The sequence below is a fragment of the Schistocerca cancellata genome, chromosome 1 (genome assembly GCF_023864275.1).
Source record: "Schistocerca cancellata isolate TAMUIC-IGC-003103 chromosome 1, iqSchCanc2.1, whole genome shotgun sequence".
NCBI lineage: Eukaryota > Metazoa > Arthropoda > Insecta > Orthoptera > Acrididae > Schistocerca > Schistocerca cancellata.
In genome coordinates, this window is record NC_064626.1 from 982344399 (window position 1) to 982632756 (window position 288358).

Below are 288358 nucleotides of genomic sequence, written 5' to 3' on the forward strand. Positions count from 1 at the left end.
ACGATTTTCTTAAATCAGTTGAAGAGATCGGTGGGCTCGTTCTTTAGACAAGAAGAGAACCGACTTTTTTCTAAAGACCTGCAATTAACATTATTCACCAAACTTCCAGATATATTTAGTAGGTACAAAAACGGATGAGTATAGCCAGTGTAGTAATTATTTCATCGAGTAGAAACAACATATGTTGATGTTCTTGAGTCGTATTCACTCTATTTTTCATCTGCTGCATATATTCTAAGTTTGAATTCAATTACACATCAACATGCGAGACCAATTGTGTAAGTCTTTAGTCATCGTTCACCATTTGTCATTTGATTTCACTGTTCTCAAGACTAAGTCATTCTGAGTAATTTCGCAAGAGTTTCACAACACTTGGAAAGGTGCGGCTAATTTGCAGTTCCCGAAAAAAAAAAAAAAAAAACGCTAATGTCGTCGTCCTTTCGGGAAATCACTATGCACCTACGATTACGAAGTAAATCAATGAAGATGATGTCGCAGGTTCAAATCCTGTCTCGGGCATGGATGTGTGTGATGTCCTTAGGTTAGTTAGGTTTAAGTAGTTCTAAGTTCTCGGGGACTGATGACCTCAGCCGTTAAGTCCCATGGTGCTCAGAGCCATTTGAATGAAGATGATGTCATCGCTTCAGATTATGAATTGGAACCAGGAACGCAGAGACTAGCAGCTCTAGTGCCATCCTTATACTTTGGTGTAAATAACATATGATAACGGTGTGTACAACTTATGTTGTTGTTGTTGTGGTCTTCAGTCCTGAGACTGGTTTGATGCTGCTTTCCATGCTACTCTGTCCTGTGCAAGCTGCTTCATCTCCCAGTACCTACTGCAGCCTACATCCTTCTGAATTTGCTTAGTGTATTCATCTGTTGGTCTCCCTCTACAATTTTTACCCTCCACGCTGCCCTCCAATACTAAATTGGTGACCCCTCGATGTCTCAGAACATGTCCTATGTCTCAGAACATGTCCTACCAACCGATCCCTTCTTCTAATCAAGTTGTGCCACAAGCTCCACTTCTCCCCAGTTCTATTCAATACCTCCTCATTAGTTATGTGATCTACCCATCTAATCTTCAGCATTCTTCTGCAGCACCACATTTCGAAAGCTTCTATTCTCTTCTTGTCTAAACTATTTATCGTCCATGTTTCACTTCCATACATGGCTACACTCCATACAAATACTTTCAAGACGACTTCCTGATACTTAAATCAATACTCGATGTTAACAACTTTCTCTTTTTCTGAAACGCTTTCCTTGCCATTGCCAGTCTACATTTTATATCCTCTCTACTTCGACAATCATCAGTTATTTTGCTTCCCAAATAGCAAAACTCCTTTACTACTTTATGTGTCTCATTTCCTAATCTAATTCCCTCAGCATCACCCGACTTAATTCGACTACATTCCATTATCCTTGTTTTGCTTTTGTTGATGTTCATCTTATACCCTCATTTCAAGGCACTGTCCGTTCCGTTCAACTGCTATTCCAAGTCCTTTGCTGTCTCTGACAGAATTACAATGTCATCGGCGAACCTCAAAGATTTTATTTTTTCTCCATGGTTTTTAATACCTACTCCAAAATTTTCTTTTGTTTCCTTTATTGCTTGCTCAATATACAGATTGATTAACATCGGGGATAGGCTACAACCCTGTCTCATTTCCTTCCCAACCACTGCTTCCCTTTCATACCCCTCAACTTATAGTAATGCAGTTACATTTAACCTTCAAACATAACTATACTACTATTACTACCGCTGCTCCTGTCAATGGCAGATACCTCAGCATCAACGCTGCTTTTGCGTACTATAACACAACTCTGCGATCTTCCTGTCACGTGCTGTAAACGGTAAAAATCTGATCTCCTTGTGCCGAGAGGTCCTGTCCTCCGACGACTTTGAAATTCTGCTACCTGTTGTGTGCGACGCTGCTGTGAAAGTGCGGTCGTTGGTGGCTCTTTTCGCGACCTGTGGCGCGCCGCGCCCGGAGAGAAGATCTCCTCTCTCGTGACTGTGAATTGTGCAACACAGAACAAGCCGGCAGCATGAGGCGCTTCTAGCGGTGGTGATTATTTTCCTCGTTATGTCATGGAGGCGTGAAGTTGTTGTGACAGGTTCTCGATCGGCCGTTATAGAACCCAGTTGTATCGTGCCATTACTGAATCCAGTTGCATAATGTTTAGTGATCATTTAGTACCGGAAGCGCTTTGAGTATTTCCTTCAGTGCTTTCTCCTCGTTTGGTTACAAAGTGGCGAATTTATTGACATTGGTTCATGTTGCTACGTTCTACCAGCTGTAGTAAATATTTCATTTTGGAGTCTCCGGTATACTGACGCTTGCGCGGTTTCGCAGCTGGTTTAGTGTTGTGGGTTTAGCGTTCCTAGGCAGATATGTATCACGCATTCGGAAACTAGTTTTCTCTCCTCTGCGAGTGTTTCCCTGTTGTCGTGTAGTAGTGGATTAGTTAAAAGGTGTCTGTTTCGTACGGGAACCGCATACAGGCTTATAGTGGCAGTTACTGCTTACATTTGTCGGGCGAACGTTGTCCACCAGTCTTGCGCGTGTTTTTGTTAGCTTTGGCAGCACGATTTGAGAAATTGCTTTTGGTTCGTTTTGTAAGGTTTCCTAAATGACGTGTGGTTGCTAATGGAACAGCGGCTTTCTCTGGGGGTTGTAGGTTTGGGTCCCCATATTTATTTGCCGAGGACAAGTTGCCAAACGTTAGAGTAATGAAGTACTGCTTCCTGTCGTTGACTGCATGTTGCTTTAGTCAGCTTAGCGATGTACCAAGTAATCTGCTCGTAGTTGGCTATAAACGCTGTATGATTTTGGAAGGGAAAAAGGATATGTCTTGAATTTGGTCTCACTATTGTCACCATGGCCTGCTGACTTATGTATAGGTGCTTTGCCAGTGCTCTGTGTTAGAGTGAGATTCCACTAGCCTTACGCTATTAAATTGTCTTTCTCCTTAACTGTCACATTTTTCGACGAATGTGTGTGCGTCTACTTACATTGTCGTTTGTGCTCTACTGTCATGATATCAAACTATTACGGCGTTTTGATTTTCCTTGTGTACGGAACATACGGCTGTGTAGTTATCTTAAGTCGCCACCATGTGTTGATCAGTTTTCCTTGAGTTTCATATTATGTCTTCCGTCTTCCTTCTTGTAAGAAGCGAATTGTATATTGCCTGCGCTATTTGATTTTTCGTTCTTGGTTCCGTTTAATGTGTGCACGTCCCCGTATTTTATTAAGTTTCCTTGTGGTGTGAGTGCATCAGAGGACGTGCGTTCGTTGTCAATGTGTGTGCTGTCGTCACCCACTTTGCTCAGCTCTGATAGGAAAGCATTGTGTAAACTGTTTTAATTCTCTTAATGATGACTCACCTTAGGGCTTTGACTGTCATCAGGGGAAAAGCCGTATGCTTGCGGTATAATGCCAGTGTCCATGCTAGTGCCTATTTGGTGCTAAACAGCTTTACTTGCTGCTGCAATCTGGAAATGTAGAATAAGCTACGGCTAGCGTCGATTCGTATAAGGGAGCTACCAGCCAGTAGGTAACAGATACCTACTGGAGTAGTGTTAGTGACACCAAGTTATTAGTGAGCGCTGTAGTTAAATAGCTTGTTTTTAGCTTAGAGCGGCCGCTACTATTCATTAATGTGCAGCTAATTGTAGTACTAATTGGGAATGTCATATGTCCTCTATGTAAGTGACGTTCTTTCGTAATCGTAGTGGTTTCCCCATTTTATCGTGCACGAGAGCAGAGTTTTTGAAGTTTTGACCAAACGATTTCTCAGTGTATTTATTCAAGTTTACTATTTTTCTAAGGGTCGTTTATAGTCGATGATTTTTTGCATGTGCACAGCCTGAGCTATTCGTCGGCCTGAGATGACATCAGTTGTACCGAGCGAGGTGGCGCAGTGGTTAACACACTGGACTCGAATTCGGGATGACGACGGTTCAATCCCGCGTCCGGCAATCCTGATTTAGGTTCTCCATGATTTCCCTAAATCGCTTCAGGCAAATTCCGTAATGATTCCTTTGAAATGGGACAGCTGACTCCTTTCCCCATCCTTCCATAAGCCGATGGGACCGATGACCTAGCAGTATGGTCCCCTCCACCAAATCAATCAACCAACTGACATTGGTTGTACAGATGCCCGTTCCAGTATGTCCGCTTTATTATTCTCGGGCACTCTTAGTACATGGGGGGCGTTAGCGTTACCAGCTTCAGCCGGACCTGTCCAGCTTTTTACGGCTGTTTTCCGCCAAATATTTACAAGTCCGACATATCCGGCTTCTGTCATGGTTTTTAGAGATGAAGCAGGGAACGCACAAGCTAATGACATGAGTACGAGAAAGAAGTATAAGGAGGAAAATAGGAGAAAGAAGTATAAGGAGATATATGCCATAAGGATATATACTGGGTGTTTCAAAAATGACCGGTATATTTGAAACGGCAATACAAACTAAACGAGCAGCGATAGAAATACACCGTTTGTTGCAATATGCTTGGGACAACAGTACATTTTCAGGCAGACAAACTTTCGAAATTACAGTAGTTATAATTGTCAACAACAGATGGCGCTGCGGTCTGGGAAACTCTGTAGTACGATATTTTCCACATATCCACCATGCGTAGCAATATTATGGCGTAGTCTCTGAATGAAATTACCCGAAACCTTTGACAACGTGTCTGGCGGAATGGCTTCACATGCAGATGAGATGTACTGCTTCAGCTGTTCAATTGTTTCTGGATTCTGGCGGTACACCTGGTCTTTCAAGTGTCCCCACAGAAAGAAGTCACAGGGGTTCATGTCTGGCGATAGGGAGGCCAATCCACGCCGCCTCCTGTATGTTTCGGATAGCCCAAAGCAACCACACGATCATCGAAATGTTCATTCAGGAAATTAAAGACGTCGGCCGTGCGATGTGGCGGGGCACCATCTTGCATAAACCACGAGGTGTTCGCAGTGTCGTCTAAGGCAGTTTGTACAGCCACAAATTCACGAAGAATATCCAGATAGCGTGATGCAGTAATCGATTCGGATCTGAAAAATGGGCCAATGATTCCTTTGGAAGAAATGGCGGCCCAGACCAGTACTTTTTGTGGATGCATGGACGATGGGACTGCAACATGGGGCTTTTAGCACTCTCTGTACCAGGCCTATTTTATGCACCCGTCCCTAGAAACCGGGCAATTTTACCAATATTAAAAAAATTACTGCATCAAATCTACTGTTTGGATTGTGGCAAATTTGGTACCATCTTGAAGCTGCACATTTCTACTTTAATTCTGAGTGAAAGAAACTACTTTACAATGCACAGCTTTAAGGTACAGTTATAGAAATCACTTAGATGTTTTAAGAATTTAGAAAAAGTCATACGAATAAGGGAATACAATTGTGATTTATTTTTAACCAAAATTGTGGCACTACATTACATGTTTCTGATAGTATACAGTATTACATATAAATTTCACACAGAATCATATTGTTTTTTAGTGTGGAAAATTTTAAAGCAAGGTTCCAGGCAGAGTGCAACGCCACACTGTTCACATTCGTATCGTGTCTCTTTGCGAGAAGCCTTGCCACTCTGTTTCTTGCTCCTGGAACTGCACACGTGACACACACGAGCAGCATACTTCTTAGTAGTTGCAGGTATGTGCTGCAAAAAATGTCTCTTTGTTAGCCGACCTACAGTTCCTTCATTTCTTGGAATGAATTCAAGTGTGTCGTCTTCAACAAGCTGAACTGCAAGCACTGTTATAAAGTCTGTTATTGTAATTTTCTTCCTGTGCACTGCATTGTACAGCCAAAATGCATTTGATACTCCCATAAGCAGCAAATGGAAATATAATTTTCGCCACCATTTCACAGTTCTGTGCTGGAACGGATTGTACTGCAGGCGTTGGTCTCCAATATCCACTCCAATTTTATTGAGGTTGTAATCAAGTACCTGAAGTGGTTTCAATACTACAGACCCATTTCTCTTAGTATGCGTACCAAATGTTGCTTGATGCCTTGTAGACAATGTATACACATCTCTCTTATCTTTCCACTTCATTGCCAATACATTATCTTTACGCCGAAAAGACATTTCGCCCTTTTTCAGCTTAGCAGATACTAAATCTTTAGGCAATCCTTTCCTGGATTTGTTCACAGTACCAACAGCTCCAGTGCCTTTCTCTGCCAGTTGCTGAAATAGCTCTGGACTGGAATAAAATCGATCTAAATACACAGTGTGGCCTTTGTTCAGCAAGCTGCTGTCAGACAACAATCGCAAAATAACCGCAGACGAAGAATTGTCAACAATATGCTTACCAGCATAAACTTCAAAATTTACAACATAGCCACTACTGGCTTCAGCAACAGCATATACTTTCAGTCCATACTTATGAGGCTTATTTTGCATGTAAACACGGAAACTCACACGACCTCGAAATGGGCAAATTCCTTCATCAATTGTCACTTTTTCTGAGGGACGATATGCCTGGATACATCGCTCCTTCAAATTATTATAATATGGCAAAACTTTGTAAAGTGGATGAAATCCATCTTCGCCTGGTTTTTTCTGATTTGAATTGTCAACAAGATGCAAGCATGACAGTATCTGAGTGAAACGCAAACGGCTCATGACATGGGGACAAAAGTTACAACTAAGAACAGGATTAGTGCTCCAATGGTCCGCAATTTTGGGCTTTTTCGAAACACACATGTGGAAAATAATACCCAAGAAACGCCTCATCTCACTTATAGTCACTGGCTTCCACGAACTCAAAACTGAATGGGGCTTCAGATTATTTCCTCTTCTTTTCTTCTGTATTGTCTGTGATGCATACAAATTTGTCTGTCTCTTGAGTTCATTTACGTCACTGTCAGTAAGGAACACTTTACTGCAATCCAGTACAGAACTCGACTCATCAATATCCACTAGTATCTGCCTGGGTGTCGTGTTGACAGGCAGAGGTCGGTAGGTGTCAACTGCAGTCCACTCACTGTCTTTCGGATACGGCACAGCTGCTGGATTTGAAGCAACACCTTCAACATCATTCTCGTCTTCATCTGAAGACAAACTGTCATCAATCTCGTCTTCTAAAAAGAATATCACATTATGTGTAACTACATACATCGTTTACACATGTTCAACAGATATGTGCGTACTGCACAATTACGTGGAAAATTCGGAAATACGTACCTTCAAACACACCATTGCATTCAGAATCGTCTGAATCACTCTCTACATTATCCAGAGTGTCGCTATGATTGATCAAATCCGCAATTTCTGCGTCTGATAAACCGCGCCGAAACATGATGACAAACAACTGAATGATATACAGACTGAGAACGCAAAGATAAGTTTTAACATGAATTACAGCGCTGCCGTGACATCTATGGACGCATTTTGTTAATAAACATCTGAAAAACGTATAGCGCTGGCCAAACCCGTAGAAATAACGTTGCAGTGTTTTGAATGAAATTAAATGTAGCGGCCCGTAAATTTTACGGGCTTGGTGATTTTCGCGCGATCCCAGGCCCGTAAATTTTACGGGCTTGGCGCTTAGAGTGTTAGGTACCCCATATGCGCCAGTTCTGTTTATTGACGAATCCGTCCAGGTAAAAATAAGCTTCGTCAGTAAACCAAATGCTGCCCACATGTATATCGCCGTCATCAATCCTGTGCACTATATCGTTAGCGAATGTCTCTCGTGCAGCAATGGTAGCGGCGCTGAGGGGTTGCCGCGTTTGAATTTTGTATGGGTAGAGGTGTAAACTCTGGCGCATGACGTGGACGTTGGCGTCATTTGGACCGCAGCTGCAACACGGCGAACGGAAACCCGAGGCCGCTGTTGGATCACCTGCTGCACTAGTGCGCGTTGCCTTCTGTGGTTGCCGTACGCGGTCGCCCTACCTTTCCAGCACGTTCAACCGTCACGTTCCCAGTCCGTTGAAATTTTTCAAACAGGTCCTTTATTGTATCGCTTTTCGGTCCTTTGGTTACATTAAACCTCCGTTGAAAACTTCGTCTTGTTGCAACAACACTGTGTTCTAGGCGGTGGAATTCCAACACCAGAAAAACCCTCTGTTCTAAGGAATAAACCATGTTGTCCACAGCACACTTGCACGTTGTGAACAGCACACGCTTACAGCAGAAAGACGACGTACAGAATGGCGCACCCACAGACTGCTTTGTCTTCTATATCTTTCACATCACTTGCAGCGCCATCTGATGTTGAAAATTGTAACTACTGTAATTTCGAAAGTTTGTCCGCCTGAAAATGTACTGTCGTCCCAAGTATATTGCAACAAACAGTGTATTTCTATCGCTGCTCGTTTAGATTGTATTGCCGTTTCAAATATACCGGTCATTTTTGAAACACCCTGTAGATACAGTACCTATCAATCCTTTTCTTATGCCTGTTGGTTGGTTGGTTGGTTTGGGGAAGGAGACCAGACAGCGTGGTCATCGGTCTCATCGGATTAGGGAAGGATGGGGAAGGAAGTCGGCCGTGCCCTTTCATAGGAACCATCCCGGCATTTGCCTGGAGTGATTTAGGGAAATCACGGAAAACCTAAATCAGGATGGCCGGACGCGGGATTGAACCGTCGTCCTTTCGAATGCGAGTCCAGTGTTCTTATGCCAGTGTCCGACGTTTCCTTCATAGGTGGATTTCTTGGAGGGTTATTTATGTTTCTTGTGCTCTTTTAAAGCAAAGTAATAGAGCCGAATGAAACTCACTGACACTTCAGAAATTTATGTCAATGAATTAATCGAGCAGTGTTCACAAATTATTCATGATATAAGTGAAAGACTTCAGATACACTTTTTTTCCAGTCAGAGTTTAAGGTAGGTATAAGAGACACAACATCAGGAGAAATGATTTGGAGCAAACATTAATAATATGAAGGTGGATACCAAAGGCTACTTCTTTCGGTTTTATTGACTGTAGACCCATGACCATGCAACAATTTCAATAGTTACGTCAATTATGACGGTACGGATGTAAGAAGAACATAACAACTTACACACCTTACACGGACTGAGAGAATCTCCTATTAGACCGTCAATCAAACCAGGGTCACTTCTCTTACCAATCCACTGCGTTGATCGCGCAGCTACCGAGGCGGAAAAAGAGAACTCAAAGTCCTATACATGTAAATTCAGCACCTAATCAAAGAACTTTCAGTGCATAACATTAGCTGATGTTCAAATTTACGAACAACCGGCAGAAATCGAACATATTTTGTCTACGAAAATGAGAACAAACGTAATTCGGAGGGCAGTGAATTCTTTCATCAGTGGCAGAATTTCACGAAATTCGTGCATCAAAAATAATGGGTCTGCCGTTAAAAAGAGCTTATTTCAAGTCGTGGCATAATGAAGAATATTGTTCGGAATTAACTAAATTGGAAAGGTATTACTTTCTTACTGCAGTTCATAATGCCGACGTCGAAGTGATATTGTGTTTCATGGAAGAACAATGGACAAACGGACTAAATAATTTATAAAGCGGCACAGTCTCAAAGATGATGATGTTGTTGTTGTGTAAGATTAAATTTTCTTTCAAGAGCTCCACGAAATTATGTCAAAGGAAACTAATTTCTTGAGACCTACGACTCAAATGAGAAGTATTAATAGCTAATTATATTGTTTTCTTTGAACGCTAATAGAAATTTGCCAAGTTATTGAATATCTTTTCATTTTCCGTACCACAACAGTAAATAATTTTTAAATTTGTTAAACAGAACTTTTAATTTACTTTGAAGTAAGATTATCTTAGGAAAAAGACTGAGCAACTAAGAAAACTGAACACTTCGTTTGTAAAAGAATCCCGAAATGACAAGACTGTTTACCAACCTTTTTCTCATATTAAGCTCGTTTAAGGTAATTCTCGCCAAAAACTGAATGTAATTAATTACTAATGACTGAGACTACCCAACCGACACTATTTCCATTTAAAATAGTTAGTCTGGATTTTAGGAATAAATGCGCGGCGAAATATAACACTGAGTCCGGCTTCACTAAGTTTGGACGTACCTTAGTAGCTGTTGCTACTACCGATGCCGCACATCTAGTTCCTGGCTCACAACTACGTCGAGACTGGTATCGGATCGCAAGACTTGTCAATAACATTAGAGTCGAATTGGGTATTCCAGTACTCCACTCCCTAACCACTATATTCCTATAGATATATTGTGTATCCCACCGTGGAATTTATGCCAAATCGGAACCCACTTTTGTTAGTTTTTCATCGTACGATGTAGAAAGCCTCACGATCCTGTCAGCCAGCAAGCAGTTAAGATCGGTAGTATTACTATTTAAATGTTTATATACGCCTCCAACTAGAATGTCGATACTATCCAAACTTACAGCTCCTTAACTATAACTCTAAAATAAGTTGAAAATATTAATTTTTATTAAATGTAATCAGTCACTGGCCGATTTAACAGACCAAACGGAAATTCGCTCTGTGCGGAAAGGCGCAGCACTGTAGGCTAGGTAACAAGTAGTCTAGGACGAATTTTGAAGCAATGAAGAACTAACTTCCACCCCGACAACAAGTAGGATACTTCGTGTAATTCAAATTAATGAAAGTGTCAAGTAGCCGTGGGAAACGTTTACCATGCAGTCTTGCACTAGGTTCTGGAGAGGCAACAGGTATATGCTTTGGACTGATTGTATTTCCACATAAAAGTCAATTAGTGATTAACAGTACCTCGGAAAACATTTATATACAATCCCGCATTCTTACGTTTTCTTTTGGTCATTAAAGTCGTGTGGAGATTATTTTGTGATCTTGCAATGATGATCGGTACGTGAAGATTAGACTTCGCAAACTAAGACTCAGATATTGCCTTTAGACTGAAACAAGGGGAACGCGACATAGGTCGCCCTGTGACACAGCTGAAACTTGGAAGGGTGAAAGAAAGGCGAAAGCAAACAAGCATGTATTTTGGATTAGATTCCAACAATCAATAGTTTCCGAGTAAATTACAGTCAAAATTTGAGTTCCATTTCACCAGTACGCGTCCGTCACCTTAAACTAAGCAAGGTGATAGTGCAGTGGTTAATACCATAGTTTAGAGTTTTGTGCACCGAGTTCAAATACAGTACAATGTCATATTTCTTTTCCTTTTCTTGCGGAAGCATTTGCCACTAATACTAACAAAAGAAAATAAAAATTTCAAATATTATTAAAAACAATTTTTTTCGCCACCTGCATACATACTCCTCAAGTCTCGGTACGGTGCATGGCAGAGTGTATGCTGTATCACTACTACTCATTTACTTTCCTGTTCCACTATCAAACAGAATGATGAGAAAAGGCTGACTATATGCTTCAGTACGGACCCTAATTCCTCTTATCTATGTGGTCCTCACGCGCATTGTACTTCGGCAGCAGCAGAATTGTTCTGCAGTCAGTTTCAAACGCCGGTTCTCTAAATTTTCTCTGTAGTATTTCATAAAATAACGTAGCTTCCCTCCACGGATTCCCATTGAAGTTCACGAAATATCTCCATAACATCTGCATGTTGACCGAACGAAACGGTAACAAATTTAGCAGCGCGCCTTTGAATTACCACCACGTCTACCTTTAATTCGACGTGGTGGGGACCTAAACACTCGAGGCGTATTCAAGAATGGATCGTACTGTTGGTCTACACACGGTTTCCTTTTACATAGGAACCACACTTTACTAAAATTCACCCAATAAACCGAAGTCGACCATTCGCCTTCCCTACTAAGCTCCTTACGTGCTCGACCATTTCATATCGCTTTGCAACGTTAAGCCTAGATATTTAATCGACCTGACTACATCAAGCAGTGCACTAATAATGCTGTACTTCAATTCGTCCGCATTAACTCACATTTTTCTACATTTAGTGCAAGATGCCATTCATCACTCTTCACACTAACTAGCTGTTGGTTAAAAAAGTTCACCAATCAACAGAAATTTTCTTTCCAACCCGTATTATGTCAGTCAATGTAAAATGCATCAAAATAAAGAGGGCTAGAAGTACAATTGATGAGCTACTTATCTACATTAATGAATTGGTCATCCAACCCAGCTGACATCATCTGCCTCTACGAACATCATGTGACCACTGGTATACGTATGTTAAATGTAGCAAGATTTAGTTTAGCTTTTGACTTTTGTGAGGCAGAAATGGAGGACTGAGGAGCCGCCATATTCATCTGGAATTGCCATAATTTTAATAACATAGATATTCACAAGTTTTGCCTTGGGCAACGTGTGAAACAGAAGTACAATTTCATAATAGTAAGTGTATACCGACTACCAGCATTAATTTTAATTTGCTCATAAATCAATTTGATGCTGTTTTGGCCCACATAACAACAAAAAAGAAATAATTAGTGGTTGCTATTGATTTTAAGGTAGATTTTCTTGAAAAATCTTTCAGTAAGAACTTATTGCATTCAGTACCATTGTCATTCAATTTTATTCGTACTGTTAGTTAAAAATAAGAGTAGCTACACTATTTGAAAACTGGTTTCCCCCAAAACTAACACAGTTATACCAAAGTCAGTAGAACGCCGTGGATTACTCAAGGAAGACAAAAAGGAAACTATACTTGTCAGAAATAGCTCTGGTGTAAATGTTACAGATCACTACAAAACATGTTGCAAAATACTGAAGAGATTAAAAGGAACACGAAACAAATGTGTTACCAGCAAATGATAGTCACATCAGTCAACAAAATAAAGTCAGTATGGAATATAGTAAAGGAAGATATTGGTAGAACCAAAGATGAAGAGGAACACACACAGTATCTAGAATAAATGATACATAAGTAACAAACATGTGCAGTGTTGTTGAATCTTTCATAAAGCACTTCATAACTGTTATTGCAAAGATGGTGTTTTCATATTCAGTAGATGCTGCAACAGAATATCTCAAACCAGTCACTACAGATGACTACAATAATAAGACTATGACTTTCGCAACGCCAATAGAAGTAATGACCTCTGTAAAATCAAAAAATTGTGTCTACGATAATATACCAGCAAAGTTGATTAAACAGTATGCCTCTGAGTTTACTGACATTTTACGACATGTATGTAACCAGTCTTTTATGAGTGGAACATTTCCTGAGTGGCTGAAATATGCTCACGTAAAGCCTTTGTATAAGAAAGGAGATAAGTAAATAATATCAGACTTCGTCGAATTCAAAAATTTTAGAACAGATAATACATAGTCTTCTTCTTAATCATCTGACCAGAAATAAAATATTATCCAAGTCACACTTTGGATTTCTAAAGGGTTCAAATATTGAGAAGATTATCTACACATACATGAGAACGTACTTATTTCATTAGACAGCAAATTACAGGCTACTGGTATATTTTGTGATGTGTCAAAGGCATTTGTGTCTGTAAATCACAATATCTTTTTAACTAAATTAGAATAATACGGCGAAATAGTTTTAATCCAATATCTCTGACAGAAAACAAAGTGTGTCAGTAGGAAAGAGACGCGTATTAAGCTATCAGGCATCATCCAACTGGGAACCAATAGCATGTGGTGTCCCTCAAGGTTCCATCTTAGGGTATTTGCTTTTTCTTGTGTATATCAATGACCTTTCATCAATAACATTAGCAGATGCCTTGATTTTTCTTGCAGGTGATACAAAAAATGCAGTAAATAGTAAATCTAGCATAATATTACAAAGTTCGGCTAATGAAATTTTTAAGGACAGTAGTAACTGGTCCTTAGCGAGTTCTCTGTCACTAAACCTTGAAAAAACCTACTATACGCACTTCAGAACTTGTGAAAGATTTCCTGCCAGTATATGCCTAATATATGACTACAAGCAGATAGAAGTTGACAGTGTTAAGCTATTGGGATTACAGCTTGTAATAAATTTAGCTGGGAGAAGTGCTGAAGAGCCTAAACAAATCTCTGTTTGCTACGCGAATATTGTCAGACATGCTGGAGGTTGTATAAAAATTAAAAATCTAACGTACTATGCTTACTTTCATTCCATAATGTCCTCCTGGCTTATTTTCTGGGGTAACTTGCCAAGCCAAGCTAAAGTTTTCCAAGCCTAATAACGAACAATATCAATTATTTACGGTGCGACCCAACAACGTCCTGCAGAGGACTGTTTAAGTAACTGGTGTATACTAACTGCTGATTCCACATCCACAAGAGCAATTTCATTTGGGATATGCTGAAGGTACATTAGAATGTTTGCTCTTATTGCCGCCGGAGTGGCAGAGCGGTTCTAGGCGCTGCAGTCTGGAACCACGCGACCGCTACGGTCGCAGGTTCGAATCCTGCCTCGGGCATGGAAGTACCCAGAGCCATTTTTTGCTCTTATTTTGCAATTATTTGTTGCGTATTCTTGTTTTCTGACATGTTCCACATCCGAGAGGATTTCCTCGCTGTGGACGAACTGAAACGAGAAGCAGATCTAATCTAGAAGTTTATTCTAAGTTACCTTGTATCCTCGTACAGTCACTCAACGACGAGATATTTCCGTACACCGCAGCTTGATAAGCAAATGTCCGCAGCTCGTGGTCTGCTGGCTAGAGTTATTGTTTCTGGATCACGGGGTCCCGTGTTCGATACCAGGCCGTGTTGGAGATTTTTCTCTGTCTGGGGACAGGGTGTTTATGTTGTTCTCATCATTTCATCATAATTCGTGAAAGTGGCTAGATTAGACTGTGTAAAGATTGGGACTTTGTTTGCTAATGACCGCACCGTTGAGCTACCCACATACTAAATATCATCATCATCATCGTCATCTGCAAACAGCCACAGATTGCTTTCCACCCAGCTCTTCTTGTCAAAATTTTACATAATATTTTCTAGTTAACGGCAATTGAAAATGAAAAACTCATAAATTCTGCTACTACCGTTTTTAATTTATACTGTATTACTTCAGTAGAACCATTGCATTCCACATCAAAATTATTAAAAGGAGAAAAATTCCAAGCACTGTGCAAATATAAGTTTCCCAGAGTCATGTTTTTAGTGTGATAATTATTAGGAAAACAACCATGTTAACGTTGCTAGATACCTCGACAACCGGCTATAATTTCGCCGCCAAACTCATACATATCGAAATACTTCCTTCGAAGATCGAGCCTGCAATAGATTAAAGACCAAAACGTGTATTGCAGTTACTTCGCTTCTACTTGTGATTTTCTCTGGTTTGCGGTGTGGATGGGGCACTTCTGTGATCAGCGTATGTATTTCTTCATCTGCAGGTGTAAGTATACGTCGCAGAGATGACATACCGGCACAGACCTTTCCGGAATTGATTTTAATGAACACGCCGGTATTCCAGTTTCAACGAGAAAGAGGCCATCGTTTAAGGAAGGATCTCTTTGTCATCCCAAGAGTCAATATCGTCCAAAAACTGATGTTGGTATTGTTTCCCAGGTATTGTGGCTGTTGTGTACGGGTCCTGATGCCGTTCCGATAACTGGTATATGTCTTGTTGATTTAGAGAACCGGATTTGCCACTGAGTTCTTGGAGACAGTTATTTCAGTAATTTTCTCACGTCAAAAGGATAACGTTCTCTTACTACGGGTGTGATACTCACATCTTGTTTAGTCTGAACTTGAAAAGAAGTCATTGTGAATTCCAGAAAGTTTCAAGTTGAAACAGTCTTGCTGTATCCCGTAATTCATCAAACATACACTTTGGTGCTGATGTCTTTGGTGCCATGACGCTGCTGCAATCTGTATTTCTCCTTGAAAGAATCGCATAAGTCAAAACTTACCGACTGTGTACGCAACGGCGGCAGAATCTGGCAAGTTTTCAAAAAACATCTGTCATCAGTTTTTAAACAAACCTTTGTGACCTTACGGAAGAAAATGGTGCTGTTTCTGTACATTATTGACGAGTGGGAACAAAAGTAGCTCTCCTCACATAATGGCTTGTTCGTCGATAAAATCGGAATACCGACGCGTTCATTAAAAGTAATTCCGCCAGGATGCATACTGTTTTGTCAACACTGCGACGTGTACCTTTACTGATAATGAACAATTGACTTCACCTACGACAGAACTGCCCTGTTCGCGCGGTACATAGAAACGAAATCACAATTAGTAGCGAAGCAGTTAAATTACACGTCTTGATTCATAGTTAATTGCAGGCTCATCTTTCGAGAAAATGCTTCGATATGATCCGTCTCCTGATAAATTCTCAACAGATCGTGAAGTATTTAGCGACGTTAATAAGGTTGCTTTTCCTAATGATATTCGCACCAACAATGTGACTGTGTCAATTGTGCCTCCGCACGTTGCTCGTAGTGCTGCGAATGTTTTCATGATGTATTATTTCTGTTAAAGTATAAACGTAAAAATCAAAGCAACAGTTATTTTAGAATTTATATGTTTCTTATTTTCACTCGCTTTTAATTATACAAGAGTACATACGATTTGTGATAAAATCTATTTTAGTAAGATCTGATATGCTTATTTCTGTCGTCAATAAGTAAATTATATTTCTAGATGCCACCTTAACTATTTATGTGAGATACTTGTGGAAAAAGCGACTGAATTTGAACATGGGAACAAAAGTTCGAAAGAACGTTCTTAATCACTATGCTATCAGCTCTCTTAGTTTAAAGCCACGCGGGCGCTGATGAAGTGGAGCAAAACCTTTGATTGTAATTTTCTCGTGAACAACTGAGTGTTGTCACCTCGGCCAAAACTGTTGTCCCTTTACTTTTGCCCACCTTTCAAACTGCCAAGTTTCGACTGAGACAGGATGCCAACTGAGCAGGGTTGTCCTGGTAAGGTTATTTTACCCTAATTTTTGATACTGAGAATACAAAAATCAGGTGGAATCCTCTTGTTTCATACCTTTATTGTAGTAGTGTTGAAACATTCCCACTTGACATTCCATCGATACTGAGAGAATAAAAAGTCAAATGCCATCCTTTTGTTTTATGCCGTTCATTGTAGTAGTGTTGAAAATTTCCCAATTGCCGTAGCATATTTCACCGTTCATTGTACGCATGCTAGAACCTGCGACCTATTGAGAAGAAATTCAGTACGAACAACGGCACAGCTGTATAAGATAAGAGGTGAATATACCTCTCCCAACTCATAAGAGAAGGTGATTTGGGAAAAATGCCGGAGTTTTTTCTCACGAATTACTCAACATAGCCTTGCACTTACCACAGTTCGCAAAGATCATCTCGTGTTGTTAGTATGTCCGACGGAGTAATGTGTCATAGCAGAAACAGTCCATATCGCAACCTAATTAGTTAATTAGTTAGCAATAGGGAGGAATAGTTACAATATCCAGAACAGTTCTGAACAACTGTTCACTTTACTCCCATAATCTTCGTCAGTTCTGTATTTACACGGTGGCGTACCCCGGCATATGATACAGATGCGACAGAAATAATACTTGTGCGTAACTGATACAAAATAATCGTGTGGCACTGTGCAAGATCGCCGAGAGACTTCCATTTCTATCAGAACACAGCTGCTAGTGAAGTATTAAAAATCCTACAGAAACTGAAGACGGATGTAGCCTATAAAGTAATTCTCATAAAAATGAATATTTCCCTCAGAGAAATGTAACCCAGAACAAATGGGTTCCTTAAGTGAACAGAGCGCAGAAATTAAAATCAGATAACTCAGTTTCCATTTGGTAATGACCTGGCTAAGCTGTAACTCATTCCTCATTTCTCTGCACAGTTGGTAGCATAGCAGAAATTACTGAAGCTAATAATAACCCAGGAGTAATTCACTATTAACCGTTTTCTCATGTGACGCATGATTGCTGCAATATTGGCCAGTTTTCTCTCCTTGTTTAGCTTACTAGCTGCTAGAATCTATGATTTATTCCAGAGTATTATGTAATCTGTTGTATACGAGAGTTTCGACGATGCTGTAACGGCAGGCAAATCCACTGAAAGCATCTGAAAGCCTGATCCATATGCCTTTCTATGGTCAAACTTACTTCTACCGGTAGAAATGTGAAGCAGATTCGATGCTCGACTGATCAAGTGTTTCGCATGGCAGCAAGGGAATAGGTACAACATCACGAGTGTTACTCCACCATTTTGTGTTTTACGAAGACGGACGACTCAGAAATTTCCATTTTGTTAGTTAGATGGTACATGTATGTGTATATGTACAATGTGAAATCAGTAGAACCTCTCTGGGTACTCAATGGTAGTTTTGTTACATCGCTGATTTACCAAAATGTTAACTACCAATTTCAAACATATGATAGATACGATAGGCAATTACATCTCTATCATTAAATGTTTCGAGACCAGGTACACTAGATACTCCGCTACCACCTCTTACTATGGCAACGGTGAACCATCAATTTCAATGTGAGAAAGTATCGTTTATATCCAAGCTAAAATTCAGAGAACATCCACGAAATATACAAGGTCCATCGACGAGGGCGTGGGCTGCAACACTCTTCACTGGAATGCGATTTTTCTTGTCTCCTGATGTTGTTGTAAGTTCAATGTTTTCTATGGTTTTGTAGCCTGTTGTGCGGGTACGACGATACCTCCTGTAGGGCGTGTTGGCGGCGTTCAATGCAGTTGCCTGTGCATCAGCAAGACACAGACTGAGCGTAGCGCGAGGGCGCGCTCGCTTATATACGGTGCGAGAACGTTGACCTTAGATAAGGACTTAGAGTTTTCGCAGTGGCCAGCGGAACGTTATCCCGGACGCGCACACTAGTCGTTCTAGGTGTGCACGTCCCCGCTGGCGCGCCGTCAACGCCAAGCGATAAGAGTGTTTATTTTTTTTCTTTTTCTTTATTGTTAGTTTAAACCTGTACAACAGGCAGGCTGTCAGCAGCATTCTACGCTGCTCTTCAGCCATAGGAAACACAATGAGAAAAAACACTGAGAAGACACATAAGTTACAGAATGGTGGGCAATAAAACAGTAGACACATAAAGACAAACACGGAGCCGTTCACACTCGACGAGAATCCACACTGCAAACTGTTGATACGACGCACAAACACTGAAGAAGACGATGGCACTGGTGAACGATGGAGTGTGACGGTGAACACGGAACACTGAACATGACGGCACACGCGAGACACTGATGGCGGGGATCTCCGGCGCGCGAATGTCCACTTAGCGTGTGCGAGTCCGGGGACCTGCCAAGAGGTGAACAGGGGTGAGGTGGGGGAGAGTCCTTATCTAAGGTCAATGTCCTCGCACAGTATGAGGTGCATTCAAGTTCTAAGGCCTCCGAATTTTTTTCTCTGGACTGGAAAGAGATAGAAACATGTGCATTGTTTTAAAATGAGGCCGCGTTCATTGTCAATACGTCCCAGAGATGGCAGCACCGTACGGCAGATGGAATTTTACCGCCAGCGGCGAGAATGAGAACTGTTTTAAATACTTAAAATGGCGACGTTTTCCTTACTTGAACAGCGTGCAATCATTCATTTTCTGAATTTGAATGGAGATCAGGTCACAGTGGGCAGTCGAACGGGGAATATAAATTATAAATAAGGGAATTTATTATTGATTGATTCCAACCTATATACCTTGCTATGTTCCATAACATTCCAGTACGCCACTGAAGTAGCTCTAGAACCTCTGGAATAACATTCATTCTTTGATCGTTTGTGCCACTTAAAATTAAGAACTTCAGACACTTCTGATATTTCAGACGTTGGGTGTGTTAACCATTTAATCATCATTTCTTGAGGGTTCCAGCAACATCACATTAACTGCTGAAACGTATAATGCCTTTCCGTACAAGCTTAAATTGTCTTCCTGACAAAGAATGATAAGGAAGCTCTTAGATGTCAGATAATATTTATTTTATCTAGCAATTTTAAAATTTGGTCTCAGACATAGAGAGACGGTGCAGTCACTTTCTTACCTGTCAACGGAAACAGTGTTTACATCGTAAAGAATTGTGACCCTACAAAACTGTCTGCTAACGTTTTTATACAGGAGTAATGCAATTATTTTTTCTGTGTTGGAAATTGAGAAACTTATCCTTTTATACTAATAGTCGTGTAATTAATTATAGTAACATGTTTAATTATACGTTTAAAATATTCAATTTTTTTCTTATTAACTGATGGCTATAGAACCTACGCAAGCTGAAGGCCACATAAAACAGGTTCCACACGCGGTTGCACCAGAAATCCATTGACTCCTATATTTGCAAGGCACGTAAGACAAATATCGCGAAGTATTTCTCCGTGGATTTAATCTTAAATGTTATTGACAGACCCTCTTTAATTCTCTGCACTTCAACACTAATTATAACCACAAGATCCGTAAAATTAGGCTAAATATCTGGCAGCTTCGTTTTCACCTGCGATACGAGGTTAAACGTCTCACTGTTCTAATGTCAACAACTAAAAGATGTGCAACACAATCAGCTTAACAGTCGTGCATCAAGGTCGCTGAGAAGAATAATATTCAGAAGAATGGAGAACAAAATTGAGGATCTGTTAGATGACGATCAGTTTGGTTTTAGGAAAGATAAAGGCACCAGACAGGCAGTTCTGACGTTGGGGTTGATGATGACTGAAGAAAAGTCAAGGCACGTTCATAGGACCTGCCGACAAAAAGGCGTTCGACAGTGTCAAATGGTGCAAGATGTTCGAAATTCTGAGAAAAATAGGGCGTAAGCTACAAGGAAAGACAGTTAATTTAATATGTACAAGAACCAAGAGGTACCAATAAGACTGAAGGAACATGAACGAAGTGCTCGGGTTAAAAGTACGGAAGGTCTTAGTCTTTCACCCTTACTATTTAATTTATACATTGAGAAAGCAATGACAGATACAAAAGGAAGCTTCATCAAAGGGACTTAAATTCAAGGTGAATGGGTGTCAATGACAAGATTCGCTGAAGACATTACAATTGTCAGTGAAAGTGGGGAAGAATTATAGTACCTGTTGAATGGAATGAATAATCATATGAGGACAGAATATGGTTTTTAGACTAAACATAAGGAAGATGAGAGTAATATGTAGCAGAAATCAGAATAGGGACAAACTGAAATTTACAATTGTGGATCACGAAGCAGAAAATAACGCATGATGGACGGAGCAAGGACGACATAAAAGCAAACTAACAGTGGCAAAAAGGGAATAACTGGCTAAGATAAGTCTGTTGGTTAAAACATAGTCCTTAGTTTGAGGAAGAAATTTTTGAGAACGTGCGTTTTGAGCACAGCATTGTATTGCCGCGAATCATGGACTATGGGAAAACCGGGGCAGAAGAGGGCGGGAGCGTCTGAGTTGTGGTACTACAGACGAATGTTGAAAAATAGGTGGACCGAGAACGTGAGGAATCAGGAGGTTCTCTGCAGAATCGACGAGGAAAGAGATATATCGAAAACACTGACAATAGGAAGGGACATGATAAAAGGACATCTATTAAGACATCAGGGACTAACTTCCACAGTAGTAGAGGGAACTTGTAGAGGGTAAAAACAGTAGGGGAAAACATTGAAATAAATCGAGCAAAGAACTAAGGACGTGGGTTGCAAGTGCTACTCTGAGATAGAAAATGTAGCATAGGAGAGGAATTTGTGTTGGCCACTCAACAAACTACTCGGATGTTTAATCACTCAAAGCAACTGTTTGAAGATTGCGAGATCCGACCTCTAGACTGAGCTATGTACACCTCAAACAGTACATACACTGTCTCCAATTGATTACTAGCAAATTCCGACATTAATATCAGCAAAAGCAAAGCAATAATACAGTTTACAGTAAACAGGGAAAAAGTCACTCTAAAATACCACAAATATCTATGAAAAAAGTGAATTCATTGATTTCAGTTAAACTCGCTAAGTGTGTTGAGTGAACATTTCCATTCACTTGATACCACTTCCTACTGTCTACTGAATGCACAGTCTACTGACTCCGCAGTCTGGTGTCACGCGTCTGTGTATAGAGCACGTGCCTGGTCAGTGGGAGGTTGAATAACTGGACAATGGCTGAACAGAACTCCACGTCCACGCGCAGCAACGCGCGCTACAATTCTTTCAGTTTTCCGTGGTGGGTAATATAAGTTGGTTGACAACGATGCATTACTTACTCCAGACTTTAGAAAGTCGAATCCCTTAAAACGCCAACATCAGCCAATCAGAAACAGGCGAAGAACGAAGCCTTTTTATTGGCCGCTTCCTGCTCCCGCTCCTAGTGCCTCTGTAAGGCAATGCTTCCTTCCAGGACATTTAAATTTTTATATCAAAGATAGCACCGACCGTCGCGTCGTGGGAAAATTATTCGCCTTGTATCAGCCTAGCACACTCAGATCACTACCCATTGAGGTGAACTAGCTAAAGACTAGTCATCCCCAGGCTGAACAAAGTCCTTCCTTCGGGCTATTGGTAACTGACTCCAGCAATCACAGTAGCAACGAGGAGGAGCACACAAATGCGATGAGAAAATTATGTGCTACACAGCAACAGCAGCACCAGGAGCAGCAACAGTTACATCAGTCAACAAGCTGTTTTTCATGGCAGATTGGCAGATACGTCCCAGTGTGGTGTTTGCTCCATACTGTCTCGTAAAGATCCTGATGGCAACAAAAAAAATCAGTTAAATATGCAACAAATACATTTAAATAGGCTCAAAGTGTCTACTCTGAAACTGAGAGAAAGTTACGTTGACTGTTGTCTGTTGTGTAAGTTCATTATTTATCTCTAAGTGCAAAACGTCATTTTTAAACACATCACAAGCAGTAGCAGTCCTTGGGCTCCATAATAGCACCCCAAACAGAACAGTACAGTGCTTACAATAATAGATGCTATGTCTCAGAATCTGAAATTATCGGTTTCCTTATAAGCTGACGTCTGCACACGCAAATTCGCAAGCCATCTCGCTGTCCCTGGTGAGCCACATCACTGTTTCACGGAGGAATACTTTTACCAGCCAGAATTGGATACATCAGGAGGAGCAAATTTCTCCACTTGAGAACGTTACTGCATCGTATATGCCCAATAGCACGACTACAATGCGGTTATATAAGCACCAAACAAGTGCAAGGGAACAGTTAAACGTTCTTGTCTTTCCAAATGTAGAAAAGTGAACTATGGCAACTTAACCAAATAGCGTCCGTACAGGACAAATGTGCTGTCATTCTTTTCTTGGCTGCCGAAGGAGAAATACCTGTAGGTATCCATCGGAGGATAAAGAATGTCCATGGGGCAGCATGTCTGTGAAAACCAGCGTTACGGCAAGGGGTACTGCTGCTTCATGATAACAGTTGTTATAACCCAGAAGTTATGTCAACTCAAGTGGAAGGCACTCGAGCACCCCCGCCCTGTAGTCGTGATCTCTCCCCATGCGATTATCACGCCTTCGGTCCTTTTAAAAAGGCTTCGAAGGATCGACGATTACAATCGGACGAGGATGGTGCACCAAGCACTTCGGGCTTCTTCAGACACCAGGACATTGTGTGCTTGGTGGAAAGACTGCCTCAGTATTCACGGCGATTTAGCCTGGTTGGCATGCCGGTCCTGGACTGCACGGCCTTTGAACGGAAATTTTTTGATCGGCTCTTACAGAAACTGTTCTGCCAAATAAGATGTAAAGTCTCCGAACATGGTTTTCTCTTGGCAAAAATAGTAGAGTACATTCGTAGACAGTGGTCTAAATAGATGATCCTGCAAAACATAGATTCTTTACTCGATGGCACACAGTATCAATTATGCAAGCATATGGCACATGATGGTACAGGGCCACAACTGTAGCAATTATTTGGAATCAAATAACGGCACCAGTAGCACTTTTAAGTTTGTCATCAATACTGTTTTCGGTCACCAAGGCAATGTTCAAGTGATTATCAGCCTTGGGTCATGGAAGTACTCAGACAAAAAAATGGCTCTGAGCACTATGGGACTCAACATCTTAGGTCATAAGTCCCCTAAAACTTAGAACTACTTAAACCTAACTAAGCTAAGGACATCACACACACCCATGCCCGAGGCAGGATTCGAACCTGCGACCGTAGCAGTCCCGCGGTTCCGGACTGCAGCGCCAGAACCGCTAGACCACCGCGGCCGGCGAAGTACTCAGACAGATCGCACTGAATGACTATGTACTCCCATGATGCTAGGTTAATAACCACTTTCGAGGATGAAAACCGACGTGATGACCGCAAATATAAGTACAACTCATGCCGTTATTTGATGCCATGCATAAAGTATTTTTGCCCATAGACAGTTAAAAACTAGTAGTATCGGTCTTGCACAAAGGTAAGTGGGAGATGATGATCAGTGCTGTTCTTTATGCTGTATATTAGGTAGGCTTATTGTGTGATATTAAAAAGAAAAATTTATTTGACTGTACAAACTTTGTGCTGTAGACCATTCCGTGCTGTAGGTAGTCATCGCAATGTGGTCAATACCTACGCTATTGTGGGAGTGTATCTTCGTTGGTTATGCTAATGGTTTTCTAAAGCCTATGTATGTCGTCAAATTTCCTGTACGTCATTAACATAGAAGCTAACATGACCGCAGTATCAACCTTCAAAACATTATACAGTATTATGTACTTACCGCTGAAGGCTTATTGGAAAACACTCTTTCAGATGAGGAATACGCCCATGTCCAGTATTCCTACTGCTGCACAATTCTTTATCAGTGCACATTTAGTGCGTGACAATTCCACTCTGTGCGAATACTGCACGCAAATATATACTGCATCTTCGGTTGCTTGGGCTGACGTACCTACACGCGACGTATAGTATTACTAATCAAATCTAACCCGTCCTATCATCTTTGCAGTGCATAAAATACCTCCTGACTACTCAATTCCTAGAGTTACAGTAACTACTGATTATCACATTACAATGAAGGTTCCTGTGGTTGCAAGTGACGTCCACGACATTCGCGCTTGGGAAACATAAGGGACAGTTAACACTGTTGAAGCATAAATGGCTAAATTAAACGGATAATCTATATCGGATATGACTCTTGTATTGTTACTCAGCACTTAGAAAAGTACTACAGTGAACAGTATAGACCCGCCGAAAAACCTGTATGGCCAACAGTTGCGGACGCAGTTAGCCTAAAAGCTGCCGCCAAGTTTGCACAGAGGAAGCACCGTGTCACGCTCTTCATCCTGGCGCAGCTGTCTGTTTCAGCACAATACACGGGAACCTACAATGGTTGCAAACAACAGTGGAGGCATCACATGGCCGGGAAATGCACAAGGCGGCTGTGTGGCCCTGGTCATTGACCTTGAACGTTGACACATGCCATACACAGAAACTGGACAGGCATACTGCTGACTCAGTTTCGTCTGGACTTCTAGCAGCAGAAGCATGTGCTATACGTTTCTCCGTAAAGTCAAGGGTCCCAAGGTCTTAAGTCTAGTGAGTGTGCAGCCCGTTCTGTGTTTCCTGAATGCTCCGATAATGTGCAGTTATTCTCTCACAGAAGTACAATTCTCTGCAGAATGGGAGGGACCTCAGTAATGTTACCAAGTGTTGAGCTTATGTCGAGAGCTACCCCACTAATATACCCGTCAGTAAGTGTTATTAAGCACAGCGACCACTGAAGCGATTCATGAGAAGTCCGTACCACATACTGACAGACAGAAGTCGTAGTGTATCGTCTTCTCTTAGCCATGGAAGCTTTTCGGCTGTGCAATAGTGAATACTGTAGAAATTGATTTCCCCCTGGTCTGTAAATGATGATTTATCCATAAACAAAATCTTGTGCAGATATGCCGTATTACGTGCGAGGTGCCGCGCCTCAGAGGGGTCCATGTCGCCTAAATTCATTAAAGATACCCTAGTAACGTTAATACACTCAACCTTCTACTTGAACCACCACAGTTCCTATCACGAAACAGACAGTCTATGGAGATATTATGATATGGTCCTGTTTGTGATCACTTTAACAGTTACGTCTTCGACATAATTCTATTATGGTAATTTAATAGCTGAACACTTGTATCTGGCAAACAGCAATGATAATACAGGTGCATTCAGCTATTAAATACACTCCTGGAAATTGAAATAAGAACACCGTGAATTCATTGTCCCAGGAAGGGGAAACTTTATTGACACATTCCTGGGGTCAGATACATCACATGATCACACTGACAGAACCACAGGCACATAGACACAGGCAACAGAGCATGCACAATGTCGGCACTAGTACAGTGTATATCCACCTTTCGCAGCAATGCAGGCTGCTATTCTCCCATGGAGACGATCGTAGTGATGCTGGATGTAGTCCTGTGGAACGGCTTGCCATGCCATTTCCACCTGGCGCCTCAGTTGGACCAGCGTTCGTGCTGGACGTGCAGACCGCGTGAGACGACGCTTCATCCAGTCCCAAACATGCTCAATGGGGGACAGATCCGGAGATCTTGCTGGCCAGGGTAGTTGACTTACACCTTCTAGAGCACGTTGGGTGGCACGGCATACATGCGGACGTGCATTGTCCTGTTGGAACAGCAAGTTCCCTTGCCGGTCTAGGAATGGTAGAACGATGGGTTCGATGACGGTTTGGATGTACCGTGCACTATTCAGTGTCCCCTCGACGATCACCAGTGGTGTACGGCCAGTGTAGGAGATCGCTCCCCACACCATGATGCTGGGTGTTGGCCCTGTGTGCCTCGGTCGTATGCAGTCCTGATTGTGGCGCTCACCTGCACGGCGCCAAACACGCATACGACCATCATTGGCACCAAGGCAGAAGCGACTCTCATCGCTGAAGACGACACGTCTCCATTCGTCCCTCCATTCACGCCTGTCGCGACACCACTGGAGGCGGGCTGCACGATGTTGGGGCGTGAGCGGAAGACGGCCTAACGGTGTGCGGGACCGTAGCCCAGCTTCATGGAGACGGTTGCGAATGGTCCCCGCCGATACCCCAGGAGCAACAGTGTCCCTAATTTGCTGGGAAGTGGCGGTGCGGTCCCCTACGGCACTGCGTAGGATCCTACGGTCTTGGCGTGCATCCGTGCGTCGCTGCGGTCCGGTCCCAGGTCGACGGGCACGTGCACCTTCCGCCGACCACTGGCGACAACATCGATGTACTGTGGAGACCTCACGCCCCACGTGTTGAGCAATTCGGCGGTACGTCCACCCGGCCTCCCGCATGCCCACTATACGCCCTCGCTCAAAGTCCGTCAACTGCACATACGGTTCACGTCCACGCTGTCGCGGCATGCTACCAGTGTTAAAGACTGCGATGGAGCTCCGTATGCCACGGCAAACTGGCTGACACTGACGGCGGCGGTGCACAAATGCTGCGCAGCTAGCGCCATTCGACGGCCAACACTGCGGTTCCTGGTGTGTCCGCTGTGCCGTGCGTGTGATCATTGCTTGTACAGCCCTCTCGCAGTGTCCGGAGCAAGTACGGTGGGTCTGACACACCGGTGTCAATGTGTTCTTTTTTCCATTTCCAGGAGTGTAGTTCTAAGATTTTGCTATCACAATGTGATTTACTGTGAGAACTCCAAAAGTATTACTAGACAGAAATATTGAATGGAATGTAAATAAGAACAATGTATCTTAGGTAAGGAGATGCTGGCTGAATTCGCGTACAGGAATTAGTAGAGTCTCACAAATTTTGTGAATGAGAGGATCTTAACATGTTACCCCTGATTGTTACGAACAAAATCAATCGGGAATGCCAGCCCTTGTCACAGATCACACATACAAGCCGTGGCTGTGTATGACGACAAGACGACACCGTGAGCTAGGAGGGATCATATTAATTAGACTACTGCGCCGGGGCTTCGAATACATTACCAATGGGAGCGCGCCGACAGTTCGGAGCACAGGGATGATGTAGCAACTGCTGTCAGCGGCGATCCGCGCCGGTGGGTAAAGACCCGACCGAAATATTGCAAGCGCGAAACGACAAACAAATCCGACTGTTGTTACCAAGTGGTAAAAGACAGTTTCTGCCCGGACTATTCACTCTGACTGACCAGAAAAGAAGTACTCTGTAGTTTTGTTTGGAGATCCAGAAGCGAAACACGACCGATCTCCCCAGCCGTCCACAAGTGAATCGTTCAGCTCCTCAGTTCGCTTTCACGCCGAAAGATTAGCACCTTGTCCTCACCGGGCTGGAAAACCTACATTCGTGCGAGGACACAGAAACAGCTGTCAATCATTCTGTTAGATTGTACCCCTCCAGACCACTACAGCAAATTTTCCTCCTGTCACGGATCGTCCCGCCAAATTCGGAGCGCACTCATTTGCGTCAAAACACGTCATACCGGTCCGGTCCAACAATCAGATGGCGCTTTTCGGTCTATGCGCGGGGAAGTATAGACCTGAAACTGCCTCTGGCCGTAGGACGACCGTGGTTTACATGGGCACCATACTGTCGACCTCCGTGGAATCAGACGTTAAAATTCTCCTAACGGACGCTGACAATGCAGCCGCCCGGCGTCGTGTGGTGCGAGAGCGGCGGGCCCCAGTGCACTAAAACGATTTGCGAGGCCCCACCCTTGACGCTGCCCAAGTCCCGGACACCCTGCATGCCTTGCTGCAAAAGGCGTAAACGCAGGGCACCCACTGTGGTGCGACAAGTGGATCGCACTCTGATTTTGTCGCTTTGGTAGCCGTACCTCCACACATCGTCCCACGCCTAACAAAGTGCGACAGCCCCGTCACACAGTTACTATTTAAGAAATCATGTTCTCATTCCAGATTTCATCACTCCAGTGATCTTAATTGGCCGTCACTACACGGGAACTTACAAACGAAAAGTTGAATCGAGGCAAAAAAGAAAGGAAAGAATGGATGGGGAGAAACTACGTCTTTCACATTTTGCAATCTTCGTAAAGAACTGTAGCCGTGTTTGGAATTCACTGCCACATAGCTGTTCCTGGAGCGAAATGTGGTAATAAGTTAGAAAGATGTATTCACATAAATGGCTGGTTGCACACACAGACATCCTCGCTGCCTTGTAGAGACAAATGGATTGTGTCTTGCCATTGCTAAAATGTTACTTCAGTTTCGCGCATTATTTACCGCCCTTTTCCGTTATTGTATCACGTTACTCATACTTCCAGTTTCTGGGAACGTTTTTAAAAATTTGCAGAGGCAGTTCGTGAGGTCTTGCGTGATAAGACTGGCTTTGAGCATACAACCGAACCGCTGCTTAGCGTAAGTTCATAGTTTCGAGCAGTTTGTCGGCCTGAAGAGGACCACTGCAATTTCACTCGAAACGTTGGAACTGTAGTTGTTTTAATGTTTCATAATGACGTGGCCTAATAGCCAAAAAGATTTTTCTAAAATGGCTGCTAAGCAGTTTGACGACTTAGCCATATCCATTTTCGTCTGTCGTACAAATTTGTGGAAGTTTATGTAACTTCCCGACCAAGTAGTCTAATCACCACAACAGCAGAGCAGAAACTCGTGGGATTCAACCCCACAGACAAACACACGAATCTTACCTGAGTTACCGATTTGTTTACAGTGGATGCAGTAGCGCACACGTTTCGGAGAACTCATACTTCCACAGCGGTGCTATGGTCAACGGCACTTTTCTTTTATTACTTTTCACACATTTTTAAGCTACTTGAGTCCTTATCGAAGGCTCTCTCCAATACCAAATAGACATTACATAGTGTTGCCAAAAGAAGTCATAATTCAGCTGCTAGAAACCCTAAAAATTACTTGCGTGTAGCAGAAAATTCGTTTATTTTGTGGTACAACTTGTCATACAGTCTTGGTACATTTACTGTTTCAGGATACGTTTTGTGTGGCATGTCGTAGCTGCATCTCTTTGTATATTTACTTCCTCACTCGTTTCTCCTAGTATTTAAATTATGTTATTTGTGACCTTTCGCGTTTCATCCCTCTTTCTGAGTACCACATTTCACATACTCTATTTCTGCTACTTTCCTTACACACGTTGCCATGCTTAAGATTCTGTTGTAATTGTTATTGTTGTCTTAACCCCGATAACTGAGGCAGTCCTGTATATACTATTCTATTCTTTGCAAACCTCTTCGTCTCTGTGTAGCTATTGCAAGTGGTCAAGTGGTCCCTTTTGTTCTCAAGTTATGCCATAAATTTCTTCATTTCCCAATTCGATTCACTGCCTCTACATGACCTACTCGCCTAACTTTCAGCATTCATCTGAAGAACCATATTTGAAAATTTTCTGTTTCCTCCTGGTTTGAACATTCTGTACAAGGCTACACGTCAGACAGATACCGTCAGCAAATACTTTGTAACATTTAAATCTATATTAGAACTTAAAAGTAACGTGATCTATTTTGATGCCTTATACCAAGGACGGGCCCTGAGTGTCAAATCGTCTAAAGTTCCATGAATATTGAGTATTAGGCATGGTCTGTACCCTAAGGAGAAAGCTATGCAACGTAAAATCAGTGATTATACTTTACTAAACATTTAAATTAATTTTCTCTCACAGTGTAGCTGTGGTTGGAGATTACAGCAGGAGGAGAAGCATGGTGTAACGAACTAAGTAGCTGCTTTATGAAAATTTATTAACGCACGCAGCGTGACCATGAAACTGTATTAACATGGAATGCACATCAAAACGCTAATGTTGTGGTTCCCGACGAGCACACGATAATACAATACCAATGAACAATTGTCATCAATGATTGGCTTGATAAAGGAAACCTAACAGGGACGCAGGCACACACAAAGATTCAAACTCTAAAGGAGGAGGAGGAGATTAGTGTTTAACGTCCCGTCGACAACGAGGTCATTAGAGACGGAGCGCAAGCTCGGGTGAGGGAAGGATGGGGAAGGAAATCGGCCTTGCCCTTTCAAGGAACCATCCCGGCATTTGCCTGAAGCGATTTAGGGAAATCACGGAAAACCTAAATGAGGAGGGCCGGAGACGGGATTGAACCGTCGTCCTCCCGAATGCGAGTCCAGTGTACTAACCACTGCGCCACCTCGATCGGTTCAAACTCTAAAGCAATCGAAGGCAAAGTTAAGCACTTTCCATTAATAAACTAATCAGCAACGTCTGCTCGTGAGTCACAGAGAAAAGAATCGTGAAATTTGACTGGACACACGGTGTGTGAAGTGAACCTTGACTGTTTAACGACTTAATTCCACTCCATCTGAATGTACGAAAACGATACTGAAATCATCACTGCTCCCAACGGCAATGTTCATTCATTAGAAATAATCCTAACTCAAAATCGAACTAACTCCCATCCAAAAATGAGTGTTGTTGTGTGTACAGAAATATCGTATCATACATATTTGACTACGGAGTAGGAAGTACTTGCTGCGTCTCGCCTCGTCTGCGCACCGCAATGTTCTGATCAAAATCTAAACTGCCGCTGCCTGCTTGCAGAGGGCGATCATATTTGCTGCGAGGCACACTACCAACCACCAAGATGAGTTTACCCGTAAGAGAAGGCATCTCCTCCATTCACAAGACAGTAGAGACAACGCTTGGTTATTTCGACCTAAAATTTTTCCCTCCTTTTTAAGGTTGTAATTTTGAAAACGGCGTCCTAACTTTTGGATTCGGAAGGTCCAGGGCCGTGGCCGTACGTTCAGGAACACGCAGCTGTGTGTGGCGACTATGTGTCGCGACGGACTGACGCCACCACGGCTGGCTTCGAAGATTACATTCAGCTGCCATCCCAGGCTGTTACTGCGGAGATAAACCAAGAACTTCCATCGGCATTTGTCTGGTTGCATGCATTCATTCAAAACGATCAGTCATGCATGTTTGTGACGTGTGGTTATAAGTAAATGTCGTGCTGACTACCAGTTGCAATTAATATGTGAATAGAGGCACACAGTTTATGTTCCATGATGGAATGGAAAATACGAAAAAAACCGGAAGAGAAAAGATACTCTACCGAACTTGCGAAGCAAAACGAGGAAGTTATATGACAGGTGGATTGACTCACGCCTTTCAAGATTATCAAATTGCTCTTTTTGAGCAACGATTCTCTTACATCTTCGTATACCCTCCCTGCTTTGGACATTATAAATTAGTTTACTGCCCAAATAGCGTAACTCATGTACCACTTTTGTTGTCTCATTTCGTAAACTAATCCCTTTACTACCGCCCCATTTAATTCGTTTACAGCTGTATTGCAATCCCTTTACTTGTTTTACATGTATTAAGAAGAACAATTATTACCCTGTAATAATCGTAACATAGTTTAAACAACTTTCAAATGTGTACTAAGGGCAAACGCATTATATTTCCAGATAGATAGTACTTATCTTGGATCCTTGTTCTCACTGTCATGGTGGTTCCTCTGTTATACTATAGCCTTTTGAAAAGATTTCGTGCAGGGTCGTTTAAATGACAAGTCGATCGAACATTAGGTAACTTTTAATGTTTTTATTCTTTTATTTTCCCGTTCTTGAAACGTAATTTACCCTCACATATTTGATACTTTTGAAATATACATTGTGCGACTTTCTTGGGCCATGCAAAGAACATAATCGATCGGAGAACAGTATGTACCAAATTAAAGCCACTATTACGCTATCTTAAGTTTATCTGACGCACTTGGGGCCCAACATTTACAAATTACGAATCCAGTTTTCAGTACCTTCTAAAACAGGATATCGTCCAAATTAGTATTAACATGATTGTCCTAATTGAAACTGTCTTTCGGATTTAATTCATATATTATTTTCAAAAATAATTATTTAAGTAAAGATTTCCAGCCTTAATGGTTAATAACAAAGATTGAAAAGCAGTAACCTCCTGTTGTTTTGTAGAAAACTGTTTTACTACCGACAGTGAAATTAGATAAATTACAAATCATTATCATCATCATTTAAGACTGATTATGCCCTTCAGCGTTCAGTCTGGAGCATAGTCCCCCTATAAGATTCCCCTATGATTCCCTATTCAGTGCTAACATTGGTGCCTCTTCTGATGTTAAGCCTATTACTTCAAAATCATTCTTAACCGAATCCAGGTACCTTCTCCTTGGTCTACCCCGACTCCTCCTACCCTCTACTGCTGAACCCATGAGTCTCTTGGGTAACTTTGCTTCTCCCATGCGTGTAACATGACCCACCATCTAAGCCTGTTCGCCCTGACTGCTACATCTATAGAGTTCATTCCCAGTTTTTCTATGATTTCCTCATTGTGGACACCCTCCCGCCATTGTTCCCATCTACTAGTACCTGCAATCTAGCTAGTCACCTGAAAATTACAAAGGAAGAGAGAAATTTTGCTTGCATGAAAACTAAAGCATTGCAAAGTAATGTTTAGTGTAAATGTATTTTCGAATCATTTAGATCACTGATTTTCAATGTTCGAAGTCGATATTACGAAATGAATTGATATTTATAACAAAAATATTATCAGAAAAATAGCTTTTTGGCAATCAAATATGTTGGAAATATCGCCTGATTTAATTCGTTTGCAGTCCATTAGCTTTGTTTCACTTAGCGTCATGAAAATACGGCAGAAGAGATTACTAGTTGTGAGATACCGCGGCAGCTCGGCTGGAAACTGCGTGAAGACGTCTGCAGCAGGCGCGTCAGCTGTCCATCCGGGCAGCAGGTGGCAGGTGGCCCGCAGCAGGTAGCCGGCGGCCGCCGCGGCTGTGGTGCTGGCAGAGTGCTTTTCGGTGTCGGCGGGCAATGCTGCGCGCCGTCAGTCACGGCCGCCGCGCCTGCCGCAGCCGAGTGCTCTGCCGTGTGGGATCAGACGCGCTTCTTACCGCCGGCGCTCCTCTCCTGGCCTGGCTGCCTTGCGGTAGCTCTGCCCAACCAGTGGCGGCTTGTCACGTTACTCGCCGCTTATTAAGTCACCTATGGGCGAGTGGCAGCCGGCGGCTGATGTGGCAACACTGTAGCGGCAAGTGATGGACGTCAACTATCAAGTAATTTTAATCGGACCACAGATGTCAATTAGACGTTCGTTGCATGGCACGCCAGTGCTGTCGCAATTTTGTTGGTCGGGCTGATGGAATTAGAGTCTTAAGAAGGATGTTGTGAGCCACAGTGTGTTGCCACACTACAGTATTGCCACAACAGCTACCAGCTGCAGCTCTCCCATAAGTGACTTACACACACACACTTTATGTAAAGGAGTGATGGGGCTCCAACCTCAATTTTGATGCCAAATAAATAATGCAGATTAATGAAATTGATCAATTACTTACCCCCATCCCTGATGGAGTCATGAGTTTTCCCCAGGCTGCATGTCGGTCCCTTCCACCCTCTGCTCCCATCCCCTCCTTTCCCCTCCCCTTCCCTGCCAGAGAAATTGTGGGAAATAGAAATTTTGGCGGGAAATTCAAGAAATGATGAGAAATTCAAATTTATTGGCAGGAATATCAAATTTGTCCTCCTGGAGGTCTGGAGACCAACTGACCTCGGTCACAATGACACAATCAGAGGGTGCGTTTGGCCTTACTCCCTTCCCTCAACACCCTCTCCTGTTTGGAAAATTGTGGGAAAAGAACTCAGTATTTGCTGGGCTACTAGATAGAATGGATATAAGACCTCATTTTGTATGCATGGGCGGTATACTGTTTGTTTACGCAATGAGTTGCCATTGACTGAACAGTAGACAGTGGCTCCGTACCATTTCGTCAATAACTGCTGGACGTGGAGTGGATATTTTCGCTGTTTGTCTATCACTAGAGAGCTGCTCCAGCCAATGTAACCAACAGCCCCAAAAGGGAAGCACAGGGGGTTGTAATAACAGGACAGCAGTCTATCAGTGAAGTACAGGGCAGTAGCCTCCTACCAATCTATGAGCAATGGCTGCTGCTGCTGCTGAGTGGAACATAAGCATGGGTAATAACGGTTTTGAAACTGCAACCCCCTGTCCCACTGCCCTTGTTTCCTTTCCTTTATTCTCATTTCATTCCCCTGCCCCATGGTGGCAGGGGTGGTTTGGCATTGGCACAATTCTCTGCTCCTCAGCCAGGAGACTACATAAAATATGACAGGAGAACAGTACATATATAAAATACAAGGATAAAGGATGAAATTTATTCATGAGGAAGGGAAACAATTGGAGTTAAAATATACAAAAAAGGGGTAGTTTGATGAGGCATACTTACATAAAATCCACATACAGTTACAATTACACTTTATGAAGATTATCACATGAACACTGGCACAATTAAAAACGGCGTCCACAGTACGGGACAGTGACAGTGAACACACACTGCACTTACGCTTCATATATGGTGAGCATCAAAACGTGACAAAGTAACTGGATTAACATTTGAATTTTAAGCACCTGCCAAGGAGGGGGGTTCAGAGAGGAAGGAGAGAGGAAGGAGAGAGATGAGGGGTTGATGAGAGAGGGGGTCAAGAAGGAGTTGGTAGCACACAAAGGGTCAGAAGATAAGAAAATAGCGCAAGGACTGGGAAAGGAGAAGTGAGAAGGGCCAGGAGGACGAGGGAGGAGACAGCAGAGGGGTGAGGGGTAGCAGAGGGTGTCCAAGGTAGGAGGAAAGGGGAAGAGGAGGGTCAGAGTTGGAAGGAATGATAAATATAAGGGCGAAGCAAATTATTCGGGATGGAGAGATGTTGGGAGTTCCTCTGGGAGACAAGGAGGGTGTGGAGATGGAGAGAGGGTGGGACACATCTGTAAAGGCATGGCAGCAAGTGGGACAGTGGAGAGGAAAGGTGGGGGATTGAGATAGCGGTTGATGTAACGGATACAGATATGTTCAAGGATAAGGAGAAGGTCTTGGAAGGCGATTGGGTCATAGAGGATCCTCACAGGGCATGGGAGACAGATATGGAAAACGACGCAGAGCACATGGCGTTCGGCTTGGAGGACTTTATAGAATTTATGAGGAGTGGAGATCCAGGCAACACTGGCATAACAAAGAAAGGGTTGGATCAAGGTTTTGTAGGTATCCAGACAGGAGTTTCAGGCTGTGGAGTCTACTGTGTGGTTTGTGTTGGATGGTATGGAGATGGGGAGTCCAGGTCATGTGATGATCAAGGGTGAGTCCAAGGTATTGCATGGTGGGGGCAAACGGGAGAGGACAGTCATAGATGGTGAGGCAGAAATCATAGAGGTTTTAGGATGGTGTGGTACATCATATAATGATAGCCTGGGTTTTAGAAGATTTGATTCGAAGCAGCCACTGCTTGCACCAAGTGGCAAACTGGTTTAGGTAGGTTTGGAGGGAAGGCTGGTACCATTGAATGGCAGGATAGAGTAAATTTCCTTTTCTTTACGTCTATGGTCAAAAATTTTTTTGTCATTAGACTACTGGTTTCGGTATATAATGACTATATTCAGATCTGTTTTATAAAAACATGTCCTAATATATTGGATCCATAGCGGCATCATCAAATTCTAAACGAAAAATCAGGATAGAGGGCTAAAAATGCACTGTCATCAGCCTGTTGAAGGATATGGATGAGTGGGAGTGGTCTGAGCATATCAGTGGTGTACAGGAGACATAGGAGGGGGGGGGGAGGATGCAGCTCTGAGAACATCTGCAGTAGGGTAGAAGGTACAGGAATTGGTATTATGAATAGACATAAGAAGGACAGTGGGAGGGGAAGGAGGCAGTGAGATGGATTAAGGTGATAGGATGGGCATAGGCCTGGAGATTGGAAAGGAGCCCAGAATGCCATACACAATCATATGCATTCTGGAGGTCACACAAAACAAAAAAAGTGGAGTGGTTGGAGTTAAGATGGAGAGAGAGGAGGTAGGTGAGGTTAAGTAGCTGGTCATTAGTGGAGAAGGAGGGCTAGAAACTATACTGGGTAAGAGGGAGGAAGAGGTGATGAGTTAGGTGGTGATGGATATGGCAGGAGAGGATGGACTTGAATACCTTACTAGGCATATGAGGGCGATAGGGAAATGTGTTAGAAGGGGGTTTGTTAGGTTTAAGGAACAACAGGATGTGGGAAGTCTTCCACAGGTCAGGCTAATAGCCAGAGCAGAGGATGATGTACAGGGTGGCAAGGGTGTTGAGGAAGGAGAGAGGGTATTCTTTGACATGGCGGTAGGTAATGCAATTATGAGGTGTTGCGTTTGGTTTCGAGGATGAGTTTAAAGTCTTGTGATAGGAAAGTTCAATTCTGAGGGCATTAAATGATGCAAGAACTGGAAGCTTGGAGTAAACGGTAGGCAGTGCAATCAAGGACATCAGGAAAGAGGGAGCAATCAAAATGAGGGGCATCAGGTATGGAGAAAACTTTAGAAACGTGGTAAGCAAAGTGAATAGCGCTACTGAGGGGGTAAGGGAAGGGGCAGTTGTCGTGGAGGAGTGAGTAATATGGGGTGGGATGGCTACCACTAAGGAAGTGGAAGACAGGCCAGTACTTGGAGGAAGTGACAGGGAGGGCTACTTTGAGTTGTGTGCTTGTATGGCACTAGGCCTGGCGTTTCCTTGTTGTCAGAAGGTTTCGAATATGTATTTATAATTGACAGTGGCAGAGGATTGTGTCCCAGTCACAAGTGCGAATGAAGCAATAGTAGAGCCAGGAGGATTCTTGGAGAAGGTGTACGGCCTGTGGAGGAATGGGAGGACAAAGGGATATGTTTGGTGGGTATGTGGGCCTCCACAACGTCAGAGATGGTCTTCTGGGGGAAGGACAAGGGATGAGCGATGTCGTCATGGTGGTGGAAGGGTAGGGGTGATTTCTGACCCAGCTGCTGATGGATTACCAGTAGTCTGAATGACAAGAGTGATGAACGAATTTGGGAGGGGTGAAACGGCAGGCAGAAGGGGAAGGGCGAGGGGCAAAGGATATGGTGAGAAGGACTGGGAGGTGGTCACTGCCAATAGATCAAGAATCTCTGCAGTGATACAACCGAGGAGGTTGGGGGAAGTGAGGAGATGGGCGTGCTGAGGGAGGAGACAAGGTGAACTTGAAGAGTAGAAATTAGCTGATACCACCACTGGAGGGTGGCAAGGTCATGGCTATGAATGTTAAGTTCTGCAGCAATCACTTAGTTGGAGAAGTTGTGATTGATATAATAGAGGAAGTCGTAGGGGATGGGAACAAGAGGACAGATGTAGATTGTGACACAGATGATAGTGAGGGTAGGGGTGGGAAAAAGGATGCTGAGGTCATGGGTTTGGTAGAATCATTCAGCATGGGTTGTGGCCAGACAGGGACATGCATAAGGTGGCCAATAGCTATGGGGTGGGGACTGTCAGTACAGTGAAGGACATAGGAAGAGGTGGAGACAATGTCGTAGGGTTGGAGGAAGATTAACTGCACCTTTTTTCTTTCTTTATTGTGATTTCATTCCCCTGCCCCATATGAGAGGGAAGGGCTGGCAGTGGTACAATCTGCCGCTATTCAGCTGAGTCATACATTCAATAAAATGATTAAAACAATACATATAAAGGGCGATAGGGGTACATAAGAACATAATAAGAGGGGAAAGTGGGGGTTAAAATATACACATATATGGAGACGTTTATTGTGGAACAGTTAAAAAAAAGACCACATAAAATCAAAAAACACTGTTGGCGATTTGCGTTGCACGTAAAAAACACTGAAATCACATGCAAAAATTAAAGGTTGGCCACAGTATTAAAACACACCACAATAACGGCGCTTTAAAACCACAGTACGAGAGAGAGCACACATAATGAGGAGTAAAGACTGCTGGGAGGAACCTGCTGACGGAGGGAAGGCCTGAGAGGAGAATAAATAGGGGACAGGAGAGGGCTGAGAGGCTGGAGAGGGTAGGAGGAAAGGCAAGGGGGGCAGCGGACGCACCAAGGGACAGCTGATGGGCGGGGTGGGAGATGGAGAGGCAAGGCAAATCAGGAGGGAGCACAAAGATTCAGGAGCGGTGCACTGGAAAGAGAGTGGGCAGAAGAGGGCGGAAAAAGCCGCTCAGGAGACAAGAAGAGGAGGGGAGAGAGAGCACTGAAAAGGGTGAGGGGGAGGTTGATGTTACAGTTGGTAGGAGGGGTAGGTATCAGGCAGACAGTAATCAGAGATAAAATGTCATTAAATGTAACGCTGTACTCTGCTGCAAGTTGACTCACTCACCCAAAAAGCAGGGTGCTTCTGAAGAGAAAAACCCTACCATATCTGGAGTGATATTGGCATTATATCCTGGAGCACATCAATTGCCCAATGGTATCGTGAATCCACCTTGCATGCTATTCTGGGTCGGTTTTCCGAGATGGAAGTATGAGACTCAGGTGAAGCACTCAGTCAAATACCATACTTCGACATCCATATTCGTGTCTATTGAAAAGTCCCCTTTGAAAAATTATGAATGACTGTGCTGATAACTCTTACGTTATTTGATTTTCAAACAGATTATCTAACTCGGACATTTCCCTCTTTACTTATTCATCATAACTAAACTGACACAAAATATTTTTAGCGCAACGAAATCTGACCTTCAATAATCCCTAAAAAAGAATGGTCCTGACTAACAATAACCTATACCTTTCATGAATCACTTACCTCACAAAAATCTTCGTTATTCGAACTATTGCAGTGCAGTGAGCGCCAATACTGCCAGCTAAATAAAGAATTCTAACTACTGAAGGCACTAACTACTGATAAGCATAGTTAGGAAATGAAAGATTTTGATAGAGAACAAACCATGTATTTACCTTAATAGTGTTCAAATGTAATAATATGTATATAATTTTGTGACATTCAGTTAATCAAATTTCTAGATAGTCCGCTCAGATATCTGGCATCTCTCTCCCCACATCCACCACTGGTGGCGGTTCACCTCCAACTGCACAACGCTAAGCACCGTTCACATCCAACTGTCCAACACTACACAAGTGAATATTCCAGCAATGAGTCCAACCAGCCACAGACTGCACACAGTGCAGTCATCGATTTTCATACAGAGCACTATGTAGCGTTACCAACATGAAAACCTAAACAACCTACTTACACTATGATTCGTAAAATGGTGGGGGCTGGAGGGGGGGAGGGCAGTTACATCGAGTTCCCTGAGACTATTAATAACGAGCATGCTAGTACATACATCAAAACACTTTTTTCCTCACACCTGAAGATAGACATTGACTGTGAGTATTGTATCACAGACACAGTCCATTTAACTGCTCAGAGATGTCACTAACCCATCCAAAGATATAAACAACAATGCAAGAGCAGCGACTATTAGATGGAGGGGGTCCATCAGCCGACCAGTTCCAGTCATTCCACCAAGAAGGAGGTACATAGCTCGTGTTACCTGTAGTTCAGACATGTCTAGACGGTCAATACCGCGGTTCGATCGCATCTGCATTCTTACTTTGTGCCAGTAAGGGCTCTCAACAATGGAAGTGTCCAGGAGTCTCGGAGTGAACCAAAGCGATGTTGTTCCGACATGGAGGAGATTCAGAGAGACCGGAACTGTCGATGAAATGCCTCGCTAAGGCCATCCAAGGGCTACTACTGCAATGGATGACTGCTATGTACGGATTATGGCTCGGAAGACCACTGACAGTAACCACACCATGTTGAATAATGCTTTTCGTGCAGCCACAGCAAGTCGTGTTACGACTCAAACGGTGCGCAATAGGCTGCATGGCGCACAACTTCTCTCCCGACATCCATGGCGAGGTACATCTTTGTAACCACACCATGCAGCGTACTACAGATGGGCCCAACAACAGGCTGAATAGACCGCTCTGGACTGGCATCAAGTTCTCTTCACCGATGAGTGTGGCATATGCCTTCAGTCAGACAGTAGTCGGAGACATATTTGGAGGCAACCCAGTCTGGCTGAACGCTTTAGATACAATGTCGAGCCTGTGCAGCAAGGAGGAGGTTCCCTGCTGTTTTGGGGTGGCATTATGTGGGGCCGACGTACGCTGGTGGTGGTCATGGAAGGCGCCATAATGACTGTACGACACATGAATGCAATCCTCCAACCGATAGTGCAACCACATCGGCAGCATATTGGCAAAGCATTCGTCTTCATGGACGACCATTTATGCCCCCATCGTGCACATCTTGTGAACAACTTCCTTCAGGATAACGACATCTTTCGACTAGAGTGGCCAGCACGCTCTCCAGGTATGAACCCTATCGAACATGCCTGGAATGGATTGAAATATGCTGTGACGTGATTCAGTAACCGCTCTGAGGAATCTACGTCGAATCGCCGTTTATGAGTGGGACAATCTGGACCAACAGTGCGTTGATGTATTTGTGGCTAGTATGCCACGACGAATATAGGCATGCAACAGTGCAAGACGACGTGTTACTGGGTATTAAAGGTACCGATGTGTACAGCAATCTGGACCACCACCTCTGAAGATCTCGCTTTATGGTGATACAACATCCAATGTGTGGTTTCCATAAGCAATAAAAAGGGCGGAAATGATGTGTTTGTTTATTTCTGTTCAAATTCTCGGAACCTAGGTGATGTAAAACTTATTTTATGTGTGTATATTTATCTTCAAATGAAGGGGGACATCGCTTGTTTCGCATGGTGAATCCTGGCTTGCGAAAGAAGAAGTAAACAGAATCCAGAGCTCACATCTCTATACAGAATAGGTCTTAACATCGGTGTACGTTATCTACATCTACATCTACATGACAACTCTGCAATTCACATTTAAGTGCTTGGCAGAGGGTTCATCGAACCACAATCATACTATCTCTCTACCATTCCACCCCCGAACAACGCGCGGGAAAAACGAACACATGAACCTTTCTGCTCGAGCTCTGATTTCTCTTATTTTATTTTGATGATCATTCCTACCTATGTAGGTTGGGCTCAACAAAATATTTTCGCATTCGGAAGAGAAAGTTGGTGACTGAAATTTCTCTAGGCGCTCAGTCCGGAGTCGCGCGACTGCTACGGTCGCAGGTTCGAATCCTGCCTCGGGCATGGATGTGTGTGATGTCCTTAGGTTAGTTAGGTTTAAGTAGTTCTAAGTTCTAGGGGACTGACGACCATAGATGATAAGTCCCATAGTGATCAGAGCCATTTGAACCATTTTGAACTGAAATTTCGTAAATAGATCTCGCCGCGACGAAAAACGTCTTTGCTGTAATGACTTCCATCCCAATTCGCGTATCATATCTGCCACACTCTCTCCCCAATTACGTGATAATACAAAACGAGCTGCCCTCTTTTGCACCCTTTCGATGTCCTCCATCAATCCCACCTGGTAAGGATTCCACACCACCCAGCAATATTCTAACAGAGGACGAACGAGTGTAATGTAAGCTGTCTCTTTAGTGGACTTGTTGCATTTTCTAAGTGTCCTGCCAATGAAACGCAACCTTTGGCTGACCTTCCCCACAATATTATCTATGTGGTCTTTCCAACTGAAGTTGTTCGTAATTTTAACACCCAGGTATTTAGTAGAATTGACAGCCTTGAGAATTGTACTATTTATCGAGTAATCGGATTCCAACGGGTTTCTTTTGGAACTCATGTGGATCACCTCACACCTTTCTTTATTTAGCGTCAACTGCCACCTGTCACACCAAACAGCAATCTTTTCTAAATCGCTTTGCAACTGATTCTGGTCTTCGGATGACCTTACTAGACGGTAAATTACAGCATCATCTGCAAACAACCGAAGAGAACCGCTCAGATTGTCACCCAGGTCATTTATATAGATCAGGAACAGCAGAGGTCCCAGGACGCTTCCCTGGGGAACACCTGATATCACTTCAGTTTTACTCGATGATTTTCCGTCTATTACTACGAACTGCGACCTTCCTGACAGGAAATCACGAATCCAGTCGCACAACTGAGACGATACTCAATAGGCCCGCAGCTTGATTAGAAGTCGCTTGTGAGGAACGGTGTCAAAAGCTTTACGGAAATCTAGAAATCCGGAATCAAATTGAGATCCCCTGTCGATAGCGGCCATTACTTCGTGCGAATAAAGAACCAGCTGCGTTGCACAAGAACGATGTTTTCTGAAACCATGCTGATTACGTATCAATAGATCGTTCCCTTCGAGATGATTCATAACGTTTGAATACAGTATATGCTCCAAAACCCTACTGCAAACCGACGTCAATGATATAGGTCTGTAGTTAGATGGATTACTCCTACTATCCTTCTTAAACACTGGTGCGACCTGCGCAATTTTCCAGTCTGTAGGCACAGATCTATCGGTGAGCGAGCGGTTGTATATGATTGCTAAGTAGGGAGCTATTGTATCAGCGTAATCTGAAAGAAGCCTAATCGGTATACAATCTGGACCTGAAGACTTGCCTGTATCAAGCGATTTGAGTTGCTTAACAACCCCTAATGTATCTACTTCTAAGAAACTCATGCTAGCAGCTGTTCGTGTTTTGAAGTCTGGAATATTCCATTCGTCTTCCCTGGTGAAGGAATTTCTGGAAACTGCGTTCAATAATTCCGCTTTAGCGGCACAGTCGTCGGTAACAGTACCATCGGCACTGCGCAGCGAAGGTATTGACTGCGTCTTGCCGCTTGTGTACTTTACATACGAGCAGAATTTCTTCGGATTTTCTACCAAATTTTGAGACAATGTTTCGTTGTGGAACCTATTAAAGGCAAATTTCGCGTGTCTGTAAATTTTAGCCAATCTTCGGGATTTCTCGTTCTTCTGAACTTCGCATGCTTTTTCCGTTGCCTCTGCAACAGCGTTCGAACCTGTTTTGTGTACCACGGGGATCAGTTCCATCTCTTACCAATTTATGAGGTTTGAATCTCTCAATTGCTGTTGCTACTGTATCTTTGAATTTGAGCCACATCTCGTCTACATTTGCATAGTCAGTTCAGAAGGAATGGAGATTGTCTCTTAGGAAGGCTTCTAGTGACACTTTATCCGCTTTTTAAATAAAATTATTTTGCGTTTGTTTCTGGTGGATTTGGAATAAACGGTATTGAGCCTAGCTACAACGACCTTGTGATCACTAATTCCTGTATCAGTCATGATGCTCTCTATCATCTCTGGATTGTTTGTGGCTAAGAGGTCAAGTGTATTTTCGCAACCATTTACAATTCGCGTGGGTTCGTGGACTAACTGCTCGAAATAATTTTCGGAGAAAGCATATAGGACAATCTCGGAAGATGTTTTCTGCCTACCACCGGTTTTGAACAAGTATTTTTGCCAACATATCGAAGGAAGGTTGAAGTCCCCACCAACTATAACCGTATGAGTGGGGTATTTATTTGTTACGAGACTCAAATTTTCTCTGAACTGTTCAGCAACTATATCATCGGAGTCTGGGGGTCGGTAGAAGGAGCTAATTATTAACTTCGTTCGGCTGTTAAGTATAACCTCCACCCATACCAATTCGCACGGAGTATCTACTTCGACTTCACTACAAGATAAACCACTACTGACAGACACAAACACTCCACCACCAATTCTGCCTAATCTATCTATCCTGAACACCGTCTGAGACTTCGTAAAAATTTCTGCAGAACTTATTTCAGGCTTTAGCCAGCTTTCTGTACCTATAACGATTTCAGCTTCTGTGCTTTCTATTAGCGCTTGAAGCTCAGGGACTTTCCCAGCACAACTACAACAATTTACTACTACAATTCTGACTGTTCCTTGATCCAAGCACGTCCTGTATTTCTCATGCACTCTTTGAGAATGCAGCCCACTCCGTACTTTCCCGAGGCCTTCTAACCTAAAAAACCGCCCAGTCCACGCCACACAGCCTCCGCTACCCGTGTAGCCGCCAGCTGAGTGTAGTGAACTCCTGACCTATTCAGCGGAACCCGAAACCCCACCACCCTATGGCGCAAGTCAAGGAATCTGCAGCCAACACGGTCGCAAAACCGTCTGAGCCTCTGATTCAGACCCTCCACCCGGCTCTGCACCAAAGGTCCGCAGTCGGTTCCGTCAACGATGCTGCAGATGGTGAGCTCTGCTTTCATCTCGTAAGCAAGACCGGCAGCCTTCACCAAATCAGATAGCCGCTGGAATCCAGAGAGAATTTCCTCAGATCCAAAGCGACACACGTCATTAGTGCCGACATGTGACACCACCTGCAGCTGGCTGCACCCTGTGCTCTTCATGGCATCCGGAAGGACCCTTTCTACATCAGGAATGACTCCACCTGGAATGCACACGGAGTGCACACTGGATTTCTTCCTCTCCTTAGCCGCCATGTCCCTAAGGGGCCCCATTACGCACCTAACATTGGAGCTTCCAACTACCAATAAGCCCACACTCTGTGATTGCCCGGACCTTGAAGGCTGAGAATCATCCTCTGAAACAGGGTAGGCAGCTGCATCTGGCTCAGCCAGAGACAGTACCTGAAACCTGTTTGTCAGACGCACCGGGGAGGCTTTCTGATCAGCCTCCGGGGACGTCTTTCGCTGCGTGCCACGCCTTGGAATGACCTCCCAATCAACAGTATCGAGTTCCCTGTAAAGACTCAGGATATACTAAAATTTGAGGCACAAGATCCTAGAACATCGGTTCATGTTTATGGAACGGAGAAGAAAAACCAGTCACATGAGCAGGACAAGCATACTGTAGATGGACAACTCCACTTTTCGAAATATGCAAGTGTAAACGGCACATTTGCTTCAGGTGTATGAATACCTTGTCAGAAGAAAAGTATTAAAAAGGTATATAGAGGAAGAAAACAAGTTCATTAAATTCCAGAATGCTCACCATCAGGAGCTATGTCGATTTGTTGTATATGCTGATTTCGAATGTCTACTTAATCCTAATACACGCTTTTCAGGGAACTCCTTCGCATGAGATACCACCTCCAATTACAAACATGTATCTTATGCAGGAGTGCACCAACTTGTATGCTGGTACGATTCAAGTCTGAACCGTTATGAATTTCATGTCAAGGATAATCCTGCGGTTTCGGTGCTCACTGAGCTTGAAAAACTCTTATCGGTTCTTGACAGGCTTTACAGCACCAGGATCCACGTTAACGAATCGGAGGAAGACGAGAAATTATAGAATGATGTGGTTAACCATCGTACATGTGGGCTGCCGTTAGACAGAAAAGCTGGAAGTCCCCATAAAGACCATTGTCACCTTACGAGGAAGTTCCACGGTGCAGCTCACAACGCATGCAATTTGAAATTCACGTTACCACGATATATAAACGATTTCTTCCATAATTTTAGCGGGCGTAACGCTCACTTCGCTCACTTTCTAGTTGAGCAGTTGGCTACTTTCGGTATGAAGGAAGTTCAGGTCAGTGTGCTACCTGAGAACATCGAGAAACATATTTCATTCTCCAAACGAATTATGAAAAGAATTAAGCTCCGCTTCCTTCACCCGCTACGTTTTACACAGACACCAATCCAGAAACTTGCTGGCACTCTACCTCAGGAGGATATACACATCACCTGATCTTGCACACGCCGATGAGAAAAAGTTTCAAGTTGTGACTAGGATTGTAGTATTCCCTTATGAGTAGGCCTGTGTGGATAGTAACGCGGAACTCGACGAAACCAGCCTCCCAGCCATAACCGCTTTTAATAGTACTCTCACAGACGATGCGTTAATTAGTGCAGATTATGAACATGTTGTGGTTGTTTGGCGGGAATTCAACATTCTTGATTTGGGTGAATACGCAACGACGTGTTCGTTTCTTGAGGAAGCACTGTCCGTAAGTTGATGACCACTGTTGGACACAAGTAGAGATATATTATTCATTATCGAATCTGTAGCAGTAGCGCAGCTTAAGAGTGGAGTTAGGCAAAACTACCCAGCTGTCTCCTTCAAGCAATCCCCCTGGTTGAATGAGTGTATTGAATTAAGTCCGAAAAGATGGCGAGCGCGACTAGTGATTTTGAAAAAGATTTTTGTAAATTAATGAGTACTTTCATTTTCGGTAAACACCATGTAGAATGTAACAAATGAATGGGGTATTCTGATTAGGACCAAATGGGAGGTGCGTTGGGCATAAGAAATTGTATCCCCTGACCAATTTTTAATCACTATTTCCAATGAGAACTTTTTTGCTATGGAAATGTACAAGGTTTCAGTAGAGTTTATGAAAGGTGTCTTTTTTTGGGAAATGTACACTGGACATCTCCAAACTCCACATGTATCGCTCCCACTATGAGTTTCCTAAAACTCATTTCATGGAACCAACGTTAGCTTATACAGTTACATGTAGCTTTAGCTGTTGGGGGAAGAACTGCACTCCATACGAAGTAATGAGATGTCACAGTAATGAATTCGACACATCTGGATACGTAACCAATAATCCTTACAGTATTGTTTCACAGAACAAGACGGTTAATTGAAGATGAGACAATTGGATTGACAATTCTGGAGTTTGTGGATCTAAGATCCAAGAGTATGCATATCGTACGATAGGTGGGTCCACCCATAGGCGGGCTAAGGGTGTATGATGGCGGCATCACGTGTCCTCATGGTCGAAGACTACTTGGGAGTGCCTGTATGGTGATCCATCGTAACCTCGACAGATGGTACGATAAACTAGTATTCGATCACGATGTCACAAGTGTACACTATGCAGCAATATAAAGAATAAGAGAGTCATTTGTGATAACGGGGATCGAAATCTTACATACTTATACTATTTAACTGAAGCATAAGAAGGGGTGAGGACTCTGAAGGTGTGAATGAGAGAGAGAGAAAAATAGATAGAGTGAGTGACTGGCTCAGTGACACCTTGTGCCATATTAGTATGGCTCTTTTATAATAGTGTAAATATTACATGTGTGTGATGTATGGTGTGTTTGCACGTGTGATTGCTTATGTGCCCGTGCATGCATGCATGTGAGTGTATTAGAGTGTGAAAGCCCGTGTAAATATACAGGGTTATTACAAATGATTGAAGCGATTTCACAGCTCTACAATAACTTTATTATTTGAGATATTTTCACAATGCTTTGCACACACATACGAAAACTCAAAAAGTTTTTTTTAGGCATTCACAAATGTTCGATATGTGCCCCTTTAGTGATTCGGCAGACATCAAGCCGATAATCAAGTTCCTCCCACACTCGGCGCAGCATGTCCCCATCAATGAGTTCGAAAGCATCGTTCATGCGAGCTCGCAGTTCTGGCACGTTTCTTGGTAGAGGAGGTTTAAACATTGAATCTTTCACATAACCCCACAGAAAGAAATCGCACGGGGTTAAGTCGGGAGAGCGTGGAGGCCATGACATGAATTTCTGATCGTGATCTGCACCACGACCGATACATCGGTTTTCCAATCTCCTGTTTAAGAAATGCCGAACATCATGATGGAAGTGCGGTGGAGCACCATCCTGTTGAAAGATGGAGTCAGCACTGTCGGTCTCCAGTTGTGGCGTGAGCCAATTTTCCAGCATGTCCAGATACACGTGTCCTGTAATGTTTTTTTCGCAGAAGAAAAAGGGGCCGTAAACTTTAAACCGTGAGATTGCACAAAACACGTTAACTTTTGGTGAATTGCGAATTTGCTGCACGAATGCGTGAGGATTCTCTACCGCCCAGATTCTCACATTGTGTCTGTTCACTTCACCATTAAGAAAAAATGTTGCTTCATCACTGAAAACAAGTTTCGCACAGAACGCATCCTCTTCCACGAGCTGTTGCAACCGCGCCGAAAATTCAAAGCGTTTGACTTTTTCATCGGGTGACAGGGCTTGTAGCAATTGTAAATGGTAAGGCTTCTGCTTCAGCCTTTTCCGTAAGATTTTCCAAACCGTCGGCTGTGGTACGTTTAGTTCCCTGCTTGCTTTATTCGTCGACTTCCGCGGGCTACGCGTGAAACTTGCCCGCACGCGTTCAACCGTTTCTTCGCTCACTGCAGGCCGACCCGTCGATTTCCCCTTAAAGCATCCAGAAGCTTTAAACTGCGCATACCATCGCCGAATGGAGTTAGCAGTTGGTGGATCTTTGTTGAACTTCGTCCTGAAGTGTCGTTGCACTGTTATGACTGACTGATGTGAGTGCATTTCAAGCACGACATATGCTTTCACGGCTCCTGTTGCCATTTTGTCTCGCTGCGCTCTCGAGCGCTCTGGCGGCAGAAACCTGAAGTGCGGCTTCAGCCGAACAAAACTTTATGAGTTTTTCTACGTATCTGTAGTGTGTCGTGACCATATGTCAATGAATGGAGCTACAGTGAATTTATGAAATCGCTTCAATCATTTGCAATAGCCCTGTATATGTCTGTGTAAATACATTCAGTTTATTTTTTTCTTAATAGTAGCTTACTATGTATGCATGAATATGTACGGAAGCACCATGTGCTAGAAAAAGTTTTAAGAAGTTACAAAAATTGTAAAGGAAGTTTAAAGAAAAAATGTGTACTCTACGTACAAAAAAGTGTAAACATTGTAAGGAAATCATCAAAAAAGTTAAAAATATAGTATCAGGGGAAAAATTTAGTTTTACAGTATATTCCCTTCTGCACTTCTTGTGCATGTATCATTGTATATCACAATCTATTGGTTATAAACTGTAGATAAAAACTGAAGAAACTGTAAATAGGTGGGAATTTAAGGAGATGGGACCTGGATAAACTGAAAGAACCAGAGATTGCACAGAGTTTCAGGCAGAGCATAAGGGAGATATTGACAGGAATGAGGGAAAGAAATACAGTAGCAGAAGAATGGGTAGCTTTGAGGGATGAAATAGTGGAGGCAGCAGAGGATCAAACAGGTAAAAAGACGAAGGCTAGTAGAAACCCTTGGGTAACAGAATAAATATTGAATTTAATTGATGAAAGGAGAAAATATAAAAATGCAGTCAATGAAGCAGGCAAAAAGGAATACAAACGTCTCAAAAATGAGGCAGGAAGTGCAAAATGGCTAAGCAGGGATGGCTAGAGGACAAATGTAAGGATATTGAGGCTTATGTCACTAGGGGTAAGATAGATACTGCCTACAGAAAAATTAAAGAGACCTTTGGAGAAAGGAGAACCACTTGCATGAATATCAAGAGCATTGATGGGCATCCAGTTCTAAGCAAAGAAGGGAAAGCAGAAAGGTGGAAGGAGTATATAGAGGGTCTATACAAGGGCGATGTATTTTAGGACAATATTATGGAAATAGAATAGGATGTAGATGAAGATGAAATTGGAGATATGATACTGCGTGAAGAGTTTGACAGAGCACTGAAAGACCTGAGTCGAAACAAGGCCCCCGAAGTAGACAACATTCCATTAGAACTACTGACAGCCTTGGGAGAGCCAGTCCTGACAAAACTCTACAATCTGGGGATCAAGATGTATGAGACAGGCGAAATACCCTCAGACTTCAAGAATAATATAATAATTCCAGTCCCAAAGAAAGCAGGTGTTGACAGATGTGAAAATTACCGAACTATCAGTTTAATAAGTCACAGCTGCAAAATACTAACGCGAATTCTTTACAGACGAATGGCAAAACGGATAGAAGCTGACCTCGGGGAAGATCAGTTTGGATTCCGTAGAAATGATGGAACACGTGAGACAATACTGACCCGACGACTTATCTTAGAAGAAAGATTAAGGAAAGAATTTGTAGACTTAGAGAAACCTTTGGACAATGTTGTTTGGAATACTCTCTTTCAAATTCTGAAGGTGGCAGGGGCAAAACACAGGGATCGAAAGGCTATTTACAATTTGTATAGAACGCAGATGGCAGTTATAAGAGTCGAGGGGTATGAAAGACAAGCAGAGTTTGGGAAGGGAGTGAGACAGGATTGTAGCCTATCCCCGATGTTGTTCAATCTGTATATTGAGCAAGCAATAAAGGAAACAAAAGAAAAGTTCGGAGTAGGTATTAAAATCAATGGTGAAGAAATAAAAAATTTGAAGTTCGCCGATGGCATTGTAATTCTGTCAGAGACAGTAAAGGACTTGGAAGAGCAGTTGAATGGAATGGACAGTGTCTTGAAAGGAGGGTATTAGATGAACGTCAACAAAAGCAAAACGAGGATAATGGAATGTAGTCGAATTAAGTCGGGTGATGCTGAGGGAATTAGATCAGGAAATGAGACACTTAAAGTAGTAAAGGAGTTTTGCTATTTGGGGAGCAAAATAACTGATGATGGTCGAAGTAGAGAGGATATAAAATGTAGACTGGCAATGGCAAGGAAAGCGTTTCTGAAGAAGAGAAATTTGTTAACTTCGAGTATAGATATAAGTGTCAGGAAGTCGTTTCTGAAAGTATTTGTATGGAGTGTAGCCATGTATGGAAGTGAAACGTGGACGATAAATAGTTTAGACAAGAAGAGTGAAAGGGTCCTGTAGCCACCTTTCATTAGTCCGGTAGCCCAATTTCACAAGTATTTCTCTTTCTTTTCCTTGTTTCTCTTGTCTCTTTACTCTCATAGTGGCGTGATTGAATGAATGTGGTTGTGTGTCACGTTGCTAGACGGTGGCGTAGTCTGCTGCAGAAAATCTGCGATAGTCGTACAGATTCAGCAGCACTGGTACAGAATAGCCAACTCTCGTAGTGGTCAAGTAGGCAAAGATGTTTGCGCTACTTGTGAGAAATACACCTGCGTTAGGTTGGTGGCGGAAATGGCATCTTTGGGCTTGCCGGTCCACGCGGAGCGTGGAGGAGGCTGGAGAGGAAAAAGGGGGCAGTCTGCCGCCGGTACGGGAAGCGTCCACAGCTGTGCTCCAGTCGAAGAAGGGTGAGTTAGACTGACCGCGTGGCGCGTTGTTACTTGGCGAGGGGAGAGCTGTTAGCTTTTGGTCTCGCTTTTCAAATCTGGAAGATTGCTTTGCCTTGTCGCAGCAAGGAATGCTAAACTTTGGCAGATTTTTCTTTTAGCAAATTTCTGTAGCAGACTTGGATCCGCCGGAAGACCGCCACACAAAGGTGTCGATAAGAAGTGAGCACTCGCTTCTGTATGAATGTCTGTTTTCCTACAGCTGTGCCTGCATAAGCTTTCATTTTTCTAAATATTTAGAGCCTTGCCTTCTCGTAAATTTTCCTTGCTTTATGTGTCTTTCGTCCGTGGGGAGCCAACCACGTGGTAGAACATTATAGTTGTTGGGCTACCGGCATCACTAACTGTCCGATCGCATATTTGTTTTAAATAATGTTAACATGATTGTGTGATGTGATATTGTTGCAATTTGGGCACTATACCTAGAAATTGCGTCTCCACAAACCACGTGTTATCAGGAATCGTGTATATGCCTCACATCCTTATCTTAGGAATAAATGATTTTACCTACAATTCCTAGATTACGTTTTTGCACCTAAGCCACTCACCTCGTAGCTTTCCCGTTAGCACATCCAATGCGTTTCCTTATGCACAGGTCCAGTGATTAGTCTCCTCTTGTATTTTATAACAAATGCTTTAGATTAAGTCATATTTTCAGGTGTGTTGCTGGGAGCTGATCTTATGCAGTGTTCATGCATTTTCTATTTTATTTTAAATGTTTGATTCTCGTGAACAGTGCACAGGCAATACTATTAATTACATCGTATCCGCTGTGAGCGACCTCACAATGTATGCATTTTTGTGAGTTTTTGGTTAGTGATCAAATTAATTTATTTTCCGACTCGACCAAACCTTCGATTAGTTGTACGGTTAGAGTCGGTGGCGACCCTAATCTTCTCAAGTTAATTTGAATAGAATTGGGGATTAGAGGAGTTTGTGGCTCAACTTGACAAGAAGAAGGTACCGGTTGGTAGGACATGTTCTGAGGCATCCGGGTATCACTAATTTAGCATTGGAGGGCAGCGTGGAGGGTAAAAATCGTAGAGGGAGACCAAGAGATGAATACACTAAGCAGATTGAGAAGGATGTAGGCTGCAGTAGGTACTGGGAGCTGAAGAAGCTTGCACAGGATGGAGTAGCATGGAGAGCTGCATCAAACCAGTCTCAGGGCTGAATACCACAACAAAAACATCATCATTGTGTAAGAGCACGTGTAAATATTTGTTTTAAGTTTCACCTACCACTAGCTGTCCAAGTCATACTAGTTTTATGTGTGAAGTCCACCCATTTCATTTTATTGCAGTTGTTTGGAATAGATGTTTTAGAGCCACTCATTCCATTGTGTTACTAAATTATTTAAGCTGCTTGAAGTGGAAAATGTTTATAACCACCTACTTCAATCTATAAATAAAGTATTCTGTATGGGTGAAATTTCATCTAGCGACAGTAACAGTAATAGTGACCTTCCAGGTTAGCTGACAGCACTAATGCGCTGCTTCCTGGGCATGGGTATGCGCACCAGCCCTATGCCGAATCCGCCCAGTGGATTAACGACGAATGCCGGTGTGCCGACCAGCCTGGATGTGGTTTTCAGGTGGTTTTCCACATCTCACTAGGTGAATACCAGGTTGGCCCCATGTCCTACTTCAGTTACACGACTCGCAAACATTTGAAACCCATTCACACTCTTGCATGGTTTGGAGTGGATGCAGAGAGCTGGTGCACGCTGATTCCATTTCAGGCAGTACAGGGTGGCAGCAGGAAGGGCATCCGACCACCCCTTCAATTAACCATGCCAAATCCTATCATAACAACGCTGACCCAGCGCAAACTGTGGGAGAAAGACACAAGCAAAAGAAGATGAGGGAGAAGAAGTCATAGTAAGATTATTAGTGTGAGAGAAATTACCTCTGTAATAGCTGTAATCAATACTGCAATGTAACACTGAAATTTCCACACAGTACTAATTCTGATATAGGAGTATTCAGTCAGTATTGCAACATAAAGTAAACAAAATTATTTTCAACTAGTACTATTATTTGTAAACGAACAGTGAATGTGTGTTTGTGCGTCTGTGTCTGTGTGTGTGCGTGTAAAAAGATTTCAAACAGTAACGGGAATTGTGAATTTAAGAGCAGTATTAATTCGTATATTGTAAAAACAACAAGATTTGTGAATGTAAAACAGTCTAATTACCATGAATATTTATGTCTGAATAAAAACAAAATTGTTATTCGCCACGATACGTCTTCGTTGCTGTTTCACAAATCCCGAGCCTCACAAATGTACACATAGGGTGTGCAAGATGCATAAGGCGCTAGTTGGAAGCATGAGGGAGGTGACGTTTAAGACGGAGAAAAACAAAATACATGACATGGTGACATGGGACTTTGGCTATCGTGCTGGGCATACTGGGTTATGGGAGCAGATAACATGTGATCGTGTATGCTTCCAAAGACATGTAGCAAACATGTCTAAAATCTTATGTCCAGTGCTTGAAGAAAGTTGAAGGCGCAGTATCTGCTCTAAATTACACGCATCAGGGAGAAACCATTTTAAAAGAAAAGTACGCAGATCTTAAGACGTAAAAATTCTTTTATTTCTCATCCAAGCTAAAAGTAATTTTACATTTTCATAAGCAGACACAGCAACACTGTTTTCAATCATTTTCTTCTTGAGGCGACGGAAAGCAGGAGACCCATAGAATTCACGAACTTGAAATTTCAGAGCTTCAAACGCTCCTGATCAGATGCACAGATGTGAGGCATTTCCAATATTATCTTGGTAATTGTTATTATATTGTTGTCTTGGGCTCCTTGGACATGAGTTATTATCCGCCACACTCTGGACCAGAATGAGTTCCTGTTTAGCAATCATAACGATCTCCTTCATGTCCTCAAAGTGGCCGATAAGAATTTTTAGAGGTTTGCATGTAGTAAATTGTTTGTACTCTGCAACTGTTCTGTCCTCTAAATCGTCTATGAACCATCCTGCATTTTTTAAACGCAATCCGTCTATTTTATTCTCCAAATCATCTATGAACCATCCTGCATTTTTTAAACCCAATCCATGGGTGATGCAGCGACGTATTTTTAAGGGTTGACGTTATTTCTTGTGTACTGTCAACCTCAACCTGAGTTCATAGCGTGTCTCTAGAAACAGAAATGCCAAAGTATTACATGTAAGGTTGGGTCCCAATGTAGCGCTGCCGACGGTTTTCTTCAATGATCCCCCCAAATACCTGGAGCTTTTGCATGGAAGGGCCAGCGCGCCCTGGTCCTGGATGACAATCCTAGTTTCATCTTTGTTGTTAATTGACGCTGCAGCATAAGCTTTATGCGAGAAGTCAGCAGCTCGTGGTCTAGTGGATAGCGTTGCTGCCTCTGGATCCCAGAGTCCCGGGTTCGATTCCCGGCCGACTTGAGGATTTTCTCCGCCCGGTGAATGTGTCATTGTGTTGTCCATATTATTTCATCATTATCATCATTCTTGACAGTGGCTACATTGGACTGTGAAGAAAAATTGGACTGTGAAAAAAACTGGGAATTTGTACGGGCGCTGATGACCACGCAGTAGAGCGCTCCACAAACCAAACATCATCATCATTTATACGAGAAGTGTTCCTGTCGTATAATTCGCTGGCCATACCATACAGGACTGTTTATATTGAGTGAGGACGTCATTGCGAGATTAAAAGGCAACTGATTTAAAAAACTCATAGTTCGCATGTATTATCACTTTGCGTTTCGGCAGCGAGTGTCGTGCTGTGGATTGCGTACACTGATTTTATGCCGTATGCCCATCCCGTCTTAGATGTAATCGTACACTGATACCGTGAAAGTTAACAAGTTGATTATTCTGGTCCACAATACGCAACTCTATATAGTCAAATGTTTAAACTGTCACTGGAAGGTGTTCTGCATAGTTGATTTGTAAAATTTACAAGGATTCTTCTTCAAAACCGGTACTTTTGTGATAACCAGTAAGCTCCCCACTGAACCTTTCTGGTTAAAGTCAATCGTTACATTCATCGTTTAAATATTCAGGATCGTTTTCACGATTAATACCGCGATGCAAACTGTTGTTAGCCTCGGTTATGTTTGGGATGCTGTTGTACGTCTCCAGTCCAATCAATGCAATACTCCATCCACCAGTTTTCACATCAATTGGCGGGAAGTATTTTGCACTTAATACACATGATCGTTCTTTTAAAGTCAAGGTGCATAACGCTGCATCTAAATCTCAGTTGATGAAGGAATGTTTAAAGTTATTCCTTTTATATTTTTCTTCTTCTTAAATGTCAAGATAAACATGATACATCGAGAACCGGAGAGGTGTGTATTAAATTCTGGGTAACGCCGAAAATTGTAGATCACACGTCTCCTGCGGGTGAAGTATCGTTGTAATTCTTCTGGCGGTTGCAGGCCACCAAAGTAGTTGAAACAGTGTACTTTACTTGCACTTTTCATATGGTATAGCACCCAGTGTGTGCCAGGACCTCCAGCAACGTCTAAATTCCTGATACCACATTCTCCAGTTTTCCACAAAGTCTTCGGTAAGGCATCCCATATAAACACTCCAAAGAATCTCGGAATGTTTCACTATTCCCAACAAAAATTAAGTAGATCAGTATTTGTCAGTGCCCGATCTGGCAGGATTCCTTAACGGACATTTTCTTTATTTATAAATAGACCAAACCCTTTCAAGCACTATTTCAAGTATAGTCTTTTTCTGATGGCTATGCCTTCCGTCATGCGATTATGTCTTCTTGCTTCTTCTAACTGCGATGTGAATTTTGCGCATTCTTGACTGTTCGGTCAATAGTTGCAGCACCACCAGCGAGGGAACTTACCACCAAGGGGGTGGAGAGGTCTGGGATGAAGAAAGGAAGACCACCACCAGACGTCTTGGATACTGGTAGAGCTCGAGATACTTTAATCGAAACTCTTCTACTTCCCGCTCCCATTTGTTTCAGAGCTTTTTTATCTGCATACATCGATGGTAGGACGCTGTTCTTCAGACGACCTTGCTTCTATTCTTCTTCTCTATAGTGCACAAGTGCAGCATTAATAACTCGATTGAAATTCATCACTCCGAAACCCAACTTAATTTTTCCACGCGCGGTTCTATCAACTGCAAATGCTGCAATGCGTTGGCCTATACCAATTTCCTTTCTTATGCGTATCGTCTTAGCCTTATCAGCTAAAATCCAGTCTGCAGTGTGACGACTTCGGAGATCTTCATGTACACTGTATGCAATGTCGTGTTCTATACACACTTCGCCGAGCAGATTAATCCCCGGAATGTGTGATTGCACTGGGAGTTTGTCAATAATATCCACCACCTCCTCTCATGCGTCTATTAGCACGCTTGTTACGCTACTGCGCTGGTTTTGGACTGCGCACCTCATTATACAGCAAATCGTTAGCGTCAGTCCTTCTCTTTTACGCTGCAAGAAAAACCAAACCATTTGACTAGCGTACTATTTCCTCGACGTCTTATGATTCTCTCCGTGAAAAACAAATCCGGTTCCGAGCTTTCCTGCAAGTCTTCGGTGTAGAAGCAAGCTGATATTCCTTGACCTTTACTATCCTTCAAGATACAAGTTCTAGGATTTGTTCTTTGCACTTTCGAAACTGTAAATATTTCTGTTTACCGGCTTGGTACGTATTATTTCTCAAATGACGTCTTGTTTTTTGTTATATGTACCAAATCACCTAAATTAATTCTATGTGTACGAGGATCCAGCATTTTAATACGATAGTACACCATATCCATGTGTCGATTATCATGAACACCGATTGGCCTCATTTTTTTGTGCTATGCTTGGTTCTATTATATGGAGCAATTATTTCTGGGAGGATATCTCCATTTTTATGAACTACAAAGATTAAAACCCATCTACATTTGAGATTTTGTTGTTCTGTTCAGACGTTTCATGAAACTCGCCTTCAGGTGGGTGAATGTTGAGTAGTGATTATTCCATATCACTGCATCACGGTCTTCAAATACCTATTGAAAAACTCTCCACTGTGAACGGTCTGGAGGTTGTTCGTGCATCGATTAGTACCTGTCTGCCACAAACGCTCAAACACATCCGCTGCTTTCCTCAATGCAAATATGGAGTGTGTATCAATAACCATTAAAATATATTTGAATGCAATATTTTCATGTGAGTATTTTCTCATATCTACAAGATCAAGCTGTCATAAGTAATACAAACCTTTAATCATATCGTGCCTATGATGGTATGTTATGCGTGCTGGTTTGTGCAGTTCTCTAACTACTGTGTCCCTGCTTATCCGATGATACCTCTCTCAGTAATCTCGGAGATTACGGAAGCCACCTCACTTTATTAACTACAGGAGCTGATGCTATGACCAGACATATTCGATCCCTAGCTTGTTGGGGTCATCATAGTATATATTTTGCGGGACTTAGTTGTTCACTGATTTACGCTCAATGTCAGTACCATCACCGCTACTGCTGTAGTTGTTTTCATCTTCGAGTATTTGTTTTATAATGGTCTTAAAACAAACATTTCATTATGATAGTAGCGTAATTATAAAAATTTGTGAGAAATGTGAATAACTTACATTCTGTCAGAATATAACACTATCTGACACGAGTACATATCGTCGTCAAAAATGGAGTCTTTTGCCTGCGAGAGTCCCACGAGATCCGATGAGTACACTTATTATATCCTAAAATGTTGTGAAATATGTGCTGCTTTGTCAGTGTTAGCATCGTTCTAATAATCTATCAGAAATAAAAGCACAGGTGCACTGACAACATGTGGAGCTAAGTCTGTTGGCGCGAAAATACATTTACAAAGATACTGGCTGTGCACGTAGCAATGATACTGCACACCAAGAATACATCTTATAAGCTTTATATCGTAAAGTGTTTTCGTCTGTCGACATCATACAGGTTTCTAAATAGTGCTATGATTGTAAGGGGCAGTAGGACAGGATGGGAATATTTATTTATAACATAATAGATGATAATACATGTGTTATCTGTTAAAACGCTCTCACATTGATTTAAGTGCTCGTAAACTACATGAAGACAGAGCTCTGATATTTAATACTTTGTGTGCGTATATATTCTTTAAATATGAATGGCGTAAAACGTTCGCCAGCAGCCCAATTCATTATGCAGCACCGCAAATAGGGGCAAAACATCACAATGCCTCCGCGCAAATACAGGATGCATGCTTGAACCAGGCTCTGATATATTAAAGAAGACTAAGTAAATATTTATACTATTCCGTTGAAATTGCTTAAAAAGTTTTGGATAAGTGTCCAAAACTAACTGTGCAGTTCTATGAATCACTGTTAAAGTAGATTGATACAATAAATCACATTCTTCGTTTACAATGAAATGTCGAGACTACATTCCATTTACAAAAATATACAAATATCACATAAAATTGGCTATCCTAGAATAAACAAAATAAGAAAACAGATACATTGGAAGTGGTAGCGGATATGAAACTTCACTGTTAATAATATAATTTTGAAGTATCTACGTATTTTTTTATTTTTATAAAACCTCGTTTACAAACTTGTCTGTAGAAAGTGTCAGGCTGGTAAACTCCCATCAGATGTCAAAGGTATTGCACCTGTAAGCCATTTTACAATCTGTCATTTGTACATAAAACGGACTGGAAATTATCTAAAAATCTTTCATTCTTTAAGTCAGTTTGATCATTAAGTTGTTCACTAGGACGATTTTTAATATAGTTGTAAATCTCTGTTTCTTCTAGACTATTCATGATTCTACTTTTAGGCACAGTATGCAGTATTTTAAGGGATGAATCTATGATGTTGACCATATGTTTACTCTGACTTAAGTGTTCACTAAAGGTAGAGGTATTGTTCTCCGTCTGCCTGGTGTGTTCTTTAAACCTGTCGTTAAATGTCCACCCAGTTTGTCCAATATAACATTTTGTGTATGAGCCAAGTTCTATACTGTAAATCCCTGATCTTGCAAACTGGTTTGTTCTACCTGTTCCATGCCTGATGTTTTTACTTAATATACTGTCTGTGTGAAAGCTGATTCCTACGTTGGTTTTCTTAAACACCTTCGCAATTTTATCTGACACTACTCCCAAACATAGTGGTTTGGAAAACTTAGTATTTTTATAGTTAACATCGTCTCTTTGAAGTGTGAATTTATCGGTTATATCTGACATGCCTTTTCTAACTCTCCGTGAAAATAGTTCTGTTATCACTTCCGCTCTGAAACCATTGTTGAGCGCTACTTCCTGCAAGATATCTAGCTCCTTGTTTATTTCATCATCGTAAAGTGGAAGGTTACTTAACCTATGTATCATAGAGTTAAAATAGGCTCGCTTATGGCGCACTGGTGGCAAGAATGATTACTTCATATGCAATCTGTGGTGGTTGGCTTACGGAAAATTACAAATTTGTGCTGGTTGATAATATTATATATATGGAGGTTCCGGAAATTCATACTTTTGTTAGCTTCTGTTTCTTTCGTAAGTTTTATACTTGGATGAAAGCTATTAAGTTGGTCATGCATTATATATATGTCGGTAACAGATGCCTAAAGAAGTACTAAAGTGTCATTAAGAGAACTTTTTTAGTACCGAGTTTTCTTGGTTGTCTGTTCATTACTAGCGAAAAACCGTGTCTCTGATGTGGTTATGACGATGTTAGCTAAAGTTCCCGCCAAACAGTTCCCATTGCAAGACCCTCCTGTTGTTTATAAATGGCGCCCTGGATTGTGAAGTAATTCTGGGAAGTGACTAATTGCAATAAGTCAACAAGTTCGCAAATCTCGCCCATAGTAATTTTTTATGCTTATTTAAATTATTCCTTATATTTCTATCGTCTCCTTAACTGGGACATTTGTGTACATATTTGTAATGTCAAATGATACAAATATCCCGTTCTCTGGTATGGACACAGACTTAATGTCATATGAGTTGCGCACAGTGCACTGTTTTTTGTTTGTATAAAATTCTTTAAGCAAGACATCGAGTCTATATGATAACCTTATAGGCTGAGCTTTAGATACAGTTTCAAACTGGACGGATCGTGATCAGCTGTTTATGCACTTCAGGTTGGGCCATCAGTTTAGGAGCGCTAGGATTCGTATTAATACACTCCTTTATTTGCGTATCGGTAAAAAGGAAGTTACACGAATTAAGCTTTTTCTTTAAATTACCGTTGAATATTTTAGTGGGGTGTTTATCTGTCCTGGTAATAGGATTGTTATCAAAATCTGTAAGACTTTGTCATTATAATCAGATTCATCCATAATAATGATGGTATTCGTTTTATCAGCTTTTAAAGAAATGGCATTTTGTGTCCTAAGTTTCTCGTTAATACTTCAAATAGTTAACTGGTCTTCGCGTTCCGAATGGCTAAAATTTTCCTGATTACGTATTGGGTTCTGCATAATGTTGGTGATTTTACATGTGATTAAATTTTGTGCATATACTGGGAGTTTTGACGTATCCAATGCTACTTTAATATTTGCTATGAGATTGTTGATAGCGCTTCCTTGGAGCTTAATTTTAACGTTAAATTTAATCCCTTGTTTAAAACACTCAGCTCTTTCTCAGTAAAAACGATACCTATTAAATTTTCAACTCTTCTAAAAAATTAAAAATTACTGTGAAAATTTTTCATAGGCCTAAGACAGTTTTCCCCATGCTGCTTTGTAACTAAATTTGGTATTTTCTTAGAATGCGCTGTACTGATATTTTACTGACATAATGAGTGTAATCGTTCACTAGTTGCATCACGTGGTAAAATTGTAGGGGGGGGGGGGGGTCATAACTTTTGCTAACTGCAAACGGGCTAAATATAATTTTACACTAAGCCGCCTCTTTCGTTGAAGCTGTCTCTAATCTGTTCTTTAAGCCACACTTTGTAACATACCTTTTGAGCTCGCTTTGCTGCTGTAGATGTCGTCTTAATTTTGACATTGATATAACTATATATAACTCCTAATTGTGATGTTTTGCCCCGATTTGGGGTTCTGCACAAAGAACTGGATTGCTGGCGAGCATTTTACGCCATTCATATTCTTAAAATGTATACTTTTTTATTAATGTGGCAGGTTGAAAAGAAAATGGTTCAAATGGCTCTGAGAACTATGGGACTTAACATCTGAGGTCATCAGTCCATTAGAACTTAGAAATACTTAAACCTAACTAACCTAAGGACATCACACGCATCCATGACCGAGGCGGGATTCGAACCTGCGACCGTAGCAGTCTCGCTGTTCCGGACTGATACGCCTAGAACCGCACGGCCACCGCAGCCGGCCTGCAGGTTCAGATCCGGTCAACTGTCTCGGTGGACAAGTAGGAGGAGACTCGAAGCAATGGCTGAATAACAGCCGAGCTTAGCACTCTTTGAAGGAGTGACAGTGGAACTTTAAGTTCCATGCCACCCTCCAACGGTGGAAGGACAACGGAGGAGTACAGTAATGCGCCAACTCTCAAGGAAAAAGTGGCCGGACGTGAATAGGCCACTGCTAGTGACTGTACGAACCGGGCAGAGAAACGTGGTCATATTGGGCCTAATGTCAGTCATAGCCCGAATCCGAGTCCTCCAGGATGGTAAGAGGAGTGGAGTGTCAGTGCCAGGGCCGTGGAACTGTGGTGTCGATGGTTTGTAGTCCTGCGACCGTGTCACGGAGGGCGTCCACTTTACTGGATAGTTGGCGAACCTTACGACGAATGGTCGTCTTGAGAATTGCCGTATTTGTCTCCACATGCGGAGTGACAATCCTGGTGAGCGGAGGGGCGTGAAGACTCCACCTGAGAACTTTATTCTGTAGGCGCTGGAGCGTCAGCATCCGGGACTTACTAATCGTGACCCACGCAGAGGACCCATACGTTAGTGAGGGTACAACAACGAAGTGATACAGCCAGAGCTTGGTATCTAAATTCAGCTTTCAGCTGCAGAAGAGTGGGTACAAGGCCTTTGTCAACTTTAACCCTTTATAGGTAACATATTCTGGGTGGTGGTGGAAGAAAAGTTTCTTATCCAACCAGACCCCGAGGTACTTGGCTGCTTGGGCCTGTGGGACCCAGACGCCCTCGATTGAGATGTTGTTTCAGAGTATAGGGCCCCTTTTAGTGAAATACACAGCGATGGTTTTGGCAGCATTGCAGGCCATTTTATTGGAGCGACACTAGGTGACTGTTGTGTCCACTTGCCTTTGGAGGCAAGCAATAAGTTTATCAGGACTGCGACTGGTCGTATAAAGTGCTGTGTCATCGGCGTATTGCATCAAATGGCAGTGATGGATGACGTGCATGTCATTGACACGGATATTAAAAAGAAGAGGGGATGGCACAGAGCCCTGAGGGGTACCCATTGACATGTGGCATACACTGGAGCACTTTCCTTGCTTAGCAACGAGGAAGGTCCTCTGGTGGAGGAAATCATCCATGATCTTAACATAGATGTCAGGGACGGGCGTTTCATCCCGGCTGCCGCCAGAGGCTCGGAAATGCAGTGGAGTTTGAGAGAAACCACGACCTTTGCACGACGTTCAAAAGGCTGATGGGCTGTTGTTGGTAGATACCGTAGGGCCTTTAGAAGGCTTCGGGATCACAGTAAACTTTGCCTGTTTCTACTGTGGAGGGAAAAGGCTACTCTGAAGACAACAGTTCAATATCCTGGTGTAAAAGCCTAGGGGCTTTCGCGGTAGCTGGCAGAGATGTTCGTTGACGATCCCATCCACGCTGGGGGCCGAATTACCTCGTTTCCTCAGGAGGATTCGAACCGCAGGGCCTTTAGAAGGCTTCGGGATCACAGTAAACTTTGCCTGTTTCCTCTGTGGAGGGAAAAGGCTACTCTGAAGACAACAGTTCAATATCCTGGTGTAAAAGCCTAGGGGCTTTCGCGGTAGCTGGCAGAGATGTTTGTTGACGATCCCATCCACGCTGGGGGCCGAATTACCTCGTTTCCTCAGGAGGATTCGAACCGTAGGGCCTTTAGAAGGCTTCGGGATCACAGTAAACTTTGCCTGTTTCCACTGTGGAGGGAAAAGGCTACTCTGAAGACAACAGTTCAATATCCTGGTGTAAAAGACTAGGGGCTTTCGCGGTAGCTGGCAGAGATGTTCGTTGACGATCCCATCCACGCTGGGGGCCGAATTACCTCGTTTCCTCAGGAGGATGTAAGACAAGGGGCTATATGTGGTGGTCTGTTTCGGAAGGCAGCTACAGCCCTCACGATATCTTGATGATTCCGGAGTTCATCTGGCTTGGGGTCCAGGACGAGCAGCTAGGTTTTCGGCCTCAAAGGCATCAGCCAGGGTTTCTACCACATGGAGGGTGGCTGTCTGGATGGGGTGGTGGGTCAGCATGGTGGTATGACTCCATGGTGGGCTCAGACGACAGCACACTTTGATTTATGCTTGAGACGAGAGATGGACATCCTATCCTTCCACTGTTCCGATTTCTAATCCATTAAGTGGCGACCGAACTCCTGTTGGAGATGCTTCATGCGATGCTTGTCCTTAAGGTCACGTATTGATTCCAGTGGCAGCGGTTCTTTTGTGTTTTCACTTCATGCAATTGGAGGTAAATCATCCATTGGGGTTAGAGCCCTAGGAACAGGGGAAGTAGAGACTTTTACCATTCGCTGGATGTTCGCGGTGAGGTAGTCAACTGCACATATAAGCTTGGTAGTGATAGTTAGGTCCAGGTCCAGCTAGGTGCTGTTGTGGATCCTGGCAAATTTGGCCCAATCAGTAAAAGTGACCGTAGAACAGTCGTCAAAGGACAATGCAACATTGGTAAGATGCAGAAGGACCAGGTCATGGTCAGTACTTAGGTCATGTACTTTTTCCAAAGAAAACTGTGCAGCAACATGTTTAAAAATGGACACATCCAAAACATCCAGATGGCAGTTGGACCAGACTGGTATGTGTGTAGGAGTGTGTGGGTCATAGACAGAGTCAAGGTATCTTCCAGCTCAAGGAGGAGGAGACCCTTGGGACTGGAGACACGAGAATGCCATGCTGGATGTTTGACATTGAGATCAGCCTCGATGATAAGCTTGTCAAATGACATCAGGTTGCTCAGGTTGGCCTCAAGAAGTGGTTAGTTAGGGCACAATTAAGCTGCAATGAATGTGATGGTCTCAAGGTGGGTGGAGACAGCGACAGCTGTGGCCTCTATGCAGTCTAGTGGCTGAAGAGCCTCTTGGTTGTGGACCAACGCCCTGCAGAGGAACACGGCTGTGTGACCACCATGGCGATTGATGGCGATTGAGCTGGTCAGTCCGATAGCAGACCATGTTGCAAAGGCGAAACTCGTCGGTCGGCTGAAGGTGTGTTTCAGTAACAATGAGAATATCCAGATGTTATTCATGTGTGAAGGTGTTGAGTTCAGTCTTCATCTGTTTGATACCATTGGCATTAAGGATGCAGACGACGAGATCCCTAGGGGGATGGTGATTGTGTATTGGCGAACTGCCATTATAATGAGATCTGACTGAGCCCTTCAAGCAGGGCGATGACCTTCATGAGCCTCTCCTCGGACTGATGGATTTTTTGAGCTGTATCACGAATAATCACCCTGATGTGGAGTTTCTTGGAAAAGGAGACGACCAGCAGGATTCCTAGCATGTCGTCCCGAAAGGATGTATGTACCACCTCAGCTGGGGGTATGTCGCAGGTGGGTTGCTGGAACCTATGACGAGCAGGTGCGGGAGTTGGCGCTGGCAGAGGAGATACCACTCTGACAGGTTGAGCCACTTCAGCAGGTGGGTGTGAGGATGCTGCAGCTGGTCGTTTTGTTTGGTGATCGGTAGCGGCCCCCACAGGAGATGGACAAGGAGCAGGAGACCGAACCACATCACCAAATGAAGGAGTATGGACGGAACTGAAGGTCACTCCTGTGGTGCAATTTCAGAGACAGGCTGAACATCCCCTGTTGGAGGAACCTCAGTTTGGCTCCAGACAAGAGAGAATTGCGTGAGGTCTCGTGGGGTTGGATGCAGCCTATTCGACTGTGGATTCTTCCTGGGAGGGTGGGAAGACTTAAGCGCCTTTTGATACACGAGGCAGCCCTTCCAGGAGGCCAGGTGGTGGGGATCATAAGAAGTGCCCTGAAATCCGGCACAGGTGGGCTTCTGCTAGGCTGGGGGGGGGGGGGGGGTGCACATCTCTGGCACATGCAGACACTGCAATGGCAAGGAATCGCAATTAGCAGTCTGGTGCAAGCGCTGGCACCTATGGCAAATGGAGGGCCCAGCACGGCCTTCATAGAATTCAATGCGCACTTTAGTGCTCAAAAGATACTGGATTTTGTAGATCCTTTCAAAATCATCCCTAATAGAGAGGAAGACCACATGTGTGGGCAATTAGATTAACCTGCGGGTCACAGGGTCCCTCTTGCTGTACTGATAGACCAAAGGGTTCTGGAAGATGAGATGAAGCAGTTCACCCCAGTCATCCACTTCCATCTTTTATGACAATTTTTGTCTTCCTGTCACCAGAAAGTTGGTGAGTGTAATAAGGCATTTCCCACAGTTTGACGAAGTCAGGAACAGCAAGGTAATCTTCTATGCTAACAAGGAGGTACTTGACATGTTCCTTCTGAAAGACAGCCCACAACTAGCCACCAATGAGACGTTGTAGTTCAGCATTCAGTTTAGGTAATTCTTTGGATGGTATGCCACAATTGGAAGCATTTTCTCCTTCTTCGGTTGTGCAGATGGTGGAGCCTGAGAAGCGTTACCAGGAGAGTTTCTGTGATGGCGCAGGCCGACAGTAGTGAAGTCCTCAGGAGGCCCATCAGGCCGGGTACACGGAGTAGACACAGCAGCACTTGATGGGGCGGCAAATTGGTGAAGTGTTGGTGGGGCTAATGGCGCGTCCTGAGAAGAGATATCTGCAGTGGGACCCACGTCCTTGGCCGAAGCAGATGTGGCTTCCCCTGGAAGAGTGGCATCTGAGCCAGAGCCATCACCGCAGCGACGAGCAAGTGTGGACGAGCGGCAGGATGCTCAGTGATGGCCGTTTCGGACAGGTGTAACTGTCTCAGAAGGGCCATCCAGGCAGTGAGAGGAAATGGACGAAGCAACCCAAAGAGGGGCGTCAAGATGGAGGTGAGGTACAGCAGGTGACTGATTCGACAGGGAAGGGCAGCCGTCAGGTAAGAGATCAATCACAGGGCGACCAGGTGAATTGTCAGACGACGACAACGACCATGAGCGGTCCTGCATTCGAGGGTGCAGGAGAGGCACACTTTGATCAGTGTCAGTGCCCGAGGTGTCTAGGGGTTTTTGGCGGTCGGCACACCGCGTGCCGTTTCGGACAGGTGTAACTGTCTCAGAAGGGCCATCCAGGCAGTGAGAGGAAATGGACGAAGCAACCCGAAGAGGGGCGTCAAGATGGAGGTGAGGTACAGCAGGTGACTTATTCGACAGGGAAGGGCAGCCGTCAGGTAAGAGATCAATCACAGGGCGACCAGGTGAATTGTCAGACGACGACAACGACCATGAGCGGTCCTGCATTCGAGGGTGCAGGAGAGGCACACTTTGATCAGTTTCAGTGCCCGAGGTGTCTAGGGGCTTTTGGCGGTCGGCACGCCGCGTGCAGCCTTAGCCCGTTGGGAGGTGGCAGTATGGACGCCACTGGCAGCACACTGCTCAATAGGCACCACAGCGCCACGCAGGGCGCCTAGACGCGGCCTCGAGGGTCGGGCGCTATCCATAAGAAACCGTGGCTGGAACAGTGTAGCCAGGGTAGTATTTACGACAACGCCTAAGAAGGCAGTAACAAATCGCCTTATCTGAAACGACAACACTTCACTGTCGAAAGTACTCGTAAACGTTACGAAAAATCTATCTACACAATCACAAGGAAAACGTGGAGTGAACGCTATGGGACTCAAACCCATAAATGAAAACCATAAAGTACTATATATCAGAGCACTGTCTTCATGTCATTTACGAGCACGAGTGTGAGAGCTTTTTAACAGATAACACATGGATTATCTTCTATTATGTTATAAATAAATATTCACATCGTGTCCTACTGCCCCTTACGATCACAGCACTATTTAGAAAGCTGTATGATGTCGAGAGCTGCAAAGACTTTACGATATAAAGCTTATAAGTTGTATTCTTGGTGTGCAGTATCATTGCTACGTGCACAGCCAGTATCTTTGTAAATGTATTTTCGCGCCAACAGACTTAGCTCCACATGTTGTCAGTGCACCTGAGCTTTTATTTGTGGTAGATTATTAGAACGATAGTAACATTGACAGCACATATTTAACAACATTTTACAATGTAATAAGTGTCATACTCATCGGATCTTGTGGGACTCTGCATTTTGAGAATGACATGAATTCCCCCCCCCCCCCCCCCCGCCATCCTTCCAGGCTGTCCTTGCTACCCTGTACTATGTCCTCCTCTCCACTGGATTTAACCCCAACCTGTGGAAGACTTCCCGTGTCCTGCTGCTCCGTAAACCCAACAAACCCCTCTCTGACACCTCTTCCTATCGTCCGATCTGCCTCACCTCCGTGTTCAGTAAGGTCTTCGAGACCATCCTCTCAAACCGTATTCACCGCCACCTTAACCAGAACCACCTCCTTCCCCTTACTCAGTGTGGCTTCCGCCCTTCCTTCTCCGCCGACAACCAGCTCTTTAACCTTACCAATCTTCTTTCCCTACATCTTAACTCCCATTGCTGTACTATCTTTGTTCCTCTTGACCTCCAGAACGCCTATGACCGTGTCTGGCATCCTGGGCTCCTCTTCAAACTGCAGACCTATGCTCTCCCCATCAACTTCGCCAGTGTCGTTGCTTCCGTCCTCTCCCATCGTTCCTCCTATGTTACTATCCACAATTCAAATTCCCATACTTTCTATCCCTCTGCCAACATGCCCGAAGACTCCATCCTTTTCGCTCTTCTCTATCTACTGTACACTGCTGATATGCGCACACCTCCTCCACCTGTTCATCTCCTCCAGTTTGCTGATGACACTGCATCCCTACAGCATTATCCTACCCTTCAATGGTTCCAACGTACCCTCCAAACCTACCTTGACCAATTCACCGCTTGGTGCAACCAGTGTTTCCTCCGTATCAAACCCTCCAAGACCTAGGCGATCATCATAGGCCACACCAACCGCTCCTTCTGTCTCTATGATTTTTACCTCACCATTTATGGCCAACCTATCCACCTCACTCCTACCCTCAAATACCTTGGCCTCCCAGGGCTCTGTCCTCTCCCCTCTCCTTTATCTCTTATATACTGCTGATGTGCCCAAGCCACCCCCACCTGTACACCTTCTCCAGTATGCCGATGACACCACCTTCCTTGCTCTCTATGCTACCCTTCAAAGGTCCCATTGCACCCTCCAAACCCACCCTGACCAGTTCAACACCAACCCCTCCAACATCCAGGCAATCGTCATAGGCCACACCCTCCATCTCCATGATTTCTGCCTCACCCTTTATGGTCATCCAATCACACTCTGAGATACCTTGGCCTCATCGCCTCCTGACCATCCATCAGAAAGCCCAATCCCACCTCTGTCTCCTGAAACTCCTCTCTGGCTAGACATGGGGATTGCATCCTTTCACCATCCTCCACACCTACAATTCCCACATCCGTCCTATCCTCTGTTATGCCAGCATTGCCTGGATCTCCACATCCACCCGCTTTTACATGGCCCTCCAAATCCTCAAACGCCATGCGCTCTGCCTTGCCTTCTGTATCTGCCCTCTTTCCCCCACAAGGGTCTTGTATGAACTCATCCCCTTCCCTCACCTCTACCTTTACTGCCGACATCTCTGCATCCTTTACACTGTTCACAGGCTTGTTCCCCACCCACCATCCCCTGGTTTCCTCCTTCCCCTCTGCCTCACCTCCGTGTTCAGTAAGGTCTTCAAGACCATCCGCTCTCACTGTATTCACCGCCACCTTAAGGAGAACCACCACCTTCCCCTTACCCAATATGACTTCTGGCCTTCCTTCTTTACTGACAACCAGCTCCTAAACCTTAGCAATCTTCTTTCCCTCCAACTTAACTCCTGTCCCTCTGCAATCTTTGTTGCCCTTGACCTCCAGAACGTGTATGACTGTGTCTGGCATCCTGGGCTCCTCTTCAAACGCCAGACCTATGCTCTCCCCATCAACTTCGTCAGTCTCGTTGTTTCCTTCCCCTCCCCTCATTCTCCCAGGGCGGAATTCCCTCCTCCCCACCCCATGAAACCCCGCACTCCATTCTCACCTCTTTCCCTCGCACATCCCTCCCTCCCTGGCCCTCTTCAGCACGGGCCGCCCATCTCCCCCTCCCTCCCTTCTTTCCTTCTCCCTCATATCCCTGCACCTGGCAGATCCTCCATTTTGATCATCGTCATCAGTGTGCCACATCAGTGTTGTGTTTGGTGCTGTTCTCCTGTACATCAAGAGGTGTGATTTTAATTGTGTGCTGTCCTTGTACTTAGTGACACTGTCAGTGGTTGTTATGTGCTAGGCCATCTGTCGATACTTTTATGCTCTGGTCATACTTCGCCTTGTGCTCTTTTAATTGTCCAAGTGTATGGTTTTTTTGTGTGCGCTACTTTCTTACGGTTTTTATCTCCATTTTACAGTCACCCGTTTCTGTCTATTGTCTTCCATAATGTTATCCCCTTTTTTATGCTATAAAGAAAAAAATACATTGACAATACAGCATATATTTAACAACGTTTTACGATGTAATAAGTGTCGTACTCATTGGATCTTGTGGGACTCTCGCAGTGAAAAGGCTGCATTTTGACGATGACATGTACTCATGTCAGATAGTCTTATATTCTGACAGAATGTAAGTTATGTACATTTCTCACCAATTTTTAAAATTACGCTTCTATCTTAATGAAATGTTTCTTTAATTATGTTAATACACCCTATGCTTCATTTTTGTGTTTTTATGTGTTTAGGTAGCTTTTGCAGTGTTATTTGAAATCTCTCCTAAGGCCGAAATTGCAATCGTAATAATAAATATTTCATACAGTCAACGGCGGCTATGACGTCTTTTAAAAAACATTGACGAATTCATTATCCATGACGGGTCCCGAGCCAGCCAGATAAATAGAACGTCTAGTGTCAGCAGTGGAAGACCGTACATGCTTGGCACGCAGCCTATAAATGGAACTGACGGCACAATACACATTTGTCGTAGGTAGTCTGAAAGAACACCTGGCTTAATGAACCTCATTTTTCTATGTCCCACGAAAAAACCCATAAATTATGTAGTTGACGATAGGGCATTTTACCGTGAACTATTACATTTGACTGATGTACGAAAGACACCAAAAAGCCAGAGCAACAAGAAATGAGTATAATCACACATACCTATAGTTACATTATGCTGCACCAAAAATGATATATTGTTGAAGCTATATGGTTTCCAAACTATTAGTTGTACGAAATGCAACGCTCTTAATACTGTAATGCCGGATATATTAGTCCAACATCAGACATATAAACACTCCACAAGTCATTATGGTTGCAAACTTTAAAATGATAAAACTACTTCCTTCTATATTATTCTGGTGTCCTAGGAAGGCATCATCATGGTGTATCTGCCATTCAAGCTGATTATACGACTACTAGAACAAAGTCATTAGTTTGCTTATCCGTCTCCTAGGAAATTAATGGATTTTTCCGTCTTTTTCAGTCAGAAACATACGTACCCTCAACCACATATCTCAGTTCCATCTTGCTTCTCATTGGTAGTAGTATTGGTTTTGATGGATGTGGCTGCGTGTCATTAGGCAATAGCGCGAGGAAAAACGAGATGAATATTTTCGTTAACTATTATAGTGAGGTACCACCCACAACCTGCTGCATGAAAATGCACATGAAGAAGCAGCAACATCTTACAAAGGAGCAAGCACCATGATCACTCTTATTGCTGTTTGCAGTAGCATCGCCGCAGTTCTGGTAACATTCCTCTTATCCAAAGAAGTCTAGGTCTGATGTTAGGTAGTTTTGCTCCTGTATTGCATAATACAACAATTTCCTACCACCACCATGTTTCTGTAGTTCACCCTCCTACACTCTTAAAAGAAATGTATGTGGCATGAATTAACTCTCCTACAGAATACTCTAGCGAATGGCTGTGACACTGGCCCGCGTCTAAATTACAGAACAACTGGTATACTTTCGCGTATACAGCCGAGTGGACATAACTGCACAATCGTCTACATACGTTCGCTGTCTAGTATATGGTGTCAGGTTACCTTCCATTATGAACGTAAGTGCACTCAGCGACCGTGATTTGATTTATAAATGATAGAGCGAGAAATCAGTCGTCCATTTTTGCAGGTTTTATTTGGCCAATCCAGATTTTGTTTCGTGCCTAGCCATTATCAATGCACTATTCTCTAGTCTCAATGCTCAGTCACCTGTTGTTAAGGCGTCAGTCACAGTTCTTTGAATACTGCTGCATAATGAAGCTACACTGTGTGGTGAACACATCGAGTCGATGTGCTCTCCACACACCCTACCTTCATGATAGTGAACGACGCCTGAACGACAGGCACTAGCAAAACTAGATGACTTATTGCTGTGCTCTATGATTTATAAATAGTGTTTGGTACTTGCAAAGGTATTGCAGGGGGATTTAGCGATGATACAGAAATTGGGAAGCAATCAGCTCTGTCACTGGCTGGTGTTGAAATTACAAAATAACTGGAGAAACTTTTAAAACCATGCTATCAACTTTGGTGATTATTACAGTACGTCATCTCATATCAACGGTGTCTTTCTCATCCCATCTGTCAACTGGTATGTGGTTGATTACCACATAATAATTGACTGACACTACCTCCTTGAGATGGAGAGAGTCTTGATGGAGCAATGGGTATCTGCTACTTGTTACTGAGGAGTACAGGATTAAATGTCGAGGTCATCACCTTCAGACAGTTGTTTGGAATCGTTCCTCAATGCTGCAGACCAATCCTATTTCTATTTTTCTCACCAATATGATAACAGTACCTATCTTTATTTCTATTACCTCACGCCTGTTATGAAAAGCACCCTTCGGAGATTATCAACACCAGAACAGTAATTATGTACACGAGTGCAAAATAAGGAAACAATGCTCTTCGAAATCGAACACTGAGATATCCACTACTCTGTCACTATGGAAGACGAGATAGCTGTTTAAAAAGCTCTGTGATGCCGCAAACTCTTCAAGTTTCCACACGTTGTGATGTCCTCCACATTTTGGTCAATAAGGAACATCACCTCTGTGTTTTATTTCTACCAGTGTGTGTGTTGTGGAAGCTTCATAGTTTACAGCATGCTTTGTTCAGCTTACTGTGAGAGCCTACGGACGGAAACGTGTTAATGTCAGATTAGCACCTGACACAGACTTCGAAGTAAAGGTAGAAAAACAAAGTATATGGTGACGAACAAACCTGTAGTCAGACTCTGATTGGATGTGTTACAATCAAAAAGACAGTATATTAAACTGCTTATGAAGGAACAATACAGGAACTCTCTCTTGTGATTGATAGTCTGTTGGATATAGTCTTCATCCAGTATAGTCGAGAGAACTTTATGCAGGTCTGCGTAAGTGATTTTGATCACTGGCCATCAGCTCCAATGGAGTGATGCATGTTTATCTATTATGCTCAATGTAAACACACAGGCAGTATTTGTGTTTCGCTTTATCGCAAGAGAGAGATGTGATAAAATCTTACAGGAGGTTGTACTACAAGGTGCGGTATAGCTCGTTAAGGTTTGGATGCAGATGGTGTGAAAGGCTGGATACTGTAGTGTTTCGCTTTATCGCAAGAGAGAGATGTGTTAAAAACCTACAGGAGGTTGTACTACAAAGTGTGGTATAGCTCGTTAAGGTTTGGATGCAGATGGTGTGAAAGGCTGGATACTGTAATATTATTTCACGTGTCTGAAACGTTTATAATACACACATGCATGACAGTTTACTTAAACACATTTGAATGCGGGAGACGTTGTGTAATTTATTCATGTCATTGAAAGAAATTGCGTAACATAGATGTTTTTGTTCAGAGTTTAAATTATCACTTTCTCATTACTCCAATGATGGTTTGTAAATAACGAGTACATTCTGTGGTGATCAGTAGTTTTCGCAGCAAAATAGTGTAAGTTTGTTTCCCAATTTTATGTAGGGTGGACGTGTACAGGCCGCTGCAGATTGGTCATCTGTAACCAGCAGCAGTGTTATAGTGTTTGGCCGGCCGAAGTGGCCGTGCGGTTAAAGGCGCTGCAGTCTGGAACCGCAGGACCGCTACGGTCGCAGGTTCGAATCCTGCCTCGGGCATGGATGTTTGTGATGTCCTTAGGTTAGTTAGGTTTAACTAGTTCTAAGTTCTAGGGGACTAATGAGCTCAGCAGTTGAGTCCCATAGTGCTCAGAGCCATTTGAACCATTTGTTATAGTTTTTTTCACTTAGTTGGACATCGAAAAACAGTGAGATGCGACTTCCGTCCCGCAGATGAACGTAAAAGCCACACCTGTTTTGTTAATAAGACTAAAACGAAATGGACTGCCCCAATTTTTGTGGAAAGAGCACATTTATTGTGTTTTCCTTTTTAACAGATGCTCGATAGTAACAGACGCATTGAATTTCAACACAATTGTTACAGTGAAGTGTTCTCACATTTAGAATGGTTGTGTGTTGATGGTCCAGTGTGTGTGAGGTCGCCGATGCAGTTGTGCCCAACTAAGGGGCAGCATCTAGGGTGGGTCATTGCCATTACATTTTGGATGAACAAGCGAGGTGGACTTGTGGCAGCCCTCATTTATCTCGTATTGTTCAATTGGCTGTACATGCTTTCATGCTGGTGGAGGACTGACCCTGGGACCATCACCTGAAGGTGGGCTGGGTGCCACTCAACTGCTGGCAGAATGGTGGTAAGCTATAGAAAACCATGAGGTGCACGTTACCAGTTGACCGTTTGAGGAGGACTGTGTCCCCACTGTAGGTATAGGGAAGGGTAGGGAAGAGGGGAGGTAGGAGTCCCCAAATTTCGTTAGTTCCTGGCCATACATCAAAGAGATGTACCTTCAACAGCCACCCCCACTGCAATGTCTTGGGACGTGTTACATTATGAGCACTTGATTATGAGTGCCAGTTTTCTTTCACGACTTCAATGTGTAATTAGAACAGCGAAGCATTTTCCATTCGTTGTGGTAGCATGTACTGGCTTCTATTAACTGCACTGCTCAGTGATTGTCAAGCAGGTGTCGGTAGTTAATTCTGATGTCAAACAGCAATTGACACAGTTCTCAGCTGCATGTTTACAGGTAATACACATATTAAACTCCTGTCTGTCCAACACCATCATCACATCAGTTGAACACAATTATTGCTAAAAAAAAATAGAGATAATAATTTCCATTCCAGCCCTTTTCCTGACAGCTTGTAGATGAAGGATAGAGTCTGAGTACGTCTGCCACTAGTTTCGTGTGCTATTGTGAAATTTTTTTTCCCAACATGACAACACCAGTTGTATGATGTCATCATTCTGGGTGGGAGGGAGCGCCTGGTCCCTGGCACGAATCCACCTGCCGGATTTGTGTCGAGGTCCGGTGAACCAGCCAATCTGTGGAAGGTTTTTAGGCGGTTTTCCATGTGCCTCGGCGAATGCGGGCTGGTTCCCCTTATTCCGCCTCAGTTACACTATGTCGGCTATTGCTATGCAAACATTTTATCCACATACGCGTACAACCCCATTACTCTACCACGCAAACATAGGGGCTGCACTCGTCTGGTGTGGCACGTTCCCCGGGGGTCCATGGGGGGCCAAACAGCACAGTAACCCTGGGTTCGGTGTGGGGCGGTGGAGCGGTGAAGTGGACTTCGGTAGTCATTGTGGCTGCGGTGGGGACGGTGGGGACGGAACCTCTCCATCGTTTCTAGGTCCCTGGTTAATGTACCATACTATACAATACAATGGTGTCATCAACTTTTGAGCTGTACTGCGATTTTAGGCACACCTTGTGTTGCACTGTATATAGTCATGTAATTAAAACTGATCATTATCCTTAGTTACATAAGTAGTACCGATCTCTACTTTAGTTTCCCAACGAAAAGAAATAAATTACATTAACCAAACTTTCCGCCCGTGCACCTGCTCATTTTCCGTGTGTTTAGGGGCTGCACTTGGGCTTTCTGTCTAGAAGGATCAGAGTTCGAGTCCCAGGAAGTGTACCAAGATTGCCAGCTACCAAGCTGTGCCAGGGTGGGGTAACGTACGTCAACACGGCCCTGGGACAAGGAAATACCACCAAAATTCGAAATTCCCGCCAAAATTTGATATTTCTGCCAACAGGGTAGGTAGGGGAGTGGGAGGTGGAGTGCATGGGGCCCCACAAGCCAGCTTTAGAAAACACAAGATGTCATCCATTCGTGGGGGCGAGGGTGGTATCAGGTTGTTGATTAATTGATCAATTTAGTTAATTTGGATATCAATTTCATATTGTCCTCATGCCCCCATGTCCCTACTACTAATGGGTACTCAGATTACCAAACTGAATGGGCCATAGAACACCTGAGAAAGGAGTTGAGTCTGACACCTCTGAAGATATACTAAAGATCGCTTATGTACATTATGGTGGTCCATTTTGAGGAAAGATCGGTAGACCCTTAGAGAAACGTGGCATCCAGTGTATTTCATCCACTTCAACTGAGATGAAAAGTATTCTCGGTAATGTTAAACATGATCTAGGTCTTTGAATGCCTGGTTTGCACCAACTTCCGTGGGGCACACTTTCAGAATAGTCGAACAGAGATTCAAGGAACATCAACGACACACCCGACTCGAACAACGAAGCAAATCAGCTGTCACCGAGTATTGCCTCGACTATAATCATGACTGAAGTAATATAAGCCCAATATCGTGGTGGCAACTATAAGTTACTGGAATAGCATAATTAAGGAGTCTATCGAAATAAAGAGTTAGAAACTCTACCAAACAGGGATGGTGGTGTCGATATAATTAACGCTTGGGGACCGGCACTCAGTTTATGAAAATCTCACCTGTCAAAACGCTCACCAGAGTTCACTTACAGAACTTGCGTTTCACGGATTACAGCTGCGAGCTTTGGAAAATAAGAGAGATTCAAAGGGCACAGTGGGTGTCGATGATCGAACTCCGCCATAAATAGTAGCGTGAGACCAACAGTAGTTGAGAGTCTAGTTGAAGTTCAGACAAGAGACACACATGACAGTAAAACTCGCAACACCTGAAGAAGATCGTGCAAAAAACGGTAACAACAAGTCGCTAGCACGCCCACACCATTAATCAATCACGCCGAGAAAATCTGAGAGCTCAAATAAAATGCCGTGTTATGAAGATGCGTAGCACTGTTAACTGTGTAATGCATTTTATTATTTACCACTGATACAGGCTGGTTTTTATTCTATTGGACTCTGCAATGAGAACGCTGCCTCCAAGGCTCTTCTCTGGAGATGACACGTTGATCGAAACAGGTGGTTAGTTATGCTTTATTTACCAATCGTGGTTTGTGGTTGCAAAATGGGTGGTTTTTCGGTTTTTTGTGGTTGTTTTAATGTTTCGAAATCACTCGGCTTAAAAATGAAATGTTTTTTCTTTTTTTTTTGGCTGTGTGGGGATCCATAGCCTCTAAATGCTTAATAAAAAAAAACGTGATTCGTAATAGGGTGTAATGTAGACGGTCTTGATGTAAATGTTCCGATTATCTAATTTCGAAGACTTGTCATCTTGAAGAACATATATGATATAATGAGCACGTATGTGCTTTAAAACCACATGTTGCCAAAAGTAGCTAGTCACGTGATTAGAACACACTACGAACCATGTTTTCTTTTGTTACGAAAACGATTTAATTCGAACATTACACTTATAGAAACTTCCTGAGACACTGAAACGATGTGTACTATGCCAGGACATGAACACTTCAATTTGCCTTCAGAAACTATGTTTTCTCTACCGGCGCTACACTGACACGTCTTCTGCCAGTCAGTATCTCTCTCATACTTCACCAATTCCAAAGTTCTTCTCTGCCATAAAGTATTGGAATATGACTTCTGAGAATTTCATTGTATCAGTCCAACAGGCCAAAATGCAATCATATATTTCAGAGAAGGAGAGTCATTATTGATAGTGTTGATCACGTTTTCCCATTTATCATTCTCAGCGGCAGGTATTGACATTGTACAAAGATTCATGTCTATTATTTTGAACCCAGTGGTTCGTAAGATCATCAGTGTCAAAAACACTCTCATGGGAAGATACTGTTAAACGCATGGCCCACTTTTAATATCTGCCATGGCATTCGCCACTGTGTCACTCACTTTAAAGTAGCTGATAATAAGTAACAAAAGCAGCAATACGGATGTGTTTCCTCGACATATCACATCCTGGGTACGCATCGTGGAATCGTGTACACTCATCGATAATTATTTTAAATAGTAAATGGAACATAATAATAGAGAAACTAAAGGCACTTTCTCACGGAGCTGCATTTAGAAGTCAAAAATTTTCAAATTTCTCTGACCACATGTCATGCATGCTTAGTGCTAATAAATTTCATCTGAGATATGATGATCAAAATAAATTATTTTTAAACTTATCCAGTTAATTTGATTTTCGTGCTTTTCAGTTCTTCATAATTCACTTCTTAATCACTCAAGTTATTTTCGTTTAATGTAATAAAAAACAATATTCAGCTCGTGGTCTTTAACCAGGAACAAAACAACGGATATCGATTTCCGCCAGGCTGCAAATGAGTACAAGTAGACTCCTGGTTTTTTTACAGAAGAACATGGTAAGATTTATTCAGTAACATGTTGCCCGGTACAGTAGCTAATCGATCGAGTAATTCACTTTCAGAATGAAAGAGAACTTTAAAGCGAACGCGTCGTCTCATGATTTCAACATAATTCCACGTTACTTTTGTTTTTCCAGAATTGTACAGAAAATATTTGGCATATTGGGATCAAAATCCGGCACCTTTTAATGTACCTTTCGTGTCTCTCTGGCTTCCCGTTCTCCTCCTTTTTCTCTCTAGAGAGTCTAAGTGCGCACCTCGCCAGTGTCCGAGGACGGCTTTTAAATTAAGTCCGGGAAGTCGCTTAACTTCAGCCGCACAAGAGGACGAGAACTGCCATGACGCCTAATGGAGCGCGCTGCTCCTGCTTTAAAATCGCGTCTCAGCCAATTTATTATCGCCGCCATTGTGTGGAAAAATGCTTTCTTAGACGCTTACGCAAATGTGCTTATACAATGTCACCGTAAATAAAAGTTTTATTAACCCTGATGCAAAATTGGAAATGCCCCGAAGCTCTGCGAAGTTCCGGCGCCATAAACGAGCAACCCGGGGAGAGAAAACGCTGCTACTTTTTATGCTCTCAGAATCTCTCTACCGAATTTGCCGAAAAATCTCATTTTGTGCGATTTATATGCGAAATAATTGTAATACACTGGTGGATTCTATCACTAACTGGCCAACGCAACTCATTTTATAAAAGTCATTCTCAAAAATAAAATCCGTTCTTTACACAGGAAAAAAAGGTATCTTTGATTGTGCAACGAGAGATTTTTTTTTTTTTACCGTGGTATTCTTCAAGAGATAATACTACGTCACACATATTCCAATATTCTCACCTAAATAAAATCTTTTAAAATTTACTGTGAAATTTCAGGGATGGTAATAAAATTAACGAACTTTGTCGTAATATTCCATATTACAGACAATTAAATATACATTTCAGGACAATAATAATTGCACTTTCAATTAAAAATACCAATCCCATATTATCCGAGATGTCATTTAACATCATTCAAGATATAATATTTTAACAGTTCATTAATTTAATTAACTTAAAAACAATACTTTGATATTTTTCGGTAGTTTCCATAAGGTGCAAAACAAACAAAATTGAGTGCTTCAAGAAAGACATTGCACTGCAGCATAAAATGTGTTCTTTCTGTTCATATTTTCATTTCCGTACGTTTACAATCCCCCCCATGAACCATGGACCTTGCCGTTGGTGGGGAGGCTTGCGTGCCTCAGCGATACAGATAGCCGTACCGTAGGTTATACCACAACGGAGGGGTATCTGTTGAGAGGCCAGACAAACGTGTGGTTCCTGAAGGGGGGGGCAGCAGCCTTTTCAGTAGTTGCAGGGGCAACAGTCTGGATGATTGACTGATCTGGCCTTGTAACAATAACCAAAACGGCCTTGCTGTGCTGGTACTGCGAACGGCTGAAAGCAAGGGGAAACTACAGCCGTCCTCTTGGGTAAAATATTCCGGAGGTAAAATAGTCCCCCATTCGGATCTCCGGGAGGGGACTACTCAAGAGGATGCCGTTATCAGGAAAAAGAAAACTGGCGTTCTACGGATCAGAGCGTGGAATGTCAGATCCCTTAATCGGGCAGGTAGGTTAGAAAATTTAAAAAGGGAAATGGATAGGTTAAATTTAGATATAGTGGGAATTAGTGAAGTTCGGTGGCAGGAGAAACAAGACTTCTGGTCAGGTGACTACAGGGTTATAAACACAAAATCAAATAGGGGTAATGCAGGAATAGGTTTAATAATGAATAGGAAAATAGGAATGCGGGTAAGTTACTACAAACAGCATAGCGAAAGCATTGTTGTGGCCAAGATAGATACGAAGCCCACACCTACCACAGTAGTACAAGTTTATATGCCAACTAGCTCTGCAGATGACGTAGAAAGTGAAGAAATGTATGATGAAATAAAAGAAATTATTCAGATAGTGCAGGGAGATGAAAATTTAATAGTCATGGGTGACTGGAATTCAGTAGTAGCAAAAGGGAGAGAAGGAAACGTAGTGGGTGAATATGGATTGGGGCTAAGAAATGAAAGAGGAAGCCGCCTGGTATAATTTTGTACAGAGCACAACCTAACACTTGCTTTAAGAATCATGAAAGAAGGTTGTATACATGGAAGAACCCTGGAGATACTAAAAGGTATCAGACAGATTATATAATGGTAAGAAAGAGATTTAGGAACCAGGTTTTAAATTGTAAGACATTTCCAGGGGCAGATGTGGACTCTGACCACAATCTATTGGTTATGACCTGTAGATTAAAACTGAAGAAACTGCAAAAAGGTTGGAATTTAAGTAGATGGGACCTGGATAAACTGAAAGAACCAGAGGTTGTACCGAGTTTCAGGAAGAGCATAAGGGAACAATTGACAGGAATGGGGGAAATAAATACAGTTGTAGAAGAATGGGTAGCTTTGAGGGATGAAGTAGTGAAGGCAGCAGAGGATCAAGTAGGTAAAAAGACGAGGGATAGTAGAAATCCTTGGGTAACAGAAGAAATATTGAATTTAATTGATGACAGGAGAAAATATAAAAATGCAGTATATGAAACAGGCAAAAAGGAATACAAACGCCTAAAAAATGAGATCGACAGGAAGTGCAAAATGGCTAAGCAGGGATGGCTAGAGGACAAATGTAAGGATGTAGAGGCTTATTTCACTAGGGGTAAGATAGATACTGCCTACAGGAAAATTAAAGAGACCTTTGGAGATAAGAGAACCACTTGTATGAACATCAAGAGCTCAGATGGAAACGCAGTTCTAAGCAAAGAAGGGAATGCAGAAATGTGGAAGGAGTATATAGAGGGTCTATACAAGGGCGATGTACTTGAGGACAATGTTATGGAAATGGGAGAGGATGTAGATGAAGATGAAATGGGAGATATGATACTGCGTGAGGAGTTTTACAGAGCACTGAAAAACCTGAGTCGGAACAAGGCCTCGGAATAGACAACATTCCATTGGAACTACTGACGGCCTTGGGAGAGCCAGTCCTGTTAAGACTCTACCATCTTGTAAGGAAGATGTATGAAACAGGCGAAATACCCTCAGACTTCAAGAAGAATATAATAATTCCAATCATAATGAAAGTAGGTGTTGACAGATGTGAAAATTACAGAAGTATAAGTTTAATAAGCCACAGCTGCAAAATACTAACACGAATTCTTTACAGACGAATGGAAAAGCTAGTAGAAGCCGACCTCGGGGAAGATCAGTTTGGATTGCGTAGAAACACTGGAACACGTGATTCAATACTGAGCTTACAACTTATCTTAGAAGCTAGATTAAGGAAAGGCAAACCTACGTTTCTAGCATTTGTAGACTTAGAGAAAGCTTTTGACAATGTTGACTGGAATACTCTCTTTCAAATTCTAAAGGTGGCAGGGGTAAAATACAGGGAGCGAAAGGCTATTTGCAATTTGTACAGAAACCAGATGGCAGTTATAAGAGTCGAGGGACATGAAAGGGAAGCGGTGGTTGGGAAGGGAGTAAGACAGGGTTGTAGCCTATCCCCGATGTTATTCAATCTGTATATTGAGCAAGCATTAAAGGAAACAGAAGAAAAATTCGGAGTAGGTATTAAAATCCATGGAGAAGAAATAAAAATTTTGAGGTTCGCTAATGACATTGTAATTCTGTCAGACCCAGCAAAGGAGCAGTTGAATGGAATGGACAGTGTTTTGAAAGGAGGATATTAGATGAACATCAACAAAAGCAAAACGAGGATAATGGAATGTAGTCGAATTAAGTCGGGTGATCCTGAGGGAATTAGATTAGGAAATGAGACACTTAAAGTAGTAAAGGAGTTTTGATATTTGGGGAGCAAAATAACTGATGATGGTCGAAGTAAAGAGGATATAAAATGTAGACTGGCAATGGCAAGGAAAGCGTTTCTGAAGAAGAGAAATTTGTTAACATCGAGTACAGATTTAAGTGTCAGGAAATCATTTCTGAAAGTATTTGTATGGAGTGTAGGCATGTATGGAAGTGAAACATGGACGATAAATAGTTTGGACAAGAAAAGAGCAGAAGCTTTCGAAATGTGGTGCTACAGAAGAATGCTGAAGATTAGATGGGTAGATCACATAACTCTTGAGGAAGTATTGAATAGGATTGGGGAGAAGAGAAATTTGTGGCACAACTTGACCAGAAGAAGGGATCGTTTGGTAGGACATGTTCTGAGGCATCAAGGGATCACCAATTTAGTATTGGAGGGCAGCGTGGAGGGTAAAAATCGTAGAGGGAGAGCAAGAGATGAATACACTAAGCAGGTTCAGAAGGATGTAGGTTGCACTAGGTACTGGGAGATGAAGAAGCTTGCAAAGGATAGAGTAGCATGGAGAGCTGCATCAAACCAGTCTCAGGACTGAAGACCACAACAACACGTTTACAATAATCGTTAGTTGTATCACACATAATAAATTATATTTTAGTATCAACTGGCAAAACGAAGCCACTTTGAATTTATAATTTCTACCACTAATAGTTGTAACACCATGATAACAAAGTAGTGCAGGTTTATGAGTTAGAATAACTACACAGCACAACAGCCTCAGGAAATCATTCAGCGAGAAGAGGTAATCCAATGAAATGCTCGATTGCTAAGCGAGAGAGAATTTCCATACTTTAAATTGAAAAGTTGTAAACATAGTTACCTACTTATTTTAGTTCAGTAAATCATTTGCTCCTATACCAAACCAGAAGTCCAATATGTGTCGAAGATTATCATTTGATAAAATTAGACCATGGCAGATCGAGTTGGTTTATAAATTTTTATCCATTGATCAAAAGAGACTACCGCACATTGCGAAGAATACTGAATTGCACGCATGTTGAGAGACATACAGAATAATATCCAGTGATGGATGGTACCTCACAAAGGGTTCGACATCGTCTTAAGAGGAAAAAATCCGTACTTCCACTGGCATATATTGAGAATGCTCTACGACCAGGTGAGAGCATTCGGATCTCGGAACTGTAAACATTAGGATTTTGCATTCGTTGATGAGATCATTGGAGGCAACCACTTGTATGTTAAAGAAACCATTCGGGGATTCGTTTTTTTTCTTTTGGTGAGACGATACTGCGAGTTCCTCAGCGTACCCAATCATAATTTTTCAAACAAGGAGAAAGCAAGTCTCAGGGTGATTAATATCTGGGAAAACTTAATCACTGCCACAGATTACACAGTGCTAGCAAGATTTCATAGTCCGTTCAAAACCGATTTCTCTTAAGTTCTATTTCTGAAATTGATATGACGTTTGTGTCAGTTACGGGTTCCTTTCTGTGACTACGATGGATTACATACTGGAAAGACTATGAGTACTATACAGGATGGGTTCGAATAAACTTCCGCTACCTGACCCAGCGTAACAGAATACAATTTACCTTGTGGGTACCAAAACCTCATAGCAGTGATTTTCAGACTATGCGCAACAGTATTTGCGTTGTTAGTAGGGTTAGTGTTATGACTTGCCATTACACGCCGATTCCGGTACAGCGAATTAGGGCTGAAACACAAACATCAGTGTGCATTGCAGTTGAAGACAGTCAGTATGGGACTGTAAAAGGTGAGCAGTGATTACTCGTGAAGCCGTTTTATCAAAACAGCAGAAACAGAGCTGCTGCTCCTTGTGAGTATCGACGCATTAAAGGAACACGAAGAGGTCCTTAGTTCGCACTGTGTGATTCAGAAGTTCGAATTAACTGGCAGTTTGAGAACTGCACCTGAGAGAGGCCGAGGGCCAATTATGCCACAAATTGTTGAAGTAACTGTTGCCACGGATGAGAATCCTGGACGCAGTGCCCGATCTTCAAGTAGTGCGCGAGCTTTGTGACGACAGCTGAACAGCCGATGGTCCACCGTTCGATAAGTGCTGCGAACAATTGTGAAATGGAATCCGTACAAAACTTCCAGGCCGGTGGATGCAGATGGTCGTCACACTAAGCAACGTTTGTAGCCTGGAACGTGAACATCGTATACAGTTAACAAATGTTACGCTTTAATGTGGAAACTAGAATGTGCTTTTTCAATATTTTATTCGTTACTTCCGTTTAGCAAGCCCTTACGAGTGCTTCCACAAACTTCCATTGTGCAACGTTCATTCGTCTTTCACGAGGCCGTCTCAAGTAGCGAAAGTTTAACTGTAACCACTAAGTACTCTACTATTTCTATGTTAGTCATACCAAACATGAATAATTAAAAGTTTTTGCTCTTGATGCTTGAAACCTTGGAAATATTTATGAATTCATTTACTTTGCAACAAGGCCCACTGCTACAACAAAAGTAAGCCAGTGGTTTATACTGGATGAAGTAAACTATCCTTTATTTCGTTTCCTTTAGTGCGCAGTTTCCACTCTGATAGCGTTTAATAACATAAATAATGCTACAGCCTATCAGAATGGTAACTACTAAGGCATCATTAATTTAAATATACAATGATAAGCAGAAATAGTGTGACCAGCTTCTTAATAGCATGTTCGTCCTCCTTTAAAACAAATGCTCGGAGCTCTTGAGGTGTTGTCCGTGTTTATTGGACATGTTTTTGTTGTTTTGTTTCATAGTACCACCTCTCAAAACATGGAGAGCAAAGAGCATTCAGTAGGAGAGATAGTCTCATACTATCGAAGATGTACAAGTGCTGACAGTTCTTAAGTTATGTATTTTGGATTCCATGTTTACTAGATATTTTCGCTTCTTTTTGTCGTTCCTGTTATACCCCTGAACATTGACCATTCCTTCTGGGACAACCTGCATACTTTACCCACAGAGCCAAGTGCCCACAACGCCACCAGCCAGCATTCAATCAATCCAGTCTTGGGCTGTGGTCATAATGTTTCGTCTCATCAGCAAATAGCAGTATAATGGTAAGAGACCAATCACAACTGTCTAGTAGTCTGCGGGCAATGTTTATTTAACGTATAACTACACTTAAAAACTCCATGTGCTGCAAACAATATCTTTCGAGATGGCATGATTCCTGATCTGCACATGGTTTCAATGTCTTCTTTCATGCTCTTATAGAGCACTATGCTGTTCTTGCAAGTCAAGTTGGTGCGTAGGTAAGCCATAAATTTGTGATGATATTATGATGCAATGTCAGTGAGACGGAATTGCAAACGGTCGTTGGTAGAGGGACACAGGCTATTTGAAACATCTTGGTTGTTACTACAGAGATTATTTTGTTGCTAGTGCAAATATTATGACATAACGTGCGATGTGCTGTGTGAAAACTACTGTACCTCTTATTTATGGCTGACAGCAACGTAAGTTTCAAGAACTGATCTTAGGCCTGTTTTGAAGCTCATGATGCTGTTTGCGTGGAGAGAAAATAATCATGACAGTGTACGCGTCTCGTGGTCTTGCGGTAGAGTTTTCGCTTCCCGCGTACGGGGTCCCGGTTTCGATTCCCGGCGGGGTCAGGGATTTTCTCTGCGTTGAGATGACTGGGTGTTGTGTGTCTTTCATCATAATTTCCTCCTCATTTACTCGCAAGTCGCCGTAGTGGCGTTAAAAAACTTGTGGAGCGGCGGCCGAACCGCCCCGCGAGGGGTCTCCCAGCCACCAATGCCATACGCTCATTATTATCATAACAGTTTCTAACATTTTGGCATAAGCAAAGTTAACGAACACAGTGAAGGCCGTATATTTGCTTCATCATTATTTATAAATGAACGTGTTTTGATTTTCTAATGTTTCGATACTCTTATTTACACTGACGTGTGTATATCTGTTAGGCTACTAGGGCGTTTCCATCAACCAAGAACATGGATAGAAGAGTTCTACTTTACACGTATGGACATTAATATCACATTTAAAAGTGGGCATTTTGTAGTTAAATTAATGTTAGAGTGACACTAGTTTTAAGTTACATATCTTTCAGATTGCAACAGTGTGAAAAAAAACTTTGAACTGTTTCCAGCAATTTAAGAATCTTGGGCTTAAAATTCTGTTCACTTTGGATATTTTATAGGATGCTATTATAGTTCATGTTCTTCGGCGAAAGGAAAAATGATCACGCAATAACCTATCGGTGTGTATAACTTTGCAAATTATTAATTTCGACGCTCCACGTACTGTTACAACACAGGTGAAAGATTTTAAGTTAACGAAGAGGTGTAGGAGCTGGCGCTAATAATGCAGTTCACTTGTTCCAGCACACAGACCACTCTGTTGGCTCATAATTCCTGGTAGGAGAATAATATTGTCGATTATAAGCCAAGCTATTCATAAATGTGGAGAGGTGCGGAACGAGTACTGAGGTTCTGTATTTACGCCTAACGTCGCGGTACTCGTGGACATGTATCTTTAGCACATGCAATAGGCGGCCGCGGTGGTCTAACGGTTCTAGGCGCTCAGTCCGGAGCCGCACGACTGCTACGGTCGCAGGTTCGAATCCTGCCTCGGGCGTGGATGTGTGTGATGTCCTTTGGTTAGTTAGGTTTAATTAGTTCTAAGTTCTAGGGGACTGATGACCATAGATGTTAAGTCCCATAGTGCTCAGAGCCATTTGAACCATTTTGAACCACATGCAATACATTCTTTCTGAGTTCGCGCTCTCTGCTTAGCCTTCTGCGTCAGCCGTCTGTGAGAACAACGCTGTTTCTTCTGAAAGTCCTTCTTTAGTTACAGATTGCATTTTTATTGCGACATTAGAGTTTTATTGATTTGATTTAATACCTGTACATATTATTCGTAAAATAATATAAATCTCTTTACAACAATCACAAACATAATCAACATAATTTAGTATTATTACAGATCAATTACAAATTTAATATTATGGCGTATGCGTTACAAGCTGCTTTAATCGAAGGCTTTCCACAAATAACAGATGTGTCGAACCGGGACTCGAATCAGGCCATAGTATTCTGGGGACAAATTTTTTACTGGCTCAGCTCTTTTGCCCCTACAGGACGTATTTTGTAGAGTTTGTAACGTTGTTACTTTAATTTGCTATGAAAGCGGTACTGATGGACAATAAAAGCGGGTTAGAAGCTGTGAGCTGTCTGGGGATGTTAATCTTGCCCAATTCCCAACCAGAAGAACATTAATTATAATCTTTTAATAGTCATACGACAACCGGTGATATATATATAAAAGAGAGAATTTAAATAAAAAGAAATAAATCAGTTTATATTTGGAAATTTATTTTAAGATTGATCATTGAAATTTCAGCATATTAAAATTGATTCCTAACTAAACTGGTGCCTTATTTAGGATTGTGAAAATGTGAAAATGTGAGATTGCAATCTTACGGAACACATCAATTATGGAGCCAAGATTGGGAGACTGCATACAACACTGCATTCATAAAACAACACACAAAGAACGTTGAAACGTATGCAAGAGAAAGTTAACCACTACCAACAGATTCAAATTTTCACCCAAAGAAATTACGTTCGTAGCACAATCCTGTCCGTCATGTAATTACCACACACTGGTATACTAAATTCATATTAACTCTTTGTGAAATCTTCGCGAAAAGAATAGCTGAGGGCTACTTTGATGATTACACCACATGCTTCACGTGGTCAACTTGGTTTACACAAAGAGTGTAACTCCACAATAATTTTGATAATTAAAATAAATTAGATCGAAGAGCAATTTACAAAAGAAAAACCTCGAACTGGTTACTAACGTCTTACTGTTAACCTGACGGGTCATTCGCATTTAAGATTGATCTTAGTTAGAGTTACTGATCAACACGTGGTTCCACTTTACTCACAAAGTAGTGACAAAGCAACTACCGAAAAATAATCTGAACTTCACACGAGAATTACACTGCGCTGCAATTTAAGATAACATTAGATATTTTAGAGCTAAACCTGCAATAAAGGTGATTAAATTTTCAGTTAGGCTGAACTTAAGAAATCCATTGTCCTGTGGACTTAGCAGACACGCCCTTAGCCGGAGATCTTACCACTTCAGACGCTCGCCCCGGACCGACTGACCTGCGCTCCTACCGAGCGTGCTTCCCAAATACAAACGGAAGTGACCAGAGGGGCAGCTTCCTATACCAACATGACAATGGACGGACAGGACCATACTAAGGACAGAAACCTCTTTGCTTTTAGAAAGCGTAGCTACCTGTTCCGACGTTGGTCCTACTGTTCTCTAGCAGACAGGCTTGTCTGCTACCCTCAAGCATGCAACTACAAATAATTTGCTCATTCATCCTCTCACACAGAAGGGACGGGGGATGACAGTATCTTATCATACACAGTGTATAAAAGAAAGCGGATGTAGGTTCCGTATGAGACTGTGTGACATGAATTACATATAAACTGTGTTTTAAAGTGTAGTAGTGTGACAGATCGTTCTTGTTTATGTGTAAAAGTAACACGTTCCACCACTCAGTCTCCTCCCAGATAGTCAGAAACGCCACAGTAAATTTAGAAGAGGAATTTATGCCGTAAATGACAATACATTTAAGAAATTAAACATGAAAGGACTCCAACAGAGACATTTCAAGTTTAGGAAGTAAGAGTGCAGGTTAATCTGTGATGTGGATGTAAGGAGGGTCGTGTATGGATAGCTCAGTCGGGAAGGGCATAGTTCCTGACACACGCACAAAACACACACACACACACACACACACACACACACACACACACACACACTTGTACCAGATAATGAACGATTGTCGCTCGATCCACAAAAGAGCCAAATTAATTATACGCACCAAACACTTTTACAAATACGCGTGTGCGGAAAGCCGATCTGCCCCTTCGTGTGCAGCTGTGAGAACGCGGTTCTTAAGGATTTATTACTGAAGATCCGGCGTTCAATAAGACTCTGTGACCAACGAAAATTTTAATGTGGTTATAGCTGTTTGCCAGTGTAATACAGGAAAAAAATTCCTATGCTGATATACGTCTGATAAGCAGGTGCCAAAAGTAGGTTAGATCCCATAAATACATGTTACGTTGCAGTACTACTTTTATCTAAAGGATGGATTAGCTGGAAATAAAAGTCGTATGATATTCGCTAGGGATAAGAAATTCGTGTCCAACGAAACTGAAACTGTGCACGCGAAATTATTTTGAAGAGATTAACTGTCAAAGGTGAACTAAATTCAGCAGCTGTATTCTTTTACAGAAAAGCAGATGGATTTTCTGCGTTAGCTGAGTAACCACGAGAAAACCTCGTTTCACCAATGTATTTGATAACAATGTAGTGTGCGAATGATCGTCGGCAATATCTGCACAGATTCTTGTATAGAACACAGTTAAAAACAACTAATCCCGTTTTTATCTAAAAAGAACATAGTATACCGAGTTGAAAACTGGATTCGTAACTGGGACAGGATCCAGTTGTCAAAATTCTTTGGTTATTGCGTTAGCAAATGTGCAGCTATCTCCATAGTGTACCAAAACCGAGCTACCATAGAACATAGTGAACGAAGGGTATTGTAACCACATGAGCAAAGAGAAATAGCAAACAATAACTGTAACCGGCCGTGATGGCTGAGCGGTTCTAGGCGCTACTGTCTGGAACCGAGAGGCCACTCCGGTCGCAGGTTTGAATCCTGCCTCGGGCATTGATATGTGTAATGTCCTTAGGTTAGTTAGGTTTAAGTAGTTCTAAGTTCTAGGGCACTGATGACCTCAGACGTTAAGTCCTATAGTGCTCAGAGCCATTTGATCCAAAAACAGTAGAAACTTGGGTGATTCACATGTAGCATAGTAACCGGAAAACTGGTGTTAAAATAAAATGCCGGATACGAAGTAGGCTGAGATATACTGAAGATATCTACTGACAGTCAGTTACTTGTTTCAGCAATACGTACACCTGCAGTTGTATTGTAGAGTAGTGGGAGCGGTCAGTCGACATTAGTGCTGCTATTACAGGTGAGTTTAGCTCCCACTGTGAGTGAAAACAGATGCCAGAGAAGATACAGTAGTTTTTACAGAAGTGAAGAGCATTTCGGATGTTATTACAAAAGAATTTCTAACAGCACGTTTACATATCGACAATGAGGTCCGGCTAGCTCTGTACAGAAGCCGAAAAACTACCAAGCAGTAACAGAGAAATTGTTTTAAAATTTTTTCCACTCATGCAGTCCCTCTGAAGAGACATTTATCGCTCCTGGAGAGAGCTGACAATCTGTAGAAGCTAACCATGTTATGAGGTTGTCGACGCTCTTGCGGAGAGGGAGTCAACCGTTTATTGCCTTGTGCCTTGTGAAAGAAGCACCTTTAAAATTGCACCTGTTGACTTCCTGAAAAATAAAATGAATCAATAATAAAAATCTAAAACGGACGATATTGTAAAGTGTATCTTGAAAATCATGTGAACAGCCGTCTGATGATGAGCTTTCCAGTTCGAAAACGGTAACGGCGCTATTTACCTAAATAAATAGCAGTGTTGATAGTGGCTGGTTGCTGTTTTCTTCTGTGTAAGAATTAACCTACATTAATAATAATGGAGTTTTAAGCGCGCTCGAACTTCGTTCCTGTTTACGGATTTGTGGAAAGTCTTGGAGGCATGCGAGAATTGGGCAGCGTCATTGAAGAGCTGGGGAAGCAATGAAACGTTACACAGACTAGACAGACTGCCTTAGGGAAACACAGTGACGTCACTGTAATATTTATTTTGAGACACACTCATACACGTACTGTGGCTGATTTGAGGTTGAATTCAGGATGTAATACACAGTTTGATACATGAATGGGTGCAGGAAACGAAACTTGTTAGATTGAGAAGATACGTTACCTTATTTCACCGATTACAAAAACAAGTCAAATATACAAAGAAATTGATAGTATAAGATAACTTGTCAAATGGCTCTGAGCACTGCGGGACTAAACAGCTGAGGTCATCAGTCCCCTAGAACTTAGAACTACTTAAACCTAACTAACCTGAGGACATCACACACATCCGTGCCCGAGGCAGGATTCGAACCTGCGACCGTAGCGGTCTCGCGGTTTCCAGACTGACGCGCCAAGAACAGCACGGCCACACCGGCCGGCGATAACTTGTCAGTATGATGTCATACCCCTTTCGCCTTTATGCATGCACTTATTCAGTTGGGGAGTTATAAAAAATGTATCCTTTCCTGTGGAAAGCTCGCCCACAACTGCTGTGGTCCTTGGGATCCTGGTCACTGGCATTTGGATAAAGTGAAGCCTGATTCGTCCCACACACGTTCTGTGAGAGTCAGATCTGGGTTTCTTGCCGATAATGGAAGAACCATAATATCATGCAGCGTATCATAGTATCGTTCCAAGTATGGAAGGGCATTGTCCTGCAGAAGAACGGCGCCACGATATTGATGCTTGAGGGGTAACACACACTTGTTGTACGGTTGTGCTGTCAAGCACCTGTCAACCATCATGAGATGCGACCTATGGTGATACCCAATAGCTCCACACACCATGGCGCCAGCAATAACGTAGTTTTGCTTCTCCAGAACAGTGAAATAATGAGATCCCTCTCCAGATACATCCATACTCGTTGATAAATGTCATCCAGGGCAGTTCAAAACCGCAATCTATCTGTAAACAAAACCCGACGCCATTTATGAGCAGTCCATGCTTCCCAGACGTGGCACCACTCCAGACGCAGCCGTTTGTGTTGTGGTGTTAAAGGTTGCCTACGGTAACTGTCTTGTTCTTATGCGGTCCAACAACGGGCAACCATCACATCCAAATTCGCCACAAATACGGGTATCGTACGATTCGAGAAGCTGGCAAAATGGAGACCCACAGTGAGACCCATTTCTAAGTCAATCTCTGTTGATCCATCGTCGATATGGGACAGCTGCTGATCTGATATGTACCAAAGAAACATCAGCCGTCCGATTTCAGAAGTTATTATTTTATTTTGACGAACAGTTTCGGCATCTCATTAAAGCCATCAGGCCCCTATGCACTCCACATATAGACGATGAGATACATCGATGCATGCATAACTGGAGCCACAACATTTGTATCCCACGGAGTGTGTACTTCGAAGACTGACAACAATCTTTCCTAAATCTGTCAGTAGGTCAGAATGCTGTCACGCGTGAGAACGTGTCCTTCACAGTGAGCATTCAACATGTAACGCTTTTCGCGCCCCTTATATTCTGTACCAGGCTTTGTAATGTAACTTTCTTTAACAAAATTTTGTGTTTTAGTTTGCCAATGAAAATGTTTGTGTCATGCAAATTTACTCTGTGATGTCTTGTTGAGCAAATAGTGTGCTTAATCAGTATTACTGTAATACAAAATAAATTGAAGAACTTAATCTGCAAAACCAATATGCAATGCCTATATTGAAACGAATCCTTTTGAAATTTACCCATTCTCGTGAACACCGAATTCTGCGGCCCCGTTCAAAAATCTGACAAAATTCCTTATACAAATAATCAATCAAATAATTTTCCTTACCTCTATAGTCGCAACGGATGTAATTTTGGTTTTCTCTCCTCTCCGCCCTAGGCATAGAAAATATTCAGTCTCGGCATGGCGAAGTGCAATGCCAGCCGTAAAATAACTTCATACAAATAATATCAGTAGATTGCTGATAAATAAATAGCCTTGAAAATGTTGAGTGAAAATACTCGATATTGGCTCAGTGCTGTGCAATGCTGTCCGCATTGAATCTGTTACAAACATTAATACTTTTCTCATTCTGGCACATTAATATTTTTCTGATTCTGATTCAAAAATAATTTCCTTTAAAAATATTCATTGGATTTAAATATATACGACATGGAAGAGGATATGGCGATATGCTTTGACCGAATGCTTCAGTTTCAAAACTGTATTCAAAATAAGATTTCATCTTCACAGAATCTGATATGAAACATTTAGCATTAACTTAAAAATCAGTTCCTTTCAGATTACGCTGATACAATAGCTCCCTACTTAGCAATCATATACAACCGCTCGCTCACCGATAGATCTGTACCTACAGATTGGAAAATTGCTCAGGTCGCACCAGTGTTTAAGAAGGGTAGTAGGAGTAATCCATCGAACTACAGACCTATATCATTGACGTCGGTTTGTAGTAGGGTTTTGGAGCATATACTGTATTCAAACATTATGAATCACCTCGAAGCGAACGATCTATTGATAGGTAATCAGCATGGTTTCAGAAAACATCGTTCTTGTGCAACGCAGCTAGCTCTTTATTCGCACGAAGTAATGGCCGCTATCGACAGGGGATCTCAGGTTGATTCCGTATTTCTGGATTTCCGGAAAGCTTTTGAAACCGTTCCTCACAAGCGACTACTAATCAAGCTGAAGGCCTATGGGGTATCGTCTCAGTTGTGCGACTGGATTCGTGATTTCCTGTCAGGAAGGTCGCAGTTCGCACTAATGGACGGCAAATCATCGAGTAAAACTGAAGTGATATCAGGTGTTCCCCAGGGAAGCGTCCTGGGACCTCTACTGTTCCTGATCAATATAAATGACCTGGGTGACAATCTGAGCAGTTCTCTTAGGTTATTCGCAGATGAAGCTGTAATTTACCGTCTAGTAAGGTCATCCGAAGACCAGTATCAGTTGTAAAGCGAATTAGAAAAGATTGCTGTATGGTGTGGCAGGTGGCAGTTGACGCTAAATAACGAAAAGTGTGAGGTGATCCAATTGAGTTCCAAAAGAAATCCGTTGGAATTCGATTACTCGATAAGTAGTACAATTCTCAAGGCTGTCAATTCAACTAAGTACCTGGGTGTTAAAATTACGAACAACTTCAGTTGGAAAGACCACATAGATAATATTGTGGGGAAGGCGAGCCAAAGGTTGCGTTTCATTGGCAGGACACTTAGAAGATGCAACAAGTCCACTAAAGAGACAGCTTAGACTACACTCGTTCGTCCTCTGTTAGAATATTGCTGCGCAGTGTGGGATCCTTACCAGGTGGGATTGACGGAGGACATCGAGAGGCTGCAAAAAAGGGCAGCTCGTTTTGTATTATAACGTAATTGTGGAGAGAGTGTGGCAGATATGATACGCGAATTGGGATGGAAGTCATCACAGCAAAGACGCTTTCGTCGCGGCGAGATCTGTTTACGAAATTTCAGTCACCAACTTTCTCTTCCGAACGCGAAAATATTTTGTTGAGCCCCATCTATGTAGGTAGGAATGATCATCAAAATAAGATAAGAGAAATCAGAGCTCGAACAGAAAGGTTTAGGTGTTCGTTTTTCCCGCGCGCTCTTCGGGAGTGGAATGGTAGAGAGATAGTATGATTGTGGTTCGATGAACCCTCTGCCAAGCACTTAAATGTGAATTGCAGAGTAGTCATGTAGATGTAGATGTAGATGATCTTCTCAACTAACTTCTCTGTATCACGATTACAAAACAAAAAAAAAGATATTGCAAATCGGGTATTCCTAATCAACCTATACCTTAAATCTGAAGGAAAACACTTTGTTCCTATATTCAACGCACAGCACTAAAAATTAGCGAAAGTCACATTGCGTTGCTGCATACTTAAAAATAAATATACAAAATTTAATTAACTTACAGATTTGTTCCAGTTGCTTCACCTTTGAGTTGTAGTATAAATTCATTACTCTTTTATAATTGCCATGGACAATGATCAGTATCCGTTAACGATCAGTATCACTTCAATTCCTGATAATCTTACAGCCTCACAAATTAATAACACACTTTACACTTTTATAGAAATAACTACGACGTAAGGTTCACTGGCTCTGTGTGACTATAAACAATATCTTTCGTCTATAGACCAACAACTATATTCTCCCAGCTAGCAACTAGCTTTAAGTCTTACACCCTACATATGAGAGAGTGCAACGGAATCTGCTACTGCACTCCGCGCGCTGCTACTTTCAATCCATTCTGCCACTCAGGCAACATCTGTAAAAAATAAAATTTATTCTACATATGACAATAGTTTCAGGTAATTTTCCGTGAATTACGTCCAAATTGACCTGGTGACCATCGAACAGAATCCACATATGGAATATGATGAACACACTGATATTTTCAAGGAGTCCACCTAAATTTACAACGACAAAAACTCGATATATGTCACCCGTCACAGTACGTTAGCAGTATGTGAGCCGATGATTTCTTCTCCAAGGATTCCACTTCACACCGTAACGGACCACCTACTATGACAACCGAAATGACTTATCTACATGAGATTTTGTGTGGCCCTATAGTGCCTATTATGACAGTTCAGTAAGTTGAGAACGAGAAATCTTCTGGGAATGTATCGCCTTGTAAAGCGTTCTGAGTGAAATTATTCATGGCGATAAAAAATACAATAAAAACTTGACTCTATGGGCTCCTGTGCCACTGACAGATGGTACGGTGAAATCTGTGATTGTATTCTGTTCTCCAGGCACTCACACCAGGCTGCCACATTTGACCGCAGCAATTTCTCGTAAGTTGAGGATCGACGTCTACTGCAGTTAAAACAAACACTTCCATATCATCCCTTCTTGACTGGTCTTCATCTGCTAACGACTCGGCGTCTCAGAGCTCAAGACGTTGGCCAGCACGCAAGAACGTAAAGTTATATAGAGTTTTTCGAGCCGTATGTCTCGCAGCATGAACAACGCTGTTGTTTAGATCAGTCGTCATTCGCCGAGCTTCAGAAACATGAGCATGCCACTTTTATCCCACTTCAATATCAGTATCAGGCCGGACCCCGTTTGCTTGTGCGTTGCGAACTGCCATGTATACTACTGCGTAAGGATGCATTGTACATTCTAACCGAATATGATTTCGAATCACTTGGAAGGTACACTGAGTTGTGCATGCAGAAAAATGGGCTCTCATTTGAATACTTCACTGAAATTTCGCCATCAGAAGAACCACCTGTACACAGGCAGTTATGTACATCTCGCTGCATCCGCTCCTAGAAATGTGAACGGACTAGTTCCCTAACTAAAACTGACAGAAATTTGATTTAACTCGATTTGGGCGCAGTTGGATTGAATAAATCATAAACATGAGAAAATAATTTATGTTCCATTTAATAAATTACAACTTGTTGCTGTATTTCTCGGGAAATACCTACATAAGTAATTATTCCCTTCATTTATTATCTAGCAAGTTACAGAGCGAAACACCAGTCTTAAACGTCCCGTATAAAGAATCTGTAATGGCTGATATTGAAATAACTCGGGCAATACCGAACATTTTTTACCAACTTACGACTAAATTAACACTATTAGATACAAAACGCGAGCGCGCTTCTAGCAAGTATCCGCTCGCTATTTTGAACGGAATATAGTTTTTTGTAGTAGGATGATCTCTTCCTAATACCTTGGATGGTAGGAGTCACACTTGTTTTGGTGAATACAACATATATAAAAGTTAATAGCGAATGACAGGGAATAGCGAATCATCGTTACATTATTCTAAAAGGGTGATAGGGAGAAGTGTACTAACTACAGTTGTATAAATCTTGTTATCCTGTAGATGAGATTTCTATGAATGTATTAGTCAAGACAAAAAAATCTACTTGTGGAGGAACAACATGGTTTTAGACCTCAAAGATCAACTATTGACCCCATTTTAGTAGCATGAATGCTCTGTGATAATTTGTTGTGGTCCTCAGTCTGAGTGGTTTGATACAGCTATACAAGCTGGTCTGTCCTTGTCTCACTATCTCCGCATAACAATTACAACTTACATCCAACTGAATCCGGTTAGTGCAGTGAATCCTTAGTCTCCCTCTAAAACTTTTATACCGACACACCCTTCTATACCAACTTGATGATTCTTTGATGCCTCAAGATGTGTCCAATCAATCACCCCATTTTTGATCAAGTTGTCACAAGAACTTCTATCTTCCCTCCATTCATTTCAGTACCACTGCATTAATCATCTGATCTAGCCATCTAATCTACAGTATTCATCTGTAGCACCACATTTCAGATACCTGTATTCTGTTGTTGTCTGAACTGCTTATCACACGTTTCTATATAGTGCTACACTCCTGAAAATATTAACACTTAAATTTATATTTAATGTTAAAAAAATTCTCTTTTCCGGAATGTTTGTCTTGCCATTGCCAATTTGCGTTTTACATCCTCTCTGTTTTGATCATCATTTGTTGTTTTGCTGCCTAAAGAGCAAGCCTCATTGACTGTTTTTAGTGTCGCGATTCATACTTTAATTCCACCAGCTGACTAGATTAACGTTCCTTTAGAATAGATGACTACAAACTAACATGTAAGAAATTAATAATTTCTTCCGATAAATATGTGGTGATGATGAAAAATCGTGAAATCGTCAGTAAATTCAATTTTTTTCTCTTGCTGCAGGGGTACTCCAGGATTTTATCCCTGAAAGACGGGAGGAGGAGGAGTGGACTCTTCCTGTGTATAGCCGAATTTTTTTTTCCTTGCTGCAGCGGTACTCCAGGATTTTATCCCTGAAAGACGGGAGGAACAGGAGTGGACTCTTCCTGTGCATAGCCGACAACCAGAACTGCCGTGTGAGTATAAAAAATTGTCTTCATGGTAGCAGTGTAATTTGTTCTTGTGTTGGTGGTTTATTTCTTGTTACAGATTACATGGCTGAAATAAAATACAATCTTTTACCGATGTTGGAGGCTGAAAATGTACACCAGCCGCACGCTGTGGAACAGCCTCCAGCAGAGAATACACAGCAACAACTGTCGCGTAAGTATAGAAAAGAATATTTATATAGTAGTAGAAGTAGTTATGTAATTAAAAAAGTATGTGTTTCGTCTTGTTACAGCAACGATTCTAGAGTCTCTACACACCACAGACAGACAGCTGGAGAGATTGTTCATCTTCTGTTCACCAAGGGGCCAACTGAGCAGCTCTGTAAGAGGAGAAAAAATGCTAATTTATTTTGTTTCTCTTCTCTAACAAATCTGTATACATATATTTTTACTCTTTTTTTTCTATGCGAGGTGGATCAGTGACACCACATAGATTCACACGAGGATGAGATGTCTGAATGGGTCAGGGATATGTCAGTAGAAGGAGAGCAGCAAAGGCTGCGTGACCTGGGACTTTTAGAGGAAGATGAGTGTCCTGAAGGACCTTTAGAGATACCCGACAATGTTGATGAAATGCTCACGCCGTGAACCCAGAGCGGGAGAGGGAATTACTGACTCTGCCTATATATAACGACATTATGATCGTCTATATTCTTTCATTCCTTGCAGCAGCAGGTGACGTACTTAATTTTTTCTTCATTCTACAGTGGTCGGGTCGCGTCTCCACAACCGCAGCATTCCGTGGCGCAGGTACCCGCTGCCGTTTAGCACACCTCATCAAAGCGTGGCCCTGGGAGACATGCCTTACCAGCAAAAGCGCAGCTACTTGTGGCGCGAGAGATCGCGGCCGCCGCCGCTAGTCCCTCAACACCGTTCTGGCGTCAGTGGATAGAGCAATGAGCTGCCACCCCTCAGGCTAGGGGGTCAGGCCTACAACAACAGTATCGGGAGCCATCGTTGCAGCCAGGCCGCTCCCATTGGTCTGACCCGGTAGCGCCGCATCCTCCTCCATCTCAACCTCTTCAGAATAGCCGACCTCGCAAGGTATGAGTGCCTCGGCACGTATCTCTGCGTACCTCACCGACTCCATCATCAACAGGATGGACCGCATCATCTCCTAGTCAGATGAGCAGGACAATCATGTTGTCGTCGGCACTCTCCATTTCTCAAAATTTGCTGGCGAGCGTATGATGCATCCAAACATGCTCTTATTTACTGATGAGAAAAATAAGGAGAAAGGCAATTATTATTATGTTAGGAGCAACTGACTAACTACAAGTGTAAAAAGCATACTTGCTTAAGATGTCTGAACTATTTTTCCGCAAGTGAGAATTTAGCAAAGCATCTAGTAGACTGGCTTTCAAGGACCCGGTATCCGTTATTATGCCTACCGAGGAAAACGAATTAATAAAGTCTACAAATACTCACCATGAAGAGCGATGACTGTTTTTAGTATCCACCGACTCGGAAGCCTCCCCGCTCCTGCGACCCGCTGCGAAGCTGACCTCACAGCCTCGCATACTACCTTCACAGAAAAAGACGCACCATGATTAAAGTCTTAACAGCTACAAATCTTATGACGTGGATAATCCTGTGGTTTGGCTACTCACTGAGCGTGAAAAACTTTCATGGGAGGTTGATCACCATTACAGCGACAACCTTCCCGTAACCAAATTGAAGGAGAATGAAGATTTGCACAATAACGCAGCTGACTGTCATATTTTTATGCTTCCGTTAGACAGTAAAGCGGAAACTTCTCGAAGCCCACAATATATGTAACTTGGAGTACCAGTCACATACGCAAACAACCGCTTTTTCCATAATTTAAGCAGGTATAACGCTCCCTTTCTTGGTGAACACTTGGCTGATTTCGGGGTGGAGAAAATTCGTGTCACTGTCCTACCTGAGAGCTTCGAAAAATATATTTCATTCTCCAAACGAATGACGAAAAGAATTATGCTCGCTTCCTTGAATCGCTACGTTTTATGCAGGCACCAAGCTAGAAATTCGTTGAAACTCTACCACGGTAGGATATGCATATCACTAGAGCTGCATCTCCCGACGAGGAAAGGTTTCGACTTGTAAATAGGAAGGGGTGTTTCCCGTACGAGTATCTGGATAGTGTGGCAAAATTCAACGAAAAAAGGGTACCCGACATAGCTGCATTCTCCAGCAACTTTAACAGGTGATGCCATAACGGGTCTAAAGTATGAGCATGCTGTGAATGTCTTGCGAAAATCAAAAATCACCACTTCAGGAGAGTTTGCACAGCTTTACATGGACACAAACGGGGGCCTAATTTTAGATTTTTCGAGAAATTACGGAGTTCATGCGTAACTAAATATTCTCTGGATCCCGCCTATTATGACACAGCACCTAGGGTGCCTTGGGACTCTATGCTCAAGAAAACGAAGTGCAGCGCCGAACTATTGACCAATCCCGGCATGCTTCTTTTCTTTGAGCAAGGGTTCCGTGGGGGACTTTGCCAATGTGTCCGCAAGCCCGTAAAGGAAATAGCCCAAGGATGAGTGACAGGTTCAAAGCATCTCTTGATTCGAGTTACATATAGATGTAAATGACTTATACAGGTACGCCATGCAACAACCACTGCCTATTAGTAAGTTTCAATGGGTTCCCGAAGACGATTGCAAGGGATTGGGTAGAAAAATTCTAGGGGGTATGGCGGCTGATTCTGATGTGGGGTGTGTGGTGGAGGCAGAACTACAGACATCAATAGTTTGCGTGATGCGCACGCCGATTTGTCGCTGTATCTGGAGGAACTAATTCCGCGAGGAGGCTCCACCCCAAAACTGATGACAACGCTGGGGAATAAGCGGAGATATATTATTCACTATCAAATCTCCATCCCTGTTTCAACTTGCGAATGGAGTTGGTTAGAATTACCCGAGCTACCTCTTTCAAGCAGTCCCTCTGGTTGAGGGAGTATATTAATCTGATTACAGGACAGAGAGCTTCCGTGACGTGTGACTTCAAGAAAGTAATGAATAATTACATTTTCGGCAATACAATGGAGATCCGAAGAAACGATGTGATATTCTGATTAGAACCAAATGGGGTGGGCGTTAGGGCGTAAGATATTTTAAGTGGTTACTATATTCAATGAGGACTTTGTTTTGTTGAGATGGCAAAACTGCAGTAGACTTTAGAAACAAACTGCCTATTGGCTTCTGTCTCGGGTTCTTCGGCCGACGTTCATCTAATGATTTTTCTGACGTTTCGCCAGCACGAGTGGCTGGCATTGTCAAAGCTTCACCCTCCATTGCCGGTGGTGAACTGAAGCCGAGCTCGAGGCCGCAGACTATGTGTACCTGGCGCGCCAACGTCCGAGGGCTTCTCCGCGGTCATTTCGGGTACGGTTCTCCTCTTGGTACCTGCGATGGCCGTTCGCTGCAGTACAAGAAGCCATGATCCGTTTACCTTAAGGCTTTCCTCTTTCTTGTTGAAACTGTTAGCGTATTTTTGGATTTCTACAGCTTCTCTGAACAAGCGCGTGTGATAGTGCTTCTCTGCAGCCAGAACCATTCAAACCGACAAGGAAGATCAAAGGGTGTCTTAGATCGGCGAAGGAGAAAAGAGACCCACTTGCAATGTCGGGAATATACCGTATACCATGAACATGCGGAAAAGTTTATGTCGGAATGACTGGACGATCAATTAACACCAGGATCAAAGAGCATAAGCGACATTGCAGGTTGGGGCAGGTGGAGAAATCGGCCGTGGCAGAGCACGCACTGAATGAGACCGACCACGTAATAAAATTCGCCGACACGGAAGTTCTGGCTGCAGATAAGCACTATCACACGCGCTTGTTCAGAGAAGCTGTAGAAACACAAAAACACGCGAACAGTTTAAACAAGAAAGAGGAAAACCTTAAGGTAAACGGATCATGGATTCCCGTACTGCTGCGAACGACCATCGCAGGCAGCAAGAGGAGAACCACACCGGAAATGACCGCGGAGAAGCCCTCGGACGTTGGCGCGCCAGGTACATATAGTCTGCGGCGCGAGCTCGGCTCCAGTTCACCACCGGCAATGGAGGGTGAAGCTTTGACAATGCCAGCCACTCGTGCTGGCGAAACGTCAGAAAAATTATTAGATGAACGTCGGCCGAAGAACCCGAGACAGAAGCCAATAGGCAGTTTGTCAACAAGTGGCCATGAAAGCCTTAACAATTTTGTATACTTTACAAAGCCTGTTTATGCGGGAATGTGCATATTAGACCTATCCAAACTCAACATGCACTGATTCCACTGTGAGTTTGAAAATACTTATTTCGCAGATCCTAAATTACTTTATATGGATACAGATAGTTTCACCTGTTGGGTGAAGAACTGCGATGCATATCAAATAATAAGGTAGCACTGTTATTAATTGGACACGTCCTAATCCATGGCCGATAATCCTTATGGTGCTGATCCACAGAATAAGAAGTTGTCAGCCTTATGAAAGACGAGACCAATGTGTAAGTAGGCTGTTTATGTTTTCTTATTGGCAACGTTACGTAGCGCTCTGTATGAAAATCACTGGCTGTGCTGTGTGCAGTCTGTGGCTAGTTTGCATTGTTGTCTGCCATTGTAGTGTTGGGCAGCTGGATGTGGACAGCGCGTAGCGTTGCGCAGTTGGAGGTCAGCCGCCAGCAGTGGTGGATGTAGGGAGAGAGATGGCGGAGTTTTGAAATTTGTTATACTGGATATTATGAACTGCTATATATATTATGACTATTAAGGTAAATACATTGTTTGTTCTCTATCAAAATCTTTCATTTGCTAACTATGCCTATCAGTAGTTAGTGGCTTCAGTAGTTTGAATCTTTTTTTTAGCTGGCAGTAGTGGCGCTCGCTGTATTGCAGTAGTTTGAGTAATGAAGATTTTTGTGAGGTAAGTGATTTGTGAAAGGTATAGGTTAATGTTAGTCAGGGCCATTCTTTTGTAGGGATTTTTGAAAGTCAGATTGCGTTGCGCTAAAAATATTGTGTGTCAGTTTAAGCACAGTCGTGTATAAATGTTCAAAGGGGACGTTTCATATGTCGACCCTTAGCCTAAGATACCTCATTGGAATCTTCTGATTTTTTCTTGTAGTTTGTGTATTTAGTGTAGCTTTTGTTTATTGCTAGCGCGTAATTATAGAGAGAATTTCCTTGGTAGTTGTGGTTTTTCATTGTTGCACAGTAAAACAGTTGTAGCATGCCTGTAGATTTGCACCAAGTATTTCGCATCTGCGCTTGCAATTAACCAGATATTATTTTCAGTTCTATGTTAATGTGTTATCTTATTTTTGCTCTTCAAATTGTGTTTTTTTGTGTTGTCGTGTGAAATATTGTGACAATAATGGCGTGTGAAAAACGTAATACTAGGCTCCAAAGTAAACTGAGAAATGACAGTGAAGACGAAAGCAGTGTGTTAGCGCCACCGAGTAATGAATTAACTAATGTTCAAAGTAGTAATTTGGTAATTGTACATAGGGAAATGGAGCGGACTGCAAACAATGGTGTAGACAGTGAAACAATTAGTGAACAGGGAAGCATTATCGATCGATCGGTCGGCAACAGCTTGCCTCAGGAATCCGAAATGACAGGACACAATCTTGCAAATACTGTAGATTCAGGTTTTGCGTCCTCACCGTTTTCTCAAATGAATCAAGACACATTTTCTGCTTTTCAAAATGCGAATATTGCCAGTTCAAATGCACTGCCGAATAGCACTGAGGAACATGTTTCAGACACCAGTGCACTGTTATTATCAAATTATTATCAAACGGGACAAAGGCTACAAAAGTTAGGCACAACGCTTGAACAAAATCAGAAACAAATGGGACAAAATCTTCAAAAGTTAGACACAATGGAACAAAATCTTCAAAAGTTAGACACAATGGAACAAAATCAGAGACAAACACAGCAAAAACTTCAAAAGTTAGACACAATGGAACAACACCAGAGAAAAACACGGCAACGGTTAGACACAATGGAACAAAATCTTCGGAAGTTAGACACCACACTTGAACAAACACGTGAAGATTTAACTACTGAGTTACATTACATTGAATCGAAATGTCAAAAAGTCTGCAATGACGTAAAAACACAAATTTGTGAGCATTTTCAACCTATTTTTTCGCGGCATGAAAATGCATTACAGAATCACGAAACAGCCATAAAAGAACTGCAAACCATTGTTCATGAAAATCATGAGACCCTGCAAGCTAAAATTGACTCAGTTGCATCTACCGATTCGGTTACGCAACTTGCAAAAACTCAAGAAAACTTGAAGGATACAGTAGATACTCTGAAAATTGGTTCAGAAAGACACACTGAGGAAATGTGTTCACTATCAGAGAAAGTAGCCGAACTTTCGGATCAGGTCACTAACTTATCTACAAAGGTAGATTATAATCTGAATGACGCAAAACCGGTAGTCTTTAATGACACAGAAGAGTGCGAAAAAATTAGGAAACTGAAACAAAATCTGAATCAAATTAATACGCAACACCAAAGAGAAATCCGGGAAGTACAAGATCAGCTGACACAGGTAATACAAGAATTACGTATTTCAGAGGACACTCGCGCTCCAATACGGGAAGAGGGACATAGAAATACGGAACAGCCACAAAATAATAACACAGGGCACTTCGGAAATTATGAAAGAAATTGGCAAGGTACACCGAATTCTGAGATGGAACCGCCGAAACGACGTAACAATGACCGACATGCGACTCGCCGACATGATGATTTTGATTATAAGCTGTTCATTACTACACGTAAATTCAAAACGTTTAAGAATTCTGCCAATGACATTCATCCACAAGCGTGGCACCATCAATTCTCTCATTGTTTTCCTACCAACTGGTCATTGGAGCACAGATTAGAATTTATGTGTGGCTACTTGGAGAATGAACCAGTTGTAAGGATGCGATCGGTCATTCACGATTGTCACAGTCAAGGAGAATTTTATCATGCCTTCCTCTCAGCGTATTGGTCTCAAGCTACACAAGACCGAGTAAAACATAGCATCATAATGATGAAACGTTTCGAACAATCTGAATTTTCCAGTCTTATGAAATATTTTGAAGACATGTTGCATAAGAATCTGTATCTTTCAAATCCATACAGCCCCTCAGAACTCATCCGCATTTGCTTAATCAAACTGCCTGAACATTTACGACATATTATTTTAGCAGGACGTTGCAAAGACGACATTGAAGCTTTTCAGGGACTGTTACAAGAACTGGAAATTGACACTGACAATCGCGGAACGCGAAAACAGGAGTACAACAATTACAGGTCACATCTGTCACAATTCCGCAATGACAGAAATAATACACGACAAGGCTATTCTTATAACGTAAATCGTGACCAAAACAGACACCACCCGTATGACAACCGTTGGCAGAGTAGTAATAATTACAGGGAAAGATCACCTCTCCGCGGTAATGACTATCACAGAGACAATCAGAGAAACAGACAATATGGGAACCAAAATAATTATTATCAAGGGAGACAGAATAACTTTAGACGCAATGGTCCAGCGCACAGTTATCACTCAGGGAAAATTCTCCACCACGTGCCCGACAAGAAAGAAACTATGGAATCTACCGACATAACGACAGACGTTATGATCGTAACGACAGACCTGAACTGCATCAGAACTGGCGGGATTTAAACAGAGCAGGGCCCTCTCGTCACAGTGAATTTGTAGAAGTTAGGTCTCCAAATCCCAATAACGACGCGCGCCAACAGAGAGACAATAGGCAATGACTCATACCGCTGGCAGCCACAAAACGTACGTATGAAACTGACGACGCAGCTGCCGTAGCTAGTAATTAGGTAAGAATGGAAGACCTTAGAGACATTTTACTCCAGGAACACGACGTAAAACATAACAACACTGCATATCCTGTGATTCACATTACAGTAAATGACGTAAAATTTACGGCAGTACTTGACTCTGGCAGTCCCATTTCAGTAATTAGTGAAACAGCTTTTAGCAAGTGCAACAAATCGAACGATTGCCCCACACTTCCGTTACGTAAGATTAAATTACAAGGTGCAATCTTTGGAAAAAGTGTAGATGTACGCCAATAAACCAACTTAGAATTCTTTTGTCAAAGCCACAGCTTCTCTATGAACTTTCTTATTGTTCCATTATTGTCGACGGAAATTATATTGGGAGTAGACTTTTTGAATGAATACAAAGCAATCTTAAACTTTCACGATGCTGAAATAAGTTTAGAGAAAAAAGGTAAGTCAATAGCTTTGAAATTTGAAGATTGGCTCTCAAACCATGACGAGGAAATTAATCGGCTTTACCTTCTGTTAGACAACAGTTCGGAATTTTCTACGGAACTAGACACTAACTATCACTCTGCAAGTACTGACAGGGATGATATCGATGGCATATTTGAAATTAATGAGTTAATTCAGAATAAAACTCAAACAATTGAGAATTGTAATGACACTGATAGACAGGACCTTTTTGAGATATTACAAGCACATTCCACAGTTTTTACTCACAAAACAGGAACAATCAAGGGATTTCAATACCAATTTCGTGTTCGTGAGCATACTAAATTGTGTGTTAGACCAGACGTAATTCCAGCACATTATAGGGACCGTGTTAGAACAGAAATACAATCTATGCTTGACGAGGGCATTATTGAGCCTGCAGTAAGCTCATACAACAATCCGTTACATGTTGTTGAGAAGAAAAATGGATCGATCTGGCTTGTCTTAGATTCGAGACAAATCAATACTATCATTATTCCTGAAACAGACAGGCCGCAGACGATGGAAGAACTTCTTCAAAATTTTAATGGTGTAAAAGTGTTGTCTTCCATTGATCTCAGATCCAACTTTTATCAGATCGAACTTCATCCAGAATGTAGAAAATACACAGCTTTTCTTTGTTTCGGCGTTTGTTATCAGTTTCGAAAACTTCCTTTTGGTTTGAACATTTCTTCGGCAGCATTCATTTGCGGGCTAAATTCTATATTACCTGAGTTCTTAAAACGTAACATCACCTTATATGTGGACGATATTCTGATAGCAGAAGCCTCATGGGAACAACACAATCGCATCCTCAACAGCGTGTTACGTATTTTTGCAGAATCTGGAATTACAGTTCACTTGGAAAAGTCTGAATTCGGTAGGTCAAAGGTGAGGTTTTTTGGACATATTATTTCTTCTGAAGGCATTCAGCCGGATCCTGAAAAGTTAGAAGCAATCAGAGCCATTCCAGTTCCATCCACAAGAAAACAAGTCCGCAGTTTTCTAGGTCTCGTAAATTTTTACCGTCGTTTTCTGAATATGCAAATTCTTGTTACACCAAAACTTTGTTCTCTCACTGGAAAAAATACTATTTGGAACTGGGACGAACAAGCACAGTCGTGTATAATTATTCTTGCTTGTTAGTTGCACGATTACGTAACGACTATGAGGCTCACATACTTAGAACATTTACCAGTACTGCTAACGAGATTTTAATGCAACATTTTGGTTTACTTGAAAATACATTCTGGATTTAAGGTACTTTCTGTGAGATACCAGATGAGACAATGTTTATGTGACAGCTACACGATTTTATCACGACGCTGCTAATGAGTGACAATTTACAATGTTGCTTTTGCGGTGTTTCTGTTTTATATCTGCACAGTTTTTATGTATTATTCTGGAAAGTAAAACATGTTTTAGTAGTAACTTTTGTGGTATAGCTACAATGAGACAGCCTTTTCCGTAGCACAACAATACGTTACAGCACAGTAATTTCTTCATCACAACAATAAGCGTAATAACTAAGATATCTATACGCAAAGCATTTCACTTTTGTTTATCATGAGGTAAGTACATTGACTTCTGCAGAACTGGCAGTAGTGGCGCTCGCTGTATTGCAGTAGTTCGAGTAATGAAGATTTTTGTGAGGTAAGTGATTTGTGAACGGTATAGGTTAATGTTAGTCAGGGCCATTCTTTTGTAGGGATTTTTGAAAGTCAGATTGCGTTGCGCTAAAAATATTGTGTGTCAGTTTAAGCACAGTCATGTATAAATGTTCAAAGGGGACGTTTCAAATGGATTGCCGACTGTGAAGTTTGTAGGTCAGTAGTAGAGCAAGGTTCGAGCCAGCGCACTCTGCATTGTTACAAATTTCATTCAAGATGGCGACGTTGACCTCATCCCAGATGGCGGCATGTAAACTTGGCAACAGTGCATGATGTCAACCAAGATGGCGGATTTCGGAGGGAAAATAGGCCAATTGTGCTATGGCCACTAACCTAACTTCCAGAAAAGATGGCGGGAAGTTTGAATTTTGGCTGGAAAATAGACCAATTGGGCTACGTCCACAAACCTAAGCCTCCAGAAATAATAGGCACAAAATTCTAATTCCAACAGGATAATGCATGCAAAACTGTACATGTCTTTATTCATTTTCATTTATTAACATTCATTATCGTTTATTATCATTTATTATCATTCATTATCATTTTTATTATATATGTTCATTTATTATCTATTATTATTTATTATTATTATTGGCCTACCTCCACTAACACAGAAAATCGCGCCAGGTTCAATCATTTATTATTATTTATTCAATACGCCTGATTTTGGCAGGGAGAAAGCCAATTCCGTTACAACCATAACAAACAATTGGTCATAAGTTCAAATTCCAACACATTAATCGGTCACACATACTAAACAGTCCACCTCACTTCCACTAATGTAAGTGAACTCCTGTGAATTCGTGGGAAAAGGACTGAAGTCTTTATTTCAAACAGTACAGTCATCACTTGTTCTCCAACATACTTAGTACACGTCTTCGAGATCGCAGCAGCATCCACCGTGCTCGCTACGAAGTCCGGAGTCCAACTGTGTGTTAGTTCACATCTCAGCTACCCGAGGACGTCGCCGTTACGTCATTTATTATGGCGGCAAGAAAGGCAATTGGGCCACGTCCACCAAATTTGAATTTTCCCTCTCTCTTATGCTTCTGCCGCTAAATTAGTAAAATCGCGCCACTTGTACTAATCTAATTCACCAGGTGGGGAAATGACACTTTATTTCAGGCATTACAGTCATGCAGGTGTGTCCCAACTGACATCGAGATGGTCACACCATGAACTCCAGAGCCCAAATGGTTTATTTCAGGTCGTCGCCAGTAGAGGGACGTACCCCCCCCCCCCCCCGGGCCCCACCGGTTGGAGATAGCCCACGGGCGCCGCTGGTCCAGCCAGCAAGCCACCGCTGACGTCACAGGCGTAGACATCGGCCAGTAGGTTCGCAATACACCACGCGGCTTTGTGGGACAAGCAACTCCCCGCCGCACGTTCGTCGCCAAAGTTGTTTGCTCGAGAGGGGAATCTACCCTGACGTCACACCTGTCGATAGGCCAGTTGCAACCTGCTTTGCTGGAAAGTCGAATCTGGCCACGTATTTCTAAATCAGCACAAGGACATACATTATTAAAATCACATCACTTGTACTACAGTAAGTCACAAGGTGGGAAAAGGACTCTTTATTTCATGCATTACGGTCATGCAGGTGTACCACAACTGACTTCGCGATGCTCACACAACGAACTCCAGAGCGCAGCTGAGGCACTCCACTCCTTCCCCAGCCTGTCGGCTGACGCGCGTGCCTCTTTCCGAAGGCCCCGGGCTGCAGTTAGGCGCCGACTGTCGAGCACTTAACGCTGGATAGGATGGAACCTGTCGTCCACGTGGCAGACAAAGGACACATTCCACCCCAGATATATTTTTTTGTATAGGTCCGAACCTGCCAATACCGACCTGACACAACCGCCCGAGATTTTTGGAAAGTCCTATCACGTGACACGCTAAAAGCTATATCGGTCCTAAAGATCGCAAATTCCCAGCACCAGATGGACGGACAGGAACCGACACGCTGGCTTTGTCCAAACCACCCTCACGTCGCATACTGCGTCACCAGCAAGTGTGATGGAGCACAAAGGACGCTCTCATCCTCGTATACTTAGGAACTCCAGACCGATGTGTGTGTATAAATATCACTCCGTTCTTGTTCTTCTTAATTGTAATTTATTAAATTAAGGCACTTTGAGATCTCTTACTATAGATCGATATGCTGTGCTAAGCTCCAAGGCATGGTTGCATCTCGAGAAATGTGTTGCACTTGGTGGGGTTAGGACTAGGAAAGCTCTACTCAGACCAGAGAAGGGAAGTGTAGCTATGTTCATCTGCTCGGTTGAGGATTAATTGCGTAGCGATGTTGCGGGGTAGAGTGTTCAATGCCGAAGTTAGGATGGTCTTTTAACGTAAGAGTGTGAGATTGCTCTGTGACCGCCGTAAGCAGAGAAATTGATCGAGTAGTATACACGAGGTCTTAGAAGTATGTATATCGTTGTTTGGTATATTTCGATCGTTTTTATGAGTTCGAGAATTAAGTGTGAATGGACGTACTGAGCAGTCATCTATCAATGCTCGCAATGATACTTGCAAAGTAGAGGAGGCATGGTTTTGCTATGATATTGAAATTAGGAAAACATGCTGTCACCTGATTGGCCAGTGTGCTTTATTACGAGGACAAGGTGCATGTCAGAATATTGTTATCATTGGTTTGTGTTTAAGTATATAATATTAAATGCCCCATCCTTAGTGAGAGGAGTGTGTATGTCGGTGAAAGTATTTGCTGATTTGACTACATGTATGCGTAATTTAGTACGTTTAATTGTTCACCTAATATGACTACATGTGGAAAAGGGAATTATTATGTTCTATTGAGCTGGGTTGTATGTGGGGGCGTAAATGATTGTAAAAAATTAACATAACAGGGTGGGTGCCATATAAGTAGAACAAGTTCTGTGAATGCGTGTGTTGAAGCAGTGAGCGAGTGGATGACACGACTCATCTATGACTCTATCATTAGGACATGTAAATAAATGTTGGATAATCTAAATGGAGTTCATTTTTTTTTAATCGTATGTATGACTTCTGCTTGGAGTTATGTTTGTTTATTTGTTCTAAATGCATATTCATTTATGCTTAGAAAGAGAGAATGCTTTTTTATTATTAAGTGAGTTTGGACAGGAGTTAATCGGCTTTTATATATGAGAGTATTTAAGATTTGTGAGTGGAAACACTCAGGGCAGTGTGAATGATGACGGGTTCGCTGGCTGGGGGGACACTGTTTACATGTCGATTTGGAGATGCAGGGGAGGATAGAGATCTGCGCTATTCAGGAATCAATTTGTGCAGTGTACGTCGTTAGACAATAGCTAGAGAGCAGGTATAGAGAGAGAGCCCATTTCGGCATGCTGGTCCTAGGTCTGAGGGGACGGCTGTTAAATGACAGATATGTGGCTCTGACATGCCGCCGGCGGCGTTCGCATTTCCAGCGAATGGTCAAGACAAGGTCCTGTTGCAGCAACTGAGGTCATTCTGTTTGTAGACAGGCTGCAGAAGGTAGTTGATATGTCTTTCTTCGACTTAGATTGCATATATCAGATGTGCAAAGATCTGGAAATGGGATCAGCTGAACGATGTGTAGGGTTTGACTAAAGCTAAGTTGGAATTTTACTGTAGCATGCAGGTTCGGGAAAGGTGACACGTTTCGGACTGGGTACAGCCGTCTTGAATAATGGTAATTGTGTAATCAACTGATGTGATGGCAGAGTGCTCTGGTGGTTGTGATAGGAGCTAAACACAGTTGAACTTGAAGCCATTTTTGTTAGTTAAACGAATTATATGATCTTCCACCAAAATTCAAATTCGCTACCAAAATCGGACATCTTGAATGAGGCCCGCTGATGGTGGCTATGTGTACTAACCCAGTTGGTCTCCGGACCTTGTGGCGAACACACACGCATGATATAAATAATAATAAATAATAAATTATAATAAATAATAATAATTGATCATAAATGATAATAAATAACTGGAGCAGCTGACTGAATGCAGAAACCTGTTGGAGTGTATGGATCTGTAAGAGTTAACTTTGATGTCCTCTAGACAACCGAATAGCGAAGTAACAGTATGTGCTGGGCGGCTTTGGTGATCAAGTCAGAATTTGAGAAGATGATTGATTTGGGTTGGAGTGTTATTAGATGGTATGTAGATTGTTCAGTTGACTACTTCTGCACATTTGCTTCCTTTATTTAGCTGAGTGAAGATCGATTGTGGTGTGTTGGATACACACTTGTCTGTTCTCTAGACCTGGGACAGACCTTAGTTGACGTGTTAATTATAGCCAAGATCTCGGAAAAGTTACATGGCTGAGACCAGTATTCGAGAGTGGAAATATCATGTTGCATATGTTTGTTTCTAGTTATTCAGTGGTTTACAGCATGCTGCACATAGATAAAGTTCGGTGTTGGTAGAGAATTAATTTGAAGTCTATATCTTGGGAATTATGGTGAAGTGTGATCGGTAGGGTGTAGCCTAGGTCATTATATTGAGAAGTACAGCTAAAATGGTGTAATATTATGGAGAAAATACATGTGTTCTTGCAGTCTATGAGTCTGAGGACGTTTGTAGAAAAGCGAACAGATAAGGAAGGAGAGACAGTAAGGCGTTTGTGCTGAGGGAAGAGGATACCGAATTTGTAAAAAGAGTTCTGAGGGTGTCTTAGGTCCGCTGATGTAAGAGGGAAGATTAGCTCTGAGTGTGGGGTCTGTAGAGAGAAAGAGCAGGTTGACGGTGCTTTTCCTAGGATTGGAAAGCATTCCTTTATATAGACGCTGTAGGAATAGGATTTTTTTTTCGCATGCTGTAGAGATATACTGGATAAGTGCACTGTTTTGCGTCAAATGTGTATATACTGTATTGTAAAGTTAATGTGGTTTACATTGTGTAGCGTTTGAATATATTGCATTGTAAAGTTAATATTGTTTATGTTATGTGATGAGTAGAGAGGAAGTCGTAAGGATGGTAGGGATATCTCCAGAGTAACAGCGCTCAAAAGAGTGTATATCCGATACTTAGCTCATTGTAGAATACCAATCAATTGAGACTGCGATCGTAAGATTTAACTGTAAGTATAATGACATCAACGACTTCGGTATGCGAGAGTGCGAATATCATTTTTTGGTCTGTTTGTTTCTAGTTATTCAGTGTGTTACAGGATGCTGTACTTGGAAAAAAAATTGGTGTGTTCTTGCAGTCTATGAGTCTGGATATGTTTGTAGAAAAAAAGGGAGCAGGCAAGGAAGAAGAAGAGAGAGTAACGCATTTGTGTTGAGGGGAAGCGATCGCCGAATTCGTGGAACGGTTCTGAGAGGGACTTCCATCCGTTGATGTAGAAGGGGTGATTACCGCTGAGTGTGGCGTGTGTAGAAAGAAAAAGCAGGTCCACAGTGCTTCCTTAGGAATGGAACGAATTGGGGCATGTAGTGAGTATTGTAAAGTTAATGTGGCTTACATTGTGTAGGACTGTATATAATGGACTATTGCTTATGTTATGGGATGAGTAGAGAAGATGACCATGTGTGTGTGTGTGTGTGTGTGTGTGTGTGTGTGTGTGTGTGTGTGTGCGTGTGTGTGTTTGTAGATTGAGGGGGCTGTGGAGGTAATTTAACGATCCCTGTAAAAGTAAGCACAGAAAGCCTCAGAAAGTAAAGCAGGATGGTACTTCGATTACGGGTTCTTAGGAAATTCGGCCAGTAAATTCGATAAGAAGGAATAAGAATGATTAATCGGTGGTGCTGGGATATAGGAGGGTTGAGAACATTTACGTATGTTGAGAGCTTGGAAGGTAGGAAGTTAGGAGCGCATTCAGTATTATTTTGGTAAACAAGTTCTGTTAGGGTAAGAATTTGAATTTAAAAATAAGCTGAGAAAACACGAAAGCGAGTGTTACCTATTTTTGGGGGCACTATACAAATTCTTAGAGGTTGACTGGGCTCTTTTTTTTTTTTTTTTTTTTTTTTTTTTACGTTGTCAGATGATCGTTTTAGATCGTGAGAGGAGGGAAGCGCTGGGATGTGTGCGGATGGTGTGTGCGTGAACTCGCTCTCGGCTATTCTGACAACAGACGTGAAGGTATAGATGTGTCGCAAATAGGCCTGCAAGCAATAGAATGCGGCCTTAACATGTGTGTTGGACCGCACTGAGTTAGGACGGTGACACACTACGCGCGCGGCCTGGCTTGGATAGTCATGTTCGGCGTGTAGGTGATATGAATTTCTCAGGTGTTAGGTATGAATGCGGCTGTCATCCAGTCATGTTTGAGGGGTTGAACAGAGACCTTTGAGATAATTGAGAGCTGTCGGATGTGGGACAGGTTGATTCCACGCGTCTGTTGAGTTATTTTGCTATGCGTTATTTGGAAAGATTAAGAGTAGTGATGGTGTTTACAGTTATGTGTACTGCATTATTTAGGAGCAGGTTGATATTGTGCACTGAAATTAGGAGCTGTCTGCGTGTCTGCAGACTGTGCAACATGACACCAGGTACATCAGGGCGAGTGTTTTTTGTACGAGAGTGATAGATATACTCGATGTCTAAATAAAATGTACGTTAAGTATTTGTGGGACGATATAGAATATGAGAAAGTTCGAGTTGGTTCTTATTTTTTCTACTTGGAGGTTTTATTAGATCAAATTGCTCAGGTAAGTAGCTACGAGAGCGCAAGGAATGTGATTGCAGCATATCTCCGTCTCTCAGTGGTTAACTACAGGTGGGGCGAGCGATGTACTCTACTTAGGTACTGGGGGTGTGCTCTGGCCATGTTCTAGAGCGTGTGGATTGAACAACAGGGTTCGGGTCGAGTTTAGCTAGAATATGTGCAGAGGAGTATGCCTGACACGAGAATAAAGGTCCAGGCTGTGACGTGGGCGGCCTCGCGCTCATGGTATGTGAGAGAGGTAAATCAGACGATTTTGAGTCATCACAAGTGACTGGGGTTAGTAGCTTTGTTTGCCACAATTTTCTTGTATTGGTAGTGAAACACAAACTGACCATCAGAATTCAAGCTTGGCTTATTTGTATAGACAAAATGTAAGTTAATGTAGGTTACTACACGTTAGTAAACGGAAGCACACTTTAGTACATGTTAGCCAACGAACATTGGTCGGTAAAGGGACGTGGTGGTCGGTAGGGACTTTAACTATTTTATTTCAAGTCCAGGTGGGCGTGGCAGTGGGGAAAATTGATTCCAAGTCTAGGTGGAAGTTGCAGTTTTCCGCATAAGAGAGGTTAATTAATTGATCAAATTAATTAAATAGTCATCCAAAATTTGTTACATTCACTTGCGAAGGTACTAAGCTAGGTGCGCCCGATGGCTCATGTGTACGGACGTGTGTTTTCGCGAAGGTCTTGGATTAGGTAATGGAAGCATGTAGGGTGAATAATGAGAATCAGGTGATCAGTTAATTTAGTGAGGGCATTCTTTGTCTAACAGAGCCACGTGGTCTATCGCGTGTTGTGACGTCAAAGACGTTTCCAACTAGGTAGCAAACATTCCACTTCGAGCGTGTCAGTTCCTGTCTATCAATCTGGAGTTCCAAAGTTTATAGGGATGAGGGTGTCCTTTGTGCTCCATCACACTTGCTGGTGGCATGGTATGTGGCCTGAGGGTGGTTTGGACAAAGCAACCGTGTCGGTTCCTGTCCGTCCGTCAGTGCTGGGAAATTGCAAACCTTAGGACTAATATAGCTTTTAGCGTCTGACATGATAGAACTTTCCATACGTCTCGGGCGGTTGTGTGAGGTCGTTATCGGCAGGTTCTGACCTGTACAGAAATATAAATTTGGGGTGGAATGTGTCCTTTGTCCAGCACGTGGTCGACAGGTTCCATCCTATCCAGCGTTAAGTGCTCGCCGGTCAGCGCCTACCTGCAGCCCGGGGCCTTCGGAAAGCGTCGCGCGCATCAGCCGAAGGGCGGGGCATGGAGCGGAGTGCCTCAGCTGCGCTCTGATGTTCGTTGTGTGAGCATCGAGAAGTCAGTTGGGGTACACCTGCATGACCGTAATGCATGAAATAAAGAGTCCTTTTCTCACCTTGTGATTTAGCGTAGTACTAGTGACGTGATTTTAATAATGTATGCCCTTGTGCTGATTTAGAAATGCGTGGCCAGATTCGACTGCCCAGCAAAGCAGGTTGCGACTGGCCTATCGACTGGTGTGACGTCAGGGCAGATTCTCCTCTCGAGCAAACAACTTTGGCGACGAACGTGTGGCGGAGCGTTGCTTGTCCCACAAAGCCACGTGGTGGATCGCCAAACGACCGGCCGATGTCTACGCCAGTCGAGTGACGTCTGTGACGTCAGCGGTGGCTTGCTGGCTGGACCAGCGGCGCCCGTGAGCTACCGCCGACCGGTGGGGCCGGGGGAGAGGTCCCTATGCTGGCGACGACATGTTCTAAACCATTTCTGCTCTGGAGTTCGTGGTGTGACCATCTCGACGTCAGTTGGGACATACCTGCATGACTTAATGCCTGAAGTAAAGTGTCATTTCCCCACCTGGTGACTTAGGTTAGTACAAGTGGCGTGATCTTAATAATTTAGCGACGGAAGCATAAGTGACCACGAAAATTCAAACTTGGTGGACGTGGCCCAATTGGCTTTCTTGCCCCCATCTTAAATGACGTCAGGGCGACGTCCTCGGGTGGCTGAGATACGAACTAACACACAGTTGGACTCCGGACTTTATAGCGAGCACGGTGGATGCTGCTGTGATCTCGAAGATGTGTACTAAGTATGTTGGAGAACAAGTGATGATTGTATTGTTTGAAATAAAGACTTCAGTACCTTTCCCACGAATTCACAGGAGTTCACTTACATTAGTGGAAGTGCACTTTATTATTATTATTTGACACGATTTTCATAGCTTACGAGTGAAACAATAAGTGACCGTGGAAAAATTAAAATTTGGTAGGATGAGTTGGACTATTTAGTATGTGTGACCGATTAATGTGTTGGACTTTGAACTTGTGACCGAATTTTTGTTATAGTTGTAAAGGAGTTGGCTTTCTCCCTGCCAGAATCAGGTGGCCTATTTTCCCTCCAAAATCCGCTATCTTGGATGACATCATGCACTATTGCCAAGTCTACATGCCGCCATCTCGGATGACGTCAGCGTCACCATCTTGAATAAATCTGGCAACAATGCAGAGTGCGCTGGCACGAACCTTTCTCTACTACTTAGGTCTGGTATCAAATACGTGTGGTTATCGCCCACTGGAAGGTACCAACCAGAGGTGCGCTAAGGGTGTGCGTCGTATGGCATCGAGAGACCTCTCTATCGAATACTATTTGCAGTGCCTTAAGGGAATGTGCGGTGCTGGACCGCAGCCGACGTGTATGGTACGGCAAACCAGTATTCGATCGAGATGACACGACGTGTACATTGTACTGCAGTCTAAAATCAGTCTGTCGCCTCATGACCATAAAATGGTAATTTGATGGGGTTGAAACTCTCCCGTACTCATACATACAGAGGTGGCGGATTCTGATTGATTGAGAGGGAAAGATTGAGTGTGTGTGTGTGTGTGTGTGTGTGTGTGTGTGCGTGTGTGTGTGTGAGAGAGAGAGAGTCTGCAGGGTAAGTGTGTGTTAAATAATTATTTATTTATTCATACAATACATGTATGCTGAGGAAAAAAATTAAAAAAACTGTAGAAAGCATAAACGAAATATTTCAATATCTTTGTTGCTTGTCTTCAAAATGTTTACTTATTATTCTCATGGTGTGAACTGTGTATACGTGCAAGTATATCTGCGCACCACGTGGATCGTGTGAACAGAAATAGTTTTCAAGTTTCGTTGGCCGTGAACTCTCCAATCCGATTAGTTTTTAAGCGTAAAAGTATTAGATCCACTCATTTCATTATAAATTATTTGGTCTGTTTGAGGTGGAAGTGTAGATCCATCCTGTTCACTGTAAACTATTTCGTCTGTTTGGTGGGAATTTCTTTAGCATTAGTACTAATGTAAGACGTAAAAGTACTTTTTACATTAGTTTTAGCCCCGTTTATCTGTGATGTGATCCAAAATATTTCAATCAGTACCACTTTCTATCTATGATGTGAGTCAGAATATTTCAGTGTTACTTTGAATCTGTGATTTCTACCAAAATACTTCTGTCTGTAAAATATTTCAAAAACCTCTGCTCTGCAACAAAGATCAGTCTGTAAAATATGTCAAACATTGCTACTTTGAACTCTGAATCTGTGATTTGAGTGAAAGTATTTCCATGATACTTTGAATCTGTGATCTGGACGAAAAGAGCTCTTTCTGTAAAATATTTCAAACAGCTGTAATGTGAACCGAGAAACTCTATAAAATATTTCACATAATATATATATTTCTGAATAAAAATAAGTTCGTTGCCATATGACTTTGTTGTTATTTCACAAATCCCACCTCACAAACGTATATAAAGGCTGTACAAGATGCACAATGTATTACTTTGAAGCATGAGGGAGGTGACGTTTAAGATGGACAAAAACAAAATACATGAAATGCTGCCCTTGGATGTGCTGCCCTTATTGGATTATGGGAGCAGATAGCACACGACCGTGTCCATTTCCAAAGACGTATGTATCAATCACATCTAAAATTATGTCGTTAGTGCTCGAGGAAAATCACATGCAAGATGCACAATGTATTACTTTGAAGCATGAGGAAGGTGACGTTTAAGATGGACAAAAACAAAATACATGAAATGCTGCCCTTGCATGTGCTGTTCTTATTGGATTATGGGAGCAGATAGCACACGACCGTGTCCATTTCCAAAGATTGAAATGGTTCAAATGGCTCTGAGCACTATGGGACTCAACATCTTAGGTCATAAGTCCCCTAGAACTTAGAACTACTTAATCCTAACTAACCTAAGGACATCACACACACCCATGCCCGAGGCAGGATTCGAACCTGCGACCGTAGCAGTCCCGCGGTTCCGGACTGCAGCGCCAGAACCGCTAGACCACCGCGGCCGGCCATTTCCAAAGACGTATGTATCAATCACATCTAAAATTATGTCGTTAGTGCTCGAGGAAAATCACATGCAAGATGCACAATGTATTACTTTGAAGCATGAGGGAGGTGGCGTTTAAGATGGACAAAAGCAAAATACATGAAATGCTGAGATTGAATGTGCTGCCCTTATTGGGTTATGGGAGCAGATAGCACACGACCGTGTCCATTTCCAAAGACGTATATATCAATCACATCTAAAATTATGTCGTTAGTGATCGAGGAAAATCACATGCTTACATCTGGGCTAAACTACATGGATTGTGACTCTGTATGTCCAACTTTTTAAAAATAGATGCCCAACTCGGCTGTTCGATTAAGGATTTGAAGTTAAATACATTTCACCCTTCATTTTCAACCTTATTTTATTTGGCAACCTGTTCCAGTGTTTTACTCCGCCATCTTTACATGGATCATGGCGAAACCAATTAAAAAAATGCATACATATTACAAGATAAAATTTCATTTACTTCTCATCCAGCTTAAAAGAAATTTTACTTTTTCATATGCGCAAATTATTTTCACACATTTCGTTCTTTGTCTTCAGTAGATAGATTGCAGGACGCCTGTACAGTACTAGGTGTTGCATAGCAGCAAATTTGAAGTGAATTCCATAGTAGAGATGTGTTAACCACTTGGCACTCCTCCATGATCTAACACACACACATCATTGAAAGATGTAGGACATTCACTGTTTACTGAGGATGTCTCTATTATTCCAGCATCTTCTGTGTACACTACGAATGCAGCACCTTTAAATATGAACTGTCTACACTCATCATCATAGAAACACTGAGCGTATGTAGTGATGTTCACATGTTAAGATACCATTGTGGAGTGCTTTGAATGTGCTGCAGCACCTATTCGTTTATACAGCTCGTTTCACAACATCGTGAATGGGCAGTAAGTAGTTCATCACACGGTCATCTAGACCAAGGGCATATGCTGCAGCGTGTTCTGGGAAATTTGCCGAAGATTCAAATTCAATTCGCACGTCTATTGGTTCTAGGTCTGTTTTGAGCAGCTGATTACGATGACTGGCGCCATCTCCTCGAATTTCCATGGACATCCTTCATCTTCATAGGGAAGCACGGAACCTTACATATATGTCACACAGTAGACTGTGTACACTTCCATCCCGCTGCAAGTGTAAATTACCATATGGGTAGAACTCGCAGTTCAGGTAGACTCTGGCATTAGCCAACATACAATTATCAAATTTGGTGGAATTATTTACTACATTCCCTCTTCTGGCGATCTGTAACAGCGTCTCCAATTGACCATAGATGTTAACAGACCATGTTTGTCTGCTTGCAGTTCATAGAACTGGGTATTCTAAAACCTCCTAATAACAGAAAGATAGAATTAGAAATACACCAACATCCAAAATTTTTAAAAGTCTGTTCAGCCGATACTGTGATGTTTGGCATTTTCCATATCATTTTATCCATGGAGATTTCGTTCTCTTGTTGAGCTCCTTCAATGTATGAGTTTTCATCCATTGCACTCTGTACCAGAATAAGTTCCTGTTTAGCATTCAGTACAATTCGCCACATGTCCTCAAACTACTGTATAGGCAATTTTAAAGGTATAGACACAGTAAATCTCTTGTAGTTTTCGACTACTCTAACTTCTTGCTTGTTAATTAACTATGTAACATTTTCTAAATCTTTCAGATCTGAGAGCGAAGCATAGACATGCATTTTAAAAGTTGCTGTTATACCGACACTGCGTGTACAGTCAATCTCGACCCTGTTAAGTTCATATTGTATCTCATGAAACAGGAACGCTAAAGCACTATGTGTTAGATTGATGCCACTGTTGCAATACCATCCCTTTTCGTAAGTGAAGAAACATGATAGAGTTAAAGTGTCTTCATGTTGAATGACAATCCTAATTTCATTGTGCTTGGTAAATGTGATTGATGCATAAGGATTATGTGAGAACTATCCCTGGCGTATAATACACTCATTATATTCCACCAGGGTAGTTTTATGTAACGGTATCATTGTGTGGCTTCAGACCCACTGATGTAAGAGTCTTGTGGTAGTCAGCTTGTGTTACCACCTAGCTGTTCTGTGTGTTTTTATACCTTATGCCCCTCCTGTATTCCTTAACAATATGGGGACGGTGTAAACCCTGACTGGTTGTAGCTCACCGCCGATTCTTCCAGTCTGGCAAGTTAAAGGTCCTCGATTCTGCCTCAAACAGGCCCCGGCTGGCTGAATGCCACCACTGTTCATGGGTCTCTGCATGTTCAAGCTCACTGCTGGTTCTGTTTTAGATGTAGCCAAAGAATTATTTCCTCGCCGCAAAATCGACAGTTTGATTAGCCTGATCCACAATATCCAACTCCAGATAGTCCAAAACCTGAAGGCTTTCTGGGAGGTAAATAGCGTCTGTAGGGGTCTCAACACTCTCATACGCTGTTCCCACTGATTGTAAGAATCCATAAATTGTATGAATCAATCTGCTGTTGGGATAAGAGTTTGTTGTAATGTTACATGGATTGTTCTGACAGCGAGTATATCCACTGACTGCTCGGATCTGTAGAATTTACTAGCATCCTTCTTCAAAATATGTCCTTCTGTGCAACCAAGTAGCTGCACTATTGATCCTTTCTGGTTAAAGTCAATCGCAGCACTCATCTTTATTGCAGACATACGTGTATTGATTCCCAGACCATTTTCAAACTTAGTTTAAATCGTCAATATCGAATGCACCAGCTTCTATTTCCATAATTTATTCTCCTCTATGCATTTGCAGATGAAGTTTGTGGTTACCCTCTGTGATATTCGGAATGCTGCCACAAGTCTCCAGTCCTATCAGCGCAATACTCCACTCCCCACTGCTTAAATCAATTGGTCGGAAGTAATTCGCTCGTAATACTGACAATCGACCTTTTAAACTCAGAGTATACGACTTCGCATCTGAACCTCGACTGACAGGTGGACGCTTAATGCATCTCCTTATCCGGCATTTAAATGAGTCGAAATAGTAGATTGAATTTGTATTTTTTTTTCTTAATACACGCCATCCAGTGGCTTTCTGGTCCGCCAACAACATCTAAATTCTCAGTTCCACATTCTCTCTATTTCCACATAGCCTTCAGTAATGTAACCAGCATATAAAAAACACAGAATCTTTTAATGTTGAACTTCCTTTCTCACAAACTTGAGCATACCTGTATTGGTAAGCAGTATATCCGGTAGGATAGCTAGTGAGATTCTTCTTTATTTATGGAGAGACCCAGTCTCTTCTTGCATGGTTTCAGGTACAGACCTTTGCAGTGGCTGCTGCTTCCATCATGCAGTTATGTACTCCTGCTCTCTCTAGCTGAGAGAGCTGTGAGAGCAGGAATGAGGAAGAGGATAATTCCACCTGATGTCCTGGGTACTAGGAAAACCGTGGGTGCTTTAACAGGTCCTTTATTCTTCAGGTCCCTTTTAGCTGCACATCGCTGTCAATGCACAGTTTTCTAAACACCACTTCTTCTTCAGTGCACGAAGTGCTGGTGCTGCTGCTTGAAATTCACACCCAAACCCACCTTAATTTCACCACACATGCTTTTATTAACTACAAATGCAGCAGTGGACTGTCTTACACCAACATCCTTTCTCGCACGTATTGCCTTGGTTTCTTCAGCTAATATTCGAACTACAGCGTGACATTCTGTAAGATATTTATGTTCTTCATATGCAATGTCGTGTTCCAAACATGGCTCATCAAGCACATTAATCCTTTTGTTACCACGGGCTAAAAGTTTTAGGAGCTTTGTTCTGGGTCTACATTAATTAAATGCTGGAATGTACAATTCGACGGGAAGTTTGTCGAGAATACCACTATCTCCATTATGCGTTTCCTATCATGCATGTTATGCTACTGTACTAGTTGTGCTTTGTGCACGCCATTATATAGCAAATCACCAGCGTCGATACAGCTGTTTTATGTTGTAGGAAAACCAAGCCATTTAACTGGTGCTCTGTTCCCTCGACGGCTTGTGACGCAGTATACGAGAAACACTTGTGGTTCCGAACTCTTCTGCATTTCTTGGGTGTAAAAGCCTCCTGAAATTACACTGCCACTGCTATCTTTTAAAAAATAAATTCTTGAATTTGTTCTCTGTACTTCGGAAGCTGTGAATATCTCACTTGACCGGTTGGTAGGTATAACTTCTCGAATCTTGTCTTGTCTTTTGAGATGCATACCAAATCATCCACATTAAATTTCTGTTTTCGTGGATCGAGCTTTTTCATATGATGTTACACTGCATCCATGAGCCCTTTATCATGAACATCCATTGGTCTCATTTTAATTGTGCTTTGTTTGGTTCGATTTTACTGTGGAGTTGTTTCTGGGAGGATATCTGTCCATATGCATGAGCTTCCAAGATTAAAATGCATCCACATTTGTCCTTTTATTGTTCTGTTTAGACATTCCACAATACTCGCCTTCATGCCGGTGAATGTTGAGTAGTGATGTATTCCATACCACTGTATCGCAGTCTTGACTCACCTATTATAAAACTCACCAACGTGATTGGTTTGGAATCGATTCATCCCTGTCTAGAAGAAATGTTCAAACACTTCCTCGACATTTCTACCCTTTTGGTTTTAACAGGTAGTTCCCAGGCAAATTTAGAGTGTACATCAATAACCATTAAAATATATTTTAATCCATTATTTTGATGCGAATATTTCCTCATATCTACACGATCAGCCTGCCATAAGTCATCCATATCTGTAATCGTTGTATGCTTACGATGGTATGTTTTCCATGCTGGTTTGTTCAGTTCTCTAACTACCATCTCCATAGTCTTTCGTTTATATTTCTCTCTTTAAACCCAGAAATTATTTAGATAACCTGATTGGAATGAGCTATTTTACCCGCAGCAGCTGATGTGATGAGCAGATGTATTCGATTTATTACCTCATTTGGGTCGTCGTAATATATATATACTGTGGGAACTATCTTCTGACTTTATTATATTGAATGTGAGTAACATCACCACTGCTATACCGGCCGTCCAATAATAATTGCTTTATAATGTCTCTGTATTGCATTGATTTCCTGATCCTGTGTACACCAGTCAGTTTCGACATTTCACCATACCTCTCCAGACCTTAAGGTGAAAATTTTTGGGTGTTTTTGAGCGTTTTAGGACAGTGAGGTTCAGTAGATCTGGTGTTCTTTGAAATTACTTTCTCCCTGTCTGTACTAGCTCTTCATTTAAACTGCGTGCCCAACATGTATTGTTTCTTTCAAGCACCATCGAATGTTTTGGGTAACCTAGAGTCACTGTCACAGTTAATGAAATTGGCAACAGCATCATCGCCATCTTTTTGTAATTTAGCTGAGAGTTCATCTAGAGATTCAGTAACTAGTATAAACATTTCTCGCAGTAAGCGCCTTCCATCCAAATGTTCTAACCCTAGCAGCCTAACTACTCTCAAACAGCCTTCCATGCAGCGATGACCTTATGTTAAGTCAACATCTTGCTATACTCACAGCAGGCTCCTTCTTAGGCTGCACTTTATATACATTTCGTTCAACCTTTGCAGTTAGGTTATGTATTTTTCTTTCAATTCCATCGGCCTTTACAGCTTTCGTCTACTCTCTTTCTCAGAATAATGTGGGTATAAATCTCCAGTTCCTCCAACCTAGCATCTAACTCATTGAGGACGTTTCGCAGGGGTCTGCATATGTCTCTAGCTCCTTAAGTTTACCTGTGAGAGGCTGAAATTTTCCATCCACGTACAAACGCATTCTCTGTCTAAGCACACCCACCCTCTCGGGCAGAATGCCGGACGTACATGAGAACTGTTTCCTGGTATGATGTATACTAAAATAGCCATCACTTTCTTCACAGCTATACATACAGAATCTCTTGGAAGTTCTGTCTGTAACTGCCGTCATTGTTTTCTTGCTTTATCTATAACAAGGAATCCATAATATGTGTGACTCCTGCAACCTGCATATATATTTTCAAAATAATTGAATCACATGTCGGTTCCTACATGCACCTCGAAAATACACTCCTGGAAATGGAAAAAAGAACACATTGACACCGGTGTGTCAGACCCACCATTCTTGCTCCGGACACTGCGAGAGGGCTGTACAAGCAATGATCACACGCACGGCACAGCGGACACACCAGGAACCGCGGTGTTGGCCGTCGAATGGCGCTAGCTGCGCAGCATTTGTGCACCGCCGCCGTCAGTGTCAGCCAGTTTGCCGTGGCATACGGAGCTTCATCGCAGTCTTTAACACTGGTAGCATGGCGCGACAGCGTGGACGTGAACCGTATGTGCAGTTGACGGACTTTGAGCGAGGGCGTATAGTGGGCATGCGGGAGGCCGGGTGGACGTAGCGCCGAATTGCTCAACACGTGGGGCGTGAGGTCTCCACAGTACATCGATGTTGTCGCCAGTGGTCGGCGGAAGGTGCACGTGCCCGTCGACCTGGGACCGGACCGCAGCGACGCACGGATGCACGCCAAGACCGTAGGATCCTACGCAGTGCCGTAGGGGACCGCACCGCCACTTCCCAGCAAATTAGGGACACTGTTGCTCCTGGGGTATCGGCGAGGACCATTCGCAACCGTCTCCATGAAGCTGGGCTACGGTCCCGCACACCGTTAGGCCGTCTTCCGCTCACGCCCCAACATCGTGCAGCCCACCTCCAGTGGTGTCGCGACAGGCGTGAATGGAGGGACGAATGGAGACGTATCGTCTTCAGCGATGAGAGTTGCTTCTGCCTTGGTGCCAATGATGGTCGTATGCGTGTTTGGCGCCGTGCAGGTGAGCGCCACAATCAGGACTGCATACGACCGAGGCACACAGGGCCAACACCCGGCATCATGGTGTGGGGAGCGATCTCCTACACTGGCCGTACACCACTGGTGATCGTCGAGGGGACACTGAATAGTGCACGGTACATCCAAACCGTCATCGAACCCATCGTTCTACCATTCCTAGACCGGCAAGGGAACTTGCTGTTCCAACAGGACAATGCACGTCCGCATGTATCCCGTGCCACCCAACGTGCTCTAGAACGTGTAAGTCAACTACCCTGGCCAGCAAGATCTCCGGATCTGTCCCCCATTGAGCATGTTTGGGACTGGATGAAGCGTCGTCTCACGTGGTCTGCACGTCCAGCACGAACGCTGGTCCAACTGAGGCGCCAGGTGGAAATGGCATGGCAAGCCGTTCCACAGGACTACATCCAGCATCTCTACGATCGTCTCCATGGGAGAATAGCAGCCTGCATTGCTGCGAAAGGTGGATATATACTGTACTAGTGCCGACATTGTGCATGCTCTGTTGCCTGTGTCTATGTGCCTGTGGTTCTGTCAGTGTGATCATGTGATGTATCTGACCCCAGGAATGTGTCAATAAAGTTTCCCCTTCTGGGACAATGAATTCACGGTGTTCTTATTTCAATTTCCAGGAGTGTATGTTTTAGATTCAAATTGTCTTGTCTGAAAGCTATAATGAGATTTCCTTTATTCCTTACCAACTGTTTCGGAATTCTGGAATATGTGTGACTCAAATTAAATACATCAATACCCATACGACGATCAAAGCAGAAATATAGTTGAATTTAATCTTGGTTTTCCACAGTGACATCGTCAAATATGAAGACTGTGCTTTACTTGAGTTTCTCTGGGAGGAGGGATTTGACTGCTTTTATGTCATGTATGTTACACCTTCTACACCCTGCAGTATTTTTGGCAGTTTCTGACGCTTGGCTTGAAACAGCTTCTATGAAAATATGCATATGGGCTCAAAGCGGAACTCATCCAGATGTGTTATTAGTGACACGAAAACATTTTTCTTGCCACAGGTGGATGGACTCGCAATTATAATTATTATACTATTGGGCAGGAGTGCCATTTTCTTCTTCTTCTTCTGATCTTATCCTACACCACCACAGGGCCAGTCACTGATGCTTCACCCACCCTGTCATGATACCAACTATATCAGGTCATAACGTGGAGTGATCCTTTATAGAAAAGTGAACACTTGTAATAATAATAATAATAATAATAATAATAATAATAATTATAATTATAATTATAATAATAATGGTATGTGTAGCCACTATTGTGCAATCATCTTACAGTAACTACATGAGAAGTTTATGAAATGAGAAATAACACACAGTATTTGCGATTTATCTGTATGAAAAATCAACAGGTTCTGTCTTCACCTTCACCACTGTACAGAGATTACGAAATAATGGTTTCTTGTTTGCCTGGAATTCAGCTTTAATTTCTATGAAACTAATTGGTTGTCCTCTAGATTCTTTTGGCACTGTGTTGGTAGATGGAAGACACTATTCCCTCACAGAGAGTCTACAGTGTCTTCATGCACACCTCTAACACAATGCAGCTGTCTGTTCTGTCTTTCCAACATAGAGGATAATGCCATCCATAGACTGCAGACGCATGTAACAATGGAGTGTCGCAGATAAATGAATATATTCCCTGATTTCACAAGGAGTGCTGAGTCTTCATACACTATTGCAACTGAGAGAATTTTTGCACCACAGTCAATGTCTGTCAGGGTACAAGCTGGATAATACTCAGTGGTCACCTGCTAATAGAGATTGCCTTCAGCAGCTCATTGATACAGGCTTCCTCTCATTTCATTTCATCGTGTACATGCTCAGTAAACTGCAGCTTAACATTTTTAGATACATTTTCAATTTCTAAGAGCACACACCAATCATTGACGTCTACAGCTGATAGTGTACATATATTCAAACGTTTTGACTCTGCAGATGTTAAATTGTATGTTGAAGCAAAAAGCATAAGAGTGCTAGGTGGCGTTGCTAGCTTCTCATCTATTATATCTGCATCTCGTTCTTCTTGCAGTGGTATCAGAATCTTCTGATATGGCTCATACGTTAGCAGGTAGTTCTGACCTGTACTGTGCAGGGTAGGACCACCTCCAAAATTCTGCAAGTCAGGGACAAGTTGGATGTATTCATTACTGAGTGGTATAGAAAATAGCACATCATTGTCCTGCTCTAGCATGCTGACGAATTGCACAAAAGAATCCAGCAGTACTGATGCTTGTCCTGACACACTAGAGGTCACTGCAGGCCCTGAAAAGTCCATGGTTGTTGCTGAAAAATGGAATTGCAGTGATGCAGTGAATATATCTATCTTCACTGCAGTTCCATTTCTCTTCCTTTGTTTAACTCCAGACATACACACACGCACACACAGATATATATATATATATATATATATATATATATATATATATATATATATATATATATATATATATATATTTGTGTGTGTGTGTGTGTGTGTGTGTGTGTGTGTGTATGTATTTATATATAGCAATTCCATATCTTTTTCCTTTGTTCAACTCCATTTTCTTTGTTTGTGTGGATGCTTTTTGGTTCTTCTTCTTTGGTCAGTGGTGACTTCCAACATGTCCAGACTAGCATCACCAACAACATCTGACTTGTCAGGGTCTGTGCATAACCAACATCTCCTCAGTTGAATTAACTGTACACACAAGGTTGATTGCTCCAGAATGGTGAACATCTTGCGTCTTGTGCTTTGGAGGACTGACTGGGCTTTTCTTGAGTAACATACATTCCAGCACAGACGTTTACCTTCATGAGTTGTGAAGTTTAACATAACAGCATCCTGCTGCATATTCATTATTTAATGACGTGTATTAGTCTTCATATTTATACACGTTTACTTTCACAATTCTTTCTGTTCTCCTGTTGCAGTGTACCACATGATCTTAACTGCTGTTGGTGACACTTCATTGTTGTTCTTCCTCCAGGAACTGACGACCTGCCAGGTTCCCCTTATATCCTCTACACCACAATGAAGTAACCAGACAGTGTCCTGTGCGTCATTTTGCTCCTAAAGGATGTGATGGGGATGGACAACAGCCGCTCCTGGTGGTTTTAATATGAACTAACTCACTTGAGACCAGAACACCTCTTGCAGTTTCAGGAAATACTGGCATTTCCAGGACAAGCAGCTACTTGCTTGAGTTCTAAAGTGCATCTTCGCCCCATCCCCCTATATTGCCATTACTTGTCGAAAAGTATTCACAATACAGTAATCCATTACCTTTTATTTCCAGTCTTTCTGTACGAGTCTGTGGGAACAGTCCTCAGTTGCAAGCTTGCATGTAGTGCAATTTTGAAACTCCTCTCTGTTCATAACCAACATCTCCTCAGTTGGATACACTGCATACACAAGATTGCTGGTATGGGTGAACATCTTGTGTCTGGTGGTTTGGAAGACTGACTGAGCTTTCCTTGAATGGTCCACAGTTCCAGTACAACATTTATCTTCATGAGCTACAAAGTTTAACTTAACACCATCCTGCTGCATCTTCATTATTTTATGAAGTGTGTTTGTGGTCTTCATATGCCCATTAGTATCATGACCTTCCAAGTACGTCCTGATAGCTGGATGGTCAGTGTGATGGATTGCCATCCAATGGGCCCAGGTTAGATTCCTGGCTGGGTCAGAGATTTTCTCCGCTCAGAGACTGCGTGTTGTGTTGTCTACATCATCATTTCATCCCCATCCGGCGCACAGGTCGCCCAATGTGGCGTCGATTGTAATACGACCTGCACCAAGGTGGCTGGTCCTGCCCCGCAAGGAGCCTCCCGGCCAATGCCGCCAAATGCTCATTTCCATTTCCATCACCTTCCAAGCAGCATGCAGGGAGCTATAGGCACAGACCTCAACTACATGATTAAACATAACATAGCTTTGAACTCCTCTTTGAGCGACACAGACATCTCATTCATTAACCACATAGCACACAGTATAGACCTTTGTCAGTTCCTCTGGCAGTGACTGAAGCTACCTTACCAGTAGAGGAGTGGAGCGGATGTGGGGTGGGTGATGGCTTTGCCGTGGGGGACTGACAATATCCACTGCACATATAGCAGCTATTGACGAAACTGGTAAGAGCTATTGTCCAGTGCTCAATCAATGGCAACTCAAATTGTTCAAATAAACAATATTCTCCACTGTGTGCAAAATAAAGGATTACATCCATCCTGTCCAGCATCTCAGCACAGACTGAGTCCTTTTCCGATCAAGTAACATGTGGTAGAGGGGTGGAGGAGAGGGGAGTGTCGAGATGGGGATTGCCAGCAGCGACCTCTTGTGGTGATGTTGTGAATTAGATCAGTTGTTGAACACAAAAAATTTGACGGTCCTACCAATAAATTTGAATTTGCAGCTGTTATTTGGATTTTCCACCATAATTTCAATTTGCGACCATTTCCAGGAGGGCTGGGGAGGGAAGAGGAGGGAGAGGGGAGGAGGAGGGGAGAAATTTACCTTGTGCCAGCCAGGGAAAATCCATGAATGCCTCAAGAGGCGGGGGTAATTAACTGACCAGTTTAATTAATTTGCATAATTAATTTTATATCAGAGGTGCACCAACAACCCTGTTACTCTACTGTTAGAGTTTGCTCAAGTATGATTCGAGGGACTTAACTTGCCTTTTCAGCAACCCCTTATCCTTCAAGAGATCATACTGGCCATCAGTTCTGTATTACATCTTAAAAGAGTTGCCGCTTCCAGAACTACCCTTTCTGTTTTCTGTCGTCCAGATACTTTCACTTCCTAATCAACCAAAAGCTACAACTTCCTATCCACTGCACTCTCACTTTTCCACAAGAATTAATAGGTCCTGTTCTTTCACCCTGACCATTGTAATGAAGCCTGACAGAATCCACCCTCCAGTTCCTAAATTGCGCTCCTCAGCTGTACCCAGTATCCCACCCTGCCCTTGACCTTTTCGAATAATCTCTTAACAACGACCATTGTAAGCTTCCCAGAGTTTGTAGCTGGCACTTTATTTACAGTACTTCCTCAACATCATCTTCTAGAGATAGCATGTATTGCTACTACTAACAACATCGTTAGTCATTGGTTCGATGCCAACCACTGCTTAAAAGTTAAAAGTCATTAGCAGTGGCAGCCGAGGGCTTCTGGTATGAGTCGTCCGCGTTCTGTCAACTACCTAATCAAAGAGGGTTGACGAGTGGGCAGGGCTTGGGGCACCATCTTGCCCTTGAAGTGGGAAACTGTTCCTAAAGGCGGAAGAACAAGTAACGATCAACGGCATAAGAATTCGGAAGGCAATGAAAAACGACTTCCTTAGATATATTTGTACCCACAGGACATTGGAAAATTTCATGGATTAGCCCTACATTTGGAATATTCGGTATTGGACTGCGAAGGAGGAGGTGACGGTGAGAGGAAAATTGAATTAAAAATGAAAGTAAACAAGCGACTAGCCGGGAAAGTCAAGAGTACTAATGTGACAGGGACGTTAGGAAATCATAAAAAGGAAATTAATAGGTTTCCGTCTGTATATAGTGGGGGATTAATGAAAAGAATTTGTGGTCAGAAATTGTAGGATAATAGGTCAGCCAACAGCAGCAGAAAGTGGTGTATGGGATGTCGGATTCGTAGTGAATAGAAAGGGGGAGCATAGAGTAAGTTACTCTGAACAGTTCAGTGATATGGTAATTCTCATCAGAATCGACAGCAAATCAATGCCGACAGAAACAGGGTCAGGTATAGATGCCAATGCTACAATCAGAATATGAAAAAATTGCGAAAATATATGAGCACATTAAACGATTCATTCAGTAAGTAAGGGAGACGAAACTCTAATATTCAAGGGTGATTGGGACGCTGTAGTGTTGTGTTGGCAGAAGAGCCAACACCGTGATACTAGAGGAGGCCGAAATGCACGCGTTTTAGCTCACGCAGGCTGGCGTGAGTAGGGAGGAACTATACTGATGTGAGGTGTGGAACATAACAAGGAATTAGAATTCAGAAGGCGGACATAATTATTTTCATACTTTAATCCATTAATGATGAACGTCGCTCTTGACGGTACATGATTCACAATTTTATCTGTTCAGAATAGTAACTGAATATGGCGCCTTGCTAGGTCGTAGCAAATGACGTAGCTCAAGGTTATGCTAAACTGTCGTCTCGGGAAATGAGAGCGGATGTAGTCAGTGAACCATCTCTTGCAAAGTCGGCTGTACAACTGGGCCGAGTGTTAGGGAGTTTCTCTAGACCTGCCGTGTGGCGGCGCTCGGTCTGCAATCACTGATAGTAGCAACACGCGGGTCCGACTGCGGCTGATTTAAAGGCTACCACCCAGAAAGTGTAGTGTCTGGCGGTGACACCACATGTAGCAAGGGAAATAAAAGACAGAATGTCGGGAGAACGTGTTCTCGGTAGTGGGAATGAGAAAGGATGAAGCCTAATTCAGTTCCACAATAAATTTCAGATCGTAATGGCTGGTACATTGTTCATTAATCTCATGAGGACGATATATAATTGGAAACGAACTAGGGACGATAGACACATTCCATTTATTTTACCTCATGCTGAGACAAATGTAGATTGGAATTTATCCAAGAAATAGTCGTAGACATTGGATGCCAGTGATACAAGGAGATAAAGAGGTTGACAAAGGCGAGGAATTCGTGGTGAACCGCATCATAGAAGACTGATAACTCGGAAACAAGGGGAGACTATGCTCCTAGAGCGATGTGGCTCGCAATTCTTAATTTCGCTGAATCCATGGAAGATGCTACTACATGACTTTCATTTTCATAGTTGGACACAATATATCAATAACTGTACAAACGATTAATCCTATTGTATTTAGAAGTATTCCCCAAGTAATGCCTCAGCCTTAGTTTCAGAATAGCCCTTTGATACAGCAATAGAGGTATTCATCGCCAATATTATAAGAATAGATCCTTAATGGTACATACGTAATTGTCTAATAATTACCAACTGAAGGTCGACAAGAGTCTCGTTTTGCCTGCTCCACAGGATACTTCATCCCAGTTACTGATATGAAGTGGCAAAAAAAGCTACCATTGATTTTATCTATAATAGATACGAGGTCTTGGTTGCTACACTCATTGTTAAACTGTCGACTCAACCTCCTATTTACATTGTACAAACAATCTAAAATATACGCGTTTCCAAAGTCAAGCGTTCGTCATTAGAAATGATGTAAGAGAATCTCTAAAGTCAGTAAAGACAAATATATAAATAATACTGGTAAAATAACGTGATCGCTTCTCTGGATGCACATTACAGGAAGACTAGTTGACTTTGAACATGTTATTTTATTGTTCTTACTTATATTTTACCTTGATCACTTTTGGAGATCTTTCGTATATCGGTTGTGATGATGAAGGCTTGATCTCCGAAACACGCAATTTTTATTGTTTGCACATTGTAAATAGGTGGTTGAGCCGATATTTTACAATTAACAAGGTTTTCTTTACTCATTGAGACAGAAAATATTATTTCGCTTAAATTTCGAGCGTTTTCGTCCTTTCTCCTTATTCGTACACATTATTTGGGAAGTTTATAGTAATTTGAATGTATCACAACGAATCATAATCATACCTTACGACTTTTACAGGGAGCTGACTGGATAACATGAAAATTGAACAGACTGCTACAAAGAGAAAATGAAGGTAAAGGGTTCACACGTTTTCGAGTGGGAGAAAAGTGTGAATTATCGGTGGGTAGCTCGAAGAAGAGTGCATTTCTGTAGTTCGTTCAAAATATATTTCTGTTTGTATAACTGGTTTTCTAATGTGAGAAAACGTTTCACTGCAATTCAACCGATATTGCATTGATTTTGTTGCGTTCTTCAGTTGCATGATTGTTGTGATGCATCCTAACGTGTGGCAAGTCTCTCCATCTCTTCGTATATTTACTGGAGATTACGTCCACTTTAACATGCTTATCCAAGTTTCGGTGTCCCCACAAAACATTTAATCCTGCTCCACACTTCCCTCCGTTATCAAATGAACTGTTCCGTGATGACCTATGAAGTTTTCTATTAGAGTATGTCACCTTTTAGTCTAGTTTCATTTTCTCCGATCCGATATGATACTTCTTTATTAGCTGTTCGATCTACACATCTAATCTTCAGCATACTTCTGTAACATCGCACTATAAAAGGTTGTAGCCTTTTCCTGTCTGTACAGTACTTCGTCAATAATTCGCTCGCACAAAAATAATTTCAGAAAATATATATGTTCGGAAAAGCTTTCATTCCTGTAACTTGCCTGCATTTTATATCCATTTACTTCTGCCATGGTCATCTATTTTGCTGTTGAAATTGTGACACTCGTCTATTACGTTCAGTGTCTCATTTGCTAATTTAATCCCCGCGGCAACCTCGGAATTATTTAGGCTACACTTAGTTATTCTTGTTCCACTTGTATTGATCATTTTATAATCATTTTCTGAAACACTACCCAGTAAGTGTCACTGACAACCTTAAAGATCTGATTTCTTCTCCTTGAACCTTACCTCCAGTTGTAAAATTCTGCTTAGTTTTCATTATTGCTTGCTCGATGTAGATATCGAAATGAAATAGAGGATGGGCTACAACCCCTTTGATACCTTCAACTGATCCTTCCATTTCATGTACTTCGATTCTCATAATTGCAGACTGGTTTCTGTACAAGTTGCTGACAACGTTTCGATCCTGTATTCTGTTCACACTTTCTTCAAAATTCGAAAACGCTATTCCAATTAATGCTGTCAAATGATTTTTTTTTCCAAAGGTGCAAATGCTATATATGTGGGTTTGCTATTTAGTCTACGTTTTAAGATAAGTCATGGGTCACTATAAAATTCCTACATTTCTCTGGAGACACAACTGCTATTTTCACGGAGGAAAATCAATGCTATTTATCCATCAACTGGTGTGCAACACGGAGTGTGGCATATCCGTGGATGGAAGCATATTGCCTCATCGTCACATTTTATTCTTGTGAACATACTGAACACTGATTCTCGCATTGCATGGACGAAACTGAAGCCTTGTAGCTTCTAAACCAGTTTCAGTTATTGTGGAAAGCAAAAATGAAAAGAGAGTAAGTATTACTTATTTTTCATTGTGAAAAATTTTATCAGTTTACAATATATCCTCGTCCATCACTGTAAAAGCTGTTGATCTGTCCTCCATTCTGCTTCAGCAGTCTCTTCTGTAGATACTAATGTCAGTATCTTGCAACCATTGGTTATTTAATTGATGGTTCGGTAAGTCACCTGTCAGACTTAGATTGATTTTTTTTTATTTCAGCTGTCATATGGTTTATTGTACTTTTTTGTGATTAATTACTGGCAGCATATATATTCTTAATGCATTTAATAAGTACTGAACTGTTCTCTGTCGTTTTTATCTTGTAATTTAGTCAGTACTTTTAGAGCTTGTTCGCAACTCCCTGAACGGGTGCACCCAAGCTGGAGCCAATTTTGTACTGTTAGAAAGCAAGTAATCGCGCTGTGGCGAGTGAAGTCCGTAGCAGTCAGTCGACCTCTAGCCACGACTGTTTTGTATCCGTCCACTGCCAACATTGGCGATATAAAATCACAGCACATGTGTATATCGTAGAGATTACAAAGTGAGTGTCGTGCTTAGCCAAACCATATGCACATGTGTAGTGCCAGCACTACGCGAACACAGCATAGTTTGTGCGTTCACGTACCTTCGCTCTGCCCGCGGCTGTTAATGTGTTAGCGTCCTGCGGGCGGAAATTGCTTCCTCTGCTCAATGCTACCCCTTGGAATCTTGGTCGTGAAGCAACTGTATGGACGAATTAAAAATAAATAGTTGTGGTCTCGCACAATGCGAAATTTTCGTACGGTCTTATCTGGGCTCTGAAGTCAAAAGAAGTACGAGGCCTAAGTATTAACTGTGGGTTTGATTAAAAACGCACAAGGGAGCAGGTTTCGTAATTGGAGGTGCAAGTGAATCAAAAGACGGCCAGTCTGTTTCCGGAGTCAGTTATCTCACGGCTGTGACCTGCCGCCTTGGAGCGCGTTCAGTATGCAGGCCAGCCTCCGGCGGCGAGGTTGCGGACGGCCTTCGAGTTGAACCGCGCCACGCCATGGGATGGGGGGCAGCGTGCCTATGGGATGAGATGGGGTGGGACGGGAGGGGATGAGGTGGGGTGGAGTCGGGCGGCGGACCCGGCGCCTGTTTACCTTGCATCGCGCCGCAGCTTGCCTGCCTGCCTTACCCCTCGTCTTCCTTCGCCTGCCGACCTCCTTGCGCCTCTCCGGAATGTACTCGCTAGAGTTCGGTGCAAAACGTGTCAGTATTTGAGAACGCAGGCCCGTTAAGGGCAACGCTACATTTAATAAACCAGCTGCTCCTCTCGATATAATAACATTTCACACTTCCCATTCACCTCAATGTCATTCTTTCCAGTAATATTTGCAAAGAAACTTCGAGCAGACTTGGCACGTGCAGGATACCTATCTCCATACAACCGCTGCTCTGACAATACGACGACACTCACAGTGATCGCAAACAACATCCACTTTATCGACTGCCACGTTTACCGAGAAAGTATTAGGATGGTGCATAAGTTTGTAGCGTTTTTGTTTTTTGTGTTGGTATTCCAGTTGCTATGACTTTTTTTATCGATCATTATTTTTTATTTGCAGGTCTCTGTCGCGATTTGGGTTTATATACTGTCATTTTGTCATTTGGAGATAATGATTGGAGCTTTGGACGCTAGAAAATGGAGTTCCAAGTGGAGAAATCGGAATATTTCCGACATTCTCTTCTGTTTTAGTTCGGTACAGGCGTGGCAGCAGCGGAGGCAGCCGGAAATATTTTCTCCCTGTGTGGGGATAATGCCATCGATCACAACAGGGCAAGAAAATGGTTTTCTCGTTTTAAGGAGGATCTTTCTGACATTAATGACTCCCAGTGTTTGGGAAGACGTCTTCAGGGATTGATATTGATCGTAGAAACTCATTAATCCAGTATGATTCACATTAGTGTACTCGAGAACTGTCAAATGTGATGATATGTGATCAGTCCAAAATCTTATGACATTTTGATGCTACGGGTTAGGTTCAAAAGTCGGATCTGCGGGAACAGCACGCTCTAAGCCAAAATCACAAAACTCAGCCAGTGGCCCACGTGCTTCACTGCTTTCTCTTAGTCAATTAACTAGCGAACGACATAGACAATTCGTATCTTGTAGCGTGAGTAGGGACGATAACTGGTGTCTTTATGTTAACATAAGGACTGAGCTCAAACAAAGAGGCAACTGCTCCTACAAAGACGTGCGTGAATCCACATTAGCAAATCTTATCGATTGTAAGTAGTTCATACAGTGTTATTATTTATATGTAACTATGAAGTAATTGTTCTGTACTAGTGAAGAGCCTTGAATTGTCAGAGGGAGATTGGAAGTTTATGATGTATATATTATGAAGATTTAATAATGTTTAAAAATAATGGAACTTTATAAAATATGTATGCTCGTAAAAAGGAAATTGTACTTTGAATATTGGTTCATACTTAGGGAAGTTGTATAATATAAAGGAAAAGGTGTAGGGAACACCCTCCGCTGCCGAAGGGGCTTTGCGCGGGGGAAAAGGTGGATTTGGAGGTCAATCTGGACGGCAAGAGAGAGAGAGAGAGCACATTACGCAGTCAGTGGCCAACAGTTGTAAAGTCAACACCGTAGGTGTCAAGTGAGGCATTCGGAAGGCGATTTAAGTTGAAATTGCCTCAGATGTGGTTTCGGCTGTAATATGGAGCTCTTGTATTGTGGAATGGCTCTGAAATGATTAACACATCGCCAAGGAGAAATTTGAAAAGAGCCTTAAGCTGCAAGAGGTGAGACCAGATAGCCGCCACGTGCTTGCAACCTCTATTGATCCACTGCTCTGCCAACTTAATTAAGTCAGATATATGTCTTAGTATGGACCAGTATGGTCGTGTTTGTGCTTTTTCAATAATAATCAAGTGATACAATATCTGTGTGAACTGTGAAATTGTCCCGATCATAAAACCGTTTAGGGTCCGATACTAAACGTGCAAAAGACCGAGTATCTTGTTTCTTAACAACCACTGAATTGTTTCTAATTTGAATGTGCCAAAGTTTCAGTGTTAAAGTGTATAAATATTGCTAGTTAAACCACCTGCTTCACAGGTAATGAAAAAGGCACATAGTCTCACTTATACGAAATTTGATTTGGCCTATCACCATAAACTAATTTCTGATGTTTGAGAATAACATTTGACTAAACTGCTATAGAGTATTGAAATATAAACAAAATCAAGTGGTGTTAGAAATTCACATTAGTGTAATGCAATTTGTCTCTGAAATAGTTACAGAATTTGCCTATAGAGGAAATGATAGTTTATGGGCCCCACTACATTCTACTCTATAATGAGAAAGTTAAACTAAATATTGCTTTTGCTAAAGGAATCTGAAGAATTTACATAACAGAGAGAGCATAGAAAAGTGTTTGTACAGTGTTATTTTATTGCGTTTGTGATGTTTGTGTGTTAGTGAAACCAGGACTCTTGTCATGCTTCACTTAGTCTCGTGATGTCTTTGATAACTTTTTGGTGCTGGATTGGTTAATGGTTGAGATGATGATTATTATTAACAGGAGTCAACTACCATTTACCTTTCTGTGACTGCTAATTTATGCGAATGATCACTACTGCTAATCACTGTTCAGTTCGTCCGGTAGTTGTGTGTGTTCATTGCACTTTACAAAGAAAAGAAAGAATGAAAGTCCCTTTTACAAAATTATATTTAAATTCTTTGAACTTTAACTTTCAAAATTACTATGTCCAATTAGGCGGGCGACCGTTTATTATTTCATTCATTTATTATTTCATTCGCGAAAATTTTCACTACTTTCATTAATTCCAAAATTAAAGTCCTTCTACTAATTGCCATTTGTACGAAATTCATGTTCGATACCCTCTGTCCATTAGGTAAGCACACGGTGAGACTTCAAAATTCCTCACAGAGCGTAACGCTTATTGTACATTAAGGTCATATTTGGCACAACGTACGTACATATGGGTTAAAATCTGGTGGAACAGTGACGGTGTGGTGTACCACGAATTACTTCCCTGAGGTGTAACCATCACTGCTGAACTGATGCGACTACACGATAACGCTCGCTGCATTCTGCAAGACTGACAAAAACACTCTATAGGGTTTGGCTTATAAAGTTATTCCTTACCCATCATACTCACATGATCTTACGCCCTCAGATTTTCTTCTTTTCCGCTCTCTATCGAACAGTCTTCAAGAACTTCCTTTCCGAATAAAAATGAGCTCCGAACGCGGATCGAAAAGTTCTACACCACAAATCCAGATGATTTCTACAGTCGCAAAATCGAAAAGTTACCCAAGAGTTGGCACACCGTTGTGAATAATGAAGGAGAATACATTATTAACGACTAAAGTTTCTTTTATGTCCATCTGTTGTGTTTATTAAAGGTATGGAAAGACGCTACGAGCTTGACCCAAATCCAGTATAAGAACCGCTCCACATTCATTTACGTCACATTTTTTCCCATCATTTGTGGTGGACCGTTTGACCCATCATTACATTTTCAAGCAAGTAGCACTTTGTTCTAACCTAGGGAGTCTGATCATAAAGGACAGCGCTGGACGACGTGGTTTCTGCAAATACCCACAAGCGGAGTGGAGAGTGTATACCGTCACGAAAAGTGCCATTACAAAATAACAACACTCATCCATATATACCTCACGGGAAAGCACAGCAGCCATCCATGTACTGTCACACCCACCGTATTCTCCGGTTTTAGCCGCTTCTGATTACTAGCTATTCCGGGCTATGAATAAACTGCGCGGACACCATTTCTCAGACTTCCAAGAATGCAGGCACCTGTCGCTGCAGTGGGTGCGACTGACTCCAGGAAAGTGGTTCGATGAGGGACCACAGAAGTTGAAGGGGCCATGTCAGGAGAATGCGGTGGCGTAGCAGTGCATCAAACGCCATTTCAACGATGGCCACTGCGGTTTTCCGACTCGTACTGGGAGGAGCGTTATCATCTTGCAAAAGCACTTTTCGTGACGGTGCACTCTCTCCACACACTGACATCAAACGCCTGTAAATATCCGCCGTGGTTACACTGTCCTTCCACAGAGCTCACGTCGTCCAGCGCTGTCCTTCAGGACCAAACTCCATGTTGTCCATTCACGTAATGACAGCAGCTGCGACTATGGGCTGTAAGGTGCAGGAATTATAATTCTAGTGATTGTCCTGCCACCTAAGCTTAGACCATAGTAATACGTAATTGTAACCGTAGTGTCAAAGGACACACAGCAAATGAATGAAAAAACTGAAATGTAAATCACTATGGAACGTTCCTTGTGTGGGTAGCGTCACGAGCAAGTTGTCAGATCGCTGCAACATCAGAACACCAGGCTGATGGTGTCCAGTGAATAGGTAAACAAAGGAACCGTACCTGGGTTGGGTGTTTGCTCTTGCATGGTATAGTTGTGCAGAGATCGTGCCAGCTCTTCTATTCACAACGGGTCAGTGGTTACCGGTAGCATCATCATTTCACTATTTGTTTCGTCGAAGTCTTCTTTGAAGAATCATTCCAGTGGCACAGAGAAAATTGTATCCTGAATGGGCAGCTATACATTTCCAAAATTACTTGCGCGTTTTCGGTGCAAGTCTGCTATAAAATGGATGTATACTTACAATTGTTTGACACGTTTGGATGGCTTGTCTTAGCTGTTTCAGTCTGTATTGAAGCTGATCAAACTAAACTGACTCAAATGGTTCAAATGGCTCTGAGCACTATGGGACTTAACTTCTGAGGTCGTCAGTCCCCTAGAACTTAGAACTACTTAAACATAACTAACCTAAGGACACCACACACATCCATGCCCGAGGCAGGATTCGATCCTGCGACCGTAGCGGTCGCGCGGTTCTGGACTGTAGCGCCTAGAACCGCTCGGCCACTCCGGCCGGCAAACTGACTCACATGTTTTCAGCTTTGTTAACATTGTTATATGGGAAGAGATCATTCCGTGAGTAACCGTAAGCAGTGGTCAAGTAAAACGTCACTAAATAGCAACGCCATATCCCAACACTGTCAAAAAGAACTTGCATGTACGAAGTGCTACCCAAAATTTCCTAGAATTTAACCGTAAAAATTCTAAAACTAACCAAAGAACTTATTTTGCACCGTCATCTCCAAAGGAGTCCTGTCGCTCTTATGTCCAGCGGTTCCTGCGACTTTTCCAATTCTGGTAACAACACTGCAGTTCTACTAGCTGAATCGAATTCCCAACTATTCGCGGATCTTCTATACAGTCATAGCTCCACCCTTTCAAATTTATTTCCGAGAAGATGCTAGATTAAGAGGTTAGGGTAGGTGGAGTGGGGGAGACAGTTGTAATATTTTTTCTGAAGAGTTTCCTCACAGTGAGTGAAGTGTGTACAGGTGCATTGTCATAACGCAATCAACAGTCCTTGTTCTCCCATCATTTCCACAGTTTATGTGTAACATATACCCTCAATCTTTCAAAGCGTTGCAGTAGAACTTCCCTGGGGGTTTTGATTACTTGGGAGAAGTACCGGATAAAAATCATTAGCACAGACTTCATGATTGTGATTTTGGTGCGCTTTTTCTAGCTTCTGAGAAGATGGTATCTTCCACTGCGAAGGCTGGTGTTTCATTGCATATCATAACGGTACGCCCACGATTCATCGGCATCTATGATCCTGGATGCGAAAACTGTATCGTCTCGACCTGTTATTTGCAGTTCAGTGCGCTCCTGAACCCGATGGTCATGTTGTTCACCGTTAAATGACGAAGAAAGAACTTCGCAGCAATACCTCTGATATTCAGTTCAGTGGACAGAATGCATTGACATGTCTTGTTCGAAAGTCCAACAATTTCACGGACTGCCTGATGTCCTTGTAAATCATTTCACACACTTCCGTGCTCGTTTACGGAGGCGGACGCGATGACGATCGGCCTAAGTGTTTATCTTCCTCCACAGACTATCCGCTGTTTTCAACTCGTATAAACCATTCAAATGTGGTTGCTTAGCTCAAAGCTTGCTTGACAAATACATTCGATGGGTTTCAGCAGCAGTTTTGTGGGACGTAAAAAAAAGATTCTTCGTTGCTTCAAGTCACCCATCTCGAAATTCGCAGACACAGTAGAGCATGGTGTAAGTAACTCCGCATCAACGTTCACTTCGATTAACACACAATGATCACATACGGTAGACTGGCGGTGAAAATACACAATTAGAGGCGCAGAATGGCTGAAATTTTTACTGCTGACTTTTTGGAGCAATATTTCAATCCTCGGAAACCTTGAGGAGCACCTTGTATAACTGTACATTCTTTCTACTGTGCATGAGGTAAAATTCTAAAAGGGGCTGCTCTAGTGTAATGAAGCTATGGTTCCTCAATGTATTATTTCCGCATTTTGATTGTCATACCTCGGTTTCTTAAGATCAGGTGTACCTGAACCTGTTGGAAATGTGATCTCGCGGAACATCTATTATTTTCATCACTATGCCGAACAGCGGTTGCACAGTGTTAAGATCATATTTGCTGTGTTGTTTGTAGCTAAGTGTCACAATCTGTCTCTGGTTTATCCATGGAAAGGATGGATCACAAATCTCGTCAAGACAGTTTCCTTGGAGGAAAATGTGCTCTCATAAGCCCTGGGCTAAACTTTTTTGTCGGTTCCCTCACACTAAACTCCACGTTAATGTTTCCCACGAAGAAATATTTTCTCACACATAAAAACGTGCAGTGCTGGTACTTAAGTTTATTTTTCTATGTGTGTCATCATGATATTATTTCAGCACAAGCGTCGGAAGAAGAGTTAGTCGGTAACAGGAGGTAGCTTAATCCATATTAACAAGATGTGTGTGCTGTCACTAGATGACAGAAACGTCATCGGTTGCATAAAATGACCATAACGTCCTAGAAATACATTGTTAAAGGAGCGTTTTGATCCTTTACCCAGTTTGGAACCGCGTGACCGCTACGGTCGCAGGTTCGAATCCTGCCTGGGGCATGGATGTGTGTGATGTCCTTCGGTTAGTTAGGTTTAATTAGTTCTAAGTTCTAGGCGATTGATGACCTCAGCAGTTAAGTCGCGTAGTGCTCAGAGCCATTTTGATCCCTTACCCGTCCAGAACTTTAAGCTGTTCTTTAGACTGCCAGTTACATATAAACACGTCTCATAGAATCATTTACACTTATTGAGAATAAGCTAACGGTTCACTAGTATGAAACGTCAGGATACATAGCTAAAACGCATGTTTTGCGTCGCAGATTGGCTGGTGCCTTGTTGGAAAGGCAGAGTTCACTGTGAAAGTTCCTGTAATTTGTTTGCTGTTTCTCTTGGAGTTCTTCAATGTTGCATTATTCGTGGCTTCGAATCCGTCTCAGCAGTCTGTGTACCGTGCACAAACGTTAATGTTGGGAACTTCGACACCGCCGATAGAATGAGGAAGTCTGCGCCCGTTGTTTGCAGTTGACTCTGGCACCCTTGCGGCAGCGCGAAGAGGGAGACGCAGGAGGGCAGGAGGGGTCCACTTGACGACTCTGGAGAGCGTTCGGGCGGAAGGACCAACGGAAACTCGAGATTTTCTCTCAGGAAGGCAGGGCCGCTCATTACGGCCTATTGGTCCACTCGAGCCCAGGAGAACCCCCGTCCACTCAATAACGTCGCCTCCATTATCCAATAATCCGGCAGTTTCGTTTCGCATCCAGGTGGGTCTCTGTTACAAGCTATAGAATTCCCCACTTCCTACCGACAAAAAGGCACTTACGACGATGCACTCGCATGACCTGTCTAGATGTTTCCAAGATAAACTAACCGAGAGTAATTGGGAGCGAGGGGATACAGTTATCGTTAAGAAACTGAAATTTAACATTGCATTGAAGTCATAAACGTTTTTTATAAAGTGAACACAAAATGAAGTGGACTGAAATAAAATGAATTCGAGAGAAAGTGACTAATTGTGCAGATCCTTTGTTTCGGTCATCAACGCCAAATGTCGCTTTACTCAATGGGTTATGCAGTTCACCATTTCTGTTGCTTTTCAGTTGCCATGTTCATGTCAGCATAAGTGTTATGGCGCACATTCGTCGATGTAAACCCCATATTCTCACGTCACTTCGAAGTCTGCCCCCCCCCCCCTCTTCAACTGTTTCTCCCGATTATTGTTTCAACTACACTTGTCTGCAACAACTAACAGCCATCTATTATCAGGCACTGCTTCTCGCTTACTCGTTGGAGGGCGTTTTCATTCCTTACTCTATCACTTCAACTGATCTTTGACAGCCTCCATGTAACCGTTTATCACCTTTTGCCTTGGTGGATAGACACTCCATTTGTTAGGGAGAGAGAGAATTTCCACCTTGAGCCCAGTCTGCAGCAAAAATATTTATGATCAGTGTTGACTGAGTAAGATTACTGAGGGTTCTAAATTGATTAACTATGGAGATGGAAAAAGGTTACAACAAACAAAGAGAAAGGTTGAAAGGGTACGGTACCGCCTGACATTGAAAATAGGTACAACATTCTTCGTTATTCTTGTCAGAACAACATATTTTTTGTAATAATAGCTCAGTTTCACTTAATACACCGAAGCCGGATACCAGTATAGGAAAGAAGGACAATTTATTTATTTAATTGATCACATGTGCACTCCCACAAAATACGACGGCAGTTCAATAAGTAATGCAACACATTTTTTTTCTGAAACAGGGGTTGTTTTATTCAGCATTGAAATACACCAGGTTATTCCCCAATCTTTTAGCTACACAACACTATTTTTCAACGTAATCTCCATTCAATGCTACGGCCTTACGCCACCTTGAAATGAGGGCCTGTATGCCTGCACGGTACCATTCCACTGGTCGATGTCGGAGCCAACGTCGTACTGCATCAATAACTTCTTCATCATCCGCGTAGTGCCTCCCGCGGATTGCGTCCTTCATTGGGCCAAACATATGGAAATCCGACGGTGCGAGATCGGGGCTGTAGGGTGCATGAGGAAGAACAGTCCACTGAAGTTTTGTGAGCTCCTCTCGGGTGCGAAGACTCGTGTGAGGTCTTGCGTTGTCACGAAGAAGGAGAAGTTCGTTCAGATTTTTGTGCCTACGAACACGCTGAAGTCGTTTCTTCAATTTCTGAAGAGTAGCACAATACACTTCAGAGTTGATCGTTCGACCATGGGGAAGGACATCGAACAGAATAACCCCTTCAGCGTCCCAGAAGACTGTAACCATGACTTTACCGGCTGAGGGTATGGCTTTAAACTTTTTCTTGGTAGGGGAGTGGGTGTGGCGCCACTCCATTGTTTGCCGTTTTGTTTCAGGTTCGAAGTGATGAACCCATGTTTCATCGCCTGTAACAATCTTTGACAAGAAATTGTCACCCTCAGCCACATGACGAGCAAGCAATTCTGCACAGATGGTTCTCCTTTGCTCTTTATGGTGTTCGGTTAGACAACGAGGGACCCAGCGGGAACAAACCTTTGAATATCCCAACTGGTGAACAATTGTGACAGCACTACCAACAGACATGTCAAGTTGAGCACTGAGTTGTTTGATGGTGATCCGTCGATCATCTCGAACGAGTGTGTTCGCACGCTCCGCCATTGCAGGAGTCACAGCTGTGCACGGCCGGCCCGCACGCGGGAGATCAGACAGTCTTGCTTGACCTTGCGGCGATGATGACACACGCTTTGCCCAACGACTCACCGTGCTTTTATCCACTGCCAGATCACCGTAGACATTCTGCAAGCGCCTATGAATATCTGAGATGCCCTGGTTTTCCGCCAAAAGAAACTCGATCACTGCCCGTTGTTTGCAACGCTCATTCGTTACAGACGCCATTTTAACAGCTCCGTACAGCGCTGCCAGTGTTGGAAGTCAATGAAACTATACGAGACGAAGCGGGAATGTTTGAAAATATTCCACAAGAAATTTCCGGTTTTTTAAACCAAAATTCTCCGAGAAAAAAAATGTGTTGCATTACTTATTGAACTGCCCTCGTAAATTTGGTGAGATCCGTGAAATGAATGAATGTATGGTCGTCTGCTAACCGCAGATGGTGAATGTGAATATATGATCATCTTTGAGACGGTCCTTTGGTCACCTTTGGTGGAAGCAAAGAGATGAAATTTACCTGAGCTTTGAGCGCCTTAAATGTGGCTGACCAATACAGTAGCAAGGTGCGCCCCCACCTCGACGGAGGTGCGAGCTGACCTGAAGAACGGCCATGTTTCAGCACTATGGGGTTGGATCTTGTGTTGGTAAGACCTGTCTTAGTTGTGCTCCGTAAAGACAAAAGAGTGGAGAGAATGGTATGCATGTGGAATACTTAAGAATAGTTTGGAATAATAATTTCTCTATTCCAGGAACTTTTGTGGGGAGAATTAAATTTCAGGCAGGTAATATTAAGGGGATTGTAGTAATCTTCGGAAGTGACCAACAGTCACAATGAAACCACGTGTAGCAATAAGTTGAAATACTTCTGAGTGCTAAAGTTAAGCTGAACTACTGGCGTGTGTACTATAAGTTGGAAATATTTAAGAAATGGCGTGTGCAGGACTTAAAATTAGAGACGAGTACTTCCACGTGGTGAGTACTGTGTGAGTCTCAATCTGTGTATGAGACAAAGGATAAAGAGAAGTACTCGTCCATGGTATCAGTTGAGGACTCGCGTGTGTGACGAATATGTTCTTAATATTACTTTGCGTGTTATGTTTCCGTGTGACGCTGGATTCAAACTCTAATACTCTGAGAGAGAAGCAAGGTGAGTCAGCCGTCTATCTAGCAACCCACTTGGCTTGCATTGCACAGGAAGACGTGCACATATCCTCCAGAGTTCGTAGTAGGAAAGAAAAGTTACGAAGTGGGGCAGTGTCGTGTGAAACTGGAATGAATACTAGTTGAAGTGGGAAAGCTGAAAGTGAAGTGATTCTATCGTTGTGACTATTCTTTGTCATGTATGTTGCCAGTGTGATGTATTTCATGTAATTGAAGTATGTGTGGTTTGCATGGGAGAGTAGCAAGATAGGTTCAGAGGCAGTGGGTCATGCATGTTCCTTTTTGTACCGCTCGGCCTGGAGGACGTTTTCGTGATGATGGGTGTGAGAGTCGAAGTGTGAGATATAGCAAAAGATCCACCATCCTATCCAGAAAGTGCACTGTAGCTTTAAATAATTACGAGACCACTGGGCGGAGTTTCTCATGTTTAATTGTTGTATAAAATGTAATGGTGTGTTTAATCTTTGAATCATAATAAAATTTATCGGAATAAAAAGGATAGAGAAAAGAATAAGATTGGTGGCCTTGTTCTTTGAGTAGTGTGTCGTCATGATACCCAGAATTTATAATGTGTGCGCCATTCATATTCAGTGCGATGGCCACGTGTTGGTCAAAGCCGTTGGGTAAGAAGGAAAATGTGGTATTGCCAGAGCCTAGTGAACAATCAGAGTTGTGTGAATTACTAACAGTCAGATGTGCGTTATCCGTTTCAGTTACGAAATGTTCAAACATGAGAATAATTTGTAGCTTAATTGTGAGTACTAGAGCTCATAATCAGTCATTGAGAAATATAAATAAATTCACTCGCTTGGCAGACCACTCATCTTGCAGGCCTGACTGCTTGATGTCACAGTATGAGCAAGGCATGTGGGTGCCCCTCAAGGTTATCATTAAAAAATCATATATTTCAACCAAGAACTTCTAGCTGGCTGAGTATAAGCAGTCACAAAAGTATGGTTGCAGGCAAGACTCCACCGTAAGTAACAATAAACAGAACTATAACATTTAAGGAGATAGCGGCATTGTTAGTAGTTTATTAGACAAGCAGTGTTTAGAGATTGGTGAACTACGTGCCGTTATTGCGTAAGCTAAAGTCTGTACACTGCAGATACCATTGGCGGTAAGCTTTAGATATCAAGAGATCAACAAGAGAGATCGGGGAGGGAAAGAGAGAGAGAGAGAGAGAGAGAGAGAGAGGTAGAAACAAACATAGGAGAGATCATTGCACTCATACGTGACAGGCGACAAATCAGAACGGCTGGGACGACTTCTTACCACTTGGTGATACCGAAGGTGGTCTGCAGTATACAGCAGGTCACAAACAGTTGCTCGTGCCGCATGAAATCGTTGGCATTTAGTTGTAGCCAAAGTAAGCAGTGGACAATTGCGGGAAAAAACGCCACGTATTGGAAATTCGTCACATTTCACCGCTTTTTTTTTTTTACTCCTTTGAGATAAAGGTCAATACTACGACGCCCAGCGTTGAAATCACACGCCGAGTATAAACTTTCCAGACACGCCCTCGCTGAGAATCGCCACGAAAAGGCCGCAGGGGGTGACTTAAACAGCGTGAAGCGCTTCCGTTGGGCATTGATTGCCAGACATTCCGCGGTCTAAAACGACAGTTCGCAGTGGAATGAGCAACAGAAAGACATTATTCAAAACTTTGACACTGATGACACTCTCGGGCGTTTTATCCTCTCGTCACGGACATTCTGTGGCGCGGTAAAGGAAGTATCCAGCATTGAATGCGTGAATGAAACGGAGAAGGTTCCCTTTAAGACCCCATCTCTTCCTCAGTTAAGCAACTATCACTTAGAACTGCAGTAAAGCACCCGCACAGACAGACCCCGTGACGAGAATACTAGGCGCATGCAGGCTACGATGCAGCTCTTCCGCCGCTACAACGCTGCTCTTGTGCCTGATAGTTGACCAAATGGAATCGACGTTTTTCAGACAGGTTGCTCATCTGCACGCGCCTAGGACACCGCCACGCGTTCTACCAGTAAAGGCGCATTTTTTAAATTCTCAGTAATGGTGCGCGGGTGCCACAGGAGGGTTTGGCGAACTGGTGGACGGGAGGAATGGGCGATCTTAGAAGGACCCTTAGCCGCTTCATTCACTCATGTGTCAACGTCTCATTCCATCGCTACCACGCCACAGGAGGGTACCAAGTAGGAGCTCTGAAAAAGCACCCTTAGCTGCTTCGGCTCATTTTCGAATTTCGTCTAATGCTTTTTGACGGTCGCTAATGATTCCACACTGTACACGAGAGCAAAAACTGCAGTCGCACTGCACTCCAAACGGGTGCGATCGTGTCCGATGGGGATGCAAATCCACAGTATACTTAGAGAACGGCTGGAACCCACGAGTTTGTCAGTAGTCTCAAAGGTTGTGGGAACGTCTTCCTATTTCTTACTTCATTGCGAACTGTCGTTTCCGAACACGAAATGTGTGGAAATCAACGCCCCAGGGAAAAAGGTGATTTCATTGATGCTCTTTATTCTCCCCCTGCGGCATTTTCGTGTGGATTATGAGCGGCGGTGTGTTTGGATTGTTCCGCGGTGTCTCATATGAAAACCGCTTGATTTCAACGCTCGGTGTCACGTTTCTGACCCCATCGCAGAGGCGTCAAAAGAAGGGGTGAAATGTGGTTACAAAGGGAACAGTAGTAGTGTGAACATTGAGCGCACGTGGTATGTTTCTCATGCACAATCTATTTTACAAATGAATTAAATTAATTATATGATATTGTATTATAGGAATTAATTAAACTGATTATGTTATATTATATATGTCAACTTTAAAAAACGTGGATGTAGAACGTTAAAAACATTTAAAAAGGCTTATCCTTTGTGTGCCCATCGATCACCAATCGCTTGCCATCGCTTGTCTCCCAGTTGTCCATTTTTCCTGTCTTTTCTTATTCTTTTGCTGTTTATTTTTCGTGCCCCAAATTCTAGCGCGGTCAAATTTTCTATCCATTTTGGATGTCCTTTTCTGTGTCTATTTTTAGTGTCTATCTTTCCGTCCGATTTGTTCAGAAAAAATTAAATAGATTTGAAGGGCAACGATATGAATACAGTTACGAACGGCAATAAACAAAAATTAAATCCGCCTTCTGTAAATTCGACTACCGTTGTAGCCTTTTACAGCTTACTCTACAACAAATCCATCCTTATAATATTTATCGTTATGTATTTCATTTTCCACAAAGGATTCGAATGTTTTTCCTCCAAATAACATTCATTAATTGCCTTAAGATTCTTTATATCTATTTCTCTCCACTACATTTATTTAAATCCTTTAATTCTCCAGAGTATCTCTTCCTTTACCGTACACAGTAGTTTTTGCACAACCATTCTTAAGCAAATTACATCTAAGAACACTACTGGGTATTCTTCATCTAGTAAACTAATTAATTTTTCTCTTGTATCTTGGTAATGCAATTTATTCTTGTAAAATTTTAGTATTTTTAGCTTCCTCCATTTACCAGTACAAATTTTTAGTATAAATAATTTAACTTAGATTAAATGGGAAAACTAATTATATATCTTTAGGAATAATCAGTTTTTCCTAAGGATATTGCACCTTCAGAGGTGGATGTGTGTGTTTATATAACGAAGGAAGTTATAGGGATTGGATTCTGTTATTATTTAGTTGTTTATGATATAATGTTTACTATATTTATTGTGCAGAACATGGAAATTTAATTCGTCATTGTCAAAATTTGGTGATTACTATTTTTGTAAATATATAGCAAATTTAATTGCAATTAATAAAGAATATCCAAAATTAATGTTAAATTTTTTGAGGAGAATGACATAGTTATTCCAGAAAAATTCCAGACAGTTCAAATAGATACAGTTGCTAGCATTTGTGCATAAAAATTAAACAAATACCACTTACTTTTCCTTGTCCTTATTTGGTGTTATTTTATTTCTAACTAAATTGATCTTAGTCTTGTAATTTAAATCTATTTTTTGATTAAAGTCTCTTCCTAAAGTCAATAATTGCGACAGAAAAAATCGCTTATGTTTTCACATTTAAAATGTATCTTCTTTTTCCACAATAATTTTCAGTGGCAACATTAGAAGTAATTAGATTTAATCTCTCTTGCAGATCTTCCATTCTTTTATAGTTTCTTCATTTTAAGTTTCCTATCATTGTTACAATTTTTACATTTTCGATCATGTCTTTATCTTTTGGTTGCTACAAGAAACTCTCTTTGTTTATGAAAATTGGCTGTGTTCTCAGTGGAGAGACCATCTGTTTTTCTTTCCAAGAATGGTTCTTCGTAGGGATAGTAAAATATTTGTAATTCGTTTCAGTGACTGATATGTGGAATACAAATAAGTCCTTCAGTTTTTAGAATATTTTTATTTTGCTGAAATTCTTGAAATTTATTTTCATCTGAAACTTTAACAATAAATACAGATTTATTTCCATTTTGTTCCCCAAAATACAATGTTTCAAATCTTATTTTTATTATTTTCAACAAAAACATAAATTTTATAAACTCTATTTGATGGAAAATCTATGCATTGCTATTTCAAAAATATTTTATTTCTTTTATGTTTACCTTTATTTTTTGTTATTTCTTCAAAATGTTTTTGTGTTCTTCCTTTAAATATTGTGTATTATCGAAATATTCTCGTTTTATTTCTTGTAAGCTAAATTTCTTTAATTCTTGTTGTCTTTTTAGTAGATTCTAGGTATGAAATAATAATTGGTTTTATTTCTTCATTGGGATATGGATAACATCAACTGTTAGTATTTATTTTTTCTCTACATACAAATGGATTAACACTATTTCATTTTATTAATACTATATCTTTGATATTGATTTCTTTTAGAATTTAGATAATAAGCTATTAGATTTAGAAAAATAAATTTCTCGCAATTTTGTAAAGTGTGTTCCATTTATAGAAATTATTTTCTCTGACTCTTCATGCAATTAATGGGAAAGAAATTAAATCTACATGCAAATAAAACAAATTTAATCAGTTATTCTTTTAATAATACATCAATCTGTGCATCTGCAAATTCTATCTTGTAAGGAATAAAAACTGGATTATATTTTCACTTGTAGTCAAATCAACCTGTACATTAATAGCTTGTTTAGCACCTTTACATATTCCTATATTTGAAATCAAAAGAAGAGCTACATTAGCTTTAATTTTGAAAATGCTCTTCATGAGAATTATTAATTGGTCCGCATATTTCTTTCTTAACTAATAATGTTTTTACCTAAATGTGTCATACGGTCTACTAAATCTGTAATTTTAACTAGTATAATACTAAACAGAATGGTTCTGTATTTTACTTACGTTCTTCCAACTTTTGGTCTCAATTTGTATAGATAATATCTCCAATATAGCCATAAGCCATATCTTTTGTAGGTTGTACTGCATTTCCAATAAGTTCTGTATAGAGTATTTCTTTTTTCTTCTAGTAGATATTTTATTTTCAACTTCCATTTATACAGAAGAATTGTAATTAGATTTGTGTAAAAGTAGTTAGATTTTAAAATGCTGAATTATTATTCAGACATAGAAAATTGAATTGTTTTCGAAAATTGGTTGAAACTGGGGGGTTGACAGCAAAGTGACGTCATTTTTTACCTATTTGAATAGCCCTTTTCAGGTATATTATGCTAGCATTCTGAATTTTAAAAATCGGTTAGTATTTCGCTGAGAAAATAACGAAAATCGATATATTCAGCAGGCCAGCTGGGGGAAAACGTCGCGTTGCTCCTGTTCCTAGAGTGGCTCTCAGGTGACAGGCGTTATTATCTCTATCCAGCGTGCCAAAAGGTAGCGCCGCCATATCAAACCACAGTTTCCTGGACAGCTTCAGGAGCTGGATAGATGCCTCAATTTTGTTTCCAAATCAACATCGTTCCTCAAATACCAACCGTATATATGATTTGTGAACATTATTTCCTTGCCTTACATAGCTGAACAGCTATAGGATTGGTTCAGTCAGCCAGTACAGTTATTAGTTGCTCTCATTGTCCACAGCTCAGATGAGGACACCTTCTGTCAGCACGTCTACCATCATCGATACAAGATGTTGCCAAGACTCTGCCAGAAAATGAAGATGGGTTGACGACAGGTAGATTCCAGGCTGAAGTCGAACAGCGAGATTTAGAAAAAAAAGAAAAAAAACCGTAGGGTGAAGTGAAATAAGGAGATTACCACCAGAAATAAACCCTGCCTGGTTTCCTTTCAAAAGGCGCTGAAAGGTTTTGCTATAATTTTGTATAATGTATTTTGTAAAATTAATTCTAGAACGCTCAAAATTCCTATTATTTTCAACTAAAATTTTATTTCATTCGATGTAGATTTTTAATTAGTGAACTCAAAATTGGCTTGGATTTTTGTATGTACGAAGTAGTAAGTGGGTACATTGAACGCACCTGATTTGTTCTTAATGCACAACCTTTCACACGAATTAATTAAATTGATTACGTGAATTAATTCAATTGATTATATTTCATAAGAAAGGTTGTGCAGTAAAAACATACCAAGGGCACTCAATGTACCCACTTACTATTGGTGACACATCAACGGTGGCACTGAGCAGCATTGCGACGTAATTTTGTACCAATATGACATCGTTAAACAATCTTACACGCCACATGAACTCCTGAGCTGTGGCCTTTTCTTCGCTTGTGTCGAGACCGTGATGTTTCAAGCATCGTCATACCTGAGGCTGACGTGAAGGGTGCCACGCTTTTGCACCGTTACAGAGTATGGTTGTATGCATCCTTGAACCAAATTTCAGATTTACCCGTCGCAATGGATGGTAATTATGAGGTTTTGGAAAGGTTATAATTTAATTCTGTTGCGCACCGCACATCAGATTCCGTGGTCCTTCGAGCAGTATGGAAGGAATGTAGCAATTATAGTTTCTTTACTCAGTGAGTTATCTTTAAAGCCGAAGTCAGCACTTAAAGTTAAGCAGACATCAAAACTAATTTAACAATAATATTGAAATATTCAGTTGGCAATGGGTCGTAGTGTCGCGAGATATTATATTATGTTCGGAAAGCAAGGAACGATCAGTCGCAAAATAGAACACAGTGAAAATGAAAATTTTTTTATTTGCAACATTTAGCTACGCCTTCTCTGCCTGGGGACTGGGTGTTTGTGTTGTCCTCATCACTTGATCATGATCATCATTCGTGTCAGTGGCTAGATCGGACTGTGAAAAAAATTAAACTTTAAAAATTGGGACTTCGTACGGGGCTGATGACTGCGCAGGTGAGCGCCCTACCAATCAAACATCAAACATCATCGTCATCATCATCATTAGCTATGCCTTCCAGATAGATAATCGCTGCTCCGAATTAGACACCTGTCATAGCGTTGTACCAACATTCCAATATACTCGTAATAGAAAACAGTCTCCTGTGCTTTCTAACGATTTCTTGCGCTGGACTGCAGCTCATTTTCCGTGCCAAAATGTTGTATCTATACTCAGCAGTTTATTTGAGTAAAAAAGAAAGTTAGAGGGAGCCATTTCCGGTCTGTATGGTAAGTAGTCAAACACTTTCCATCGAAAGCCCTGCACGAAAGTTCTCATTGTCCCTGATATGTGCGGCCAAGAACTGTCATAATGAAGAAACTACATGACTGTTACGCTATGTAGGGTTGCATGAAATCTGGTGAAATCTCTATGCGGACACACATACTTGGTGTGAGACACTATTTTCTAGATGTCTTTACCTGCTCACTTAACGCTCAGAACTGAGAAGGGCGATGTGGTGCTGTCTGTGGACGTAGTGGAGACACTGCCCAACACATCTGTGCAAAGCGCCATCGAATTTTCACTATAGTTTCCATTTCGCGACTGATTGTTCCTCAGTTTCCGAATAACCCTCGTACATTTAAAAGTCTTCTGATTGTTCCATTTCTCCATCTTCTTAAGTGTCCTCTTTCCTCACTAATTCAAAGGGCTTTATAAACATAGCCTTTCGAAAATCTTGTTCTGGTTAAGTTTTTACGTTAACATCTGCTTCTTTTCACAGAAAACCCTTGCGTTTTTAACATCCTTTCTATTTGACTCTTGCATCTCTTTCTGTGTTATACATCCGAAATAGGAAAATTCACCACCTCTTCAACACCTTCTTTTGTAACATTTAGCATTTCTGTATGTCCACCCGCCTCGCAAACCTCTCTTCTTTCCGTTGACGTGCATGTTGACCCAACTGTAATCATCCGTATTTTCGATACGCTGTGTATAAACCTTTTACAGGATATATATATTGTGTCTTACCAAAGAATTGACCAGAAAGTACAGTTCACGTTCATGACAATTTAATGAACACCTTGCATGAATACAACAGGAAGCGACGAAGTTAAAGGATGTTGCTACCTAGAATTCGAATAACACATGACGTACGGAAGAAGTAGGGCATAAAAAGGACACTATATAAGAAAACAGGGTATTCTTTGCCAAAAGAATCCTACGTATCAAAACCAAACATTGGATTTAATCTTATGAAGAAATTTCTCGGAATTTATGCTTAGAAAATTACATGAAAGTGGGGAACTCTGTGAAGAAAAGAATCGAAGGGACTGAGCAGTGGTGCTACAGAAAGATATTGAAAATCACCTGCGCTTATAAGATGAGAGGAAACTTCTGCTCATAATCGGGGAGGTAAGGTAAGTGTAGAAATCAATGAAAAGAATAAGAGGCAAAATGATTGGACACATGCTAAGGCATAAGGAAATAATTTCCGGGCTACTGGAGGAAGCTGTAGAACGTTGAAACCTTAGGGGAAGACATATACTGGAATGTACGCAACTAATACTTTACGACGGTGGCTATAATGTTACTATGAGATGAAGAGGCTGGTGCAGGATAGAAAAACAGTGAATGGGTTCATGAGGAAATCATTCTCGGGCTTCTGGGGGCGTTAGGAATTCGTTCATCCACGATCGGCAAAATACTCCAGGGCGATCGCCGAGTGGTAGATGATTACAGTTGACTGCTGTGTAGCTTTATTAAAACACGTTTCATTCTCTGACCCTAAAAATAAGGCAGGCTGTCTAACTTCTAACCAACCGCAGTGTAAGGGTCTTTTAGGCCAAATAGAAGCTGCTGAACTGGTGGGAGACAGTGGGGGAAAGGGTTATTTTCATTTCTGACATTTGTCTTTAAGGTAAGGGAAGCCTGCGGAAAACCGTAGATGGAACAGGGAGTTGGACTCTATTTCTAATTTCATTCTGAGAGTATATTACATCTACATCAGCACTTTCATTTACATCCATAATGCGCAAGCTATCTAATGATGTGTGCGCAGAGAAGCTGTGGTATCGCTATCATTTTCCCCCTTGTCTGTTTCATTTACGAATGGCGCATGGGAAGGATGATAGTCATTGAAGCTACGTATAACAACTATTTACCCTGATTGTCTTGTGATCATTTCTTGTGACGTATATGGGAGAATGTAGTGTGTCACTAGACTCTTCTTGGTACATCCGCTCTCGAAATCTCAACAGTAAACCTCTGTGTGATGTACAACGCCTCTCATTAAGCGACTGTCGCTGGTCATTTCTTGAACATCAGCATAACGCTCTTGAAGTGAGTAAACGATCTCGTAAAGTGCCACACCGCTCTTCGTTGGCTCTTCTCTAACTCTTCTATTTATCAGACATGGCAAAGGTCCCAGATTGACGGACAGAATCTCTTCTATTTATCACTCTTGGGAAAGATCCTGGACTGAAGGACAATATTCAGGCATAGGTCGACCGAGTGTTTATTTTAGATACTTCCTTCTTGGATGAATTACTCTTCCTCACGACTACCCCAGTGAATTTCAGCCTGGGATCTACTTTTCCTACTCGTTGTTTTATGTGGTCGTTCCATTTCTAGGTATTTTATGACAGTTACGGTTTCAGGGATTTGTCTCTATTTGCGAGCAACATGTTACATTTATTCACATTCAGCGCCTTACACAGTCGTCGGTCCTCTCCAGATCTTGCTGCAATTTACTACAGCGTTATAGCGTAGGAACTTCCTTACAGACAATGTAGCCTGCAAATAGCCTCACGGAGCTCCCGATGTAATCAAATAGATTATTAATTCTGGTATATACAGTAAATAGTACCGGTCCTGTAATACGCCTTCGGGTACTCTTGATATTTCCTATGTATCTGTTGATTTTGTCTGGTTGACTTCTGTCTGCAGGTAAATATAACATCAAATCAAAAATCTGATCCGATTCTCGTATTTCGTTCTCTACACAACAGTATGGAACCATAATAAAAGTATTTAGGAAGTCAAGGAACACGACATAAACCTAAACACGTTTGCCTATTGTGCTCTGGATGAAACGGACAAATAAAGCGAATTGAGTTTTGCAAGGTCTCTGTCTGTTGAAACAATGTTCATTTTTGTAGAGGAGATTTTCATTTTCCAAATACGACATAATCTGCAGGCATGAAACCCCTCCCATAATTCTATAACAGCGATACAGGCCTACGAAAATGCGCGCCTGTTCGAAGACAATTCATGGAAGCGGGACTAACTTGCGCTTTTTACTATTCACTAGGTAACCAGGCAATACAGATCGAGTATAATGCATACGAAAGTGTATTTGCTTGTTTGGATGATGAAAAGGAAATAACATGCCCGAATTGTCCTCTGTAGTTTCTTACGCCGACTTACAATGCACTCGTTGAATGCTAGGTAGCAAGTTCAATCTTTACGAAGGCTCATTTGAAAGTGTTGTCTTTACCATTATTGTAGGAATAACACTAGCTGCTAATGACTCACCGTGTGCATCAAGAGGGTGACAGAAAATAAGTGTCCGGGAGGGATAGAGTCAAACTTCAATGGAATTTGTGTGTTACACTTCACAAAGTGGACGTCATGGACTTTCAAGAAATGTTCAAAACAAATCATTAACTTCTACCATGAACACCGAATGGAAACGAGCGTGCCATGGTGATCACAAATGTTCGCACTTTCAAGATTGAAGGCAACCTCCTTGGAAGTTACAAACCTTCCAGGACGTTCAGTTAAGTATCCATTCATAAAGAATGTATGTAGAATCATACTGGCATAGCGGGGTGATGAGAATAGATGGAATGTGAGGGCATGCAACCAAATGGGAAACAGTCTGTCGTGAAGCTTATCATTAAACTTTCTGTCCTTTGAGGAGTAGCTGCAGATAGTGGAATAATATGTTTTTTAGGCACGGAAAAAAGCTGATTTTGTCCAGTGGTTCCAGGTGGTATGAACTGCAACTGCAATGTAAGACACTTTTAGTTGCTCTAAAGGAGTACGATTTTTATAAGCAGACCAAGAATCAAGCAACAGCAAATTGTTTTGACGAGCTATTCGCCAATGCTCATACCATAGTTTTAGTTGTCTTACGCCCATTTTCTCACTCTTGTTTGGTGTAAGGTGCAGAGCACCCCCATCTTCTCGCAGTACAACAATTAACTTTCCAGGCAATTTACCATACACATTAGTAGTCGGCATAATCGTATATGAAGGCGTTAATCTTGATACAAATCTGTTGCTACCCCTACTTTCCGAGCATTCCCTCCATATGAATTTCTTCTTCAAATTCCAAACGATCGGAGTCGAATACAAATTCCTAACTGAACAAAGGGAAAACTTAAATGCCTCATGTATAAATTTCCGGACGGATTCCGCATTTAGCTGAGCATCGTCAAGTTGACTGTTGGAAATTTCGTAATCTTACGTCTTCCAAAGCCGGTAGAACTGTTTAAGGTTAAGCTACTATTCACTTTTCCCTTGAAATCACTGTAATCCACTTCGAGTGCAATTTGATGTGCATAACGTAGTATGTCACTATATGCTGATCCTGTAAACTGTATGCCGGCCGGTGTGGCCGTGCGGTTCCAGGCGCTTCAGTCTGGAACCGCGTGACCGCTACGGTCGCAAGATCGAATCCTGGCTCGGGCTTGGATGTGTGTGATGTCCTTAGGTTAGTTTGGTTTAAGTAGTTCTAAGCTCTAGGGGACTGATGACCACAGATGTTAAGTCCCATAGTGCTCAGAGCCATTCGAACCATTTGTAAACTGAATTAAACATTCTTGAAACGCGCAAGCACCAGTTTTTGTAGCAAGTGCGCCTTGTCCTCCCTTGAATATATGTAGTTTTCTTATGCATTACACGATCATATTACTACAGACTTATTCGAAATCTGTTCACACCATTTTTTTACTATGCTGCGTATAATCTTCCATTTACGTAATTATGCTCAATATCCACTTCTTGGACGACAATTACTAATTACTGCGTTTCACTGGAGACGGGATTTGTGGTTCCCAGCCAGACAAGTATGATGAACTACGTGGGTCGACATCTGTTTCAGTATCACTTGCACTGTTAAGCACGAATCGTCATCATTGTAGTCCTCGTATACATAGTCCGCACAGTCGAACGAATACGACACCACACACGCTTCTCACTGTTGTTGTATAAACGCTAAATTTCATGTGCCACATTTTCTCACTGGTTGAAATTCCTTGGGTTCCTTTCTAACGAAATCTCAACCTCGGCAACTGTCGTTGTGGATATAATGTAATATTTGTTTGTTTTTTATCATTACCATTGCTCTGGTTTGTATCAATACCACTAGCACTGTTGTGAGTTCCTCTTCGGCTAAGCAGTTCAACTGCGCTCCGTACCTTCAATGTTGTGCTCACCATTCGATATTTCCAATCCTACCCGCTGTTGCCATTAACAGCCAATAACGTAGTTGCATGGTAGACAATATGTGGGGCGTAGAAAACGGTAAACATCATTTGCCTTAAAACTTCCTGGCAGATTATTACTGTGTGCTGGACAGAGACTTGAACTCTGGACCTTTGCTTTTCGCGGGCAAGTGCTCTACCACCTGAGTTACCCAAGCACGACTCAAGCCCCGTCCTCACAGCTTTACTTCCCCCAGTACCTCGTCTCCTACTCTCCAAATTTCAGAGAAGCTCCCCTGCAAACCTTGCAGAACTAGCACTCCCGAAAGAAAGGATATTGCCGCCACATGACTTAGCCACGGCCTGGGGGATGTTTCCAGAATGAGATTTTCACTCTGCAACGGAGTGTGCGCTGATATGAAACTTCGTGGCAGACAAAAACTGTGTGCCGGACCGAGGGTCGAACTCGGGACCTTTGCCTTTCGCGGGCAAGTCCTCTACCATCTGAGCTACCCAAGCATTACTGAAGCTCCGTAGCATTACTTCCGCCAGTACCTCGTCTCCTACTTTCCAAACTTCAGAGAAGCTCCCCTGCGAACCTTGCAGAACTAGTACTCCTGCAGAGTGAAAATCTCATTCTGTGATCATTTGCCTTTTGCGATCCCGCACTTAAGGGTTTCCTTGTTAGTATGGTTTCTGGACTCATACAGCTGCAGAATCTGGTGTGACGTCACTAGTGCTCAAGTCGAGAGCTGTAGAAAAACCAGCTAAGACGTACTACACTATGAGAATGCAAGGTTTCACTGAGTATTTTACTGACGGAACTTCTTGGGATATCAGTCTAGTGGTAGCGTCAGTGTTTCAACCAGTTTCCTAACCCTCATTTTCAGGGAAAGAGACGAGAAGCTATCCAGCTGAAACATTTTATATGGAAACGCAGGCTTTCTCGGCGAATTTCATCGATATTCTCGGGTTATCAGTCAAGTTGTGGCGTCTTGTTGTCGCCACGTTTCGACGAGTTTCCTCGTCTTCATCTTGAGGCGACACTTCGTCTGTAGATGACGAGTATCGAAAAGTTGCAAACGTTGCGACAATATGACGTCTAAACTCGGTTAATAACCCGAGAGGGTTTTTTCGACCACTGAAACGTTGCTATAAGGCGACGCAGCTGCTCGGTTGCTGTGGCGATGGTAGTTTGTCAAAGTATTTGCAGTTTTTGTATCACATGAAAACAAATAAAACTTAGCATCTGGTTACTGTTACTGACGAAACGTTGTTGATGTAAGTGGTTGTTTCTTGCTTTTTCTCAAACCGTCCTCCAAAAAATATTTTCAAAAGTTGAAGGTAAATACCATGAAGCTATTCCAGTTTGTGAAAATTTCTCGTACGCAGCGTGTCGTGGCCGGAGTGTGGGCAAACGACGCGCCTGAGGTCGGGTGCCCGGCAGTTGGCCGCGACTGTAGCGGCGGTATCGAGCGGCGGGCGCAGGTAGCCAGGTAGCCGCCAGGCCAGTATCAAGTGCCCCGCCACAGCGCGCGCCACTAATGGTTGCGCGCCACTCACCTCCGCCTTGCTACTTAGCGGCATTTGACTGCGGCTACTGCCTGCCCCTCCGCCGCCTCAGTATCCGCCAGTCAGCTCCTGTGGCACCACTCTCAAAACAATGGAAACTCGCCGAAAAGCATTTCCTGTGAGAAAACGTTAATGAGCCGTTATCGAGCATAACATACAGTCTTATAACTTCAAAATGACTTCCTCCTGATTTGTCTGAATTCATTATTTATTGCAGTACCGGTAACTAACACGGAAACACAAACATTTTGGGAAAGCTTAGGAAAATTATCTACATTTATTTCGCAAACCACCGTACACTGTAAGTAAGTAGCACAACTTCTTCCCCCTTCCCAGTTCCATTGGTGAATTGCTTATGAGAAGAATGATTGTCGGCAAACATCGTACAAAACTTAAACATGTTGCGTATTTACTTTTCCCAGAAAATGAAACCGCTAGCGCATTATCTGTTCAGTCCACACTAGCTGTCTGAGAAGAGTGTTCAAGGTGTAGTCGTTATAACCCAAGTTCTAATATGCTGTACAGTACTGATAGATTATGGGAGAGAAAAAGAATGGAAACTGTGGGGTTTACTGATTGCTGAACATACGAGGGGCGTTATGCAGTATCTTTACTTTATCGGTCAATTTCGGTGGGAAAAATCCGGCATTTCTTATGGGACATCGTGCCATACCCCGCTTCGACCCCTACAGTTGACAGATGGCGGCACTATATGTAGCATTCAGAGTGGGGTCTGTAACGGAGCTGTCTTTCAAGCAGAGAGCTGTCAGTGAGTTTCTTTTGGCGGGAAACCAGAGCGTCGCAGATATTCACAGGCGCTTGCATAATGTCTACGGAGACCTGGCAGTGAAAAAAAGCAGGGTGAGTCGTTGGGCGAGACGTCTATGATCACGGCGGCAAAGTCGCACAGAGCTGAATGAAATCCCGCATGCCGGCCGGCCGCACAAAACTGTGACTTCTGTAGTGTTGGAACGTGCGGACACTCTCATCCGAGGTGGCCGACTAACCACAATCGAAACACCTCGCTGCTCAACTGGACGTTATTGTTGGTAGTGCTGACACACCAGTTGGAATATTTCTAGCTTTACAACCACCTTACTATAATGTCTCCAAGACAACGGCGTTTGTAGACAGCAAGTTCACGCCAGAAGAGTGCGCCAATATTCTACTAAATAGCGTATTATTCAGAACAAAGTGTAATTATTGCATAATTGTCATAGATGATAATAATTTTACATTAATCTATTTGTTTGTTCCATACACACGCTCTATTGATTAACCAGCAGATGCTACGGATATTTTATACTAGTTAAATAAATTATTTACGTGAGATGGTACTACAAGAAATACGAGAAATAATTGTTAAATAACGTTATTACATGACTCACTTCTAACGTTCTGTTCTGTTCTACACGCACTAATTTTTATAATGATCTATTTTTAGATAAACTGTGTCTTCAAATGATACGCCATTTATGTATGTCTTTCCTCCTTGACAGACATTGACATCATATAACACAAACACGCCCTCACCCGATCTACAGTATACAACGCAATGCTGCCTAGCCAACAGCAGCAGTTTCAGCGACTGAGGTCATGTGACTGTTCTACGCATCGTCGACTTTAGTTGGTACGTAAAGATTCTTCGACTGTAATATGTATAAATTACTTTGTTTTTAGTCACTGAATTCTTTACGTAACTAGCAAGCTTTCTCTCTTTCACAGTGCTGCTTGAAGATGGCCTTAGTCTAGGCCGAAACCAGTTATTTTAATAAAATACTGTAACCATCGCGATCTACACTGTATTTCCACTGATTTTATGTTAAGCAAACAGTCGAAATTTGAAGTGAACAAGAAAGAAACATACAAAGGTATGGTTAATGTAAGTGACATAGCATATCACGCTAATGCCTACAAATTCCATAATTTCTTTAGTAAGGGAGCTATGCATCCAGTGGCTTCATTAGACAGTCTGAGGGCGTCATTCCTGGAAACATGACAGAACAACGAAAAATCAAATTCGTGGCCCGTAGGCTAGAAGAAGAATCAAGATCATGGGAACAGATACCAGTAACACATGTAAAACACAAAGAATTTGTTCAAGCATTTTTGAATCAACACTGGTCCTCCAGCAGACAAAACAAGGGCGAGAGGTGAAGTAGTTGTAGACAAAATATTTGATGGTGAGGGGATGTGCGGCTGGTCCCGGCGGAGGTTCGAGTCCTCCCTCGGGCATGGGTGTGTGTGTTTCTCCTTAGGATAATTTAGGTTAAGTAGTTTGTAATCTTAAAGACTGATGACCTTAGCAGTTAAGTGCGATAAGATTTCACACCCATTTGAACATTTTTATTCAGATACAAGAAGCCCTTCTTAGACCAGCTGAGAAGGCTGTGTGGTGTGAGTTATAGGTGACAGACGGTTTATTCTGTACGTGTATCGTGAGAAAGACCGCGTAAATTGAGCTTCTTCTCCGTGATTGGATGTTGCTTTCGGAAGAAGCAGTCCAAAACGATAAACTTCTGTTATCAATATTAGAAAAACTAAACAGTGAATTTACTTGCGTTTCATGAAAAGAAGCATATCTCAACAGCAGACTATCATTCCATTATTTCAAAAGTGTTAATTACGAGCAGAACAATAAACAATTGCTAAACGAAAAGGCAGACGAAGCGCTTCGGAGATCTTCGGATCGCGTCTAACTTGGATGGAAAGCCAACTGGTTCGGCTGCAATAGCAGAGCTGGACCAACAGTCTCGGAGAAGAGAAAAGTTGCCTTCCGCCACCGATATTGATTAAGAACATAATTACGAATCTCTGGTTTTTGGACATGTAATTGAGGGCTAGTGATGATGATGATGAGCGTTTGGCGTCATTGGCCGGGAGGCCCCTCGCGGGGCAGGTCCGGCCGCCTTGGCGCAGGTCTTATTACATTCGGCGCCACATTGGGCGACCTGCACGCCGGATGGGGATGAAATGATGATGAACACAACACAACACCCAGTCCCTGAGCGGAGAAAATCTCCGACCCAGCCGGGAATCGAACCCGGGCCCGGAGGATGGCAATCCGTCACGCTGACCACTCAGCTACTGGGGCGGACAGGGCTAGTGTGATAGTAATTAAGCAGACAAGCAAGTCATTATTTAGCAATTAACCAAACGCGCAAGTCATTATTTAGTTTATTTTCTGTGAATAGTGTGGAAAAGGGAAGTTATTCGTAATTTATAAAGTGGATTATTATTGTGCAGTTTCCCGTATTCTGCTAATAAAAGGCGAGTGACATTCCGTTTAAACAAATCAGTTCAAAGTTTAATTATTTGTACAATACCATTTCCTCGTTAAAAGTAAATTACGGCGTCAAGGTAATGGACTTACGACCTACGTGCTGTTTTCTACCCAGGGAACAATAAGTATAGAAGACTGCATGTCAGTGAACACTGTTGAACATATGCATTACAATCACGGTGGAAGCAACTAGTTACTTCGCATGTACTTCAGTCTCAGTACAATTGAGATCAGTGACACGTCACTTGTGTTAACGCAGAGGAGGTATGAAGGTAGGAGAGACTCCCATTCTTCCACTTACCGTATGGTCGACCAGTCGTTTTCTCAAAGGTGTGCCGCCCGCTGCGATCCTTGCCGTCTAACTGCACACCGTAAGGAGCAATGAAGGACCATCTCTTCGAAATTACTTCGGCTTTACGAGGCTGTTAGCAGCAATTTTTGTCGAAGATCGTCACTGGCGATGAAAGATGGATTCATCTCTTCGACCCGGAAACGAAATGGCAATCCATGAAGTGTTGCTGCGCCAACTCTCCTACGAAAAAAAAAGTTCAAAGCCGCACCGACAGTCGGTAAAGTCATGGCGACAGTCTTCTGGAACTCTGGATATGCTCTCTCATGTTGCAACGATTAACTCTGAACTGTAATGTTCTACCCTCATGAAACTGAAGAAACGGCTTCAGCATGTTTGTCACCACACAAGTGCAAACGAACTTATCGTTCTCCGTGACAACGGAAGCACTCACTCAAGTTTGCGCGCCCGAGATGAGCTCATAAAACTTCATTGGACGGTTCTTCCTCATCCACCCTACAGCGCTGATCTCGCACCTTCCATCTTCCATCTGTTTGGTGCAATAAAGACTGCACTCCGTGAGAAGAGATACGTGGTTAATGGGAAGCAGCAACACGTTGACTCCGACATGAACAAGTAGAGTGTGCGGGCATCAAGGCCCCACAGTAAGTGATGTTACTGGACGAATATTTTGTTGAAAATTAGGGTTTTATAGCCAATAGACTGGCAGTAGTATGGTGTATTGGAATCTCGAATAAAACCATCCTGCTTTCAATACTTAATGTACACCTCCGGCATAATGGTTGCTGAAGAAGGGGATTATTTGCTCCAGACTTGGAAGAAGCACTGAAATACCTTCAGCACTATAATTTTCACAACGCTTCAATTAACAATTTACCCTTCTCGGCACTGAAACGCCCTTGTAGCTTTCTAACACACTATGTAGCAGTTTCGCATAGGAACTTTACCTGACTTGTAGCAACTGCTTCAATATAAATCAGCGAACAACACAATAAACTCGTGCAGAACAAGTAGGCCTGCCACGCCTGACAGAAATCGCTCTCGCATTACGCATTCTCTCCGCTGGAAAACACCTTCACTATGGACTCCCGCGTTGAAGCTCATCGTACTACGCAACTCCTCACTTGCAATGTCTACTAATGCAATTTCTAGAGCATCCCTGTAAAATTCTCGAGCTTAATAATCGATCCCATGACTCAGCGTGTCGCTTTTCGTTTAGTGTCTCCGTCTCGCACATTACTCCAACCTGGTAAGTACCCAAGGCTGATGAGGAATACTCGATAATCGGTATCTTAATCTATAGTTTAGCATCTATATTTCCAACTATTCTTCATATTTGTTAATTTTACTTTAAGTCGTTTGCTTAGATTATTCCTAAGTATTTGCTTTAGTATTTGTTTTCACGAGTAGTGAAGTAGAAGTGTACCTTATTTCTTTTATGTAATACGTTAAATTTATAACATCTGTGTCCAATGACATTCCGTGTATCAGTCGTCAGTCGACTGCCACGTCCTTGAGTTTTGTCAAAATATTCTGGCGTTGCAACATTCCTGTACACTGATGAGGCAAAACATTTGACCATCTGCTTAACAGCTTACTTGTCCGTCTGTGGAACGAAATACATCACCGATTCTGCGTTTCAGGCATCCGACATTTTGTTATAGGTTTTTGGATGTATGTAGTATCAGACGTCTACGCACAAGTCATGAAATTCGCGTAAATAACAGGCTGCTGGTGTGTGTACGCTGTAACGGCATCCGATAGCATCTACATCAGCGAATTTGGTAAAAAATTGGAAATTTATGGTAAGGTCTTTTAGGACCAAACTAAAGGGCGGAGCCGCGCGGGCCGGCCGCTGAGGCCGAGCGGTTGTAGGCGCTTCAGTCCAGAACCGCGTTGCTGCTGCGGTCGCAGGTTCGAATCCTGCCTCGGGCATGGATGTGAGTGACGTCCTTAGGTTAGTTAGGTTTAAGTACTTCTAAGACTAGGGGACTGATGACCTCAGATGTTAAGTCTCATAGTGCTTAGAGCCATTTGAACAATTTTTGGAGTCGCTCGGACCGTGAAAAGGCGCCTCAGAACGCTCGGCTGCCTCGCGTGGCGTGAATTTGGTCGTCGATGCGTCAACGTGGGTTGAAACTTCCTGGCGGATTAAAACAGTGTCCCGAACTCGAGATCTTAGCCTTTCGTGGGAGACTGTCTTACCGACTGAGCTACCCAAGAACGACTCACGACCCTTCCTCACAGCTTCAATTCTGCCAGTTCCTCGTCTTCTTCCTTCCAAACTTCACAGAAGCTGTGCTGCGAACCTTGCAGAACTAGCACTTCTGGAAGAAAGGATATTGCTGGGATATGAATTAGCCACAGCCTCTGGAATGTTTCCAGAATGAAATTTTCACTCTGCAGCAGAGTGTGCGCTGATACGAAACTTCCTGGCAGATTAAAACTGTGTGCCGGATCGAGACTCGAACTCTATCAACGTGAGTGCGCTATAATATTCCTCAAAGTACTGTAGCACGGTTCTGGCTCCGAGACACAGACAGTTGTACTGCTGAAAGATGACATCGCCGTCGGAGAATACGTCAAGCATGACAGGGTTGCAGCTGTCGGCGTGTCTTCTATTACTAACTAAGGTTCCTGCAAGCGCAGGAGAATGTCTCCTGTAGAACACTACTGATCCCACCACCCTGCATCCTTGGCGCGCTGCATGTTTCGAGGTGCCGTTAGCGTTGATGACGAGCTTTGTGCACTAGCAGCAAAAATGTGAATCACCCAAAGAGGCGATATGTTTCCACTGATGGGCAGTCGAATTCCGATGGTCCCATGCCCACTGCAGTCGTTATTGACTATGCCATCGGGTCAACGTGTGAACAGGTAGGGGTGGTTTGCCGCGGGGTTCAATGTTCAACAATGTACGGTGACCGGTGAGCTCCGAAACACTTCCTTTATAGGCCACAAGCATTGCGCTTTTTCGGCAGAGATGCCACAGATAACCTTCTACTATACTTTACACAGCAGACACGCCTACGAACACCACGTTCTGCCAATTGTCTTGGACGTCCAACCATTTAGCGCCTAGTGATAGTTCCACTATCCTTCTCTTTCCGTAACATCAGCAGGTGAACATTCGACGAGCCTCGCCGTTGTCGAGATACTCGTTTACCCATGCTGTGTGTAACAGTAATCTGCCGTTTGTCGAAGTAGATTATCTCGATGAACATCCCCATTTGGAGCCAATATTTTCGCTAGGGTGATCCCGTGTCCGCGTCTGCTCCGCTTACATACTTTTGTTACCGCGTTACGTGCCTGCAAGGCTACCTGGAGGCATCCCTCGTCGCGATGGACAGTGCTCATAACGTTTTGGCTTATCAGTGTAGACGACAGCAACACTCGTAAGTTTCCACTAGGTCTATATACTGTGAAGAGTAACACCCCATCACACTTTTTTGGAAAGAATTACCTTTACATCTGTCCCGAATTACCTTTACATCTGTCGACTTTGTTCTGTTAAGATCGACTTGTTGAGTTCTGCCTTGAAGGAGGTCTCCAATGAAAACGCAGGTTCTTCCGACATACTGTAAGCTAGTATTTTGTACACTACACGAAACTGCTCATTTGTATCAGATGCCTCTTTGCAGTAATGAAAAGACGACATTGATTCGGGCGCACGCGAAAATTTACTGTTTTGTTGCGACGTTCGCATTATGCAAAATTGCCGCATCTGATGTAAACTGTTGCAGCTGGAGTCCACTTTTGTCATCCATACGCTGGTGGCAACTACATCTTTGTAGATAAGAGAAAGAGCGGTTTGGAATAATGTATTTCGTTATCAAACGGGAAAAATGTTACGAACAAATTCTTTTTTTTTTTTACTTTTGGAAACTTACGATAATTATTAAAATTACAACGAAAAATTAAATGGTCTGACATTTTTATATACGGTAATATCCAGATATCTATGAGCAATACACACACGCTGAATTCTTTGTATGTAATAGTTGCCATAATTCAAGCATATGACAACAAGAAGTATCTTAACGAAATAAACATTTCTATGGAAAGCCAGCCATTAAACTTGAAATTTGGTTGTCCATTGGTGAATAGTTCTACGGAAACCAGATTTTGTGATGAGCGGATTAGCCTAGGGCATTTTCAGCAAAGCAAAACATGTCTTCATTGAACACAGTTCCTTGTAAAATTGTTTAAATGACAATGTAGGATGATTTATAAAGTAGCGTTTATGTGACGCTGGACAGAGCACCAGTCACGTCACAGGAGTAACACCGCTGTCACCGGATGCCGCTTGTGATACATGAGTGGAGTAGAAAATTAAACATTTTACTTCTTCTGAGTGCTTTTACAGGTTAATTCTCAAATTATTGGTCGTAGAATGGAAAAGGTGTGTACAAGTGCGCGGAGGCGTTAGGAGCTGGCTGCAGTTCGTGAACAGTTTAGACGGTGTTTGCCGCTGTCAGATTTCTGCAGGCTGCTGTCTCGGGCTGTTTGCGGCGGCGGAGAATCTGGCGCGACGCATGGCACATCTCACGCGTCGCGTGTTGCGGCGGTCAAAAGCGCTGCTGCAGAGGCATCTTACGGAATACTCAATGTGGGGGATCCAGCCTCAGCGGAGGATGAGAGTCAATGTAGGAATTAGCAGTGCGGCCTTGTCGATTCATCCTGCTCCTTCAACAGAGTCCAAGCACAAACGCCTGGGGAGGGGTTTACTAGTCATTGGAAATTCCAACATATGGATCCTCTTAGGAAAATAGCATCCTACACTCAAAAGAAATTCAATGTGCGCTAGGTACATATGCTTGGGTGACTTCATCCGAGATGTGGACAAGGCACTGGCTGCAGCTATCAAATATGGAGAGTGCAGTTGCCTGAAGGTTCATGTTCTTAAGGGACGCTGGCGCAAGTGTTGACGGCTGCTGGCCTCATTCGCAAGTTGCAAGAGCAGATGATAATTTGCAGTATCGTACTCTGAATTGATCGGGGTCGTTTGGTTGGGAATTGAGAGGACGGCTCCGTCGACCCATCTGCCACGGTCTTCGCCGTAGATTTATGGACTTGCGTTATGGCTTTGATAGTTATTTGTTTCACGTCGGTAGGTCAGCGGTGCAGTACACATAGGAAGCAGCTACTCGTGTAACAGTGCACACAGCTAGGGAGCGACATCAGATTACATATAAAGCAAAGGGACGTCGGCTGTCAAAATTTTAACAGTAAAAGAATTGCTGAAGCACTCGTAACAAAGTTCCTGAATTTATGGTACTGCCCTCCACGAAATATGTCCCGCAAAAAAAAATGTTCTCGGAAGCCCAAGTACGATCTAAAGTATGCAACGATGCGTGCAAAGTATATCGGTAAAACAGAAACCGCAGGAAGGGAAGTGTACATTGCCGACAGGAATGAATTTTCTATTGAGGTAAAAATTTAGTTTCTGGGCACGAGTAGCTGTGCGAGGTGAACCCAACCACACGATGTTTCTACGGACCAGCCGATTTCGCAGTAACATTTTAGGATCATTCAAAGAAAGCGAACACTCAGTAGCGGGAAAATACCATGATCATGCAATATTTCTTGGAAGAGACCGTAAGCTAACGAGTACACACTGGATCATCCATGGATTCAAAGCAGCTGGAATGGACAGACAGTTTTGTGAAGTAATCTGGTACACGCTTCCCGGATACTGTCTTAGTAGCTAGTTCGACAACCAACAGGCAATGGAAATATTTTAGAACTCTTAGTTACAAACAGATTTGAACTTACCGATGGTGTCACTATACAGACAGGGGATTACTCTTCTTGTGCTCACCACTGAAGGTATTATTAACGAAGTTAATTAAACCAATGAGGAGTGTGGGAGTCTACCTATGCTGGAAAGAACAGTTAAGCTGTTGTTGGCATCCTTCTTTCACAATGTACTGACATCATTTAGCTCCAATAAGATGGACGTAGAGGAGTTACGGGCAAAGTGTACTGACTTTAAATCGCGCAGTACGGGGCACTGTTTTAACTACGAGGGTTGGAACTTTAATAGTGGCAACTATTTATTTACAGCTCGTACTAAATAGATACGTGTTTCAAAGTTTGACTGACCTTCAAAGTAGTCGCCAGCATTGTGTATAACTCGTTTCCGGCGATGTAGAAGTCGTAGGATACTCTTAGGAGTGCCAGTTGTGTTGAGAGTTCGAGCGGCGCGAACTATTGCCCGACGAATTTGTAGCAGTTCTCAAGCCAATGCCGTGAAGTGTTTCCTTTAGTTTGGAAATCGAGTTGAACTCATGGGGGCTTAAGGGAGTGCAGTAGCTGGTATGACTCTTAGCAGCCTCATCAGTCAAACAAATCACTAACAGCCTGCACTGTACGTTCTTGAGCACTGCCCTGCAAAATGATGTTCAGGTCCTGCATAAAGTGTCATCACTTCTGTCTCTAAGCTGGTCGTAGGATGTGTTCCAACAAAGAATAGCATATCGTATGTATCATACGACTTCCAAATCGTTGGCAACGGGTTATACACAGTGCTGGTCACTACTTTGAAGGTCAGTAAAACTTTAAAACACGTATCTATTTAATACGAGCTGTAAATAAATAGTTACCACTATTAAAGTTCCAACCCTCGTATTTACGCTTTTCAGACTCTCTGTAATAGAACTTTAATTTGATTTCTTACTCTTTTTCTAAACGGGGAATTTTTATGTGCAGCAGTCTTTTCCAAAAATTACGAATATTACTCTGGAAAATTAAGGTTTCTTCCAAATGTGAAAACATGTCTCCAGGTAAAACAGTCATATAACTACGAACAAATATTCGACTGAATTTTAAAAGTGTTGCAATCGAGAAAATCTTAATACTATATATATATAGTCTATCTGTTAAACTATTACTCTAATACACGCCAATATTCAGTAAGTGAAATTAAATTAAGCGGCGGTATTATCAAAAATCAGTTACAAGTTGAATATATTTTGAAGTGGAAGTTATTGGTAACTAACAACAATTTCCATTTTCAAGACAAGTAAAACATTAAGTAAGACATTAAAAAATTTCAGATGATTTGCAAGTAATACATGTTGCACGGAAAAGAGCATTTTCTGTTTAATGTTTCAATATGGTGCACGGACGACGAAAGATGATTAGCTGTCTGCGTTTTATATAAATATAAAATAATTTACTCATCATACAAGTCTTTGTCTGAAGAACTGAAAATATATTCCAAGTAACTTTGGTACGTTATGCAGCACTTAAATGGCGAACGCGAAACATTTACAGATGCTCGGCAAAACACAACTTCATGTTTAACAACAGCAAAAGCGTAAACTGCTTATGGTGGTCACTAGTGAACATTCCGTCATGTGACCCTGTGGTGGTTCTTTATGTATTGGTTTTTATATATTATGAAAAGTTGAAGTTAATGTAATTGGTCCTGCTTCACAACTGGAAAATTATATGCGTCAGTGACTCAGCTGCGGTGCTTTTCGCAGTTATCTTGCCTGAAACGGAGTTTTTATTTTAAAAGACCCCACCAACAAACAGAAATGCAGATATATGATTGTATTTATCATTGAAATTGATGTTTGTTAATTATTTTATACTTCTGTAAAAATGCAACGCAAAGGAGTTTCTCGCAATTTCGTCAAGCGAGTATCGAAAAAATTTACTGATCTCAATATTGGAAACATTGATTACTTTTATCGTCTCAAAGGAAGAAATGCTAAGCAAGAGAAATCTCCTACATTTGCATTTATTTTTACTTGTCAAAATTAGTGAATACAGAGATATTTATTACGACTCTGGGCCATTAATTATTTAGACCAATGGCGCTGACCTCTGCACGAATGTTCCCAAAAATTTGCATAAAGAAATTAATTTTACCATTTCATGAATATAGGAGCTGGTACAGATAAATATTAAGAACACTTTTAAGTAAAATTTGATTATATGTCGGCTAAATAATACATGAAACTTACATGTTTTCGTGCCTCATCACAAAATGGCTTCTTACACAACGAAGAAACAAAAGAGATGAGAGAGTCCTTTTTGCAAAAAACCAGAGATTGCAATTACGTTCGTAGATCATATTAATTGATTACAGAGGATTTGTTATTTTCTGAGATAATATATATTTCGTTACGACGTCAGATTTGGTATATTTGCGAAGTTATGTGGCGTACCGCCACAGCCCTCAAAGCAATCACTAGACTGAAGTACCGGCCAAAAATCATCTTTTGTTCCAAACTACACTTTCCTCTAGGGACAACCCAATCCATTGTTTATCCTTTCCTACGTGAAGGTACCTTTCCAACGTGAAGGTACCTGCTTGCGTTCTCTGAAATCATTAAAGTTAGTAATATCGTTTACTATGAAGAGGTATGTAAATAAGCAGTGGAGTAATTTCAAAATAAGTAGTTTTTCTACTAATGTACATAGTATGCAGATTTATGATCTCGAAATATTTCTCGTAATTAACAATGTGAATTGTTGGAACTTGTTATTGATGTAATTAAATTAGCAAATGTATCCTACAATGACTGGTTATGCCTGTTAATCACTCATTGATTCATTTCACTGTCCAGTAGGTTCTCCTTCATTATATGGTTTACGCACATGAATGGTCAAGTCCAATTCCAAGTAGAGTGAGACATTTTTACAGAACTCTACGAAAGAATCTCGTAAATAATAGAACACCACGTAACTATTTATTCTGTCGTTAGGTGCCTGTACCACAGGTTGCACACAACCGCAGTTTATCTCTTAGCGTGACAGGGTAATGAGTATGGCGGACACAAAATGTCTCCGAGCGCATACGAAACGAGAATTTGTGGAATATGTGTAGACTGTGCCCTATCTCAGGAGAAGCACGGGTGTCGCCTGGAGCTCAAATATTTGAGCTCGTAAAGCGACCAGGGTCTATCTCCCAGCCTCCAGGAGCACAGTGCTGTTTCGTTGTCATAAAAGGTATGTGTCATATAAACACAGAGCGCAGCGCGGTAGCTTATCGCGGCCACAGCAGAGAGTTACACCTTGGCTGTGTAAACAACCACCACAGGGTACAGCCGCTATCTCATGCAGGTGTTTTGTTTGACCTCTTCTCATTAGACTTTCTGTGTGCCGCTCTTTACGCGTTTTATAATGCCGGAAACATTTATATGACAGTTCACGGAGCGTTCAGGAGCACGACGTAAAATGAAATATGCTGTGTATGGCACGGTTCGTATACATTTTCTGAAAACTGAAGCACATAGAAAATTTATTGAATTTTCACATATGCACTGCAGCCCTTGATAAAACAATCACTGATTCGAAACTTTGAGTAACCTAAAGGATGGATACAATGATGCCACACCTCCAGTAGGACACGCCGGGACATTAGGGACTTAAGAACTAAAAGAGCGGTCGGACAGGACATTCAATATCACTATTATCAGCAATGAGGAATTTACAGATATTTAAACTAGAGAAACGAAGAAGGATACAGTTCATTGTAACTTATACAAAAACCAGTCATCTTGTAGATAAAGTTGTACCGTTCACTTCCATTGCAAAAGTATTTCACCAGTGAATTGAATAACTTAATATGTCATATGTAAAAGTAGGTGAGTAAATCAATTATAATAAGACCAGAATAACTGGTAAATCAAACATAACAAAATAGTTCGAATGAACAACAAAGCCTTAGAATTAGTTAACGAAGCTACTGAAGAAAAAGATTGGATGGAGAGGAACACAAATAAACAAAAGAACAGAAAGAGGCCTTCAAAGTTTTTGTTTGCATCCACTAAGATTAATGAAACTAAGTTTTTGACTTGTATCAAAATAAAAACTGACAATCACTATGGAAAATCACTTGTGCCGGTGTATGACAATGTGATGAGAAAACTATTACTCAAAGAGTAGTGGGGCATGAATGGAACTGGAAAACAAATAAATGAAAGAGAGAACTACCTGGTATGGGGGACGTTAATAAGTGCACGACAAAGGTCAGAACAGACCGAGACTACGGCTTAATGTGATAGTCCACCGTGGAATATTTTGTGTTTCCAATTTATAAATGTGAAGCTGTCGTACCGATCAGTGACGAAAGAAACAAGTAGTATGAGAAGAATAGCAATATTGCTGAATTGTCTCAATAATTGCCTTTGTAAACGATAACACTAACGTAATTCTGCATTCCGATTTAATGGTTTCACCAATGCCGTGTATGATTTACAATAAATAATAGTTTGACGGGTACTCAAGGGCCAGTTTTAATCATATACGTTGTTATCTTAGCTGGTTACTGATTAAACAGATACAGTATCACTTTGATCGACAGAAAAAGAGTACCGACTGCTACGTGCAGGCAACTGTGTTAATCGAATCAGGCATGGAATTCCTCTAGTAGTGTAAACGTTTCGCTGGGGGGCTCAGAGAAGAAATAATGTTTCATTCAGCAAAATTACAGCAACACGAGGAAGTAGTAGAAAGTAATATGAATCTAGTGTTTGTCGGATTAATCAATCCAGGTGTCTGAGAGCGCGCAGTGAGCCGTACCCTGTGCCATCAAATATTGATGAACAGCCTTAGGAAACGTCAGCCACAAAGTGGCTGCACTGAATCTAGCGTCCTTCCGTCGTGTGCAATTAGTGATACATTAAAGAAAACCATCGTATAATTTTCTATAGTTACTGCAAGAAAGCATCATTCTGACACCGTGTAATTCAGTCTCGAGGCTTACCAGTTGGGGTCAGTTCGGCGAGAGGCAGAGTACACCAGCTTCTTCAGCATATGATATCCAACAGAGAAAATTAATTGAAGACTGGATCTCGTAGAGCTGCCTAACTCCAGGGAAGTTGATTGCAACCCTTCACTGGATTTCAAGTACTCCCAACCTTTTCCCATATGGTTGAGAGTGACGCCAGTCATACAATGATTGACTGTTCCTGGGAATGGACGTGTGCAGCCCCGTAAACTTGAATATTGTCACCTTTGGAAACGAGACTGTCTACAGCGAGCTCGCGAAGGTAATGTACTGGGTGGTTATGGCGGAAGTGGAGCTGCTCACAGAGGTGCAGCATGAGCTGTAATTACCATATGGCTGCGAAACTTGGTAGGTATGCTGACATGTAAAAGTGGAACCGATTTACACTGGAAGAAAGCTTACATCCAGTTGTGGCCATCAGGTGCAAATCTCGCGCTGTACACTGTTTATAAGACAGTAGGACATTCACGCTATCATTTTACAAGCCAAACCGTTAGTGAGCAGTACGGCTATCGAGAAGAGAAACCGTGCATTGTTAGTGAAGCAATTTTATATCCACGGCAGCAATTATAGTGTTTCATTGGGAGAATATCGCCGACTGAAACGTCTGAGGAGACACCCAATGTCATTAAGTGGCTTAAAGACGATGATGAGTTACGAAAACACGGTTGAATTTGATGGAGCATCTGGAACAAGAAGGCGTCCTGTCCCGGTGGAAGTTATTGACGAGGTTATTGCTGTAATTGACCACTGAATGTTTGCCTCGGGTGGTGCTAGCGCTTGTGCAGTGTCACGTGAATTATCCATTCCATGGTCAACTGTACGGACAGTTCTGCGGTATGTTTCACACTACCCGTACAAGAGCCAGAGAGTGCAGTAAATGAAGTCTCATGAAACGCAGCAACGTTTAGAATTTGCTCTTCGGTTTCTGGCAATGATCGAAGGTATTACATGTTACCTGGAAATATTCTATGGCGTAACGAACACATTTTACACTGCAGGGTGCAGCGAATATAAGGAATTGTTGAATTTGATGTACTGTTAAACACCGTGCTGTACACGAATATCCAGCCATTGCACTGGCCGTATGTGATTGTGTGTTGTGAATTCACAAGCAACTTTTTTCTCTCGGACTGACTTCCTCTGAGCATGGCCTGCACCTTATTAAGACGTCCTCAGAGCATGTGACTACTACTTTGGAAGAAGGCATTTGTTGGGAACCGCTGTTTTCATGGCATGTGGGGCAACACATCATCTTTCTCGATCAGTGAAGGATCTACGTAATGCCAACTTCCACGAACTTGTTATATCCAGACCTTTTCCTGATGCATGGTCTGAAACATCACCTAATCTTAAGCCATGTTAGCTTTGTCTCTGGGGATATCCAAAAGAATGCGTTTACCAGGGACACGTTCGGTGTCTGATCTCAAGGGTACGTTGCTCAGATTCCGCAGGTATTGCTGCGAGCAACTGTTGATCACGTCGTTTTACGGATGCGGCACCTCGTCGACGTCCCCGGTGCTCATACTGAAAAAGCTGTATAAGCAGCGGTTCTCATTTGCTTGGGCTATTCTGCCCACGTCCTTTCCATTGCATACAGAATCACTTCCATATGTCTTTCTAGCATTCACAGTACCAGACTGCCACCTGATTGGTAAAATTGTAACAGATTTTTCATAGCGTCAATTGATTCCGCATTAACGCATTAGCATATCTATGAAGTTTCGCTATCATATGATAATTACAGCCCAACCAGGACCTCCGTGAGTAGTTGCACTTTAATTATAACCACCCGGTAGAAAAAGTGAAGCATTTGTAACAAAAAATGTTTATATAAACATCGATGATCATGGTGCATAGTGATTTAGATACATACTACACTGTTTGTCTTTCCCCACTCAGCAAGTGTCGCCGGAGTTGGTAATGTGTTCCTGCAGCGACAGAGAGCGCGCAAGGCAACAGATCTGTTGGGCGCAGCGCCACAGCGATTCGGCGTGCTGGTCTGAGCGGCGGCATTAAAAAGAGTCTAGTGTGTGACTGCAGAGCAGCCACAACTGGAAATCGGAGGTGCGGTCGTGGGCGGCTGCTGGCAGACGAAACTTCGCAGCAACTCCCCATACAAAGACCGACACGCATCCACAAAAGATAATATTAGGCATCTGTTGGGACAGCGACGGTGTGGTGTACAACGAATTGCTTCCCCAGTGTGTGACCACCACTGCTGACGTTTATTGTCAGCAATTGAGACATCTTGCAGACGCAAGCCTACAACAAGGTCCAGGTAGACTTCTTGAAGTAATGCTACTCCACGATTTAAAATTAGTAAATAAACAAGTGAAAAACGAAGTACGGTATATGAGTTGGGAAGTAATTCCGTACCCAACTTTAATACCCGATCTTGTGCCCTCAGATTTTCACCTTTTCCGCTCCCTACAGATCAACCTTCAAGGAACTTCCTTTCTGGATGAAAATGCACTCCGAACATGGCTCATGAGTTTGTCGCCTCAAAACCAAGTGATTTCTACAGTCGCGGAATCAAAAAGTTACCCAAACGTTGGCAGTCTATTGTAAACAGTGAAGGAGAATGTTAAATTTACGGCTAAGGTCACCGTTAGGTGTACCATTTGTGTTCATTAAACTTATGGAAAAACTGTACGACCTTATGCACCAAACCAAAATTTTCGCCCAGTTGCTGCCGGTTCCTCGGTTGGTTGGATGGCTCCTCTTTTGGTCGGCACGAGCAGCAGTACCGGCCCGTTCGCGGTGTGGCCTTGCGAGACGAGGAGCAGTCAGCAAGCTCACAACACAAGCGAGCAGCCCCGCACGCATAGAGCGTGGGTCAGCCGGCGTTGTCTTGTGCTTCGCGGTTGGTCGGACAGCGAAGCCGAGGGTCCTGAAAGTGTGCTCTTGGGAAGGCTAGTCGCTATTGTCAACAGGTCATGGCGGAACCATATGTATAGAGAAAGGGGCGGTTGGTGTTATGGAACAGCACAGGCGCCTGAGACGCCGGCTGACGGATGACAATACAAGCTTGCAGTGTCGAGCATTATAAGTACTGGATGGCCAGTGTTGTCTTGGTGCCCGGAGGTCTGTGCATTACAGAGGAACTAGCTGGCACAGACCATGGGTGGCCTCTAGGTCTTTGTGCATGTCTTTCAAATACCACTTCATGCAGAACAGGTGCTAATGCTGTGTGGCGTATATAGCCAGCGGCTTTGTTCAAATGGTTCAAATGGCTCAGAGCACTATGGGAACTAACATCTGAGGTCATCAGTCCCCTAGACCTTAGAACTACTTAAATCTAACTAACCTAAGGACATCACACACATCCATGCCCGAGGCAGGATTCGAACCTGCGACCGTAGCAGTCGCGTGGTTCCGGACTGAAGCGCCTAGAACCGCTCGGCCACCGCGGCCGGCTACAGCGGCTTTGTGCGAGGTTCAGCAAGTTCTTGGACAGCCTTGAAGTGTTTCTATGAATAGCCTCGGTAACATTATTTTGTGCATTCCTCGCAGTAATATGTGGTGAACCAAAGTTTTTGTATGTGGTTTACTGGTGCATTTCCATCAGGCAGACAAAATTATTTTACGCAAAAATTAGTATTGAGGGTTATGTTGTTAATTCTGATGCTCATTTCACTATATCATTTTATAGGGCTCGTGTGCAGGACCAAATATTCTGTGCATTTGATCGATGTGATGTAGTGTAGGTCTACTAAAATTTGCTGTTCTGGTACCGTGAGACTGGTCTTTCATTATACATTTTTATTTAGTCACTGTGATTTATAATTCTTTGGCTTGGCCTAGTGTAAATTAATTCTATTTATTGCAGTGTTATTGATAGCACCCATTTACTGTCCACACAGTGGTCTTTCGTCCTAGATTTTGATTATTCAAGAACTGGTTCTTGTTACTCTGCTTTATTTGACAAGCATGTAATGCTGTTCCAGAATATCTGACTTGAAATTTGCTATTCTTGCGAGATGCTCAAAGATTTATTTTAAGGTTCTATATTTATATTCAAATGTTTCACTTTTTGCATACTGTTTCTTGTGGCTGTGTTCTGAAGAACTTGTGGATTATGGTAGTAAGGCTATACGCCCCCACAACCCAAGTTACTTTCGTTCCGCAGCCGATGTTGTTGTTAATGATATGGACAATGTGACATAAATAAGTGAGCTCAACTGACGATACTAAAAACATACCCCAAAACATCACAGAACCCTATGAAGCCTGAACAACACCTTCGTAAATTGTGGTCAAAGGTCTCATTCGACCGTCGCTGCACTGGACGCATCATATTATTTAAAAAGAGTCAAAATCGATATGTGACAAGCCACGCTCTATGTCTCCTCGTGTAGCTGCCAATAACTTCATTTTAATGGGTTATTAATACAAGCACACACACACACACACACACACACACACACACACACACACCAGTACTCATTACAAAACTGAGACGTGGGACTTTGGAAAAGGTAGGATTTGGTGTGGACGAGCGTTACTCAGTCACTGTTGGTTGCTCAGTTTTTTTTTAAATCACGTACACTTTATTTGTAACCAATTGCAAATGAGGTTGACAATAAGGAACAATTATCAAATTTGACTATTAAGACATAATGTCCAACAAAAAATTCTAAAACAAGTTGCACTCACGGCTGAAGGCCTTATTGACCAGAAAGCGCAATAGTAATAACTCAAAAACAATTTAATGGCTGAAGGGCTGGATAGCAAATTCTTAAAAGGTTAAACTTCTGCAAGAGCTACTAAAATACTTTTTAAGCAGAAAAACACAATCCAAATTTCACTATTAACAGACACTATCTAATTAAAAATCTTTAGCCTAATCGCATTCACGGCTGAAGGCGTTATTGACCAGAAATTCAAATTATTTGTCGACTGAATGCCCCAATAGTAATAACTGTAAAACAATTTAATGGCTGAAGGCCTGGATAGGAAATTCTTAAAAGTAAAACTTCGCCAAGAGGTATTAAAATATTCTTTTCAAAACATAAAAACACAGTCATTCGATTTTTTTGAAAGAAAACAAAGATCACAATCTGATCAAACCAAGAGAGAAATTTGCCTCAGACAGTGCTCCAAGAAATCGGCCTGCGACAGGCCGCTCAACTTCGTAAGCGACAAGACAGGCAGCCAAGATTTATATTCACTTAACGGATGGCAACTCAAACTACTGGCAGTTTAAATACAGATCAACACTCTTTCAAAATCTACCTGACGTCTGATAACCAGGACAATGATGGGATAACCCAGTCAAGGCAGAACCGGCAGACAGTACTGCGTCTTCAGAATCTGGTGTTTAGAACATCGAGCAGCAGAAGAGACCACTAAGAAAAAGGTAGTCCAAAAGACAAAATATCCGAACCACAGCCAAGGAGGCTGTCGAACTACATTCCTTATTGGACAGCAGTGGCAAGGCAAGAAAAAGTACACTGCAGCGAAATTACGCTAAAATCCAGGGCAGGTAACTGGGGCGTTAGCGGCCACTAGGCAGAAAACTATCGCTGGTTCAACTTCACGAATAAACACATGGAATTCAATGATTAATAATAAGAAGTGGAGGACAGCTAATGAATTTCGCCAACTCGAAACACTCCACTCGTTGCTGTTCGTCTCAGTGACCCTCCGAGCAGCAACACACAAACAAACGGCGTGACCTCAAAATAGTGGAGGTTTTCCTACTCAACTCAAACGTCCTGGGTCCGGTGGGCAATGAGGTTGTGGCCCTCTCAACTACAGCCCCTCCATTCGGCAGTGGCTGAATGCTGCCAGCAGTCCCGGCATGTCCGCGCGCTCCCGGACCTCTCTCCAGCTCCGTCGCAACCGAACTGCCGACACACTCGACCCGGAAAACACTTCGTGTCCATCCAAAGATAGTACCACGGTAGTAGATATCGATAACGCTGCTGCTGCCACTCACGGACAGACAACGCTAGCAAATATAGTGGCACCAGTAAACACAAGAAGAAAAAGAGACGCCACTATCCTTATTACACGATGCCAACCTACCAACAACACCAATGAGAGCCGCACACACCTCAAAAACATTGTCATAGAGCGAAGTATCTGCATAAAACGTAAGACAGTTCGCGGAGTCTAGATGGAAAATACCAGGTAGGAACACATTGTCTTCTAGCAGAATGCCCCTTTGAAATCCAGGCCCTTAGGCAGGCTTAGGGTGGTGTTATGTGGGTAGCGTGCATGACTGACATCCGGACAATGTCCAGACAACGACTGATTTATCTTTAGCAGCGGTCGCATCTATACATTATCTGGTCAATAGTTTCCGAACACCCCTATGTAATTCGGAATTGACCAGTAGACGCCACGAGATGCGTCGGGTAGATGTGCTCAGTGACTTCGAATGTGGTGTAATCATTGTATATGACCAGCGTGACATATCCGTCAGGGACGTCAACCCTGCGAAAGCTGCCCAGTTCGACCGTTGCTCATGTGATTGGGGAGGTGAAACCAGAAGGAACAACCACACATAAATCGAGACAAAGGAGACATCGTGTACTGACAAACGGGGCCCGTCAAGCATTGAAACGCATGAAATCGGAGAAAATAATCACTAGCGAGTTCCAAAGCCCTACCAACAGTTCAGCTATCGCAAACCACATATTTCTGTACCCAACGGTAGGCTATGATTGAGGTGCACTAAAGAGCGACGCCATTGGACGGAGGAAAAAAATTATCTGGAGTGATAAATCACGATATACCCTGTGGCAATTCGGTGGAAGGTTTTTGGGTTTGGAAAACGCCTGGAGAACTATACGTCATGTGTAGCTCCAGCAGAGAAATACGGAGGAGACGGTGTTACAGTATTTGGCTGTTTTTCGTAGTTAAGATGTCGCCCTCTGATTGCGCTTAAGGAAGCGCTTAATGCGGAATGAGGTGAACACATTTTACAGCATTGCTTACTGCGTACAATAGCGGAATAGTCCTGAGACAATGATTGTTTCTATTAGCATGTCAGTGCAACCTACCGTAAATCAGAATCTGCGGGGCCACGGTCTGTGGCCAGTAACTTTCCTGAAATGGACTTGCTTCCCAGAGACGCGACCTTAACCTAGTGGAGGACGTGTGGGGTGAGTTAAAGCGTCGACCGTGCTCTATACTCCCGCGTACGACCACAGTACTATCACTAGTTTCGGTTCTCAAGGAAGAATACTCTGCCATTCCTCCGCAGACAGTCAGAAAACACAATGAATATGTCCGCAGCAGATTTGAAGCTGTCATAAAGGCGAAAGGTGGACACAAAAAAAATGGTTCAAATGGTTCTGAGCACTATGGGACTTAACATCTTAGGTCATCAGTCCCCCAGAACTTAGAACTACTTAAACCTAACTAACCTAAGCACATCACACACATCCATGCCTGAGGCAGGATTCGAACCTGCGACCGTAGCAGTCAGGGACTGAAGCGCCTAGAACCGCACGGCCACCGCGGCCGGCGAAAGGTGGACACACCTCATATTAATCTCCAAGAACTGACGTCCTGATACTTTTGATCATATAGTCTATAGCAAGCGCCTTGTGGTTTAATGGACACCGCTTGCAGGCGCTGTCCGATAGTGACGCTGTCTCCCCAGTTTTCAGCACCAATCACCGCCACATGGCTGAGCCATGCTTACCGATAGCGTAGCTGGGTTCCTCATGGCTGCATCCGTCGGATACAGCACCTCCAGTCAGTACTGTCCAGTTTCTGTGGTGTTTCGCCCATTGAGGACGTTAAGCTTTATGTGCCGCTGTGACCAATGGCCTTCTACGAGGTACCCGACTCGAAATGACCACTGCTTGCAGTTCCCTTTCCACTTTTCGCTCTGAAGCTGATAGAGGTGGACCTGTAATATTTCCAGAAATGGTTGTCTGGACCTGCTTTCACTCACATCCATATTGTCAGTCAGGCTTGAAACTGTTTGTCATTGACAGACCTTGACACTCGTTTCCTGTCTCAGTCCACCTAGTAGAACAACTAATCCTATGCCATGTTACATAGCTGCGCGTGGCACACTTTTCCTTGTAAACGCATTGTGTAGTTCAAAGAGCTATTGTAATAAATCACACAACTTCGTTGAAGGTGTGTCCATAGGCACTCAAGTACATGAAAGCTTCTTTCTGGCATGCTGTAACTTTTCTATGTCGACTAATCTTACTGCACTGATTCCAGAAAACTGACTTGCACATGAATATGCTAGTGGACACTGCTCGGCGGAACTTAATTTATGCAAACTGTGAAAAAGGGTTCTGCATCTGACATGTGTCAATTAATCATCCCCCTCATCCCAAAAATAATGAATCAGGAATCATGTAACTACTAAATGGGACAATACTCGCGATTACTTACTTTACTGGAATAAACTTATTCATAAACCTGTTAGCATATAAGAAAAAGGAGTTGGGAAATAGATTGTAATAATCGTACAAGTGGATTAATTGCAATCGCAAAGTGCCCAGTGATTGTCATGATTTTAATTGAAACGAGAGAGTATTACAGAAGGGAATGCGTCACGTTTGTGGTTGGAGTTGAAAGCGGACTGTCCCTCTGTTCTGTTAACCGGTGATGTGGGTTCCACCTATTTACGTACAGTAGAAAGAAGTCGTCTCACGCTCTCGCTGTTTCTCTCTGTCATCAATGAGGCGGTCCTCTTCTGCACAGCAGAGCTTCTCTGTCTAGCCGCTTGTTTATTTATGTTACCCAATCACTGTGATTCTTATACAGGGTGTTCAGAAATTCTCCCCGCAGTGCCGTATCGTTGTTAGCCGCTCGTGTCGTACGATTGTTCGCCTGTTTGGGATTTGAATTGTGTATTCGACAACAGGGGGGACACTTTCAACATTTAATGTGAAAATTTGTAAGTGAAAATGAATATTCAATAAATTAATAACTTGTATTACACTTAATTTCAGTTCAGTATAGTCACTGCGGCATACGGCACACGCGGCTAACAGTTATACGGCACTGAGGAGAGACTTTCTGAACACGCCGTATATATCGTAAACATTTGCATTTCGTGAAGTCAGCATGTCCAGAGGCATCTAACACCTTCAAAGGACCAAAAACAGTGGTTCCCCATTCCATTTTCAGGATGTTTTTCTGTGGTGTCCTTTGCCTTACGGAGAAAAATTCAGCCTCTTATTTTTGTACACATTAGTGCCTTCTGCTAAAATCGTTTCACCTGTTTTTCCTCTCCTGGGTTGTATAATGTTTTGCATCAGGGGGGCTTGCGCACAGGAGATCCTATCTGTGTTCCTACACAGTGCTTTGGGCGTTCTTGTGCGGCAATACAAAGAGCTGTCCATCCGTGGACTATAGACTCCATAGCATGTCTTTCTACCAAATGGTTCCGAGCATGGTAATCTACTTTCATAGTTTACTCAGCTGCCAGTACATGTACTTGTGGACAATCCATGATGCTTTCAGCATCCTCTCGTTTATACAAGGCATGCAAATCCGAATCAAGAGTAAATGAAGAGAAAGGTTACATTGGTTAATTGCTAACAAACCTCTAGTTCTGTGATTTACCATGTTTCTCAGCGTCAATTAAATTTTCTGATCAAATCGAGCTTCCCTTATTAATTTACATAGATTACATGACTGTTTCTGATACACGATCATGTAACAAACAAAATGTTCAGATGGTTCAAATGGATCTGAGCACTAAGGGACTCAACTTCTGAGGTCATTAGTCCCCTAGAACTTAGAACTACTTAAACCTACCTAAGGACATCACACACATCCAGGATTCGAACTTGCGACCGTAGCGGTCTCGCGGTTCCAGACTGCAGCGCCTAGAACCGCACGGCTACTTTGGCCGGCAAACAAAATGTCACCGTCATCACTTTTATCAGCTGTGGAGTGTCATATGACCACGTGGTACCGCTTCTACATCATCCACAGCCTCCACATTGCGTTGTGAAAATTTGACGCGAGTAAGTCCTTCATTGTTCAGAGAAAGGCTGTGGGGCAACAGGAAAAGCTCTGGCGCTACCAGAGATCCTATCTGTGTTCTACCAGATGCTTTTTGGCGCCCCAGTGCGACAATACAGTGAACTGTCACTGCTGAGGCCAACTGACCTGCGCCTCCCTCGCGAGTCCTTCTGCAAAATGGTTCTTCGCTTCATAACTGATGCTGATTACATGTAGTTACTTTTCGGTTTAGATGTAAAACCATGGTTGTTATATTAATTTGATATAATTCTAAAACCATTGAAAACTACAATATCCTTGACGAATCCAAACTGGAAGGATGTATACCAGCCATGAGTGAGTAATATTTCTCGGAGGTGACATGGTAGAGACGCCCTTAATTTTGTGGGTCAGGAATCGTCAGTTATACGCCATCCCTATTTGGTGAAGATCCCTTCGACAAAGCTGTAAAAATAGAAGATGCAGTTGCAGCAAGTGAGATTGAACGGGGCAGAGTGTTCCGATCACCAAAAAATGCAAATGCCACACCGTAAAATATAGGCTTTTGTTTCTACAACAGTAAAGTATAGGGAATCAGGGTGCAGAGGAGAATGGTACGTAAAGAAGAGTGGACTATGCGAATGACCATAGCACAGTTTAGCAGCCCGCCTCAGAACTCCTTGTCAATGGACTTTCACCCTTACGTCCATAACACTTACGCAGCAGCCATCCATATGGCAACACGTACTCGGTCTTGATGTGGAAAGCTATATGGCGACGTTCACATCTACACGACACAGGCTGTTGCCCACCGAACGGCTTCCGGCAGCCGTGGAGCTGCCAGCACTCCCAAGGTAACGGTATTTCAGCAAATATGTGGAGAAAAACGCTGGATTACTCCTTTACTATAAGTGTGTTCGTAAACTGACACTTTCTATAGCAAAAATTTTGGAAAAAATTGCAGAATCTGGTGAATGTCCCCAGATGGACTAAAGCGTAGCATGAAAGAGGAGGAGGAGCTAATGGGCGCTCATCGCTAGGGTTATCAGCGACGTAACATGTCCTTGATAAATATAGCTAATCTGTCCTCTAACACTTACATGTAAGTGGAATTAAACACTTTAAGCATAAAAAAAGGTTTGACAAACCTAGAAAACATTAAACAGTTCACAAACAAAATAAAACCACTTGGACAAGCAATAAGCACCAAACAGTATTCTAATGAAACGCCAAAACCGTCAAAAGGCTGGTGAACATTGAGTTAATACTATTTCCATAAAATACCAAATTTAATAAGTTAGACAGGTAGGATATAGTCAGCCTTAACAGTCCTTGGACACTGCTTTAATGAAACACGAAACAACTTAAAGAAAGCTGGGAGCATGACGCAAAAGGAACAGGGCAGGTAGTCCTTAAATTACGTAACACCTCTTCTGCACACTGCAAACCAGCCACCTTCCTCAGTAATTTCACGAGTACAGAACAAAATTTGAAATTTAATGCACCCTCGTCACAAACTGCGAATACGTACCTACCCTCAAGGTACAAACGAGCATCTTTATCTCACGACACCAGACCTGGGTAATTATAAAAGTTGCAAGTAGAAACGAGGATGCAGTTGTTCGCACATAATTAGTAAGTTAGAAGCAAAATTAATGCCTCCTACCAAAAAGCCTCCCCATGGTCCAAAATATGGACGGGAAACGGGTTCCCGAGCAAGGTCACTTCCTTCAGTTGCCGAGTAGCTTACAAAAAAAAAAAAAAAAAAAAAAAAAAGCGCTCGCACATCCTTGATAAACGCAGACCTCAGCTAACCACTGCTGCCAGCAAGTCACTTCTCCTAGCCGAGCATGAGCCCATGTTTGCGACCGCCGCTACAGCTATGTACAGGGAAAGTATGGCCATCCTTTTCCCCTGCGTTTGCCATTGTGCAGCCATTGTGGGCCGAAGCGTTACGTGTGAAGCAAAGAAAGTGTTATGTATCTTCTAAGTTTTAAGTAGATTAATGCCTCAGTGCTGTGCATTTGGCTGTTCGTTTCTAGGCGTAAATTGACGAAAACTGTACAGAATTCGTATCGAAGGGAGAGATGCAACAACGAGAATATTCGTCGCAATGGGAAAGATTGCAGGAACTCGACATTCAGTTAGTTTTATTCACTTCAATTCATTTAATTTGTCTTTGTCTCCTCTTTACATTTGTTACTTAGTTTCCAATTCAGTTGAATACAAGAAAGAGTCAGAAGAGCTATTAGGATGGTTTAATGGTAATTTAATTACAAAATAGAAATCTAACAGGTAAAACTGCTACTGTTAGCACATAAAATTAAAAATTATTGGTGGTGCCGTACAAATATATCATGACTAGTAAAAAATTTGACATGATTGACTGTACAGTATGGTTTAAATTTGTATTTACGATGCTCACAATAATAAATTGCACTTTGTTCCACACAATGTAATGTACAAAACAGAAAAAAAATTCGGTAGCGGACCTACGACCTTTCAATCAATAATCATTAACATTACCAGGAGACTATTTTTACTAATGTAACTTTGTCTCTAATATAGATTATATTAAGAGAAATACAGTTGTTACTGTTTCCTACAGCCTACTTTTCATCGTAGGCCATTTTAAAAATATTATATTCTCCTGTACTTTCGTAAGCATTCTCCTAATGTCATAGAACAATTCGCGGATTAAACTTTATGGGATAGATCTGACGAAAATCTAAAGCATGCCTAATGATAAAGGCACATTCATCAGTTGTATTTACTAAAGTGTCACGCATACATAATTGAACCCAAAGCTTTATTTCGTATAACAAAAGCGACATTGAGCAAATTTTCGTAGTACCGTGTAGAAGGAACAAGATGTAAGTCGATATTGAGCTTTAAATTAGCAATGGATTTTTCCTTGCACTTGCGGACTAATATTGGTTCCCTTTTGTCCTGCTGACTTTGGATTGCACCAGTTTAAAGCTAATTTCGAAAACAGCTGCTCAAAATCGATACCGCAACAAGAAATGCGAAATCTGGTTTCTCTATTAATAAGGGATAGCAGGGGAAAAACTGGTTCATGCTTGCTACAACAAATGCTTTTCGATTCATTAGGCTTAAATTTGTTGAGATCTTTTTGTTGCTAAATATTCGACATTTTCCGTTTGATGCCTCTGATCAGTTTTAGCAGAACATTAGACGGTTGAGTACTCGTCTTTAATATAAATGGCTAAATATGTTGTAGAAGTCAATGTATCACCAGCGGAGCAGTGACCCCAAAATGGCGACCATTGGCAAGTTGGCCGTACTTTCCCTATACAGAGCTTTAACTGCCGCTGCTTACGTGCGCTCTCTCGCGCCCAGGCCTTCTCTCGTCTCCCAGCAACCGGCCAGAGACAAACACAAAGCAGCTACTATCGATACTTAAGCCCCAAAGATGTCGCATGCCCTCAGAAGTGAGTGATTGCCATTCTGCTGTATGTCATGCATCAAGCCATATGTACGGTACACACAGTACTGGGAATAAATACACCGATGGTCATTAAAAGTGTTACTTAAATATATTACTAAAATTATGGTTCCCATCAATTGCATAGCTACACTTGCGTTTTCGGAGGAAAGTTAGTGGACATTTTCATGGGTTTCACAAGTGGGAACCGTCTTAGATGTATGCAGTAAGACACAGGAACAGAATAATACACTGAGGTGACAAAGCTCACGGGATATCTCCTAACATCGTGTCGGACCTCATTCTGCCCGGCGTAGTGCAGCAACTCGACGCACCATGGTCTCAACCAGTCGTTCGAAGTCCCCTGCGAAAATATTGAGCCATGTCGCCTCGACAACCGTCCATAATTCCGAAAGTGTTGTCTGTACAGGATTTTGTGCACGAACTGACCTCTAATTTATGTCCCATAAATGTTGGATGGAACGCAAGTCGGCGATCTGGATGGCCACATCATTCGCTCGAAATGTCAACAATGTTCTTCCAACTCTAATAGTTGCCCAGTGACATGGCAGAATGTCATCCATAAAATTTCTTCTTAGTTTGGGAACTTGACGTCCACGGATCGCTGCAAATGTTCTCCAAGTAGTCGAACACCCAGAGGAGCCAGTCCATTCCATGTAAAGACAGCCCCACGATTATGAAAACACAAACCAGCTTGCACAGTGCCTTATTGACAACGTGGGTCCATAGCTTCGTGGGGTTCAAAAAATGGTTCAAATGGCTCTGAGCACTATGGTACTTAACATCTATGGTCATCAGTCCCCTAGAACTTAGAACTACTTAAACCTAACTAACCTAAGGACATCACACAACACCCAGTCATCACGAGACAGAGAAAATCCCTGACCCGCCGGGAATCGAACCCGGGAACCCGGGCGCGGGAAGCGAGAACGCTACCGCACGACCACGAGATGCGGATTGCTTCCTGGGGTCTGCGCCACACTGGAACCGTATTATCAGCTGGCAGGAACTTAAATAGGGGCTCGTATGACCAGGTTACGGCTTTCCAGGCGTCTAGGGTCCAACCGACATGGCCATGTGCCCAGGAAAGGCGCTGCAGGCGATATCGTGGTCTCAGCAAAGACCCTCGCACGGTCGTCTGCTGCCATAGACCGTTAATGCCAGATTACGCCTATTGTCCACATTCGTCGTACGTCTCACATTGATTAATGAGGTTATTTCACACAGTGTTTCTTCTCTGTTAGCACTGACAACTCTACGCAAACGCTGCTGCTCTCGGTCACTCAGCGAAGTCCCTCGGCCACTGCGTTGCCCATGGTGAGAGGTAATACCTGAAATATGGTATTGTATTGTATTGCATTGTATGTTAACCTGGGACCTAGAAACGACGGAGAGGATCCGTCCCCGCCGCAGCAGCAGTGGTCCACAACCCCACGACGACCAGCGCAGTCCACTTCACCCTTCCGCCGCCCCACACCAAACCCAGGGTTATTGTGCGGTTCGGCCCCCGGTGGATCCCCCAGGGGACGTCTCACACCAGACGAGTGTAACCCCCATGTTTGCGTGGTAGAGTACTGGTGGTGTACGAGTACGGGGAGAATTTGTTTGCGCAGCAATCGTTGACATTGTGTAACTGAGGTGGAATAAGGGAAACCAGCCTGCATTGGCCGTTGCAGATGGAAAACCGCCTAAAAACCATCCACAGACTGGTCTGTTCACCGGACCTCGACACAAACCCGCTGGGTGGATTCGTGCCGCGGATCAGGAGCTCCTTCTCGCCCGGAAAGCCGTGCGTGAGACCGCACGGCCAACAGGGTGGGCTGAAATGTGGTTCTCTTGGTATAATCTTCACACTGTGGATCTCGTAGTATTGAATTCCCCAACGATTTCCGAAAACTGAATGTCTAGTCCAAAATACCATTCCGCATGCAAAGTTTCTTAATTCCGCTCCTGCGGGCACAACCGTGCCGGAAACCATTTCACACCAATCACGTAAGTACAAATGACAGTAGCGCTGCCCTTTCATACCTTTGTGAGGGATATTACCGCCGTCTGTGAATGTGCATATCGCTATCCAACGTCTTACGTCACTTCAGTGTACAAATGACATTATCTAATTTTAGCATCTCCATAATCTTCATTTCAGTTAAACGTTGATGGATTTGGAGAAACTCTAGGGACTCTTAATGTACATGTTATTTTAGCTACTGGCAGTTTGTGCTTGAATTAACATTCTAAAGTGCAATATTTTGAATTCAGAATTTGGGAAAACGATTCATCGCGAATGTCTGTTGAAGAATTGGAGATCTAAATGAGAAAAGTTAAGGGTACCTCTCTTCAAAATGCGCTTTCTCATGTCTTCATCGCCTTTAGTGTCGACTGCTGGAGCCGGAATAAGCAGATTTAAAAAATCTCAGTAAGCTTCTTTTACGCTGCAACGAAAACGGTGCCGAGCATATTTGACTTCTACTTAACACACCAAGGCACAACAGCAAACAGGGAAGTACGTACATCAGATTACTATGTTCAGAGCGCCTTTTTTAATTTTATTGTGTAAATGGCTATTACCAAGCACGGAGCTCTGGCAGCAGCTTAGCGGCCGTGTAAAGAAGTGCAAATGAAAAATTTCGGCGCGAATCTTCCGCTGCCTGGGAGCAATTATCCCGCATGTCTGCAAAGAGCAGCTTCTACAACCCTGCACGTAATATCTTCCATCTCCACACCTCTTACACTTGAAGAAAGGTGTATATTACAACCGGTAATTAACGAGTAATAATGCATCGGTCTTTTTGAATTATGTAACAATTTTGTCACCATTGTATCTTCAATTACCGAACAGGACTTCATGAAAACGTCGTCTTCCCATCTTATAATTTCACATGCACTATTGTTTCATTTCTACTCACCTTTTACGATCCTGTCAGAATGAATCTACATTCATTTCATATCTACTATTAAGCGTACTTCTCAAGGACTCTAAACTCTAAATAATTTCTGACCGCACTAGCGTTTTGTGTGCGGTTCATTTCGCGATGCAGTGCAAAGTCCAATAAAACACTACCAACAAATATAAGAGCCCTTTGTCCTCCCCCAATGAACCACGGACCTTGGCGTTGGTGGGGAGGCTTGCGTGCCTCAACGATACATATAGCCGTACCGTAGGTGCAACCACAACGGAGGGGTATCTGTTGAGAGGCCAGACAAAAGTGTGGTTCCTGAAGAGGGGCAGCAGTCTTTTCAGTAGTTGCAGGGGCAACAGACTGGATGATTGACTGATCTGGCCTTGTAACACTAACCGAAATGGCCTTGCTGTTCTGGTACTGCGAACGGCTGAAGGTAAGGGGAAACTACAGTCGTAATTTTTCCCGAGGGCATGCAGCTTTACTTTATGATTAAATGATGATGGCGTCCTCTTGGGTAAAATATTCCGGAGGTAAAATAGACCCCCATTTGGATCTCCGGGCGGGGACTACTCAGGAGGACGTTGTTATCAGGAGAAAGAAAACTGGCGTTCTACGGATCGGAACGTGGAATGTCAGATCCCTTAAGCGGGCAGGTAGGTTAGAATATTTAAAAAGGGAAATGGATAGGTTAAAGTTAGATACAGTGGGAATTAGTGAAATTCGGTGGCAGGAAGAACAAGACTTTTGGTCAGTTGAATACAGGGTTATAAATACAAAATCAAATAGGGGTAATGCAGGAGTAGGTTTAATAATGAATAAAGAAAAAAGGAGTACGGGTAAGCTACTACAAACAGCATAGTGAACGCAATATTGTGGCCAAGATTGACACGAAGCCCACGCCTACTACAGTAGAACAAGTTTAAATTCATGAAATGTATGAGGACATAAAAGAAATTATTCAAATAGTGAAGGTAGACGAAACCCGGGTTCCCGGGTTCGATTCCCGGCGGGGTCAGGGATTTTCTCTGCTTCGTGATGACTGGGTGTTGTGTGCTGTCCTTAGGTTAGTTAGGTTTAAGTAGTTCTAAGTTCTAGGGGACTGATGACCATAGATGTTAAGTCCCATAGTGCTCAGAGCCATTTGAGCCAAGGTAGACGAAAATTTAATAGTCATGGGTGACTGGAATTCAAGCGTAGGAAAAGGAAGAGAAGGAAACATAGTAGGTGAACATGGATTGGGGCTAAGAAATGAAAGAGGAAGCCGTCTGGTAGAATTTTACGCAGAGCATAACTTAATCATAGCTAACACTTGGTTTAAGAATCATGAAAGAAGGTTGTATACATGGAAGAACCCTGGAGATACTAACAGGTATCAGATAGATTATATAATGGTAAGACAGAGGTTTAGGAACCAGATTTTAAATTGTAAGACATTCCCAGGGGCAGATGTGAAATCTGATCACAATCTATTGGATATGAACTGCAGATTAAAACTGAATAAACTGCAAACTGGTGGGAATTTAAGGAGATGGGACCTGGAGAAACTGAAAGAACCAGTGGTTGTACAGAGTTTCAGGGAGAGCATAAGGGGACAACTGCCAGGAATGGGGGAAAGAAATACAGTAGAAGAAGAATGGATACCTCTGAGGGATGAAGTAGTGAAGGCGGCAGAGGATCAAATACACTCCTGGAAATTGAAATAAGAACACCGTGAATTCATTGTCCCAGGAAGGGGAAACTTTATTGACAAATTCCTGGGGTCAGATACATCACATGATCACACTGACAGAACCACAGGCACATAGACACAGGCAACAGAGCATGCACAATGTCGGCACTAGTACAGTGTATATCCACCTTTCGCAGCAATGCAGGCTGCTATTCTCCCATGGAGACGATCGTAGAGATGCTGGATGTAGTCCTGTGGAACGGCTTGCCATGCCATTTCCACCTGGCGCCTCAGTTGGACAAGCGTTCGTGCTGGACGTGCAGACAGCGTGAGACGACGCTTCATCCAGTCCCAAACATGCTCAATGGGGGACAGATCCGGAGATCTTGCTGGCCAGGGTAGTTGACTTACACCTTCTAGAGCACGTTGGGTGGCACGGGATACATGCGGACGTGCATTGTCCTGTTGGAACAGCAAGTTCCCTTGCCGGTCTAGGAATGGTAGAACGATGGGTTCGATGACGGTTTGGATGTACCGTGCACTATTCAGTGTCCCCTCGTCGATCACCAGTGGTGTACGGCCAGTGTAGGAGATTGCTCCCCACACCATGATGCCGGGTGTTGGCCCTGTGTGCCTCGGTCGTATGCAGTCCTGATTGTGGCGCTCACCTGCACGGCGCCAAACACGCATACGACCATCATTGGCACCAAGGCAGAAGCGACTCTCATCGCTGAAGACGACACGTCTCCATTCGTCCCTCCATTCACGCCTGTCGCGACACCACTGGAGGCGGGCTGCACGATGTTGGGGCGTGAGCGGAAGACGGCCTAACGGTGTGCGGGACCGTAGCCCAGCTTCATGGAGACGGTTGCGAATGGTCCTCGCCGATACCCCAGGAGCAACAGTGTCCCTAATTTGCTGGGAAGTGGCGGTGCGGTCCCCTACGGCACTGCGTAGGATCCTACGGTCTTGGCGTGCATCCGTGCGTCTCTGCGGTCCGGTCCCAGGTCGACGGGCACGTGCACCTTCCGCCGACCACTGGCGACAACATCGATGTACTGTGGAGACCTCACGCCCCACGTATTGAGCAATTCGGCGGTACGTCCACCCGACCTCCCGCATGCCCACTATACGCCCTCGCTCAAAGTCCGTCAACTGCACATACGGTTCACGTCCACGCTGTCGCGGCATGCTACCAGTGTTAAAGACTGCGATGGAGCTCCGTATGCCACGGCAAACTGGCTGACACTGACGGCGGCGGTGCACAAATGCTGCGCAGCTAGCGCCATTCGACGGCCAACACAGCGGTTCCTGGTGTGTCCGCTGTGCCGTGCGTGTGATCATTGCTTGTACAGCCCTCTCGAAGTGTCCGGAGCAAGTATGGCGGGTCTGACACACCGGTGTCAATGTGTTCTTTTTTCCATTTCCAGGAGTGTAGGTAAATAGAGGAGGTCTACGAACCCCTTTGGTGACAGAAGGAATATTGAATTTAATTGATGAAAGGAGAAAATATAAACATGCCGTAAATCAGGCAAAAAGGATTATAAACGTCTCAAAAATGAGATCGACAGGAAGTGCAAAATGGTTAAGCAGGGATGGCTAGAGGACAAATGTAAGGATGTAGAGGCTTATCTCACTAGGGGTAAGATAGATACTGCCTACAGGAAAATTAAAGAGATCTTTGGAGAAAAGAGGACCACTTGTACGAATATCAAGAGCTCAGATGGGAACCCTGTTCTAAGCAAAGAAGGGGAAGCAGAAAGGTGGAAGGAGTATATGGAGGGTCTATACAAGGGCGATGTACTTGAGGACAATATTATGGTAATGGAAGAGGATGTAGATGAAGATGAAATGGGAGGTATGATACTGCGTGAAGAGTTTGACAGAGCACTGAAAGACCTGATTCGAAACAAGGCCCCGGAGTAGACAACATTCCATTAGAACTACTGACAGCCTTGGGAGAGCCAGTCCTGACAAAACTCTACCATCTGGTGAGCAAGATGTATGACACAGGCGAAATTCCCTCAGACTTCAAGAAGAATATAATAATTCCAACCCAAAGAAAGCAGGTGTTGACAGATGTGAAAATTACCGAACTATCAGTTTAATAAGTCACAGCTGCAAAATACTAACGCGAATTCTTTACAGATGAATAGAAAAACTGATAGAAACCGACCTCGGCGAAGATCAGTTTGGATTCCGTAGAAATGTTGGAACGCGTGAGGCAATACTGACCCTACGACTTATCTTAGAAGAAAGATTAAGGAAAGGCAAACCTACGTTTCTAGCATTTGTAGACTTAGAGAAAGCTTTTGACAATGTTGACTGGAATACTCTGTTTCAAATTCTGAAGGTGACAGGGGTAAAATACAGGGAGCGAAAGGCTATTTACAATTTGTACAGAAACCAGATGGCAGTCATACGAGTCGAGGGGTATGAAAGTGAAGTAGTCGTTGGGAAGGAAGTGAGACAGGGTTGTAGCCTATCCCCAATGTTATTCAATCCGTATATTGAGCAAGCAATAAAGGAAACAAAAGAAAAGTTCGGAGTAGGAATTAAAATCCATACAGAAGAAATAAAAACTTTGAGGTTCGCCGATGACATTGTAATTCTGTCAGAGACAGCAAAGGACTTGGAAGAGCAGTTGAACGGATTGAACAGTATCTTGAACGGTGGGTATAAGATGAAAATCAACAATAGCAAAACTAGGATAATGGAATGTAGTCGAATTAAGTCGGGTGATGCTGAGGGAATTAGATTAGGAAATGAGACACTTAAAGTAGTAAAGGGGATTTGCTATTTGGGGAGCAAAATAACTGATGATTGTCGAAGTAGAGAGGATATAAAATGTAGACTGGCAATAGCAAGGAAAGCGTTTCTGAAGAAGAAAAGTTTGTTAACATCGAGTGTAGATTTAAGTCTCAGGAAGTCATTTCTGAAAGTATTTGTATGGAGTGTAGCCATGTATGGAACTGGTGAAACATGGACGATAAATAGTTTGGACAAGAGTAGAATAGAAGCTTTCGAAATGTGGTGCTATAGAAGAATGCTGAAGATTAGATGGGTTGATCACATAACTAATGAATAGGTACTGTATAGAATTGGGGAGAAGAGGAGCTTGTGGCACAACTTGACTAGAAGAAGGGATCGGTTGGTAGGACATGTTCTGAGACATCGAGGGATCACCAATTTAGTATTGGAGGGCAGCGTGGAGGGTAAAAATCGTAGAGGGAGACCAAGAGATGAATACACTAAGCAGATTCAGAAAGATGTAGGCTGCAGTAGATACTGGGAGAAGAAGAAGCTTTCACAGGATAGAGTAGCATTGGAGAGCTGCATGAAACCAGTCTCAGGACTGAAGACCACAACAATAACATTGTCCTTATTTACGTTTCATTTTCTTATTTATTCATTGCGGTCAACTTTTTTTCTTTCAGCTATTTATTTATTCATTGTGTTCAACTTTCGTGAGGACACTTACCCATCAGCACAGAACAAATTACAGTCTTGAAAATCAATCCATCGATGATTTATAGGCCGCATTTAACGATACTGTATGTTCATAATGTTTGTGACATTAATTTTCCTCTATTTTGTTTGTTTTGAAACGTCCCCTTAGAAAAATTTATACAAGACTGTGCTTAAACTGACACACAATATTTTTAGCGCACGCAATCTGACTAATCAAAATCCCTACAAAAGAATGGCCCTGACTAACATCAAGCTATACCTTTCACAAATCACTTACCTCACAAAAATCTTCGTTACTTAAGCTACAGCAAAACAGCGAGCGCCACTACTGCCAGCTAAATAAAAGATTCAAACTACGGAAGGCACTAACTACTAGTAGGCATAGTTAGCAAATGAAAGATTTTGATAGAGAACAAACAATGTATTTACCTTAATAGTGTTGAAAAAGCATAATATACATAGCAGTTCATAATATCCATTCTGTACTCAAAAATCCGCCATCTCATTTCCCACATCCACCACTGCTGGCGGCTCACCTCCAACTGCCCAACGCTACGCACTGTTAACATCCAGCTGCCCCTCTACAATGGCAGACAACAATGCAAACTAGCCACAGACTGCACACAGCACAGCCAGTGATTTTCATACGGAGCGCTACGTGGCATTACCAATATAAAAATCTAAACAGCCCAATTACATAGCCCCCATGCTCCCCAAAAAAATTTTACAAATTGTTTTGGGCAGTGGCCAATAATGATTTGAAAAAATTTTTCATAATTACAATAACTAAGATATCAAATGCACACACTCATTTATACAATGTTGGTCAAAAGCTAAAATTTTCTCACAGTCCATAAAGACAGTCCAGATTGTTCATCACAGTAAAATTTCAGTGTTTTTTATTTCAAAGTCTGAGCAGTAAAAGACAATTCACACAGAAGTAGTGGATTTCCATGCAGTCTTGAAGAGGTAGTGTTGTCCTTCCAACTGAAAGACAGTGCTGACTCTTGACATGCTGACAGGTAATGGGCCACAACAGAGCAAACCCTCAGCAGAGTCATTCGACGTTTTGAAGAAGATTGGTAGGTAGGTCATCACAGAGTAGACCCACTGTAGTCCTGGTAGAGATTACGGTATTGGTGGGCTACCAGAGGTGCAGACCCAGTGCAGTCCTCGTAGAAATAATGGTATTGATGAATCATCAAAGGTGTAGGCCCACTGTAGTCCTTGTAGAAATAATGGTATTGGTGGGTCATCAGAGATGCACACCCACTGTAGTCCTTGTAGAAAGTGTGGACAGGCCCACTATAGTCCTGTTAGAGATGGCCAGCAGCCATCTGTTGTGACTGTGCGGGTGCACAGTCACCATCGAAGAGTCTTGTGTAGAATATAGCAAGTCCATAGTCACCACTTGTGCACTCACAAAGTTTTTTGGAATTAGCCTTAGAACCAGCAATGCTGTTATCCAGTCCCTTGCTGAATTAGTAACACACATGCAAACACTATCAGTCCCTACTTCACACATATTGTCCGTATACTATGACCAACAGAAACGTGTGCAGTGAAATGTAACTTACAAGTTAATAATATGATGAACTGGTGTCAATTACAACTTTATAACATAAGAATACAATTACAAGGTACTAAATACATCATTAAAAACATAACAATACAGATAAGATTTGTAGTAATACAGGCTTTACAAAAGAATCGAAATAACATATACATCAGTATTACAGGAATTATGACATGAGTACATACATAAAAGATCAGAATAACTTTTGAAACATCAACTTTACACATGAGCATTAAAACAAAACAGAATAAATAATGTCTAAGCATCTTTACAAAGTAAATAACATATTATTAATGCCAATTATATTTGAGGATAACAGTATTCCTTATCATAGTGAATGTAGCTTAGTATTAGAAGAAGAAAGAATTCTATCAAACTACACAGAGACAGGAAGAAAATAAATACACAAGGGTACACAAACACATAGTGGGATAACACAAAAGTAAAGGACAGGGTTCGTTTTCAGTGTAACATTTGGTACTGCAGTCCAACCCAAAACTTCATTCCATAGATCTTTCGTCTTATTTCGATATTTGCTCCAGTCAAAAAATTTTATCCAAGCATGCTTTCTGTACTCTGTTCACACATTTCTTACCTCATTATTTATTTACCATTATCTTACCTCAACATTTATTTCCAAGAAAATCCTACCTAAACCTGTTGTTCCTAAACCCTACTTTTTTGTTCATATCCTCTTTCAAAATTCTTTTTTTTTTGCCACACCATTTTCTTATAGCTTCTCAACGCATTTCTTCCAATTGATCATAGTTAGTTTCTTATATAGTCTACCCCCTCTTAAGCTAACTTAAATCTACTGAGCTCAGATGCTAAACTAAGGGACGAGGCAATGCAGCAGCACAAAACAATTAACACAAACAGCAATGACAAAAAAATGGAAAATTGCAAAGCAACTTACAGTAAATCTAAATTACAAAGCAATGCAACATGACAACTAATATGAGCCAATGTGCAGCAACAAGAAAAATAAATCAGTAGTAAAAGTAGCTTAACAGAGTAATACAAAGTGAAATTTAGTAGCACTATGCCTGGCAAACAGCAGTGACTTATACCTAAACATGACATAGCTCAAGCAGAAAGAAACATTACACTAAAGACAACAATGCGGACAAGGGAAATGTATATTCACATCTTAATGTCTATGTAATTAAAGTGGTGCACCAGAACAACTTATCGTAAAAAAATATTACCATGTACTTGACAAGAAAATTATATATGCAGTTATTGTTATCAGTCCCTTCTTATTGTTCTTTCCATTCCAAGAGCTCCTTTTTCGAAGAATGTGGATCATAAAATAATTATTTAATAGATCTGTTGACAGAAAGTGTTCACATTAGCAAATGCATCTTAGTTTATTTTATAAAACTAATGCGGCAACACAGCTGGAAACCAGATATTAAACAAAATGAGCAATCTCTCAACTACAAAGACAATATATGTAAAATGTTTCTCATCATTTCATTAGGCATTTTAGTAAATATCATAAATTACGAGCTCCACGGTATGCTGTCAACAAGGAAATGCCAATAGCGAGGATAATGGCCTCCCCTTTTTTTTTCTACCTGTGCTTCCGAAAAGGCAAACCCTAATGGCTTGTTCTCCAGGCGTCTGACACAGCTGGGTGCCCACGACGCATTAAATGCAGGTGGTCACTAACTTTCTTACGGAAATATTTACGACAGCAGTTTCCGCTACAGTGACAGTCTCATATACAAAATTTCACGGGTCGAGAATTTGCGTTGCAAATGTGTAGAAACAAAATCTTATGAATATAACAGTGTCCAAAAAATTTTCGCCGGCATTGTGATACATTCACGCATTTACACACATTTCATAACTCTTAAAGTACGATTCTTGGATTCCAACAAGCTTTTTCACAAACCCGAGTCCCTAACCACTACTCATTATTCCTTACCTTATTCGTTGACACTTCTTCAATATTTCATCATAACAGATATGTAGCATAATCTAATAACTCATATAGCATCAACTTCTTAATCATAAACACACCTCAGCAGCATAATACACATCGTAGTCGTAATAATAACATCATAACACCTCAGTCAAATCTCAAAAACGTCGTAGCTTTCTGCAATAATTTCAAAACCTAAAGAAAATTCTCTGCTCATTTCAGTAGTGTCATCTACCTCAAACGTACTTTAAAAATCATGATCTCATACCAAATACATCATTCAAAGCTCTCATAGTATCACAATGGTTCCGAAAAAATATGAACAATTCACACAGTACAGACAAAATACAGTTTCATAAATATGAAGTTATCCAACGGTGTAATTACATAAACATCTGTCACTGCCGTTGTAAAAAAGTTTGTCTCTCTCAGTTAAATGATCAGATAGCTGTGTAATTTGTGTTAGAGAAATATGGTACCGATGTGTAAAGTTGTATAAGCAAATACCATATTAGCTAGGGCTCCTTGTGCTTGCCACACACATGGTACACAAAGTAAGCGTGTACCCCCCTGAGGATTAATGTAATTATACCCTCAGGTGTTACAGATTACAGCAATGGAATGAAATGTATCATGGAAAACTTTCTTTGTAATTCAAACATCTTTAAAAATAAATGTTTTAAGCACAAAATTAATCACTCAAATACGTGTCCTGTAGCGCTAAATGTGCGTCTTGCTGTAAGATAATCGCTGTGGAAGTGTCGTAGTTATCGTCCTCTGAAAGCTAAGTTCTGCAGAAGTCAATGTACTTACCTCATGATAAACAAAAGTGAAATGCATTGGGTATAGATATCTTAGTTATTACGCTTATTGCTGTGATAAAGAAAGTACTATGCTGTAACGTATTGTTGTCCTACGGAAAAGGCTGTCTCCTTGTAGCTATAGCACAAAAGTTACTACTAAAACATGTTTTACTTTCCAGAATAATACAGAAAAACTGTGCAGATATAAAACAGATACACCGCAAGAGCAACATTGTAAATTGTCACTCATTAGTAACGTCGTGATATAATCTTGTAGCTGTCACATAAACTAACCACTGTGTCATCTGGAATCTCTCAGAAAGTACTTTAATTCAGAATGTATTTTCAAGTACACCAAAATGTTGCATTAAAATCTCATTAGCACTACTGGTAAATGTTCTAAGTATGTGAGCCTTATAGTCATTACGTAATCGTGCAACTAACAAGCAAGAATGTACACACACAATAACACTGTGTCATCTGTTTGCAATAACAATGCATTCGTAATATCTGTTTAAATAAGTTCTCTTGGTTCTTGACTGGATATTGAACTTCAAAACATTGTTGCATGTTAACAGTTTCTCAGTGTGACAAATTGTACAAGTAGCGTGAAGTGAAAATTGCAAAGACTAAGTTAAAAAGCAGATTATCTTTCAATAAACGGTTTCACATGTGAAATGTGGTGTAAACCTTTACTCTTCCTAGTACGTAGTGTTTCAACTTCAACGCAATTATCATGTGGTATACGTCGGTAAATAATACTGGGATTTTTCTCAAGGTTAGCGTCTATGTTATTTTTCTCTGAGCCAGCCGGCGCACGCGGCAGCCTGCGGTGCGAGTCATTGTCTGTTCCTTTGTTGGCGCGCGTCGTTATTGGGATTTGGAGACCTAACTTCTACAAATTCACTTTGACGAGAATACCCTGCTCTGTTTGAATCTCGCCAGTTCTGATGCAATTCAGGTCTGTCGTTACGATCATATCGTCTGTCGTCATGTCGGTAGATTCCATAGTTTCTTTCTTGTCAGTCACGTGGTGGAGAATTTCTCCCTGAATCGTAACTGCGCGCTGGACCATTGCGTCTGAAGTTATTCTGTCTCCCACGATAATAATTATTTTGGTTCCAATATTGTCTGTTTCTCTGAATGTCTCTGTGATAGTCATTACCGCAGAGAGGTGATCTTTCCCTGTAATTATTACTACTCTGCCAACGGTTGTCATACGGGTGGTTTCTGTTTCGGTCACGATTTACATTGAAAGAATAGCCTTGTCGTATATTATTTCTGTCATCGCGGAATTGTGACGGATGTGATCTGTAATTGTTGTGCTCCTGTTTTCGCGTTCCGCGATTGTCGGTGTCAATTTCCAGTTCTTGTAACAGTCTCTGAAAAGCTTCAATGTCGTCTTTGCAATGCCCTGCTAAAATAATATGTCGTAAATGTTCAGGCAGTTTGATTAAGCAAATGCGGATGAGTTCTGAGGGGCTGTATTGGTTTGAGAGGTACTAATTCTTGTGCAACATGTCTTCAAAATATTTCACAAGACTGGAAAATTCAGATTGTTCGAAATGTTTCATCATTATGATGCTATGTTTTACTCGGCCTTGTGTAGCTTGAGACCAATACGCTGAGAGGAAGGCATGATAAAATTCTCCTTCACTGTGACAATCGTGAATGACCGATCGCATTCTTACAGCTGGTTCATTCTCCAAGTAGCCACACATAAATTCTAACCTGTGCTCCAATGACCAGTTGGGAGGAAAACAATGAGAGAATTGATGGAGCCACGCTTGTGGATGAATGTCGTTGGCAGAATTCTTAAACGTTTTGAATTTACGTGTAGTAATGAACAGCTTATAGTCAAAATCATCGTGTCGGCGAGTAACAAATTGGTCATTGTTACGTCGTGTCGGCGGTTCCACCTCAAAATTCGGTGTACCTTGCCAATTTCTTTCATAATTACCGAAGTTCCCTGAGTTATTATTTTGTGGCTGTTCCGTATTTCTATGTCCCTCTTCCCGTATTGGAGCGCGAGTGGCCTCTGAAATACATAATTCTTGTATTACCTGTGTCAGCTGATCCTGTACTTCCCGGATTTCTCTTTGGTGTTGCGTATTAATTTGATTCTGATTTTGTTTGAATTTCCTAATTTGTTCGCACTCTTCTGTGCCAGTGATGGCTACAGGTCTTGTGTCATTCAGATCATCATCTACCTTTGCAGATAATTTAGTGAACTGATCCGAAAGTTCGGCTACTTTCTCCGATAGTGTACTTATTTCCTCAGTGTGTTTTTCTGAACCAAGTTTCAGAGTGTCCATTTGTGTTGAAATCGTATCTACTGTGTCCTTTAAGTTTTCTTGAGTTTTTGCAAGTTGCGTAAGCGAATCGGTAGATGCAACTGAGTCAATTTTAGCTCGCAAGGTGTCATGACTTTCATGAACAATAGTTTGCAGTTCTCTTATGGCTGCTTCGTGATTCTGTAATGCATTTTCATGACGCGAAAAAATAGGTTGGAAATGCTCACAAATTTGTGTTTTTACGTCATTACAGACTTTTTGACATTTCGATTCAATGTTATGTAACTCAGTAGTTAAATCTTCACGTGTTTGTCCAAGCATGGTGTGAAGATTTTGTTCCATTGCGTCTAACTGTTGCTGTGTTTGTCTCTGGTGTTGTTCCATTGTGTCTAACTTTTGAAGCTTTTGCTGTGTTTGTCTCTGATTTTGTTCCATTGTGTCTAACTTTTGAAGATTTTGTTCCATTGTGTCTAACTTTTGAAGATTTTGTCCCATTTGTTGCATTAATTGTAATAACAATGCATTAGTGTCTGGAATCTTCCTCTACGATTTTCGGCAGTGCATTTTCACCAGCAACATTCACATTTTGACAAGCAGAAAATGTGTCTTGACTCATTTGAGAAAACGGTGAGAACCCAAAACCTGAGTCTACAGTATTTGAAATATTGTGTTCTGTCATTCCTAATTCCTGAGGCGAGCTGTTGCCGACCGATCGATCGATAATGTTTCCCTGTTTACTAACTGTTTCACTGTCTACACCATTATTTGACGCCCGCTCCATCTCCCTATGCACAGTTACCAAATTACTACTTTGAATATTAGTTAATTCATTACATGGTGGCGTTAACACACTGCTTTCGTCTTCACTGTCATTTCTCAGTTTACTTTGGAGCCTAGTCTTACGTTTTTCACACGCCATTATTGTCACAATATTTCACACGACAACACAGATAAACACAATTTGAAGAGCAAAAATAAGAGAACACATTAACATAGCACTGAAAATAATATCTAGTTAATTGCAAGCGTAGCTGCGAAATACTTGGTGCAAATCTACATGCATGCCACAACTGTTTTACTGTACAACAATGAAAGATTGCAACTACAAAGGAGATTCTCTCTACAATTACGCGCTAGCAATAAACAAAATCTACACTAATTACACATACGACAAGAAAAAAATCAGAAGATTCCAGTGAGGTATATTAGGCTAAGGGTCGACATATGAAACGTCCCCTTAGAAAAATTTATACAAGACTGTGCTTAAACTGACACACAATATTTTTAGCGCAACGCAATCTGACTATCAAAAATCCCTACAAAAGAATGGCCCTGACTAACATTAAGCTATACCTTTCACAAATCGCTTACCTCACAAAAATCTTCGTTACTCAAGCTACAGCAAAACAGCGAGCGCCACTACTACCAGCTAAATAAAAGATTCAAACTACGGAAGGCACTAACTACTAGTAGGCATAGTTAGCAAATGAAAGATTTTGATAGAGAACAAACAATGTATTTACCTTAATATTGTTGAAAAAGCATAATATACATAGCAGTTCATAATATCCATTCTGTACTCAAAAATCCGCCATCTCATTTCCCACATCCACCACTGCTGGCGGCTCACCTCCAACTGCCCAACGCTACGCGCTGTTAACATCCAGCTGCCCCTCTACAATGGCAGACAACAATGCAAACTAGCCACAGACTGCACACAGCACAGCCAGTGATTTTCATACGGAGCGCTACATGGCATTACCAATATAAAAATCTAAACAGCCCAATTACAGTTTTTGCTATTAAACTTTAATATTTGTTGGGAACTTCTATACAATGTAATATTATGGTTTAGTTCCGCCAAAAAACCAGTAGTAACAAGCGGATAAGGGCAGTGGGAGTGGATGCAAACCCTTGTCCTGTATTCACTACTCTGGTTCGGAAGGTCATTACTTACCTACTTTTTTGTGTAAACTTCTGCATAGATAATTCTGTGACCCACTCACTTCACCCGCTGTCTTAGATTCTACTTCGGGTCGCATAGAATTAAGCTTATAGGTTTAAAAAACTTCATACCATTAAATATTTTCTTTACATCGCATTGGGTATTTCTGAAGCTATGGAAACTTACAGTGATTCTCTGACAATATTGATCCAGAGATATTGCATGAGCAGCTGCAGCTGAAGTGTTAATTTGGAATTTGGGCTTATAATAACTTTATTGCTGATTACAGACATTCCCTGTATCTTCGAAAAGTGAATAGATAAGAATCCACAGCATTTGCTATTTACTTTCTGTCTTTCGTTAAAAGAGCGTTAATCACTGTAAAATTAATTCACTGATCATGTAAACTTACGTAAATGTCTGTTCTCCAGAGAAGCTAATAATCAAACGTCTGACGTTTTCTGCAATAAATTTTTGAATTACTGCAAATGTGTTTTCACTAATCGTATATAGTAGACGTCTTGTGAATCAACTTTATTATAGCCTTCACAGAAAATCACACACACATTGGAAGTAGGTTGTTTAGGTTTTTATGTTGGTGACGCCACGTAGCGCTCTGTATTAAAATCGCTGACTGCGCTGTGTGCAGTCTGTGGCTGGTTGGACTCATTGTTGGAAGTTTTTCGTAAGTGTAGTGTTGGGCTGTTGGATGTAGCGTTGGGCAGAGCCGCCAGCAGTGATGGATGTGGGGAGAGAGATGCCAGAGTTCTGAGATGTTAATATGTGCGGACGATCTGGACGTGTGTCCATCAGAAAAAGGAAATTTGTTAAATTGGATGTCAAGAATTAATATATAATGACTTTTGAACAACATGAAGGTAAATACATTGTTTATTCTCTACCAAAATGTTTCATTTGCTAACTATATACTTATCAGTAGTTAGTGGCTTCAGTAGTTAGAAGCTTTTATTTTGCTGGCATTATTAGCGCTCGCTGCATTGCAGTAGTTCGAGTAACGAAAATTTTTGTGAGGTAAGTGGTTCATGAAGGGTATAGTTTATTGATTGTCAGGGCTATTCTTTTGTAGGGATTATTGAAAGTCAGATTGCGTTGGCCAAAATATTGTGTGTCAGTTTAGTAATAATCAGAAGAAGTAAGGAGAAAACTATCTCAGTACTTTCAGTTTCACTCTGGAGTTTGATAATCAAGTAACGTAGAATTCTTATCAGCTCAGTCATTCATTACATTCAAAGGGGAAGATTCAACATCATATAACAAAACTTTCCATCGAAATCAATTGAAACACAATCGGTGCGTTCAGTCGGTTGACGCATACGAAGACGTTACAGTTCGGCAGATGAAACAGATTAACAATCTCAAAACCTTTCATTCATATGCAACAATACATTTATTTTCTATTTAACAATGTACATTAATTAAATTCAGTGACGCTGACGAGTCAGGTGTATCTTCTTTTGTGTGCCTGGATGCCTCGTGTTAGGCTTTATGCGACCGGCGCTAACCAGATTCATTAAAAATTAATATACGACGCTGGTCTCCACTATACCAGCTGCAGTGGTGACCACACTGCAAGAAAAGGTTTACTTAGAACACCAGAAATTCAACTAAAGTCACTCCCCTTTAGACACTTCGACCACAAATGTGACGAGAGGTCACTTTACTTAAGACACATTAGGATCTTCCAGACGCTGAAAAGCGAATGAAATCAGTATACCCGGGGAAAAGATGAACATTTAATAGAATTGAAGGCATGTCCCCCACTCGCTTTGTTATATCAGTCTGGTAATAGTAGCTACAACCTTCTGTTTCCAGCTTGTAGTAATCCTGCCATATTTCAAACCGGTCCGCGCACTGTAGCTTTGGTTCTGCGATTTCACACACAAGTCTGTGACCTGAGAAGCTGTGTGAAACTGCAGAAGCCTCTTTCTACAGCAGCTGGTAATAACACACTAACGATAAAAACACGCCAGGCGGGATTCGATGTTGATGCACGTGATATCTCCAACGATGAAGGACTTTTTCTGTAGTATAACAAAGTGGCTTTCGGAGACGTTTAAAGCAAGTAACGAAGTCGCTATAGTTGTCCACCCCAGTCCCGTGGCACAGAGACAGAGACAGAGAGTAAAATAACCGCATGCGTTGACGCCTAAGAGTTGAGGGTGACAAGACAGCTGGTCGGTACTGTTGATCCTTCAAACCTATTCGTACGGTTTTTGTGTCTACAATGCTAGAGCGGTAATATTTGTAGTGCTGATCCTCTCTGTGTGCTCACAACACGTGCCTGCTCATGGCTCATTACCTTTCTTTGTGATTCGACTCCTGGAGATCATCCCTAATTTACTGCATCAATATTCTCTCTAGAGACAAGGCTACTTATTATTACTTCTGTTTTCATGTACTTTTCGTTTGGCCTGCAGTAATCCTGCGGATCGCCAATATAATCCAAATTTGTGGAATGCTAAGTTCACACTTTTTGTTTTTGTGTAACAAGACTATCTCGTATTGATATGTGTTCTCAATAACATATCCAATTCTATTTGAGCTGTCTGTCTGTTAACAGTCTGTAATCTCTCCCTGTTCCCTTCATTAAACAACTGATTTTAATAAGCAGTCGAAGGAACCTGTGACCACCTCAGTTCATAGAGCTGAATACTGTCAGGTGAGCCGGCCGGTGTGGCCTTGCGGTTCTAGGCGCTTCAGTCTGGAACCGCGTGACCGCTACGGTCGCAGGTTCGAATCCTGCCTCGGGCATGGATGTGTGTGATGTCCTTAGGTTAGTTTGGTTTAATTAGTTCTACGTTCTACGCGACTGATGACCTCAGAAGTTAAGTCGCATAGTTCTCAGAGCCATTTGAACCATTTGAGCCAATCAGGTGAGATCATATTAACTTAGTGGCAGGGAAGATGGGATGATAGTGACAGGCAGAACACATAGCTTTCACAATTCTTTTTGCATCCGTTGCCACCTATAGTAAGTAAGGGGACCGAACTTTAGCCGTGCAGGCCAGCTCCACCTACTGTAGATGGCAGCGGATGCGAATGGGTTGTGAAAGTAGCTGTTATGTCTGTTCCGTATAGCGTTATGGGTTCTGCTTAATGCTCACATTATCGCGGAACTGTTTTGACTATCTATTTCATATATAGTTCGAATTAATGCCGTAAACTGATGTCCTTTCCTTTGTACTTTGATCCACGTAGCCATAGGAAGGAAGGAACAGTATGGGTTCACTCCCCGTCCACATCGAGAACGTTAGGCCACCGCCTAACTGTTTCAAGGTGGGATGGAAATCGGCCGTGCCCTTTCAAAAGAACCACCCCGACATTCGCCTCGAGCGATTTAGGGAAATCACACTAAAAACCTAAATTTGAATGGCGGTACAGATTTGAACCATCCTCCTACCCAGTGCGAGAACAGTGACTTGGCCAGAGAGCAACTTATTCACTTGTAATACTAGTAAATGTTTCATTTTTTCCTCATTCCAACCTATTTTTATTTAGTTTAAACGTGGGTCTATCATATAATTCCCTACGCAACTCTGAAAATGTGTTTTTCTATTTTTAGTAATAGTATTTCCATATTTTTTATGACAAATCAACGTAGCGCAATTTCAATACTTGACTAAAAGCGTGGTAAACAATGTAATTCACTATACATCCTTAACTCGTCTTATTTATTAGATGTTTTGAAGTGAATGAAGCGCAATGTATCATATGAATTTGTTATATTATTTCTTGTAAATTTAACTGTGTTAATTTATCTGTACACAAAATAAGCTCTGATCTAATAGGAAGAGTTTATCTGTGTTAAATTTTTGTTTCGAATAGAGTGACAAACGAGAGCAGTTTGAGCTAGGGCTCGGTCACTTCACGACGGACGGGTGCAAAAATGTTAACTAGTAGAAAAAAAGGGTAATTCCTGGGACGGAAAAGCTGGTTTTGTTGTGGTAGAAGACGGAAGATTTTAAGAGGAGAATAGAAGCATTCTATGAATATGGAGGACACAGTATAACCATGTGATGACTGATGGAAAACAGAATTTTCCGGAGAATTATTGCAGAGAGATTATTGCAGTTAAACACCAAACGTTCGAGAGGATATCTGATTCCAAAAATTCAATGAAGAGGGAGATTTGAAAGAGGGGAGCACCGAAGAAAGCTGAAAGTAATAAATAAGATTTTCGTTACCGTATGTTTATGAAGTAATTGGCGCAGGAGTAGTCGAGACCAACAATTCTCTAGATAAGTATGAACCGTAATGGGTGTTGCTATAAAAAATCATGTATGTCTACTGTGAATTAACTTAAGGGGATTGATTCCTAAACATAAGTGGGAACCTTGAAAGCTTTGTTAGTTTCTAAATAGTGTAGCTCAAATAAAAAGAACCATGAGCCCATGTAATACTTATTATATTTCAATACCAAAACGGCGGAGTTTCTGACATTACTAAAACGGCGGAAAGGGGTCATTTTGAACACACATAGAATATTTTCATATTTGGCATGAATACGGGGAAAATGGTGGAAAAATCGAAATCTTTTTCTGACTTTATTAAATTCTATTGTCTTTCCTCATTGCATTGATAGATACATAATAGGGTTTCAAATGAAAAATACCTATGATACCAAACTTTAGAGTTACGGTCATGCATGCCGCCACACCCCCTTTATTTCTGTTACAGAATCCAGTATTATTTTTTTAAAAAAATGAACTTCCTGTTTCCTGCTATGATACATATGATATATTGTATATGTTGGCAACAGTGCAGGTTTCTAGTTTCTGTAAATGATTATCTTTGCTAGTAGTTACTTTCATTTTGTTGAAGGAGTTTGTTCACGTGTTATTGAATGTTTGTTGCCAAGTGATAATATATATTTGTGGAGGTACATATCCTTTAGTGTGCAATAAATACGAACTAAGCCACGCAATGAAACGAAATTCCGTCGTAACCAGTTCACAAGCAAAGAAAGCTATACCGTTGAAAGTAACCTATGTATTAGTCCTTCACGGAAGAAACACCTCCATGGCACGCCTCCTGCTTATTGAAATTTCTGTGTTAACAAGGACGCTGTTTGTAGTGGATTTGTTGTTGTTAATGTTGGCATCTTATCTTCTTTGATAAAGGAAGTGGCGAAATATAAACAATATGATCGTGTAGGGAGTCTGGAAATAAGTGATCAACATAGTAGCAGGAAGGGTTTAGCGTCAAAATTAGTTGTTCTGTGTAGATCCTACAGTAAATCTACCTCAAAAATTACTTCAAACATTGGGCATTGTTCATATGATGCGAATTTGAAGTTTGTGTGTGCAGTGCGTGCAATAGTAAAAGGAATAAAGGCTGCTCAAACGTTTTGTGGTTTGATGGACTTTCCTACTCCTCCCAGTAGGTCCAGCAAGTACATAAATATACTTTTAGGTGCGTTGACGGTTGTGTCTAAAGCATCTATGAAACGTGCAGTAGAAGAAACTATAAATATTAGTGGAACCAGGGACAGTGCCGTTGAACTTGATGGGAGATGGCAACGTCGAGGACATCGTTCCTTGACGGTGCTGTAAGTGCTATTTCTCTGGAGAATGGAAAAGTTGAAATTTCCTGGCAGATTAAAACTGTGTGGCGGACCGAGACTCGAACTCGGGACCTTTGCCTTTCGCGGACAAGTGCTCTACCAACTGAGCTACTGTGGCGTCCCCGCACTCCAACCGCGTTCTGATATTCTCGACGCCGTAGAGCTGCTACTGCCACAGCTCTCGCAGTGGAGTCGAGACACGAAGCGCGATGACGTAGGTCCCCCTTGGTGAAAGGGAGACAGAAATGCGAACTCGTGCGATGGATGCTTCTTCTGATTTAAGATTGAAAGATTCATTGCCCGGATATGATGTAGTTGTTAAATCTTATCTCATCCGCATCGTACAGACCACCAAATGCGAGGAAACATTGTAATTATCAGTCTTCTCGTACGTTGTTGGCTCGTTGCTATGGAGTTGTTGAACCTGTATGAAGCGAGATCCACAGATACTCTTTGATCACGTCTGAGTGAACCTACGCCCGTAATGGTAAAAAAAAAAAAAAAAAAAAAAAAAAAGTTCAGAAATTCTGTTTTCAATTAATCAAGTAGGTATTTTGATATTAAGATTAAATTGTCCCTGCTGAACAGTCGTTGGTTAACTATCATTGATTAAATCACTTAATAATGTAGTCCACGCTTGATATTTCACTTGGAACGACCAGTTTATTGTTCCTTGGCCACTAAATACTTCATAACTTTCGCACCACACGCACACGCAGGTGGTTGGTAAAGTCAGTTCTATTAAAATTAAGATTCTTGACAGTTACGACAACTTGACTCTTCAGCGTAATTGTATTATCTTCGTGAAGTCGTGTAACTGTGTCCTACTCGAGACTAATTGAGTGTAGTCCTTTGATATACTATCCACTCTTCTTTTAGTTCCAACTATTTGAAAGTCAAGTCCAATATTCACTAGTTTCGTCAATAAAGTTCAATTAACCCATTATGCACGGTTAAAAGCGTCTATCAGTTCCTGTCTCTGCTTAGAAAATCAGTTTCCGAAGTTCATGAATCACGTCACGCAGGAAACACTTCTGAACGCAAAACAATCTCGTCGCTTTCCGTACTCTCAATAACTAAGACAAGAATTGTTCTCGCACGTCCTTACAGGACGAGAGCCAGCAAGCGACTTCTTCTTTGAAAGAGTATTGTAGGCGCATTGAATTTCTTCGTTGCGCTTACAACTCTCTTCCACATAAAAGTTATCTCTGACTAACGTCACCTTGGACTTAGCTTTCAAGATATTAATTGCAATTATCACTTGGATATTTTTCCATTAATTAAATCTGAGGTTTCTTCCTCATCTTTTCATAACAAAAACTCTCAGTGATGTATAATGTTGTTGTTATCAAAACGTCATGGTGTTAACTTATCGGCAAAGATGTCGTATTTGCCAAGATAACTCTTCCCTACTTCATATTATGATATTCTGTCTTAAATGACTGTAAGGGGGTCGTGGGGGTGTTATACTTGCCCCCGGACGATGTAGTGGGTATTTCATTCCTACTTCGAAGTCCTTACTTAGTTCCGGTCCTTATTTTGGGTTTTCCATTCTCACACACATTTCCAAATTTGAACTCTACACCATTTATACATATACATTGATCTTTACAGAAAATGAACCTAATGTTCATAACTTAAATAATTCATTTTATTGCACTGTTGACGTCGCGTCGTCGCACTGACGCTGCGACAGCTTTCTTTACTTTTTCGTGTCCGGAACCTATAATGATTGCATTGGTTTCCGGTGGTGGAAGGTTTGGCAGTTGTTCGATTGGGCAACGTTTCCGGGTAGCGCCGGCATTTTACTTTCTGCGGCTTTCTGCGGCAGTACTGGACCATGAGGGCTGCGAGACATGGCCCAGTTAGATGCCTGTTCTTCCGCTCCGAACCGCTGGCGACGCTGCTACTGCATCACATCGTACAATGCAGCGATTACGATCCGATTTTCACCGGTCGAGGGTTGATCTCGTTGTCCTGTGGTGACGTCAGCAGTAGACTGCACCACAGCTTAGTGCAGCCTGCAGCTTGGCTGTCCGCAAAATCACAGTCGTAAATCTGAAACACTTATTACACTTCTTCTCTTTGTGCACACACACACCGAACACTAACGGTTCACTATTTACTAACGATAGTATATTTTGTTTCTGCCTAATAATGTCATTCAATAGTTTGAATAGTGCCAGATTATTCTACGGAAACTTCTTTAGTTTATTATTCATGGATTGTTCACATTATTGTCACTTAATTGTTTTGCTTACATCATTTAAAATAGTTCTCACTATCTGATGCCTTCATGGTTACTTGGTCTGTTTCTATAACAACTTCGTTTGCTTTCCCCAAGATAAGTGATATTATTTTAAAATTAATCTCCTATCCACATTAATCCTGACTGTAGTTTTCATTGTGCTTGCGTGTGTACATGCGGTGCATTTGTTATCACAAAACATGTGAACAATATTCCAAATAAACGTTCATCTTAATCTAAAACAAACACATAATTAATCGACTAAATTCCAATACATTATTCTCTTTTTATGGTTTTATGGTTTGATCAATTAATAACTCAATTGAACTTATATTCATTAATTAATCCATATTGACTTAATTAAACTTAATTTTGAGTTCAATGTTTATGGTGATACAAAACTGGAGTATTGTGGACATGTGCTAGATTGAGGAAGCTACAAAGAGTAGTGAAAGGAAAGTGGCTATGTGATGGAAACTCTCTATCTAGCGGACGCAGATTGATAGAAACTGAAACAGACCTTCGTTGGAGTTATTATGGACTATCCATTAGATGAACTGCGCCTCACATGATGTTATAGCAATGAGGAAAGCTGTATGGGCCACCTTCTTTAATAAGTTGTCCACAGATGACCACCCTGTTCACGAGCTTTGCACTAAAGCAGCAGATTCTTGGTGTGGTTACCAAACAGCAAAACAAAGTGGTCAAATATACTATCATAAGCATTCTCTTCCTTATCCTGTTATGAATGGAATAAAACCAATTTTTTTAGACCTGAGTGACCCTGTTTTGCTTAGCAAATCTCTTCATGGGGGGCACTCAGAATGCAAATGAAAGTTTCAGCCATTGCCTATTGGATAGATTACCCAAGAATGAATTTGTAGTACTAAATACATTAAAAGTTGGTGTATTAGATCCTGTGATATGTTTCAATGATGGAGTGATAGGAAGGTTGGAAGTCCCGCGAATTTTAGGCATAAAATGTGGCTTTAATATTGAACATCAGTTGCATGCATATGACAGACAATGACAGACATGAAGCTGAAAGGTTCGCTCTTCAAGTTACCAAAGAAGCAAGAAGTGGTAAAAGAAACGCCAAGAGGAAACCTGAAGACGAATAAATGTTGCAGGATGAAGACTATACTTCCAGAATGTTATGGGGCACAGTTTAATTTGACTCATATCTTCTTTCACAATTTCCTGCAAGTTGTATTTTTCAGAATTTGGGTACAAATATTTCCTAAAGTAAATAAAGCATTGTTCTAACTTTTTCTGTAACTTGCAATAGTCCATACTTATGTAGTAGACCTAAGCTTTATTGCAGAATAAAGTAAATTATGTAAAAATAACATTTTAGCAGGAAAAAATTATAAAAACTAAAATCTATGATATGATATTTTTTATCCTTATAATATACATAATAGGTGAAATTAAATAGATCTAGTACCTCAGCGATCACATCTTGCATATCTGGTAAAAACTTGGTCTCCTTCAAATGTGTAACATTGGATTAAATGATACCTCAATTTGAGGAAGTATTTTGGAAAAAAGTAGCATCAATTTCTTTGTAATTTTTTAATAATACTAAGTAGGTTCAAAAATATTCAAAAATCTTCTAAATTATTTAGAAAGTGTGGTGCGTTAACCTGATATCAACAAAAAATCTGTGAAACATACACATTATAAACAATGTCTGAAAGAAGTACGTGTTGATTTTTACATATTATTGAGCCAGAAAAGTACCCTGTATCATTAAAGAAATATTTTTGTAGTGTTTCTTAACCCCTAATTTATTTTTTTTATCACAACTATTATTTACAATTATGAATAGGAATTACTACTTACCTGTACAACAATGTCTCATACAATTTTATTGTTGCTAATGCTAAAGAATTTCTGAACTATAGATTTTTATTTATTAAGTATTGATACAACCTTTGAGAAACATTTAGTATATTTGGTCCACTTTACTATCACATGTGTCTTACAAACAGCTCTGTATTAGTTTTGACTTTAGTTATTCGAAGCTGCTTGATGCACTTAGCACTGGTGATTTCTGTTTTACGTGCACATTTTCTGCGCATGGCTTTGTGGCACTTTCCACAGTTTTCGCTGGTCTTGTTGCCTTTTTAGAGGCTGATTTGGCACTTCCTCCGCTTTCTATGTGATTTCAGTCCCATATCCTCTTCCTTTGCCTGATGTTCTTCCTTTTCATTACCTTGAGTTCAATTGCCGTTTGAAGTATGAACTTCTTCCTTGTTTGTTATGGATGACCCATGCATTTATTGCCGCCATGTCCAGTATGTTGTAAAAGACCGGCATTGCCCATCTCCTACATGCACTATTCGTAGTATATTTACGGGTCATTTGATAAGCCATGTCCACCCTGTACTATGTTGCACTGTAGAACGTTACACTTTCAGATTGTTTCTTTCCTTCCTTGCATATTACTACTTCAGCATGTAGCGTACTCAGAAGAATGACATTTATATTCTTATTTCCTTGGTATACAGTCAAGGTGCTGCCTGTGTTGCCACTATTGTGCAGTATTGTGGTGGAGTGTAATTCAGCATTCAGCTTCCTTACTTCATCGGGGATTTCACGGCGGATTTTGTTCATTGTACGAACTATTGAAGTTTTTTTTCTTTGAGTTTTTTAGCAAGTTGAAGAGACGTAAGGATGTTATCTGTGGTCACATTTTTTTCTTCATTTACAAATGGCTCCGTAAGACGCAGATCGACATACCCTCCAAGTGGTTGTTTATTTATGTCCTCTTTGCCGAGTTATTGGGAAGCACTACACATATACTTTATCGATACGTTAACAACCAACCAGAATTTGAGACAGAATTTGTCTGGTTTTTTTGGACATGAATTGAATAAACCTGCATTTACTGTTCTTGGTAACAGTTGCTTGTCAATGGTTAAATTTTCTCCAGGGCAGTAAGCGCGAATACTGTTTTCAATGAACTTTCCCCAAATTTCAGGTACAAGAGCGAATTTGTTGGCTGCCAGACGTTCAGCCCAGATTGATTTTTCATCAAAACGGAGAAATCTGAGAAGCTCCTGACATCTGCCCCAGGCATAATGCCCATGATAAAAGCAGGCCCCCAAGAGTGCGACCAGAGATAATCCACAGACATACCTTTTGTGCACAATACACCTCGAAATAATTTCGCCTATCATGTAAAACAAAGAATTTTACGTTACAAAGATTCCATGTTGCATTACAGTACGTCAGAGCGCAACAGACACTCAACACATTTACATATCTCAATAAGAAATACACAGCTGATAAAATGCACGCTGTTGTTAACCTACACGTACCATCCATACATATCGGCGTCGGACATCACTCTCACAAGCTTGACGCGCTACACTATGTTACAGGCGAAATGTTCACATAGAGACGACGGAACCGCTAAAATGTTACCTATCTCGCCGTTGGATGGCGTAAGTTTGTTGTTGTCTTCAGTCCTGAGACTGGTTTGATGCAACTCTCCATGCTACTCTATCCTGTGCAAGCTTCTTCATCTCCCAGTACTTACTGCAACCTACATCCTTCTGAATCTGCTTAGTGTATTCAACTCTTGGTCTCCTTCTACGATTTTTACCCTCCACGCTGCCCTCCAATGCTACATTTGTGATCACTCGATGCCTCAGAACATGTCCTACCAACCGGTCCCTTCTTGTCAAGCTGTGCCACAAACTCCTCTTCTGCCCATTTCTATTCATTAGTTATGTGATGTACCCATCTAATCTTCAGCATTCTTCTGTAGCACCACATTTCGAAAGCTTCTATTCTCTTCTTTTCCAAACTATTTATCGTCCATGTTTCACTTCCATATATGGCTACATTCAATACAAATACTTACAGAAACGACTTCCTCACACTTAAATCTACGTGTTAACAAATTTCTCTTCTTCAGAAACGCTTTCCTTGCCATTGCCAGTCTACATTTTATTTCCTCTCTACTTCGACCATCATCAGTTATTTTGCTCCCCAGATAGCAAAACTCCTTTACCACTTTAAGTGTCTCATTTCCTAATCTAATTCCTTCAGAATCACCCGACTTATTTCGACTACATTCCATTATCCTCGTTTTGCTTTTGTTGATGTTCATCTTATATCCTCCTTTCAAGACACTGTCCATTCCGTTCAACTGCTCTTCCAAGTCCTTTGCTGTCTCTGACAGAATTACGATGTCATCGCCGAACCTCAACATTTTTATTTCTTCTCCATGAACTTTAATACCTACTCCGATTTTTTCTTTCGTTTCCTTTACTGCTTGCTCAATATACAGATTCAATAACATCGGGGACAGGCTACAACCCTGTCTCACTCCCTTCCCAACCGCTGCTTCCCTTTCATACCCCTCGATTATTATAACTGCCGTCTGGTTACTGTACAAATTGTAAATAGTCTTTCGCTCACTGTATTTTACCCCTGCCACCTTTAGAATTTGAAAGAGAGTATTCCAGCCAACATTGTCGAAAGCTTACTCTAAGTCTACAAATGCTAGAAACGTAGGTTTGCCTTTCCTTAATCTTTCTTCTAAGATAAGTCTTAGGGTCAGTATTGCCTCACGTGTTCCAACATTTCTACGGAATCCAAACTGATCTTCGCCAAGGTCGGCTTCTACCAGTTTTTCCATTCGTCTGTAAAGAATTCGCGGTAGTATTTTGCAGCTGTGACTTATTAAACTGATAGTTCGGAAATTTTCACATCTGTTAAGAACTGCTTTCTTTGGGATTGGAATTATTATATTCTTCTTGAAGTCTGAGGGCATTTCGCTTGTCTCATACATCTTGCTCACCAGATGGTAGAGTTTTGTCAGGACTGGCTCTCTCAAGGCCGTCAGTAGTTCTAATGGAATGTTGTCTACTCCCGGGCCTTGTTTCGACTCAGGTCTTTCAGTGCTCTGTCAAACTCTTCACGCAGTATCGTATTACCCATTTCATCTTCATCTACATCCTCTTCTATTCCCATAATATTGCCCTCAAGTACATCGCCCTTGTATAGAATCTCTATATACTCCTTCCACCTTTCTGCTTTTCCTTCTTTGCTTACAACTGGGTTTCCATCTGAGCTCTTGATATTCATATAAATGTCGCTCTTTTCTCCAAAGGTCTGTTTAATTTTCCTGTAGACAGTATCTATCTTATCCCTAGTGTGATAAGCCTCTACATCCTTACATTTGTCCTCTAGCCATCCCTGCTTAGCCATTTTGCACTTCCTGTAGATCACATTTTTCAGACGTTTATATTCCGTTTTGCCTGCTTCATTTACTGCGTTTTTATATTTTCTCCTTTCATCAATTAAATTCAATATTTCTTCTGTTACCCAAAGGTTTCTACTAGCCCTCATCTTTTTACCTACTTGATCCTCTGCTGCCTTCACTACTTCATCGTTCAGAGCTACCCATTCTTCTTCTACTGTATTTCTTTCCCCCATACCTGTCAATTGTTCCCTTATGCTCTCCCTGAAGCTCTGTACAACCTCTGGTTTAGTCAGTTTATCCGGGTCCCATCTCCTTAACTTCCCACCTTTTTGCGGTTTCTTCAGTTTTAATCTACAGTTTAAACATTCCACGCGTGGCGTTCTACGGATTCGAGCGTGTAATGGCAAGACAGAGATTTAGGAACCAGGTTTTAAATTGTAAAACATTTCCAGGGGCAGATGTGGACTCTGTCCACAATCTATTGGTAAAATAGTCCCCAATTCGGATCTCCGTAGAGCGTGACATTCCACGCTCCAATCCGTAGAACGCCAGTTTTCTTTCTCCTGATAACGACGTCCTCTTGAGTAGTCCCCGCCCGGAGATCCGAATGGGGGACTATTTGACCAATAGATTGTGGTCAGAGTCCACATCTGCCCATGGAAATGTCTTACAATTTAAAACCTCGTTCCTAAATCTCTGTCTTACTATTAAATAATCTGACACCTTCTAGTATCTCCAGGATTCTTCCATGTATACATCTTTCTTTTACGATTCTTGAACCAAGTATTAGCTATGATTAAGTTATGCTCTGTGCAAAATTCTACCAGACGGCTTCCTCTTTCATTCCTCTCCCCCAATCCATATTCACCCACTATGTTTCCTTCTCTCCCTTTTCCTACTCTCGAATTCCAGTCACCCATGACTATTAAATTTTCGTCTCCCTTCACTACCTGAATAATTTCTTTTATCTCATCATACATTTCATCAATTTCTTCATCATCTGCAGAGCTAGTTGGCTTATAAACTTGTACTACTGTAGTAGGCATGGGACTCGTGTCTATCTTGGCCACGATAATGCGTTCATTATTCTGTTGGCAGTAGCGTACCCGCACTCCTAGTTTTTTATTCATTATTTAACCTACTCCTGCATTATCCCTATTTGATTTCGTATTTATAACCCTGTATTCACCTGACGAAAAGTCTTGTTCCGCCTGCCACCGAACTTCACTAATTCCCACTATATCTCACTTCAACCTATCCATTTCCCTTTTTAAATTTTCTAACCTACCTGCCCTATTAAGGGATCTGACATTCCACGCTCCAATCCGTAGAACGCCAGTTTTCTTTCTCCTGATAACGACGTCCTCTTGAGTAGTCCCCGCTCGGAGATCCGAATGGGGGACTATTTTACCTCCGGAATATTTTATCCAAGAGGACGCCATCATCATTCAACCTACCCCCATGAACCATGGACCTTGCCTTTGGTGGGGAGGCTTGCGTGCCTCAGCGATACAGATGGCCGTACCGTAGGTGCAACCACAACGGAGGGGTATCTGTTGAGAGGCCAGACAAACGTGTGGTTCCTGAAGAGGGGCAGCAGCCTTTTCAGTAGTTGTAGGGGCAACAGTATGGATGATTGACTGATGTGGCCTTGCAACAGCAACCAAAACGGCCTTGCTGTGCTGGTACTGCAAACGGCTGAAAGCAAGGGTAAACTACAGCCGTAATTTTTCCCGAGGGCATGCAGTTTTACTGTATGGATAAATGATGATGGCGTAAGTATTACACGCTAAGGGATCACATTCTGTGATTACAAGCAATGAATAACGCAGCACCGGAACTAAAGGTGGAGTTTTCAAAATGCCCGATATAACGATTAGGAATGCCATGTGACAATGCATTTAAAATATCCATGAGCTTGCGCTCCACATAAAATCTATAGTCATACATACTGTCTGCGTATCGTACAGGGCTGGAAAGCTCTGCCTCATCTCCCTTGCAGTCCTAATTAGGACCTCGTGATTTCCATTCGTTTGGTGCACTGATGGAGGCATTACGTGGGAAGAGGTTCCAGGACAACGACGATGTGAAACACTTTGTGGAAGGCACCGTGGGACTGGGACGGTATGGTGGATGATGAATTCCAGACCCCCAAAACCGCGCTGGTTAATCGACCGATTTTGTAGGACTCCAACTTGGCGGAGGAATGTTGCATTACAAAGGCCAGCTCATAGTTTGAACTGGGCTTATTAATCTACCAGAATGTCAGCAAGGAGGAAGATGGTGCATAAGACCATTGCTTTTGAAAGCCATGTCCCGAGTAAATGCGAGAGATGCTACCCAGTAACTGAGTTGGAAGCATTGGAGGTCGTGTCTGGCTTCGAAACATTAAATTCTTCCTGTATAGGAGAAAAACGAGAGTCTCCACTGATTAGAAAGTCTTGGAGTTGCTACTCACGGCGAAGCTCCAAAGTAAGAGACTCCGGAGATTGGTACTCTTGCTACAGAAGTATGATTTTTCTATCACGCACATAATGGGGGAGGGAAACTTCACCGCAAATGAGTTGTCACTTTCACCTGTGGGTTTAGAAAGAAGTGGCGCAAATCCGTTAGATGAAGAGCACTACAGTCTGTTTTATATGAAAAAAATGGCGTTTGTGAATGACGTCAGTATGAGCCTTAAGGATATCAGCAGGGAACAAGATAAGGATCCTTCTCTGTTTGCTCTGCAGAAAAGGTTAAAGGACAGGACAGAAACCAAGCTCACGCAGTTCTCTCTATTGCGTAAGAGATCAAAGAGCGCCCATGCATGTTTGTATTCCAGATGAACTTGTGAACACGGTTACCTGGTACACACACCTTAGCTATGCATATTTGGAGACCTTGAACCATTACCGTCGTTTGAGACAGTGCCACACATGGAGAGAAGGGCAACTGTATTCCTCCTCCTGCTTGTTAGGTCGATCAGCATCATTATCTCGCCACTTGTTCCAGTTGCACCAACGTAGTATAACTTATGGTTAGAATAAATCCATCAAAGTCTATCCATATTTAGAGCCAAAGGAAAGAGCTCAATCACACAAACCTTAGTCTCTGCCAACCAGCCGCCACACAAGATCGTCAACTGTTTCATTGCATATGTGTGCTAACATCAGCTCGTGTTTATTTCTGTCAGCACTTATAACATGTATTTTTGTGAAATTGTAATCGATAAACTTGTGCCTTAACTTATGAAAAAGATCAATTCCGCATTGATGTATTAATCAACCATCAACAATTGACAAAAATAATGACAGGTCCCCCATTTTATAAACACTGTTTCAGCATTCAAGTTCATTAAGATTCTGATAACTGCGATAACTTTTAATGCAGGCTACCAACAAAAAACACAGTTAAAGAGCAAAATCAGGTTAGCAGATACATGAAAGAGGTAGTCAAGTGGAAGGTATACCAGTTAAAGAGATTGCTGTCAGGGCTTTAACTCAGAATGGCCTGTCGCTTTCCAATACATACCTCAAGTCCAGTGTAGTCTTACAAAGTGTTTGTCGTCTGTGTGTGTGTGTGCGTGTATGCATGTGAATTGTGTATTATTATGTGATCCTTGCAGACAATTGCACGCTGTGTGTGTGCTTGTATATAAATTGTGCGTATTTTTTGTGTTTGTTGCGGTTCTTCACCTGCTGCTGCTAGTCCCTATAAATGTAAAGATTGTAAATAATTAAAATCATTCACCTCCTCTATTAGCATAACATATCTCTGTTGCTCTAAATATTGTACACTTGATCATTAGGTGTAATGTAAATTAAGATAATTTTGCCTTTATAAATTTCTTTTTTGAAAAAGAAGATAATGTTTCTGATGACAAACCGTGAGTTAATACGCGATATCTGTGTTATTATACATAATAAAGGTTATTGTAGGGTGGAGGTAAATGAGAAGAACTTCGTAAAAAATTTTTTTTGTTTTAGACAGAGTCATTCGATTTACAGAAGCATCGAAATAATGACTTTTTCACATGCTTTGAATTTAGCCTGAATCATATTCAAGCCAATAGGCGCAATTACATAAGTGGATTCTCTTCAGTTAACTCAGCCCCCGCTGATTTTATAGTTGCAGGCTCAACTCTTAGACACTTTGGTACAGCAGGGATACAGGCATTAATACATTGATCCAATTGATCAATATTTACACTGTTATTGCGCAAATGCTCAATAATCCACAGTACACTCATCTCAACTACTGACTACAACGATACAATTTATCAGTGGCAACTAATAAGGTACAATATGGCTCCTTCTCTTTAACATCACTTGGATGTTTTAAATATGTTTTCGTGTACTATGAGATCAATTCTAGCACTGCACCACTATACATACCTACTACAGAGACCTTACAACCAAACATGTGGGTGTCATTAAGAATGTGAAATACAGTCTTCTGTCATCTTCCAATCTATACAGTAGTGACCGGGCCAAATATCTCACGAAATAAGCATCAAACGAAAAAACTACAAAGAACGAAACTCGTCTGGCTTGAAGGGTGAAACCAGATTGCGCTATAGTTGGCCCTCTAGAAGGCGCTGCCATAGGTCAAACGGATGTCAACTGCGTTGTTTTAAATAGTAACCCCCATTTTATTACATATTCGTGTAGTACGTAAAGAAATATGAATGTTTTAGTTGGACCACTATTTTCGCTTTGTGATAGATGGCGCTGTAATAGTCACAAACGTATATGTAAGTGGTATCACGTAACATTCTGCCAGTGCGGACGGTATTTGCGTCGTGATACATTACCCGTGTTAAAATGGACCGTTTACCAATTGGCGAAAAGGTCGATATCGTATTGGTGTATGGCTATTATGATCAAAATGCCCCACGGGGGTGTCCTATGTATGCTGCTCGTTATCCTGGACGACATCATCCAAGTGTCCAGACCGTTCGCCGGATAGTTACGTTATTTAAGTAAACAGGAAATGTTCTGCCACATGTGAAACGTCACCCACGAACTGCAACAAATGATGACGCCAAAGTAGGTGTTTTAGCTGCTGTCGCGGTTACCCGCACATCAGTAGCAGACAAATTTCGCGGGAATCTCAAAAACGTCGGTGTTGAGAATGCTACATCAAGATCGTCTGCACCCGTACCATATTTCTACGCACCAGGAATTTGCATGGCGACGACTTTGAACGTCGTGTACAGTTATGCCACTGGGAACAAGAGAAATTACGGGACGATGACAGTTTTTTTGCAAGCGTTCTATTTAACGACGAAGCGTCATTCACCAACAGCAGTAACGTAAACCGGCATAATATGTACTACTGGGCAGCGGAAAATCCACAATGGCCGCGACAAGTGGAACATCAGCGACCTTGGCGGGTTAATGTATGGTGCGGCATTATGGGAGGAAGGATAATTGGCCCCCATTTTATCGATGTCAATCTAAATGGTGCAATGTATGTTGTTTTCCTACGTAACGTTCTACCGATGTCCGCCTCCGGTAGCTGAGTGGTCCGCGCGACAGAATGTCAATCCTAAGGGCCCGGGTTCGATTCCGGCTGGGTCGGAGATTTTCTCCACTTAGGGACTGGGTATTGTGTTGTTCTGATCATCATAATTTCATCCCAATCGACGTGCAAGTCGCCGAAGTGGCGTCAAATCGAAAGACTTGCAACCGACGAACGGTCTACCCGACGGGAGACTCTAGTCACACGACATTTCATTTCATGTTACTGGAACATGTTTCACTGCATGACAGAATGCCAATGTACTCCCAACATGATGGATTTCCTTCACATAGCTCGCGTGCGGTTGCAGCGGTATTGAGTAGCATATTTCATGACTGGTGGGTTGGTCGTCGAAGCACCATACCATGGCCCGCACGTTCACCGGATCTGACGTTCCCGGATTTCTTTCTGTGGGGAAAGTTGAAGAATATTTGCTACCGTGATCCACCGACAGCGCCTGACAACGTGCGTCAGCGCATTGTCAATGCATGTGCGAACATTACGGAAGGCGAACTACTCGCTGTTGAGAGGAACGTCGTTACACGTATTGCCAAATGCATTGAGGTTGACGGACATCATTTTGATCATTTACTGCATTAATGTGGTATTTGCAGGTAATCACGCTGTAACAGCATGCGTTCTCAGAAATGATAAGTTCACAGATGTACATGTATCACATTGGAACAACCGAAATAAAATGTTCAAACGTACATATGTTCTGTATTTTAATTTAAAAAACCTACCTGTTACCAACTGTTCGTCTAAAATTGTGAGCCATATGTTTGTGACTATTACAGCGCCATCTATCACAAAGCGAAGAAAGTGGTCCAAATAAATATTAATATTTTTTACCTACTACACGAATATGCAATAAAAAATGGGGGTTCCTATTTAAAAAACGCAGTTTATATCCGTTTGACCTATGGCAGCGCCATCTAGCGGGCCAACGATAGAGCCATCTGGTTTCCCCCTTCAAGCTACATAAGTTTCTTTCTTTGTAGTTATTTCGTTTGGCGCTTATTTCGTGAGATATTTGGCCCGGTGACGATCAATGGACCACCCTGTATATTCCATCATACCGCATAGACAGTCCCACTCATACCATGAATATTGCACTTTACAATTGGCTTGTACATTTTCTATCTCTATAGCTACTTCAAAATCACAGTCATGTGCCAGATCTATTTTTACACATTTAGGACCACTGATAGTTTTACTGTGTGTGTTAGCAGATAACATTGCTCTCGTGGGACCTGGCCACTGTTGTTGTACTATGGCATAGTCAAGTGACACCAGGCCCAAAACGTCAGGAAGACATCCTGTGGGTTTGCGAAAGTGGAAACATGTGGGTGTTCTCGTTCAGCACTGATGAGGCGCTTGTCACAACTGCTCTTCTCATGCTACGGCTTAGTCTAACAACTACAGACATGGTGTGGGCTGCATCTGCTGCTGTGAGTCTGTAACAACTATAGCAAAATAACTAAGAATAGTGAAGCAGCCACACTTAATAATGATAATAATTACAGCTGGAATGTCATAATACATGTGAATAGTTTCATAGTTTCCTTCTTCATCGCAGCGCATCACTGCTGGTGACGACACTTCACACTGGATAGCGAATATTGATGCACATGTAATCACATTGTTATAAAAAAAAGGCTCAAGTGGTGGGTACCTGAGGTTGGACACCACTGTTTGCCAATCAGATGGCGTTCGAGGTGCGTGTGTGTGTGTGGGGGGGGGGGGTCATGCTTCATGCAAATTGTGCAGATATCAGGGAAGAGGAGTGGAGGGTGAAGAGTGCCCTCTCTCTCCTTTACACCTTTCCTTGACCAAGTCACATGGCAGGATGTCATGGTTTCAGGTATGGCCTTGGAGATAAGGAAGTGCTGACGCTGCTAACGGTGCTGATGCTGCCGCTACGTGTGTAATTGTCTTAGCTGTAATATGACACTACAGATACGAAAGCGCTGATCCTGATGTCAGCACTTTTCTTCCCAGAAAAAGTAGTGCCCTCCAACTCGCTTTGTCGTTCAGTGTCGCAGTTCACAGTGATCATACTGTTCTGGCAAGTGAGTATGGTGTAAATGGTTTTGTTTTCCTTACAATCATGTGAAGAAGAATAGTTGCTGATGTATCATTCGTGAATATTGTAAACTTCAGCAGTCCTACTGCTCCTTTTACTACATAGCCCATGTCAACTTCGTTTCCTTTAATCATGTGTTTTCCCATGTATGAAGTGTTAAGATTTTCTGTGAGAGAAGTTTCCCTTATCGTTGTGTAATACGAGGAATACAGCGAATTTGTTAGATTAGATGCCTGTAATAGACAGCAACTGGTGCATATCTTCTCTTCCCATTTTCAGAAAATTTATCTCACTGATGTGCAAAACTTAAGGTCGAAAGAAATTCCGGTAAGACGTGTCACTGTCAAGTATGATACCTCGATGAAACTGGGAACATACGTAGAAGGAACTGCTGCAGTATATTACAGAGGGTAACTGAAAGAAATACTTAGTGAGACGAACATAAAAGATACTTGTATTCAAAGACAAGCCATTGCATTTCATGATGGTCCCCTGGAATATTAAAAGAGGCAGAACAAGATCCTTCACATATTTTGTGATGGCCTTGAATGGCAATGCATGGTCTGGAACATGGTCCCATGCTGGCCGCAAGAATAATAAGGAGTTTTTGAAGACAAGGCGCCTCATTCCTCCACCATTGCAGTTGACAATTGCGGGGCGGTTGTTGCTGCACGTGGACGTGGTGCAATTAATGCGCCTCCCCAACACATCTCATATGTGCTCGATGAAATGCACAGTGATCAGTCTGAACATTATGACCACCAATCTACTATTGTTATAACCCAACCAGATGATAGCAGGGTCACCTGCTTAGGAATAACTGCTAGTCATACACATTCACACACTGGTTGTATAGCATCAATGAGCATGCTTTCTGTGTGTAGAACGAGGAAGGTGCTTGATCTATATGAGTTTGACTGAGAGGAGATTGTGATGGCCCGAAAGCTCGGCATGACAATTTCGAAACGGCGTGTCCAGATGTTGTGGCGTTGGGTAGCCACTCATCATTACAGATATTGTAGGCTGGGCAGATTGTTAAAACAGGATAGGGGGCGTAAGTAACATCAGACTTTAATGATGGGCAGAGTACAATGTGCCTGAATATACATTGCGCTGAACACTTCTAATGATGGGCCTCCAAAGCAAACTACCCGTGAATGTGCTAATGTTAACATCATGCAACTACGACTGAAATGGGCACTAGACGTTAGTGCTACGTCAGAGTGTTGCATGGTCTGATGAATCCAAATACCTTCTTCATCATGCTGATGGGAGGGTGCGAATCTATCGTTTTCCAGGGGACCTGCTCCTTTAACCCCTGTACTGTGGGACAGAGATAAACTGGCAGCAGCTCCATTATGCTCTGTGGAACTTTCACTTGTGCATCCATGATCCAATTGAGCTCGTGAAAGGCACCACGATAGCTAAGGAGTATCGTACATTTGTTGCAGACCACGTACACCCGTTCATGACGATCGTGTTTCCTGACGGCAGTGACATTTTTCGACAAGATAATGTGGTAAGTCACAAGACTATAAATGTGATGGAGTGGTTCAAGGAACCGAATGGCAAACTCCAGTTGATGTTCTGGAGCACCATTCGCCAGATCTGAGCCCGATCGACACTTGTCGGAAGTGACTGAAAGTGACGCAGAAGTCATCGCCCCCAACCCCGAAATTTACGGGAATTAGGTGACATGTGTGTGCAGATGTGCCAATTCCCTCCAGCGACCTACCAATGCCTCATTGCTTCCATGCCTTGATGCAACACTGTTGTTATCATGCCAAAGGTGAACAAAGCGGCTATCGTGTCATAATTTTCTAGCTGATCAGTGTATGTCGAGGAAATGGGCAGTCTGTTCGCCGAGTACCCTCTCTTTCCAAGAGCACCTATCCTGTGTTGTTCAGTGCGGAAGCGCATTTCCATCCATAAAAATGAAGTTACGGCCAAATGCACCCCTGAAAAGACAAACATGGGAGGGAGTCGGTACACTGAGTGTGCCGATTTCATGGATTTGGTAGTCAGCACACCCATGCAACATTATGCCTCTACACAACATAACATCTGAACTGCCAAAACAATTGTGTTTGATACTATTCATTTATGGACTATATTTTCCCAACTCTCGCCATGTGAGAGTACATCGAGCATTGTTGAACATAACTATCTAGCTAGTCCATGAGTTATGATACAGGGAGACACCATTTAGCATGGTCATATTGATCCTCCAAATCTTAGAACATAGTACTCTCACTAGTCAGCATGGTCGTGACACTGTACTCCTGCTCCCCATGCATCTTTACAGGGGTGTATTATCGTACAGCTTCATTTTTATTCCTGACAATGCACGACTCCATCGAACAGTGCAGGCGGAGGAGCTCTCTCAGTGAGAGGATATTCAGTGACTGGACTGACCTTCCCGTTCCCATGAGTTATATCGCATGAAGCATGGACGGCATGCGTTGGAGAAGCATACTGGAGCACGTCCATATCACTAACGACCATTTTGCAGTTGTCAACTGCCATGGTGCGCTGGAAGAATGGAGCAGCCTCCTTATCCACCTTGTGGCAAACATGGGAGCACGTTTGAGAGCATGCAAAGTTATCCGTGGGCATCACACCATTTATTAAGAATCATGTCCCACCTCCTGTAATATTGTAAGCGAACGTTAAGAATAGTGGTGTCTCCAGGGAAATTATTGTCTTTGATCAGCAATGCCGTTTTTCTTCATCTCATTGTGCAGTTCTTTCAGTTGCCCTCTGTACTACGTTGTAGCAGTTCCTTCTGTGTATGGTTCATGTTACATCGGGCTGTCTTACTTAGCAGTGACACATCATGTGAGAGCTGCTTTTGTCGTTAAGCTTTGCGCGCCAGTCTGTTTTGGCACTACACTCTTAAAATTTTGTACAGTTAAACGTCCGTAACTCCTCCTTGTTATATTGCGATATTTCCGCGTGCTGTGTTACGAGATAAGTAATTTAGCTAGTAATTAATTGTTTCTGCTGTAAATTTATTGTATTTACGTGCATTACTGTTAGATAGACTTGATAAATTGAAGGTTTTAGTTTTTATTTGCGTCTGAACAGGAAAAGCGAAGTCTCTGTTTAGGACAGTTTCGTTTGTACGCAAATGTTTGTTTACATTCTTAACTGACGTTAAATACGCGGGATTATCTATTAAGTCAGTGTACAATACTCAGTACTTACGTTTATTAGTGTCGTTTAGACTCGATGCATTGATGGTAGCAGTTTTTATAGTTTACTTCGCTCATTTTCCCGTGTACGCAAACGTTTGTTATAAATACGAGGGATAATCAGTAGGTGTAGCTCACCGAAGGTTACCGTTTAATTCTTTAATAATAATACTAGATAGCCCCTAGCAGTTTAATGTAGATAATTGTTATTTTCTTTAATATTTACTAGATGGCCCCTAGCAGGAAAATAAGCACCAGATCTAGCTTCTACCATACATTTTTATTGTTTTCCGTTGTTGAGTGCCCTTTCTGCCAACTAGAGTGTAACTGTTAACCTTGTGTGGCAGGAGGTTTCCTTAAGTGTCTTATAGGAAATCACATATTAGCTAGATGGATAGGGACTGTGTCTGTTATGTGCAGATGCAGGAGGAGTTGGCCACTGCTGACCAAACACCGCTGGAAGCTTTGTTGGACACAGTCAACAGGCTCCAGAGTGCCACCTTGCGGTGCGGTGGGGATGGGGTGCCTGGGCAGCCTCTAGTGTACTAGATGTGCAGGAGAGAGGGGAGGGGGGAGGCATGTCACAGCTCTATGTCACTGAGCCGACCTGAGCTGCGACTGAGCTGGCAGGCCCACTCTCACCTCAGTGTGGGTGGCAGACTGTGTAGAGGTCTCGACCCTGAAGGCGAAGGCTGCATGGGGGACACAGGCTCGTGCCAAATCCCAAACACTTTGCTAATAGATTCAGTGTGCTATCTGATGCTGAGGGGGGGGGGGGGGGAGGGGGAGGCTGAGCCGGATCAGAATGCACCTTCTGCCAGGATAGTGGCCGCTCCTTCAGCAAGGTCCGGACAGGCACGTGGGGATAGGGGTTTGTTAGTTATTGGGAGCTCCAATGTTAGTGTTTGCCGGGAAGCCTTGTCTGGAATGAGAAAGAGGCTCTTCCGGCAGCTATTGAGCGTGCGGGGTGCAGCCAGCTGCAGATTGTTGCACATGTCGACACCAACGACGCCAGTCGTCGGGATACCGAGGAAATCCTTTGAGTCCTTTCGACGGCTGGCTAAATTGGCGAAGGCGGCCTCCATCTCTCGATGGACTGGAAGCCAAGCTGACGATTTGCAGCATCGTACCCAGGATAGACTGGGAACCTATCGTTTGGAGTCGAGTGGAGAATCTAAACCAGAGGCTATGTCGACTCTCTGACGAAAATGGTTGTAGATTCCTCGGCCTACGCTATCGGGTGGAAGGTAGTAGGATGCACCTCCATTGATCAGGGGTGCACTACACACAGAAAGAGCTACATTGGTAGCGCCGCCCGGGGTGGCCGAGCGGTTCTAGGCGCTACAGTCTGGAACCGCGCGGCCGCTACGGTCGCAGGTTCGAATCCTGCCTAGGGCAAGGATGTGTGTGATGTCCTTAGGTTAGTTAGGGTTAAGTAGTTCTATGTTCTAGGGGACTGGTGACCTCAGATGTTAAGTCCCATAGTGCTCAGAGCCATTTGAACAATTTGAACATGGGTAGCACAATACTTGTGGCGTGCACATAGGGGTTTCTTAGACTATGTTCCTTCCCACGGGAAACAAGCCGTTGGCCTGAAAAACTACCAGCTCTTGACACTGTTGTGGGTGTACCAACTGTAAAAATTGTTAGGTCACCTAATCAGGTCATTCCAGAGGATTAAAATATGCTAAACCTCATGTTACTAAATTGTCGAAGTGTCTGTAGCAAGATCCCCGAGTTACTCTCCGAAATAAACAGTAGTAATGCCAATATTGTATTAGGTACAGAATGCTGGTTCAAGCCAGACATAAATAGCAGTGAAATTTTGAACTCAGATTGGACATTGATAAGGAGGGATAGGACTGATGCTATGGGAGGTGGTGTGTTCATTGCAGTTAAAAGCTGTTTAAACGCAGTTGAGATCGATACTGGGTCGGACTATGAAATAGTCTGGATAAATCTGTCAATCAGACAAGGAGTGAGCACAGTATTAGGATGTTTTTATAGACCACCAGCATCCGCAACAAACGTCGCAGAACGTTTCAGGGAAAGTATTGAGTACATGGGAAGTAAATATCCCATTATGCGTTAGTTATAGTTGGAGACTTTAATCTGGCGTCTATTGACTTGGAAAATTACACGTTTATAACAAGGGGCAGAAGCAAAGACTCGTGTGAAGTTATTCATAGAGCGCTCTCAACATAGAACCTTGAGTACTAGGCTGGAAACCTACTCGCAATGGGAACGTATTAGATACCTTAGCGACAAACAGACCTGATCTTTTTGAGGAAGTTACCCAAGAAGAAGGTATTAGCGACCACAATGTAGTTGTCACTTCTATGTCAGCGGAAGCTGCAATGGAACCAAAGAAACAGCGTAGAGTTTTTTTTTTATTTGGGAAAGCAAAAAAATGTGTCATTAATGAATATCTTCATAGTTAGCTCCAAGCATTCACCGTGGGACACAAAGATATTGAGGATCTTTGGTCGGAATTTAAAGGTATTATACACCACGTGCTAAAGAAATATGTGCCAAGAAAATATATAGGGGAGAGAAAGGATCCACTTTGGTTCAACAGACATGTTAGGAAGTTGCTGAGAAAGCAGAGAATTTTGCACAGTCGTTTTAATCGTATTCACTGTCCGGCTGACAAACAGAAATTATGCGAAACGAAAGCAGTTGTCGAAAGGTCATTGAGAGATTCTTTTAACGAATTTGAGAGCAATATTTTATCTGCAGATTCTAAAAATAACCCCAAAAATTTTGGTCGTACGTGAAATCTATGAACGCTACAAATAATTCAATACTTTCTCTTGCTGACAGAGGGGTTATGTAACGGATAATGATATACAGAAGGCCGAAATTCTAACCCTAGCTTTCAAAAACTCGTTTACGGAAGAGAACTGCAACACCATTCCTCCATCATCGAACAAACGCAAGGATGGCTCACATAGTGTTCAGTGTATGTAGGATTGTAAATCAGTTAAGATCCTTAGACGCCAGGAAGGCATCTGTCCCAGACGGTATCCCCGTAAGATTTTATGTTGACTATGCTACAAATACAGTACCATTCTTATCCTAAATCTATCAGAGATCATTGGAACAGCGGAAAGTTCCACGGGACTGGAAGAAGACCCATGTCATAGCAATCTCTTAAAAGGGTAGAAATCGGATGGACAGAATTATCAGCCAATTTCATTGACTTGATTTTCTGTAGAATCATGGAACATATTTTGTGTTCAGACATAATGACCTTTCTAGACTCTGAGAAGCTCATCTGCAGAAACCAGCACGGTTTTAGGAAACAGCGGTCACGCGAGACACACCTGGCACTCTACGTGCATGATATACAACAGGCTCTAGATACCGGCTCCCAGATTGATGACGTATTACTTGACTTTCGAAAGGCGTTCGACTCAGTTCCGCACTGTCACTTAAACCAAAAAGTACACGCTTACGGTCTATCCGATGACATATGCGGTTGGATAGAAAGTTTTCTAACAGACAGAGAGCAGTATCTCGTTCTGAATGGGGAGACATCAACAGAAACAAGCGTAACATTAAGTGTGTGCCAGGACAGCTTTTTACAATTTTCATAAACGATCTGGTTGGTGGTATTGACAGCGGCATTAGACTGTTTGCCGATGATGCTGTAATCTACAGGAAAGTAGTATCACAAGAAAGTTGTAAGCAAATCAATGAGGATTGGCGGAAATGAAGTGCGTGGTCTACTGACTGGCAGTTGTCTCTCAATATTAGTAAGTGTAACCTACTGCGTATAACAAACAGAAAATCCTCATTAATCTACGAGTATGAAATAAATTCCCAGTCTTAGGAAGCGGTAACATCCGTCAAGTATCTGGGTGTGACTATTCGAGATGATCTCAAATGGAACGATCAAATTACACACGTAACGGGTAAGGCGAACTCGAGATTGTGGTTTATTGGTAGAATCCTGAATCGACGCAGTCCTTCAACAAAGGAAATTGCTTACAATATTTTTGGTCGTCAAGTCTTAGAGTAATGTTCGTCTGTATGGGATCCTTGCCAGCTGGGTCTGATTCAATAGTCTGAAAAGAGCGGGAAAATACGTAACTGGTACATTTAGCCATCGCGAGAACGTTACAAATCTCATAGAAAGTTTGAAGTGGGACACACTTGCAGACAGGCGATGCGCTAAACGGAAGGGGTTGATCACTAAATTCCAGAATCCGATCTTCGCCCAGGATGTAGAGCATATATTATTACCACCAACTTTCAAATCGCGCAATGATCACCATTCAAAGATAAGGGAAATTAGGTCTCGTACTGAGGCGTTCAGGCAGTAGTTTTTTCCTCACACGATCCGGGAGTGGAACAGGGGGGGAATATGAATTTGGCGTGAATAGTGCCCTCCGCCACACACCGCTTGGTGGCTAGATGTAGATGCAGATTTCCGCTCTTCGTTCTAACGCTAAAACTGTTGATCTTTGCTGTAAAATTAAAGAGTGGTTAAGGTGCCTACACATTTGGGAGCTGAGAGACCCATGAGGCGATCGTGAACATGATGTTCGTAACTGTGTACATCGCTCAAGAATAGCTCATCGGCAGCTCAGAGTGATCCACCTACTGCCTCTTTTTCTGGAGATAACACTGGAGCGTTCTGGCTCAGTAGGGAAAGCACTAGTGTATGCTCATATCCACAGACTTGTGAGACATGTGAGTCACGTAATGGTAATAGCATTAGTCCTTTTCTCTGAATGTTTCATGTGCCCTTGCCGTCTTATTACTTGCAAGTACCTACACAACCCTACGGTTTTTAATATTGTATCGTCTAAGAGGTCATTGTAGGCGTAGCAATGGGGGTGCGGGGAGACGGCGATTGGGGGGAGGGGATGTAATCAGATGCCTGTGTTTCCAAAGAACCATCAAACCATTCATATGAACTGATTTAATGCAACTATGAACAACTGAATTACAATAGGCGAAAGAGAGTGCTAACTCCTGCAGTTCCAGACTTGAATAGAGTGTGTTAGCTTCACGCAGCTAGGTATAAAAATGTCGAATACTTCTAAACCGCTTTCATTAACATTTACTGCTGATAAAGGTTAACAACGCTGCTGCACTAATAACGGTATACATGGCATTGACGTATTGCTGTGTCTTGCGACGTGCTGTGTTTCATACAATTTGCTGTTAGCTAGGTAACTCTGCATAGGCCGACCACTTAACTGCCGACTGTTGCGGCCGAGTGCCTGTTAGCGGTTTTCCATTAAACTGTTTGAGAACTGAAAGGATCCCGCCACTGGTGTGGTATCCATATTCATGGCGACCGTGCGAGAGAATCATGTCGAGCAGGAACTCGGCGTCGGCGGCGACCACACCTGAGAGGATTACGACGGTGCCCGGCCAGAAGCCAGTGTCCCGCGGGACTGTCGCTGGACACCGGCCGCACCTCCCTCTCCGCCCTCACCTGCCGCCCCACCTCACCCCCACCCCCACCCGCTACGTGCCCGGCGGCGTAGATGGGGGGCGGGCCGCGCCCGCACACCGCACGGCGGCTGGAAACTTTTACGGCTGTTCTTTCTTCCGCGCGATTGCGCCGGCCCAGAGGCGGGCCCGCACGACCTAATGTCCACTTCCCGGCCGCGACGTCCGCCGACCGCCGGCCGCTGGCTGCTGGCTTCCCACGGCCGCCGGCCACCCGCACCTCGCCTCACCACGGCGCCCGCATCCTTTCGCTCCATCTTCTGCCGAGAGACGTCCTCCGAGGTAACCTATCCTTCCCACACATACCCAGGCACACGAGAGCCTCCGAAATACCTTCTGTTTTCCATCTACATCTACATCTACATCCATACTCCGCAAGCCACCTGACGGTGTGTGGCGGAGGGTACCCTGAGTACCATATCGGTTCTCCCTTCAATTCCAGTCTCGTATTGTTCGTGGAAAGAAGGATTGTCAGTATGCTTCTGTGCGGGCTCTAATCACTCTGATTTTATCCTCATGGTCTCTTCGCGAGATATACGTAGGAGGGAGCAATATACTGCTTGACTCTTCGGTGAAGGTATGTTCTCGAAACTTTAACAAAAGCCCGTACCGAGCTACTGAGCGTCTCTCCTGCAGAGTCTTCCACTGGAGTTTATCTATCATCTCCGTAACGCTTTCGCGATTACTAAATGATCCTGTAACGAAGCGCGCTGCTCTCCGTTGGATCTTCTCTATCACTTCTATCAACCCTATCTGGTACGGATCCCACACTGCTGAGCAGTATTCAAGCAGTGGGCGAACAAGCGTACTGTAACCTACTTCCTTTGTTTTCGGATTGCATTTCCTTAGGATTCTTCCAATGAATCTCAGTCTGGCATCTGCTTTACCGACGATCAACTTTATATGATCATTCCATTTTAAATCACTCCTAATACGTACTCCCAGATAATTTATGGAATTAACTGCTTCCAATTGCTGACCTGCTATTTTGTAGCTAAATGATAAGGGATCTATCTTTCTATGTATTCGCAGCACATTACACTTGTCTACATTGAGATTGCATTGCCAGTCCCTGCACCATGCGTCAATTCGCTGCAGATCCTCTTGCATTTCAGTACAATTTTCCATTGTTACAACCTCTCGATACACCACAGCATTATCTGCAAAAAGCCTCAGTGAACTTCCGATGTCATCCAGAAGCTCATTTATCTATATTGTGAATAGCAACGGTCCTATGACACTCCCCTGCGGCACACCTGAAATCACTCTTACTTCGGATGACTTCTCTCCATTGAGAATGACATGCTGCGTTCTGCTAGCTAGGAACTCTCCATAGCCAATGGAGCTTTGTTTGTGAACTTCACGGATCTCTCGGCGCACTATACAATCAACTTCACCAGCCAACCGCTGTCCCTGTGCTATCACTGAATTTAAATGTTCAGATGTGTGTGAAGACTTATGGGATTTAACTGCTAAGGTCATCAGTCCCTAAGCTTACACACTACTCAACCTAAATTATCCTAACAAGAGAACCTCTGCATCGCACCCCCCTCAGATTTAGTTATAAGTTGGCACAGTGGATAGGCCTTGAAAAACTGAACACAGATCAATCAAGAAAACAGGAAGAAGTTGTGTGGAACTATGAAAAAAAATAAGCAAAATATAAAAACTGGGTAGCCCATGGGCAAGATATGCAAAATCAAGGATCCTGTAACCTCAGGAGCGCCGTGGTCCCGTGGTTAGCGTGAGCAGCTGCGGAACGTGAGGTCCTTGGTTCAAGTATTCCCTCGAGTGAAAACTTTAATTTTTTATTTTCAGACAATTATTATCTCCTTGACAGCTATACAGGACAGAAGGATCAGGCATTGTACAATTTTAGTGTGGGAGAAGACGTGATTACCTGTCCTCCAGGGTGTACACCTCTTGTGCAACCGTTAGATGTGTTTGGTTTTCGGTAAGTGAAATACTTTATGAAAAGGTTCTATGATTTTGCGAAGCTGCACAGGTACACAGAGCAGTATTGTCTACGTGATCCTGTGTCACTTACCAAAGTTTAGGCACTCACACATAATCAACTTCGCTCTCCAAAATTCCAGGACATGTTCAGATTTGCTTGGACATATGCAGGATTTGACGGTCTACACAAAGAAAAATTTGAAAACGTTAAAAACATATGTTCTAACAGAGCACAGGGAAAACTGTGCGACTGTGAACTGTTGCATTCATTTGTTGCATTGCATTCATTTGTTGCAGTTTATGTGGCGAACTCTTATGTATTCATCACTTTTTTGGGAGTGATTATCTCATCCACAAGAAAACCTAAGTCGGGTAAGGTAGAAGAATCTTTTTACCCATTTGCCGAGTGTACAAGTTAGGTGGGTCGACAACATATTCCTGTCATGTGACGAACATGCCGTCACCAGTGTCCTATAGACGTGTTTTACTGTGGAGGAGTCGGTTGACCTGTGACCTTGCGATCAAATGTTTTCGGTTCCCATTGGAGAGGCACGTCCTTTCGTCTACTAATCGCACGGTTTTGCGGTACGGTCGCGAAACACAGACACTAAACTTATTACAGTGAACAGAGACGTCAATGAACGAACGGACAGATCATAACTTTGCGAAAATAAAATTTTTACTCGAGGGAAGACTTGAACATAGGATCTCTTGCTTCGCAGACGCTGACGCTAACCACGGGACCACGGCGCTCCTGAACTCATATTATCCTTGATGTTGCTTATCTTGCGCATGGACTACACAGTTTGTATATTTTGCTTATTTTTTTCATAGTTCCACACAACTTCTTCCAGTTTTCTCGATTGATCTGTGTTCGACCGCTCGTCTAATCCCACGCGGCAATGAATTCCATAATTGCTCTTGTTTCCCTTTACGTTCTGTACCAGATAGGGCGCACTACCTGGTTTAGCAACGTCTCGCTCCCTACATAACAAATAACGACGGACCAGTGGGAACCCCTGATTCTTATCCTTCTTTTGCACTCAGTTATGGGAACTAGTGGCCATCGACAAACCGACATCTTTTCTAGTACCCCATACTCGTCTCCTTACTTATTAGTGATTTCCTGTGACTGTCCCATGTCATATTGTTGCGCTATATTCCTCCCATAGACCCAAATGTTGTGCGACGGTCCGGAAGGTGATCATGAACACTGTAACACTACAACACAATATTGTCTTTTTTCTGTATTTCCTTACAAACATCGAGTCCAAAGATAAGTAGTTCAAGTGTAATATAAACTTCAGTAGTCCTACAATTGCAGAGGTTTCCGCCGCCAGAGTCAGTTGGTATAAAAGTTTTCTTAGTATATTACCACGTCATAATGTAAAAATACTCTACGGGAGAAATCAGCTTTTTGTCAATTTTTTGAAGCTACACTTTAACAATACGACGCGGGACAATACTCAGAAAACTTTTATGTCAATTTCATCAGTTCTACCATTAGTTGTGCGTTGTGCGCATAACGCACGTTACTTTTGTTTCTGTCGAACAACGATTTGTTTCACTCTGTGGGAGGAGTCTAGATTGATGTCAAAATTGATTACTATAGTATAATACGAGGAAGTGTGCCATTTCTGATGTTAGGCATTAAATGGTGCGAATCTTCTCTTTTGTCCGGACCATTATATTGGCACTGCAGTGTTCAACCTTACACAGTTTAAACGCTGTGTCCTCTCTAGACTATGTTACAATAACATAAAGTTTCTGGAGATCTATACTGATCGTACTAATATAATGATGCTTGTGTTAGACGAAATACTTTTCCATATCTCCAGCATTTTTGTGTTGAAACCGAGCTGCAAATTTTATTTGATTACAATAACTGTTAGAGAAACCATCTTAAGTTGTGTAGGAAGTTTACTTTGTTTTACTGATAAGTAGTTTCACACGGCTTGTCCATTATGAATTCAGCCTGAAGAACAAAATACAGTGAATGTTACGATACACAGCAACGAAGGCTTAATGAATTTATTTTTAAATCTGTTCGAACGTAGATAACAAAGGATGCACAAAAGTCTTGCATTATAACCAGACGTGCATGTAAATTTCTGGCGACAAAACATATAAGCGTGGCAGTACACAATGTAGCATCCACACATAACCCTCACCGTACGTCATAATGTAAACTGAAAACTGGTACCTGAAAGGCCGCTAACGGTGGCGTACGTTAAAAGATAGGGATTTTTATTGTAATAGAAATGCAGTCTACAAAAATCATTCGTAAAACAGAATCTTGAAGTATTGTGAACAGCCTACATTATAAAACGTTACAGACGTGAATGAGATACTATGACGCCACACAGCGCGTATTCTACAACTAACACAAAGAGAAACAAAGAAAGAACTTGTGGCAACGCGCATGGGTGTCTGCGTTGTTCTAAGCATAAGTTAGTTTGAGGTAATTTAGGTAGTGTGTAAGTCTAGGGACCGATGACCTCAGCAGTTTGGTCGCTTAGGAATTCACACACATTTGAACATTTTTTGAACTGAAGTACAATTAAATCGCAACGAAATATAATCTGATATAAAGTGAGTGATTAGTGTGTGTGTGGTGCCCTTTTTCATATAAAAGAATGCAGCTGTAGTTGCGTTCTTCCTGTGCATCAAATATAAGCGGATCAATAAACCATCCTGAATACAGACGTTAAAATACAAAGTACAAAATAAAATAGTAGGGTTATTGTAGCCTCTGTGCATAAGAACCTATACGTTTGTATATTTGACAAAAACAGTCACCTTGCTCGAAGCATTGTTCTTACACTGCTCAAAGACATAAAACTGCATACAATACCGTTGAAGCAGAACTGCAGTACATTACTGAAAGTGGTGTATAACCACACGCTATGACACTACTTCTTTCCATCAGCTTCTATCGAAGACAAAGTCGAGATTCATATGTCTCCAGGAAAATGTAATTCCATCAGATCAACCAATTATGACGTTCACATAAAAGCATCATACATAGCACAGCGGTGTGACAACGTGTACTAAATACTTGCTGATATCTTGTTACGTCTGCCGCCACTAGGTCATAAAAGTGCGGATGCACTCAAATTGCTCGAACTCTTGCGGGAATCGGTAGATAGACTGCCGCGAGTAATGAGTATAGTGGGCAGGGACACTACAAATGTAGTGCGTGGACAGAAAGTTGGAAAGTGTGGGTCTCACGGGGAGCGTGCCAGAGAGAAGTCCCTGTAGTCACACTATTGTCTGTGTCCTCGGTGGCTCAGTCAGACAGAGCGTCTGCCATGTAAGCAGGAGATCCTGGGTTCGAATACCTTGCCGGCACGGTAGCTCAGCATGCTCGGTCAGTGAGCTGGTTGGCCTCTGTGATAAAAAACTGAGTGGAAGGATCCACAAACGAACTTGACCAGATGTCATGTGACGTGCGCAACGACCAAGCACAACAATCAACAACGAACAAAATGAAAAAAAAAGAAAAAATATTCCGGTCCGGGCACATATTTTCAACTGTCCCCGTTGATATTTATAAACGCCTGTAATAATTTCATTCTTCTACAGCTGCAAGATTACTAATGATATATGTACAGATACCAGCTTCTTATATTGATAGCACTTCCCCGCAAAAAGAAATGCTGTCATTTTCTTTTGTTTTGGTTCTAACGGAATTTGCCAATACCCAACCGTCAACTAAAGACTTGTCCCGCATTTCACACCATAAAACTTCTGAAGCGTATCATTCAACCGCGCGACCGCTACGGTCGCAGGTTCGAATCCTGCCTCGGGCATGGATGCGTGTGATGTCCTTAGGTTAGTTAGGTTTAAGTAGTTCTAAGTTCTAGGAGACTGATGACCTCAGAAGTTAAGTCCCATAGTGCTCAGAGCCATTTGAGCCAATAACCATTTGTAAAATCGCCTGAGATTTTATTGGTTCTACTGGTATTCCCAAAACCTTTTCTACTATCTCTTTCATTTCGCATCAGATGGGTACAATTTATTAAAGTTTTTCTGTGAGAACGCACAGATCTTTCACTCAGACCGGCACACATTGGTAACTTAAGTATTCGTGAATGAACTACGCTCCTTTCACCAGTTTCGGCTACTTCATCAAAATACACATATACCTTCTCGTCACCTACTGAACAAATTATTTCCTTCCTATTACTTTATCTTTTGTCATCCAATCGATACCTACAATTATTTCAGTACTTAGCTGAGGAACCAGTAAGAAATAGTGTTTAAACGACACATTTTTAATAGCCATTTGGCCGGCCTGAGTGACCGAGCGGTTCTAGGCGCTACAGTCTGGAACCGCGTGACCGCTACGGTTGCAGGTTCGAATCCTGCCTCGCGCATGGATGTGTGTGGTGTCCTTAGGTTAGTTACGTTTAAGTAGTTCTAAGTTCTAGGGGACTGATGACCTCAGAAGTTAAGTCCCATAGTGCTCAGAGCCATTTGAGCCAATAACCATTTGTAAAATCGCCTGAGATTTTATTGGTTTACTACAACTACCAGTAGCACCTATTATCTTCACGCCCTCAACTGGCATCTCGACTATTTCATGTTCATTCCTAATATGCTCATAAAATTACTGGGAACACACACTAATTTGACTACCACTATCGATTAATATCTGAGTTTCCACACCATGTTCACTTACTGGGATCATTATCTGTTCACATCGTCTCGACTCATCCCCTCTATCTTGCCATAGTAAATCCTGTCCACTTCCAAATCACTCCATAGAATAGCACCTGGCTAAAGCATTTTATCCGGTGTCTTTTTTCTGCCTCTACTACCACCTTCTCCTGTTTGAAACAAAACATGTTTTATTTCCGCAGTATCTGTTGCATCGTCAAGCTGGCTTATTTCATCTGAACACAATACTTCTGCCGTAATTTGATACATATTGGAATCTTTCGTTTCGTTCACTAATCTTACTCAGTTATGAGATTAAACATACTCTTGTCCCATAACACAGTTCCCGGCTGTCTTTTCTTATCCGATGACTTCATCGGGTTCAGGAATGACATCAACAAATACATTACTATTACGCACCTCACGTGCCCCACATTATTTATTATATTGACATATCTCATCAACATTATCTGCTTTACGTAACACCTCTTTCAAATTACTTGCCCCTTTCGTCTCACAAACAAAATAGTCACCTTCATCACTCATCACTTCCTCGTTACTTTCCGTAAAATACACGATACTTTCTTTCTTCTATTCCTCCAAACCGTTGTACATATTGCTTAATTGCGTCAGCCATTCCTTCTGCTCAATTATTTCAACTTCATTTACCTAGACAATTTGCTTATTCGCTACCGGAAGATTCTCTAAACTTGCTGCTGCGCTATTGTCTGTACTCGCACGAGTACCCACTCCAACAACATTCGAGATTTCGCTTGCTAATACGAGGGCGATCCACAAAGAACATTACGTTTTCGTTTGTGTCCGTTAGGGGCGGGGCTAGCGGGGCCATCTTGGTGTCATGGCATTCCGCCGCTCAGTCGGCATCCTGCCATGCTAGTGAGAGGTTCGTGCTGTACTCCGTTGAGTTACTATTACAGTTTGAATGTCAGCGTTAATTGAAAATGCCGCGAAGTGTGAAGTGCGTGCTATAATAAGGTTATGACTGCAAAAAACTGTACACCGATAGAAATCTATCGGCAGCTTTGTGAAGTGCATGGGAACAACGTAATTGCCCGCATCTCGTGGTCGTGCGGTAGCGTTCTCGCTTCCCACGCCCGGGTTCCCGGGTTCGATTCCCGGCGGGGTCAGGGATTTTCTCTGCCTCGTGATGGCTGGGTGTTGTGTGCTGTCCTTAGGTTAGTTAGGTTTAAGTAGTTCTAAGTTCTAGGGGACTGATGACCATAGCTGTTAAGTCCCATAGTGCTCAGAGCCATTTGAACAACATAATCACTGAAGGTGGAGTGCGTCAATGGGTCATAAAATTTAAAAATGGCCGAACTAACGTTCACGACGAAGAGCGAAGTGGAAGACCCAGCATAGTGACTGCCGAACTTGTCGAAAAAGTCGATGCTGCGGTCCGTGAAAACCATAATTTCACAATAACGGAACTCTCTATGAGTTTTCCACAAATTTCACGAAGTTTCTTGCACGAAATCATTACCGAAAAGCTTGGTTACCACAAGTTTTGTGCAGGATGGATACCAAAAATCTTGACAGCGATTCACAGAAATCAGCGAATGGCTGCAGAGTTAACGTTTTTGGACGCTTACGAGAAAGATGGCGACTCATTACTCGATCGCATTGTTACTGGTGACTAAACATGAGTTAAGCATGTGAACTGCGAAACAAAATTGCAGTCAGTGCAGTGGGGGCACACAAATTCCCCCAAAAACCCAAGAAATGCATGCAGACAATGTCGGCAAGGAAGGTGATGGCGACTGTCTTTTGGGGCAGAAAAGGTGTGATTTTTGTGGATTTCCTGGAAAGCAGCACTAGAATAAACTCTCAAAGGTATTGCCAAACTCTGCACAACCTCAGAAGAGCAATACAAAACAAGCTCAGAGGAAAGTTGGGCTCAAAGATCTTGCTGATTCACGACAACGCCCGGGCCCACAAGGCAAATGCCACTCGTGAAGTTCTTGAATTTTTTAAGTGGGAGTTGTTTCCTCATCCGCCATACAGTCCCAACCTGGCACCGAGCGACTTCCACTTATTCCCAGCAATGAAGAAGTGGTTGGCTATGCAGCATTTTGATGACGACGGACAGCTTCAAGAAGAGGTAACCACATGGTCGAAGGCGCAGGCGGACGAATTTTACGACGAAGGAATTTCCAAGCTCGTCCATCGCTACGATAAGTGCCTTAATTTAAATGGCAACTATGTAGAAAAGTAGTATTTAAGTGTGGCTTTCATCTGTATATAATAAAAATATTTTCCAATACTTTATTTATTTTTAATTCCAAAACGTAATGTACTTTGTGGATAGCCCTCGTACATCTGATTCGCCCTGCGTTTGAATCGCGACATTTCAGCATCGTTTTTCATTCTCGCTGTTTCCAGCATACAGTTGATCTTGTTTAATTTCATTACTCGTTTTGCTTCCCTTTGCGTCGTCATTGTTGCGCCGGTAATACTGCCTCTGAAGCCGGAGGGGTCTCACAAAGCGATACGCAGCAGTGCGACCCGCTACTGATGCGGACCCTCGTTTCCCACTCTACATCTACATCTACATCTACATTTATACTCCGCAAGCCACCCAACGGTGTGTGGCGGAGGGCACTTTACGTGCCACTGTCATTACCTCCCTTTCCTGTTCCAGTCGCGTATGGTTCGCGGGAAGAACGACTGACTGAAAGCCTCTGTGCGCGCTCTAATCTCTCTAATTTTACATTCGTGATCTCCTCGGGAGGTATAAGTAGGGGGAAGCAATATATTCGATACCTCATCCAGAAACGCACCCTCTCGAAACCTGGCGAGCAAGCTACCCCGCGATGAAGAGCGCCTCTCTTGCAGAGTCTGCCACTTGAGTTTGTTAAACATCTCCGTAACGCTATCACGGTTACCAAATAACCCTGTGACGAAACACGCCGCTCTTCTTTGAATCTTCTCTATCTCCTCCGTCAACCCGATCTGGTACGGATCCCACACTGATGAGCAATACTCAAGTATAGGTTGAACGAGTGTTTTGTAAGCCACCTCCTTTGTTGATGGACTACATTTTCTAAGGACTCTCCCAATGAATCTCAACCTGGTACCCGCCTTACCAACAATTAATTTTATATGATCATTCCACTTCAAATCGTTCCGCACGCATACTCCCAGATATTTTACAGAAGTAACTGCTACCAGTGTTTGTTCCGCTATCATATAATCATACAATAAAGGATCCTTCTTTCTATGTATTCGCAATATATTACATTTGTCTATGTTAAGGGTCAGTTGCCACTCCCCGCACCAAGTGCCTATCCGCTGCAGATCTTCCTGCATTTCGCTACAATTTTCTGCAACTTCTCTGTATACTACAGCATCATCCGCGAAAAGCCGCATGGGACTTCCGACACTATCTACTAGGTCATTTATATATATTGTGAAAAGCAATGGTCCCATAACACTTCCCTGTGGCACACCAGAGTTTACTTTAACGTCTGTAGACGTCTCTCCGTTGATAACAACATGCTGTGTTCTGTTTGCTAAAAACTCTTCAATCCAGCCACACAGCTGGTCTGATATTCCGTAGGCTCTTACTTTGTTTATCAGGCGACAGTGCGGAACTGTATCGAACGCCTTCCGGAAGTCAAGAAAAATAGCATCTACCTGGGAGCCTGTATCTAATATTTTCTGGGTCTCATGAACAAATAAAGCGAGTTGGGTCTCACACGATCGCTGTTTCCGGAATCCATGTTGATTGCTACATAGTAGATTCTGAGTTTCCAAAAACGACATGATATTCGAGCAAAAAACTTGTTCTAAAATTCTACAACAGATCGACGTCAGAGATATAGGTCTATAGTTTTGCGCATCTGCTCGACGACCCTTCTTGAAGACTGGTACTACCTGTGCTCTTTTCCTATCATTTGGAACCTTCCGTTCCTCTAGAGACTTGCGGTACACGGCTGTTAGAAGGGGGGCAAGTTCTTTCGCGTACTCTGTGTAGAACCGAATTGGTATCCCGTCAGGTCCAGTGGACTTTCCTCTGTTGAGTGATTCCAGTTGCTTTTCTATTCCTTGGACACTTATTTCGATGTCAGCCATCATTGCCATGGCGGTTACAATTATAATCTCTCCTACCAAGGCTAAAACCTCTTCCACAGCGTCTTCCTCTGTCTACATGTGCCGATCTCACATTGTAATCAGTATTTAAGTTTCTGTTTAGACTTTGATTTTGATTATTTTGACCTTGTCTGTAGTAATACTTGCTATTTCCGTTCTGAGTATTGCTGCTGTTGTGGTGACTGTACTGGTGATTTTCGTCTTCACGGCACAATACATCTAGATCTCCTACTTTTTTCAAAAACCCTGTTTTGCTACAGGCACCAATTATGTCGCCGCGGACACTACGTGGCAGTTTGCCGCGCAATATGTCCAACATCCTCCATGCAGTTGTGTGTCCTTTCACATGATCGATCTTTTTACACATATCCTCGCAATAACTTCTCGTATTTGAATCTCCACTGGCTCGGTACGGAGGAGCATACGTAAATTTCGTAATTACTTCCTCTTGTTTGCTGGTTGACCGGTATTCATCTTCAAATCGTTTTAAGCATTTTGCAACCGCTCAGAGCGCACTGCCCAACTTTCTCCGTCACCATTCCCTCGTGTCCTGGCAATCCTGACGCGAATTTCTTCAGGCAATTCTTTCGGAATTAACGACACACATTTATCCATGAACATGACAGGGTTACTACCATTTTTGAGATCAAATTTATTAATATCCCTCTTACTTGGCTCTAGTATGTCCCTCCTACAACGTATGTGGTGGTTAGGTTTCTTGCGTTCTCCAGAATTTTAATACGTTTATTTATCTTACCCATATCTTTGTCATTTATTTCAGGAAAGCTTATCATTAACATCTGTTTCCAACATCTGATCTTTGACCTTAAAACTTACAATTTGGACATGAAAGAATCCACCGAATTTTTAAAGTAAGGAAGTACGGTTGCTACTTCGCGATTTACCTTTTTTGTTGACATTTTCATTTTCCGTTCTCACACCGATATCATATTTCACTAAATCGCCCAATTGTTGTTGCATGTTGACTTTGATTATTTTCATTTCGTCCGTAAAATGTTTTAACCAGTTCTTTCCTGTCATTACTAAATTCGGTATCTAAATCACTTTTTTCTTTTCGCAAGGTTTAGTTTGGAATTTTTATTTTACCTCTCACGGCACTTATTTTCTCTTTTACAGAACTTATCTCAATACTGCTTCCTGCTTACTGTATTCATACTTTCCCTTTCCACGGAGCTAATCTCACCGCTTACTGAGTAACTCATTTTTTGAATCATTTACATTAAAGGAATCGTATTAAATACCGGCAAATTACTACCCTGTTCCATTGTATGTTTCGTTTTCGTTTCTGTTACGTTTACATCGGTTCTGTATCCTGTGTCATTCATTTCCAAATTATCGTTACTGTCATCAAGTTTATCTTGCTTCACCTTGCATTGTTTACACATTCCGTTCCTCCAGTACTGTTTAGTTTGTCGTCAATATCTGAAACATTGTCGAACATATCTACGCTCGTATCGTTACGTTGTAACCCTATTCCGCCTACACTGTTGAAACCAAAATTTTCTCACTATTATTAATTGAAAATAACCACTTTCAATTTTGCAAGGCTCGAGACAGTAGTAATTATAATACACTATCCGCTCAACGGCAGCAACGTATAATACTCCCACCTCTCTGCCTAGTTAGCCTTTTCTATAGGACCATGTTCCTAAAGTCCCTAATCTACGGGGAAAAGGCATTTACTCGGAAGAAAGATGCAAAACAGAGAGAAGTTGATGAAGTTATAACCGAATCGCCACTGCTCAGAAATGGTGATTAGAAACAAATTTCGGTTAATTTTATAAATTTTTATTACGTAAACTAGTTTTTAATTAACACTAATTAGTGGAGAATTCGGAAAAAACGTTTCCAAAGATTTTATAAATGATAAGAACCAACAGTCACCAGTTCCTCACCGGAATAAGAATAATTAAATTGAAATTGAACTTTATACTCATAAACAATCTTACGTAAGAATAGGTATTGGCATCAGGACGTAGGAAAAGTACCTAACTCACACTTTCAAGTGCTTCACACCACACATGTCGCAGCCGTAATACTGACTGTCGTAATTGCAGCAAGCAGAAATACGGTTTGAATGTACTCATTGGTAAGGACTGTCATTTATGTAGCAGTAACTCTGATATTTCTTTGTAGTAAAAGTTATAAATTCTGCCACAAGCTATAAATTAGAGCTGTGCTTTCAGAATGAAACTCAGTGTCCAAGTTACGTGAAGTTTTACTACCAATTTTGTGTTATGAAAGTTACTGTACTTTTAGCAAATCAATTAATACTGGCTTTTGCATTATTCTATTTTTTATATTATTCATGCTACAGCCAAAGATTCCATTATTACGTAATTGTCTAAAAGTTGGAAAAATTATGTTTTGATAGTCTAATAAGTTAATTTTCACTTCATTTTCAGTTCATTTTCTGATTATCTCGGTTCATACTAAGGGATAGGATGGATACTACTTGAATGATGACTTAGGAAAATTATTGACGTAACAATATGCACCAAAACAATGTTATTTAAGAAACTACACTGGTCAGCCTATACACTTCTGGTCATAAAAAGCCTAGATCTTACTTCACTTTATGATGCCATTGGTTTATTCAGCGACTTGATTTAGCGGTAAATAGGACACAGGTTGATATTCTTGCCATACCATATCTGGTGTCCCCTCTTGATGTTGTCAATTATTCCTGCTGCATTTGTACTGTACCCAATCAACGCCATAGCTTGCCCACATTAAACTTCCGACAAACCAACCATTTCAGTTTTCACAGCTCCGCACTTCGGAAACAAATTTCTTATCTCCGCACTTTTGCATGGCCGCATCGGCGAATATACCCAACCAATAATACAACAGACACGAAAAAAACGCATAAATTGCCAAAAGACAAAGCATGCGTAATGCTATGCAAACGCGCTCACAACTCTTAAATAGCCGAAAACACTTCAGTGCACAATCACTCATTACACGTTAAGAAACACTTTAGAAATATCGTCAGCCACAACTTATCAGCGAACTTCCCCCATACAGAACTCCAATGTGCCCACGCCAAGCGGCGCGCTCACGCCAGTCGCATACGCGAGACGCGTCTGGGCTGCAAACGTGTGTTTGCCATTGCTGGCGCGATACCTCTCTACCTGTGGATACTGACATCACAGGTCCCACTATAGAAATGTATTCCAATGCTTCCAGTCCTAACGGGACATGTGTGCTGCGTCTAGCCATGCACACATTTACCAGCCAAGCATGTCTACACATTGCCGTGAAATGCTTTTGTAGCTACACACCATCTAAAACGATCTAAATGTTATACTGATGTCACATGGCTGTGTAAAATAGGAGACAAGACGCCCTCTCGGAAATTGTATAGTTTCCCAGAAATAGTTAACAACCACTTTTGTAGAAGCTTTTGTGATGTCTCAGCTTGTCTACATGGAAATTCTTGTCCTAACAGAACATGTTCAAGAACATAGCGCAGAATTACGCCGAATGCATTCCTCCTTATGGTCCTTACATGGCACCCTGTCGATCATGAGTTATCCTTCCTGCAAATCGTTAAGTCTTGCTTTCAACAAACATCTCAGAAATGCAAACGTGCTCACCACTAAGTAGACGCTCCTATGTCCCAGCAAAAAGGATGTCTTGTGAATGATGGAGCATTATGATTTGCTCTTATTGTGGTGGTGTGGAAGCACTGTCACCTTTTTTCCCTATCTGCATTCGAGACTTCCAGTGGCAAAAATCAATTTTTTAACAGATCACCATATTGCACCAACAATTAAACTCTGAAAAGTGGCCTAAATATCGACAAATACGGAAAGACTCTTACTCAATTACACTGCTCTGCCACTGAGGACGGGAGATTGAAAGTTAGAGAATGAAACCGATCTCCAACCCGGCAATATATTACAGCGTACTGTGTCGATGTAGTAAACATACAAGTCATATCCTGCGCCATACAAAATCGCCCGTTTTACATCATTTGTATAGCTATCAATCGCCAGACAATCATACATACACTGCAGAGACAGACAGCATAAGCACATGCACCTTTGGTATACTCCTCTCTCCAATAAATATTTCCCATGAGGACAGGTGGTCATTCACTCCTGACGCGTGACCTGAGCACCTTCAGCAGACCGAAGCCACTCTCAGAACTGTTCTACAAATTCGGGATCGGCTCCCTTCGGCTTAAAGGCATTACTGCTTCTGGCTCTGAACTGTTTGCTTGCTTGTTTGCGTTCTGCACCCAACTCCAGACTCTGGGATTACAAGAACATATGTAATATCGCATGGTTTGTCAGAATTTCATACCATTTTCGTCGCAATACTTCTCAATATCAAGCACATAGCAATATCGCTTGCGGAGCAGTATCACTCACGCAACAGAATTCCGAAGATTTAGACCAGAAATTATTTCTATAGAAACCCGAAACTTTATCGAGGTGGAGAATGCTGTACACCACTGAGTAACTAGAAACTTATCTGTGAAGGCTTTTAGATGAAAACTCGAAAAAACAGAGGAAACTGATATTTCCACTCATGAATACTGATGTCGGCGATGTAACAGATTCCAAATCATGCCTATAATTTACAAAGTTAACTAAGGTGTTTCTCATGTCGAGAGACCTAGCAAACATGTTCTCCACCTGTCTTTCACCTGACAGATGCACACACCACAATCGATGTTCTCTCAACTAAATAAAGGCGCGAAATTTGCAGAAGCAGTCAGCTGGACAATTTACATGGGATGGAATAATGATCCAGTGTAAACATACATCCATATTGAATCTTCTCGAATTTTCATGTCATCACAAAAGCTGCCCAACACCTACTAAGTATTAGTTCGCTATTCAGCTGTCGGGAGGACGACACGGTTAAGTGCACTACTTTCCTGCATCCCATCAGGTCTCTCCAATCAGACAGCACCTACCGTTAGCCAGAAATGTGAATCATTCCCGCCACAGGCCACCACCGGCGTGCCACGCACCCCTAGACAGAATTATCCTAGGAAACCAGTTACAAACATATTTGACTGCTGTACCTATAATTAAATGTTACGATTGCGGTCTCAATTAGACAACATTCGACAATGAGCGAAGTACGAGGAATACGCCCTGACGATGGCTGTGGCTCTGGAAATAGAAATATCTGTACCATTCTTGTTACGTACCTGGCATACTTTCCCGTTTGCTATCACAGTATTCCATATCAGATCCATACCTTGCTTACAACTGGACATAGTAATTTCCTTTGCACATGTCAGAACATGCACACACACATACTTTATAAGCCTGATGTTCAAGGCGAACCTATCACGCACTTCGCCAATAACTGATTGCTGGAAATATGAAATAATATTGAGAGAAAATCAACGATGGGTGGCCATGCCTTGTAAGTTTCTCCTGCGAGTGCTGCCACTGTATCTTAGAAAGAGAGGTATAATCATCTTACACACCGCTACATGTAAAAAAAAAAGAAAAAAAGGAACATGACCATATACTATCACAATTGGTCTTGGTTCTACAGGTGCACACATGTATTCATATTAAAAGCTATACCTGCTTTATAAATCGACCTGTCCGCCGCTCGTGGTCTCGCGGTAGCGTTCTCGCTTCCCGAACACGGGGTCCCGGGTTCGATCCCCGGCGGGGTCAGGGATTTTCACCTGCCTCGAGATGACTGGGTGTTTGTGTTGTCCTCATCATTTCATCATCATCCAGGAAAGTGGCGAAATTGGACTGAGCAAAGATTGGGTAATTGTACGGGCGCTGATAACCACGCAGTTGAGCGCCCCACAAACCAAACATCATCATCATCATCATCATAAATCGACTGTTGGCATTACCTCCAAATGAAGAAGTGGTTCCAGACAAATACACTGACACTGAATGTAGACAGTGATTGTCGGAGTGTATATTATCAGACCAGCATTGCGTTTACACATAGCCCACGATGCAACCTCATAATCAAATTACCGAATTTAGAAAGTGATCTGACTAAGGAACATGGTATGAATCCAGTATTTACAACTCCCCCATGCCGCCACTAGATATTTCTCCATTATTTGTAATGTATTCTGTCTTGATGCCATGTCAGACTTTCTGCGATATATGGTGGGTTATAGGCGAAGGTTGATTGAGAAGGATTACATACTGTTGACGGTGTGCTGATTGAGGTCATAATAAATGTACACTACCTTTTCAGATCTCTAGTGTTACACTATCTGGTAGAAACGCTGTCTGGGATTATTAATCAAGTCCTTCCATTCAACCACATACCAGCGCTGGATCCCATGGAGAAATCCTTTAATGATACCTGTCACTACTGAATCACATCTCTGGCACTCATATCTTAAAACGAGTCACCATTTTTGGACCAACCAGCTACAGTAAAATTTTAGATAGTCTTTATGCCTCCTACAACTGCTGCCATTTCTGCAGCTTTGCGCATGTGATCGTTCCAAGTTGAGTCAGAACTGAGCAGAAGTTGGAGAGAGCTATATCCACCACCCTCTGCAAATTGTGTAGAAACAGAGTGACCTAAGTTAGTGAGACAGGGCTGTGTTTTGATCATTCTGTGGAAATGGGAACATGTTGTAGCTTTGCCAACAATGTACAATGTGTAAGGGCAGTGCTAAATGAAGCCTGCTTCTGCAACACAAGGTAGTATAAAAGAGAGTATGGGAATTGCGGGAAGGGCGATGATTTTGACACTGCATTGTGATGTACCCTCAAACTACATACCAGTACTGCTATCTGAAGCAGATCTGCATCCCTTAGGATGCATTTACATCTATCAACCCAACATGCTTTCTTCGTTATTCTGTACCAAACAATAGACAAATTTAGGAACTATAAAGGCTCTGCTAACTTCACTCGATAGAGAACTCTATAAGATTTTTACCACATCTCTCTCACATATCGAAAATAAATACCATCTGCATGTCGGCTTCGACCACATGTGACAATCCTACTAAATGTTCAGCTATAGATCAATTGCATGGACCAATGTAAAGATGCATCGCCTGTACTGTAGAAGGATGACCATATCCCACAAACTGTACTATCAGTCGAAGCGATTTTGTATGGCGAAAGATACGAAGTGTTTCTTTACTATGTCGGCACAGACATGGTGATATATTTCCGGGTTGGAGATCAGTTTCACGCTCTAGTATTCAAGCTCCCGTCCTCAGTGGCAGAACAGTGTAACTGAGTAAGTGTCTTTCTGTATTTGACAATCTGCAGATCACTTTGCAGGGTATAATTGTTGGTGCAATATGGTGATCTGTACAAAACAGTTTTTTGCAGTGGAATATCTCGAATGCAGAAAGAAAAAAAAGGTGGTTAGTTCTTCCACACCAGTGGAATCAGTAATTCAGTGGGTAAATTTAATAAGAGGAAATCATAATGTTCCATTCATTCACAAGACATCCTTTGTGCTGGGACATAGGAGCCTCATCATAGTGGTGAGCATGTTTGCATTTCAGAGATGTTTGTTGATAGCAGGACTTAACGATCTGCAGGAAGGATAACACATGATGGACAGGGTGCCATGTTAGGACCATCACGAGGAATGCATTTGGCGTTATTCTGCTATGTTCATAAACAGGTTCTGTCAGGACAAGACTATCCATGTAGACAAGCTGAGACATCACAAAAGCTCCTACAAAAGTGACTGTTAACTATTTCTGGGAAACTATACAATTTCCGAGAGGGTGTGTTGGCTCTTATTTTACACAGCCATATGACAACAGTATAACATTTAGTACCTTTTAGATGGTGTGTAGCTATGCAAGCATTTTGCAGCAATGTATAAGCCACACTTGGCTTGTAAACACTTGCATGGCTAGATGCAGCTCACATGTACCATTAGGATCGCTAGGAACAATACACCATATGCTATCCTGAGAAGCATTGGAACAGATTTCTATAGTGTGACCTACGACATCAGTATCTACATGTAGAGATGTATCATACCAGCAACAGTAAACATGCATGCGGAACCCTGAGGCGTCTTGGGTGATTGTTTGCTGTCAGTTTTTGGACCACATAAATAACACCTTCCTCTTCTTTGTGAGCCACTTTTATTTCAAGTTGCAGGTCATTTTGTGGTTCATCAGCTGCCCCTGGAAAATTATCTATGCTAATCTTAAAATCTACTGAAGATGATGAAAACTCCATCTTCCTTTCTGTGATAAATGGCATTATGAAATTTAGTCAAATTTAGAACACACACGTGAGTGATGATGATGTGGCTTCTAAGTCTGGACATAGCTGGTGGATGAGTAGACCACTTGAATCGATTTTTACCTCGAAAATATGCACTACATGCAGCCTACTATCTCTTTCTACTTAATCATCAGACGATGAACTACTTGAATCAGAAGAAATTTCTTGTGTATTTTCATTGTCATTTGTGTCATCATCACATATGTTCTGTTCATCACACGGTTGAAAATCACTTATTGATTCTCTGTTTGGATAATTTTCGTCTAATAATAGTCCACAAATTTCTTTCGGTGAGGCCCCACTGCATTGTGGCAATAGAGTGCCTGAAACACCACAAAATAAGTAAGTATACACTGCCTTAAAAACTCCCATATCAGGAATCACAGGTCAAATTGAACCCAGGGACGGCACACACCTCCACTTCAGTAAGTAGCAAGCAACGAGCTCCCTGTCTTTCGTGCACCTCACAATGTACAGAAAATACACTACTGTGTGAAACTGAAACTCTGCACGTTTCCATAGTTAGCCAGTGTTACTACTGTCAGCAGGTCCAAAACTACCCATGATTCGGGTTAAGGGTTAAGTGCTGTAAGTGTGTTTGTATAGCATTACATATGAATTACCTTCTGACAATTTATGAGTTGTTTGTCTGTTGCATTATTTTGTGAATAGGTGTGCAGGCTGTGCAATGCATGATTTCAATAGTTGATGATTAGCAGACGTGTTTGAAGAGCCTTTTACAATTTTAATTATTTACGAGATGTTTGCCTTTCTGCACATCAGTGTACTGCATTATTTCAGTGATTTACAATTAGTTTGCAGATCTGTAGAATATTTACTGTGACCTCAAGCACCCCAGGGTGAGTGTTTTGTATCAGTGTAAAATATAAACTACGTGAAATTCGTCCCTAAATAAATTTAATGCATTATTTCGACAGTTTATAATTTGTGAGCATGTCTGCACATCAGTGAACTGTATTATTTCGGTGATTTACGGGTAGTTTGCTGTTGTGCAGGCTATCTAGTGCATTATTTCGGTAATTTATTAGTTGTTTGCATGTCCGTACATCAGTGTACTACATTATTTCGACAGTTTACAAGTATTTTGCAGGTCTGTAAACTGTGTATTGTGACCCCAAGCATGACAGAGCTAGTGTTTTGCATTAGCGTAATAAATGAACTACATGAAATCCGTCCCTAAATAAATGGTTACAAAACAAATAAAGTACACTCCTTCCTCTCTACAGCAGCTCACTGCAGGCTTAGCCCTATTCCCACTATTCCTCCCCCTCCTCAGACCGCCATCTTGGATTACATCATGGGAGGGACGATAGCGCCCTCTGGTGGCAGTACTGTGTACTAGGTCAGTTGGACTTCATAGCTCATGTTAGACACACTGGATTTTGCATCAAATTACTTAAATTAAGACTGATTAAATAAAAACTTACATCCATACTATCCAGCACAGGCTGCGTCCTTTTTCCACCAATTCCTAGGAAGAGGTGGTGGTTGTAAGACTTACGTTAGTGGAGGTAGCCAATGTGAACTTCTTTCCCACCATTTTCTTAGGTGAGAGGAGATAGCCACCGTGTGTTGCATTTTGATGCTGGAATTTGAACTTCCCCCCATTTCCTGGGGGAGGGGTGGGGGGAAGGACGGGGATAGGTTAGAAGAGATAGCCCAATTGACCTATTTTCCCGCTAGAATTTTAACTTCCCTCCTCGACGTCATTGCGACATTGCCATATCCATCGCAACCATACTGAATCCGCCATCTTGAATAAAATTGTCTACAATTGAGAGTGGGGCCACATATACGTTGTGCTATTACTTTCGTATCTTGTGTGGGCTAGTGTGTCGCTCGGGAAGTGGCGTCTTTCTCACGGCTTCTTCTGCGTTGATAGAACATTCTTATGATATTTTCCCGCATTCCAAAGTTGTTTTGAAGTAGCCACACAACACTTATTTGTGGCTGCTATCTCTGCATGGGGCTTCGACAGATTCATGTATGTCCTTCTACTACCTGCGTCCATGATATGTAACGAATATCATTACTGCCCACAAAACACCTTGTAGATAGGCTGACTTCTTTCACACGCCTCCCTGTGCGAATTCTTCGCGCTTTGTGTACGCTCTATCCAGTGCCTGTGGTTTGCTGGAATTACTGACACGCTCTTGCATGCTAAGGCACTTAAAGTGGCTGCTGCCAGGTCAGAAAAATTCATATTCTTTCGTCTATGCATTCTTGACGGTCTATCCTAATGGCTGCAGGAGTCCATTAGTTTTCGCCGCACTTCTAATTGTCTATGAGGCTCTTCGCAACGTGTCCCTTCTTAAGCGAGGCGAGCGCGTCCACCTGGCTACCACCTTTGTGGTTGCAAAATGACTCCAGTGTACGCTTCTCGGGCGCTCGGAACATGGAGTCCGATCGGTTTTCTCCTGGGCCACTGACAGTGTGAGTTGGCGAAGGACGTATCAAAATATCCAGTAATGCACACACATACAGAAACTGCCCATATAGCACAAAACCTACGAAAACCTACCAGGAACTTCTGGCGCAATGCCGAAAGTATCCTTTTCACCTGGCGTCAGCTGTTCCCATTGCTACTCTTAGGAATCAGATGGTCCCAAACAAAATGCCCTGGTTTACCGCAGTGCTAACATACGCTTCAACGACAGCAGGTGACTGATTATGTTGAACATTCTTCACCCTATTCAGAAAATAGCCTATGTTTTTAGTTCTTCACACATACTGTCGCCATAATCTACAATTTCTGTACCTACCACCTATTTGTCTAATCAGCAGAACATAACTTCTTTTCACAAAACAGAATCCAAGATCTGTAGTCCGAATTCATGTCTTCGAAGATGTTAGCTACTGTCTTAGTTTCAGAGATCTCGACACATATGGCAAAGATGACAAGACACACTTCATTAATACAACGAGCCAAGGGTTGATTTTTGCCTTTTACTCGATACACACGCTTATCTACTATTTGTTTCCTCTGGAAGTAACAAGACACGTACTCAAAAGCCCCTTCTAGAATTCCCACAACGTTTCCTCATTCTCTAATTCTTCAGCAATAATTTTGGCTAAATGGTCTATGGCCAACAGATAAATAAATTGTAGCATCAAACTATGCATCACACGTTAGCCTGTTCATTTAACTTAAACAACAACGACGACAATTCAGCTAATTATCAATAGCATCAACGGATACCCCTATAAGAATGGCCATTAGCGAATTTGGCAACTTTCCCAACAGCCTGTTAATTGTCAGTTCACGCCTTCCCTCACTGATATTGGTGCCAAATTATGTTCCTCATCACACCAACTCAGGGATAACAGCGCCAAAACTATAGGGCCAAATCTACAATTTTTGAATTTCAACTGATACTGAAAGGTTTTTATTGACGCTACGAGTATCACGAACTCTGTTCACTAAAGAGTCAAGAAGGGCTTGTACTCAGAAAATTTTCCTTCACAACGGGGAGGCAACATCGAACCCCAACGCCTCAATTTGGAGAATTCCTAATACCTTTTTACAAAAGATAATAGCTCCACTCACCTCTACCACTGACTTGGCAGAAATGTTTACCAGCAAGGTCAAAGCAACCTGCAGCCGTTGACAGAGTTCTCCCATGCTGCCGAACCCATCTTGTATACGAAGCTCATACTGGAAGCAGGGTTTTCTGAGGTTGGCTACGCCGATTACCTTCCTGATTCCAGCGATAGCCATACTGAAATACAAAACTACTACATGCTTCCACTGCAGCAGCGCTGACCCCTGCAATCCTTTCAGTGATCTCAAGTAGCGTGACTGCTATTTTGCGGGGATGAGGATACGAATAGCAGTACACTAGTAGCATACCGTTTGGTCTATTTTCGATTTTGTATTAGATTATGTCTCTCTCCTTCCACGATCTTGTTCTGTTGTTGTTTATTTGAGGATAAACATATTTAATATTTATTGATTTATAAGACACATAAAACAAGTCATCACTGGTAACACACAGCAAAGATATCCTCTGACCTCCAATCGCAGTTTTGTAAAGAAATGCATTTAAGATGCTCTGGCCTCACCGCCTCTATTAGTTAAAGTTAATCTACAGCCAAAGAGGGGCAAAAGAAATACCCTTAAAACCACAGCAGCAAATTTAATTTACATTTGGTTACCCAAAACCCGTTAAAAATTGAGAGAAATCAAATTTCAATAGCATGAAAAATTTACTTCAAATATTTCTTTTTAATTTATTTAACAAGTTATCTACAAAACAGATCTTCCTTCAAATTTATTGCCACTATAAGGTGACTATAATTTCGCACCTTACAGGCACTCATCTACATACTTTGCCGACATTTACAACCGGAATTAGGTATCATTTGATAGGTTGTACGTCATAATATGAATGTTTAAAGAAGACTGACATTGTCACGTACGCCTTATAAATAGTTGGTAACGCTTATTGCATGAAAACTCATGGAGCGTCTTTATTATCAAAACGGAGTTATGAATGATTGCCTATACTAGTAGAGGTTGGAACGCCAGTGGAAATTAAACGGCAGGCGTAAATCAGGCCCTGGGTGGAAAAGAAAGCACAGGTGTGTTGGTTCTGCTTAACAGAGGAAGTAGTCCTAGCCGGAAGCTCGGGGTACCTCAGAGCTGAAGCACAATAGAGTGGCGGCTGGCCGGTTTGTAGCTAGGCCAGAAGGATAACCGGAAACTGAAAATCTTGGACGGATCAGAGAGGAACAAGGAGCGTTACTTCAGAAATCAGGCAGGCTGGGTTATTTTCAAGGATTTTTACTCTGAGGAGCGTGCCATTGTATGAATTCCTAATTAACTGGGATGGGTATTTCCTCGCAAACGTGCCGCGCTGGATGACAAAAGACTAAGAGACGGTCGCCCAGTATCAGTTTTTGTTGGTACAGATGGACTTTCTGTCATTGCACTCAGAAGAGCTAGAACGGTTAGGCACTATACTGACGTGAACTTATACGACTCTGGACTTCGCCTCCGTGTAGGGAGTCGTCGTTGAGTACGCAGCTTTCAGTAATTGAGAGCACTTATTCTGCTTATACTCACGTAGAGACGTTATCTGAATTCCATTTCTGTGGCTGGGAGTTCGCGTTTCTTGTCTGTAGAACACAGAGAGGAGAACACAGTATTACATTAGACTAGTCAGAGGACCACCTTCTGCTGTCCTGGTGTTAGAAAGAGTTTATTTTGTGGCTAGAGTTCTTCTATCGTCGCAGAAGTGTACTAGAACCATCACTCCGACGCACCGGACTCAGTAAATACGGTGATATTTCTAATTTCTTCGGCTTATTAGGGCTATAAGGCTAAACAGCTGTGATCCCTTAAGTTGCACTGAGGTTGCATACCACTGTAGAGCACCTTTGAAAGTAGTATCTTCTAGTGTTTGTTACGTCGATGATGTCAGTCAACGCACGTTGTTTATATTAGATCGCGTAGCCATAAAAAGGGGCAGATTCGGGCAATTGATCAGTAATATTAGTTAGGAAATATAAACATTTGTAATATATAGGGGTTTTTAATCTACTATAAATGTGTAAGCAGAAACAACATTTGTCACTTAGTAGTTACTAGTTCCCTTAATTATTCATTTATGTTTAAGTAGTAATCTATATGTTAAAGAGCAAGAAGGAGGAAATAATATTACAAATAAGAGATCCTAAGATCTGCTTCAGAGGGTAGTCAGACAGGGCCCCATACCCAAAATTGATTTTCGCTTTAAGTATTTTCCGTTACGCATATTCATTTTACACCCGCCTATAGTAGCATCTTGGACCGCCACTAAAAACTACTGGAAACATCTTAGTTAAGGAATTTACGATAAATCTGAATGAATTACTCAGTTGTGGAGGAGCCTGTAAGGCTACAAACCGCATAGCCCATTTAGTTAACACAGCCTCGCAACCCGACGCAGCGCTGTAGGCAGTACAGCTACACTAACAACAGCTCCATCTAAAACACAGGAAAAGTATGTTACCACAAGGTTCACTTTCAAAAGTTACCATAGATGCCATGCTTTACTGTGCATGCTTTACTGTATAAGACGAGTAACTGACGTGTGGACACAAGCTTTACAAACTATCATGAACAGATTGTCTATAAACAAATTCCACTTGTTAACTTAGCTACACAAATGTAATTAGAAATACGTATTTCAGAATTCCCCTGAAGTGATCATACAACCCCAACTTGGGACATGATTTAAAAACTGTAATTATTAACATATACAAAATTACAAAGGGCATGACATATATGTGTTTTCTCGCGACAGTGCTTTTCATCTCCTTTCAAGCAACCACTAATAATATTGCTATTAGAAAGTAACTTTGAACCTTGATTTAATATCAAAACCATTTTCCTTTAAAATATTAAACTCAGATACTTATGCTATAACTCCTTGCAACGAATCGACTCAGTTAACTTCACAGAGATCCCACACCCAAAGGAATACGTGCCTTCATCACATTATTAAAAGTCCTTTCATGTCCCCACAAATCGTAACACAGTCAAAAAATTTTAAATCATACAAGCACAACGTGCAAATAAGAACCAGGACACTGTTAGAGCAATTCAATGATCCCGGACGAGACACTAAGCTGGCAACACAACGAGTACCGTGAAACCGGGAAAAATGGTTTCAGCGCCGTAAACAGCGGCAGGTCAGATCTGCAGCAGAAAAGGCAGCTCACCATTTAACACAATCTCCAGTCGGCAATAGCAGAGACCCAGGAACGTAGCAAGCACTGCACAATGCACAGGACAAGATACGGCGGGTGCAGGCAGGCACAAACGGCTCACAACTGCGACTGCGTCATCTTCGCGTCCACTGCCAACTCCTGTTCCGCTAAAAGGATGACTCCGCACAGCACCATCCAATACAGCAGCGCCTCCACTACTCTTCCGCTTTGCCCACTCACTGTAGCAATGCTCCGCACCAACCCACGCCCCACGGGCCGTCACGCTCTCTCTTCAAATCGCGGCACATCAGTCCCAACACTCCTCACCAAACCACAGCCTAGGACAGATGAACCCAGACGAGACATAGGCTCCGCAGGATGTTACGGATCACTACGGTCTTCATTCCAACTTCTGTGATTGCCTTCTCAACTTACAAGGTCATTCGCTAATATAAACGCAGCTCATTCCTTAATAAAAATCATCCCAAAAGTTGAACGTGCGTGCCAAAATCTGTGTTATATTCTTTAGGATGACTTTTCTCAGAGCGATGTTCCGCAATAGCAAACTGACTCGGCTGTTGTAACCGTGTACGACGGTCCTCGACTTACCTGACGATGCGAACAACGTACATGCCACAACTGTAAGACATATAGTAGCCACCTATCTTACGCAAACAAAGTCCATCCTTGGGAAAACCTAACACACACCTAATCGTAGATGGTGGTCGAAAGACATATTTAAGGTAATGTTTCCGCAGGATAGGACCAGTTCTCAAGGAAATGCTACTTGTGATATTTGGTTGTCCGCAGCTCGTGGTCGTGCGGTAGCGTTCTCGCTTCCGGCGCCCGGGTTCCCGGGTTCGATTCCCGGCGGGGTCAGGGATTTTCTCTGCCTCGTGATGACTGGGTGTTGTGTGATGTGCTTAGGTTAGTTAGGTTTAAGTAGTTCTAAGTTCTAAGGGACTGATGACCATAGATGTTAAGTCCCATAGTGCTCAGAGCCATTTGAACCATTTGATTTTTGATATTTGGTTAGTTGATTCATTTAAGGGGAGGTGACCAAACAGCGAGGTCGTCGGTCCCATCGAATTAGGTAAGGATGAGGAAGGAAGTCAGCCGTGCCCTTTCAAAGGAACCATCCAGACATTTGCCTCTAGCGATGTAGGGAAATCACGGAAGACCTAAATCAGGATGGTAGGACTTCAACAAGTCAAAACGCTGTTGACGTTGGTGCTCCGGTTCACAGCTGGTAGGTAGCGCTACGCGTGTCCACCTTTCATTACAAACATTCTGGCGAAAGGTGACTCCAAGTTAGACAATTCACCTGACAAACTTTCAGGATCTGTGATGCTGTGGATACTGTTAATCGGGGTACGAAGTACCTCTTCATACCAACCTGGATGTTAATAAGCTGCTTGAGGGTACAAATCTATGAGAGTCGACTTTCTATAAACAATATGCCCAGCTTACTATCAACCTTCCTCCAGATCGACACATAAAGGAAGGAGTGGTACCCATCCTTTCTTCACCACAATTCTGAAGTGGGTATTCGAGTGGACTGAAATCAGTTTTTTCTTAAAGCCGTTTAGATTTTCATTGCCATGAGACCAACTGCGAAAAATATCATCTACAGATACGAAAAAAATGAAAACAAGAATAAAAATGCACATTTCAATGCGGCCGACTCTAAGGCACGTTCCTCGAAGTCTCTCATAAACAAGTCGACGATGATTTCATTTAACACCAAATCAAACTTCAATTAACCATAATTAATCAGAAAGAGGAACGTGAGTGAAGGAAGCGACAGCATCGAACGTGTCGACAGCTCGCCGGCAGCGTCGCATTTCTTTCATTTGGTGCGCGAGCGATGATGGATATTTGGATTCCCCCTGTATGGAATAATGAATGTCTGGCTCGCTCTTGAAGCATGGAGCTAGGAATTTTATTTCAGTGGTAAGATACAATAATTTGTGGTATATGTAGATGTATACAGCGTAATTGTGCAAACGATATGTTCAATGCATATGTTCAGTGCACAATGAAAGCCAATTCGTCAGTGTGCCGTAAACTTACATTCACTTGCCGTATTGAATGAACCAGGAAGGTCATGATCATGCTCGAGAGAGAGTGATCAGTAGAAGTGTGTGTGGTTTTGCTGTGCAAGTGACTCAGATTTATCTATGAGACCACCGCGTGAACAATGCAGCTCTGAGAAACAAGAAATTTTAGAATAGAAGTGATTTCTACCATATCCATTGGTATAACAGCTCCCTATGTGGAGCACTGGTCTGCACCACTCCCCTCAAGTTCGGAAAGACCTCAGTTCATACGCCCGTTCGGCCATGCAGATTTATATTTTAGGTTATTCCCTAAATCACTCCTGTCAAATACCGAGATTGTGTCTTTGAAAAGGCCACTGCGAATTTCCTTCCCTATCCTATAGTAGCCATAGCTTTGCTCCAACACTAAAGACCACGCTGTTGACGGGACGTTAAAATTCCTTTTTTTTCACAATAATATCACTGGAAGCAGAGAACCTAAAGACGGAGAAGTGACAGTCGAACATCTGCAGCCATCCCCAGTGTTGGCGATTGGAGAAGACGTGACAAGAATCGATCGAAGTATTTTAACAGCGACACACCCAGTGGAGCAGCGGGAGATATGACATCAGGACAATGGAACGTCGCTAGTCATCTCCCCTCCACCCTCCCCTCCTCTCCACCCAATTCAGCAACCATTACCAGCGACATACGGAGCAGACATAACAGCAGGCAAGTTGAGCAATTTGACGCCGACTGAAAAAGCGGGAGCAGCGATTAGGAGAGCTATTTTCGTGAGGGTACAACATATGAAGAAGGCACGCAATGGATGAGCAGACGTCAGCGTTGCGGAAGATGCATAACACAGTCTAAAAGCGACTAGAGTTTTAAAACTGCCAAAATAATTATGTTTCTGTTCTGGTAGTTTGAAGTGCTAAGCACACTAAGGATAGGAAATTGAAAGTAGAAGAGAATGTTGATCCTATGCTGTTAACACTGTTACCACTATTCACACATTTGTTCGAAATTCCATCTGCAAGGAAGTGAAATCGGAGTTGAATAGTGTTTTTGAAAATACGTCGCCATTATGGCCATTTTCTAGTTAGGACTACGAAAATTAAAATTTCGTTTATCCGTCAGAAGTAATAAAAATCGTCATGAAATTTTTGCAAATTCAACCTCCAAGGAGATAAAATAGTTTGGTTAGAAAATAAATCATTATTCAGGTACTACAAACCGATTTTGGAACTAAATATATGAAAATAGGTATATGATTTCTCAGTTAGAAATAAAAAAATAAGTGTTTCAAGGTTTTAGAAAATTCTACCCCTAAGGCTGTGAACTGGGGATGAAAATTTTTATGAGAATATTTCATCATGAAAATTTTTAAAGTTAAATTTAGGAAAATTTGATTTTAGCTTCTCGGTTATAAATAAAAATTTAACACCTTAAGTGATCATTAAGCTATTTAAGCTATTGTGGAAGGTTCTGATATTGAGAAGGCTATCTACACTTACAGTGAAAATGTGCTTAATTCATTAGACAAAAAATTGCAGGCAACTGGTATATTTTGTGATCTGTCAAAGGCATTTGACTGTGTAAATCACAATACCCTTTTAAGTAAACTAGAATATTATAGCGTAACAGGAAATGCTGCAAAATGGTTCAAATCTTATATCTCTGGGAGGAAACAAAGGGTGTTATTAGGAAAGAGACATGTATCAAGCTATCAGGCATCATCCAACTGGGAACTAATTACATGTGGGGTCCCACAAGGTTCCATTTTGGGGCCCTTACTTTTTCTTGTGTATATCAATGACCTTTCATCAGTAACATTACCAGATGCCAAGTTTGTTTTGTTTGCCGATGATACAAACATTGCAATAAATAGCAAATCAAGTGTAGTCTTAGAAAGATCAGCCAATAAAATATTTTTGGACATTAATCACTGGTTCCTAGCCAATTCTTTGTCACTAAACTTTGAAAAAACACACTACATGCAGTTCAGAACTTGTAAGGGGTGCCCCAAGAGTATATGTCTAACATACGATGACAAGAAGATAGAAGAAGTGGACAGTGTTAAATTCTTGGGATTACAGCTTGATAATAAATTCAACTGGGAGGAGCACACCACAGAACTGCTGAACCGTCTTAACAAATCTCTGTTTGCAATGCAAATTTTGTCAGACATAGGGGATATAAAAATGAAAAAGCTGGCATACTATGCTTACTTTCATTCCATAGTGTCATATGGGATTATTTTTTGGGGTAATTCATCAAGCCAAGCTAAAGTTTTCTGGGCACAAAAACATGCAGTAAGAATTATATGTGGTGTGAACTCAAGAACATCCTGCAGAAGCCTGTTTAGGGAACTAGGGATACTAACTACAGCTTCCCATTATATTTATTCCTTAATGAAATTTGTCATTAAAAATATATCACTTTTTCAAACCAACAGCTCAATACATGGAATCAATACTAGAAATAAGAATAATCTTCACAAGGATTTAAAATCACTTAGTCTTGTACAAAAAGGTGTGCATTATTCAGGAACACACATTTTCAAAAACTTGCCAGCAGCCATAAAAAGCTTAACAACCAATGAAATTCAGTTTAAGAGAAGTCTAAAGGATTTATTGGTGGCCAACTCCTTTTACTCCATTGATGAATTTCTTAGTAGAACCAACTGATTTGTATATAAGTACAAAATAACTTCTGCACAATTTCAGTGCAGTAATGTGTTCACTGAAAATTTGTGTGTGTGTGTGTGTGTGTGTGTAAGTATAACCTAATTTCTGCACCATTTCAGTGCAGTAATGTGTTTATTGTAAATAAGTATTACAGTAGTTGTATTACATGTTTATTACCTTATAAATAAATAAAACATTTTTATTTTAAATTCAGTGCATTAGTATTTGTAAAATGACTCTTAGTGTTCATTAAAAAATGACGATCATTCCACTTGGGACCTGTGGAATGGTACATTAGTTTATTTGTTTTAGTTGTAAATATTTGTCATGTAGTGTTGTTTTTCTGACATGTTCCACATCCTGGAATACCTCCTCACTATGGATCAATTGGAATGAAAGTAAATCTAATCTAATCTAAACTAATTAGGAAAACATTTTTCAATCTAAATCTCCCAAAATTTGTTCTTGGCTTCTCGGTTGGAAATCTAAAAAATACTTGTTTAGTGTTTTTTTGCAAATTCAAACCCTAAGGTGGTGAACTAGGAGATAAAATTTTTTCTAAAAATACTTCGTTACATTAAATAATATCCAAAGCTATTAGGTATATAACTTTACTTCCGCCGTTTTGCAGTAGACGGCGTTTGTGGAAAGTAGTGGTGCAAGTCGTAGGTCGTAAGTGTCATACAAGCTTAGGCATTTGAGAACATAACGCCATCGAAGCATTAGTCGATATTTGATTGTATCTTACAGTTAGTATCTCAACTTATGAGCCCACTTCCCGTCATCTGGGAGAGGTTTTAATTGATATGAAGAAATCTGCGGTTGAGGCTCATAAAAAACTGGGTAACATCTATTATGAGATGCCTGTTAGTGACAGAACTACGCAGAAAATGGTTTCCATGCTTCAATAACAGTGATTTTGACGTTGAAGACCAGCATGATTGAGAAAGAGAGAAAGCTTTTGATGCTACTGCAACCGACGGGAACAATCACAGAAAATCGTTACCGAAAGCAATTGATTTGTTTGAGCCAATCACTGAAAGGTAAACGGCCACAATACAGCGATCGACATGGAAAGCTGATTTTCAGCATTACAGTGCTCGACTCAATGTAGCAAAGTCCGCCAAAACATACCTGGAAAGCCAGCCGCTGTGGATGAGCTGTTCTAGGCGCTTCAGTCCGGAACTGCGCAACTGATACGGTCGAAGGTTCGAATACTGCCTCGGGCATGGCTGTGTGTCATGTCCTTAGGTTAGTTAGGTTTAAGTAGTTCTAAGTTTAGGGGACTGATGACCTCAGACATTAAGTCCCATAGTGCTTAGAGCCATTTCAACCATACCCGGAAACGCTGAAATGCGAAGTCCTACCCCACCTGCCGTATTCTCCAGACATTGTTCCCTTTGACTACCAACTTCTTAATTCAATGGCACACGACATGGCTGCCCAGCGCTTCCTGTAATATGAACAATTGCAAAATTGGACCGATGCAAGGATATTCCCGAAATATGCCCAGTTCTTCTGCCGAGGGATTCGTATGATGCCCGAAAGACGCGAAAAAGTAGTGCTGTAGGGAAGCAGCATACTCACGCCTTATAAAATTCACATCAGTCTTTCCACTGTGTGCCAGCCTAGTCCGCTGTAACTATCTCTGACGTCATAAATGTTGCGCAATACCTTAAAAATCAAGTAAATAACCTGAAACGTTTCTAGCACGTCAGGAGTAATACTAAATCAATATGTGTTGAATATCAGTTCAATAACTTTAACCATTTTCGAAATTTGGATGTTTTTCTGTAAAAATCATTGGCGCAACAGAAAAGAGCTAGAAACTTAAAAATTTATATTTAGATTCCTTTTGCATAATAATTTAGTAGAAACAGTGTTCTGGACCTACAAATTAAAATTTTAGTTGAAATTCATGATTTTCTGGTTTTTGTCTTAGAAATTAAGGAAGCAAGATAGATTAAGTTGGCGAATAAATAAATCTAGGAAGTAGAAGGGAGATCCGCTATAATCATAAAGACGCGAGAAGTTTCGACTGAATAACTATAAAACTATAGCGATAGTGTATCTCCAAAGGGCAAGTTCAGAGCTCGTCTACTGCGTGTTGTGTAATTAAATTAATTCTCTCGCCCTAAATATTTGACTTAGCCACGACAGACTTTTGTTATGATTACTTACCTGTGTGCTGATTGCACATTTAAATTGAGAGCTTCATCGGCCATCAGCAAAGGAAGTAATGATTTATTCAATAACTTAAAGTGGTGCATTACTAGCCCAGCGGCTAATCGGGAGAGCGGATTTGATCAGGCGTTCCCTTAGCCGTCCGCACCGCGGCTTTACATATAAGAACGATGCGCGAGAAAAAGGCCCCAGTTCTCTCCAGACGCTGATTAGTGCACCACCTGTGCCGGGAGTTGCGTCGCGTCGGTATCATTGCTATAAACAGCCTCGGATACCGTAATAAGTTACTCGAGACACGCGTAACCATGAAATCGTTTTCGAGTGAAGTGTTAATTCTGGGATGACTTTAATGATCTATCTTCAGTTTGCGTATGTCGTATTTTCACGTGCCACCGCGGGACAGACATTCTACCATTACTTAGCGTGGCATTTGATGAACATTATCATCAAATTATGGCGAGCATTCACTTAAACATTTAATTTGAACAGTTATAGTTGCATCAGCGCATTAGACTCTGAACTGCTCTGGTAGTTGGATTGTGTGGAATCTTTTTGGTCTGTGACTTTCACAATACAGTGAACATTTTAGAGAAAATGGTTTTTGATTATGAATCCCAGACAATCTCCTAATTCCTCAGAGCTATAAGCTGTAGCTATAAATGTATTTCTCAGATGAAATGGGCACTAGGAATTCTAATTACAGGCTTCACGATTTGCTAATCACTTTCTGGTTGCCAATATTGTAGTTAGAGAGCCAGTGTTGAGAACGGCAAACAACAGCATTAAATAAATAATAGGAACATTTAATAACAATTATTCTACGCGCCGCCCCACATATGGTGCATCGGCTGAGAAAAACATTCTACATTTATAACAAATATTCCACCCGTCGCCCCACATATGGTGCATCGGCCCGGAAATGCATCTTTTCTACATTACATTCTACATTTTTATAACAACAATTCCACCCACTGCCCCACATATGGTGCATCGGCTGGGAAACAAACTGAGTAAAAGTGAAAGTGATTTTAAATGTTTGGATTCGGGAGTGAAATGCGACACGCAACTGAGTAACAGTACAGTGGTAGTGTTACGTGTGCATGTGGACGACGCAATTGGATTGACAACGCATCTGGATTGACGGAGTTGGCACTGAGTCTAGCGGCGCTGCTGGCATCACAAGAAGCCAGTTTCGCCTGACCGCACTCGTCCGCCAAAGCAACCGGAGTTGCGCCTGCAGTTGCGGGCCACGCAAACACACAGCAACCGTCGAAGTGCCGTCTGCAGTTCAATGCGCCGCGTCGCATCAGTAATCCTGGTACGCCCCGCCGGCAACGCCATACGTCATGCAGAAGGAAGTAAGTTAAGTGAAAAGCTGTTAAAAATTTTACTAGCCTCCATTAAAAGACTGTCGACGATGGAACCGCCAGAAGAAACTGGGGTTAAACTTAAATCAGAACCTCTGTCTGTTGAGGTAACTGTAAATCCAGACAACAGTTCAAGTGTAAATATGCATGAAAATAGTAATGTTAAAGTGAAATATGAAGTATTGTCTCCTGACAATCGTGTGAAAAGGGGCAATGATTCAATAGTAGAGACCCCTGTAGTAAAGCAGAAATCAGAAATTGTTAATTTATTGGATGATAGTTTCTCTGATGAATTAAAAATGAAACAGTCATCAGAGATGGTAGAGTATAAGAAGGAGAAGTTAGATATGACTGATCAATCAGAAGTTTCATTTAGTTTTGATGATTCTGGTGTTGGAGCTAGTTTTTCGTCACCTGAGTGTGATAAAAAGCCAGCTAGTGAGAAACCCAAAGATACTGGGGCTATTGATTTAAATGTAATATGACAAGCAATAGCTGACAGTAATGCTAGAATGACAGCTGAATTAAAGTCTGAAATAACTGAGGTCAAAATGAGTAATGCTGAATTAAAGTATGAGATTGTGGCCAGCCAAACTAAATTTAATAAACGGTTTGAGCCAATGGATAATAAATTAGAATACAATAAAGCTGAATTAGAAACTTCCTTCAACACTGGCTGCAATAAGTTGAAAGAGGATCTTGACAGTTTAAATTATAAAATTGATTACAACCATGAGGATATTAAGAAAAAGGTTGCTCAACAGTTTTCTGCAATGTATAAAACAGTAAAATCCGAACTTGCTGAGTTTCGCAAAGACTTCCAAATGGAAGATGCGAAGCTGGAGCACAAGTTAACAGAAAAGATCGAGACGGAATCTGAACTGTGCTCAGATAGGTTTTAAGACTTAATATAAAAGTAAACATATGTCAAGCAGAAGTAGACGCAATCAAAACTGATACTACTCATATTGTGCAAAGAGTAGATAATGTTGAAATGAGAGTAGAAAATATTAGTACTAACATTGCTAACATTGAGAGTAAAGTAGCTTCAGTAACTTCTGGTAATGGTAGTATGCAACAAGCTGTAGCTGCAAACGCCGCTTTTATCGGGTGTCGGCAGTTCTTGCGGTTCGATCCAGATAAAAATATCCACCCGCTAGATTTCTGGAATGATTTTGAAGATGTGATTCCCCCAACTTGGTCTGAACGACAGAAAATCTCATTTATTAGAAGCCATTTAGCAGGTGACGCCATACGCTGGTCAGCTGATGTTATGTTGAAGTGTAAAACATTAGCGGAATTTAAAATAGCTTTCATTAATGAGTATTGGTCTAGTAATAAGCAAAATGAAGTGTTGAGAAAATTTTGGAGTGGAAAACGCTTCAATGTAGGCAAGGAATCGATTATAGAGTTTGCTAGGTCATGGAGCTCACGTTTGTAACATTTGGTCGAAAAGCTAAGACCTGAAATGATAATACTAGGTCATGAAGCCAGACTGCCATGGTATTGGCAAACTAGAATTATATCTGCCCCTATAGACAATCTGGATCGTTTCATTGAATATTTGGAACGTGTAGGGCGCGTTGCTGCCAATGAGGAGCTAGCACGTAATAACAGAAATGCTAATAACACTAGTAGTAATTTTAAGAACGAGCAGAATGGGAATGTAAACATCAGAACAGAAGGTGTTCGCCATCCTAAGAGAGGTAGGAATTGGAGAAATACTTATCAGAACCAACAATGGCATCCAAATGATTGTTCCGAACAAAATTATGCAGGTAAACAACAGTGCAGAAAGCAATGCTGTGCCAGTTAACTATAATGGAAATAAAGGAAACAGTAGCAGGCCGAGGCAGGAAAACTAGTTCCCGTCTATGAGGACACTGGCGCTCATCAGGCGGTTAATTTTCCTAAGCCAGTAGTTACAGTAATTGGTAAGACAGATCATAATACTCAGACTGAACATTTGGATGAGGGGTCGGTAGCATCTAAGGATACAGGAGAAATATTAGATCACTCACAGTATTTGATAGATACCGTGTTAGAGACGCTTTCTAAGTGGGAAGAGAAAGAGAAAGTGTAGGAGTGTAACGGTAGGGAAGAGCTACAAAATAGTGAATTGTCAGGTGAAGAAGCAGAAGAAATTCATGCTTATATTTACGATGAGGATCGTGTGCTCTTATCTTAAGTGCCTGTGCAGGATGTTGATACTGTACTAATAGATTTAGGACAGGAGGTAAGTGAGAATGTAGAGGATAGCGTGTTGGGGGTGGATGAACCCAGTAGCTGTGACCAGTTGTCACTTGAGAAGGAACCCGACGACAATAGTGAAAGTGGTTTAGCTGTAACTAGTGTTATGCCCGGTCTGGAGGCGCAGAATCGCTCGGACTACAGTAATTTGGGTCATGTTCAGCAAATTAACTGTAATGAAGTCGTGCGGTGTTTCGATTTAAAATTAATAGACCGACTGGAAAAGGCAGCTGAAAATGTAATTCAGGAAACCCCTACACACTTTGACCTAAATGTAATGAAGACAGATGTCGATCACTTTAGTGGGAGACAAATGCAAAAGGAACTATTGGATGAGTTTGAGGAACCACCTGTACAACCTAGAATAAGCCACCCTATAATAATAGTGAATATGTTGGGTATCAATGTACGTTGTCTCTTAGACAGTGGAAGTGAGGTGAGTACAATATCTCAGTCCTTCTTTGATGCATTACGTAGTAAAGACAAGCTTACCGTAATGAGGGTATCAAGACTAAGAATAATTGGTGCTACTGGCAAGGTGTTAAAATCGGTAAAGCAAGAAACTTAACTGCCCTTTGATATTAATGGTAATTTAATTGATCATCCATGCTTAATTGCAAACAATCTCAGTATTGAGGTTTTAATTGGCATAGATTTCTTGTCGAAATATCAGAGTGTTGTTGACTTTGAAAGAAGCCAGTTAAAAATGGTCTTGCCGATAACCGGAGTAATTACGGTACCTTTTATTGATAAACATGTAGTAACTAATGATGAAACTTGGGAGCTGCCTATACGAGTTCTGAAAAATAGGAGATATTGGGACGAAGGTGTTAATCTTAGCAAATACCAAGGATCTTTCAGGATCATAAGAAAACCACATGCCAATGCATATAGGCTAGAGTATCCTAAGAGTAAAAAGCTATTAGGTCTCAGGAACGTAATCGACCTAAATAAGTTCATAGGTAGTGAATGCTTTCTGTAGGGAGGAGGTTGTTCTGTAACCTCTACACAGTGTGGCAGCTGTGCAGTCCCAGCTGTGTGAGATCTTCTTTCCCATTTCAGATTTCACTCCGTCTTCATCTTTTCTATCCCCCTAAAATTTCGACCTCTTCTTTCCAGCACATTAAATTTTCCGTCATGGCTATCAAGCCATGAGTTCTGTAACCATTCTATCCACCGATTAGTGAAAAAAATACCTATTGTGACAAACCTAACAGTGACATAAACAATAGAGAAGTATGACGTATTTAAGATACAAATTTATTTGAGTAACAAGTATGTATAGAACCCTGGTAATATTATAAATACCAAGTTGTTGTTTTATTGGAAATGGTCCACCAACAGTCATTTAAAAAGATATACAAATTCGTGTACAAGCAGGATCTGAAGTGGCAGTGAAACCTATTGTATGCTGTAGAGCTAACTAATTAGTAGTAAAAGAGATTGCTTAGTGTTATGAAAAATATGCAGATAAGTTGGAAGAATGAACTCACTTTGTGTAGCAAGGAATGGCAGTGTAATAGAATTGAGTAGTGTTTGTGGTTTAGACGTGAAGGACACGTCCCTGAAATATTTATAAGGTTGGAGCTGGCCGTTATTTGGTGTAGTGTGTGACAGGACACACCTACGTGTATTGAGGTTATGAGTTGGAGGCGTGAATGTGACCATACATACCCTTATGTTAGATGAGACAGAGCAGCTCATGGTGTCCTGTAGGTTTCAGGAATTTAGCATTACACTCGCCCATAATTACTTAATGCACTTTAGTGGTAGGTCGAGAGAGACCACCTGTGGTTTCAGCGTCCGATAGAGTGGAAATGGATTGCCACGTGAGCAAACTGATCAGCTGCAATAAACTGTATATATGAAATAAATGTGCTATCCTATGCTTTAAATGTTAATAGAGTGAGTGTTAAATAGGTACATACACTAGCAACATAATTGAGTAACATAATGGCAGACTTGAAACATTATTTATAGCTCAGCATGAATACACTTCGATGAAGTAAGTACATAATTGCAGATGTGGAACTGACACAGTAGCAGAGGACCAATAAGTGGATTTACTAGTCAACTAAACGTAGTGTATTTTGAACACTCAGAACTATTATTACCACAAGTTACTCACATGTACAAAGAAGCTGAGAAGACAACTACTAATCAAATATACTCATACTATCTCTAAGAATAAGGTAATCGAAGATGAGTCAGCTAAGTAAATAAAATACAAATGTATCAGGAATGTACCGAGCATTGGTTCAGTGTTCCGACCCAGAAATAATAAATTGAAATTAAATAGGATTTATGATTGTATGCCTTGAGCATAAATTTTCTCTAGTACGTGACTAACGGCGTTTTAAGCCATTTGTTTACCGATTTTATGACAATTAAGTAATCGCGAGAGTAAAATTGAAAAAGTTCTGTTAACTTTGTTCCGATAACATATTGAAAGATAAAATGTATGTATCCCCATTTCATTGTGACCCACCCTTAGATATTAAGTGAACAGAGTCTGAGGTACTCTTTTTGTTTGTTCTACAGGACAAACCAGATAATGGCAGCCTGGTAGCTGCGTGAAAGTGTGGAGTGACTTGGACACAACTCACAGTGACCCCTCCCCTTTCCCCATGTAATTTAGAGTGAATGTGAAGGACGCACACCATAGCAACTTCCCCTCCTCTACCCTTGTGAATGGAAGTGTAGAACGCCAGCCAAAGCGGCTACAACCAAGTGTGTAAAAATGAAATTGTCATGATTTGTGAAATTTTCTTTCAGGTTTAGAAAAGACTGCTAAGATATAATTATCTGTTTATGTATCATGAATAACTGTTTTATTTTCTTTGAATTTGTGTATGTAAAAATGTATTCAATGGATTTAAGATTTTCATAATTTTACATATTTTATGTGTTTGTCTGTCTAAGGCAATATGTATGCCAAAGTGTTTCATTCATTTTGCTTCAATTTTGAGTGGTAATGTTGCTTAAGAGGCAGTGAAAATGCAAGCAATTTAAATAATTGAAGTAGGTAATAAGTTTCCTTTTACTATTTCTATACGTTTACATTTCAATTTTAATTTTCATAGGGAGTTATGCTGTACTCTTGCTTCCCTTTTTGTAATTATTTTTTTCCCATTTACATTAAAAAAAAAATAAGTAGAGGGTGATGTAGGGAAGCAGCATACTCACGCCTTATAAAATTCACATCAGTCTTTCCACTGTGTGCCAGCCTAGTCCGCTGTAACTATCTCTGACATCATATAAATGTTGCGCAATACCTTAAAAATCAAGTAAATAACCTGAAACGTTTCTAGCATGTCAGGAGTAATACTAAATCAATATGTGTTGAATATCAGTTCAATAACTTTAATCATTTTCGAAATTTGGATGTTTTTCTGTAAAAATCAATGGCGCAACAGAAAAGAGCTAGAAACTTAAAAATTTATATTTAGATTCCTTTTGCATAATAATTTAGTAGAAACAGTGTTCTGGACCTACAAATTAAAATTTTAGTTGAAATTCATGATTTTCTGGTTTTTGTCTTAGAAATTAAGGAAGCAAGATAGATTAAGTAGGCGAATAAATAAATCTAGGAAGTAGAAGGGAGATCCGCTATAATCATAAAGACGTGAGAAGTTTCGACTGAATAACTATAAAACTATAGCTATAGCGTATCTCCAAAGGGCAAGTTCAGAGCTCCTCTACTGCGTGTAGTGTAATTAAATTAATTCTCTCGCCCTAAATATTTGACTTAGCCACGTCAGACTTTTGTTATGATTACTTACCTGTGTGCTGATTGCACATTTAAATTGAGAGCTTCATCGGCCATCAGCAAAGGAAGTAATGATTTATTCAATAACTTAAAGTGGTGCATTACTAGCCCAGCGGCTAATCGGAAGAGCGGATTTGATCAGGCGTTCCCTTAGCCGTCCGCACCGCGGCTTTACATATAAGAACGATGCGCGAGAAAAAGGCCCCAGTTCTCTCCAGACACTGATTAGTGCACCACCTGTGCCGGGAGTTGCGTCGCGTCGGTATCATTGCTATAAACAGCCTCGGATACCGTAATAAGTTACTCGGGATACGCGTAACCATGAAATCGTTTTCGAGTGAAGTGTTAATTCTGGGATGACTTTAATGATCTATCTTCAGTTTGCGTATGTCGTATTTTCACGTGCCACCACGGGACAGACATTCTACCATTACTTAGCGTGGCATTTGATGAACATTATCATCAAATTATGGCGAGCATTCACTTAAACATTTAATTTGAACAGTTATAGTTGCATCAGCGCATTAGACTCTGAACTGCTCTGGTAGTTGGATTGTGTGGAACCTTTTTGGTCTGTGACTTTCACAATATAGTGAACATTTTAGAGAAAATGGTTTTTGATTATGAATCCCAGACAATCTCCTAATTCCTCAGAGCTATAAGCTGTAGCTATAAATGTATTTCTCAGATGAAATGGGCACTAGGAATTCTAATTACAGGCTTCACGTTTTGCTAATCACTTTCTGGTTGCCAATATTGTAGTTAGAGATCCCGTGTTGAGAACGCAAACAACAGCAATAAATAATAGGAACATTAATATAATAAAAATATTTCCACCCGCCGCCCCATGTGGCCAATGATATCCAATACTGTCAAACATAATTTTTTTGTAAGATTCTCACAATAAAGCCTCGAACTTTGAGAAAAAACGGCGGAAGCAAAGTTGTAGCCCCAGTAAATTTATGAAAACTTGTTTTTGTTTCAAAAAAATATGTGTTAAGGAATGAAAGTTTTTATTGAAATTTACCACAAGAACTCAAAGATAGGATTAACAAAGACCTTTAACTTCAGGTACCAATGTCGGTTTTTTGCCAGAAACATATTCAGAGAAGGCTCTGCTTGTATGGACTTAATGGGCGTTGCAATTTGTGAACAATACAAAAATTTGATAAAAGAAAAACAATATATATCTCCGCTACAGTCATGACATGGCTTTGCTCTTAAAAATGTCCGTTAACTCTGGTTGCGCGTAATGTGAAATTTATTATGGTTTTCTAAACACTGACGATTGCAGATGTGCAGAATTTGGTAGGTTTTCTATAGACTGATGGTTCATTCTCTGTGGATATCCTATGCTGCGTTACTTGAACAACTGGGCAATGGTCCAGGAGTGTTTAACAAGCATGTGTATTTTTCTAATGATCTTTCTGTCACCTCCCTGTTACTTCTTCCATAAGGCGACACCTATACCGTCAGTACAGCTACATCGATAGACTGTCATGGCTTCGAAAATTTTTCCCTGAAATCTCTATCGAATTCTTTCTCTTCCAATACTTAAGTTAACTGACAATGCTTTGCTCGCCCGGTTAGCCGTGCAGTCTAACGCACTACTTTCGGGGCGGGAAAGAGTGCCGGTCCTGGGCACGAATCCGCCTGGCGGATTAGTGTCGAGGTCCGGTGTGCCGGCTGGTCTGTGGATGGTTTTTAAGGTGGTTTTCCATCTACCTCGGCGAATGCGGGCTGGTTCCCCTTATTCCGCTTCACTTGCACTATGTAGCCGATTTCTGCGCAAAAACTGTCTCCACGTACGCGTACACCATAATTACTCTAACAAGCAAACATTTGGGGTTACACTCGCCTGATGTGAGGTGTTCCAGGGGCGGTCCAATGGGGGCCGAACCGCACAATAACGCAGGGTTCGCTGAGGGGCGGCGGTGGCGTGAGTGGACTGCCGTAGCCTGTTGTGGGGTTGTGAATCACTGAGGGCTACGGCGAGGACGAAGCCTCTCCGTCGCTTCTAGGTCCCCAGTTCAATACAATACAACTAACTATGCACGTCGTGATAGCTCCACTTCTTGTGAACCAAACGGGCACTCCCCAGCTTCCGTCAGCCGCTTGTACATAGGATAAACTGTAGCAAATGAAACACTATGTCTTATCTAGTTCTCAACCGCACATTGAGTATTAGCTCGCATGTCCACCCCTACGTTCACAGGGACTACGTTTCCTGTACGTTCCGGTGTTATGTCCCATGACCCGAATGTAAGAGGACCTCCTGCGCATCTTAGCTGGCTTCCCTGACGTCTTGTTTGTGTGGCTTGCCCCAGTTACGTCCTTGTAGCACTAAACTCGAGATGGAACGATGCCCCATACAGCTTCACTTCGCGCTGTTGTAGATCAACTTTGGCATGAAGTTTAATTAGGAAATGCAGCTCAACTATGACGCAGCTTAAGTCTACAGTGGGGAGACCTTCCACACAGGCCGGGAATCCGTTAATCCCCACCCCACTCTTCCGCAGAAAGGCAACACTGCCAAATTCATACTCCCATATATACTACTTAGCCTACAACAAGGTGGGTTGAGATTCCTTATTTCAGACTCTCCCTAACTGATTATAAATACCCGTGATCCAGAGCTACCAAATATTTGCACACTCTTCCTCCTACGCCATTGGTTAAACCATAGACAAAAAACGGCTCTGAGCACTTTAGGACTTAACTGCTAAGGTCATCAGTCCCCTAGAACTTAGAACTACTTAAACCTAACTAACCTAAGGACATCACACACATCCATGCCCGAGGCAGGATTAGAACCTGCGACCGTAGCGGTCGTGCGGTTCCAGACTGTAGCGCCTAGACCCACTCGGCCACTCCGGCCGGCCAAGAAAATAGTCAGACACTGATTTTGCATTTGATTGCCTCGTGGTAAAATTCATTGGGAACGCTACGCAGTTCCCTGTTTAATGTTGGAATGCGAGATCCACCTTGCTACTCGCATCCTCGTGTTTCATAATGCCTGCACTGGCAACCTCCATAGAAGTGTCCAAACCGTTTATACTGCTTACATTGAGACTTTCTACAATGTTACTGAATGTGGTCTGTGTGATCACATTTACAACACAGTCTTAGTATTAAAAACTGCTTTACTCTTCCTATACTTGGTCACTGCATCAGTCTCGATCAAAGCTGCCTCAGCTGCTACCACCGCATTTAAAGTCTGTGGAAACCCTACACGCAGTTTACACAACATCGAAGCAGGCAAACCCTGCAAAAGTCCATCTAATGCCCTTTGTTCTGCCTCCTACAAATGGACCCTACAGAGGCTGTCGCCATCCAACAGTTCATGCATATTAATAATTATCTACCTTGTGCAAACACATGTGCCCTCCACAAACTCTTCCTGTTTATGAGTTACCCCGTTATGTTTCTTTTCCGATATTACCTAAATTTGCTATTTCTTCAACAATGCTCCACTAGTCTTCCCTGAAAATCCTGGAATGACTGAGGATTTCGCAACTTCTCATGATACATCAGGTATGCTCTAACATCACCTGTTAATTTCCGTTGCCCCAACACTTAACGAATCCTCATCTCTCCAGTTTTCTAATTTTGCCACTGCAAGTAAATTATAAAAAAACATCCTCCCCAGATTCACCAGAAAATGGAGTCACTAATGAGCGGGACAGTTGGAGATATTTTGGATACAGACAGTTCCCTGCTTTCCTCCATTAACATGTCTACGTCGCTACGTATATCTAAATTATCAGCCCACACTCGAGCTATCTTATCCAGCAAGTGCTGAATTGCTTACTGAGCTTACAGTTTTTCATTTACTACAATTTTGCTCATCTTTTACTAAAAGAAGCTTATAATATACTACAGACAAGAAAAAAGGGAAGTAAAGAAACTACTGTACGACCTCACATGGAAAAGAACTTACTCGCATATTTTCCATTTAACGTCACTGCTTCACTGCTACTGTCATCATCATTGTTATCATTCCAACCTCCAGCGCTCTTCTCAAATCACTTGTGAATGTGTGGATTTGATGTGGGCGAGTGAATCTCTGGTGGAGGTGGTGATTATGTGTAGAAAAAGAAGGCAGCTAGAGGTAACTTGAGTTGAACAGGCATAGATAAAGCGTCCACAGGTGTCAGGCTGCGGTACCCAGCAATGAATCTCCACTTAAAATGGGCTGGTGATGGTGAACCAGAGTCAGCATGACTCGGCTGGGTACCACAAGAAATACGTGCACCGCAACGGTTGTGAAGTCACACTTGTAGCCTTTTTCGCCATACCTTGCGAACGATTAGTCTCGCGCAGGATCATGGGAGTTCAGTATTTTAATAGAAAGGTACCCACGGTACCCACTGGAAGTCTTAAATCTCTCGTGTTCTGTCGAGAGCTTGCATGCATTTAAATGTGGAGATAAGAATTATTAAAATCATCACTCATTCCTCGCCGAAGATGGCTGCTTGGAACTCGTTAGATCTAGAGTGTCTCGTCCTCTGACGTATGTGCCTCTACCTGTCTTCTTCGTGGGTTTCGGGCTCGGCTGATCGCACTGCCTCGGTGCTATGTCAGACGGTGGCGCTCCTATTCCCATAGCTATGATCAGAAAGAGCCAACTTGTTGTCCTGGCGTTAGTCGATGGTGGCTGACGGGACAAGCCCTGGACAACTGGCTGTCAGACCGTAGTGGCTCAGAGCTGAGAGGACGTTCGCTCATGCTCTGTGCCATCCGGCATGTGACTGGGCTCCCGGCTGGTAGTCCTGTTGCGAAGGCGGAAGAACATTGTCGTCCTCAAATCAGCAGCCAACACACAGCAGAAACTGATTCAGAGCCCAGCTGTCGTAACACGTCCAGCCTGACCGGACGACCAGCTTATATAAAGGACAAGGCGTGTCTTGTTGGGGTTGATGCCATACACATGGCCTGCCAAAAGTTGCCATGACCTCTTCAAACGCCGATTATTACATCAGATGTTGGGTTGTAGTTGCAGAGCCACTGGCATGGCACAAATACTGAGAGGGTGTCAGAAAGCGCCTGCGCTTCAGCATCAGGCCCTGGCTTGATCCTGTGTTGCTACAGTTTACTAATTTAATACATTTCAGAAAACAATCGAACGGGAGATGGTTTGCATTATGCCTCCTCGACAAGCTTAAAATGTAAAAAGAGCTGTGCGATAAACAGAGGAAAATAAGACTTGCAGTGTTACATTGAAAGATAGCTGCCCTCACGCAAACACCTGTCGTATTATATATCAGTGTGCACTCGGACACTCACTAGTTAATGTCATACATCTGCTGTGACATATCTGTCTGCTACCGTGGTGCATCTCTGGGTAGAAACTACAAAGTTTAGCTTTGCAGGTCAAGCGAGGTTTGACAGGCTCCAGCCACTCAGAATGCTGGGTAGCATATTTCCTCTGGGAAAGAGTCGTGACTATAGCACAAGGGGCCACGTTTTCTGACAAGATATGCATATTCAGACGACTTAGATCTGCATTATAGTAACATAGTTACTGACTTGGCACATTTTCCCTGCAGTTACGTTATCGTAAATTACGTGACCGTTCAAATCATGGAGACACATCTTGGGGTCTTACTTGGCATGGCAACATTATGTCGTTCTTCACTGTTTCAAATTCTATAGAACTTTTTGGTTCAGTATCCAATTCTAATTAAGTCAGTCAATGTTACCAACATGTGAATTGTCTTGTATCAGTGCTCTTCCGCTCTTGAGCAACTAATGCAATATTTCGTCGTTTCCATTTCTCTGTGACATCTGGCGAGGAATTAAGGAAATCCGTTGAACACTGTTCATCCACGAAACATGTAATCTTTGTATGATCGTTATTTTGCATTTCAGCATAACTGGGGCTTTATGAATGTATTATCTCCCTCCCTGGTCTTTGTTCAATGAATCTTCGCTCGTGTTCCATACATCTACATGTGTTCACTGAAGGACTACGTTCTCAAAACAAACACTACTCATTTCAATCGAATTTAAACTGAGTTGAAGCAACCTGAACTAAGCTATACTCACAGTTCGTGATGCAAGAAATTTCAGCTATACTACAGATAGGTAAGTCTACGTCACCATGGAAATACGGTTCAGACGGGGTTTTCGACATAATTTCCGCTACCACACAACGTCAGTAATTGTTTTCAGATAATGATAATAGGCAGTGTAGAGCACAGACGACAAAAAATGTTTTTATGAGACATACAGTAACTTGCAAGAGGTCTGCGGTGAAGATTATAATTTCCTTTTCATCTTGGTAAGTTCTGGTTAAGCCTCCTTTCTTCCCTTGTGTTTTGCGAAAGTCCTTGCACTTCGACACTGTAGTCCGGATACATGGTGTTTACTATTATGTGGGTCCGATTTAATGTAAAGGGATAGCGTTTCATGGTATAAACCTAGGGCCATAATCTTATACGATTCCTCAGGTTAATGTTATATAAAGAACGGCTTGCTTTCAACACACGAAAGAGAGATAGGCACGTGGGGAATGAGAATTGACAAGAAGAGCAAAATATTTTCTGAATTCGAAACAGAGCACTCAGACAAACAAATAGGTTTGCGAAACAGCCTTTATCAACACCGAAGACATGACGATGAATGTTACAGAACCCTTAATAAAATTTTTATCGGGTGCTTGTGCTTAGATAAGCTACTAGTTAAACAAGTAATATCATTAATAATATGCAAACTGAAGTACAGGTGAAGCTTATAGCAGTCCTAAAAGATGATGTAGAAGCTACTAAATCGGCATTAGGGCTGCTGGTCACGTTAGATGAAACAAGGTAGGACGTAGAATCTGAGCAAGATAGTGGATGGTAAAGGAACGATGGAGGAAACATAGAAGTGAGATCGAATGAATATAGAGGAAACCATATCTGAACGTGGAACGGCAATAACAGAGGATTACATAGTCAAGGCACTCGACCAGAGAAGGATAAACGTTGGCTTTGGAAACCGACATCAATTCCTACTGAGGTCTGAGTGAGAACTGAAGGAACAGGTCTCTAATGTTGACAATCTGTAAAATGGAGTGAAAGAATGCATTAGTGATTTATTTATTACAGAAATACGGAAACGAGCCTGAAGAAACTATGCACCCATTATACACATCGAAATTTTTGACATGTAGCCTGATATTTTAGTAGCTACAGTGAGTCGCATAAATGTGACGTTGCAGCAGTTACGCAGAATGGTTGGCGCAAGTAAGGGTAATAACAAGTCTTCCAATCAATGGAGTTTTCATTGTTCATGCTGTAAGTACCAAGGGTAAAGCTCTGTAAGAGTAAATTTTGGTCACCTGACGTTTAACAAAAGAGCTTGTGACGTTTGATTACTGGTAATGCCTGGGCTAGTTTTGCTCATCATCTTAGGTACAGAATGGTAAGTGAAGTAGCAATCAGGCTAAATATTCGACGTTTACGTTTGAACGTTATAACTTCAAGGGAAAATGATTTTATAGCATTTGAGGATGTGGAGGCGGCACGAGAATTAATATGAATAGCAAGTTTATGCTATGCTACGCTATAGGTTCACAGTATGTAGCACTGAATGTGAACAGAGAAAGCACTACTAAACTGAACAAGAGACAGCCGAGGAACCCGATCAGTGAATTAAGAAGAAAAAGGGATCACTACAGCAAGCTACTCGCGAAAAAATTAGTGGACTCATCAAGGTACTGCAGAGACACAGTCGAGTTTTCTCAAGTGAACCAGGCATCATTAAAGCAATAGAACGAAAATTATGAATAAGAGAGCATGAACCATATTTTGTTCAATCCTATCCAATTTCCAGGACAAAACGAAAGCCTTAGATAAAAGAATAAAGAAGACCGTAAGAACGCCAATTATAGAAAGAGCAACAAGCCAGTACAACGATCTGCTATTCACCATAGAGAAGATGGCACTTGATGTCAGAGTGATATCAGACCACCAACCAGTAAAAAATTATTACTACCACAACGAGACAGAACCTTGAAGAGTCTTTCCAAGAGATTCATGGATATTTAGTAGTACTGATCTGAAATTCAGTTACTGGCAGGTACATCTATACAGCTATTCAATATATTGCCTTTCTACACTAAGGCAACGTTATTACGTTATTGGTACTGAGGTACCAGGCGAAAAACGTTTAGGAAATGTCACCGGTCACATTCATGACATTTCATATAGCTACTAGTAAATAGACGTGGGAACAAAGAGGAAATATTAAATATTTATCTTTATTTGAGAGAACTGATGTGACAGTGAACATAGCAAAATTTGAGTTTGGGGAGCACAGATTTCACTTCCGGTGTGATTCAATTAGGGAATGAAGAGTGGAACTGATGGATGCAATATTGAAGTCTATAAAGGATTTTCGTACACCGGATTGCAAAAAGCATTTGAGAGGAATTCTTGGTCTACGTAGATTGTGTAGGAAATTCATATAGGACCAACAGCTGAATAATCCATACTTGTTAAACCTGGTAAAGCACAAAGTGCTGTGAAAATGTAATTATCGTTGTTAGCCATGACTGGATGATATCAAGTACAAACTACATAATTCTAATATTCTGATGCACACAGACTTACATACGGCAATCTTAAACATAGCTGACAGCAGCAACTGTAAATAAATTTTCAATATTTAAAATATACAGCCAACCGATTGCGTAAGTTTATTGTAGAATCCTTGACCAGGTGCCAATACCACGAATGGTCTCTTCCTCAGAAAAAAGTCACATAAATAACATGACGTTAATGTCGAGTGCAACGTCTGCCCCTTTGGCATGCTGTACTTATGTAACAATTTCTCTGTTTCTATGGAGAACTTCATTCCATATTTTCTACTGTTTGACCTGTTCTCCTTAGCTCAGCATGTATGCTTACAATTTTAAAGTCATGTAGTTTATGAAACTGTCCTTGTGAAGAAGATTCCGTTGGTTATAATGAAACCTGTTCAAGTTTCTACAACAAATTTACGCAACTGGTCGGCTGTCTTCTTTATACATGGTATTCATTTTAGCTAACGACATTGAAATATCTATAAAACTGCACATCGGATCAAAAAAAGTTATGATTCCAATTTGTTTGTCTCGCAGGGGGACATCCAGTAACACCACACTTGAACACCGAACCCACCCCATCCATGGGTGGTTGGGCGGGGGGGGGGGGGGGGGTTCAATTTTGAAATCTTCCATGGGAACCCCCGTTTTTGTTGGAGATTACGATTCTACGATTCTACGGCAAAATTTACATAGACTTTTTCTGAAGCATTTTCTCCGTTTCGACATAGATGGCGCTGTAACCAGAGGAATATAAATGGGTGCGCAATTGTAATTTACGACATGATACTCAATGGCCCATGAATATCCAATTGCACATGGAACACTACCTACAAGCTGCGAGGGTAGGACAGGCCAGTAATTCGTTACTTCTAATTGGAAACCTCATTTCCAACGTTTTATTTCTCTGACATATCGAACAGTAGACTAATCGACGCGCCACCGTGACCGTATAGCGAACTACGACGTCTCATAACAGACAGTCATTGCGACGGAAGCTCACGTATCACGCAGACGTAGAACAGATAGCGGATAGAAACATTGAAATTACTTGGGCAGTGCTTATTACCTGCGCACCTATCTCATATTTGGAGAAAAGACGTGTAAGTGTACAATGAATGCTGCAACTACAGAAGAAAAACTTGAAATCATCATGACTTACGGAGAATTTAGGAAAAATGTTGAGGCTGCTGTTGCCTCGTATGCCGAGCGTTTTCCAGTGGAAGTTTGTTCTTTTACAATGCTGTGAACGGCTTTATGTCTGATGGCAACGTACAGATCAGCGAAAGGAAACGAACCAAACGTGTTACAGGAGAAGTTAATGAAATGGCAGGCAGTGCACCACAAACTACGAATAAGCGCCAGGCAACTGCAACGCGATATCCATAGATAATACTGCCACAATACCGCATTGTCATAAGTATTATGCATACCACGTGTCACTGCATCAAGAACTTCATGGGGCCGATTTTTGAAAGTGCTTTGTGAATGGGCACGTCAACAAACGCAACGACCCTCACGTTCATTACCGAGGTACTATTTTCCGATGAGTCTACATTCCCACACTGTGGTAGCGTTAACCGTTACAACATGCATTATTCGAGTGTAGACAAATCCCACGGATTACGGAAAGCTGATCATGAACGTCCTTGGTCGGCTAACTTATTGTCTGTCATCATAGAGAACAAACACATTGGCCCGTATTTTATCGACGGCACGTTGAATGGGGACAAATCTCGAACGCTTTCGGAACAGGGACTACCAGTACTACTGCAGGAGGTTACCCTGAACGTTCGACAGTGTACGTGGTTTCAGCATGGCGGTTACCCAGCGCATTACGCAACTGCAGCATGGGAGTTATTAGACCGTGTTTATACCGGTCGGTGTACCGACGGAGATAGCACTACTGATTGGCCGGCTAGATCGCCGGATTTGACCTCGCCGGATTTGTTTTTGTGTGGATATTTGTAAGATAAGGAGTACCAGCAAATTCCAAACGGACGTGAAGACGTAATCTACTGCATCTGAAACGCCAGTGCTGACGTTCTCGCAGATGTACTTTTGACCTGTGTGCGGTCAATTGAACAGCGGATCACTAAGTGTACTGGAGTTGACGGTACTACTTTTGATCACTTACTCGAATTGGGAAAGTATATTAGCGTACGCCTCGAGCCACGGCCACAGTGGCGCGTCGAGTAGTCTACTGTGCGATATGTCGGAGGAATATAACGTTGCGAATGGAGTTTCCAATTACAAGTTATGAAATATTGGCCGGTCCTACCCTCGCAGCTTGGATGTGGCCTCCCACGTGCCATTGGATATCCAAGTGCGACCGAGTAACATGACGTAAATTGCGATTGTATACCCGTTTTATTCCTCTGATTACACCGCCATATGTGGCGAAAGTAAGAAAATGCTTCAGACAAAAGGTATGTAAGTTTTGCAGTAGAATTGTAATCTCCTATAAAAAAAACTGGGTTGGGGGGGTCGACTGTGGTATTATTGTATTTCCCTCTCACAGACAAACAAATTGATATTATATATTTTTTTAATCCGACGTGTAGCTTTCGATATATTTCAAAGACTTCTGTTAAAACAAACATCTTGTATGTCGAAAATTCTATATGATATGTGAATCATCAGATTATGTAGATGAAGAATTATTCTGTGAGCTGGGTGACAACAATGAAAAAGAAGTAAGAACAACACCTTTTATAAGCCGAGCGTTAATGAAGTTGGAACTCCACTAAACGATTACAGAGCGATAAACATCATATTCCACTAGGTGCAAGAAGCTCCCTGACAGCTAGCAGCACTGTAGCCAATTTTCAACTGCGAAGCGCTCAAGACTGCAGGAGAAGAAATAGTAGCCGTCTATAAAGACGACAGTCATGTGTTACCAAAGAGACGTTTAAATATAGTGTTACGTCAATGGCTGAGGCAGGCGCATAAGGCTGCTGCACCCAGCCTATCGTAACACTCACGAGGGTACCTTACGAACTTCCTCCCGCCAATTTGATTCGTATTGATACGATGCGTAGGAAACGAATAAGACTTCAACATTTGTAAACAGAAGACGAAATTCTCAACACTTTTTGAGAAAATATAGTTTGAAAATTATAGGTGTGCCTATTATGTATGTTTTGTAGTGGCGCTAGTGTTCGTTGTGTCGAAAGCCGAGAGAGCAAGCATGTAGTTTCGTAAGCACGAGATATTTGGATGGAATATTGATGCCTGTACCTTTTCTCCAGCTCAATGTAGTTCTAACAACAGATTTATTACGACGATGAAAAGTATCAATGTTGAATTATTCAGTTACCATTTTCATAATTTTAACTGGAAAAGAGGACATAAAGTTTATATATATATATATATATATATATAGTAAGGAGACTGTAAATGAGAAAACGATACACGAGATCATGCAATCAAACCAGAGTAGTCATTTTATGTATTTTATTGCACCTACATTTGTGAGAAGTACAGGGTTATTACAAATGATTGAAGCGATTTCACAGCTCTACAATAACTTTATTATTTGAGATATTTTCACAATGCTTTGCACACACATACAAAAACTCAAAAAGTTTTTTTAGGCATTCACAAATGTTCGATATGTGCCCCTTTGGTGGTTCGGCAGACATCAAGCCGATAATCAAGATCCTCTCACACTCGGCGCAGCATGTCCCCATCAATGAGTTCGAAAGCATTGTTGATGCGAGCTCGCAGCTCTGGCACGATTCTTGGTAGAGGAGTTTTAAACACTGAATCTTTCACATCACTGTGCGTGAAACTTGCCCGCACGCGTTCAACCGTTTCTTCGCTCACTGCAGGCCGACCCGTTGATTTCCCCTTACAGAGGCATCCAGAAGCTTTAAACTGCGCATACCATCGCCGAATGGAGTTAGCAGTTGGTGGATCTTTGTTGAACCTAGTCCTGACGTGTCGTTGCACTGTTATGACTGACTGATGTGAGTGCATTTCAAGCACGACATACGCTTTCTCGGCTACTGTCGCCATTTTGTCTCTCAAGCGCTCTCAAGCGCTCTGGTGGCAGAAACCTGAAGTGCGGCTTCAGTCGAACAAAACTTTATGAGTTTTTCTACCTATCTGTAGTGTGTCGTGACCATATGTCAAAGAATGGAGCTACAGTGAATTTATGAAATCGCTTCAATCATTTGTAATAGCCCTGTATAATATGCAGCACTACACGAATCAGTATTATATTGACTGCAGAAACGTGGAAAATAATAGTTGTCACGTTATACAGCAGATGCAATGAACGCCGAATTTTTGTATGTCCACGGTTTTTGTCAATGTGTGTAGCAAGAAAAAATCTATTCACAAACAGTTCTCGGTCGTCACAGAATTATGCGGCGTACCACGCATACCGAAGCATAATATCGGATATTGGTGCAAAAACACACAAAAAAGCAGTACTAGTAGCGAGATTCGATCCAGAGACCTCGCGCTTACGAAACCGTCTACACTCTCTGCTGCAGTCTCGTTGCATTTTAACGACCAGTCGGGGAATACAAGCACCCCTATAATTTTCAGAGCCAAATTTCTCGAAAACGGTTGAGAGTTGCGTCTTTCTGTTTACACACGGTATAGTGCTATTCATGCCCTAGTCGAATAAAATCGGTGAGGCGCAGTTCTTACGGTCCCCCTTTCAGTGACCTTTTTACGACGATTCGACTGTAGCATAAACAGAACCTTGGCCGCATTCTCCTACCGGCAAATGTCACAGCGTTCGCCTGTACGGAAATCACGAGGCGTGCCTGGTTGAGGTAATGAAATTAGAAATCACGGAAAGCCATTCAGTGAACTCACCAAAACGTAGCGCCTTACGAGGAGCTACAACCGCTTCTGGGAATTCCACAAACGCAAGAGGGAGGAAGCGAGCATTGCGCGACACAAAAGTCCCGCAGCTGCGTCTGCGCCTGCGCGGGTAGCGTGACGCTATCAAGTGCAGTGACGCAGCGAGTCTGATCCCGCGCTGGAGAGCGAAAGCTGCCGGCGCCCGCTTGATACGGAGTGAGCACAAAGGCTCGGCGCGACAGACAGACCCCTGGGCGCATCCGCTCGAGGACGGCGGGGAAAACAGAGTGGCGGCTGACAGCGCGGCACGGCGTGGCGCTGCGCCGGACAGGACCACAATGAGGGCGGCTGGCGCTGTTTTGTGAGTCCGCGAGTGACGGCTGAGGTGCTCCGCAGCCGGCGGAGCGCGCACGTGCCACCGGCAGGAAGGCCCGAAGAAAACAGCCCGGGAAGCGCCTGCCGGACTGCCGCAAATAAGCCGACACAGGCCGAGCGCCGCCCTCTTCCGTCTCAGGCGGACGGGACAGCTGCGGATCTTCCCACAGTGTCTGCTCCACTCTGCCGAGTCCGGTTCCGTTCGGCCGTCAAGCAGGGGGACGGGGAATTATTCATCTCGGGAAACAAAAACGGAGAAGGGTATATAGCACAGACACTAAATCAAAAGAGAATAAGAAAGTAAGACGAA